We start from the raw sequence: 288,358 nt of genomic DNA on the forward strand, positions 1-288,358 counted from the left end.
TATTATTTTTATTATTATTATTATTTTAATCTTATCTTAACTATTAAATTTACTTCATTTTTCTTTTATTTATATAAGATAAAAAAAGTAAATAATTAAAATAATATGCAATAACAACTTTGTATTATATATCTAAGAATTATTTATTTTATTTTCCATCTTAACCATTCAATTTATTTTATTTTAATTATATAAGACCAAAAAAATTAAATAATTAAAATATATGCAATAACAACTTTGTTTTATAGCTTCTTATTACTAATTTAAAAAGTACATGATTATTACTAATATAAAAATTACATAATTAGAACCTTATGTAAGAATAATTTTTTTGTTTTATTATTTTTTTAGAAGTGTGAATTTATTAATTTGTATGAGATTTAATTTTATGTAAGAATAATTTTTTTGTTTTATTATTTTTTTAGAAGTGTGAATTTATTAATTTGTATGAGATTTAATTTTATCAAATTCGTTAAAGAAGTCGAGTCATTTGCAGCGATATAAAGGGATTAAAGAAGTTATTCGCAAAGATATAATAAAATTAACATAATTAAAACGGTATGTAATAATAAATTTGTTTTATTGGTTTATTTATGAAGTGTGAATTGATTAATTTGTATAAAGTTTCGTTTTTATCAAATAATTATATTATTTTATTTTATTGTTTTATTTATGAAGTTGTATTAATTAATTTATATAAAGTTTAGTTTTTATAAAATTCCTTTTCAAATTTTAGAAGGAAGGATTAAAGAAGTTTTTATAAAATTCTTTTTCAAATTTTATAAAAAGGGATTAAAGAAGTAATTTGCAAAGATATTATTGTATAAGGTATCTGAATTTATTATTTGACGGTTGTCAGTGTAGTTCTGACACGTATTTGTAATATATCTCTAAAAAAGAGGGTGTAGTTCTGACACGTATTTGTAATATATCTATAAAAAAGAGGGTCCATGATGCTTTTGTAGGAAACTAGTCCCGCCCATTTAAAAAAAATATATATATCTGAATTTAGAGCTTTGCACAATGTGCAGAACAACATTCGGTAAGTGGACAAATTAATATAATATCTTGTAAGATGGCAAATTTATTTTCCATTCACATTAAAATTAATCAATTGTGATCTTAATTTAATTTAATTATAATTATAATTATAACTATATAATAAATATAATTGTTTCATATTTTTACTTTATATAATTATTTAAGTTTTAAATATCAATATCCAAAAAAAAGTTAGTGGTAATTTTTTTTACTTTGAAAATTATTGTATCATAACTTATATATTTTATTGTTTCATAATCTTGAATGGTATATAATTACTACTTTGATTGAAAATTTAATTTCAAATATTTGAAAATATAAAAAATTTGAATTTTTTATAATATTTTTTCTCTTCTAAAATCATTCTAACAATATAGTAATTAATATGTAATTTATTGTTCATGGATTTTGGATTGATTAGCAATGAATGGGAAGCAATCATTGCAATAGATCAAGTTATTTTATGGCTCATGGGGTTGCTCATGGGGTTTTGGGTTGACAGTGAATGAGACATTATTAAGGCAATCTTATAATAGATCATATTATTTTATTGCTTATGAGATTTTGGATTGGGGCACTAATAAGACCGTCCTTGCAAGATCGTCCTTGCAAGATTACCAATTCAAATCCCTATAAGTGATCCTACTTGCTTAGTCTAAAAGAAAAAATATACTATTTTATCATTTTAACCCTACATTATGACACTTAGTATGTTATTTATTAGAGAATGTAAACTTGTTTAAAAAAAAGGAGTTCGCATTTGTACTATATAAAAACCAAAACATATATCACAATCCTTGACACGAAGCTAAAATATAAGTATCATTTCTCTCCCTTAACAAAATACAAAATATCTGCATTTGAACCAAAAAGTCAAATACTAGGAAATACAATGTAACCCCAATATACACCAAGATATGTCCAAGGAAATAAAGGCGAAAAAAGCAAACAAAACTAATAGAGCTTGAGAGAGTCTTGATAATAAAACCCAACAGGAATCAAAATATCTAAAAACAGAATAGTACTAGATTAGGGGCAATCTGCCCTCCTCCCACCAGAAAGCCATCAGACACATGTCTGAAATGTATACTCCCCGGGGCAGCCAGGAGACCCCCTTTCAACAAACCATCAACAACATAATTCAAATCTCTTGAAACATGTGAGAATATGATATTCTAAAAAAATTTCTTAAGGAGTGTGATGTAGGCCACCCAATTGTCAAGGCGGGAAGGTGAGGATATGGTCCTTCTGGAGATCCCATCAATAATAGTTTTGGAGTCACCATATATGGAAATGTTGACCACCTAATGTCTTTTAACAAATGACAAGAGTCCCTAGAGAGCCATCAGTCCGGCTCTGGTATTTGTGCTAAGGCCACCACTCTAGAATAGAAGTAGGACCTGGGATTGATTCTCAGTCAGACACCACCATAGCCACAATGTCCAACCTATGCGGTGTTGTTGAAAAACTAGTTGGAAAATAAACTTGCAAAAAAATTGATCTATTTTTGGGCTTGTTATCAACTAATTTGAGCCCCATCCTAGCCTCCAGCCAAATCAGAATGTTGGAGCAAATTCTAGATATATTTACCTATATACCATAAAAAATCAGAGCATTTTGTGCCCTCCAGATTTCCCATAAGATAAAAAGTGGGACGAACCTATGAAAACCAACTTAAGAAGCCCACAATCTGAGGCAAGTTTCCATCGTGAGAAAAATGTGCATAGGAAGGCGCTGTAGAGCATGTAAGGTTCTAAGCCCATACCTGCAAAGATAAAGGACATTGTAAAAAAAGATGAAGAACAAATTCCATCGAAACCCTGCAGAAAGGGCAACAACCAGGACCTTGGAATCCTCTTTTACAAAGATTATCCCAAGTAAGGATTCTATTACGCCACACTAACCAACAAAAGATGGTGATTTTCAACGACACATTCCATTTCCATATATTGCAGAACCAACACGGAGTAGACATAGGATAAATCTTGGAGAGAATGAATTTATATATATATATATATATATATATATATATATATATATATATGATACTATCATTGAACCCTTACGAATGGAGCCAAACCATTGTAATGTATCACCTTGTGCCTTCCGACTCAGACCTGCCAACCCAAGAGCCTGTGAGTACTACTGCCAAAGTAATGCATTCGCACCTATCAAGCCAAGCTCCCGTGCATTCTTCCAAATGGGGTATGTATCACACTAGTGATTGATGGCCTGTACAAGAAAAAATATGTCTTTGGAATGCAGGGCTTCAAGTAAACAAATTGGAAAACCGAGAAGAGCTCTGACCCCTATAATAGAATCACCTCCAATCAATATTTTATCCCCATATCCAAAGGACCATTGTAACATACACAAAAACCAATTTTTAACTTTTTGGAAACTTAACCATATATATGATCCGTCATGTATCCCAATCTATTTGCTTCTATACCAATCCATCATCGACCTATGTTTCATATATTTTTCAAAAATAATGTCCTGCCAAATTCCTTTCCCATAAAGAGCCCGCCACAGTAGAGAACCCAAGAGCCTGCAAGTACTGTTGCAAAAGTAATGCATTCACCCCTGTCAAGCCAAGCTCCCGTGCATTCTTCCAAATGGGGTATGTATTGCACCAGTGATTTATGGCCTGTACAAGAAAAAATATGCCTCTGGAATTCAAAAATTCAATAAGAAAACAAGAAAACCATGAAGAACTGTAACCCCTATAATAAATCACCTCTAATCAATATATTGATTTCTATGTATGTTACAATGTTACAATCATATAAATTAAAATATTTTATAATTTTACATTTAATCTCTCATGATAAGTGGAGTGTCCACCAAAAACTTAGACCAGCCAAAATTTATATACAATTTTCTTCGAAATTTTTTTAACAATATTATTTATCATTTTAATAGCACATTATAACATTAATAGTTACATCATTTTAACTTTAAATTGATATAAATTATTGTTTATTCTTATAAGTTTTGCTTTTTCTTATTGAAAACGATATTTCTCTGGAGCTTTACTCGATTTCATAAAATGAATATTTCCTTGACATTTTTGTTACAACATAAGACATCTATTAAAATGGATATATCTCTTTTATTGCGTTTTTGTCTCAGCGATCGTTAAACGTCTTTGTCGATCTAAATCATAATTAAAAATGTTTTCAAATACTAAATATTTTCAAAATCGTAAGTCTCCATAGTTTTTCATTATTCTTTGCCAATCGCAGTCATGCAATTTAATCACGTGGACGATAATATTAAATGTAATATGTTATTATTTAAAAAAATAAAATATAAATATACTTTTTAAATTTTTAAAAGTTTTAAGATTATACATGAAAAAGAAAATGTGTACAAGGAAGTAGAAATGTGGAGAATGTTTTTTAATTTTAATTAATGAGAAAAGGAGGTGCAAGGAAGTTTAAATAAAGGTTGCAGAAAATAAGTAAAAAAACAAAAAAAAAATGGGGCTGGTTTCATGAAAATCTGTTTGCTTTTTGCTTCGGCTTTTTGGGAAGTCTAGGCCATTCTTATAGGGCAAGTCGTATGTAATATTTGTCATTTTGTTTTGGGTTATGTTTTAGAGTGTGTTTTTTAATAAAATTTAAAAATAATAAATTATTATATAGTTATTTTTTGAAATTGTTTTGGAAAATTTCTATTTGTTTATGAAAATTTAATAATATCAAAGAAATTTGGATATTGAATTAAAATGTATTCTATGTTTTATTTTGATTTAATATTTAATAAATATGTATAGCGAAAGTATAAACTATTTATAATATTTAATAATTTCAAAGAAATTTGGATAGTGAGTTAAAATGTATTTTATGTTTTGTTTTATTTTGATTTAATATTTAATAAATATGTATAACGAAAGTATAAATTATTTATGATTTTTTTAATTTTATAGGTTGGTAATAATTATTGATTTTGTCTAATTTCATTACTCTAAAATAATTTGGTTTTTTTTTTTTTTTTTTTAACAAAATAATTCAAGATGATGTGGTTATCTCACAGGAATGTATACATTCAATTAGATTTTGCAGGCTACAGGCTTGTTTGTTGAAAATTGACCTGATTAAAGTTGATAGGGTTTACTGGGATTTTCTCAGATTGATTTTTCATAAAGTTGGATTTCCCTGTAGACACATCGACTAGATCATGGCATGTGTCACAACGACGAATTTGACCGTGTTGATCAATGGTATGCCAACAAATTTCTTTCGGATCTCTAGAGGTTTGCGTCAAGGATGTGCGTTGTTGCCATTACTATTTATATTGGTCATTAATGGGCTTAGCATAGGGATCACAATGGCTAAGGAGGCAAGTAAGATTATCGATTGCAGACTTACAAGAAATATATTAATCTCACATCTTATGTTTGTTGATGATGTACTCCACTATGGTAAATCCAAGATCTCAAAATGACAAAATTTTCATCAAATAATCACCAAATTTGGGAAAGCCTCTGGGCTCATCATGAATAAGGAGAAATCTGAACTCATCTCCCTTGGGATGGAGGAGGAGGTGACGAAGTAGATTGCAACTCTTTTTGGAGTTAAAGCAAAGCTCATTGTCTTATGTTTTCAAGTATTTGGGTTTTTACTTGAAGCCTAATAATTATGATAAGCGAGACTAGGAGTGGCTTATTGATAAATTTGTGGAGAAACTCTCCTTATGGGAACATAAATGGTTGTCATTGGGTGGTAGGATTATTATGATTAAGGTTGTGCTGTAGGGTATTTTCGTATATTGGATGCACTTATTTCTCTTACCTAAGGTGGTCATCAAAAGACTCGATGCAATCATAGCTAGATTTCTATGGGTTGGTGTTGGGAATAAGAAGTTTCATTTGGTATGTCTTGAATTAATAACCAAGAATGAGGTGGAAGGTGGATGGGGTTACAGGGATACAAAGGTTTTCAATCCCGCATTACTTACTAAGAATTTGTGGAGAGAATTTTTTATTCATGTATATGGCATCAGATCATTAGTGAGAAATATCTCAATTTCTATAATTTGGAAGAATGGGTTCAATTGGGTGCACCTGAGAAGAAGAATGGCTCTTATATTTAGCATAGCTTGATGAAAGCCAAGCCTGGCTATGCTGCAATTTAAAATGGGAGGTTGGCAGAGGTAATAAGATCACCATCACTCTGGATGCTCTAAAAGGTATGGCTGGAAATGATATACTCTTTGTCCCAATTGTCAATTTTCTTAACGACCGTGGTCTTTTTTCTTTAACACACATTGGCAACAATCGAGACTATATTTTATCTCCCACCAAATGGCCATACTCCTGTGATCTGACGCTTTTTATGGAGTAAGCAGAATGGGAACAATATGATTTAAGCTTAGTCAAGCAAGCATAACGTTGACTGAGAAGGCTGATAGACTAGCTTGGGGTGAGCTAGAGTTGGAAGGAAATGTAACAGTCAAAGAAACATATTACTATATTTCTTTGGGGGATAGGTATGGTACCTACATAACTTGGATGACCAAAATGTGGAAATGGGAGGTGCCCCTGAAATTGAAGTGCTTTACATGGCTCATTGTTCATAATCAAATTCTCACTTGGGATAATTTATCCAAGAGAGGATTTCAGGGAATGGGAATTTGTCCTATGTCATGGTGCGAATGAAGAGTTTGTGCATATGTTTCTGAGTTGTCTCTTTGCGCTCATAATATGGGAAGAGTTTACCAGTTTTCTCAAGATTGACCCAGTGGTGGAAAAGTCTTCCACTAATTCATGCCTCGTTAATTGGATGGTACACCAGAAAGAATACAAAACTATCCCTATGTACATCTTTTGGGGCATTTGTATTTGATCACAAGGTCCTCAATGTGAGCATTTATTGCGTGAATATCTTGGCCTTTTTTCAGGAGATAGGCCCATACATGTCCAAGCCACTCAAGATATCTTGTGTCTATAAGGAAATTGGGTTGTCATCTCCAGTTAGGGTTTTTGACAAGGCATCAATGGTTAGGGAACGTGGGTGCAAGGATTATATAGTGATTAGTCCTTCCTAGACCTATCAATTCTTCTGGTATGGGGGTTTCAAAGCCAATAACAACGCTGAGATGGTGGCGCTTTAGGGTGTTTTGAGGTGTGTATCATGTTTGACACTTGAGGAACTTGAGATTGCATGGGATTCCAAAGAGGTAATTGATTAGGCATGTTGTAGCTTTTTCTTGTCAAAGAAAGGCTACACAAATTTTTCGAAATTTGCTAATTAATTTCTTGGTCAGATTCTTGGGCATATGCAAATGTTCGTGTCGAAATGGTTTTTATAAGTTTTTGGGTTATTTTTAAATATAGTTTTAATTTTTAAATAAATTTAATTTTATAAAAATATAATCTTATATTTTTATAAAATCATTTGTTTAAAATATTAATTGTATGTATTAAAAAGTAATGGGCTTGGGACCCAATTTCCAAGATTCAATAAAGGTTGTATGTCCACCAAGCAACTTACACCAAGTCTTAAACCAAGTCAACCCCAATCTCTAAGTACGAGAACCACATTTGTTACCATGTATTACGGGGGGTTGAAAGTTAAATCATTAAATCAAATCAATAAGCAGTGGGCAAGCTATATTATAAAAACCATATTTTAGAATGCCTCGAGATATGTGAAATGAAAATCAATGGTTTGCACCCCCCTGACTTTTAACCTACCCCCCTCCACAAAGTTGTTTTATTTTTACCACTTTTTACACGTGTCTTTACCTCATGTATTGCAGACTATCCCTTCATAAACCATTTATCACCTACTACCCCCTGCAATATCGTTGGCATACCATTTACCATATGGATTTGAATTTATAAATGGCGCGTGGCAAATTTAAAAAAATTATGAAGTTTGCATGAAGGCGATAATGGAGGGAAGAATTTTATAGTCCTATTTTTCTGGAATGAGCTTATGGGTGAAAGCTTGAGGTAAGAGGAGGTTAGGTCAACAATTGAAATATATTTAAAATGAAGATACACGTTCAAAAAGTACATTTCAATACAAATCATGGAGTTTCCAATGTTATAAAGAAATATTTCCTCCTCATGTAATAATTTTACAGAGGTGAAAATGAAATTTTACAGAGCAGACAATAAATGTTTTTCCTTATAGATATAAGGAGGAAAAGAATTATAAAGAGGAAAATGGATGTGAAGGCCAAATTTTATATAATTTCTTATCCAAAGTTTTTATAGAAGTAAAAGGGGGGAGATGAAAACATATTTTCATAGTTTACCAAACATGGTTTTCAAAAGCATGGGAAGCAAACTAGTAAATGGTTTTCATAGGAAAATGAGGATTATTTATGAAGTTTCATTTATTCATAAGTATACCAAAAGTGGGCAAAACTAAATATGAAAATAGTGGATGGTTTGGATAAATTGTTGTAAATTTCATTTATGAAATTCATAAACAAATAAATGCTACAGTGGAGAAGTATTACAAGACATGGTTTTCAAAACCATGGATGGCTTTAGAAACCATGGATGGTTTTACAGAGCAAATATTATTCAAGGAAATATTTTGGGGTTTGATTTATGAATTCATGAAGAAAAGAACAATTTTACACGTCAAAACAATACATGGTTTTCAAAACCATAGGCAAATTACTTTTCTTATGGAAATATGATTTTATATATTTTTGGGAAATGTTTTTATCAAAATATCTTATTCCCAAAATCTTAAAATTAACATTTTTGAAAATTAAAGAGTGAATATTTTTACAAGTATTAGAGAGGTCCATAAAGTACATTGGTTTATTAAACTTAAATATATTTACTGGAAATATGTTGCCTCCTAATCAAGTTGAGTTTATGCTTGGGAACTTTTACATAATTATTACCAGAACATGATAACTTTTCTTTTAATTTTTTTCCCCAAAAATATCAACGTGAAAGGTGAAGGTTTTGAAAATTATATTTCAAACAACTAGAAAAAACAGTTAAAGACAGTTGGAGAACAGATGCAAGAATTGACCAGGATTAAAGGGAAGATAACAGAGTTTTAGGGAGAAACTTCAACAACCTCTAGATTCTAAGTAAAAAGATCAACAGGCATAAGATTAAGGTAGATTTGTGACAACAAATGAGCAATCAGTTTCAAGAATAAAGGAAATTAATCAACAATCAGTGAGCCAATTCCTAGATTTGAAGGCACAAGACTTTTAATCAGCTCTAGATTTCCTGCAATTATTTAGAGATTATTTTATTTTTATTTAATTGTTTAGATTTTTATTCCAGGAAGCTAGACACAGTCAACTAGATGTAATGTTCTATATATTGGATGATTTTGAATGTAAAAGGGTTGGATTTTGATGCCAAAACCCTGCCATTTTTGTAAAGACTTCTATTGTAGAATTTTTAATTGAATTATTATGGCTTTAGTTTCATGATAAAATTTGTTTCTCATGTATATCTTTCCTTGTGATTTCATAATCTATTTCTGCATATATTCAAGGTAACATAGGAGTTAGGGTAACACTAACTTAAGTATTAACTTCCCTAACAGCCCACTTCAAAGTTATCATCATTATGGAGATTAGCTAATTGAAGAATCTATTTAAAACAACTCCTTTGCACCATTTAATTGTTTCCTTATGTCATCTCTTGAATGTATATGTGTTTGGATGTAGAAGTCTTCTATACACATCTACTAAATCTAATTGGTTGAGTATTCAATATGGATACTTAATTATCTAATCTCTCTTTTATTCCTCTACAAACTCTTTAAAGATACATTATTATGTCAGAACCAGACATTGACACTTTGATCAAGTTTCAACAAGAGAGGGATTTATTTTTGAGTAGATATTGGATACTCATAAAAAACCACCTACAACAAATAATAGATTTATCCATTGTGCTTCATAGGCTATTGTCTAGTGACAGTGAACATCGTTAAAAAAAGCCTTGTAACACTTGAGGGAGACCCCCTGGTTCGAGGGCCAACTTGAACCTAAAGTTTGGTCAATTTGGTTTCTCGGTGTAGTTTCACAACTAAGAAATTCCTTGGAGAAACAAATACAACATTTGGAGTCGTTGTCGGGGAGCGAAGTAATGGATAAATTTTTCCTCAGAGAATGATCAAGACTAGATCTATTCCTTGCTAGTGAACATGGAGTAGGCATTTGATATTGGTTGCAATTCCTTCACCTGGAAGATCCACTTTGTTTATATGGTGATTCCACTGGGTTATCAGTTCCACTGGTTCCAGATGTCAGATGTCTTTACTGATGTGCTTGTGCAAGGTTTAGCGATGCTTGCAGTCATCAATACATTTTTCTTCCTCTTGAGGAAAACAACTATGAAGTCTTCAGAGTTCTTCAATATTTTATGTCTCATCAGCTTACTGATCTTCACTGGTAAGTATCAACAACTCATGGAATTTAATGTTTATAGTGTATATTATTGTCATATTTTCAGCTACATGTAAGGTGGTCTTCTAGTTAATCCAATGCTCACATGGTTGCATTGGAAACATGATTACACCTAACAATGTACAATTTCAGCTCAATTAAGTAGTGGTGTGTGAATATATAAATTTGTTTTCAGAGCATTTGATGTCAAACTTTGCTTCAGTAGTTGTTTCAGTTTGGTTTCACTTGCAATTTGCAGTGTCAGTTGTTTCACTTGAGCAGTTTTTAGTTTCAGATTTCATTGTGAGTCAGTCTCCAGATTATTGCAAACAGTATGGTTTCAGTTTGCAAATGCAACTGCAGATTACAGGGTGATGAACTAACTCCATGCCCAACAGATTCAAGGTACAAGTCTACAAGTACTCTGCATCCCACAGGGGGAAGCAGTCCCCAGTTGGAGCTGATTTTGTAGCTTTTTCTTGTTAAAGAAAGACTACTCAATTTTTTCGAAATTTGCTAATTAATTTCCTGGTTAGATTCTCAGGCATATGCAAATCTCCATGTCGAAATGGTTTTTATAAGTTTCCGCGTTATTTTTAAATATAATTTTAATTTTTAAATAAATATAATTTTATAAAAATATAATCTTATATTTTTATAAAATCATTTATTTAAAATATTAATTTTATGCATTAAAAAGTAATGGGCTTGGGACCCAATTTCCAAGTTCAATAAAGGTCAAATGTCCACCAAGAAATTTACACCAAGTCTCAATCCAAGTCAGCCCCAATCTCTAAGTATGACAACCACATTTGTTACCATGTATTACGGGGGGTCAAAAGTCAAATCAATAAGTAGTTGACAAGTTATATTATAAAATCCATATTTGAGAATACCTTGAGATGTGTGAAATGAAAATCAATGGTTTGCGGAGCCCTGACTATCTGACTTTTAACCTACCCCCCACGCAATACCGTTGCCATACCATTTAACATATGGAATTTATAAATGGCGCGTGGGAAATTTTAAAAGATTATAAACTCTGCATCAAAGGTGATAATGGAGGGAAGACTTTTAGAGTCCTATTTTTTTGGAATGAGCTTATGCGTGAAAGCTTGAGGTAAGAGGAGGCTAGGTCAAAAATTGAAATATATTTTCGTGCAGGTAAAATGAGGATACATGTTCCAGAAGTACATTTCAATACAAATCATGGAGTTTCCAATGTTATAAAGAAATATTTCCTCCTTGTGTAATAATTTTATGGAGGTGAAAATTAAATTTTACAAAGCAGACAATAAATGTTTTTTGCTATAGATATAAGGAGGAAAGGAATTATAAAGAGGAAAATGTGCGAAGCGAAAATTTGGATAATTTCTTATCCAAAGTTTTTACAGATGTAAAAGGGGGAGTTGAAAACATATTTTCATAGTTTCCTAAACATGGTTGGAGACATGGTTTTCAAAACCACAAGGAGCAAACCAGTAAATGGTTTTCACAGGAAAATGATGATTATTTATGAAGTTTCATTTATTCATAAGTATATCAAAAGTGAGAAAAACTAAATATGAAAATAATTGATGCTTTTGGTAAATTGTTGTAAATTTCATTTATGAAATTCATAAACAAATAAATGCTACAATGGAGAAGTATTACAAGACATGGTTTTCAAAACCATGGATGGTTTTATAGAGCACAAATTATTTAAGGGAATATTTTGGGGTTTGATTTATGAAATTCATGAAGAAAAGAACAATTTTACAGGTCAAAAAAATACATGGTTTTTCAAAACCACAAACAAGAATTATTTTTCTTATGGAAATATGATTTTATAGATTTTTGGGAAATGCTTTTATCAAAATATCTTATTCCCAAAGATTTAAAATTAATATTTTTGAAAATTAATGAGTGGATATTTTTTCAAGTATTAGAGAGGTCCATAAAGTACATTGGTTTATTAAACTTAAATACATTTACTAGAAATATGTTGCTTCCTAATCAATTTGAGTTTATGCTTGGGAACTTTTACAAAATTATTTCCAGAACACGATAACTTTTCTTTTAATTTTTTTTCTGAAAAAATGTCAACGTGAAAGGTGAAGGTTTTGAAAGTTACATTTCAAACAATTGGAAAACACAATTACAGACAGTTGGAGAACAGGTGGAACAATTGACTGGGATTAAAGGGAAGATAACATAGTTTTAGGGAGCAACTTCAATAACCTCTAGATTCTAAGGCAAAAGATCAACAGGTAGAAGATTAAGGCAAATTTGTGGCAAAAAATGAGTAATCAATTTCAAGAATAAAGGCAATCAATTAACAATCAGTGAGCCAATTCCTAGATTTGGAGGCACAAGACTTTCAATCAACTCTAGGTTTCGTGCAAATTATTTAGAGATTATTTTTATTTTTAGTGATTTTTTTAGATTTTTATTCTAGGAAGCTAGACACACTTAGCTGGATGTAATGTTCTATATACTATCTGATTTTGAATGTAAAAGGGTTGGATTTTGATGCCAAAACCCTGCCATTTTTGTAAAGACTTCTCTTGCAAAATCTTTAATTAAATTATTGTGGCTTTAGTTTCATGACAAAATTTGTTTCTCATGTATGTATTTTCTTATGATTTCATAATGTGTTTCTACATAGATTCAAGGTAACATAGGAGTTAGGGTAAGGCTAAGTTAAGTATTAACTTCCCTGATAACCCACTGCATAGTTATCATCATTATGGAGATTAGATAATTGAACTGTCTGTTTAAAAAACTCCTCTGCACCATTTAATTGTTGCCTTATGTCATCTCTTGAATGTATATGTGTTTGGATGTAGAAGTATTCTATACGCATCTACTAAATATGATTGATTGAGTATTGAGTATGGATACTTAATTATCTAATTTCTCTTTTACTCCTTCGCCAAACTCTTTAAAATTATGTTATTCTGTTGAAATTGGGCGTTGGAACTTTGATAAAGTTTTAGCAAGAGAGGGCTTTATTTTTTAGCAAAGATTGGATGCTCATCAACAACCACCTACAATAAATAATAGATCTGGCCATTGTGCTTCATACGTTGCTACAATAACGTTTTTTCATGTATTTCTCATTTTTAATGTAGCAGGATCCATTTAAAGTATGCAACATGGGTATTCCTTCGATGAAGAATTAAATTTTGCATCCAATGAGTGCTCCTGCTCAAAATTTGATTCAAATCGTAGGGAGATAAGTTAAAAATACGAGTTGAAATAATACTCTTTTTTTTATTGTTTTTTAATATTTTTAACTTTTTAATCCAAAAATGGTGAATCACCCCCCATGGTTGACATCATCATCTTGAATCCTATTGGTTCTTATAAAGTTTATTTTGGTTGTACATTTTTGTTTTGAGGCTCATTTTTTACTTCAAATTTCTCTAACGGTTTATCATGAGCACAATTCTATGGCAAATTTCCTTTCGAAGCAAGGTGTCTCTACTCAACCTAGTCATATTTTCTATAATTTTATGGTTGATGGCTCAATCAGATACTCGGGGGATTTCTATTTCTAGGGGAGGCAACATTTGCATGTTTTTTTTTGGGATTGTTTTGTTTTCTATTTCATTCTTCTATTTTCAGGGCCTTTTGTTTTCGGTTGCATGTCACTTTAGGTGTTTTATAGCCTGTTGAGTCATACTTTTATCTCCTTGCTAACAATGCATTCAGTTGCTTGGGATATATCATATTGTGGGAGGTGTTATCTATTTATCTGTTGGATCTAATTTCCTTTTTCGGATCCTTGTCGTTCCTACTGGGATGTCTTATTTTGTGGCTTATAAGTGGATCATTTCTATATATTTTTCTTAGACATGGCATTTTGTATAACCTTTTCATAAGGACATGGCTTCCCTGACCTTGTGAATCTCGAGCATTTTTCTTTCTCAGATAGTTTTTTGGACACCTTCTGAACATTGGGGTACCCAGAATAATGCATATGTAACTTCATTTCTTAATATGAATGATATTTGTTTTTTCTGGTGAAAGAAAAAAAAAGATTGATTATTTTTCATATTAATCACATTCTTACTATTATTGAAAAGTAATATGTAATATACATACAAAGCGGCAAGAGTTTACCCTGGTTGTCTAAGCTATTCCAATCCCAAAACTTTAGTCATGTATTTAGTTGATGAGATTAACAAGGGATTCATCATAATCTTGGATTTCATTAGTAAGAGGAGAAGTAAATTAGTGACTCTAAATTATCTAGGTTTTTATCCTGTCACATTGAATTAAATTTGTGACTCTATGATATCTTTAACTAAAGGGTCACATGTGATCCTTCTGGTGAGGTCTCATTTGAGGCTAAGGATATATCATGTTTATAATGGTATAGGTTCTTTAGGTCTCTCTTCCATGATTACATTTGAGGTTAGGATCACTATTGAAGACATAGTCACCTTCAAATATTTCATCTTGAAGGCATCACAAAAGATGAAAATAACTTGGGGAGATGGGGAAAGTTTGTGATGAAAATTTACTTCCTAATATTAAATATTTCCTTGCTAACTCAAAAAAGAAAAGCAATTATGATTAACAATAGGGAAAATAAACAATGGGGTGTAGAATAGTTAGTGATAGAGTGCATTGTTAAGGAATTCCTTGTGTGGAGGTAGTCAATTAAAAAAATCCATGGATTTAGCTAAAAAAAACAATAGGAAAAATAAAACACAATCAATGGAAGATGTTACAAGTGATGGTGTGAAATTTGGACCTCTTAATGGATTTTGATAGGACAAGTTAGTAATACTTAAGACTCTTGCGAATTCACATATATTTCAACCTATCAATGATAAAATTGATCATGGGGTGCTTGTCTACTAGTTCCTTTGTACTTATAATTAATGGGTCTCAATCCCCAATTTTCAAGCCTTCTAGAGGGCTTAAACAAGATTTCCCCTTATCTCCTAATTTATTCTTAGTATTGGATGAAGGTCTCAGCGAGGAAATCTAGGAGGCAAAAGAAAATAGACATATTACATGTATCAAAGTGGGAAGGGAGGAATACCTTATTCACCTTTTATCTGTTGATAATGCCTTTTTACTAATGGGACCCTCATTGAAAATCACAGATTATGTAATTGAACTACAAAGAAACTGGCATGGAAATTAACTTTCACGAATTATCTATTAATTTCAATGAAATTAATGTAAAGAGCACTCATGATTCAAACATTTTATTTCCTTTTGTAGGTTTAGACCTAGATACTGAAATAAGGTATTTCCATTTCAATTTTAAACCAAATGGATACACTAAACAAGATTGGTAGTGGTTAATAGCAAGAAGTGTGAGAGATTAATTTTGTATATAATTGGTGGATATCACAAGGAGGTAGATTCACATTAGTAAATTCTATGTCGGAGGCAATACCAACCTATCAACACTCCTTAACCCATATTCCAAAGGGGATTTTGGAGAATATATGTAAACTTTTTACAATTTTATTTGGAAATGAAAAACCAAAGAAGGGAGTTATCATTTGGTAAAATGAAAACACTTGCTCAACCAAACAAAAATTGTGGTTGGGGTTTCATATATATAATTCTTTTCTACGATGTTGTGGTTGGTGAAATTCTTTGGAACCTCATCACTAGAAAAAATAGGAAGAGAATTATTGAAGAAAAGTAACTTTCTCATATACTTATTAAATTGGATAAGAAATAATAGTAGGAACATTAATAATGTGTCTAACCATTTGAAAGATCTAGTCATTGCCTTCCTCATTATTGGAAGGAATTTAATCTAGAGTAATGGTATATTGACTCATGTTGGAGCTAATGTCATTTTAGATAATTGAAATGGCATTTTCCTCTCAAATGATGTTCAAGCTCTTTTACATGAACAAGGGTAATTCACTTTAAACCATATAGAAAATAAAAGTATGGTAGATTTTTGGTCCTAGGAAAGGGCACCTATAGAAGATAGAATTAGAAAGTAATTATATTACTTTGCATACCTTCCTTCTTGATGAGTTAAGAAAGGGTTATATTAGGATAAAGGATGAGGTTGATAGTATAGGATGGTATTCTAAATAAGGTAGGGGTATCTTACTTTAAAAAATAGGGATATATTTCTTGAAGAACATATTAAGGACAAGACATAAAACAATGGTGGTATAAGATTTCGACAGTAAAAGACTAGAACAAATCCATCATCCACATGTGGCTTGGTTTAAATAAAAGGTGTTAAGTTGGACTATTTGTAGAAAACAAAGGTTTAGGATCCGAAGTTTTGTGTCTTGTGTTGGAACAATGAATAAATCATATTACATGTTAATACTTTGTCCTTTCACTCTTTGTGTATAAAGAGATAGTAGGCCATCTCTTAATCTTAGGGATGTTTGATTTGTGAACATCATTTAAGCTTGTTTGCAACACTAGTTTAAGAGGTAAGACCTTAAGGAGAACAAAGCCATTCAAATCTTGCTTCTATGTGGCATATGGATAGCTTCGAATGCTCTCCTATTTGTCAAAAAATACACCCCCCTTTTTAAGTCTTTACTTAGACTTATGATTTATTCCAAACTTTAAAGAAATAGACTACCAATAAGATCCCTAGGCAAATGGGTGTTGTATAATTTATAAGACACTGCTTTGTTTCTTTTTTTCTTATTTTTTTAATAATTTCATTCAAAATTTTATTTTTATTCTTTTACAGATCCTACTAAGGAGAATATCATACATGTGACTTGATAGGGCTACATTTTTTATTTTTTCCTTGGACAAGGTACTAATAATTATGTAGAGCTTACAACCCGTCAAACCTTAATGATGGTTGTTGTCAATAATTGTCTCCTACCTACAAGTTTTTGGAGACTTATTGGTAGTAACAAAATGGATGAAATATGAACAATAAATCCATAACCTCAATTTACAACCATTCACTACCCAAGTTTAGAAAAAATCTAATTAGTTCGAGTTGATCTGTTTCACTCACATTTATAGGGAACTAAATGAGAAAGCTAATTTTGAATAAAAAATTTGGCATTCAACTTAATTGAGGTTACTCGTCAATAGAAGATCAAATTGAAGGGATCATTAATAAGTCTAGCTAATATTTATAGAATTTTTTCCTTGATGCTTACCTTTTGCATGAATTTTGAACATGGCATTGCTCACCTCCAGGTTAATACTAGGAGATTGTAATTTCTAAGGTTAACGCGGGAGTCAATTTTCCTATCCTTGATGTAGCATCCAGTTTCATTTTGAACTATAGTTGGATTGTAAATGGATATGATATTATATATTTTTGTATTATGTTGCTTTGGTAAGAATGCTTTATATTCTTCTTTGAATATAAAATATGATTTTTTAACTTTAAAAAATAATAATATACATATACTTTACACACACATAACATATACTAGACATATATATGTATTTATATAACATATATTACATACATGTTATACATATACTACACATATACATCATATATCTATACACACATACCCCTTCTCATTCTAAGGATGGTACATAGGGTAAACAAGACCTTTTAGGGCTTAATATTAGTACAAAAATACACTCACCAAGAGCACAATGTGTCACTTATAGGAATCAATATTGGCTTGGGAGGATAACATTCCTCTTGTCAAACACCCAAGCTAAACTCAATTGACTAAAATCATACACATACATACATACCTACCTACCTACATACACATATATGAAGAGTTTATTTTTAAATTTAAGGGCTATATTCTGTCTTATATCTATCAAGGTTCTCTATAATTGAAGATTACCATTTGTTTTTCATTGTATGACACAGGGCATAATTTAGTAATATGAAACATTGTTTGTGTACATAACATATCATATTAATAAACAATTTCATATGTCATACAATGACACAAAAATGATATCTATCAATTATAGAGAACTTTGGTAGATATAAGACATAATATAACCCTTAAATTCAAAATAAACCCTTAAACTTCAAAAATATCAAGTGCATTACAAATAATAATAGATATAAGAATGAAGAAATAACTCTTAATGTAGGTTAATATCATTAATGACTCCTACATAAAGAATTACTCATTAATTCATGCTTGTGATAAGAATCAACGTCCAACATATCTTCAATATAATGATACTCATGTGTATCTATACTCTCTCATTTGTATTCATAGTGGTTGTTGTACCCTAGAGACAACATATGGATGCAGGAGGTCAATGCACAAGAGATTCACAAAGTAGTGTTGGTAGGTCGAAATGCTCTATTTTTACCCCCTTCCTATTACAAAACCACAATCATTAACCTTTGTTTATCTCCATAAACCTCCTCATTCCTACACTAGTCCAAGAATATTGCCTATTCATACATAAACTTCATATTTCATGTTTAAGGTTTATTAGGTGCTTAATTAATCATTTTAAATAGATTTATTGCCTTTAATATTTCTTGTAACTTATGTTTACTTTCCTAAAATATTTGATAAGCTAAAGTATTAATCATTATGCTAGCTTGATCTAGTGTAGGTAGATTCTTGCATCACCGACAACTATCCGTTCCATGATCTTTGCAACAGCTCGATCACTTCACGCGAGCATCTTGGTCCACATCGTCCAGTTCGGTTGCGGTCATCCGAAGTTGAACTCAAAGTGGAGGATGGTCAGGGATATGGCCGAGGATCAGGTCTATGACCAACGAATAGTTCACACCTTATTATAACCACTGGCTTAATTTTGTTTGTTATTTCATTTAAGCCGAAAGGCTTGATTTGGAACGACAGTGTAATTTTTGGTGATGGCCACAGGTCGAAGGGTTGTATAAAATATAGCTTTTAGATAGAACTAGGTTAGCAAGTGATAGCGATAGCAATACAGTTGTAATTTTTGGCTAATTTGTAATCTCATTGTCACCCTCGTTTTGGGTTGGACTTGAACTCAAATGTATATTTGTTGATTGGAATTAATACAAGGAGCTGCGCCATGATTTTCTCATTCTGCGTTATAATTCTTCATTGATATGTTATTAACGTGCTGAAGGTTTTCGTTTCCTAAAACAGGAAATGAGCTGGTTGGCTAGGGCCCAATCAATTGAGCTTGTTTACCCTCTTTCTTTCATTATCTTAAATGTGTGTTAACTTTGTTTATTTGCAAAAGCGTGGTTTGAATCTTAATTTCGTTCTCGCTTACGAATTCTGATTTATTTCATTAAAACAATCAAAGTGTGAACAAATCCGTTGTGTGAAAGTTAAGTTGAATTACTTTACTCCTTGTAATTTCCTTTCTGGTTTGCTTTCGCTTGGATCATGCAGTTAAGATTATCCCTGCACCAGTGCATGTAGGATTCTGCACTCTAGTTTGCTAGTTTATTTATAGCAAGTGTTTTATTCTTTTCTCTTTATATGATTTAATCTATTTATGCAAAGTAAGTGTTCATCATCATAAGGAAGCATTTCTAATATTAAAGGTTAAGCTTCTCAAGATTAAAGATGACTTCATGAGATAAGAAAAGAACGTTGTTGTAATATCTTAATTTATGATTGCACCTCACGATTTAAGGAAAATGATTAAAAGTAATATGAAATATTATAGTGAACCATTTTGAGTTAGATTTGATTGCATGCAAAACCATTTGACTGAAGAAAGTCTGCTTTAACTTTTGAAGATTGTTTTCATCTTAAAAGTTTATTTCTATTTGTGAGATTTAGTTGATTAAAACCTTATTTTTTTGTGCAAGTTATTTCAAATTCTGCTCACATTTGCAATTCTTTTTATAGTTAGCATGCTCTTTTATTTTACCCAAAAGTAAATTGGAATACTTGGTGTAGGAAGCTCTGTTCTGGTACAAGGACCAGTGTCTTGTTACAGGAACAGAGTGCTCCAAGCCTTGAGGCTTAGAGCCCCTACATTAAGACATAAGTCTTTAGTATAAGTGTAAAATATACTTCTCACATACGTTTTGTACCTGTACTAGTGCAAGCAGATTGCAAGATTACAACAATGACCGCTTAGTGTGAAGGAAAATCATTTAGAAGGTAGATCTTTTCAAGGGCCCACTTATTAAATTACCATCACCTATACTGAGGATAAACATAGAGTTTTACTTCAGCAGTTAAGATTGTTTACAACAGTGTGAAAGTTCCTTTATTTTATTTCTTCGCAAATTCATTCTTTTACATTCTAGCACTAGAATTACTTTGGTGTTAGTTGCCTTTGAGATTTTTCTGTTTGATTCTACAAGATTTCAATTGAGAAGTAGGAATAAAAATAGGAAAAGTTCATACCACTTCTGGCATTACCTGTGCTTCATCTCTAAGTTTACGAAACCCCCGAGTTGACAATTAAGTGTTGAAGGAGCTTTCTTAAGTGCAATTCCTGCACCCAACATTTTGGCGCCGTTGCCGGGGAGGCGATTTGAATTGGTAAGAATTTTCTATTTTTTGCAATAGGGGTTAAGTCTGCTATTATTTTTTCTGCAGTGTGCTTCTCTTGCCTGAAGGAATTTATAGGTGTTTAGCTATTTTTGAGTTGCAACATTTTATTGGAATTTTGTTTTGTCATTTTTTGAAATGAATGCCTAAAAGAGGTAGGGGTCCGAAACCCACTAGGGGCTGAGGAAATACTGATAAATATGAAATCAAATCTCATATTAGGCCTCCTTTGCAGGTAGAAAGTCCAAACAGACCCAAACTCATCACGCAGGAACAATCTACTTGGGCTCTGGTAGCAACGGTCCATGTGTGACACAACCCACAAAAGGGAAGAATGGGACTATTAGAACCCATATCCAGCCTTCTCAGCCCGTTGAGAGCAATTCGCTTGGAGGAGAAACAATGGCAGATCATGAAGACCATGCAGAAGGAACTGGTGAAAATCAGGTAAATGAGGAACGATCCACTTTTGGATTCCCAATTGTGGATCCTAATACACAAGTACAGATGAAAAATATTCCACCATCAGCTCTTCCTCATTTCTATGGTAAGATACATGAAGACCCAGACTCTTTTTTATTTGAGTTTGATATTTTGTGTAGAAGTTATGATTATTCATCTGATGCTCAAAAGTTAAAGTTCTTTCCTGCAACTCTCAAGGATGTAGCACCCTGCTGGTTCATGGGACTAGGAGGAAACACTATATCTTCTTGGGAACAGATGAAGAGAGTGTTCTTGTCAAAATATCAGGAATATTGTAAAACTAGAGATATTCAAGATGAAATCTTTATTATTGTGCAAAATGATGATGAGACTCTAGAGGACTACTTAGAGAGATTTATGTACATCCTCCAGAGGTCAAAGCACAAATTTGATCTAAGTACCATTAGAACCTTGTTCTTACGTGGGCTTACTGATGATGCTAGGAATAATCTAAATCTGTTAGCACAAGGGGATATTTATTAGAAATCTTTTGATCAAATATGTGACTTGTAAAGGAAATTCTCGAGGAACCAATATCGATCCGGTAAAGGAATTCAGAATAGAAATAAGAAAACCGAATCTACTGATGCTATGATTATTGGATTAGAGAACAAAATGGACAATATGAAAGTTGAAATAATGAATATTGTTAGCAAACAAGTAGACTCTTTGAAATTGAAGCAAAAACTTGTAGAGGAACAAGATTCATTGTCTATTTTTTGTCCAAAATGTAGAAAAAAGCATATTTTAAGAGAATGCCCTCTTGATATTAAAGGAACTAATAAATGTTAAATTTGTACAGAGAACCATGCCACGGAAAAATGTCCCTCCATACCCAGGTTGAAAGCTGTATTTGAAGGAGGGAAACTTGAAGTCGAATCATTGCATGCTATGGGAGAACAAAGAAACTAGCCTTAGGTAAGAGCAGGTATGGTTCTTGAACTTCCACCACATTTTTTTGGTTATAATGCACATTCATATTCCTATCCTAAGACTAGTCACTCTCAACATTGGTAGCATGGGAACCAATATCATTACGGGCAACCCTCCCAATCTTGACAACAAGGATGGAGAGGTCCAAACCATTCACACCATTCCTATCCTGCACCTATGCAGTCATACCCACCTACATATGCACCTTACCCAATGCCACAACCATCATTACCTCAGCTGAGTCATCTAATGCCACGATTGCCTTTACCTTAACCATTTCGACCTCCTCAGCTGCTTGCCAAACCCTTACCCAACCCCAATAACAAATCGATACAAATGATCCATTCTATGAACCTGCTTTCTTCATCTAGATATCAGTCCATGCCAGTTGGAGTCAATGATCTCAAATTGAGATCAGGGAAGATAGTAACCTCATAAAATTAGAAGAAACCTATGGGGATTATCGACGAGAAAGGTGAGGAGGAAAATCCTGACCATTCTGAAAAATATGTCACCATCCAACCCATCCTCGTACCCTCAGAGCCTTTTCCATCTTCTTCCAACTGGCCTCCCTATCTGGAGAGGTTAGTTGTGGAGAAGAATGACCCCATTCCTGAGTCTAGCCTGGCCTCCGAGCTTAGGAACCTTTTCATAAAGGTACCTTTGCTCCAAGATATCAAAGAGATCCCCATTTGCACAAAAATAATTAGGGAACTCTGTCTCAAGAAGCCAAGAAGGAGAAGATTGGAACCTCAAACTATTCAATTTGTTAGTAGAGCAACAGAGTTAATGGCGGGATGTATACACATGGAGAAATATACTAACCCCAGAAACCCTGTTGTCTCTATTTAGATAGGTGATGTCCTTATCTCTAATGTAATTATAGACCTTGGGGTGGCCATTAATGTTATGACCAAGCAAACCATGGATCAAATTGGATTGGTCCATATTCATCCTACTCCCACTGTGTGTGAATTGGCAGATAGCTCTAAAATAAAGCCAGAAGGGGTGTTGGATGATGTGGTAGTTTCATTAGACTCTTAGGAATACCCCACAAGCTTCATTGTGCTTCAGCCAAAGAATCCTATGGGAGGACATCCCTTGATCTTGGGACGACCATGGCTTGCTACGGCTGATGCTTATATTAGATGTTGTTATAGTGACATGTATATTTCCCATGGAGATTCTAGGAAGAAGGTCACCTTATGTCCACCTGCTAGATCCATTCAGGAGCTTCGGGATACTTTGTGGTTAGACTACAATAGTGATGAGGAGACTCAGTCTGTTTCCTTGATACATCAGTATGCTAAGTCCTCACAGGAGGGTGAGATTCAAGACTTCCTGAACAATCTAGACACCATGCCCAATTTTGAGTCATTGAGTCAGATTTTTAGTCTAGATTTTCAGGAAAGTCATGACTATCTACCTCCCTGACCACCATCTATAGCAACACCTCTGTGTACTCTTGAGCCTGATACCACTCTTGTTGAGATTAGTCTAGGAAAATCCTTGCATATCAGTTCAGACTTGGATTCATCCCAGCAAGAGCAGCTTGTGAATTTGTTGTGAAACCATCTTGATGCCTTTGCATGGGGCTATGAAGATATGAAAGGCATCCCTCCTGAAACTTGTACCCACCATATTTATATTCAGGATGGAGCCCGACCTGTCCGACAACCCCAAAGGCGTATGAACCCAGCTCTAAGAGATGTTGTAAAGGAAGAATTGCAAAAACTCTTGGATGTTGATTTTATTTATCCTATTTTTGATAGCCAGTGGGTCTCTCCATTGGTATTAGTCCCAAAAAAATATGGGAGATGGCGCATTTTCATTGACTACAGAGAATTGAACAAAGCCACTCTTAAGGATTACTTCCCCCTTCCTTTCATCGACCAGGTACTCGATACCCTTGCTAGTAAGAAGTACTTTTCTTTTCTAGATGGCTTTAGTGGTTATAACCAGATACAGATTGCACCCGAGGATCAAGAAAAGACCACTTTTACATGTCCATGGGGTACATTTGCCTACCGAGTGCTCTCCTTTGGGATATGTAATGCCCCAGCTACCTTTCAAAGGGTAGTCTTGGCCATTTTTGTTGACCTTGAGTGTGTGGAAATCTATATGGATGGATTTTCTATGTTTGGTGATTCATTCCAGGAAGCCCTAAAAAATAGAGAAATAGTGATTCTTCATTTCCAAGAAGCTCATCTTGCTTTGAGTGACAAAAAATGTAGATTAATGTGCAAGGTGTGAGTGGTTCTTGGCCATCTTATTTCCAACAAAGGTATCCAGGTTGACCCTGCAAAAATAGGAATTATTTTGAGTCTTCCTGTACCCAAATTCAGAGGGAAGTGAGAGGTTTTCTAGGACATGCGAGATACTATAGGAGATTCATTAAGAATTTCTCAAGGATAGCTACCCCCTTTTCCGACTTTTGGCTAAGGATAGTGAGTTTTCTTGGTCCACAGCTTGCCAGCAATCCTTTGAGACATTGAAGGAAAAACTAGTTCAGACACAAGTTTTAAGAGGACCAAACTGGTTCCTACCATTTCATATTTCCTCTGATGCCTCAGATACTGCTATTGGCGCTGCTTTAGGACAAGAAGAAGACAAACAATCCTATGTTATTTACTTCATTAATAAAAACTTGTCACCCATTGAACTAAATTATACGGTTACTGAGAAAGAGTTTTTAGCTGTAATTTTTTCCATTAATAAATTCAGACATTACATTACAGGATATGAAGTCTTTGTGCATACTGACCATTTCATGATAAAATATTTGATGAATAACCATTAACTAGCGGTATAGTGAATAGGTGGTTATTATTGTTTCAGGAATTTAACATTACTATTGTTGATAGACCAGGAAAATCTAATGTAGTAGTAGATTATCTTTCAAGATTAAATAATCATGGTGAAGCAATTCCTGTTAATGATGATTTTCTTGACGAACATCTTTTTTCCGTGCCGACGGAATCCCCGTGGTTCCCTGACATAGCTAACTAATTAGTCACTGGAAAAACACCACCTCACTTATCCGCTCGTGAAAGGTGGAGTATTATACAGAAAAGTGTTGCATATTCTTGGATTCAAGGAGACCTCTTTTACACTGGACCAGATCTTATTATCTGTAGATGTGTAAGAGAGGAAGAAGTGTTTGATATCTTAAAATCTGCCCATGATGAACCTTGCGGAGGTCACTTTGCTGATAAGCGGACTGCATACAAAGTGTTACGAGATGGCTATTTTTGGCCCTCCTTGTTTAAGGATGCCAAACAATATGTCAAGCGATGTGATAGCTGTTACAAATTGGCCAACCTAATAAAACCAATGAAATGACTTTATGTCCTCAGGTTATGATTGAGCCTTTTGAAAAATGGGCCATTGATTTTGTAGGACCAATAAATCCAACATCATTAAATAAAAAGCATATTTTGGTTTGTACAGATTTCGTTACAAAATGGGTAGAAGCTAAAGCTGTTTCTTTTGCTACTGAAAAAGTTGTTGTTGATTTTCTTTTTACTGAAATATTTACTAGATTTGGTGTGCCTAGAGAAATTGTTTCTAACAATGGACCACAGTTTATTTCTAATCTGGTACAGGGTGTGATGGAGCAGTACAAAATCTGGCACAGGAAATCTACACCGTATCACCTGCAAGCAAATGGTCAGGTGGAGTCCACAAACAAGGTGATTGAGTCCATCCTCACAAAGACAGTAAATATCCACAGAAAGGATTGGGCTGACAAATTACCGGAAGCCTTGTGGGCATACCGAACCACTTGGAGGAACAACACGGGACACACACCATATGAGCTGGTGTACAGGAAACAAGTCCTCTTGCCCATAGAATTCCAGATCAAGACTTTTAGGTGTGAAAACCAATTTGGGCTAGATCTCTCTGAAGCACAACATTAGCATCTTCTAGAGTTGAATGAGTTAGATGAATTTCGAAGGGATGCTGTTCAACAAAACATATTGGTTCAACAACAACCCAAGAAGTGGCATGACAAGTCTATTCGGAAGAAGCAGTTCCAACCAGGCGATTGGGTACTCCTTTATAATTATAGATTTAAATATTTTAAAGGGAAATTCCATACACACTAGATGGGACCTTATGAGGTGGTCAAAATTTTTGAGAATGAAGTGGTATAAATTAAAACTATTGATGGAAGAAATTATGTGTTCCTGGTAAACGGGCATAGATTGAAGGTGTATTTTTAGCCCCATACTATAGGAGATTTTATGTAGCAAGTCCAACAACAATTTGAAAAGGGGTTGATAGGTGGCAACACCAACTTGTTGAAGATCTGATTCTTTCTTTTCCTTATATAATAAAAAAAATTTAAAAAAAGGAGAAGAAAATGACCAAAAAAAAAAAAATTCCTGTAATTATGAAAATCAGTTGACTGACGTCCGCATGGGGTAGCTCAAGTGGCAATGGCCATGGAAATGAAGTCTCACCGAACCGGAGATCTTGGGTTCGATTCTTGTGCTACCCTCCCTGGAAATGGGGTGAATAACGGACATGTAAAAACTCGAAAATGAGAAGGTCCCACCTAAGCTTATAAAAAAAAAAGAAAATCAGTTGACTGACATGATTGTAGAAGGATCAACCTGAAAACCAGCATGCTGAAAGGAAGATCGAAATTTAAATAAAAAGGGAATGTTACTTGATTTTTAGATATGTTGGTTGTCACCAAGAAGAAGCAGGTTCAAGGAACCCAGGCCTTACCCAAGTTTGGGGTAACTAGCATGGAAATTTTTATCCAAGTAAACACTTAATTATTGCTGCATTTACTTTTTCCGGCACCAGTGCAGGCAGATCTTGAAGATAAAATTATGCCTTTCTCCTATTTTCTCGTTTCATAATTCCTACTATTTTTATTTTCTTAATCCCATAATGAATCACCCTCCTTTTTCTTCTAAAAGAAATTATCCCTATCCGATTTCGTAAAATCCCTCTTTTCCCCTTTGAATTTTTTCCCACGTCCCATTTTCGTTTATCCCCCTTGGTAGTATTATTCTTGGAATCCCTGTTATGATATTCCTTCCCATTCTAAAAAGTACCCCTTCCCATTCTTTGTTCCCTCATGGATCGATTGCAGGATCTGATGTAGTCATATCAGAAGGCATGCTCATGAAACACCAAAGAATGGAAAATAAAACTTCTCTAGTATATTTAGGCAAATTTTTTAGTCCAGCCAAAGAACTGAGTTCTTTCAAAAAAAAATTATCCCCTCTTTCTTCGATGCTACAAAAATCCCTGGTGCAGGAACGCGCACGATTAGTGCAAGCAAGCGCCCGACTGTGACAACACAATGCAAAAATGGTTAACGCAGTACAAGAGTGCTTGATGCAGAACGCTTGATGAAATTTACTTTTTATTTCTGCAAATGAATGACTACCACAATGATAGGTCATACCATTATATTATTTAAATTTTGATTAAGACTTTGCTTTATCATTTACTAATTTAGGGAGAAATCATTTAAAGTGCAATATATTTTAGGTTCTGAGGTCTAATCTTTTTAATGAGTGCCAAAGTACACCTTATGTGAATTATGAGGGAAACATGGATAGTACAGATCTACTCGAAACCCCACACTTACCTCCATTTGAAAAGATCCTCCATCACTTGTTCATAATAGCCTTACCCCATAATCCGATCACCCATGACCGTTACACCACTGCTGTAAAAATTTCAGTGTCCTTCAATTATCATTATCTACCCGTAGTGGATTGATATGTGTGTGCATCCATCCCGAAGGGTTGATTTTAATGAGTGAATGTGATTGGATGGAAGGGATCAACAAGACGATGGAATGACTGAATCTCCATCATAAAATTATCTGCAGCTCCTTTGCACTCCGCAGTGTGAAACCTTCCTAAGGGTGTGACAGAGAATTGAGGTGGATTCAAACAAAGTTGGCACCCATGAGATATGAACCATCATTTGTGAAGGAGATAGAACGGACGACCGAATATCGAAATAGTCTTGCACTATTACAAGAGTCGAGATTTCTCCCATTTTTGCATAATATCGATGGGTTCGATACAGTCGTGGCTCTGGAATTTGCAAAGACATTCAAGGAAGGCCAAGCTAAGGTAGGCTCACTAGAATTTGAGGTCACAGAAGAATCTATAGCGTGAGATATAGGCTTGTCAACCGCAGGGGAAAAATGGTTCGAAAAGGAGAGGATCGAAAAGAAAAGATGGCACCGATTTGTGGTCGACCAGAAGCTCAAAGTCGACTGGAAGAAAAGGCTTTCGCAGAGCGCCATGCTTGGAAAATGGCGAGACCTCCTGTACATATTACATAATTTTCTAACTTGTGAGGGGCGTTACACATTAACATTCGTGTACCATATCCGGTTCTTGCTGCATTTTGAATCAGGGAAACACATCAATCTCCCTTATTACATGCTCTGAAGTTTAGAGAAAATGGTGAAAGGAGTTCAGAATGGGGGTGCGAGCTAGGTTGTAGATAAATTGTACCATCACGAGATAATTGCAATCCTGGTTAAGAAAGAGCTAGAGGCTAAGGAAATAACCTTGGAGGCGTTCTTGAAAGAATTTTGGTAGAGAAGTGCAGGGGAGTTAGCTGGAAGGACTGCAAGAAAGAAGAGAAAAGCTGAGACTTCGCACCCTACCAAGACAAAAAGAAAGGACAAAGGGGTGAAAGTAGAGGAGAAATATGTTGAAGAAACTCCATCCTCAGCAAAAAAAAGAATGACCAGGACCTCGATGAAGAAAAGGACTGTCTCTTCAGGGACAAGTCGCGCTCAGTCGAGCTCCCTGATTTTGGTTGATGAGACACTCCAAGCTTCAACCTGGAGATCACAACCTCTCAGTTCTTGTAGATGCAGCAACTCATACTGTGGTGAATGAAAAAAATGCAGAGAAGGAGGATGACATACCCTTGTCAGCCTTCCTTCATAAGTTGAAGAAGAAAATAATGATACCGAGTGCAAATAGAGACCCGGGAGAGGTTCAGGTAGATGATGAGGCGCAACACATAGAAACCCTAAAAAAATTTGATGAACAAGGTACTGAAGCCCCTGACGAGGTGAATGAATAGGGTACTGAAACCCTTGACGAGTTAGATGCGCAGGTAATTAAACCTTCGGTGACATGGAAGCTCCTGGCACTGAAACCCTTGGTGATATTATGATGCAGACGTTAGACGACCAAGATAACTTTGATCATGGCAACGACGGTACATGTTTTGAATCGGTTGTAGAAAAAGTGCTTGTAATAGAAGAGCTGGAAACAGAGACCTCTACCCTCTATTTGAATAACCAGATAGTAGAGCTTGAACAACAAGTTCATGATTTGGAGGCATTAAACCAGGTCATGAAGGAGCAGACCTGACATAAGCAAGGAAAGGTAGAGTTGGGAGAAGAGGTCAAAGAACATAAATGTCAAGTGAAGGTATGAAAGTTTCGAGCTTCTAAATGCTACAAGAGCCTCAAGAAGGTGATCAAACAACTTATGAAATCTCGAGGTAAGAAGACGAAGGTAGTGAAAGTAGTGATCAATATCAAAGCGCAGGATTGAAATATGGCTCCCTATGTTGAATATTTTTGCAACAGGTAAAGGTTGTGTGAGGACACACAACAACTTTGGGATGGGAGGATGTTAGTAGGCCGAAATGCTCTATTTTTACCCCCTTCCTATTACAAAACCACAATCATTAACCTCTGTTTATCTCCATAAACCTCCTCATTCCTACATTAGTCCAAGAATACTGTCTATTCATACATAAAATTCATATTTCATGTTTAAGGTTTATTAGGTGCTTAATTAATCATTTTAAATAGATTTTGTGCCTTTAATATTTCTTGTAACTTATGTTTACTTTCATAAAGTATTTGATAAGCTAAAGTATTAATCATTATACTAGCTTGATCTAGTGTAGGTAGATTCCTGCACTGCCGGCAACTATTCGTTCTGTGATCTCCGCAATAGCTCGATCACTTCACGTGGGCATCTTGGTCCATTTCGTCCAGTTCAGTTGCAGTCATCCTAAGTTGAACTCAAAGTGGAGGATAGTCAGGGATATCGCTGAGGATTAGGTCTACGACCAATGAATAGTTCGCACCTCATTATAGCCGCTGACTTAATTTTGTAATTTTGTTTGTTATTTTGTTTCAGCCGAAAGGCTTGATTTGGAATGGCTGTGTAATTTTTGGTTACAGCCACAAGCTGAAGGGTTGTATAAAATATAGCTTTCAGATAGAACTAGGTTAGCAAGTGATAGCGATAGCAGTACAATTGTAATTTTTGGTTAATTTGTAATCTTGTTGTCACCCTCGTTTTGGTTGGACTTGAACTCAAATGTATATTTGCTGATTGGAATTAATACAAGGAGTTGCGCCATGATTTTCTCATTTTGTGTTTTAATTCTTCATTGATATGTTATTAACGTGCTAAAGGTTTTCGTTTCCTAAAACGGGAAACGAGCTAGTTGGCTAGGGCCCAGCCAACCCAGCTCGTTTACCCTCTTTCTTTCATTATCTTAAAGGTGTGTTAACTTTGTTTATTTGAAGAAGCATGGTTTGAATCTTAATTTCATTCTTGCTTACACATTCTTATTTATTTCATTAAAACAATCAAAGTGTGAACAAATCCGTTGTGTGAAAGTTAAGTTGAATTACTTTACTCCCTGTAATTTCCTTTCTGGTTTTCTTTCACTTGGATCGTGCAGTTAAGATTATCCATGCACCAGTGCATGTAGGATTCTGCACTCTAGTTTGCTAGTTTATTTACAACAAGTGTTTTATTCTTTTCCCTTTATATGATTTAATCTATTTTTGCAAAGTAAGCATTCATCATCAGAAGGAAGCATTTCTAATATTAAAGGTTAAACTTCTCAAGATTAAAGATGACTTCATGAGATAAGAAAAGAACGTTGTTGCAATATCTTAATTTATGACTACACCTCAAGATTTAAGGAAAAGGATTAAAAGTAATATGAAATATTATAGTGAACCATTTCGAGTTAGATTTGATTGCATGCAAAACCATTTGACTGAAGAAAGTCTTCTTTAACTTTTGAAGATTGTTTTCATCTTAAAAGTTTATTTCTATTTGCGAGATTCAGTTGGTTAAAGCATTCTTTTACGTGTGCAAGTTATTTCAGATTTTTCTCGCATTTGCAATTATTTTTATAGTTAACATGCTCTTTTATTTTTCCCAAAAGTAAATTGGAATACTTGGTGTAGGAAGCTCTGTTATGGTACAAGGACCAATGTCTTGTTATAGGAATAGAGTGTTCCAAGGCTTGAAGTTTAGAGCCCCTACATGAAGACACAAGTCTTTAGTATAAGTGTAAAATATACTTCTTACATACGTTCTGTACATGTACTAGTGCAAGCGGATTGCAAGAGTACAAGAACGACCGTTTAGTGTGAAGGAAAACCATTTAGAAGGCAGATCTTTTCAAGGGCCCACTTGTTAAACTGCCATCACCTATACTGAGGACAAACATAGAGTTTTACTTCAACAGTTAAGATTGTTTACAATAGTGTGAAAGTTCCTTTATTTTATTTCTTTTCAAATTCATTCTTTTACATTCTAGCACTAAAATTACTTTGGTGTTAGTTTCCTTTGAGATTTTTCTGTTTGATTTTGCAAGATTTCAATTGAGAAGTAGGAATAGAAATAGGAAAAGTTCATACCACTTCTGGAATTACTTGTAATTCGTATCTAAGTTTACGAAACCCTCGGGTTGACAATCAAGTGTTGAAGGAACTTTCTTAAGTGCAATTCCTGCACCCAACAAGCAGTTAAAGATTATATAAAATGTTTTCCAGAAGACAAAACACCTTTGAATTAATGTTAAATTAATCTTGGGAATGAAATCATTCAACCAAATTTTCCTTCACTTGAGTGATTACAGAGTTTGAAATATGTTGGGTGAAAAGAGGAATTGAAAGGAGTTAGGGTTTTATAACTTGGGCTTTCAAGAATCAAAGGTTTAAACCCTAAGACATAAAATCTGAATTATATGAGGAAAGAATGAAGATTTTGAAACAATGGAGATCCCTTTAAGGCTTCTTTGAATAAGATCGCAGGTATTTTCTGTAACTTTTTAAAGAAACATAAATAAATATGCATTTCATTTAAGAAGGCCCGTTACAACCATACACTTTCTTCCTAAGAAGAAAACATAATATTCACATGAGAAGTAAACACACACATGTTATAATTCATCACAAGATCGGGAGTCAATCTGGTTTACTCTATTAATCTCTAAGGAAGCCTCCTCATTACCCAATTAATCAAAATTTAGAGTCTCCGAACCCCTACCAAATGTTCATCTCAAACTTTTATTCCCTCCTAAAGCTAACTACCAAATCAGAATAAGCTATAAAATTGATTTTCCTTCGGTTACATACCTATTTTGTTAAAAAAAGGTTCATAATAAAATTAGAATGTTTAAATGAATTTACTATCACATATATAATAATAATTAGGCCGATAGGCCTTCCTTTGGAACAGACTTTCGTCGTTCCTTTGGCTCTCGTGCTGACACGTGGCATTGGATTCTGAATGGCTCCTTTGTTCCTCATACTGACACGTGGCATCGGATTCTGCGAGGGAGTGGTTCTGCGAGGGAATGGCGGGTCGTGTTAACTTCCTGCAGTTATCTTCCACCTTATGCACGACGTTCAAGACTCGCAGCGCTTCAAGTTGGCCAAGCTCCAGGGGAATTTTTCCAGTCAAACGATTAGAAGAAAGATCCAAGATCTGCAGATTATGCAACATACCCAACTCCTTCGGAATAGAACCGTTGATAAGATTCACCCGCAGTTGAAGTGCTTGTAGCTCTTTAAGCTCACCAAATTCGGGCGGAATTCTTCCAGTCAGACTGTTACCAGAAAGATTGAGAGTGCGTAGTAAAGACAGATTGCCAAGAGACCGAGAAAGGGTACCTTCCAAATTGAAGCAATAGAGGTCTATGGCGACTACCCTTCTGCTGTATTTTCTGCAGCAAATGCCAGACCAGGAGCATATATTCTCAGAATTGTCGGCCGTCCAGTTGGAGAGCTTCTCCAGTGGATCCGACGTGATGACCTTCCGGAACGACAAGAGAGCATGGAGGTCCCTTTTCTCGTGGACGTCTATTGATGATAAATTGAAATCAGGCTCCTCAGCCATGCGTTCAGAATCGGAATGACGTTGAAGTGAAGTTAATCCAGGGGGCATGGTGTCATACACATATTGATGGGCATGGGTATGGGAATTATATGGCTTAGACATCGCCGCAGGCAGAGAGGCAAGCATGCACAGAAGCAATAATATAAGAAGAAAAGGAAAAGCATTGTGATCCATTTTTCCTGATTGGATTTGAGTGTGTTTCACACCCTTGAGCTATATATATATATACACCATGCGCAGGTTTTCATATGAAGTCGACACAGCGAGTTTTCCACGATTGATGGGGAGTATAGATGAAAGAAGAGCGCGCCGAAATTATTTAAGACGACAGCCCTACTATTTTTCTGGGCTTGTATGCCCCAGTCCAGTCAAGTCAGTCAGCCTCTCACCTATATTTTCACCTCTATTTTTCCAGTTCAGTCAAGTTTTTCGGCCGCCCACTTTACGATGTTCACAGGTATTTAATAGAACTGTTCTCTGTTGTATGAACAAAGAGTATTCAAGTACGTGGTCCACTGCTCTTTGTTTTCGGTTTTATGATTCAACCAACAACTTTTTTTATAAAGAAACACGTTTCTCACTTTAGATAGGTCGATGTTTACAACAACCTATTAGGGAAATTTTCATTCAGCTCTTTAATTCTTTCTATTAGTGTTGATAGGGTCAAAATCTGCATATTGTTTTTTATCATTTACCCAGTTGGTGACTAGCTCTGTCTCTCCCAGTATCTGGATTTCAGCAGTACCTTTCTTACTTGTTAAATTTTCCAGTATCGAAAATGCACTTAACTCTGCCCAGTAGTTGGTACCTTCTGCCAATGCAGCTTTGAAACAGAAACTATGGTTTTCCTTCAGAAATAACACACGTCCAGCACCACAAATCCCTGGAATTTATGGGAATTTTATCTCTCATGCATTTCAGATTCATATTTGCAATTAAAATAGTAGATGAGGATAGTTCTTGACAGTAGAGGTGTTTTCTTTATAATGAACTATTTCTTTTATTCTGGGCTCTTTACATGCTTGGTGATGCATGTTAGAGTGCCAAGTATTGTGAGTTCAGTTATTTTAGTTTCATATTGTCTAGATATGGCTCTTGGGCCTTTACTCCTTGGATTTTAGAAGTGCTATCATTTTCATTTTGGAGGACAGGTTTGTTCAGTTGACATTCTTTACTGTAGATTACAGCTGCTGGCTTATAATGTGGATAAGTTTAGGTCCTGTTCATCTTTTTGAAAGGTAAATGAAATGGTGTCATTGGTTGCCATCTGAAAGTTTTTTATCTCAATTGGATATGTTTCTCGAATGAGTTCTAGAGTTTTACTACGCATTGGTGCTAATATGTCCTGACATATGTAATATCATTAGGGTCTAAGATTTGATAAGTCCTACATTGTACAAAAGAGTTCAAGAAGTTGGAAGATATCACAAAACTTTTGTTTCATGAATAGGATAGTAGGAAGTTGCTCATCTAATAATGCACTGCCATAAAATTTAGCAAATACTACTTTGATTAATTCTTCCACTGATTTCTCGGAAGTCATTATTCTGAACTTTTATTTAGATGGATTCTCTCCCACAAAAGTTCAAGATTGTTAGTAAACCCACATGTTAGTATTTGCACCATGTCATACCATGTGATCCTATTTGTGATTGATGTGGGATCTATGTTGTCATGGGAAATACTATTGAAATCTTCTGAGTTACTAGGACCATAAGGATTTTTTATATTAGATCCAAACTTTGTTTGGCACCATTTTTCCATGCATATTAGAAAGGTTTTACTACTACATCATCCTTTATAGATCTAGGAGGATGATTAATAATAGAAGACTCAAGGAAATCAATATTCAATGTTTTAATGAAAAACGTATTCAAATTATCTACATTGTCTTTCAAATTTTCAAATTGAGATTTCACTAAAGAGGCATTTTCTTTTGCTAGATCAGTAGCAACAATTACTTTCTTGCAATTATTTAAGTTGCTTTATAGAGCATTTTGAGCTGCAAATATCTATGTTTTTCTCTTCCATAAGTAGATTTGGTAAATTTAGGAAATTGAGAATCCATTTCCTTTATTGTATGAGGAGACAAGGATAAGGATCTTTCTCCTTTTAAGATTCTTTGTAGTCTGTGTATTTCTTTTAAAATTAGACCAGAGTTTTCATTAAGCTCATGGAATGACCTTTTTAACTCCTGTGTTCTTTCTTCCATCTCAGTGGATTCTACGTGTCTACCAAATATATATTGTTTCATTTCAAGGATATCTTGTGCCATATCATCAAGATTTTGTGTTAAACAAATATCTTGGTCATTTGACTAATTTTGCAGGCACAAAAGATTTTGAAGCTTAACTGTATTATTTTAATAGCTCAATGGAGACCGCATTCGTAAGTGTTAATCTGAAAGCAGTCATAAGAAATAAACTAAACCTTGATGCCCAAAATCACAATCCTAAAATAATCTGATAGCCAGCACAGCCGAACTTCATAAGATAGTATGGCCAAGGTCTACTAAATTTAAGGCATCCACAACACGCTGCATTTTCTGTTCTCTAAAGATGAATTGTTTTTCCATTGAATGCAGTATACCCCAGAACAGAAACTTTGTACACAAACTACATGATTTCTCACAGCTGTCATTTTCTGCAATCCAGTACATGGTCCACTGCTCTGTGCTTTTTGTTGCTTAAATGATCTGTGTTTTGCAATACGAGAGAGCAGGTTGGGCTCTAGAGCCCAAATGGCAAGATTCCTTCTACATTAAACAACAAAAACATGTCAGCATTTTACCCTTCCATCACATTCACAAACTTCAGTTTTATATCATTTGGATGTTCAGCTTTCGAAGATGCTCCAGACACTCACAATGGGTTGCACACTGCTATTACTCTGTTTTCTAAAACTCTCAATTGCTTAGAAATTTGCAGATATGGACATAAATCCAATTCCAATATCAATTTACCATGTCCAATAATCTCAATTCATAACTTTACACAGACTTACAAGCAGAATAGCTCCTGTTCATCACTTTACACAGATTACAACAAGCATTGCTTCAAACGCACCAAATGCCCAATCTCTCAGCTATACAACAGATTATAAATCTATAAAGAATTTAGTTTTACTCCACCCCAATAAGGTGTGGAATGTTATATGCACAAGCCAGTACAACTGTTTATAGTTCATCACTTGAGTTAATTGCTCAATGCCATGATTAGTGTGAAATGGATGTTATTGTTAAGATGCTATGCTGAAAGAGCTCACTTTCTTTGGTGTTGCAACCACAAGTGGAGCTCCTGGAGAATTTGTAATAGCAAATTTGTCATGCATAAATTTGCTATCCACACTGGATTCATCTTTTGGAACAATCTTGTAGCAATAACATCTTTTTAGCCCATTCTGGCCCTTGTAACACACATGTCGCTGTTTTTTACTAGCCGGAAGTTCCAGATGACAGAAAATTTACCAACAGTGGCAACTAGATGCCACTCCTGCCTTCCACTCTCAGTAACCTGCAGTGATGAAGAGAATAGATGTCAGAAATTAGTACACTTGAAGAGCTAATAAAGGTTATATTGCAGGCCAACGGTCCTGTAAGGTTCAATTGCTACATGTTATGAAGTTGAAGTCATTTTTTGTGTACCTTATCCCTTCATAGACAATTGCTAACTTTTAATACATTATTATTTGTTTATAGTGGTGATATTCAAGAAGCATATGGCCAAATTTTTGTGTATCTGTAAGGCCATGTTTGGAATTTGTGTTTGGGAGAATCGAATGTAGTGGAAGTTAGAGATATAGAAACTTTGTACAGAAAATAAATGATTTCTCACAGCTGTCATCTTCTGCATTCTCTGATTATCGCTACTTATACTCAACATTCAATGGTTATGGTCAGCTGTTTGATGTGGAGTAGTCTTTTCATGACGGTACAGCTCCAACACTTCCAGTGTCGAAATTGGTTCGCGCTATTTCTCTTTTGAAAGGATATACGCAGATTACATAATTGATCTTAGTTAATTCGAATCTATATTATCTGGATTCGTAAGCCCAAATACAAGACCTAATTGCTTTTACAGTAATTTGAATCTACAATTCCTGGAGTAGTATTTGGCGATTCTGTGGTTATCTCTGTTCGCAATTTCATGACTAAGCGTTACTGCTATCTACAGATACTTGTATGGTGTGATGTTAATAATTATTGCAGACAAGTTGGTTATACTACCAATTGCATTCCTTATTTCACAAGATTTCCCAAAATACTTTGAAAAATATAATACATGAATTTAAAATCGGTTTCAAAATTTTAATAACGTTAATGTTTTAGTTGTAGTGTCAACGTTGTAATTTACTTTTTACTTAAAAAAAAGTGTGTTGCCAATAATCTTAGTAAGTATGAACGCATTCTACACTTACTATATTGATATGAATGGTTTGGTTTTGGTTTTGTTCTTTTAATATCAAATGTACTGGTACAGGATGGTCAACGTGGTTATTGCCTTCGTCACTACTCAACTTTATATATGCCTGACTATCTATAGAACTCTCTTCCTTTTACTAATCCTATCGGCCTCTCTTTGTACCTTTTGGGACAATTGCTAGTATATACAATATTAACTCATTCCAATAAAATGTCCCACGTCGTAAGACTTTATAATATAAACCTTGACCCCTTTTATAATTTTATAATGCACTTTTCAAATTACAGTTTGGTTTTTGAACCTTAAATGAAAATATATAAGCTATATTAGAAGTGGGGTAGAGGTTGTGTGGGCCCCCAACTGTCATCACAAATACGTTAGAAACGATGAGTGGTTGCATGAAAACTGGAAACCACTTTACGATGGGTGCCTTTGGTGGTTTCTAGAATAATGGGGGTACATGTCGCATTCAACCCTAATCGTAGATTTTCCAATGGACTGTTTGACCAAACCGCTTTTCGTCCAAACTAGATATCGAATAATATGGGTTGTCGATTGCTTCGCTACTTGCAGGAGGATTAATCGACTTGCAAAGCATTATAAAAACCCGTTCTCTCAAATTTCATAATTTCTAACACCCAAGTTTGAAGCAAATTTCTCTATCAACTGTCCAATTCAAATATCTTTCGCCTAATGTTTTTCCAAATCATTAAATTTCCTTCCTCTTTCTTTTTCTATCAATAATTTCTCTGGCCAATTAATGTTAATGCTACTCATTGGACTTTACACAACCCTTCCACTAAATCTCCCTCTTGTACAAACCATTAGATGATGTGAGTTCTCTTATTATGATGCAACATTTAGGGACATCACTTGTTATCATAAATTTGGCCGGATTGTAATGAGTCAAGCCTTCCCTCCTATAAAATTTAACTTAATCATCAATAGATGCATTATCATAATTTCTAGCAATTTTGTTAGCCTCAAATTCTTTAAAAACATCAAAGTATATACAATGTCGAGAAATAAAAAAATATCGCTGCTTCATTATAGAAATCCCTTGAGAATTTGATATGGATCAACTACAAGCTCCAGATTTCCATTGGGTCATAAAGGAAAACAAACATTTGGAAAAACATGTGGGGCAACAAATGGTACTCAATGTCATGGGGGCTCCCCTCAATGAACCTCTAACATATCATGTGTGTTCGTGGCATACTAAACAATAACCTTAGTTTGAATACATATTGGAAAATACCTCTATAAATCACATTATTTAACCCCCTACCAATATGAACCCAATACACCTTCCCAATTTTAAAAACCCCTAGTTTCACTATATATTGTAGGTATCCATTTTTTCATTAACAATTTTATACCCCTTTATAATTTTTCATTAACTTTGAGCTCCATTTTTTATACCTGCCAATATAAAAACCCTTAACCCCCTATATATCCCCCAATATATTATGTCATTTTCCCCTTAAAATATATCCCCAAATATGAGTGCACATGGTATGGTATTGCTCCCCTAGTGAACCCCTGTGTTGAATGTAAAGTCCCTCAAAAAAATTCTTCATTTCTAATACAAGCTCCAACCTTCGATTCAGTTTATCACCTATATTTTGATGGTTTATGGTGTCTTGGGTATATAATTCCATTTCCATTGTCCTCAAATTTTGTGTATCTAGCACAACCACACTATGATTTGGATGCCTTTTGATCATAAATAATATCAAGTGAGGATACCTTTCATATTCACGAGGAGTTTGGACGTTACCCAAAATAATGTCAACTACAATAATTTCTTGTCCATAGTAGATATGCACTAGTGCCACTCTTATATACATGGCCTATTAGATTGGTCATCCTACATAGCTAAGCCATCAATGCTTCTTCACATCAAAATTCTAAAATAAAGGTTCACATAAGGAAAAATATCATCCTAAAAAAGAATGATTTTTTTTAAAAGCTATGTTGTACATTGTACCCTTAAACACAATGTCGATCTCCAAAATATTTTCTTCACTGGAGAAAATTGAGGACATCAAATTATATGATGTGGAACACAATAAAACCTGTTGGATTCTAACTGGATGTAATCATTTTCTCCTTCATGAATAATTGGGCCAAAGTACAACAACATCCCAAAACATCCTTCATTGCTCTAGGAAAAATCAAGTTCATGTATTAGAAAAAGGAACTAGATGTAATGGATTAGATGTTCACTAGAATAATTTTATGACTACTAGAATATAGTTAACACCATTATATATCCTCTGTTCAAAGGCAAATACTCTGTCAGAATTCTGCTTTACAACCATTGCTTCCTATAAGACATGGCTAGCAATGAATTTGCGATAAGATAAGTTTTGAAATGATCACTATAATCACCAGGATGCTTCATTAAGAGAAATCATCCAAACCCCATTATATATGCAAAAACCTTATTTTTAATAATAAAGAGAGGCTTCATAAGCTTTCTAGAGACTGAGAAAACCTAAGCCTTATCTTTTCTTTGAAAAAATGATGGGCAAGCCCAAACTCATCCTGGGTGACAAAAACCTAGTCATAGGATGATTTTTAAGTTGTTGTCAAATACAAACTCCATAATAATGCACAATAAACAATAACAAACTTTATCCTGGGACAAAAAAAATTCGTGCAAATTTTGGTTACAACAAGGGTAATACCAACTACACCCTATTATTATATTATTTTCTCTTAACTACATAGTGGACCTATTTATTACCCATAAACTATCAAGTAAGAATATTCCATGATTATGACCACATTACATTCATTATTCCTTTGGGTACCTCCCTAGGAACCCCATATTATCCTCCCTAGATACATTATAGTCCATTCCCCTTCACATGTTTTATCTCAAAACATGAGAGGAAGCCATACTATGATTTGCTAAGAAATACATTCAACTAGTACCATGCCGAAGCATACATCCATCCTAGTGAAATGTGGACATGGATTATAACTATGGAATTTTTTCCTCTGTATTGATTCCAACTACTCCTTATGTTCCATGTCTTCACAACACTATTCATTCATTTCTTTCAAGACTCCATGCACCTCCATACAAGTTGCATTTCTATTTCTACATTGATCTAAGTTTATTGATGCTCATTCCCTTTCTTTCATGATTGTTATTTCTCCAAGTGGTGTGGGAAACGATATACAAAAACTTTAGACATCATTCCTCTTTCTTTGACTCTTTGACATGTGCATCTTTTGTGTCACTTAGCTTTTTATATTCTTCTTCTATTTTATGCCATTCTTGGGGATTTTATTCATGTACTTCTATAAGATTTTTGTAGTGTTCCTACTAGGAAATATTTAGTTGGGAAATAAAATTTTGAGTCTTAAGGTTTCCTTTAAGTGAAGAGCTCCATCAAACAAGTCATGAGCATATTGTCGTAGGTGTAGTATAATTTTTCCCTAATTATTGTGAACATACAATGATACATATATAGATAAAACCACTTTGGAATAACAACTAATATCCCATGAAAGACTCAGAAAATGACATGATTTACTAATGAGAGTTGTAACATTAACTAACCAGAAGTGGCATGACCACCATGTGAAAACTCAAGAGATATTTTTTTCAATATACATAGAATGTTTTCTTCAAACAATTTGAGAGAAAACTAGAAAGACATCTTTAGGGAAAAATATGATATTTATTAGAGTAAAATTCAGAATTACAATGTCATGGAGGGAAGACACCTGGAATGAAGCTTCAACTGATGAAATAGTTTGATAATTCTTAAATACATAGGATTAATCACCTAGTTTCTACAAAAATATGACAGTGAACAATTCAACCTTCTTGGTGTCATTATGCTACATGATTTCCCTCTTTTATATTTGACCTAGATTATGATGGAAATAAACTTCAGTCTAAGTGATAAATTCTAGATCTGGACTTGAATGTGAATATATATTAGTTTGAGCTCTCTTGGTTCAAAAAAGGGTGTTTAGACTAGCCCTTAAAACCCCTAAAATCAATGCCTTCATGATCTGCTCAACCTCTGGACTTAATGCATATAACACAACCTTCCCTTTTAAGTGATTCAACCCTCTTGAATGGTAGGTTTCAACCCTTGGAAAATTCCGAAATTGATTGTCAAGTGCTTGGAGAATTTGTGAAAGAACTTAGCCACCCTTAATGATAAGCTTAGGCCACCAACAATGGGAATCAATTCCTTTTTTGTAAATTTCCGAAGATGGAAATTTTAGCCCTTAGAGAGAACTAAAAATTGTTTGTCAAGATTAAGTCAATTTGGCCCTCCATATGTACCACAAAATTGACCTTACTTAAGTAAGTATTTTCCTCCAACCTTGGGCATAGATAAATTATTTGACCTCTACAAATATCAGGTTCTTGGCACTATGCTCTTCATAAATGAAATCGAGGATGCAGTTGTGATTTACATGGAAGCTTTGCCTTGTATTCTTGGCAAAACTACTGAGCCCTTGGAGACTATGTAACCTTGCAAACAAATAAAATTATAATGTTAGAGCCTCCTACAATAATTAATTCAAAGAGGAATATTTTTTGCAATAAGCATAGTGGAATGATCTAAAATGATCTTCCCTAGAGCTAGCTAGGGTAGCACTGAAAGTCAACCAAACTCAATTATTGAGTTTCATTCAAAACTCTTGAACTCGCTTGAGCTCCTTTCAATTGTCAATTAGATAGATAGAATAGAATAAAATGATATTGGTCCCCTCTATTTATAAATCTCTATTGAGCCGCCTTCTAGCTTCTATATTCTCCTTTTCCCCCATTATTTTATTGGAGGGGACCATTTCCCACTAGGAGACTTTTGATTCCATTTTAAATAAATTAATCATTTGCCTCCTTTCTCAATAAAATATTGTTTTTTTGCCATTCTCCAATAAAATAATGATTTTCCTCCATCTTGCAATAAAATATTATTTTTCCTTTATTCTCCATCCTCCAATAAAATATTAATTTTCCATCATTCTCCACTAAAATAATACTTTGTCTCCCTTCCCCAATAAAATATTACTTTTCTACCATTCTTCATTAAAATAATAATTTCCACTTTTCTCCTACAAAATAATATTTTCTCCTTTTTATTTGATATCACAAAAAATTGGCAAAACTCCTTAGTGAATTTTTCACTCACGAAATTTGGGAACATTACAGTCTTCTTTGCCAAAAAATTCTTGTCCTCAAACAATATGTTGTTGCTCCAAAAGATGGCCTAGCCAATTCCAGGGTCCAAAATGTGCCACTGAACCACTCCTCACTGTTGAGCATCCTTCCATATTGGTGACACTCCCCATGTCAACAATGAACCACTAAAACCCAATGGAATATTTGAATGATCTCCCCTTGTAGAAACCATCTCACCCCTAGGGGTAGTTGAACTGCCAAATCCTGTTATACCTGAATCCCATGCTAGTCTTAGAAGGGTGCCTCCATGATGACACTACACCACTCTAACTATGATAGACTTCCATTGTGCTTAGACTTCATCCTCCCCTCGTGAAACCTGATGGTGAAATATATTTGAATGCCAAGCTCATCCTACCCAGACATCTCCATGATGTCAATGTCAACCCATCCATTGCCAATCTTGGTACTGAACAACAACGAGATAAATCTACCTTGCGATAAAATGGGGGTCTCAACGATCTCCCTTGCATTAAACCCAAGGTGAAATAGAACACCCTCTCCCATGATATTTCTCATCACAAAATGGAGTGTCCTATCAATCAACTAGATCCCTGGATCCCATAGCCATACTAGAGATCCATAAATCCAAAACGTCCATGCCTATTGTTGTGATCTACTGCTAGTTGTTGGGTTCGTTCAGTGCCTCATCTCCGACCTTTATATGTATCCAATAGATGGGCACAAGCATCGGGAATTTGTCCCACATATGCAAAATTACTCTGCTTCTGCCATACCACACAGTGAAAGTTACTACCCCAACTCCTGATGTTGCACCCAATCACTACTTGGAGACTAGATACCCTCCTAGAGATGAATTATACCATCCCTTGTACCTCAAGCTCACATAACACCTCGAGCTATCTTGCCAAAAGTATACCATGCATCTCCCTTACAATGACCTCCCTAAGTGTGAACTCATGGGTGGAGCATACACTACCTCTACAACAAACTAGACACTCCCCAAGCATGTACTTGTTAGCTCGTGCCATGACTAAATGTCGCCATTGAGAAGTCTCTCCATAGATACTCTAAGTCCTAACTAACTGTCTCGAGTGAACCACCCGTGTTCTGCTGCTTACAATGAAGGCATCAAGGGACACCATCCAACTCCTCTATGCCTCCAAATAATGTGGAAGTGAGACAAGCACGTGAGTCCACATGGATACCAGCAAGTGATGCTCATTCACATCCTCGTAGATTCTAGGTGAATTATACCCAATGGCATGCCTATTTTTATTATGAGGGGGTCTCCTTGGAGGTGATGCTCCAAAATCCCAATGGGTAGCGTTGCACATCACTACATACAACCAAGCATCCCTACACTCCCCTTCATACAAACATGTATTTTTGTGCTCCGTGGAACATGACTGCACCCAATTTCACACCTCTGTCCACTGTTGGATACCACTATTAGCTACCATGTCATCATGAATCAGTTGTAATCCCCCCTGTGTTGAAGCAGCCGTCGAGCCATGCAAAAAATACAGGTGGTGTGAATTGCTCCTCTTACTCCACATGGCAAGCCCACACATCAAGACAAACCACCGTACACCTCTGAGCTCCCACTGGTTGTCACTATCTACTATGCAAGGGAATCCACGATGACGTGTGTCATATATCCTCATCTGTCCTAGTAGACCTAAGTGGACTAACTCCACAAATCCTGGGGATCATCGTTGTTGTGTTGATCCTTGATGGCTCCTGTGCCCAAAAAATCAAATGGAGAGCACCATCTCCTTATAATGCCGTATCCCGTGGACTGCTTATGCCACCTCCTTCGACAAAATCCTGCCAGAGTGTGCTAATCATCTTGTGACTCCATGAACAACCAACATTCTCAAACAAATCATGGAGTCTGTTTACTTCCCTATTAACATAACCCGTCACTAATGCTGATGGAGATTCGAAAGTGTGTGTATGCTTAGTCATTAGATTCGTCAAACTGCCAATACCCTCACTAGCCATATCCATGATGTGGTGGGGAATCCCACCCGAATCCCAAAAACTGTCATCTTATGTGTCAAGTATATGGTAGGAATCCCCACTTAGATCCCAATGCCAACATGGGCCTCCAGTATCCCTAATTTCTAGAATCTCCTCCCGAGCTTCACTCCTGACTACAACCATCTCCATAAATCTAGCCCACAATCAGATAACAACTCATAATATCTCACCATATAACCCCAAGGGTAGGGTCGAATGCATGTGTGCCCACGCCCGTAACAACTCCAACCTGTGAATTCTGCGCTCCATCCAACTTCTCACAATCCTAGTCAACACATAAGATCTGTCTAGGTAACTCTGCCTTCCTCTCTCCAAAGCACAAACATAACCTAGTGCTGTAATCCCCATCGATATATGCTTAAAGAGAACTACTTTCTGAATTTACTACAACTCTTCTAGTTGCATGTGCATCTGTCTGCTCCCTATTGATGGTTGGCCCAAAATATGAGTGCCCATCCTCATCCGCCATGGACTCAACACGAGTCATTAGCTGCCCCACCATAGGTAGCTCATTATGCATAACATCCTCATCAAGCTCATGCCCCTCTATGTGCTCAAATATGCTCTAGTGCCTCTCATCTGGAAGAATTGAGCCCACACTAGATGATTTGGCGCCCGCTTATACCTCATCGATGGCTGGTCCCAAAGAAGAATTCTCACTCATCTTAACTATCTCTATCTCTTTATCCCTCATAGGGCTCTCCAAGGGAGGAAGATTATAGTCCTCATGATGTATATTTGAGCCATGATTCTCCTTGTGATCACGCAATTTAATGGGTGCCTCATGTGTCTCTTTGTCAAGCATGGCCCCTTCAACAAAATTTTCATCTTCTTCCTTGATCCACCTCATCATCCCTGCATAATTTCACTAAATTCCCACTATTTTGTACATGTCTCTTAGTTGACAAAACTCCCAAAATGAGAGAGACACCCAAAATTTCATGAGTTAATGATTGGTATGCCTTCCAATTTGCTGCCAATAACTCCAAATCAATTGTTATCATTTCTTTCCATCTTGATGCATCACCCATAATTTTAGACATAGCGGATTTTTTGTATAATTAAGAATGGTCATGATTCCCAATTGTGGTATGAATCAGTTTCTCCCCCACATCAATCATTGTTTGTTGCATCTTAATCATCTCATTCAAGGTTACTTCCATGTTGTTTTATTTTAGGATTTCTTTGGATCCCATGATTTCTTAGCTTTTTATTTTTGTCCTGGAATTCTTATTCTTGTCATCACTTGCCTTAAGGTCCTCAACTGGCCAAGATCATTCTTTGATACCATTGTAGTGTTCCCACTAGGAAATATTCTAGTTGGGCAATAAATTTTTGATTTTAGTGTTCCCTTAAAGTGAATAATTTCATCAAACAAGTCATGAGCATGCTATTGTAGGTGTAGTTTAATTTTTCCCTAATTAGTGTTAACATACAATGATACATATATAGAGAAAACCACTTTGGACCAACAACTAATATCCCATGCAAGGCTAAAAAAATACATGATTAACTGATGAGAGTTGTAACATTAACCAATCAAAAGTGGCATGACCATCATGTGCAAACTTATGAGTTATTTTTTTCAATAGATACACAATGTTTGATTTAATATCACCAAAAAAGGGCAAAAATCCTTAATGATTTTTGCACTCACAAAATTTGGGAATGTTACAGTCTTCCCCACCAAAAATTGCTTGTCCTCAAGAAATATGTTGTTGGTCCAAAAGCTGGCCTAGCCAATGCAAGGGTCCCAAATGTGCCACTAAACCACTCCTCAATGTTGAACATCCTTCCATACTGGTGACGCTCCCCATGTTAACAATGAATCACTATAATCCAATGTAATATTTGAATGATCTCCCCTTTTAGAAACCATCTCACTCCTAGGGGTAGTTGAACCACAAAATCTTGTCATACCCGAATCCCATGCTAGTCTTAGAAAAGTTCCAGCATGCTGACACTGCACCACTCTAACTATGACAGACCATCATGCTCAGACATCATCCTCCCCTCCTGAAACCTGATGGCAGAATATATGTGAAGTCCAAGCTCATCCTACCCAGGAATCTCCATGATGTCAATGTCTACCCATCCACTCTCAATCTCAGTCCTACACATCAACATGACAAATATACCTTTCCATACAATGGGGGTCTCAATGATCTCCCATGTATCAAACCCAAGGTGAAATAGATCACCCTCTCCCATGATATTGCTCATCACAAAATGGAGTGTCTTGCCAATCAACTGGATCCCTGGATCCCATAGCCATAGTAGAGATCCACAACTCCAAAACCTCCCTACCTACTATTTTGATCTACTTCTGGCTGATGGGGTCCCTCTATGCCTCATCTCTGATCCCTGTATCTATCCAATAGATGGGCACCAAACATCGATAATTTGTACTGCATATGGAAAACTGCTCTGCTCCAACCAGACCACATAGTGAAAGCTGCTACCCTAACTCCTGATGATGCACTGAGTCACTACCTGGAATTTGGATACCCTCATGTAGTTGAAGTCTACCATTCCCTGTACCTCAAGCTCACATAACACCTCGATCTATCCTACGGAAAGTATGCCATTCAACTCCCTTATGGTCACCTCCATAAGTGTGAACTCACGGGTGGATCATATGCCACCTTTGTAACAAACCACACTCTCCCCAAGCCTGTACCTATTATCTCATGCCCTAACGAAATGCCACCACTGAGAAGTATCTCCATAGATATTCTACATCCCAAATAATTATTTCAAGTGAACCACCTGCATCCTGCTGCTCGTGATGAAGGCATCAAGAGACAACATCCAACTCCCCAATGCCAGCAAATAATGTGGAAGTGAGAAAATCTCGTGAGTCCACATGGATATCATCAAGTGATTCTCATTTAAATCCTCGTCGATTCTGGGTGAATTATACCCAATGACATGCTTGCTGTTCCTATTAGGCGGTCTCTCGAGAGGTAATGCTCCAAAATACGAATGGGAAGTGTCGCACATCACTACATACATCCATGAATCCCTGCCCTCCCCTACATACAAACATGTATCTTTATGCTCCATGGCACACAACTGCACCCAATTTCACCCCTTTGTGCACTGTTGGATGCCACTATTAGCTACCATGTCATCTTGAATTAGTTGGCATCCCTCCTGTGTTGAAGCAACTGACAATCCATGCAAAAAATCCAGGTGGTGTGAATTTCTCCTCCTACTCCACATGGCAATACCACACATTAGGACACACCACCATACACCTCTGATCTCCCACTGGTTTCCACTACCTATTGTGCTAGGGAACCCACCGTGACACGTTTCATATCTCCTCATCTTCCCTAGTAGACCTAAGTGGCCTAACTCCACAAATGTTGGGGGAATATCATTGTTGTGTTGATCCTCGGTGGTTCGTGTGCCTAAAACATCAAATGGAGAGCATCATCTCCTTATAATTCCTTGTCCAATGGCATGCCTATGCCACCTCCTTCGACGAAATCCTACCAAAGTGTGCTAATGATATTGCGACTCCATGAACAACCAACATGCTCAAACAACTCATGGAGTCTTCTTGCTTCCCTGTTAACCTAACCCGTCACTAATGTTGATGGAGATCTGAAAGTATGTGTATTCTTAGTCATTGGGTTTGTCACATTGCCAATACCCTCACTAGCCAAATCCAAGATGGGGTGGGGAATCCCACCTGGATCCCAACAATTATCATCTTTTCTCTCAAGTATATGGTAGGAAGCCCCACCTAGATCCCAGTTCCAACCCTGGCCTCTAGTATCCCTAATGTCTATAAGCTCTTTCTGAGCTTCACTCCTAACTACAACCATCTCCATAAATCTAGCCTACTCAATCTAGTACCAATTCAAAATCTCTCACTTGTAGGTTTTAACCCTATACAAAAATTACCTACATACAAATTCTAAAAATAGAAAATAAACAATGGCAAGAACATAAAACATAAAATAGATATACACAAAGGTTTTCCCCTAGATCCCAAAACCGAGACTACCAGATTGATTTTTCATTATATTCCTTTTAATGTTACAATACTATATATACATGTTGAAGCATTCATAAACCCTAATCCATTAACTCTGAATTAGAACATAACCATAGTTCCTTTGACCAGATCTACAAAATACCATGGGAAGAAAACCATCATGCCCAAAACCATATGTAAAACCCATGCACAAAACGATAGGTAGGTTTTCCCACCTAATATAGGGTCCAAACAAATTTTCCCGGGGCACTGCCCCAAACCTCGTGCAAGAGGGCTACCACCCCCCTGAAACCCCTCGACAGGGGGGCCTGCACCCCCCCTGTGACCCCCATGTTATTTCCGATGCAAAAAATAGGGGAGACTATCACCCCCCCGCGTGTGCCACTATTCGTGGAAAGAATATAACACGCACCCAACATCACCATCTAACCCCCATAGGTAGGTTCAAATGCATATGTGCTCACACCCATAACAACTCCAACCTGCGAACGTTGCACTCCATGCAACTTCTCACAATCCTGGTCAACATATGAGATATGTCTAGGTAACTCTGCCTTCCTCTCTCCATCACACAAAGGTAACCTAGTGTTGGAATCCCCATTTATATATGATTAAATAGAGATACTTTCTAAATTTACTACAACTCTGCTAGTTGTCTATGCATCTGTCTGCTCCCTATCGATGGTTGGCCCAAAAGATGACTTCCAATCCTCATCCGCCATGGACTCAACATGAGTCACTAGCTGCCCCTCCATAGGTATCTCATTATGCATAACATCCTCATCAAGCTCATGCCCCTCCATAGGTATCTCATTATGCACAACATCCTCATCAAGCTCATGCCCTTCTATGTGCTCAAATATGCTCTGGTGCCTCTCATCTAGAAGACTTGGTCCCATGCTAGATGATTTGGCACCCATTTTTACCTCATCGAGGGCTAGTCCCTAAGAAGAATGCTCACCCGTCTTAACTATCTCTCATATAGTGAGCCTTCATAGGGTTCTCCAAGGGTGGAAGATTATAGTCCTCATGATGTATATTTGAGCCATGATTCTCCTCGTGATCACACAATTTAATGGGTGCCTCATGTGTCTCCTTTCCAACCATGGCCCCTTCAACTAATTTTTCATCTTCTTCCATGATCCACCTCATCATCCCTGCATAATTTCACTGAATTCCCACTATTTTATACATGTCTCTTAGTTGACAGAGCTCCTAGAAGGAGAGAGACACTTGAATTTCATGATTTAACGATTGGTATGCCTTCCAATTTGCATGCCAATAACTCCAAATCCGTTGTTATCATTTCTTTCCATCTTGATGCACCACCCATAATTTTGGGCATAGTGGATTTTTTGTATAATTGAGAATGGTCCTGATTCCCAATTGTGATATGAATTAGTTTCTCCCCCATATCAATCATCATTTGTTGCATCCTAATCATCTCATTTAAGGTTACTTCCATGTTGTTTGATTTTAACCTTTCTTCGGATCCCATGATTTATTAGCTTTTTATTCTGGTCTTGGAAGTCTCATTCTTGTCATCACTTGTCATAAGGCCCACAACTAGACAAGACCATGCTCTGATACCACCATAGTGTTCCCACTAGGAAATATTCAAGTTGAGCAATAAATTTTTGAATTTTAATGTTCCCTTTAAGTGAAGAGTTCCATCAAACAAGTCATGATCATGTTGTTGTAGGTGTACTTTATCTTTTCCCTAATTAGTGTGAACATACAATGATACATATATAGAGAAAACCACTTTGGACCAACAACTAATATCCCATGCAAGACTCAGAAAAATACATGATTAATTGATGAGAGTTGTAACATTAACCAACCAAAAGTGGCATGACCATCATGTGAAAACTTAGGAGTTATATTTTTCAACAGATACACAATGTCTTCTTCAAACAATTTGAGAGCAAACTAGAAGGACATATTTGAGGCAAAATCTAATATTTATTTTAGAGTAAAATTCAAAATTACATTGTCATGGAGGGAAGACATCTGTAATGCCTGATAAAATAGTTTGATAATTCTTGAATACATTTGATCAATCACCCAACTGCTACCGAAATATGACTGTGAACAATTTAGCGTTCTTGGTGTTAATCGGCTACAAGATTTCCCTCTTTTATACACTACCCAGACTGTGGTGGAAATAAAATTTAGCCTAAGTGTTAAATTATAGATATGAACTTGAATGTGAATATATATTAATTTTGGCTCTCTTGGTTTAGAAAAAGGTGTTTAGACCAACCCTTAAAACCCCTGAAATCAATGCCTTCATGAGCTAATCAACCTCTAGACTTAATGCATATAACACGACCTTCCCTTTTAAGTGATTCAACCCTCTTGAGTGGCAAAAATCGACCCTTGAAATTTTTTGAAATAGATTCTCAAGTGCTTTGATAATTGGTGAAATAACTTGATCTCTCTTAATGATAAGATTAGGCTACCAATAATGGGAATCAATGTCTTTTCTGTAAATTTCCGAAGATGGAAATTTCAGCCCTTGGAGAGAACTACAAATTGTGTTCCAAGCTTAAGTCAATTTGGCCCTCCATATGTACCATAAACTCGACCTTACTTCGTTGAATATTTTCCTCCAACCTTAGGCATAGACAAATTATTCGACCTCTACGAATATCGGTTCTTGGCACTGTGCTCTTCATACATGCAATTAAGGATGCATGTATGATTTCCCTTGAAGCTTGGCCTTGGATTATTGGCAAAATAACTTAGCCCTTGGAGACTATGTAGCTCTGCAAACAAATCAAATTATAATGTTGGAGGCTCCTGCAACAATTAATTTAAAGAGGAATATTTTTTGCAATAAGCATAGTGGAATGATTTGAAATGATCTTCCCCAAAGCTAACTAGGGTGGCACACGAAGTCCACTGAAGTCATCTATTGAGTTTCGCTTGAAACTCTTGAACTTGCTTGAGCTCATTTTAGTTGTTAATGAGATAAATAGAATAGAATAATTTGAAATTGAGTCCCTCCTCTATTTATAATTCTCCATTGAGCCTCCTTTAGCTTCTAGATTCTCCGGTTTCCCCATTATTTTATTGGTGGGGCCCATTTCCCACTAGGAGAGTTTTGTCCCCATTTTAAATAAAATAATCATTTGCGTCCTTTCTCAATAAAATATTGTTTTTCCGCCATTCTCCAATAAAATAATAATTTTCCTCCATCCTCCAATAAAACATTAATTTGTCGTCATTTTCCATTAAAATAATACTTTGTCTCCCTTCCCCAATAAAATATTACTCTGCCGCCATTCTTCATTAAAATAATAATTTCTGCTCTTCTCCCAAAAAATAATATTTTCTCTTTTTTATTTAATATCAGAAAAAATTGGCAAAACTCCTTAGTGAATTCCGCACTCATAAATTTGGGAACATTATACTTTTCTTACAATTCAACCTCAGAATCTTCATTTGATGTGCTAATAGATATTTCGATTAGCTTCTCTTAAGGAAATCCTTTAGGTGTCCCCTTGGTCCCTTGTTCATTAAGAGAAATATCCTAAAATGTAATTTTCTTTTTTTGCACCAAAGCTTCAAAGCCTTCTTTTGCACATTGATATTCACTACACTAGCTTAGTTTATCCAAGGATATCCCAAAAACAATATCCACATCATCTATATATGTAGGATGAAAGTATGAATGTACCATATGTTTCTCCATAATCATTTTAAAATATTTAAAAATTTCAACATTCTCACCCTCAACCTTTGTGATTTGAATATTCTTTGTGGGAATATGCAATCAAGTTAGACAAGTTAGCATTGAGGAAATTATGCTTCCTACTAGAGTTTATAGAAATAATAGAATTTTCCTATTGAATACGTTCATTAGCATATAATAAGAAGTTGTTACATGAAAATAAACCCCAAGTGCTCCTTTTATCCATCCTTACACTACAGGAGCACCTGTCTAAAAATATTTTTATTTTTTCATTCGAGTTTTTGAATATTTTCAATAAGTGAAATTATTAGTAAATCTTGCTAGGTATAATAGGGAATATAGCCATTAAATTTAGAAATAAACCTATAAACTTCAAAATATCAAATTCTTTGCACATAATAATAAACACAATAATATAGAAAGAATATTTAAAGTAGGATAACACCATCAATTGGAAGAAATCATTTCATAAGTCATGCTTTATACAAGAATTCATATCTAACATATACTCTATACAATGATACCCATGTGTACTTATACTTTTTAACAATTATTCCTCAAGGTATATCATTTCATTTTAACTAGATATTGGACCCATTCCATGATTATGACCACATTACAATAACTATCCCTTTGGGTATCGCCATAGATGCCCCATATTATCCTCCTGTTGTGGCAAAACTACAACCCCCTTTTTTAATTTATTATCTTCATAATAACAATGGGGACCCTCTACATAAATTTTGGTCATATCACTCTTTATTATTTTCATTTGGCTAATTGTGTGACATTTTTGCGAGATTTTCGTTTCCTTCAGATTTGCATTATGACTACTTCATTGCATTCGGTTTTTCTCTAACTTTCCATTGGTTCTGGTTTAATTTCATTTGGATTCACGATTTGCAAATGATGCCTATTTGAAAGTTTTAGTGATTTTCACCACCTAGGCTAAACAACATGTAACAAATGTATATTACTTTAATTTTTGTAAATAAATTTAAGTAAATAATTAATTTTTAATTATTTTATTAATTTTTGATTAATTTTTAACTATCTTACAAAACCACCAGATTAAAGAAATTGTATAATTATTAACCAAACTATATAATATAACTGACATAGTCTAACTATAGACGAATAGCCTTTTTCACTAGAATTTACCAAAATCCGGAAATACAATTTCGATATTTTTTGTTATTTAAAATACATTTTTAAATACACAAATAGATTCAACACCTTTGAAAACCCCTCCAACACTCAAATTATTTAGATTAAACAATTTAAACTCAAGTTTTAAAAAATCTCTATCATATTTTAATTAAAACTAATTTCGTTAAAAAATCCATTTCATCTATAAATTAAGCTATGTCTATAATATAACTCATATAACATCAAAATATATCTATATTTTAAAATAATAAATAAAAAACTTTTTCAGGATCCCAAAAGTCCAATTTAATTGGAATTTCAAGAAATATGCAAATCAAAATCCCAAAAACATTAAAATATAAATGGCTGTAATTTTCAGGGTTACAAAAACATTAAAATAAAATAGCTATAATTTTTGGAGAGAAATCCCACTTCCACGTGGAACTCACCTCCCTCCGAACTCCTCCTTCCCACATCCCCAGCTCCTACCTCTTCCCCAGCCTCCTTATTTCTCCACCTCCAAAATCCTCCTTATCACTCCACTCTTCATTAACTCACACAACCCTTATGACTCCCATTCCATTCTCCTTTATATCCCTCCGTATAACTCCCCCTCAAGGGTTCATAAATGAACCCCAAAGCCACTTAAACATTTTTAATAAAATTTTAATAGTTTTCAATAGGTTTTATAAATATTTTATTTTAATTAATTTGTAAGTTTTTTAATTAATGTAATTAATATAATTTGTAAATAATAATAATAATAATTTAATTTATTTTGTTTTTTAAATTTAATTTAAAATTAGGAGTATTATTTAAAATTAAATTTTTAATAAAAAATATTAGATTTTTAGTTTAGGTATGTTTTTTTTGAAGTCTTGTAGTTTTGATATCTCAAATTTGGAGAGTTGTATTTTGAGTTCTATTTGTCCAAATGAGGCCCATGATAACTCCTTGGAAAACTAGAAACATGGAGAACAATATGAGAGCATTAATTTAATCAAATGTGCACATTTAATATGCCAAAAAATTGGTAGAAGTTGAGGCTCCGAATTTGCAACCAAAACTAATTCTTTGGATTTTGTTTTTTTAATTTTCATTGACTAAGAGTTTTTCCATTGCAAATTCATTCGAAGAGAACCTTCACAGGCCAAAGAGAACATCACAGAGATCATTAGGAGGCACACATTTCATTTGTTTAATTAGGATTTAGTTGGAAAGTTTTTTTCCCAATTTTGACATTTTGATTTTTATGTGCAAAATTGATTCATTTTTATTTTAATTTTGATTGGTTTTGCAGGAGATCCGTTGAAGAGGATGAAGCTAAAGGATTTTGAAGCAATTCTATTGCACCAACAAAGAGAACATCACAGAGATCATTAGGAGGCACACATTTCATTTGTTTAATTAGGATTTAGTTGGAAAGTTTTTTTTCCTAATTTTGACATTTTGATTTTTATGTGCAAAATTGATTCATTTTTATTTTAATTTTGATTGGTTTTGCAGGAGATCCGTTGAAGAGGATGAAGCTAAAGGATTTTGAAGCAATTCTATTGCACCAACAAAGAGAAGAAGGGGAATGAAAGCTCCAAAATAGAGGGATCTAAGACCATTTCCAACAACTCTTCATTTTTGAAGAGTTTTTGTAAATTATAAATATGAGTTTTGAGAATCAGGAAAGGGTTCATCTCCTTTGCAACTTAGGAGCTCTTAGCACTTTGTTAATGAGATTTTGAGCTGTAGATAGGGAGGAAAAGATTAAATCTGAGTACTTTGGGGATTTTTCTCCCAAGGTTTAAGTCTTGCTAGTGAGGCAAGGCTAGCACTTTTGTAATTCTTCTTTCTTGTTAGCAGAGCTGATCACTTTGAGAGAATTGTTGGAGATCGAATTGAGAAACAAAGCAAACTAGGTTAAACAATTTGTATTTGAGTACTATTATTTGTAATGCAAATTTCATTAGCAGATCTGTGAAAATTTCTTCATGTTGGGCATTATTGTTAATATGAATGTTTGTCTTTTGGATTAGCTATCTAATTCATTAGTTTCATGGATCTGTTATCGATTTTCTTATTTTCTAGAGTGCTTAAATCAGATTTCTCAGTAACTATTTACTCATAAATCTGTCATCTAAAAATGCTTTAATTGACATTAGAATTAAGTGAATTATTTCTTAGTTTTTGTGGCCAATCATTCGTTGTTTTAATCTCTAAATAGAGAATGCATGGAGCTCATAATATCAGCTATTAGAACTTTTTCAACAATTGGGAATTCATTATTAAAAGCGTGTTAAATCCCCAAATTGTTTAAAGTCTTGCACTCGGTATTTGGGAGCTATCTCCTAGATATCGAGTTAGGTTATTTTGCTTTACTTTTCACATTGCGTTTAGATTAGATTTAGAGTTGGATTAATTAGTTTCATTCGAAAAGTCCTCTTATGCAGAGGCATACTTTAGTGTGGCTTGGCTGAGCCCTCAGGTTATCTTGAGGGTTTACTTTCTTACAACAGGTCTGCAAGAGGGTAATTCTGTTATCTTTCTCCTTTTTTTGCAAGTAATAGAAATACCACAAGTCAAAGAGGAGAGAGAGGGGGTAACTAGACCCAATTGAACCAGTCAAAACCACCAAATCAAACAGATAAGAACTTAGTTGGGACTCTGACCACGTGGTCTCCTTTACATGTTGATGAGGTCATTTTTGACCATCAACACCTCCTTAGGTACATTGCACCAATAAAAATAATAACATAATATTAAGGGGAAAAAGAATAATAGGATGTGAATAATTATACACCATTTCAAAAAAAAAACATATAATAATTATGCATGTAGTTTGATTGCTCCACATATATCTATCATTGTTGGGGTTTGGGGTAAGGAACTCACTACATCCATGTAGAAATTGATAGAGGGAGAGATGGTCATGCAATATTCACTCTATATCATAACCATTTGGAAGGCACAAAGGGTTGAGGTTTGTGATCTTGGTATCCATTTTGACATTGGGGGAATTCAACCTATTAGTTTAGAAATAATTGCATTTCTTCCCCAAAATACAATGTGATTGAGGTAGTTTCCCTTTGGGTTTTGGATTTATGAGATCTCTTACACAGTAGTGGTCCTTTTGGCTAGGCTATACGAAGGGAAGCATGACCTTTGTATGTATTATGTTTCATCCATCAAACATATAACCAAGAGTCACGTGGGTGTGTTGGTTAGCTATAACTGTGGTATGAGGTGATGCTAATGGGTTCAAATGGTTTGATCCCATGATAAATTAGGGTTATCCTATATAGAATATGATCAAGACAATGAAAGCCCTTATGTATTCCTCTATTATTGAATGTAGAGCGAATGTTTATTTTAAATGTGAAGATTACATGTTTATTAATTTTGAATAAAAGATAAAATATTTATTGTGAATAAAACACACACTTGAACTACATGCTTACTGTGAACATAGCGATTTAAAAGAAGACCCACAAAAATGACATGTAATCTATAATATATTTTCTACTTACGTTTAAGTTTCAAGACAAATTTTATCTAGATTCAAAACTTCATTTTGACTTATCTTATCCATACTAAAATTTCCTTTAATATAAGTCATGGTTTATGATCAACTATACCTTCTAATCTAATATCCCAAATATAAACCAAAATCATAGATCACTATGTAAAATATTATAACATTTTAAAAAAATAACAATATTGTAACCTTTTAAAAGAAATATTGAATATATGTTATTTATTTTACCTTTTATTGAATAATTTTTGGATATATTAATGTTGGGAGCTTCATTTTAATGCTACTCATTGAAACTTAATTTAGAGAGGTTGTTTTTTGGTGCTGCACAAAAATGTGTTGAATTAATTGATATCGTGTTTCCTATGTGATATATCGAAGATAATAGGTTGTTTAACCTTTCAAAATTACCATGTAAATTGAGGTCTTAAAAAATCCATGTACATCAAAGGTTAAACATTGAAGTTGTGGTTGGCTTAATTAGATTAAAAATACATTCGTGGGACTTTTAATATACATATATAGATTAAAATCCATTTGCGGGACTTTTATCTATACATATATATATTCTTTATTTCATAATCTACATTTTAAATCATAACTATTCCAAGTTTGTAATATTAAAGTACAATTGGAGAATTAAGTTTTGGAAGTATATTTAGGGATGTGAAAACATAGACTTATGCATAGGCTATGTAAAGCAATTATAATGCAATTTAGAATTGTAAGATTAATAAAATTAATAGTTTTAGATGGATAGATTTAAAAATAGAGTAGTTAGCTATTTTATTTATAATTTATACAAGTAATGAAAATTAGATAAATAGAAAAAGAAAAAGATACAAGAAGAGAAAATAAAACAAATAAAACAAATAAAGGAAAATGAAAATAAAATTAATCATTACGTCACTATAGTTCTTTTATGAGAAACAATCTTGAGTGCATCCCCATTGAGGCTTTCATGGGGTCATTTTTTTAGCTTCACTATACAAGTAAATTTAATCTTCTCCTCCCCCGTGAGGGTGAATACTGAGAGACCAAGGAATTTAGGGGGCCATGCTCACCACCATGGATTGACGAGGCAAATTAATGTTGGGGGTGGCATGACAACCCCCTTGCATGCAGTTGCATGCCAATTTAGTCCCTGTCCTTAACATGAACTACAATGTTGTGGTAAAGCCAAAAAGTGGTGAGGCATAGTCTGGCTATTCAGAGCATCAATAGGGTTGTTTTCTTTCCCCACAAGAGATTCTAGGAAGGAATTTTGTAGAAACGCTAGCAGAAAGGTAGTGGGATCTAGTTCAAACAGAAAATTTGGATGGTTTTTGTGGTAAGGAGTAAGAGAGCCATCGATATGTGGTTGGCATGGTAGACTATTTGAGGGAAGGAGATGTAGTCGTTTGAAGAAGGCAATGGTAGAGGTAGATACAAGGAGCCTCTTAGCCTATTCGGGTTTAAGAATTTAAATGTCGACGCCCCTTCTTGGAGCGGGATGCCTCCCTCGACCTACATTAAAAGGGTTCCTCTCCACCTCTTCTAGGTTTTTTCAAACCTTAAGGATTATTCTTTGCATTTATTCTGGTACAACTTTTTGGAAATTGTTTTACTTTAAAAGACTCAGTGTTATTTTTGCGATGGTTTGAATAGCTTGTGGGTTAAGAACTTCAATGTCATTTATGCATCTATTGTCTCTACTAGTGCACCTGGTGGTGTTGATTCTAGTCGTTCTCTGTTGAGCCATGTTTGGGATTTTCTGGGTGTGCATCTTTTTTCTAATATTTATGGTCAATTGGTTTATGAAGGGAAGAGATTGCGGGCATCACTTTTTACAACCCTTCTGAGAAGTTATTGATAACTAGTCTTGTTTCTGGATTTTCAATTGACAGGCGTCATCTCCTCCTATTGTGGTATTATTCTCTTTGTAGTTCATATTAAAAATTTGAGCGTGGGTTTAGACCTAGCAATTCAAATTATACTAGGTTTGATACTTGCATCTCCCTTGATGTTAAACCCATCAAGTGTCAGCACAAGTGCTCAATGTTGTTTGTGAAAAATGGAGTGCTAAAGAATGCATTGCGGGAGGGGGGGGGGGGGGGGGGGAAGGGGCTCGAACCTCCAAAGCTGCAATAGACCCCAATAATAAGCCCAATAGGTGTTGAGAGCTATCAGGAAATGGTTTCCCCTAGTACCTAGAATGAAATCCATAGTTTATAGGTCTTCTCAAATTCTTAAATCCTAGAAGGCATATCCACATGGGTTCCTTACTTAGGAAACACCTAGGGATGAATGAAGCATTATTTTGGAGCCTTAACCTTATATTAGAATATGAAGACTCTATTGGGTAGAATATTTATGGATCAACAAGATAAGCGATACAACATCTTTGCCAGATTGGAGGACGTGAAAAGATATTAGCATAATAAAAAATATCGCCTAAACAATATTAAAGAGAGGATTTCTCACATTAAGCTTCATTTCCAGTGCAAACCTGAGGCTTATTCCCCTCGAGGATCAAGTTCTAGGGACACAACAATGGGCATTTCTTCAAGTACTTGAGTTTACATGTTTAGTTCCAGTTCTTGTTTTTACAATGCACATATAAATAATTTAGTTATCCTTGTAATGTTGATACTCCTTATATTTTGGACCAATTATTCCATAAGTAGGTTGTCAAATATCTGGTTTCCCTTTGGAACGATTGAGACCAACTACTCAAGGCCATGTTGGGTATGTGTTATATTCTTTGCAAGACTAGCTCTAAGCATGGACCCAAGGATGGTTGGGTGGACCCAAAGATGGGGGATGGACCTAAGGATGGTGGGTGAACCCAGCCATGGTTTTGTGCATGATGGTTTTTCCCATAGTATTTTCTATATCCGGTCAAGGTAGCTACGATTATGTTCTAATCCAAGGTTAATGGATTGGGGGTTTTGAATGCTTCAACATGTATATAATGTACTATAACATTGAAAAGCATATAATGAAACATCAATCTAGTTTTCTTGGTTTTGGGTTCCAGGAGAATAAACTTTGTGTAATTTTTTGTTCTTGCCATTGTATATTTTTTGTTTTTGAAGAATTCATTTGCAAGTAATTTCTATACAGGGTTAAAACCTTCAGTCTAGATATGTTGATGATGCATGAAAAATGTACATGTTTCTCTTTATTTCTATAAGGTAATACAATATAAACTTACAAAAAAATAATAATCTTCCCCATAGTTATTAGTAATGATAAGATAAGGCTTTGATACTAATTTGCAACAACCCTCCAACCTAAGAGAGTGTTACCTATACACGATATATTTTAAATTTTTTCTTCTAAGTATACAAATCACGATTAAGAAAACATATTATAACTTAGGCTCAACATAGGTAGTACATTAATAAGGCTATATAATAACTATAGATATTAATGGGATCATAATCAAGCTAAAATCCATATATCATCAAGCATAACTATGTAGCAGTGAGAAGAAGAAAACATAACTCAAAGTGCATGTAGCTCATTTTTCTTGATGAAGTTTCATAGCTGATCAAAACTACTGATCCTTGAAAATGAAACTATCCAAGTGGAGAAATCATACCGAAGGGTTGATTTTCCACCCAATTAATGCAAATTCCTTGACTAGGCCTTTCCTACTAAGTCGAGGTCAGGCTCAAGGAATGATGGGGACAAAAAACTCAAATATCAACACACACAATTATTATATTAACATCAATATCAAGCATCCAACTAATTAAACAAAGTGTGATGGAGAGATGTCCTTGTCTTATATCAATTCAAAAAACTGCTAAATAATTGGAGTGCAATGATATTACTATCACCCTAGTCCCTAATGAATGCCCTTGGTTATGCCAACACCATACTAATTTTTTTCCCCTCTACAAGTATCTTACTACCACACTTTTCCCTAATGAATACCCTTGATTAGGCCAATATCATACTCAGTAATGGAATCCCAAGGACCCAAAAATAATAATTTTCGAGCACAAATACCCTCATGGATACACTCAAACTAGGTTAGAATAACAATTATCTTGCTCCCCATTATCATTACATGGGTTCTTTCTTCAACATAAATTTTCAACATCTCTTCTTGGCTAGTCCCTCTACACAAATAAATCCTCTATTTTTAACTTTCACTAGTGTAACAACACTTTCCAAGATTGGCTCTTAGCATTCCTCTTTCCATACAAACTCATACAAGGGAAAAATTAGGCTTATGAGTGAGACTACAAGTATTATATGTTAGATAAAACTTGACTCGGTGAAAGGTTCAAAGTTACTTGATCAACAATTGTGCTTTTGGGAACATGGTATTATTTAACCATGGTTTTGTTCTTGTGGATAGTATGTAATGAAGCCTTTAAAATGCTTCCAAAGAATTCATAGTAATGGGCCATGGAGGTGAGCGGTGAAGGCTCACTTGGGCGGCTTGGCTGAGTTTTTGCCAAGGGACTAATGGAATTTCGTTAGCCAATTTTTCCTTGGATTGGGTTTTCCAAGATAAAACATTGTGTTTTTGTTTTATGAAATGTTGCTGGTTTTTTTTGTAATTTCAGTAAATTTATATATTTCCAGTAATTTTAAGATAGTATCAAAGCCAAGTGTTGAATTTAGGGGTATGCCTCTACTATCGATGGTTTATTGGTCTCATGGATGGAGAGATCATAGTAGATTCTATTCAGAGATTTGGGTGCAAGTAGCATGATTTGAGCGAATGGAATCAAGGGGCTGGCCCAAGATGAATAGCTATGTTCATGCTAGTTCGTGGAGTCAATTCATGTAGCATAATAAAGAGGAGCCATAAGCTCTACAAAGTCATTTCTCTTACTATTTCAAATCTATTTCAAACCAACTTACTAGCTCTAAATGTGACTGGAAATTTGAGATCTCGTATTGGTTTTATTTGAATTCGAAGGAAATGAGAGAAGATATCATCATTCACATCGGTCAAGTGGGGATTAAATTCAGGAATTTGTGCTGGGAGATATACTTTCTCAAGCATGTAATCCTTATCGATGGTATAATGCCCAGTGATACATCTATGGTTGATGGAGATGATGCATTAAACACTTTTTTCAGTGAGACGGGAGTTGGGAAACACATATTGAGAGTTGTGTTCATAGATATGGAGCCCATAATCATTGAAGAGGTTTAAAGAAGGGTATACCAATAGTTTTTCCATCATGAACAATTGATATCAAGCAAATAAGATGTTGCAAACAACTTCACTCATAGTCATTAAACTATGGGGAAGAGGATTGTGGATCTCTATCTAGATCATGTGAGGCAATTGGCTGATAAATGCATGGGTTTATATTGTTTTTTGATTTTTAATGCTGTTAGAGGTCGGACAAGATATGGTCTAGGTTTGTTTATTTTGGTGAAACTTTCTATTGAATATGGAAAGAAATCAAAGCTTGGATTCACGATTTACCCTTTGACTCATGTTTTTACTGCAATTGTGGAAACATAGAACAATGTTGCTTGAACACATAGATGTTTTAGCTCTTCTAGACAATAAATTCATGAATGGACAAGGATGAAAAAGTCACTCAAATCACCTCCAAGTCTGTGGCTCTTAATCAGTACAAAATAGGCCATGAGACCCATGTCTATACAACCATAGTAAATGATAATGAGGAAGAGGGTTTGGTCAAAGGTAGGCTACAAGACCACTTCTTACAAAGGGCCAAGTAGAGGATGTAATCATAGGAGCGTGAATTAGAGCATAGTTTGGGGACCAACATTGAGGATTTGGAGAAGACTAACATGCTTTGTGATCAATTGGAATGATATTTCTAAAGGCTAGAAAGATGTGGTGATGCTAAGGGTAGTTTATGTTATGTAGTGAAAATTGGAGTTGTGTAAAACCAAGGGTTTTGATATGCTGAGGAAAGCATGAAGACAAAGGAATAGTGTGTAGGTGAGAGGATGGCCATATAAGGAGAGAAACAATTAAAAAAAAATACAATAATGGAGTTGAAAATTTATTGCATGTAAATGGCCATATGAGTCTAAGACCTGGTAAGGCATGTGTACCCCAAGGAAATTATCATTGAATTACCCCAAGGAAATTACTAGTGAAGTCTAGAGTTAGACCTAGGTGATATGAGGAATGTCAAATTAACTAATACCCTGGATATAAACTTTGAGGAGGGTATGACCGAGAGGTGAATGGTGCCAACTCACTTCATCAGTTTGGCCAAATTTGGTCAAGGGAAACCCCAAGTCAAGTTCTAAGGGGGGATTATTAGGTAAAGCTTCAATTAGTGAAAGAGTCAAAGTCACTTGGTCAAAAAAGATGATTTTTGGCACATGGTATGTTATAATTATGATTATACTCTTGGGGGGGCATGCAATAGTATAATGGTATATTTTATAATTTTAACAATATAAGTCAACTCAAACCATTCAACAATCAATCGCATAAGCAACACATAAGAACACCAAATGTACATGGAAACCCTTAAATAGAGAAAACCACAAAACTTATATGTTTAAATATTATTATAGGCACCAACCTATTGTTACATCAATTTATTGGCACCAACTAGAAGGAGACACCCATTCCTTGATTTAAATTCACCAACTTGAAGGAGGCACCTATCGCATGATTTACAAGCACCGAAATGAAGGATACACCTATCCCCTCTGATTTATAGGCTGCAACATGAAGGAGACACATATCCCCTCTAATTTACATGCTCAAACCTCAAGGAGACACTTATCCCCTAATTTACATACACCAACCTAATTGTCCTATCAGATCCCATTTTCTCAAATTTTCGAACTAGATCCACATGAATAATATTTAATTTATTCAAACTCCTTAATCCTTTCTATTCTCTTTGCTAGCCCAAATCTTGCATTGCTCGTCCTTTGCTCATGCTTTTTTATGCTCTCATCTCAACTTGGTATTCAACTACAACTCAGATATGCATTTTGATATGTTCTAGTCACCTGTTTCTACACACTTAGCATTGTCACCATGCTTCACTTTGCTATTTTATTTTCTTAAGCTTCCTTTTCTTCAGTTGGCTTACTCTTCTTCACTTGGTATGATACTATTCTCTTAATATCATAGGTTTTTTCTATTCCCTGAGTATTAATTACCTTATTTACTTATGCATAGGTTCAACATCTTATATCTCTTTACTTATGCGTAGGTTTGACCTATTATTTCAATTATTTTTCTTTGCTTTTATAGTTTTTGGCCTTTCTTTACCAGGGGTTTCAATCCATCGTATTTATGATCCTTTGACAAATTCAACAGGCCACACTATATTCATACACAATATTCTCTTGTTCTCCAAAAATCTCACACGTAGCTCTCTCTCCCTGCTCACACTCCATTTACATGTATATCACACACATGTGATTTAACAACACATTTTGCATTTTTATGGCCCAATCTTTACTTTTCCTTTCTTAGTGCTTTTCAACTTTGAGAGTTTTATTTCACCTGTAGTGTTTTTTATTTACTCTAGTTCCCTTACATCCAACCAACCAAGAGAAAGGTGCTTTACATGACCAAGTGCTTTGGAGGAACCTTGATGAGCTGGAACTTTGACCTTTACATACTGTCTTAGTAGCAGTGTAATCTTGAGTACCGTAAACAAAAAATTATTTGACAATCCTTTTCACCCTTCACTAAAAAAAACTATTTCCCTATCACACCAAACCATGCCATACCAATACCTCTAACTTGTCACTCTCTAAATTTCCTAGTGTGGTGATGATTAGCCCTCAAAGGATATTCCTTAACCCCTCATGAACATGGTTTGTGACTGTATCCTTACCATATTAGATACTAGAGATCCTTTGAAGACCTCAGCTTCAAGTGCTAGGAAAATGAGTGTTCATGATTATGGGTTGTGACCATGTCCCAATCTCGATACCAAATACCATTCAAAATCCTTAGCTATGAGTACTAGACATTAGACCCTCATGATTGTGCATCGTGACCTTGGTCCAGTCATACCACTCTAGTATACTCTAGTCGATGTTGGGTTGTGTTATATTCTTTCCACGACTAGCCCACATAGTTAATCGGGGGGTTAGAGGGGGGGCAGAGCACCCTGTTCGTTGCAACGATTGTGTAGCGGGGGGGGATCACAGGGGGTTTGAGGTGTACCCGTAACCCCAGTTTATGGGGTCCAGGGCAACGCCCCAGGAAATTTTGGTTTTGGACCCTATGTTAGGTTGGGCAGACCCACCTATGGTTTTGTGCATGATTTTTGCACATGTTTTTTGGATGTGATGGTTTTCGTTCCATGGTATTGGATGCTTCGGCATGTATAAATATGTATTATAACATTGAATGGAACATAATGAAAAATCAAGTTGGTAGTCCCGGTCTTGGGACCTAGGGGAAAATCTCTGTGTATATGTGTTTTATGTGTTATGCTCTCGCAATGTTTATTTTTTGTGTTTTAGAATTCGTATGCAAGTAATTTCTGTACGGGGTTAAAACCTACATTTGGTATCAGAGCTGTTTTGGCTTCAAGGGGACGCCTTTGTTGCTGAGGGGTTTCACTCAGGCCTGTGGTAGACCCTGTTTAGTGGGAGATCTGCGAGATCGATTTTGGTGGTGAAAGAAGATCACGAGTAGTGGAAAGATAGAGGTCAAGAAATTTAATGGTCAGAGTTTTGAGTTGTGGAAACTCAAGATGGAGGATCTGTTGGTGGATAAAGATTAGTGGATCGCGGTAGATCCAAGTATTAAACCAACAGGAGTGTCTGATGAAGAATGGAAGAAGTTGGATTGGAAGGAAAAGAGCACAATATGATTGTGTGTCTCAGATTCAGTATTGCTAAATGTATCAGGGGAAGCTATGGCGAAGGCCTTGTGGGAAAAGTTAGGGACTTTGTACCAATCTAAGTCTCTGGTGAATAAATTTTTCCTGCGAAAAAAGCTGTATAACCTAAGGATGAAAGATGGAGACTCAGTGACAGAGAATTTGAATGCATTTAATACTGTGGTAAGTTAGTTAGCATTTATTGATATTAAAATTTCAGAAGAAGATAAGTGCATTACTTTGTTGTGTTCTCTACCAAATTTGTGGGATAGTCTGGTTATTGCAATAGGTAGCAATGTAACTGCCTTGCAGTTTGATGAAATAGTCTCATCCTTGCTGACGGAGGAGATGAGATGGAAAAATATGGAGAGCTAGAATGGTGATGCCTTGTCTGTACGAGGACAGTCCCATAACAGAAACAAAAATAAGTCATCAAGTGGGAGATCTAAATCTAGAGGGAGATCTAAATCTCCAGGAAAACCTGTAAAGGTGGTGTGGTGGAAATGCGGAAAGAAAGGGCACTACAAAAGGGACTATAAATCTAAAGCTCCTGATAAAGGAAAGGGATCTGATGATGCTCCTTCTATAGAGGCAAAAACACCTTAGATGAAGGTGGGGATGTGTACTTGGCTTCTTCAAGTACACATGTAGATCATGAGGCATGGTTGATTGACTCAGGTGCATCCTTTCACTTCACTCCCCATAAAGAGTGGTTCTATGAGTATGAGAAATACGATGGTGGTGATGTCTTCTTAGGGGATGATAGGAAGGCTAGAATCATTGGTCGCAGAAAAGTAAAGTTGAAGTTGCAAGGTGGAAGGGTTAGAACACTTCCGGGTGTTCTGCATATTCCTACATTAGCCAAAAATTTGATTTCTGTAAGCAAGCTAGATGATGCAGGTGTAAAAACAGTGTTCGAGAAGGATACCTACGAAATGGTTCGGGGAGCACTGGTATTGATGCGGGGAGTTTGAATTGGAACTTTGTACAAGTTGCAAGGTAACACTGTTATTAATGGGTGCAACAGTTCTGTGGTTCATGAAAGTGGAGCAGAAAATATAGTGGTCTCTGGAGAGAAGACCATGTTGTGGCATCAAAGGATTGGACATATTGGAGAGAAGGGCCTTCGAATACTTCATGATAAAGGTATGGTAGAAGGTACGAGTAATAGATCTCTAGATTTTGATTTCTGTGAAAATTGTGTATATGGAAAGCAGAATCGGGTGAGTTTCCCCTCTGGTAGTAAGAAACACATATTTCATTAAAATTGGAAATTTTTTATTCCAAAAAAATCACTAGAATTGACTATTTTGGTTATTTTAAAATTCCATATCCACTGTTTAATTCCAAATTTAATGAAATATGTGTTAAGAGGGCGAAACATATATTAGAACTTGTGAACAGTGATGTGTTTGGACCTGTGAAGGTTCCATCACTGGGTAAGTCTGTGTACTATGTATCATTTATAGATGACTTCTCAAGGAATACATGGATATATTTCCTTAAGAAGAAATCTGAAGCCTTTGACAGGTTTAAAGAATTTAAGGCTCTCATGGAAAATCAGACAGACAAGAAGATAAAGGTGCCGAGGACAGATAACGGTGGAGAGTTTTGCAGTAAGGAATTTGAAGAATTCTGTAAGAAGTGTGGTATAGCACGACAAAATACTACTCCATATACACCTCAACAAAATGGAGTTGCAGAAAGAATGAATAAGACGTTGATGGAAAGGGCAAGAAGCATGCTCAGTGGTGCCGGGTTAGGATAGGAATTCTGGGCAGAGGCGGTGGATACTGCATGTTACCTGGTCAACAGGTTACCTTCATCAGCGTTGGAGGATAAGACTCCACAAGACGTATGGACTAGTAAGAAGCCCTCTCTTTCACATCTAAGGGTATTTGGATGTGATGCATATTTACATGTTCCAAAGCATAAACGAATCAAGTTGGATAGTAAATCTGAAAAGTGCATCTTTATTGGGTATAAGGATGGTTTAAAGGGTTATAAGCTTTGGAACCCAGTCACACGGAAGGTTGTGTACAGCTGAGATGTTTTGTTCAGAGAGGTGAAATATGTTATTAAACATGAAGTCCAATGAAAGGAACCTGAGAAGATAGAGTTTTGAGCTAAAGGAGGAAGAATTAGACTCTACAGTAGAGGAGGAATCAAAAGATGAAGAGCCACAAACTCCGGTTGTGAGAAGATCAGTTCGAGAAAGAAGGCAGCTAGAAAGGTATAGTCCATCTGCTTTCTGTTCAAATTTTTCTTTATCTATTACTATCAATGATCCTAGAACTGTGAAGGAAGCAGTAGATTCAGAGGATGGAAAACTCTGGAAAGAGGCCATGGTTGATGAAATGGCATATTTGCACAAAAATGAGGCTTGGAATCTGGTGGAGTTGCCGGATGGGAAGAAACCCATTGGCAACAAATGGGTGTTCAAAAAGAAGAAAAATGCAGAAGGAAAAGTGGAGAAATACAAAGCTTGGTTGGTAGCAAAAAGTTATTCCCAGGTGCTGGGAATTGATTTTGGTGATATTTTTTCTCATGTTGCCAAGGTAACTTCTATTAGATTGCTTTTATCTGTTGCTACTGCTTTTGATTTTGAGGTAGAATAGATGGATGTGAAGACAACATTTCTTCACGGGGATTTGGAAGAGGAGATCTACATGAAGCAACCTGAAGGCTTTGCGGTGAAGGGTAAGAAAGAACTAGTATGCAAGTTAAAGAAGTCTTTGTATGGGTTAAAACAATCACCAAGAATGTGGTATCAGAAATTTGATACATTTATACGGGGACTTGGCTTCACCAGAAGCAAAGCAGATCACTATGTGTATTTTAAATTAATTGGTGACCATGTTATTTATCTGGTCTTGTATGTGGATGATATGTTGCTGGTTGGAAATGACAAAGAAATTATCCAAGATTTGAAGACCCATTTGTCCTCCAAATTTGACATGAAAGATCTTGGTGCTGCAAACTATATTTTGGGCATGGAAATTAAAAGAGATCAGGAAAAGAGGAAGCTCTAGTTAAACCAGAGGAAGTATGTTGAGACATACTGCAAAGGTTTAATATGCAGGATAATAAACTGGTTAAGGTTCCTATTCCTGCAGGTGTGAGGTTATCTGCTGAGCAGTGTCCCAAGACACAAGAAGAGGAAGAGGACATGTCCCATGTTCCATATGCAAGTGCAGTCGGTAGCCTGATGTATGCAATGGTCTATACTAGACCAGACATTGCACATGCAGTGGGAGTATTGAGCAGGTTTATGTCAAAACCAGGGAAGGAGAATTGGACAACAATGAAGCGGGTTTTTAGGTATTTGTGTGGCACTAGCGATTATGGTTTGTGCTACCAAGGAAGACCAGGATTGGACAGAGTGTTGGATATTCATGGCTTTGTTGATGTAGACTGGGCTGGAGATCTGTATCAGAGAAGATCTACAAGTGGGTATGTGTTTAACATATTTGGAGGTGCAGTGAATTGGATGAGTAAGAAACAATCTGTAGTGGCACTATCAACTACAGAGACAGAATACATGGTAGCCACTCATGTAAGCAAGGAAGCAGTTTGGTTGAAGAGATTGTGTTCAAGTATGGGGTTAGTACGAGAAGCTATAAGGATAGACTGTGACAACCAAAGTGAAATTTTCTTGGCAAAGAACCCTACATATCATTCAAAGACAAAGCACATTGATGTTCAGTATCACTTTGTGAGGGATATGATAGAAGACAAAAAGGTGTTGCTGGTAAAGGTGGACACTTTGAAGAATACTGCAGATGCATTAACAAAATTTGTGAGCTCTGAGAAGTTCTCCTAGTGTAGAGAAACAATGGGTGTTGCAAGGGTGGATAAATGACTAAGCTCTCTTGTGGCCCCCTGTGGAAAGAAAACAACAAGTGGGAGAATGTTGGGTTGTGTTATATTCTTTCCACGACTAGCCCACGTAGTTAACTAGGGGTTAGACGAGGGGAAGTCACAGGGGGTTTGAGGGGCACCCGTAACTGCACTTTATGGGGTCCGGGGCAGCACCCTGGAAAATTTCGCACATGTTTTTTGGACGCGATGGTTTTTTGGTCCATGGTATTGGATGCGATGGTTTTCGGTCCATGGTATTGGATGCTTCGGCATGTATAAATATGTATTGTAACATTGAAAGGAACATAATGAAAAATCAAGCTGGTAGTCTCGGTTTTGTGATCCAGGGGAAAATCTCTGTGTATATGTGTTTTATGTGTTTTGCTCTTCCATTGTTTATTTTCTATGTTTTAGAATTTGTATGCAAGTAATTTCTGTACGGGGTTAAAACCTACGGAGGTATGGACTGGTAAGAAACCCTCTCTTTCACATCTGAGGGTATTTGGATGTGATGCATATGTACATGTTCCAAAGGAGAAACGAACCAAGTTGGATAGTAAATATGAAAAGTGCATCTTTATTGGGTATAAGGATGGTTTAAAGGGTTATTAGCTTTGGAACCCAGTCAAATGAAAGGTTGTGTACAGTCGAGATGTGGTGTTCAGAGAAGTAAAAGATGTTATTAAACATGAAGTCCAACCAAAGGAACTTGAGAAGATAGAGTTTGAGCTTAAGGAGGAAGAATCAGACTCTACAACAGAGGAGGAATCAGAAGATGAGGAGCCACAAACTCTGGGTGTGAGAAGATCAGTTCGAGAAAGAAGGCAGCCAGAAAGGTATAGTCGATCTGCTTTCTGTTCAAATTTTGCTTTATATATTACTGGCAATGATCCCAGAACTGTGAAGGAAGTAGCAGATTCAGAGGATGGAAAACTCTGGAAAGAGGCCATGGTTGATGAAATGGCATCTTTGCACAAAAATGAGGCTTGAGATCTGGTGGAGTTTCCAGCTGGAAGAAAACCCATTGGCAACAAATGGGTGTTCAAGAAGAAGACAAATGCAGAAGGAAAGGTGGAGAAATACAAATCTTGCTTGGTAGCAAAAGGTTATTCCCAGGTGTCAGGAATTGATTTTGGTGATATATTTTCTCCTGTTGCCAAGGTAGCTTCTATTAGATTAATTTTATCTGTTGCTGCTGCTTTTGATTTTGACGTAGAACAGATGGATGTGAAGACAACATTTCTTCGTGGGGATTTGGAAGAGGAGATCTACATGAAGCAACCTGAAGGCTTTGCAGTGAAGGGTAAGAAAGAGCTGGTATGCAAGTTAAAGAAGTCTCTGTATGAGTTAAAACAGTCACCAAGGATGTGATATCAGAAATTTGATATGTTTATACAGGGACTTGGCTTCACTAGAAGCAAAGCAGATCACTGTGTGTATTTCAAATTAATTGGTGACCATGTTATTTATCTGGTCTTCTATGTGGATGATATGTTGCTGGTTGGAAATGACAAAGAAATTATCTAGGATTTGAAGACCCATTTTTCCTCCAAATTCGACATGAAAGATCTTGGTGCTACAAACTATATTTTGGGCATGGAAATTAAAAGAGATCGGGCAAAGAGGAAGCTCTGGTTAAACTAGAGGAAGTATGTCAAGGCAATATTGCAGAGATTTAATATGCAGGATAGTAAACCGGTGAAGGTTCCTATTCCTGTAGATGTGACGTTTTTTGCTAAACAGTGTCCCAAGACACAAGAAGAGGAAGAGGACATGTCCCGTGTTCCATATGCAAGTGCAATCAGTAGCCTGATGTATGCAATGGTCTGTACTAGACCATAAATTGCACATTCAGTGGGAGTATTGAGCAGGTTTATGTCAAAACCAGGGAAGGAGCACTGGACAACAGTGAAGCAGGTTTTCAGGTATTTGTGTGGCACTAGTGATTATGGTTTGTGCTACCAAGGAAGACCAGGATTGGACAGAGTGTTGGATATTCATGGCTTTGTTGATGCAGACTGGGCTGGAGATCTAGATCAGAGAAGATCTACAAGTGGGTATGTGTTTAACCTATTTGGAGGTGCTGTCAGTTGGATGAGTAAGAAACAATCTATAGTGGCACTATCAACTACAGAGGAAAAATACATGGTAGCCACTCATGCAAGCAAGGAAGCAGTTTGGTTGCAGAGATTGTGTTCAAGTATGGGGTTAGTACAGGGAGCTATAAGGACAAACTGTGACAGCCAAAGTGCAATTTTCTGGGCCAAGAACCCTGCATATCATTCAAAGCCAAAGCACATTAATGTTCAGTATCACTTTGTGAGGGATATGATAGAAGACAAAAAGGTGTCACTGGTAAAGGTGGACACTTTGAATAATACTGCAGATACATTGACAAAATCTATGAGCTCTTAGAAGTTCTCTTGGTGTAGAGAAACAATGGGCATTGTAGCGCTGGATAAATGACTAAGCTATCTTGTGGCCCCCTGTGGAAAGAAAACAACAAGTGGGAGAATGTTGGGTTGTGTTATATTCTTTCCATGACTAGCCCACGTAGTTAATTGGGGGGTTAGAGCGGGGGTGGAGCGCCCCCTTCGTTGCACCGATTGTGTAGTGGGGGGGGTCACAGGGGGTTGAGATGTACCTGTAACCCCACTTTATGGGGTCTGGGCCAGCGCCCCAGAAAATTTTGGTTTTGGACCCTATGTTAGGTTGGGCGGACCCACCTATGGTTTTGTGCATGATTTTCGCACATGTTTTTTGGACGCGATGGTTTTTGGTCCATGGTATTGGATGCTTCGATATGTATAAATATGTATTATAACATTGAATGGAACATAATGAAAAATCAAGCTGGTAATCTCGGGCTTGGGATCCAGGGGAAGTCTCTGTGTATATGTGTTCTATGTGTTATGCTCTCACATTGTTTATTTTCTATGTTTTAGAATTTGTATGCAGGTAATTTCTGTACGGGGTTAAAACCTACAGTCGAAACATCCTAGTATCGGTAGATAGAAATTTAATTGACAAACTTGTTCACTGCACCTGACAACAACTTTCCCCTCCATTAGAATATTGCATATTAAAATGCTCCAATCCTTTATTATTTCAACTTATTATTACTTGGTAGCCTGGTATTGGCCCACAAGGGTTTACCCCTTTGTTTTCTACTACAAGGGCTCGAAAATTAGTTTTTTACTTCTTCTTCTTCTTCATTTTTTTTTTCCGAAAACTAAATAGACTAGAAATATTCACCAAAAATGGTCCTGGCACAAGTCCCAATACCTCTACGTCTTCTAGATCAATCCATTATGGAACAATTAGGGTTTGCCACATGGTCCTACTTCCATGTCATTTTTCATATCATAGTAAATATTGGCCTTGGTTTTTATAAATAACACTGAACTACACTGGTTGATTCTTCGGTACAAGACCCACTATGCCAACATCACCTTCCATGTCAATTGTTATGACTAATCAGATTCTGTGTGACACCCCTTTCATTACCAAAAATTTTGTAGTGTAATTAAAAAAGATATAACGTTAGGGTGCCAGAATTGAAGCTATGATGTCAAACTCTATTATATGATGTAATGTTTTTTTATTAATAAAAAATTGTAGAGTTGAAGAAAGGGGACAACCAACAGATTATGATGCCTTGGGGAGGGGGAAACTTGACTTTAGAGGAATAATATACCTTCGGAAAATATTTCCCTTTGATTTGATTGTTATTATTCCCAAGAAGTTGAAAGGTTGAGAAGATGAAGGGTCAAGGTGTCATTATAAAAATAAAGGGGAGGAGAAATTAAGGGGTTCTTCTTAGTTCTTAAGCTTCTAGTTTTTCTCTCCTCTATTACACTCTCATACATCAATCTCTCTCACTTAGAAACTTGAATTGGCACAAGACTTGGTGAAAACTTGTTTGACATGATATGAATGTGTTGCAACACTTTTTCTTTGGACTAGATGGCTCTAAGGACTGAGAATGGTCCTTGTTGTGTGTGGCACATAGAGCATTGAAGAGGGGACGGTCGAGGGACTACAAATAGAAAAGATTGATTCCCTTGTGTTGTGTAGACCTACGTGGTATTTTTTTTAATGAACCTAGTCAAAGATGAAAATGTTGATCACTAAATTTTTCGGTGTGTGTGTGTGTAGGAGAATGGCCTTCACTTGTGTTAAAGTTTGGTCTAAATATGACTGTGTGAAATTTCCCATCTGAACCTTGGGTGAATCTCTATGAATGAACTTAAAGCAAAGAATGGGTCATTGTTGGTGCTTACTACTAGGAACAACGGATAAACCACCCTAGTGTTTACTGTAGGTACAACTGATAAACCACCCTAGTGTTTACTGTAAGTACAACTGATAAACCATATTGAGGCTTGCTATTAGAGGGAAGTTGATAAACCACTTAGATAGCAGGCTCTATACTTTGAGTGTTAAGGCAAGAATTTGGTGTGAATTCCATGAGTTTAATTTTTTTCTCAAGGCATCAAGATCTGGCACAAGGATGACTCAGTGGTTTTGAGAAAAATCATTGCATAATTGAGCCTATGTTGGGGGTGGAACATGGCTCACCTTAATTTAGTTTCTAGTATTTTTCTGGCTGCAATAGATAAATACCTATTTCCGTGTTAATGATATTTTTTGAATAGATGGTTTAGTGACATTCATGATTATTTAATGGCTCTTTCATCAAGTTTATATGTACATTCATTTACCCTTCAACAAATTTATATCTACATGAATTTACCCTTCAATTTTTTTTTATCATGGCTATAGTTGTTACACTATTTTATTGTAGCTTTTTATATGTATTAAATTTTGTAACAAGATTGATTGAGGAAGATAAGATTCCTAAATTGTTCTTTAAACAGATCATGTTGGAATTTATGATATAAAGTTTCTTCTAGGAGGTTCTAGGAGCTATATCTTAGACAATATAAAGGGAAATTCTCACTGATCATCTGGTCCAAATTTCAAATCTTGGGTCATGATATTTTAGGAGATATGATTAGAGGAAGTCGAGCTTCCTTGATTCTCGTAAAATCATGCCCCAAATATGTCATGTTGGAATTTCTGCTATAAATTTTCTTCTGGTAGATCCTAGAAGTTGAAATTTGGACAATAGTGAGAGGAAATACATATGATCATCTGGTCCAACTTTTAGATATTGGGTCACGATATTTTAGGATATATTATCATAGGAATTTGAGCTTCTTGGATTCTCCTAAAATCATGCATCAAATAGGTCATGTTGACATTTATACTATAATGTTTCTTTTGGGAGGTTCCAAGCGTTGAAACTTGGAACATAGTGAGGGGAAATCACACTAATCATTTGGTTCAAGTTTTAGAACTTGGACTGCTATAGTTTAGGAGATATTCCCCGAGGAAGTTGTAATATTAGTTTTCATGCAAAGTGTTTGAAGAAATGCCTAAATGATTTAATGACTCATTGCATACAAATTGTTTAATGAAATGCCCCAATGAAAATCTTGTTTTGTGGATGGGGGTGGTATTTTTGTATGTTATAATTGTTGTATGATAGTACTAAAGTAGTTGATATATGCCTATTTTAATGCAAATTATTTGAATAAATATGTTAAAGGTGTTTTATTACAATGTGCATACAAACTATTTCATAAAATACCTCAAAGAAAAAAACCAGAAGTTGCTTGATTGAGTGGTATATTCTAGTTAGTATGTTACAAGTGGAATCAAAATGTTTCTTATTTGATTTCATACAAAATTTTTGACAAAATTTCTACAAGAAAAAGATTACTTAATTGGTTGTATACACCTAATCTGAAAGGATTGGGATTATCGTAAATATGAATTGGAGAAAACCAAGAGACATTGGAATTGGAATCCCAAGAGTCTCTCCACTCATGTATATATTCATTATTTGGTTAATGCAATAAACAAGTCACATTGTGGAGTTATCAATGCCTGATATAAAATCACAAACCCAAAATTAGTCTCCTTATGCCCTTGTAACTCCTATTTTCTCTGCCATATTCTATCCCTTTGTTCTTTGTCCCTAATTTATGTGTGTTTCGATGGTGCTGATGAGGCTCATCAATGCGTATATTATAAGGGTCACAATGCCATCCTCTATCTTATTAAATTATCTTTTTCTCACATTTATCTACAGATTTTGTTATGTTATGCTTAGTGTGAGGAGTAAAGATGTGTTGCTATATCATGTGGCCTAATATGTGTTAAATGCGGGAATTGGAGCAATTTTGAGTTAATTTGAGTGCATGAACTCAAAGTAGACAAGCAAGAGATATCTTAGGAGGTTATCTACCTCCTTAACTCCTTTAATCAGTCGAAGATCCCCACTCTATCTCTCATCAACTCGGTGTCATTGGCAGCCAAGTAGGCCAAGTTCACTAGTAGCCGAGCTAGTGCAAGTCAAAGAAGAGATAGATTCACATATTCTCGAGTTAAGGAGTCAAATATCCCTATTTTCTAGATATTGGTAACTCCACTTTTGTATAAATAAATAGGCTAAGGAACTCATTAGGATTCAAAGTTTTATTGTAGAGAGGCCATTGGGTTGAAACAATTTTTACTGTTATTTTGATGATGTATTTGACATTTTTGGAATGATAATGAGAAGTTTTGTTTTGATATAGCACTGAGTTAACTCACAGGGCTAAATCTCTTGGGTTAGGGCCCAACCCTAGCAGCAGAGGTCCCTCTCATGTATTTGTATTTCTTTCTAGTCTAGAATGTTGATTGTTTACTGTAGTTCAATAGAAGTTTATTCATATTTATGTTAGCTTAGAAGATTGATTAATTGTTATTTAATAATGTTTCTTTTAGCTCAGAAGGTTAATTAGTTGTTGCAGCTCAGTGGATTAAAATTCATTAAAAATTCTATGACTGTGATCCCTATCTCATCTCCCTTATGGGAGCCTGATTAGAAGACCCCACCATCACAACCCAAAACAGAGTGTGATTTCTTGTTCATTGCATAGATCAAGTTTTAACACTAGTTAGATAGTTGTTGATGATTTCTTGGAAAGATTTACATTTGGTATTTTTCTTCTCATGATTGTTATATCTTAGAAGGTAGATCACTGCATAGATCAAGTGATTAGCATTAGTTTGATAGTTTTTCCAAATTCAATTCATCTTTTCCACATTTACTTGTAATATTTTAGAAATGAAAAGAGGAACAAGTGCATGTGTTGTTATAGGAGTGTTGGATCTTTAGGTAAGGATCCCTTTCACCAACTCATTTAGGTCTTCTCCATCCTCTTTGGATGCATGCCGACCCATTTTCTAGATCTTTATTTTTCGGTCATCGTGAGCATCCATCTTAGCCAAAATCCAGCCTTCTTGAAGTGTTAGGCTTGGATAGGGTTGTTGAGCACCTTCCCTACATTCTCCATAGCCTTCATACAACTTTCCATCACTTCATCTCACCATTCGTATGCTCCAAACCCTCTCAGCCAACTTCCTGTAGCATTTTAGGACATCTTGTAGTAGTACATGAATCCTGTAGCAACATCTTGTAGCACACCTGTAACAGCCTCTTTTGACCCTGTTTTGACCTACAATGATATCCTAGCTTAGTTTAGGAGTACTTTGACCCCTTATCTTGGGCTCCATGACCAAAAGTGCCACCTATACCAGCTCCTTCATTACGTTTCATTTCCTGCAAGATCAGATAGCATTAGTTCTTTCATTCTGAATTTAGAAATAAGGATTTTATTTACTCTGCAAGTGTGAATTAGATAGTCAATGCATGCATTCTTGAATTATGAATTTAGTCTTAACAACTACTTGGAAATAATTAATTAATTAATTTAAATTAATTAGTTGGAGAAATTCAAGTTAGAAGTCTTTCTAGCGTCATGCAAGAGTTATCCCTTAAATTAAGGAGATAAGATTGAGTTATATTTGAGTTGTAAATAGTTAACTCAGTTTACTGAGTTAAGTCCAGTTAAATTAGTTCCAAACTGTTTGAGGAACTAATAGTGAGTTAACAGTAAGTTGATGCATTAATGCACTCAACTAGTGCTAGTTGAGTTAACTGAAGATTCCCTCTTCAGAAACTCATGCATGTCTATTCTGAGAAAGACCTAGTTGAGATTAATGTTCAAGGATAATGTACTATCAATTGCATGTTTTTTCTCATGGAGAAAACTCATGCATGCATTCAAGGATTAATCATTGAGGATTGCGCAGTTTTGAAGGTTAGTTTTTCCACTTGGTAATAGGCTAATCATCCACAAGGAACAACGCAAGGAAATAGGAGCTTGGAGGGTAGAGAGGAAGGTTGGAGAGAAGCCAAGATTGCCTGTGAGCATCTGTGAGGATTGTACTGAGAGCTGGCTAGCTGTGAGAGCTAAGGATTTGTATAATTCCTATGTATTTCCACCATGTATGATAATACAATAGTGTGGGGTTTTTATCTGAGACTTTCCCCAAAGTATTTTCATGTGTATTGTGCCATTGATTCTTCTTCTTCTGGTTATATTGTTCAGCTCAATCTTTAAGCTTCCACAAATTGATAGTAGAAGTAGGTTATAGTATTCTGCTTTATATTGCATTATCGGGTTAACCTATCACATATTTTCTACATCACTCTCCATAATCATGTAATAAACTAATCTCCTTAACCAACCTCCTTCAATAGACAATTGAATGAATTTCATCCACATTATCAAAATACAAATCAAATTCCAACACTAGGGCATTTTTATAAAAATTGGGCCTTGAAAGAAATAAGGAAATCTTTGAAACCACTTCGAATTTTTGGAAAATTCCGCATTGAAATCAAATGGGGGTATTCTGCAAAATACCTAAATTGCGTATTTTCAAAATTCAACATGGTTTGTGAAAAATGTGAGCCCGAAATTCATGTCCTATAGATGTCTACGTTTTAAAATGATTCCCATTCTATAACTGCAATCTGGTTAATTTCATTTTCAAGATCATTTAATTATCCATGGAAATTCAAAAGTAACAATATTTGCCCGCATTTCATTGATTGATACATCTATGGAAATGTAAATTCGCCATTATAGAAGAAATTCAATCTTTAATTCATGGAAAATAAATGAATCAACATCTTGGTTGAAATTCCACACAAACATCAAATGTGGATTTCAAACAATCTCTCTTAGTCGATTTGAATGGAGACTTCACATTCATCTTAATAGGCCGAGGATTCACATTAAATAATTTTCAGCCTCACTAGGACTTAGATTAACCCTGTTGTAGCCACATGCACATTGACTGGCAACTCCCAGAACAACAGATTAGAAGATGTTGTAATCCATATTGCAAAATGTTGAAAGCATTATGCACCTAAAAATATTCTAGATAGCATAGTATCCATTGCAATTGTGTCCAATAACAAGATGTGAAAGATGAGAAACAAACAAAAATGACAATATGTGCATTTTGTTCAACCATCAGTTGGTAAAATGAATTCCTCCATTCATATGCTCCATCTCAAGTCCATCCTCCACCAATTAATACAGAGAATTTAAGGTTTGCATGATCTGACAAAATATAATTCCACCTACCTTTCAATGTAGATTTCTCCAGACCTCCACATGGATAATTGAGGTCAACATTCTCACAACATTTGATTTCTATTATAGCAATGATATTCATCACTTCTATAGTGTTTTGGTTCATTTGCACAGAGATTGTGATTTCTCACCAAGATTTGACCATACCTTGGTCACAATCTATTGCAATGTTTATTTTCCATTGCCTTCTCAAGAGATGACCAGACTATATTGCTCAGAAAAACAACAAAAATGGTCTCCTATGAATAAAGAGATTTGAAGAGACTTGTGAAGGCTAGCATACCCTTGTGGTCTTTACTTTTGAAACACGTGAAAGGGAGCATGTTCACTGATTCCCAGTTTTAATTTTTTAGAATAATTATTAAAATCCATTTCATTTCCTTGGCATTTGTTTCATAAAATAGTAGGAAACCTTGTAAATTAGTTGTGCAAAACTCGGCTACAACATATTAGCTCCCATAAAATATATTTTCCAGGAAACCCAGAAGATGCTTCCCTCTGTGGGGTTGTCAACAAATGTCATTAGGTGTCATCAAATTTTGCAATTTTAATCCTGTGTTGGAATTTTTTTTTTTTAATATTTTAGTTGTGCCAAATTGGGCTACAACACTCAGGTAACAAGTCTATCCATTTACAAGATCATGAAATAGAAATATGGATCTAATTTTTTTTACCTATAGTATTTGATCTCAATCACTACACTAGAATCAATTCACTATATTCAAACATTAAACAAAGCAACTGGGACTAGTCCTGAAAGAAACTCTACATTATAGTACAAGAAATGTATGACAAGATTCTTCACTAACAACACATGTAGGTGAATGGTGAGATATTTGTTCTTAACTCTTCCAGTTCTCTAAAATAGAAATCAACAATTAAATTTGCAACTTAATAAATCAAGTTTGCATTCATAGAACTTAATGAATTGTCACTCAAAAATTACTTAACAGTACATAAACAAAATTATATGCATAATAACTATAATAATAACTCGCCTTGATGGCTTTAGTGGGCCCTTGCCGAGCTACCAAGGAAAGCTTAAATAACTTACAGAACTAAAGAATCCACTAACACATCGAATTCATCAATTGTTTCTCATATTATTGATTTCAAAAGAAATATTACAAAATCAAGTCTCCAACATAACTTCAAAGTTAAAACTTTATCTCCATCTAGCTGCAACTCTCTCTTACTGTCTCACTCTCTAGCTAATTGTCTCTCCGTCTTTATGTCTATCTATCACTATGTTTAACTGACTATCATCTACAAGCCTTCTTTTATAGAGAAGTGGCATTACATCAAGGCTTAATAGAATGGTAACAAATCACTACAAAATGTTACAGTTTAGCTCATTTTACATATTTGGCTTCATCCTCATGACACGTAGTGCATGAGGAGGAAGCATATCTTGATTTGTTGTAACAAGATGATGCCTTTGACCAAAAATTTCCTCGGCCTCATCGAAGACAGTTTGCTCAACCACTGAACCTGGAAAGTAGGATCTGGTACCAGAATAATACAGTCAATGCAGGTGGTACCAGAATAACACAGTCAATACAAGTGGTATTGGATTAACGCAGGTGCTGGATCGCATGTACCGAATGAACATAGGTGTTAGATTGTTGATGTTGGTGTTAGATCACTGTGGTTGGTGCTGGATGAGCACAGATACATAGGTGAACATGGGAGACTATTGTCGGGTAGCTGATAGGAAAACACACGGGTACTAGACAAGAACACCAGTACCGAACGAGAACATGAGTACGAGATTGATAACATTGGTTTTGGATAAGTAGGAGTGCCAATAATGGACTGATAATGTTGGTACCAGATGAGTAGGATCATGAGTACCGAATCAATACACTGGTACCTGATGAGTAGGAAAATGGTATAAACATCTATGTGAGCCAATACAATTAATTAGAGAGTATAAAGAATCAACTATTTCATTCCTACTAACAAGAAAACATAAAAACCATGCTTTAGAATATAAATTACCTCATATATACACAAGGAGGCTAAAAGTCATTTTTTTGAAGAAGGTAGGCAAATCGTGAGTAGATTTTGAGGTAAAGTAGGTCAAAAATAGAGGAAAATATGGGGTATCAAAGACATCAAAAAGGAGACTCAACATCTGTCTCGACGATGTTATGGTATTTTATAAGAAGAGATCTGACCACATACACCACTTGAAGAAAATGTTTGAGCGATGTCGCAAATACGGGATATCTCTTAATCCCAAAAAGATTATTTTCTCAGTGTCTGAGGGGAACCTATTGAGCCATATCATTGCAAAAAGTGGGACTAAAGTAGACCCAGAGAGGGCGAAAGCAATTATGCAAATTCCTTTCCCTGTGAACAAAAAAGCTATGCAGTCCTTCTTGGGGAAAATCAACTTCCTCTGCAAATTCATCTCCGATTATGCTCAATGATGAAGCCTATACAAGAGATGAACAAGAAGGACGCAATATGGAAATGGGATAAAATAGAAAAGGATACGTTCTCCTGTATTAATTAAGGAATTGGAGAAGCACCCGCCTTGTATAACCCAGATTTCAGCAAATATTTTTTGCTCTACACTTTCGCTTCCGACACTTCTCTTGTCGTTGTGTTGATGCAAAAGGATGATCAAAACAATGAGCGAACAATATCTTTCATGAGCGCTAGCCTCCAAGGACCTAAACTTAACTATCCTGCCATTGAAAAACAAGCTTATGCAATATACAAGGCGTTGAATCATTTCCAACCCTATCTCTTGAAAAATCATTGCGTCATTTTTGTTCCGCACTTAGCAGTCAAATCGTTGTTCATTCAACAAGATCTGTGTGAAAGAGGAGCGAACTGGATGACCAATTTATAGGAGTATGACTTGGATTTAAAACCAGTTCACACAATCAAGGGCCATGGTATTTTTCAGTTATAAGTGGAAGTAGTGGATGCAAAAGAAGAAGATCCTTTCGGATGGGAGCATGAGATCGAAATGTACAGTATCGAGCAAGCCTTCTTCACTACCATCACAAACTCTCAGTACGCATATGTGCGTCAATACCTTGAGCATGGAACCATGCCCTCACATTTATCCACATGACAGAAGAGGGAAATTAGGCTTAGATAATTATCTTATTAGTTGGTGCATAGAGTGATTTTTATAAGGCATCATAATAAAGTATTTCTCAAGTGCCTAGAAGTGCACGATTCAGAGAAAATATTGTGTGATCTCCATGACAAACCAACTGGGGGACACTTCTTGGGTAAAACAAAAATGCACAAGGTTATGTAGGCTGATTTCTACTCACCTACATTATTCAAATATGCTCATGCTTATGCTCACAAGTCTCTGATTTGTCAAAGCTGCGGTGACCAAAACAAGAAGTTGGCTGCCCCATTACAACCTATCATAGTGGAAGAACCTTTTCCACAATGGGGCTTGGATGTTATTGGGAAAATATTTCCGCATTCTTCAAGAAGCACCATTATATTCTCACTACTACAAACTACTTCATGTAGTGCACCGAAGTAGTTATGCTCAAACAGGTGAATGATCAGGAAGTCATTAACTTCCTTAGGAAGAATATCATTTCCAGGTTCAAAATTCTGACTTCACTTGTTTTCGATAATGAAATTTATTTATTTATTTATTTTATTTTTTAAATTTAAAAGTATATGATTTTGCATTAGAAAATGGAATCGTATTGTAACATTCAACTAATTACCATATATAGGAGAATGGTCTTGTTGAGTCCACAAATAAGAACCTTATCTGTATCATCAAAAATACCATGTTCTTAAAATAAAGGAACTGGCACTCCGCTTTGGTAAATGCCTTATGGGCCGACTGAGTCACGTCCAAGCGCTCCCTGAACACCTCTCCTTACTTCCCAGTGTATGGAAAAGAAGCCATCCTTCCTCCTAACCTATATTTTCCTTCTCTCCAACTTTCGCAAGAATCTTAGGAAAAGTTATGTCTATTAGTCCAACATAGGATGGATACTCTTCACAAGCTACAAGAAGAAAGGTTGAAAGAAAAAGAAAAATTTTCCCTTCACCAGAGATGTATCAAGAGGTGGTTTGACAAGAAGTCTACATGGAAGAGTAAATTTAGTGTGCGTGACTTAGCCTTGAAGTGGGACAAAGCCCATGAGGACAAAGTTAAACACACCAAGTTTCAATCCCTCTGGATTGTACCGTTCACTATTCACAAAAATATTGGCCAACACACATATCGTCTACAATCACTAGGCAGGAAGATTGACTCTCTCCCCGTCAATGGCCAAGCCTTAAATCACTATTATCAATGATGATCTAGGGTTGTGCCCTACACTATGTACATAGTATTTTGTTGTTTATTTGATTTTGTTTTCTGTTTTTTTCATGTAAATAAATGTTACATGTCAACATGTTTCCCAACTTCTTTGTGTGTGGCTAAGTTAAAAGAGAGTCTTGTGACATTTCAACATTTGGCTAACCTTTGGTCCATCTTCCTTGTGTTGGTTATATATTTTGGTCGATGAAGTTCCAAAGGAAAATATGATACGTCCGTGAGGAGATTTTTGGTTAAACCATGAACCCATATTTATTCAAGAAACCTCATGCCCACAATCAATTTTTATGTTTCAATGTTTTCATGCCTATCCAATTAGTAGAGGAGGAGAAGGGGAAAATATCTAAACAAGCAAACCTAAATCATAGGTCTCTATATGCTTCTTTGAAGGAACAACCTCTTTTGATCTCAATAAGTCGATATCCCTCTTCCGCCCATAAAAATGAATAAGTGTCAATGCACGATCCTGTAAAATAAATAAATAAAGGTGAAAGAAGAGAAATGCTTCTTGTGCAGAGAGGTGAAGTAAGCAACTCTGTCAAGGTACCGTCCAGGCTCATTGGCACCACAACAATGTTTGTGTCCCTATAGTGACTCTGCTGGGGTACTATCTAGGCCTGCTGGTAGTAGAGCAATACCAGAGATGAAAAAACATACTCTTAAAATCTTAAGCTCGTGAAATTCACTACCCTTCCCAACTCGAAAAATTGCGATATCACTGAGCCTTATGTTGTGTTCAACCAAGAAAGGTATAAAGGGGACCACGTTTATTCACAGGGTAAGTGGGGAGACCAAAGTAATCTACATCATGAATCAATACTCCCCAAAGAACCAAGACACTACACAAAAAAGTTAACCAAGGCAGAGAAAATGGAATTCTACTAGTGTGTCCCCAAGTGTTGTTGTTGCTACAACACCCTTTAAAATTTTGGCCTATGCTCAATTTCAGAGCCTTCCTTGGTCTTGTACACTGTCATCGCAAACATTGAAACTAACTCCATGTGTTTTCATGAGGAGTTTTGGTCCCCTTTGCAATAGGCAAAATGTCTTATTTTCACATGTTAGCCATCACACAATTTTGTTAAACCTGTTATGGTGGTTTCAAGAGGTCATGTTTGTGTAAATGAGTTGTTATAATCATGTAAACATTTGTCGCACTCATTTCCAAAGTTTCAAGCACTTTCGCACAAGTGTCATCACAATCGTCGTAAAGTGTATCTTTGGTGTCTCACTTGTTGTAATTTGTCGTAAAGTTGTCACACTAAGGTATATGCATTTTTCGTGTGTCATGGATGATCTATGTTGTCGTGTCGTCAATTATTCTAAGTGTGCAATCATAGTCAACGTCTTATCATTCCTCACATCAATCTCACCGATCTCCCACTTAGTCATTTTCTGAAAAGCTTCTCGACCAATCAACCTATCTTCACTTGACCTCCCTAAAATACGCATTACGTAGTCTCAGTCCTCTAGTTGTGACCTTACATCTTGACACTACACAATGCATAGTTCCTGGTTGTCAGGGCTGCTTTATTATCTAGTTCCAGTGCTCAAAATCCAACCCTCGCTCCCAAAATTTCTCAATCCATCTACCCAGCCTGGCCTCAACTATGCATTATGCAGTCTCTAGCCTCAAGATCATACCTTGGGCCCATGACATGCACAATTTCTCAATGGCCCAACTTCCTTTATCTCTCGGAACTATGCAGTATGCTCATCCCCTCATCCTGTCACCCTGACCCCTAGAATTGCGCAGTTTTATTCCTTAGCCCAACCTGGATTGTGCACTGTGCAGTCTCAGGGCTCAAGATTCACCCATGACTACTTGAACTGCACAATTGCACATTCATTGAGCCCCTCTCATATCTTGTTTTGTGGTTCTAGCTCAGACAATGGATTAATATGTACTATCTTAGACTAGGGGTTTTTCGGGATGATGTCGTCTTGTCATGAGTGAATTGTAGATACAGGTACCTTATCATAACATGGCGATATGATGAAGAAGTAGATGACAGAGAGAAACATGATGAAATATTTTGAAAATGGCAACAAGAAAATCTTGATTTAATTTCACTTGAATTAAATTAGGAGAAAATTGTAATTCCACATCACAAGACAACAAGAATAAGTTAATTAAGTTAAGTTCACTTAGTTGGCTCAGTTAATTTGAGTTGAGGAACTAACTTGAGTCATGTAGAGTGGTTCCTAAATTTTAAGAGCCTAGGTTGAGTTTAATTTGAGTTGTAATAGTTTAATTTAGTTAAACTGAGTTAATGTTAGTTAAACTAATTCCAACTATTGGAGGAACTAGTAGGAGGCCTAGCAGTGGGGTGCATCTTCATGTGTTCAACCAATTAACTGATAAATCAGCCATAATTAACTCATGCATCATGAAATTTGAGTTATCCAATTGAGATTGGAGTTCAAGGACAGTGTACTATATGTTGTATCATTTTCTGAGTTGTACAATTGGTGCATGTAGTTAGAGAAGGGCCTATAGGGATTGCATAATTCAGGATGTGGATTTCCCTAATTAAGATGGGGCTAATTCCTTGAGAAACAATGCAAGGAAATAGGAGCTTGGTAGGCAGCAGAATTAGCTAAGTATTGGCCAGAGTCATCTTGTGAGGCAATGAGATAGATTATACTTGTACAAAGATTGTTCAGGTTGAACAAGCATTGTATTTTTCCTCTATTTTATGATTTATTGTAATATACATATAGGAAGGGGTTTTGAGCAACACCATTCCCCCTTAGATGAATCTTTGAGCATATGTGATTGAATTATTGTCTCATGTTTATGTTGTGATTTATCAATCGATTAATTGTTTCTGCTGATGAGTAGAGTAGATTCAAGTATATTTTTCTTAGAAAATTACATAAGAGTTTGAATCTACAAGGAATTTCTACATGGTATCAGAGCAGGAATCACAATAGAAGAGCAGAATTTGAGTTTGTCTTTGTAGGTGAAATCAAATTTGCAATATCATTCTTCAGATCCAACAAGATGTCATTCTATGGATTGAGACTCGAGTATGCACTTGAAGGTAGCTCAAATTATATTGCTTGGAAGGACATGATGGAGGTAGTTTTGGAATATAACGGGCTGAAGGAATCCATAAACAATGATATTCCTAAACCTCCAACAACTGATGCTCAAGATATGGAAGAGTGGAATAAATGTGTGTCAAACGCAAGGAGGATCATACTAGAAGGAGTTTGAGATCATATTGTCTCGAATCACCACAAGAAGGATACCCCATATGAAATTTTGCAAGTCTTGATAGAATTGTTTTAGAACAAAAATGACCACACGAAGCTAGCACTGAAAGAAAAGCTTCAGAATATTAAGATGGAGAAGGGCCACACAATACCACAATACTTGAGTAGGTTCACCCAATGTCAGGATGAACGTGGGAGTGTTGGTATTATAGTTATTGAAGATGATTTGGTAAGCCTAGAATTTCTAGGATTCCCACGAGCTAACACAACTACCAGGATTTGGTAAATGGGAGGGAGAAGCTACCAAATTGGGAGCGATAGTGGTCCGACTTGGTGCAAGAAGAGATAAGGTGAAACACCAGATATGGAACCTCATCCAAGCATGATGATGAGGATAATTGTGCCTTAGCTGTAAAGGAAAAGAAGTGGAAAGGGAATAAATCCCAATCCAAAGGGGATTCCAGCCAGGGCGGAAAGAAGAAATAATTGTTGAAGATTAAATGTTTTCACTGTCATGAGCTGGGACACTATGCCACGAAGTGTCTCCACAAGAAGGCTGGCAATAATCCCTCAAGAGGAGTGGAAGGTGAAGCTCTAATTTCAAAATTTGAGTTGGATTTCACACTCATTTCATGCATGGTGATATCGATGATGGGTAGTGTGTGGTATCTGGATAATGGAGCCTCATTCCATATGATGGGAAAAAAAAGAATTTTTCAGTGAATTGGAGGAGAAGTACCTCCATATGCACATTGATATGGGAGATGATGGAAGGTATAGCATGATTGGTATCGATACAGTTACTTTTTAGAGGGAGTCTAGTTCTCCTCTCACATTAAAAGATTTCATGTATGTTCTAAGTCTGAAGAAGAACTTAGTTTCAGTTTCTATGTTGAAAGATCGTGGATATGATGGGATATTTAGCAAAGGAAAGGATTTACTTAGACATATTGCCATGTGACGAGTGAAGCGGATCAGGGTTCGGGTGAAGAACCTCTACAAATTGGATGTAGAAGACTGTGTTGTTTTGAGCACGAAAGAATAAAAGGTGTAGAGCCAAGACATCAGTGAATTATGGCATAGGAGACTTAGCCATTTGCACCATGGATCCGTGAAGATCATGCAACATATTTCTACAGGACTTCCCAAGGGTGGACTAGAGTAGCGAGATACATGAAAAGGTTGTACACTAGGGAAGTACACCAAAGACACCTTTCATGGTAAGGATGAAAAAGCACAAGCAATCCTTGAAAGAGTTCACTCAGATCTATGTGGACCTTTTCCAACAACCTCCATATCCAAACACAAGTATTATGTTATATTTGTAGATGATTTCTCACATAAGTGATAGATTTTCTTCATGTAGAAGAAAGACCAGACACTCCAAATTTTGTGAATTTAAAGCACTTGTTGAGAAAGACACTGGCAGAAAAGTGAAGGCTCTCATGAGTGATAACGGTCGTGAATAAGTGTTGAATGAGTTCAATAACTTCTGTGCATTAGAATGCATTCGACAGGAGTTAATAGTGCCCCATAACCCAGAGCAGAATGAGGTGGCTGAGAGGAAGAACATAAGTACTGTGAGAGATGCACGAGCGATGTTGCATGATCAGGGCCTACCATTGCACTTGTGGGCTAAAGCATGCAACATAATTGTACATGTGTAGACTAGGAATCCTCATCAGATTCTCGAGATGAGTACACTAGAAGCATATTTTTTAGGGAAGAAACCAGATGTGTCACACTTCAATGTCTTTGGTTCATCAATCATTGTCATGTTACCAAGGATGCAAGGAAAATGCTAGAGCTGACAACTGAGTTGGACATATTTGTGGGGTACATTGATACACCTCATAACTATCAGGTGTAACTTCCATCTCATAGGATGAAATTTGTTCACAGAGATGTGAAGTTCGATGAAGAGAAGGCCATGAGATGTTCCCTTGAGATGGAGCTTCAGTTGCATGTAGATGAGGAGCTTTTGGCTCCAAAGGAAGAACCTAAGGATGTTGTGGAGCACGTCAGCAGAGAGTGGAAACACCCACTCATGCAGAGACATCCAAATATGGAAGGAAGCACACCAGGGAAGCTGACATATTATTGCATGATGTTAGAAAGAATGTGGGAGCACCCACATCATAACGCAAGAAGCGGAGGTCACCAGATCGGTACACTGGGTACATGGATCTGATGAGAGAGTTAGTTGAGACAGAACCATCCTCATTTGATGGAGCAGTGAAAAATCCAGTATGGGTTTATGCCATGGTAGAGGAATATGATTCCATAGTTAGAAACAATGTTTGGGAAGTTGTGCCAAGACTAGAGAACAAGTCAATGGCAGGTTCCAAGTGGATCTACAAGGTGAAGCAAGAAGCAGATGGAAGCATCGAGAAACACAAGGCTAGATTTGTGGCCAATGGTTTCTCTCAAGTGGAGTGAATTGATTATGAGAATACCTTTGCTCCAGTAGCAAGGTACTCTTATATCATATCAATTCTAGCACTTGCAGTGTAGATGGGATGGACTATACATTAAATGGATGTGAAGACAACATCCCTCAATGGAGTGATTGAGGAGGAGGTGTACATTGAGTAGTCAGAAGGTTTTGAGACCTTAAAAAAAGAGTCGCATGTGTGTAGACTTAAGCAAGCATTGTATGGATTGAAATAAGCACCCCGTGCTTGGTACACAAAGATCGATAGTTATTTCACTAGGTTGGGCTTCATCAAAAGTGAAGCAAATGAAAACCTTTACCATTTTGTGGTTGAAGGAAAATGATTGATTATAGTATTATATGTTGATAATTTAATTTGAACCAATGATGAGAAGCTGATAAAGTCTTGCAAAGAGGATCTTGTAAGAGAATTCAAGATGAAGGACATGGGACTCATGCATTATTTCCTCGGCTTGGAAGTATGGCAAGGAGATGGGGAAGTGTTTGTCTCTCAGGGAAAGTAAGCCAATGAGATGCTGAAGAAGTTTTGCATGGAGAGTAGCACACCCACGGACACTCCTCTAGTAGGCAGTTGGAGGAAAGAGGATGATAACTCAGGTGAGGAGGTGGAGGCCATTATTTAAAGTAAGATTGTGGGTTCACTTATGTATTTGGTGAACACATGATCAGACATGTGTTATGCAGTTGAACAACTTAGTCAAGCAATGGTTAAGCCAACCAAATAGCACTGGAAGGAAGCCAAACATGTATTGAGATAGCTCAAAGGCACAACTCAGTTTGGTCTTTGGTATAGGCAGACAAAGGGAGTGAAGCTACAAGGCTTCACATATGCATATTGGGCGAGTAGCCCATTAGACAAGAAGAGCACATCAGGAGGCATTTTCAGTATTGGGTCAGCAACAATTTATTTAATCTGAACTTAAGCAGGAACACAAAAAATTATAAATATAACCATAAATATAGAAATGTAGCAGAAATAACACTTCATTTCATTAATATTAGAATACTGAAATATGCTTACAAACATAATGGAAATAAACTAGCTCGAGCGATGGTAGCTTATCTCTGAGAAGATATGTGGCGGCTACATGCCTCTAAACTATGTTACAATGAGGCTCAAAGGCTTATTTATTATTAAGAAACAATGGAAAACCCTAAACATCCAAAAACTTGACCCTAGGAGACGAAGCGCCAAAACTATGGGTCCCGTTTGGGTAAATTGGTACATCAACTACCTGGGGTCGTAACTTTGGCATACGATCTCCGTTCGGCTATCATAATACTTCATTTCGAAGATGTCAAGGAGGAGGCCGAAAATGAATTATTACTTAATTTTAGGACTTTTTCAGTCTCTCCGTTTTCCCTAAAAATGTTCTTTAGGGCCTAAAAACGACACTCGAAGTTCAGGACCTAAAAAACTGCCAAAAATAGTAGTACTACAATTAAGGAAACTAAAAACCTGAAAGAGACAATGTTGGGGGTCCAAGTGGAATAGGCAGGTCAAGATGCAAGTTTGAGTCCCATTAAGGCAAGATCGTGGTATTAGATAATCCCTTTCTTTTATAGAGGGAGTGTTGAAAATGACAAGAAGAAAATCGTGATTTAATTTTCCCTTGTATTAAATTAGGAGAAAATTATAATTCCACATCACAAGACAACAAGAATGAGTTAACTAAGTTAATTTCACCTAGTTGGCTCAGTTAATTTGTGTTGAGGGCCTAACTTGAGTCATGTAGAGTGGTTCCTCAATTTTAGGAGCCTAGGTTGAGTTTAATTTGAGTTGTAATAGTTTAATTTAGTTAAACTAAGTAATATCAGTTAAAATAGTTCCAACTGTTGGAGGAACTAGTACGAGGTCTAGCAGTGGGGTGAAACTTCATGTGCTCAACCACTTGACTAATAAATTATATATAATTAACTCATGCATGCATGGAATTGGATTTACCCAGTTGATATTAGATTTCAAGGGCAGTGTACTATCAGTTGTATAATTTTCCGAGTTGTACAAGTGGTGCATGCAGTCAGAGAAGGGCCTATAGGGATTGCACAATTCATGATGGGGATTTCCCTAATTAATAGGGGTCTAATTCCTTGAGAAGCAACGCAAGGAAATAAGATCTTGGCAGACAACAAAATTGGCTAAGTATTGGCCAGAGTTAGTTTATGAGGCAGTGAGATAGATTATACTTGTGCAGAGATTATTCAGGTTGAACAAACATTGTATTTCTTCTCTATTTTTCTTATCTAATGCAATATACAGATAAGAATTGGTTTTGAGTAGCAATCTTTCCCCTTAGATAAATCTCTGAGCATATGTGATTGAATCTTGTCTCATGTTTATGTTGTGATTTCTCAATTGATTAATTGTTTCCACTGAAGAGCATAGTATATTTGAGTTTTTTGTTTTAGAAAATTACATAAGCAGTTTGAATATACAAGGAATTTCTACAAAAGACATTTTTGTAGCTAAACATGCAAGTTGATCAACCAACAGACAGAAAAATGGACACTAGTTTGTGATCACAACTCAAGACTTGAGATCATTACCACCAAGACATGCCAAGGTGGAAACAAAATCATTCTCAAGAAAACACTCAACACACAATAGAAACAGTGGCTTGAAATTACCACATCATCAAGCAGTCCATGTCAGCAGTGTCATGTCATGTCATGTCATGAGTTGTCACATGCCACACCATTATGGTGGTTTATGTAATTCATGTTTCAAAAATGTATTGTAAAATGAAAGTCCAAAGGACATGTATGGAATATGAAGAGTCGTGTAAAGTTGAAAAGTCATAGAAGTCATACAGTCATGAAGGTAGATGAAGAGTCACAAGGAAGGTGAAGCATCACCTCCTCATTGTTATATATACACCCTCATTGTAAGAGAAAAGGACTTTTTCACCTTGGCTCCTCCTATTAGGCAATAGAGAGATACGATAGTTCTTTTGAGGAGCAAGGAGTGACTCCAACACTCCACTATTGGAGCTAGTGGTGTTCATTGTATATATGTGTCTTGGAGCTTTTACTTAATATAAGAAGCTTAATGGGCCAACACGTTCTTCATTCATGGATTATGGATATTTGTAAGACTATTTTGTGAATTCTTGTAATTCATGTTTGCTTTCATCTATGCTAAAGTAGTTGAACTATTTCGATTATTTTGGTAGTTATCATATTGAGAATATTTTGTAATTTCTATCATCGTTGTTGCATCCTCATGGACTATTTTGCTAGATATTAGACAAATCTTCCTTGTTACATTGGTTGCAATGACCTTTGCATCTCTGTGGACTATTCTGCTTGATGTTGTATAGATCCTTTGTGTTCATGTGTGTCTCTACTAGGTTGTTACTACTACCTCTCTCTTAGAGGCTCACTTCTCCTCCCCTTTGCAGTGAAATAAATTTGACACACATAAGATCGAACACTCACTAGGTACACCCCCTTGCTTTTTGAAGGCACATTTGCACTCCTCTCTCTTGCTGGCAGTTAGAGCCAAGGAAAATATTTGATATAACCAAGAACCAGGCCATATTATGAATGGGGATCCTATCCCAAGAAGTATGAGGTCTAACTGGGACCACATATCGGGGAGACCCCATGTTGGCGGGTCATGAAGAGTTGCTCTCTTGTTGAGAATACTCCTTTAGGATGAACAACTATGCCATCCTTAGAACATACTCATTCATGCTCAGTCAGTTCATCCTCACTTGAGCACACTCCTTCGACAAGAAGATTTGTGCCCTTTCAAAACTCATGCATGCACTTTTCTGTTGCATGTGGGAACACTCCTAGAAAATAGGAGACCACTTCACTTCACTTAACTAACTCATTGGCCCATTGACAAGTGGTGAGCATGCATCGATTATATTTTCATGTAATCTCTTTTTAATCAACCCAGCTAATCATTCTTTTCTCATAATCATTCTCATCTAGGATGGGCACACATATTTGGATAAAGAATCTCTTTGTCCTAAGTAAGTTTTGCATGTCAATTCTATTGGTTTCCTTTGATGTTTTTACTGTCAATATTGCTTTCCTTACTGGCATTTCACTTTCTTTCAGTTAACTTACTGGCATTTCAATTTGTTCTTGCTTCTACAAGTGTCAAACTATTTTCGCAGGTAGTGAATTTTCATATTTTGTAACTCTTCATATTGTAGTCATGATTGTGACAAAACCTATAAAAACTTGTAGATATTTCCTCTCAACATTTATATCATTCTATAATTCTACTAAACTTTTCCTTGATCCATTCCAAGACAAAGTGCACTTCTGGAAGCCAAAACTTGACTATCTTAGAAAATGGCACCTAGAAAGACAAATTTTCCTCAAGAGCGCACTTCTTTGTCATGAAGAACTACACCCTCCAGAAGCACATGAGCACACCTTGAAGGCTTGATTGTTTTTCCCTTCATCTCTTTAGCATGCATCCTTTCACCCTCTTTTTCCTCTTGAGTGCATGAGAGCACCTTGAAAGCCTGAGGGTTGACCCCTTTGTCTATTCTAAGTGCGCCCTTGCACCTTCTTAGCCTCTTTGAGCACATGAGTGCACCTTCAAGGCCCAAATGATCTTCCTTCATGCTTCATTAGTTCACCCTGCACCCTTAGTGATATTTCTCTCTTGCTTGAGCGCATGAGCACACCTCAAAACCTTGAATGACCCTTGAACTTACCTTCATGCTTTGATAGTGCACCCTCCTTGTTTTTATGCATATTTGTTGCCTGAACAAGTAGCCATGTCCACTCGTTGATAGACTTATAATCTCAACTACATTTGATTCCTCTTTGAGTAGGATTTGTTAAGTTACTGTTTGTAATGGATAGAATATTTCATAAAGATAATCCTTTTCATTATAAGTGTGCTTCCACATACATGTGTTCAAGCCACTAATATCATTAATATTTCATCATATGTTGGAGAAATTTCTCCTGCGACATGTCGAGTGGCCTCCAAAGAAGCCTCAGAAGCAAGTACTGAAGAAACAGTAGAAGTCACAAAGCCTACCCTTCCTATATTTGCATATACATAGTGCTTCATAGGCAATTCCACTTATGTCATGTGGAAAGACATCAAAGACACATTCATGTGGAAAAAATTCTCTGAAAATATGGAAGACTTGGAAGTATACATTAATATCAAGCAGTCCAGAATACATAGGATTGCATGTAGATTCCCAGTCATTCCTTGTGCAGAAGTGATTGAATGGATTCTTACACACATGGATGATTCAGATCTGGTGCTTTGTAGCGAAAGCAGTGGTCAGCTTTCCACCTATTATGGAGAAGACATGCAGACCTATTATAAGATGCAAAAGCCCACAAAGTATGCCAATAATAGCTTTTACACTAGATGGGTTGATCTCAACACAAGTGACATCATTAAATCTTGGTGTCAAGAGCCTGCTAAGTTCTGACACTACCCATCTGTAGTTTACACGACCAGGATTCTCAGGGATGTGTATCAATATATCATTGCTATGTGTTATAGTCTGCATGTGTTGTTGGGAAAACTATCTATTCAGAACGCCCCTATCCCACTCTAAGGTGTGACAGTGCCTTAGCAACAAACAAGGAAAACTACTTGTGTATTCTTCTTTATGAAATGTAAACGAAGAGGAAGGATAAACTAACCTGTGTCTTGCGCTAGTTTGTTGATTCAATCGCTCCTCTCTTCAATGGCTTCCAGCTCCCTGCTCCCTTACTGGCCCAGCTTCACCAAATTCCTACAAGATCACAGAAGAGAGAAACTACATGAAGATATAGATTTACATTCATAAAAAGCTTAGGATCAGATTAAGCTAAACATGCAAATATAACAAAACATCACTGATACACAAGCATCTAGGAGAAACTCAAATAGTTTCATTGATGCAATAAGAAGATCCAGGAGGAGATACAACCAAGTGAGTCCCGATCCAGCATCTACCTCCCAGCAAAGGAATCCCTTCCTCACCTCCAACAAAGCATAAATCACCCAATGCACTAATCTCAATCTCAAACCAACAACAATTCTCTACAAAGTACAAAATTCCAGCCTCCGGATCTCTGGGATGAGGGATCCATATATAGATGTAAGCAGAGAGGATGAGTCAGCTTATGTTTTGACTTGTGGCTTCTCTCTGTCATTTCTTGCTTCCACTTGGAGGCTGAGAGCCTCTTACTCATCACTGGTCGAATTCAGTGAGGCAAGTGTCATTGGAGAAGATTCTGGAAGCTTCCATTGTCTCTCCACCTCGTTGAATGACTCTGCCACTTGTCATTTCCCGCTCAACGCACCTGGGTAGTGCATTCAAGTGCGTTGCAACGCACCTAGCCAATGTATTTGGGTGCTTTGCAACGCAGGCAGCTAGTGGAGCTTCTGAATTGATCCTGATTTGACTAGTTTTGAGCAGTTTCTGGTGGAGAACTTCTGGGAGAAGCTGTCATTGGTTGACCTTGTTCCTTTAGGGGCAGGAACAACACTTTTAGGGACTTTGGATCCCTTGGATTATGGACATTTCATGCTTAGAGCTGTAAGGCACAAAAATGTCTATAACAGTTGCCCCCTAAAGTATGAGGCCGTTTATCGGGTGAAATGCTTTATTAGGAGGATCCGAAGTTCTTTCAATGCTGGGAGGAGACCTGTAATAAGATACAATACAATACATTATTTTCATACTTTTTTCATGATCTAGCTGAGGCGGGCATTCCCATGCTCAGCTTTATAAATTCATTTTTATGTACATAGGACAGACAATCGTCTGATGGTAGACTGATGATTCTGATGAAGTCATCATCCTTTTGGTAGGATGATCATCTGTGCTGTAATGCTGTACATGTCAATGTCTTTATTTTTCCTGAATATATATCACAGCCCGGATGGATGAAACTAGATCCGGGGTCTTCAATCTCGTCCGATCTTCACTCGAAGTACAAGTCGATCCATGTGAAAAATGTTTTGAAGTCGAACATGGAAAGACATCGCTTGATTACCAGTCAATAATGTAAACTGTTAACAAGCGCGAGAGGAATCACCGATAAGGATGATGACCCTCAAGGTACTGCAGTACAATTCACGTGGTGTGAATAAAGGACTTGGCGTCGAACACCACGCAAAATCTTTCGATCGAAGGTCATTGATGTATACCTGTCGCCGGAAGTGAGAAACTTGCCATTGAGGCATGCAAGCTTCAAAGTACTGAATGGGGTGTTCCTATATCAACTTCTTGGATAATGAGCTGATGTCGACAAGAAGCGATCCGTCAAAGGAGGGCCTTGATGAATCCCACATCAGTGACACGGAACGGAGCAAATGATTTTGATGGAGGTGAAAACGATCTGATGATGTATGGTCCAGGGTAGCGGTCATGAAGGAATGAAATATAATGTATGGTAGTGGATGGGACACGGGTGACTTCTTTGGATGACTTCTCTTGAACATGTCGGCGACACTTATGTGATGGATCGGTAACATTTACCCCAAATGTGGATGGTATGGCGAGACCATGGTGATGTGACCGGTGAATGAAACAACCCAACCCGACTCAGGCACGGAGTGGAAGTGTCATGTTCAAGAGCGACTTGCTACCAATAAATATTCTTTGAGTTTCTTCACAATTTTTCCCCAGTCATTGCTGACCAGTACCTCTTTATTTTTGTCAAGCTTGAGGAGGATAACATATGCTTGTTCTATAATTTTCCCTTCGGGCAAACCCATCGCTATGTTTTAACGAGCCTAGCGATAGTGAAACTCGTTCTCGTCTAAAGACAAGTTTGTCGCTATTAATATTTTTAACGAGTCTAACGACAAAGATAACTCAGTCCTTTTCATTTTTAGAGAGTCTGAAAAGCATGGAAAATTTTAGGGGCTAATGTTCGCCCAGTGGGCTAATTTTCCATGATTTTTCCACAAAAAAGATTCGCCAATTTCCAATTTTATAAAAGACGATTCGCCCAAATTTTAGAATATAAAATTATTTTACCTTAAAAATCGCCAACATTATGTAGAGACTATATATAAAATAATTATAAATTTGATTAATTTTACAAATATATCAATAAACAATTATAATTTGCATATTAGGGATTAGTGAGATTCGCCAATGTTTTAAACTTCAAGAAAATTTTCCATCCTTAAAATTTTCCTTGCTGAAAAGGTACGTAAAGGTAACTCCAAAATTCCTTTTTCGTCATCTAATCCCTTAAGTCCGAAAAAGTATAAAACAATACAAAAGGGATGAATTTTCGATAGTTTTAACGAGCCGAACTAAACAAGCGCTCGCTCTTTTTGTGCAATAATCCCTCAGGTCCAAAAAGATTAAAATCTAGAGGAGGGATAGCACTTCCGGTCGCTTTAACAAGCTGGAAGGCCAAAACTCGGCAATCTTTTCATATTTTACGAGTCAGATGAAAAGAGCTTAAAGAAGACTCGTCTTTTGAGGAACGAGTGATAAAATGGGTAGTAGCTGATTCCAGGTAAGGGTTGTAATTTTCCAAGCACGACAGTGTCACAAGGATGGCTAGTGAAATCACTCTTCACAGCTGTTCCTCAAAATGGGTAAACAATCAAATGGAGGTGAATGATCGGCCAATGGAAAAGTGGAGGTGACGGTGCAAACATGACCAAGGCTTTAATGGCTGAAATCTTCATTCACGGTGGTTATTTACCGGGGAATAGTTCATTTTTTAATGAGCTTAAACGCGGGTGGAAACACTTGCTCAGTCTTATGTTTATTTTTTAACGAGCATGAACTATGTGCTAAAACTGCTCGATAATCCAGTCATATGATAAGAATGTCTCATATAAAACGGCAACATTTAGATTTTGCCCCACATCCTTTCTTTATGCAAGTTAGGAAACGGCTAATCCTACGAGTTTAAAGGGTTAGCCTACAGGTTTAAAGGGAGGACCTAAAAATTTAAAAAAATAAATAGCCGCCCCTTGCTTACACTCCAAAAGGTTTGCATGCCCCCAGGTATAAAACAGAGTTTCAAGTTTACCTCTACTTCACTTCCGCCAAAACAATTGTTTTACCGAGAGAGGCCTACCTCTTACAGGTCACCCAAAGATTGTTCTATTAATCTTTCAAACAAAACACTTCTTCGGCGATGTCTACCGAGATAAACAAAGGTGAGCGACGATGCCCGTCAACTCACATAACTTTGACAAAATAATCTTATTCCAGAATAACCCCTATCTCAATCACGGACGAGGTACAGACTAGTCATATTCTCCCGCGGAAACCTACCCTATACCCGAAGTTTTCTTGCCGAAGCAGACCAGGACGCATGCCCCCTGGGTTCCAGTCATATCCCTCCGAATTACTCGCGCTCATCAGGAGGACGGACCATATGTTGAGACATTTCTTGCGTGAAGAGACCATTTAGGGATGGTATATGACTATTTGCGATGCGTGATCCGGGAAATGAAAGCTGGTCCACGAGCTTGACCTCTCTTCCTTCGTGCGGAAAACACATTACTCTAAAGAGTGAGGAGACGATGGCTCCCATGCAATAAATATAGTCTCGTGCAAGGAGTAGGTTATAATCCAAGGTTCCTTGAACGACCATTACGTTCATTTGAACAATCTTCCCTTTCAATGTTATGGGCACATTGGGGAGGATCCCTAAAGGTCGACTGGTTCCTTTATCAAAGCCTGTCAGATTTCTCATCTCAGGCGAAAGCGGTGGCGAACCAAGCGCTTTCCAAGCAATAGAGGAAAGGACACTCATAGAAGCCCCCTCATCTATAATGGTACCAGCCATGACCATTCTATATATTTGGACGATAATCCTGAATGGTATGCTTGCTGGTAAACGGGGTCTGCCTAGTTGATTCCAGTCGAAGGAGACAACTAGGTTGCTTGGAGGTGGGACCGAGTAGACGGCCGGGTACGGCTCTGACGAACTTCCTTCCTGCGATAAAGGAATGGGTAGGTTACCCTCGTGTTTGTCGGAGTCTATGTTGATGAAGAGAATTTGGACGGTGTCATCCTTGTTCTCTCCAGTGACTATGTCATTCGAAGATAAAACCTCTGAAGGCAAGACCGGGTCAACTGCCGCCTCGACCTTTTGACTTTCGTCGGGTATGGATTTAGCTGGTTCATCTTCAATGACCGGTGCTTCAGCTGACCACTTGAGCGGGCCAGCTGGATTCTCAACTAACGAAGGACTCGGCAAGAGTTTTTTATATCCAGGAGGAAGTCGTAACGGTGAAACCGGACGATCATCCAAAACTCTTTTAGCTTCGTCTAAGAAGGGACAACGGTGGATGGCGTGATCGCCTTCGCACAGTTTACAAGGAGATCTAGCTCTCCCTTTTTGTCCTGGGACTTCACTTTCGCTAGTTGACGGTGTGCTTTCAACATGGCTATCAGAGGTTGACGCCACCGGATTGTGCAAACGGGGAGACCAGTCCCTTAGTATCCGAGGGATGCAGGGACAATTTCTGTGAAAGTGGTCTCCCTTGCAAATGACACATGGCAATTTAGGCCTGGTCAGTGCAGTGTGTGGATTTTCGTTAGACGACACTCGTTTTCCCCCATTCGCTTTTGGCTCCTTCTTCTTTTTCTCTTTCTTCTTCTTTTCCTTCTTCTCCTTAGGAACTTGAATTTTGGCTTTGCCAGCCCCATCAAGCGAAGAGGAAGGAGGAGAGGAAGAATTAGAGGAAGTAGAAGGTTGGTGGGTAACTCTGGACCGGTCTAACTTCTGATTCGATTGTTCAGGAATAGTGGTGTTCTGAATGACATTGGTTGAGAAGAGCCAGACTGGCAAGCCAATTGTCAGTCCTGGAAGCGATAATGTGGCCATATGGGGTGCACCAACATCTCCCCAAGAGGAGAAGGGACTAGGATTTCCACCAAGGGGAATTCCTTGGTTGGTAGACTCCATTTTCTCAACCTAAGATCAACGTAGGAAAAGGGGATGAATATTCCGTTTAAAATAAATTTTACGACGCTTGGACACAACTTGTTTTTTCAATTTTAAAGAGTCGAGAAAAAACAAAAGATGGCTCTAGTCTCCTTCGATTTTTAATGAGCCTGAAGTGACAAGTGCTCAGATGGACCTTTTCCGTTAAGGAGTCTGAAAAGGAAGGAAAGGGACTGCTCTGGAGATCTAGGTAGAGGGTGTGCCAAACCAATCACAAAACTACAGAATACGTTTTACGGTACGACAGTCAATCTTCCCGAATGCTGTGTTCGGTGCATTGCGATCAGTAGGGCAGCCGACACGGCTTCCTATGGATAAAAGGTTTTAAGCCTATAGGGGTCTCCCAATATATACTCGACGGTACGTGGGAGCATAATCCGTACTGGCACTTATCGTCTCACAGTGGAGGAATCACCCAACCATCAGTGAGGACAACAGTTACCAGGCTTTACGACGCCGGAACACGTCTCTAGCCTAGACCTCTATGTTGTGCGTTAAGTTCCAATGCGTTGTTAGATTCATTCAATTTATTTTAAGTTGATCTTTCTTAGAAGTTTACCTTTTTAGATCACCACGAGATGTAGATGTAATTCCTAAATGCAATCTAAAGATGATAAGCAAGCTTTTATCTCTTTTCAACAATGAAAATCCTGGCTACAAGGGGAAAAGAAAGACACAATTATTTCTCAAAGAGCAAAGAGCACACTGTAAATGCACTTTTCCTAAATCAAACCATACAAACTATCAATATGAAAATGCACAAATGCATGTATTTGTTTTCGCTTTCTTAATATTGATGCCTAAAAAGAAAGTTGATGTACAAATCTGAATTTGCTTTCAAGTGAAAAACACAAACAAGCTTCTTTTTTCGAAATCAAAAGGGTAGAGAAGATTACGACACTTTATGATTCTGAAATAAACACTCGTTTTGACACTAGAAAGAGACAAATTCAAACCAAAGCAAAAGTAAAAAGTATAATCAACTGTCAACAGCAAAGAGACTTTCTCCTAAGATCAAAATCGACACTTACGACAGATCTAAATCTAAGGACGACAGTATGACTATTTTACTTTTCAATTGAAAACTGTAAATGATGTAACAAATACACAAAAAACACCTACAGTTTTTTTGTACAAAGGAGGCAGAATTAAGGCAGAGAAAAGGGGTTTTCAGATAGGTACACACACTGATAACATGCTGAAAAAATCAGAGATAAAACTGAACAAAATGAAGCAAAGAACCTCAGCTGCACAGGGCAAGGGCTGATCAGCGCACCTGTTGCACAGAGAAACTGAATTGCAGTGCAGGTAGCTCTCTTGGGACCTGCGTTGAAATGCAGAACCTCTTCACAGAGCCTGCGCTGGGGCAGAAACGAGACTTCTATCCGGGTTCTGGGTCACGGTTTGTAGTTTAATCTATGAATTTCGGCCGAGTAAAAGCTATCAGTAAGGTACAATTAGAGGGATGATTTAAAGGAGGACTAAGAGCTATCACAAAGGGCAATTAGAGCATTTATGGATCAGTTGTTCAAATCATAAACAAATCCAATGGGTGGATTGAAGTAGCAGCTACTTTGCATTTGATAATGGAAAATGCAGTTCGATTGCTACTTCTGTGTTTATGAAGCAAACAACAAAAGAAACACAAACAAACTAACTAGACACGATCCCCAGCGGAGTCGCCATTTTGTTGTTGGGAAAAGTATCTATTCAGAACGCCCCTATCCCACTCTAAGGTGTGACAGTGCCTTAGCAACAAACAAGGAAAACTACTTGTGTATTCTTCTTTATGAAATGTAAACGAAGAGGAAGGATAAACTAACCTGTGTCTTGCGCTAGTTTGTTGATTCAATCGCTCCTCTCTTCAATGGCTTCCAGCTCCCTGCTCCATTACCGACCCAGCTTCACCAAATTCCCGCAAGATCACAGAAGAGAGAAACTACACGAAGATATAGATTTACATTCATAAAAAGCTTAGGATCAGATTAAGCTAAACATGAAAATATAACAAAACATCACTGATACACAAGCATGTAGGAGAAACTCAAATAGTTTTATTGATGCAATAAGAAGATCCAGGAGGAGATACAACCAAGTGAGTCCCGATCCAACATCTACCTCCCAGCAAAGGAATCCCTTCCTCACCTCCAACAAAGCATAAATCACCCAATGCACTAATCTCAATCTCAAACCAACAACAATTCTCTGCAAAGTACAAAATTCCAGCCTTCGGATCTCTGGGATGAGGGATCCATATATAGATGTAAGAAGAGAAGATGAGTCAGCTTATGTTTTGACTTGTGGCTTCTCTCTGTTATTTCTTGCTTCCACTTGGAGGCTGAGAGCCTCTTACTCATCACTGGTCGAATTCAGTGAGGCAAGTGTCATTGGAGAAGATTCAAGCTTCCATTGTCTCTCCACCTCGTTGAATGACTCTGCCACTTGTCATTTCCCGCTCAACGCACCTGGGTAGTGCATTCAAGTGCGTTGCAACGCACCTAGCCAGTGTATTTGGGTGCTTTGCAACGCAGGCAGCTAGTGGAGCTTCTGAATTGATCCTGATTTGACTAGTTTTGAGCAGTTTCTGGTGGAGAACTTCTGGGAGAAGCTGTCATTGGTTGACCTTGTTCCTTTAGGGGCAGGAACAACACTTTTAGGGACTTTGGATCCCTTGGATTATGGAAATTTCATGCTTAGAGCTGTAAGGCACAAAAATGTCTATAACACCATGGTTGAAATAACATTGAATTATTGGAAGAGAACTAGATATATATGTTCAACATGGAGGTCATCCATGCCAAAGTCTTCAATTGGGAAAATATACTAACTTTTGAGTTGCAAATTCATGTTGGGAAGGCTAAAGCATCTCTAAGGTCAAACCAGGCACCAAAATTATGCATGTTTTCATTTCTATTGGATAAGATCTGTGCACGATATTCATTCCCAAGAATGTATTGGAGCTAGACCCCACAATATAAGTTTCCAGTTTGCTTCCACTACAACGTGTTGTATGATTTGAGTTTTAGAGCGGCATATGACAGGTTGGCAGAACATTTCTTTGCAGTCATATTCCATATGATATATAAGATAAATCCTCCTTGAATTAGTGACCAAGTGAAGGAGTCATTACATGATATCACGAATTAGTTTTCTACACCTGAAGGTACATGCTTTTGATGCTTTAGATGTCATATTTCTCCTCATCTCATGTCACGATATGTAACTAATAAGGTGGTCCTACAAGAAGTGGCTTATCAATTGAATAAAGGGTTATTAGAAGTCCTGCATAGAAGGAAGAAATCCCCATGGATCACTTTCCCTTTGAGGATCAAATTGTATGAACTAAAGAGCCATAAGGCGACAAAAGCAAAAATACAGGAATTGGACTGCTTACACTTTGTAGTTAAGGACTTTCATGGATATGAACCCAAGAGAGTGTGCAAGAAACGTTGTGAAATGATTGGTTTCACTTGGGGATATTCATCAAGTCTACTGTAGAAGATGAGAAGGTGAAAAAATTATACAATGCACTAAGAAAGACACATCTAGGAATTGAAGCAAGTTCACCTCAAGCTTCACCAACTCAAAATTTGTAGGTATAAGAGGCACCACAAAAAACTCCTCAAGCAAACAATGCAACTCCCAAAAAAGGATCAAGCATGATTTGACAAGAGAAATTAGTAGGAAATCAAAAGTTGATCCTTTGAATAAGGGAGATATTCAAGCTAAACATGAAAGGAGAGAGTTAGAGACAAAGATGCAACAAGAAGAAGAGGAGAAGAGGAAGCAAGGAGAGTTTCTTAGAAAGCAGTAGGAAGAAGAAGAGGAAAAAAAGGAGAGTAGAAGAAGAACAACACAGGCAGTCACAAGAGGACGAAGTAGCACAGAGGCTGAAGGAAGAACAATTGAATCAGGAGACAAAGGAAGAGTTAGAGGAAGATGATACTATCCATCCCATAGATGATGAACTAGGTTCTCCGGCAAAACATCCTCTTACAGGTGGTCATCTCCCATTCGAAGAAATGGGAATCACACCTCCAATTGAAGACAAAGTCATGAATGTGTGTAATGTAACATTTGATCAACTCAAGAAAAGGATCATGCAACATAGGTGAAGATACTTCCCAAATTATCCTCAAAATCCAATCTCAACATACACAGAAAAGGTGATAGTTGCTAATACTAGGAGGAATCCTCCGGAAGTCATGGTGGTTAATGTTTCTTTGGATACAAAAAACACAAGACAACTTAGAATATCTGTTGAATGAGAATTCGCGACCGAGGAAAGAGTTTATTGCAGTAAAGAAACAAGTAGAACATCTTTGTTGCAGAAAATCAATGACTATCTTCCCACAAATTCAACATAGTAGAATGTCATTTAGTATACACGAGGAATTGGTGCCAATGGAGGATATCATGGCACCATTGTATGATGAAATGATACTTCTACAACAAGTGGTGGTGCCTTTGTTGGCATTCATAAGAAAGCACAAGAAGCCTTAAATATATTGAAAGTGGCAAACAGAGTTGTTGATCAACTCCAGGAATGAGCTTCCAAATATCTAAATGTTCCACAACATTTGGTTAGAAAGGATAGGATTTACACTAGATAGGCAGAGTACAACTGAGACTCCATCATCAAAACTACATCTGTCTTAGAGAATAGCCAGCTAGCACTATTGTCGTTTATTATCGAATGAACAAAATCTTCGAGTCTATAACATAGAAACAGGGGATGCCTTCAGTAGTTTATTATGAAAATCATCATTAAGGAAATAAGGCAATACATAGAAACAAGTCAAGCAAGCATTAGAACAAGAAGGCTTGGAGATCACTAAAGACATTATTCTACAATATGCCATCGCACCAGCTAAGGCCCACATGAAATTGTCATGGCTATGGAATAGTGTACAATCAAGCTCCAAGACCATATTTACAAAAGCACTTGATGTGAATATGTGGTATGAAATGGAATTTTCAATTCGGATCAAAGTCATCTCTATGAATTTTAGAGCATGGCACACATACATTACCAATGAGCTCCATGAGGAAGCAAATGACTTGTCAATTTGATAAAAAAAATTCCTATTAGTAGTTTTGTGTAATATAGCCTCTATCTTATATGTAATTTATCATTGGTAATAATTTGTATGTAATAGAGTCCAAGAGACACATGTGGGATGTGAAGAGACACATATGGAATGTAAAAGGTCATTTATAGAATATGAAAGGTTGTATGGAAGCCCATAAGTCATAGAAGTTGAAGAGTCATGAGGAAACTCAAAATTCATTGTCATTTGTTATAAATAGCTCCTCATAACTCAAGTAAGGCTTGGATTCTTGGAGTCGTTCCTTGGCTTCTCTTGTAGTGCATAGGATATAGACCATTCTTTGGAGAAGCAAGTTGTGGCTTCATGTTCCACTACTAGATCTAGTGTTTCACCTATGTAACAATGTACTTGGAATATTTCATTTATAATCAGAATCTCTATGAGCCAACACTTCTTCATGCATGTATCATGGATGTATTAAGACTATTATTGTTATGTTTGTGTTATATGTTGGCTTAGTTACATACTATGACTAATGAATTATTTCGTTGCTTAGATATGGATATTGTTGAATGAGCATTGTTATGATTTCATGACTATTTTTTAACTTGAGAACTAATTTGCAGGTACTCAACAAGTATTTATCTCCACTCTTAGGTCTCCCTTAGGATAGTACTATTACTTTTCTAACTAGAGGCTTGTTTTCCTTTACCAGTCATGGAATTTCTATGTGCATCTTACATTTGGTGCCACACAAAGCTTACATGCTTGCTGCCCCAAAGAGGTGTTTGTGATATCTTGTGTATGTATTGTAACCAATACATATTTCTATAACATTTTCAATGGTGGCTAAACCATATATCTAGATGGGACTTCTATACCAAATAGTGTGAGGTCTAATTGGGATCTCATATCGAGGATATCCCCTTGCATGTTGGCGGTACCCAGCACCATCAACAATAATGTATTGATTTATGTTTATAAAGCTACATAACCACTATATTTTTCATGTTTTCAACAATTTCATCTTGTGATAAGAGTCATAGAACATTGAGGATGGTGTTTCCCCAAGGGGAAGGGGTTTGTAACAACCCCAGGTTAAATTTCCATGTAAATAAATAATGTATGGACATTATAAAGGAAACAAATCAAACCAAAGTCATGGGACATGCATTCCAAGCTGAATGAGGGGAAAAAAATTACATTAGGATCCATTGTTGGTTAGTTATTTATTGGCTATGGAAATTGGCATTAGTGAGAGGAAAAACGAAATAAATGGAAAATTAATTGTTATAGGCTAACAAGGACATCAGGCAAAAATGCAAAATAAATAAAGGAAAATGAAATAAAATCCACTTATGTAGGTGGGGTAAAGGAAGAAACAATAAAATGATAAAAATAGTAAATGAATATGCATGCAAGGAAAAATGAAGGAAAAGGAAAAGAAAAGAAAAGAAAATTGGAAAGAGAAAATTCTAGCATTCTCTTTGGGAAAAAGGGAGGAAAGGAGAGAGAACAAGCTACAACAATTGGGCACAAGGAAGAAAAGTAGGACAAAAGAAAGAGACAAGAAAGGAAAAGAAAAGAGCGCAAGAGGAATTTGTGTGGTATCCAACAAGAAGGTGTGAATAATAGTTAACAAGGGCATAAAAGAATAGAGAAAAGAGCAGCCAACAAGAGAATTTTGCAAGTAACAATGTGCATGTGTGATTATCTTGTTGGGATTTGAATGCATGGTTCACGCATTGGTTTTTTGGCTATTTTGTTGTATTGGCATGGAGATTTGCCTGGATTGAAAATAATGTACAACCTTTCCTTATGCCATTTCCTGAATAGCCATGATGTAGTGGGTTCCCTATTTGGTTGAGCTTTGTATGCTAGAATATTTTGGATCCTAGTTGAGGTGGTCTCTGGAAAATACCAAGGGTTGAGGGCGGAGATATTTTTCTCTGGGAACCACTTCATAGGTGGGTGGAGACAGGAAAATTCCTTTGGGTATGGTGAAGAAATTCTGAGGCATCCAAACTTGTATTGATTTTCGTGATTTTTGGACCTAGTATTAGGTGAAATCATTGTGGCTTGAGGGTGGAGGTTGTTTTCCTATGGATTCCCTATTTGGTTATGTTTTGGTTTATCCCATGTGTTCTCAAACTCAGGCTTGGAATATGAAACATGGGTGATTGGGATGGAATAAAGAATTGGTTCAACCCAATTTATGGTCGATTAGAACATGGAAGTCCTTGACTTGGTTGGTACTATGCATATCTTAATATGTTATATTCTTTAACGAAGATCAATGAGAACACGTTTTGATTTAATGTGGTAATTATGTGACTAATTTTTCATGGCTCCATTTCTGGTTAAGTGTATGTTACATGCATGGTGTATTTCTTGCTATATGATGTACTCTTGTTATTTATCTATTTGATGGTTTGATATGCTCTTGGATAATTATACATGAGCTAATATGTGTTTATTGTAGCTAGTATGAGAGGGAAACAGTCCTTCTTGATGAACATCTAATGAACTTAATGAAAACAATGAACAAACTTTGCATTCATGACCAACATGTACCATAGTCACAAAGTGCTTGTACAAATCACTGACACATGTTGGGAAAGCATGAGAAATAATAGAGCATGAAGACTAACATATTGTTGAAATGTTTTTGGAAATGTCTGGGCAGTTGGATTGAATTCCAACCTTTAAAATTTTGGAACAAGTCCGTGGCCGCACATTCTGAACAAGGAAATCTCAGCCACAACCACATTGAGGATGGATTATATGTGCGGCTAGAGACCTGTGGCCACACATACAGGTCTGTATATGTGTGACTGAGTAGTAAGTTAGGCCAAGGATTAGTTCAGGCTCAGAGAAGGTGATCACTAGGAAAATTTAGGCTCCTAGCAGCGTTATCATGTGATTCTGAGTGTTTGGAGTTGATTTCGGACAAGTGGAACCCATTTTCGTAAATGCACCTTGGAACTTGGGTCATGCATAGTAACTCCCAACTCTTGTTTACCCTAATAATTTTGTAAAAGTGTGTAAATGTGGGTTGGGGTGTTACAATTTGAATGTGTAAATTGGATACATAGTGCAAATGCCCTTTATGGATATTCATTGAAAATTGTGCATAAGTAGATGAAATGAAGGAGTTGTGACTAACATGTGAGGTTAGTGGGAGGATCATTGGATAGCTGAATCACTACGATGCTTGATGTATAGCTAATAAACCACCCGGACAAGGAATTATAAGTCAATTTGGTGCTTTCTGAGTAGCTGATAAACCACATGGATAGTGGACTACAGACCCCTACGGTGCTTTCTATGAAAATACAACTGATAAACCACATGGGTAGTGGATTCCAACTCATAATATTGAGCAATACCCCATATGAACCTTGGGTGTATCACTTTGAATGAACTTAGAAGAGATAAGTAAGTCATTGTGGTGCTTATAGCTAGGAGGAAGATGATAAACTACCCTGGTGCTTGTTGTAGGTAGAACTGATAAAACACCTTGGTGCTTTCTATTAGAGAACAATTGATAAACCACCTGGACAGTGGGCTCCATCATCTAAGTGTTTATCCAAGCCTTCAATGTGTAGATATCACTAGACTATTTGTGATGCATCGATGAGTTACTATCGCATGATTTGGTCGTGATACTCAAATTATGAATCATGATGGTATATATGCTTGATACATTAATTGCATGCATGCTTGTATGAGACAAGTAATTGCATGATTGGATGTCATGAAAAGAAATATCTTCTAGTAATTTTGAGGAATTGTTGAGTAGTGAAATGAGTGGCATGAATCCCTAATCTTGCAAAGCAAAGTGGAAGCTAATTACTCATGAATTTAGATATATTTTAGTTTTGACCCTTTGGTTGTCTGAATAAATGTTTGAATGCATCATGGAACATTTGGAATGATTGTGATGCAAATAAATAATGTAATTCTGGCTTCATTTCAAATTATTTTAAAATCAATTGAAAGTAATTGAAATATTATGTCTATAATAATTCTTAGATCACTTCAAGGGATGTTATAAATCTTCTAATGAAAATATTTTATGTATGAACACATACCATTGTTTGACTAATTGAAAGTACAAATTGCAATTGAAATAGCCTTGGTTATGATAATGAAGGTTGAGTACTACCATATGAAAGAGTTAAACATCATGAGAAGAATATAATTTTTATGAAATTTGATTCCTATATGAAGAAATTTTGGAAAATAAAACAAAAAGGAAGAATATTTTATTTAAATTATTATGATTAATCTCATATAAATTGTATGCCTATGATACAGGTGAGATGATGATTTATCCAAGAAGGATAGATGATGCTCATTAAGATGAAAATTCTAGGGACAAGGCCTTTGTGGTGACATTGAAACCCTATGATGTACATTGATCACCATGAATTATGTTATGACAATTTTGTTGCGCTATTTAGAATAAGCCAGAGGGATGCCTTGGTTGTGAGAATCCATATTAGTCTTGATACTCTTTATGTGTGAGGAATCCTTACCAGGGAATGGATTGACCAAGTGACTAGAGAGGTAGATAAAGGGATTATTGAACTTGGAAGGTGTGTGATTGAAAGGAAGGGGAAATTTGAAAGAATTGGTTTTCAAATATTCATTTACATACTCATTGGGATCATGAATGCATTGGGTGAGTCCAAGAAAACAATGAGATGAACTTATTCCTTCCGAAAGCCTAGTGAAGCAACAAATAACCATGTAGGAATTTGTTGGAATACCAAGAGGTCTAGACGTAAGTAGATCATGAAAAATGAATGAAATTGCTTGAAGTAGCAATTGAGGACATGGAAAATGTTTTTGATATGAAAGTGGCATATCCCTTCTTCTGCATAGAATGGTTCTACCAATAGTAGAACACCAAGGAAAATGTTATTTTAAGTGGGAGGGGATTGTGACAACCCTTACATTACCCCAAATAATTAAGAACATATAATGTTGGGGTGCCAAAATTGATGTTATGATGTCAAACTCTATTATATGATGTAATTTTTATTTTTATTGATAAAAATGCTAGTATTGAAGAAAGGGGACAACCAACAAATTATGATGCCTTGGGGAAGGGGAAAACTTGACTTAGGAGAAAAAAATATATCTTGGCTGAAAATTTCCCTTTGATGAGATGGTTAGTCTTCCCAAGAAGCTGAAAGGTTGGGATGGTGAAGGGTCAAGGTATGATTATAAAAATAAAGTGGAAGAGCAAACAACGGGTGCTTCTTCTTGGTTCTTAAGCTTCTAGTTTTTCTCTCTTCTATTAATCTCTCTCTCTCTCATAAATTCAAATTGGCATGAGAATTGGTGATAGCTTGTGTGATAGGAAATTAATGTTTTGCAATGATTTGTCATTAGAATAGATGGCTCCGAGTACTGGGAATGGTCCTGGTTTTGTGTGGGACAAATATCGCTAGAGAGGGGAGGGGTAAAGGATTGTAGATATCAGAGAAGGACTCCCACATACATGCATGGTATTTTTTTGAATGTGACCCTAGTCAAAGATGAAAAGTTTGATCACTGAGTTTTCTTGTGTGTGTGAAGGAGAATGGCCTTCACTTCTAGTGTTAAAATATGGTATGAATCTAAGTGTGTGAAACACCCCATTTGAACCTTGGGAAAATCCTTGTGGATGAAATCATAGGAAAGAGTTGGTCATTGTGGTGCTTACTACTAGGATCAACTGATAAACCAACCTAATTCTTGCTAAAGGTATAACTAATAAACCACCTTAGTTCTTATCGTTAGAGGGTAGATGATAAACGAATTGGATAGTGGGATCCATATTTTGAGTGTTAAACCAAACATTTGGTGTGAATTCCTTGAGTTTAGTTTTTCCCTCAAGGCATCAAGACCTGACACGAGGGTGACAAGTTGTGAGAAAAAATTCAACATAATTGAGCCTATGGTGGATGGGAACATGGTTCACCCTCCTTTAGTTTCCAATATTTTTCTAGTTGCAACATATAAATATTTATTTCTAGTTGCAATAGATATTTATTCCTAAATTCTTCTTTAAACATGTCATGTTGTCATTTTTGCTATAAATTTTATGTTGGGAGGTTCTAGAAGTTGAAACTTGGACCATAGGGAGGGGATATCTCATTGACCTTCTAGTCCAACTTTTAAATATTGGGTCACAATATTTTAGGAGATATGATCTAAGGAAGTCGAACTTCTTGGATGCTCCTAAAATAATGCATCAAACATACCATGTTGGTTTTTTTGATATAAATTTTCTTCTGGGAGGTTAAAAAAGCGAAAAATTTGATCATCTTAATGGGAAATGCCACCAATCATATATTCCAACTTTTAGATCTTGGGTCACAATAATTTAGGGTACATGAGTAGAGGAAGTAGAGCTTCCTAGATTCTCCTAAAAGCATGCATCAAATATATCATGCTGGAATTTGTACTATAATTATTCTTCTGTGAGGTTCCAAAAGCTAAAACTTGGACCATAGCAAGGGGAATTCCTACTGATAATCTAGTTCATTTTTTAGAACTTGGATTTCTATAATTTAGGAGATATTCCCTAAGGAATTTTCCATGTTAGTTTGCATGCAAATTGTTTGAAGAAATGCCTAAATGGTTTAATGATTCATTGCATCCAAATTGTTTGATGAAATGCCCCAATGAAAATGTCATTTCATGGATGGGGATAGTATTTATGTATGTTAGCATTGTTATATTATCATATTTTTGTAGTTGATCTATGCATATTTGCGTGCAAAACATTTGAAGCAATAGGTTAAAGGTGTTTTATTACAATTTGTATACAAACTATTTGATAAAATACCTCAAAGGCAAAAATGAAAAGTTGCATGATTGAGTGGTATATTTGAGTTAGTATGTTACAAGTGGAATTAGAGCAATGTTTCTTATTTAATTTCAAATAAAATATTTGATATAATTTCTACAAGAAAAATACTACTTAATTGGTTGTATATAGAGTATTTGATGAAAGGTTTACATATAAAGTGATTGAGAAAATGTATGAGAGATGGAAATCGAATTTCTACAAGTGTGGTTGGGATAAATTTAGTAGGGTTATGTGACAAAGTGGTATTAGAGATTATTTTCAAGAAAGTAAAAAGAAAAAGAAAATTTTGGTTACCTCGTGATCTATGTAAGTCATTGATAGAACTAAGTATGTGACAACATCCGACATGTTTGAATGCTAACATATACCTGTATGTGTCACTTGCCATTCATCCAGTCAGCCATCCAAATTGACAAAACATTATTTCCACGTGTCACCTTCCACTGCTGCCATGTAGTAATATCTTCCACCTATTCTCTGTATGGAGCCACGTTATAATGCTTCCATGTCATTCCAGATACCAGATCAAGTGCTCTTCTTGCTTTAACCTCCATGCTTGTGTGAGCTCGATATGGATTTGGGTTGTTGGATAGAGGCATTCTTAGTCATTGGATCCACCACACGTATAACTGTATTGTAACCCCTTTGCATGTTGCAAGCCCAATATTTATTTTGGTTATTTATCTTGTGCCCAATATAGATCTAGACTATTGAACTTGTGCCCATTATTCCTAGTCACATTTAATTGTTGTTAATTATAGATTAGTGGCCTAGATTAGGGAGGGACAAATTTGTGGCAAAACACCATTTTCAGTTATAAAAGTTTTTTGCCTTTTGTTTGATTTTCACATTTTGCCTTGACTTATAAAGCAATACCTTTCCCCACATGGGCTATATGTAGAATGAACCAGATTTTGTTTGTGCAGGTGCATCATGGAAATGCCAATTTTGGTGCATGCACCAAATTTTATTCCATATGCCTACTATACCCTTTGTTGCTTGTTCTCAGTTTGGCTCCACCTAAGCTTACTTGTTCACTTCCTTTAACATTAATGGAAATTCAGACTTGTTCAAGACTTCCTTTGACATCATTGACACGACAATTAACATCAATGACAACATAAGTGCAACATGGTTTTGGCTTCCCATGGTTTTGTGTTGGACATAATGTTGTCATTGATGTCAAAGGCAACATCTAGGAAAGTAGCAGTATCATTCATGAATTAAAGTGGTAGTTCAATCTCTTGCATGACATTATCAAATTAGGTCAAAGTTGTTTGAATTTTACTAATTTTTTTTTGAACTTGTGATTTCATAATGAGTATATGGATGGTCTAATTGGATAGTCCTCTCTGAGACCTTTCCAAAGGTATATCATTCTTGGAAAAACTCCTCAAGGATGAGAAGTTATTACTAATTGAATTTTGTAGTTGTAATCATGACCAAAACACCTTTTTTTTTAAATGACCAAATTCATTAAAGATCGCACATGTTCAGGCCAGATCCAAACTTTGGAAATTAATCAACACCTTCATGTGCATGAACATGCACACTATATAGTTATGTTAAACATAATGCACCTTTCGTTTGATCTGCAGTGGTCAAAAGTATGTATGGTGGATTATATGTGGATATTCAAGACCTTTAACCCCCTTCATTGAACTGAAAAAACATTGACACGTGGAAAATCCAGGCGGTAGTACAGTGACACGTGGTGGCTTGTGACTAGCTCAAGAAGATGATGTAGGAGTGAAGGATGATGTGGCAATGATTTGGCATGACATGCCAATATGATGATGTTAGTGGGGTGATTTGGTAGTACAAACGAATTGACATGTGGCAAGGATAATTGGAATTTTTTAGTGACCAATGGGATCAAATTCAAGTGACATGTGGCACCTCTCACAGGCTGCCATATGGCATGATGATGTCATGCTAGCATTAGCACGCAGGTGACTATGTCCCCTAAGGATCAGATCACATGGATTAACGAGTTAGGCCCAAAGGACCATGGTAAATAAAATAGAGGAAGGTCATATTATTGAGGTTATATGGTCGACCAATTTTCAAAATCCTTGGCTCAAAACGTTAGCCCCAAGGTTAGCTGATATGCCACAGGTCACACAAATGAACACACACACACACATACACACTTATTTATATATGTGTGTATGTGATTGTAACCCATTCAAACGCATCTTGGCAACTACAAGTTTGATGGGTTTGTGGATAAGCAGAGGAGTATTACTGTGGCTCAGTGGCATGTGACTATGTGTGGGTTGTTTAATTATAGAGGTTGTTGGTTCAAATTTGTAGGAGGGTAAGAGGGAACTCATCAAAATGTTATATTTTTAATTATTTTATTTTTTGCATAGGTCATAGTGTTATAGCTCGAGGCTTGATGTAGTGTCATGTTGTATAGACTGGAGGGGGCGTGTCATAACATTATATTATAATCCCTTAGTCGAAGCACTATATCATATAGCCCATGGTATGGTGGAGCTAGTCTTAGTGTTATAGCCCAAGGCTTGGTGTAGTGTCATATTGCATAGCACGAAGGGGGCTCACCATGACGTTATATTGTAAGTATGTAGTCATAGTATTATATCATATATCATGTGGCCTAGTGGGGCTAGTTGTGGTATTATAATTGGAGGATTGACGCACTGCCATATTGTATATCCCAAATAGGGCTTGCCACAACATTATATTGTAAGCTCATAGTCACATTATTATATCATATATCCCATGGCCTTGTGAGGGTAGTTGTAGTGTTGTTTTGTATAGTCTAGAGCGGGATTGTTGTAGCATTATATTGCAAAGCTTGTTGTAGCATCATATAGCCTGTGGCCTATTAGCACTAGTTGCAATGTTACACTATACTATCGTTGGGGTATATGGTTGATCAGAAGGTATGTTATGATTTCAACAAAGGGTCAAGTCCCACGACTATTGTTATATTAGTTATGTGATTGTACAAGTTGGTTTTTGGTTTTCCTATGGTTCAAGCATGCGAGGATTTTTTTATTATATGAGTGAGACACCACTATAAAATTGTGCCACAACCTATTATGACTTAATGCTTCGGTTAGTTGGTTATGCGACTTGATTTGTACATTGAAGTTCATGAGTTTGAGTCCCTCCAGACTCAATTTAATTTTTTGGTGAGGGGTAATTGTATGCTGGCTTGGTTCAATTTTTGTGATCTAGGAGGATCTCCACACATGCATAATTTTACTTTGTGCACCATGAAGAAATTTTATGATAGGTGACAAAGCTTGGAATAAGAGAATACATGGGATTAATAATTTTATGCCTTATTTCATTTAAAATTGTAAAATGGATAATGTTGTAAGTGGGTGGAAAATGACTCACAAAATATTCACTTATTTTCCATTTGAGAAATCAGTTGTGTGAGAATTCACCTCACAACTAATTTTCTATTTCTAAATGAGAGCTTGAGGTCTCTTGGCATCGTTGAGATCCTTGAAGTTTGGATTTTACCTTTTTTTCTTTCAGTAAGTTTTAGATCCTAGAATTATGGATCTTGTTTTTCTTGAAAATGTCTTAAGATCCAATTATTGTGGATATGGGGAGTTATGTATTTTTGTTGGGGAAAAACTATATAAATTCCCTATGTGAGATTTTTTGGGGGGGAGAACCTTATGTATTTTTGTTGGGGAAAAACTATATAAATTCCCTATGTGAGATTTTTTGGGGGGGAGAACCTTTTGGAGAACTTTTGTGGGAGATTTTTGAAGAGCTTTGTAACAGCTTGAAGCCTTGTACTAAGGGAAAATGTAGCCCTTTTGGTGGTGAGGAAATGCCTTTTATGTGATATTCTTTGGCCCTTTTGTGAGAAGGAAACTCTTTAAGGAGCATGATCCACATATGGTGTGAGATGTTTCAGACCATTGTAAGAAGGAGAATACCTCATAATTAATAAAGTGATTCGTAGTTCCAAACGAATTTGGAGATGTAGCCCCTTCCCACAGGGTGAAATTCGTTATCGTATCGGTGTTATGATTATTCATGGTTGTTTGTGTTGCTTGTTTCTTCGATGTTTGGCTTCTTTGAATAATGTTGATGTGATGGTAGATCATTATTTAATGAATGTGTTGCTAATGTCTTCATGTAAAATCATGTCAGTGAAAGGTCCCGCAATGAGTATTTTTATTTAATTAAGTGTTAGCAAAAATTACTCGGATCAAGTGGTATAAGAGTGGTCTGACTATTTTTCTAGGATTGTGAATATCATCATGGGAAGAGACTTGAAGCGAGCAAGAATTGAAGAGTTGGAGGAGATCAACCATTGCATTCAATCCAAGAATGCAGAGCTTTGAAGACTTATCCAAGATGTAGAAGAAGAAAAGCGAAAGTTGAGGCTTATGTTGGAGCAGGCTGTGGAGGAACAAATGGGAGAGTGTTCCACCAACAAACGAGAGATGGCCAAAGTCGATGATCATCAAGCATCACCAATGGGATCGAAGGAAGCAAAAGCTCAAAGCCATTGAGAAAACCATATAAGAAGGAGGATGACACGTAGTTTTTTGAAAACGATGCCGCCAACAAGAAATCTAAGAAAGGAGCAAAGTCCAAATCTTCTTCTTGGAATTACAACAAGGAAAGGCCTACGAGGTATGATCCACATATGTATGCTAGGGTTCCTTTCAATTACAAAAAAACTAAAAATTCGAGGAATAATTTATGGTATAATAAACCTTGTACATTTTGTGGGTTAAACAATCATTGTGCTGCAAGATGTTGGAAAAGATTGTCTTTGGATAGACAAATCCGATCAAAAAAGCAAAGGGGCAATTCTCCTTGTCATAAGAAAGAGAGTAACAGAAATAGTTTATGCACTCATTTCCAAATGAGTGGTTTGATAAGAAATGGATGGGATATCTTCAAAGTTGAGTTTGCCTTTCATGACTTCAAAAATAATTTTTTTTTTTTTTTTTTTTTTTTTTTATTTATATATAGAATTAACCAAAAAAAAAACTATGACCAATCGTTGGTTTATGTTTCACTTTGTTTGGTAAAGTCTCTTGAAGGAGGTTGTTTGGTTGAAGAAAAAAGTTTGAAGTTGAACTTATGGTTGGATTACATAGTTACAGACTTATTCGATTATTCGATTCTTTCAGTAGTGACGAGATAACTTCAATTCACAATTCTCAAAAGGAGACACAAGTCCAGTGCTAGAGAAAATTAAATAGGCACCGCCCTTAAATAGTTCCAAAATGGAAGTTGTTGGTCCTGATTCTGAAATAGACATTAAAGACATAACTATCATTGTGGGAGGATCGAAGGTGTCATCCAAAATTGGAGTTATTGAGTCTTTACTGGAGAAGGTGGATATTCTTCTCCTGAGGGAGGGATGATTTTCACTTTCTACAAATCCCAAGGGCTTAAAGTTGGATCCTCCCTTGTTGAAGATGACAAGATTGATCTGTAAAATATAGCTACTAACAGCCCAAAGATCATCAATACCAAATATTTCACATTCAGAACTTAATATGTTGTTTAAGATGACATACCTTGACTAACAGCGGAAGATGTAATGGCTGCCATCTTCTGTCTTCTGTCTTCTGTCTTCTTCTCAGAACTGTCTTCTGTCTTCTGTCTTCTTCTCAGAATTCGGTTTCTCTCCTCTTGCCCTCACTTCCTTTATGTGTTTCTTGATGGAGAAGAATACAACTCTTGTGTGGGAGAGAGAGGACCCAATCCTTTATATATTATTTAACTCTAATCTGGTACGTCCATCATATACCAATTCAACGCTTAAGATCTAATGCTTTAGATTAGAAACTGCTTTAAGATAAGATCTAAATGCTTTAAGATTAGATCGGGTCACATTAAGATTAGAAACTGCTTTAACGTTAAAAGCATTTGCTGTTTCCAATAGCAGATTTCTAACATTCTCCCACTTGACCCGACTATTCATAATATTAAGTGTTGAACATCATACTATGATAAATTGCTGAGAGTTATGGCGGTTGTGCACTATTAATTCAATGCATTCGCTTCCATATACTACAATACCAGCAATCCATCAATTCATACTCATAATTTATATAAAACAGCATAATGGTCCACATAATGTCTTATATCATAATGATTAAACATAATATCTTTATAAGACTCTTTCTTGTTTAAAATTACATAAAATACGTACTACTACATTAAAACAAGAGACACATAATTGTATATCAGAAACACATAAAAGAGCTCAGAATGTCACACATCAATTATTATTAATACAACCAAGACCCATTCTTTGAACATGTTCCTTAAATTGTTTTGGTTGTAACCCTTTCGTCAAAGGGTCTGCAATCATAAGTTCTGTCCTGATGTGCATGATTGACACTCTTTGTTTCTGAACCTCATCTTTCACAACAAGATACTTCAGTTCTATATGTTTGGCACCTTTAGAGTACTTGTCGTTCTTTGAGAAAAATACTGCTGCAGAGTTATCACAATAAATTTTCAGCGGCTTGCTAATGGTGTCGACAACCGCAAGTCCTGAAATAAAGTTCCGCAACCATAATGCATGAATTGTGGCTTCAAAACATGCCACAAATTCTGCCTCCATAGTGGATGAAGCAACGATAGTCTGTTTCGCACTTTTCCATGATATGGCGCCTTGAGCAAACATAAACAGGTAACCAAAAGTCGATTTTCTAGTATCGATGCATCCAGCAAAATCTGAATCGCTATATCCAATCACCTCTGATTCATTGGATCTTCTATACATGAGCATGTAATCTTTCGTGCCTTGTAAGTACCTCAAAACTTTCTTTGCAGCTTGCCAATGTTCCCTTCCTGGATTACTTTGATACCTCCCTAACATACCGACCGCAAAGCTGATATCCGGTCTAGTACAGGTTTGAGCATACATTAGGCTACCAACAACAGATGCATATGGAATTGATTCCATTTCCTTTCGTTCAACATCATTCTTAGGACATTGCATGAGATTGAATTTATCACCTTTCTGTACAGGAACTGTTCCAGGTGAACACTTACTCATTCCAAATCTCTCTAGAATCCTTTCGACATATCCTTTCTTAGACAATCCCAATATTCCTTGTGATCGATCACGGAATATTTCTATTCCAATCACATAGGATGCCTCTCCCATATCTTTCATTTCAAAGTTCGTTGAGAGAAATTCCTTAGTCTCATGCAATATACTTAAATTATTTGCAGCAAGCAAGATGTCATCAACATAAAGGACCAGAAAAATAAACTTGCTCCCACTGATCTTTTGGTATATACAGTGATCAACCATATTTTCCTTAAAACCAAAAGATGTAATAATGGTATTGAACTTAATATACCACTGCCGGGATGCTTGTTTAAGCCCATATATTGACTTCTTAAGTTTACACACCAATTGTTCCTTACCTTCTACAGAAAAACCCTCAGGTTGATCCATATAAACATCCTCATCAAGATCTCCATTCAGAAAGGCTGTTTTCACATCCATTTGATAATCTAAGTATAATCTAACAAGTGTGAATAAATTTGTTGAATTCGAACACTTGAAAGAATCTACCAATCAAGAGACATTGATTATTCTCACTGTCGATAGCGCAGGAGTCTGCCACTAATGAATACAAACCCTAAGATACTGAAAAATGACTCTAGATCTTATTCTGAGAGAAATGAGTCGGAGTCAATGGGAAAATATCTGCTAGAAGGAAGGCATTAAGGCATCCCACATCAACCAACACAAGTGTAACCTGCAGGCCAATAATTTGGAAGAACTCAGATGAAGAGAGATGAAGTAACCATTGTGAAGTACATTTCTGGTGTACACAAGATGTGGCTAGCGCACGACATAAATCCTCTGAACTAACCAATAATGAAATTTGACACAGAGGCGAGGAATCCACCAATAGGGTCAAATGGAAACCAAGGTACTACATGAATCCCAATGTGTGATAATGTAAGATGACATTGAACACAAGGGAAACCACTCAGTCAAATACCCATGACACTGATCGATGTTGAGCACAAGGTCACCTATAAATGATGTAAATAGGACTAGAGTGTGACTCTAGGTCTACTGTCAGAGAAATTTGTTAGAGTCGATAAGAGCATACCAGCCAGTAAAAAGTCAAAAGGGATCTCCTTAACTAGCGCGAGTGAAGGACTAAATAGTTGATGCAATACTAGAGATAACTTGACAAACCGGGTATGGATGACAATATATTTACTTCTATTGAACAAAAGCATGACTCGATGTGACTTTATGGCAGCATAAGATAACTTTGTATAAGTTTTCAATACAGGAGGCATTAACAAACTCTCCATATGATTGGAAGAGATAACCAACCGGAGGAAGACTCACTTATGAATAAAGGTTATGGCCTCCCTAAAGCTAGACGAAGTCCCATACAGATGGAGGAAAGACTCATTTTAAGTGCTTTGTTCAAGGGTGACTAACTTTTGTTGCCATCAAATGATGAAGAAACTATCAAGTTCCTTCTCTTTTTTTAGAATATTTGATTTTTTTGTCTTTTTAATATTTAAACCCTGGAAAGGAATTAAAGAATGCCTATAGTACAATGGAGAGAAAGAGAATCAAGGGAAAGTGCACTAGTTCCTAGGATTGGAACAATCCTATTCTCAATCCAAGGTGGCGGATGTTGGTCATCGACACTCGGGGGATGTTCTCTCCATGGAAAAATAGGTGTGAAGTCGCAAAGGCTAATGAATGCATGGTTTGAACTTGCAAAAGGTCATGCTCAAAAGTGGCTTATACACGCGTCCAAATGAAGTCAAGTTAAGGCCAAAAGAGGTACAAGTAGTCAAAATGCAATGCGGTAGTACGACTTAACACACGAGAGCCTCTAGGGTATAAGGACAGAAAATAGCGAAGAAGAAGGAGAATGAGGCTTCAACGCAAAGTCATGGCGTGACTAAAGAGGGCTTCCAAGCCTACACAATACTTGCAGCATGGACGACATATGTTAGTGAGAATCTAACTAGGAAGCCCATGGAAGGAAAGACTCTACCACTGTGCTATGATTTTACAAGATGGTGAGTGAAAGTATTTAAAAATAGTAACATAATGATGTCGACCCTATGGAAAAATACCGCGGTATGAGGTCAAGATGCATAATGCAATGGAAAATTGATATGTCTTAACCTATATTCCAGTTAGAAAATCATACCTGCCACGATAGGTCAACGATTTTGGAGTCGAAGCAGCAAAAAAACATCACTAAGTCTTCGTTACCCTGAAAAATAACCTCTCCCAACACTTCAAGAAAAAAGTCAAAAGTTCATAAAATTAAAAAAATTAAAAATATTGAACTTTAGAAAAGTGGGTTTTTTTCAATTTGGCTATAAAAGAGTTTTTGGACTCACCCCAATTCATTTTCACCATCCAAGTGTTGAGAAGAGGGCTCTTGGAGAAAATTTGGGGAAACCGATTCGATCAAATCCACTGACGAATTCATCACACATGGTCTCCAGGTAATTCTTATCCTTAAACTCATCCATTTGATCCAAAATTTCATGATTTTAAATCGATTTAGAGAGGGATTCTTTATTTTCAAATGATGCTCGGCATGTACATGGATCGACAACTTGAAAACAATGTATATAAGCCCTATATGTGAATTTTCAAAGGAAAAGTTGTGTTTGTATGCTATTGTTATTTACAAAAGTCGCGTACACGCAGAGTAAAATGAAAAACTTAATTTCTAATGGATGAAATCCATCAATTTTGCAGGATGTCGATCATTTGGAGAGAGAGAGAGAGAGAGAGAGAGAGAGAGAGAGAGAGTATACTAATGTTGATAATGAAGTCTCAGAGTATCAAGAATCGTTGGATGGATTAAAAAATTGTGGATTTCTCGAATTCTTCATGATGCCCAACATTAGAAAACAAACTCGATTGTTGGAGATGTTAGTTCAATATTGGGACCTAGAGCAAGAGCTAGTTATTATAAAACATATGCCTTTATAGATCGAAGTAGAAGATATCTACTTCATAACAAGGCTTTCCCAAAGGGGAGAAGCGGTTGCCCTGAAAAGGAAGGCCCATGGATGCCTTAACATTGTTGATTATATTATCGTATATTGTGCACTAGATACTAACAAGGTTAGATCACATGTTCTGCTCAAAGAAATCATGAACTTTCCAATTAGAATAATCATATTTACCATTGTTGGGATAGCAAGTTCAACCTCACTACATTAGGCTTCACGACCTGCTATGTTCTTGGCAGTAGAATGCCTAAGACCAGTAGTCTATGATTGGTGTACAACTCTCTTAATCAACATGAAGAAACAATTGACATTAGTCAGACAGGGTAAAACAAAGAAAATTGGCTATGGTAGCATCCTTCACTCATTTTTGTTTGAGTGGATTATGGTACAACGACCCAGGGTAGCTACTGCCATAAAAAATCCTAGAGATCATAGGATGGCTAGATGGGCATATCTAACGAAGCGACTTGGCGAAGGCGAAGTCAATAAAGTGACCTTCGATGACGATTTCTTCCACTGGTGGGAGAAACAAGTCATGGCCATAGATGATTACCCCTATGTAGGTGTAGACTTCCAAGAGGACTCGGAGCTAGCACTTCCAGCAAGAGATGCATGGGGCAACATTGGTAAAATTTTTATTTTTAACTTATTTGATTTTTTTTTATGGATTTTTAAATATAATCTCAAGAAATTCAAAATCTTTTTTCGTGAAACAAGAATTGTACAAGATTAAATAATCATGACACAAATATTGGACTAGTGAGACATGAGGGTCTACCAAGGCGCAGGATTTGCGGGAGACACACAAAGAGAGAAACAACTGAGTTTAAGAGAGTTCTTCATGTTGTTCAAAGGACTTGTATAGTTTGACTCGCCAGGATCCCATGACAGTAGTAGAGGATCTCCCTGAAGTTATATAGAGACGAGTGGTTGAAGTACCACGAGAATGGGTGTGACTCTTTCGACGAGTGGCAAATGCCATCGTCTTCTTTCAAGATGCTCATCTAGGACAAGGCCTGCAGCCTTATATTTTTAGATGACTGATTTTTTTTTATACATGGACATGATCGAGCTTAAGCCCTAATTTTTTGGGACATCTGTCCACATTTTGTAATATTTTGACATACTCTATCTATCTATATATAAATATTTCATGATGATTCGATCATATCAATGTGCCAATCCAATTCTTGGTTAGCTATAAAATAAACAAATTCATTATCTGATCATGGAATATGAATGAAAGTAATAAAAGTAAATGATTTTTGCAATAATCTCACTCTCAGAAATTGGTGATGTAATAAAGGATCCCTCACACGATAAATGTTATTTATTTGAGACACAACCAGTTGTGAATCCAAATAAACCACTAATGATTCAATACCATAAGATATTGCTTCAGATAGTAAATTGATAATGAAACTGTATATAGCCATATTATTAGAAGCAAGACCAATACATATGCTTCTTGAGAGTAACAACTGACCATATGGATAATATATTACCCAAGCAATAGAAGCTAAGTTCTGAGTATGTCTACTAACACCATCTGTGAATCCTACATACACCATATCACCCATCGAAACCAGGCTAAGGCAGATCAAAAATATCATCATCACCACAAGACCCATAGATAGAAATAAAAGACTATGTACAGTATTTACAAAACAATTGCTAAGCAAGAGCTTATGCATAATAATTCTTGAGATAGAGCCCATTTCTAGGCTCCAACAACACATTTCCCTCAAAGTCAAGCAATTCATACGCACCCTTATTTAAGACCTTTTTAATGATATAAGGATACCACATAGGTTTGAATTTTCTTGCCCCCAAGGTGTCTTTGTCTTGGTCATAGACCAAAACAAGGTCACCTTAAGAGAAAACCCTAGGTCGTACAGTCTTGTCATATTGGGATTTTACTCTTTTCTTATGAGCTTCATTCATTGTGGTTGCATCCCTGTGCTTCTCATCGATATGTTACAAATGAATGAGGCATGCTTCAAGACTTCAGGTGTCTAGAAGAAGCTGGAAACTAATTTGAGAGATGGAATTTCACATTCTACAAGAAATATTGATTCCAACCCATAAACCAACTGAAAAGGAGTAAAACCTGTAGCGGTCTTAATAGACATTCGGTATGCCCAAAGTGCATGATATAGCATGATGTTCCAGTTGGACTTAGCCTAATTGATCATCCTTTGCAGGATGGTCTTAAGGGATTTATTGATGGCTTCTACTTGTCCATTTTCTTGAGGATAATAAGGAGACGAATGCTCCTATAAAAATCCCAACTTCAAAGCCAACTCAGACATCATCTTATTCTGGAAGTGACTGCCATGATCAATGAAAATCTCTTTAGGAATACCGAAGCATGAAATAATTTGATTGAATAGGAAAAGAGTTGTTGTCTCACTATTGTTATTAAAAGTAGGCATAACTTTGACCCACTTGGTGAAATAGTCTACTGCTACGATAATATAATTGTTGCCCTTAGCCGAAGCTGAGTTACAAGTAGTAAAATCAATACCCCACTTGGTAAATGTACTGACAGTGATAACAGGAAAAAGAGGAGTTGGATGCGCGCACATTTTTTGATTAGAAACTTGACAAGGATGACATTTCTTGACTGCTTTAATACAATCTTTGAAAATTGAGGGCTAGAAATAACCTGCACGCAATATTTTTTGGGCTGTAGCAAGCCCAAATAGATGACCTCCACAAGCTCCACTATGGCAGTCATTCAAAACTGACTCAACTTCTTCTAAGGTTAAACAACATCTAAGGATTGAGTCAATCCCTCGATGATATAGAGTATCACCAATGATAAGATAATTTTTAGCCAGGTGACACAATTTCCAGCGTTCATCCTTAGAAAAAGACTAATGAAACTTCAAATTCTGGAGATATATAATGATATCTCCATACCAAGAACCTTGTGAAGATATGAGAAAAATATGCTCATCTGGAAATGATTCTTCATAAACAACATCTCCTTCACAAGGAAATTCTGAAATCAATTCTACAAAAACCAAATATTTCTTCGACTTAGCTGACATAAAATCGAGATAAAACTCTTGCAAAATGACAATCCATTTATTGTATTTGCCCCCAATCACTCGCCTACTAAGAAAAAATTGAAATGGGTTGATGTCAACCAATACAAAGGTTTTTCTAAGTAGAATGTAATGACGAAGTCGTTGGACAGCATGAACAGTTGCCAAAGCCAATTTCTCAACATGAGAATACCTAAGTTCAGGACCAACTAAGCCACAACTTAGATAATAAATCACATTCTCCCTAAGGGCATTGTCTTCCTGAACCAAAACCATACCAATGGTTGATTCTGCTACTGCAAGATACAAGAGGAAATCTTTGCTATAATCAAGTGGACTCAAAAGAGGAGCAGAGGTCAATGCCTTTTTCAAAGCATCGAACGAGCGTTGAGTGAATTCATCCCAAATAAATGGAAGTCCTTTCTTGAGTAAACACATAAATCCTTTTGTGATCTCAACATAATTTACGATACGTCTCCTTAAAAAATTGGCTTTTCCTTGGAGATAACAAAGTATTGGGCTCAATTAGGAATTGAAAAATAATAAATATTATTGATCAAATTAAAATCTAACCATTAGGAATACTTTATTATATTTTTTAGAGAGGGAAAAAGATATTCAAAGTGATCAAATATCTTTATTTAGAAAATAGTTGAAGTAATTATTAAATAAAATGATTTATTAATCACTTTGTGAGGATTAAGAAAAGTGTGAATTCGAAATAATTATTAAATAGTGATTTAACAATTATTCCAAAAATAAAATTAAGGAATAATAAATAAACGGTGATTTTTTTAATTATTCCTAGGTGATTTAGTCAAATCAAATTATTTCTAAAGAAAATTAAATAAATGATTATTTATTCAATTATTCTCATGGGGTTTTTAAATTTTAATTAGAAATAATTTAATAAAAATGGTTTACTAAATTATTTCTTATGGTAAAAGTGATTTTACTATGGTACAATTTATCCTACATGGTGTATTTCGATCCACCTGGTTAGAAATGGCTAGGTGATCATTTTTAGGTGATAACACCATACTTAAATTTGTCATATAACCATGCCTATAACCAACATATAACTAGATAGATAACAATGATGGAACAACAATTAAAGCCACATAATAACAAATGCATTTACTTATCAAAGACAAGAGAAACTTAGCACTTATTAACCATATGAAAAATCAACCAAGTGAGGGACTTCCACGTTCCACTTGATCATAGATTGGGTTGAATGAAATATTTCTTTTAGTCAATCACCCAAGTGTCGTATTCCAAGCATGAATGTGGGATCTCATGGGATAAACCAATCCATAAACAACCAAGGGAATCTAGAGGTTAAACCACCCCCACCCTCATCATATCGTGATCTCACCTAAACTGGCTTCGAGATCACAAAACCAAACCGAGCTTGGATGCCTCAAAATTCCTTCACCATCCCTTGAGTATTTTTCATGTCTCCACCCACCTATTGAGGGCTTCCTAGGGAAAACTATATCCATCCCCAAACCTTTGAATTTTACCGATACCACCTCACCCGGATCCAAAACCTTCCGGCAATCCAAATCTGAACTGAGAAAGAATCCAATCACACCATGGCTATCCGAAAATGGAAAGGCAAGGCTAGAAACCACTGTCAAAACCCGACAAAATCCATGCCACCGACAATAATGAAACCCAATACACACATGCACATACCATACATGCCAAAACCAACTAGGAAATCATACTGCAACTTGTTACCTGCAAGTATTCCTACTAAAGTTGCTTGATCCAACCTTTTCCTTGCTTAATCATTACTTTCCTTTGCTTTCCTTGTCCTTCCTTTGCTTTCTTTCTTTCCTTCTCCTCTTGGTGCTCTTCTCCTCTCTAGAACCAATTCTGAGAATGAACTGACAAAAAGCTACAAACTGATGCTTTGATGTCTTTTTATTATTGATGCTTCTAATTTTTTCATTTTTCCTTAATTTCCCTTCAATTTCATGCTCACATGCAACCTGTGACCTTTCACCTTCCTTTTCTCCTATTTTCGTTTATTTTCATAAATAAAATGTTAATAATACCATTTTTCCTTTTCAAAGATTTTGTCGTTTCCTTTTCCAATTTCCCCTTAGCCATAATACACAACAAATGATGTCCACTGGGATATTTTTCCCAACATTCAGCTTGGAATCAGTGTCCCTTCACCTTGGTCTTATTTTTCCTTTATTAACTTTTATTTCATGAACTTTTAACCTGGGGGGGTTGTTACATAGACAAAAATGAATAGAAAACATGATCAAACCATACCTTAATGAAGTTCAAGGGAGGTTATCTCATCTACACAATTAAGTCCAGATTAGCAATATATATATATATGTATATGTATATGTATATGTATATGTATATGTATATGTATATGTATATGTATATGTATATGTATATGTATATATAGCAACATCGTACATGATGACACAAAACTACATGAATAGCCACACGCATGATAACTATAACCTTCCAAATGCATGCATATTAGGCACATATAAAATCGACATGCATGCATAACTATATACATTTACCCTGAGGTCCAGTGTTGCAACCTTGCTCTGATACCACCCTGTAACGCCCCCTCACAAATTTACTTGCTTTTACAAGCCTGGCAGGTAAACATGAGACAAGTGTCACTATTATATGACCCAACCTCCAAGTTACAGTTATGGAAGGGGGGCCCACCAATGGAAACCTTACTAACGTCCCTCAGGGACTACAGACTACTCAAGAGCCTGACAACCACCCCATGTGATCAATCCCTGAGCTGGAACTGTTTTCACAGGGTAAACTCCCCAACCGCACACACAACACAACAATAGTGTGGTTATGAGGTCCCAATAACATGCATAGACATGCCTCCATGTGATTATGATTGAAATTCCTAAGGTCAGTGCCAACGGTCCTAAGATCTAAGCCACCTTTCCAATCTAGCCTCCAGACCACTACCCAAAACTACTTGCAAATTTCTAGAATCATAAATAAGATGCCAACGATTCCAACAATTCAAAACTTGAACAATATCTTAACCAAAACCTATCTAGTACATGATAGACATTTCGTCAAACATGTGGTAAACATGGAAATTACAGGTCATGAATGCATATATGATCATACGGGTCTGAACTTCATCTAAGAATCACCAAGAAGGATCAATGTCCTCACAAGCTAGTTGTAACGACACTTCTTAGCTAATGCATTCATCAACCATTCATTAACTTATAGAATCATGAACAAGAGCTATATCTAGAGTACATCATAGAACCATGCAAATAACCAACACATAACCAGAATAGGAACCATGACAAATTTGACATATAATCAACATAGTATCAGGTACAAATTCTCATTAATCACATAGACAAAATAATTATTATTAACATATACAAAATCAAACCAAGTCAGGGACTTCCGCGTACCACCCGACCACAGATTGAGTTGAACCAAATATTTCTTTCAGCCAATCACCCCCATGCCATATTCTAAGCATGAATGTGGGATCTCATGGTATAAACCAAAACATATTCAAATAGGGAATCTAGAGGTTAAACCACCTCCACCCTTAAGCTACCATGATCTCACCTAAATCAATCCCAAGATCACAAAACCAAACCAAGCTTGGATGCCTCAAAATTCCTTCACCCTACCTTGAGGAATTTTTCTGTCTCCACCCACCTTTCGTGGGCTTACCAGAGAAAATCATCTCCACCCCCAACCCTTGGGATTTTCCTAAGACCACCTCACTCTGTTCCAAAACCTTCCAACAATCCAGAGCTCAACCAAAATGAATCCCATCACACCTTGGTTGTCCAGGAAATGGCAAGGCAAGGATGAAACCACTATCAAACCAGGAAAAACCCATGCCAATGACAAAATGAACCAAATAAACAAATGCATGTACCATGCATTCAAATCCAGGAATGCTTAATCACACATTGTTACTTGGATTTGTCCAAACTTCCTTGTGCACTTCCTTGCTTGTTCCTTGCTGACTTGCTTGCTTGCTCTCTCTCCTTTGCTACACCTACTAAAAAATTGGGCAAAAAGATGTGAATTGTTTCTTTGATGCATTTTCATCATAAATGTCTCCTTTTATTCTTCATTTTCCTTCATTTTCCTCTAAGTTCCCTTTCATGCAAATTTGTGTCTCTTCACCTTCCTTTTCTCCCATTTTCCTTTATTTTCATAATTAAATTTCAAGTATTGCATTTTTTCCTTTTCCAATGCCTTTTCCAATTTCCATAGTCATTAATATACCAAAAGTGGCCCGCAATGTGATGTTTTTCCCACCATTTAGCTTGGCATATGTATCCCATGACCTTGGTCTTATTTTTATTTACATGGAAAATCAACCTAGGGTTGTTACAAACTCCCCCAACATTATGACCACTTTTGAGGGCTTACTGCCCTCTCCTCCATAAGAGAAAGAACTACATTCTATCCCCATCACCTAGTTGGTATGTTGTCGATAGGAGATCCCACCTTTTGCCCCACCTAACTCTCTAGGGATTCCCCGGAAAAATATTCCCCTCCTGCTAGGGAACATGACATACACAATTGTGTGCACATTTGCTACATTTCTTCAACCATAAGTGTGATATCCTTACTCACTCACTTTTTTCCTATTAGTATCAACACCTCGAAACCTAATCTTTTCATACTCATGTGATGCGTTTATCACCAAGATACTTACCAACCAATTCATGTCTCCCATAAGTCCCTCACTTTCACTTGATCCCATGTCTTCCATTCATATGAGGACATTTTGGAGGTGATAATAGTGCTTGACTACTCTTGAGATGTAATGCCACATTGTTTCATTTTTCCTCCCTTGGAAGGAATTTCACCCAACTATGTCATTAGATCTTTGTAGTCATAAATACTTCATCTTTCTTGGCCACATTGATTGATTTAAAAACCAATATCACCCCTAACATATTTGAAAAATGAAATATGGGCAATATCTCCTTAACCCTCATAGTGGACATTCAAGTCAAACCCAATGTCACTAAATACATTCTTGTTGGAGCAGCATGATCCTAAGAGGTTGTCCTTGCATATAAGACTTTCTTTCAAGAATTTGAGGACATATTTTATGATTCATATGTCAAAATTTCTAGGTTCATTCCTATCATCATCAAACATTGTATCATGACATGGTTCAATGTTGCACTTGTTTGATAAAAGAAACAACTTCTTCACCCTTCCAAGGTGATGGCCACCAAAGATGAAATTGGCAAACTCCATGAAGCCAATTTCATCTATCCCATCACATATACCTCCTAGGTATCCAATCATATCCCTGTGAACAATAGTAATTCATGTTTGCACTGGATTCTAGGATTTAAAGGAAACATGTCCCAATAACAACTTTTGGATGCCATTTATTGACCAAGTCATCATGCATGTGAAAAACATGAGATTATATAAAATGGGTTATCATCAATAAAATGGGTTATCATCCTTGTTTGTATAAAGCAATAAAATGGGTTATCATCAATCCTTCAAGGGAAGTACTTTTCTCCAAGTGCTCTCTCTCTCTTTCTTGCTATTGTGTCAATTTACAAGCATCCAATACAAAAAAAATGACGCATTTAAATCATATGATTGCTTCTAACCTCATATATTAGGGGGGAATTGTTATCACCTAAAAATTGTTTATAGAGCTATAAAGGTGACCATTGAGAGTGTTATCAACATAAATAACAAAGTACCATTACATGGCAATTATACAAAACCATTGCAAAGTGAACAACTATGGAGAGTGGGTATTTATTCAATTGCATGATTTTCCTATTAGGATTTTGTGCAGATATTCTTTCAATAGATGTGCAACTTTATAAACATGGCAAACTCAAATTACCTTTGGTGCAATGAATGCATGAAATCTGATCAAATGTACTCCATAGTTGGTGTACCAAGTGCCTCAAACTCCATCACTTGAAGTTTAGTCCTTTGGTTCTATGTGTTGAATAATGTAACTAGTGTCGGTCTTCATAATTGTACTTGAGTCATAATGTAATATATTTGTCAAAATAAATTGACTTATTAAAGCATGGTTTTCATGCTTGGGTCAATGTTCAATAGGTCAAAGCACCCATTGAGTGCTCTAGGATTTTTTTAGTCAAATTTATTATGTAAACCCTTCTTGGGATCATTTATCTTAGTCATGTTGAACCCTCCATCCATCAACAGCTCAAGTCGGCCTCAAAATTGGCTCTATTTTTGTCCTCTACAAGTCGGCCTATCAACCATTCATGTCGGCTCAATTTATATGCATAAACAACTATTTATACCCTAGTAAACTAAGCTCATTTAGTGGAGAACAAGCTCTGCAATATGAAACAGAAGAAGTGCGAAGTGAAGAGTTTACTACTACAGGTCGAAGATCATCATTGCAGGGTCAAAGCTATAGTTTAAGGGTTGAAGGTCTATTACAGGTCAAAGTTATTGCATGACTATGACTCTATTGCAGAAATGAAATTATTGTAGAACAAAGATTGCATTGCAGGAGGAATTTGTGTTTGGTTAGCTTGATGGATGGAGGGGTAAAAGTATGTGTCAAAGGTCTTGGTTGTCTCACTTTGATTTGAATCTACTGAAGGAAGAGTTCTTGACTGGGTTTTCCCCTACCTAAGGGTTTTTCCCTGGCTGTGTGCCTACATCTTATGTCTTCCTTTGTTTATTGATTGGTATTAGTCTTAATAATAAGAACAAGATAAATTGGAAGAAGAACTAATAATGAAATATCACAAAGAGTTCTTGTTTCAGAGCAAGAGCCAAAGACACTTCTTCACTTTGCTTGAGAGCGAGAGTTTGGAGACACAAAGAACCTCTAAGGATAGTGGGATAGCCCATGAGCTCAGATCATTATCCAAGGTGCAAATTACGTGCAAATTACAAGTTGTGTTCATTGGTATATCAATGCTATTGCTTCCCTTTTATCTCTTTGTGTAACTTCCATGATTTCTGTTTACTTTCTTCTCTTTTGTTTATGTTTTGCAATAGTTCTCATTTAAGTGAAATAAAACACTAACACTTGACACTTGATTTTTCTATAATTTGAAACCTTACTATAAAGAGGGATTTTGGCTCACCCTTGTGATGAAAAGCTCCCCACAGAAGACATACGAGAAATGTAGGGAGAGTGTTCGCAGAAGAAAAATGGTCAAGGTCCATTTAAGTAAAGACATGTTTCACGAAGAAACTTATAATAAATTGAAGTATAAGATGACAAGACCTTGCAGAACTTTGAAGAAGGTTACAAATACTTCTTATAAGCTAGAACTCCCTGAAAGTTTAAATATTTCATTTACATTAAAATTTGCAAATTTGTATGAGTACCATACAGGGACAAGCAGTGAAGATGGAGGAGAAATACTGTAAGTGATGAGAAATGATGTAGGTGATTGTTCTTAAATTCATATTAAATGAGACCTTGCATTACCATGAACAATATTGCATTTCTGCAGGTGATCACATGATTCTTTATTGTTTCATAATCGAATGGTGCATGAGATATACAGTGCAAACATCGATTTTCCACTGATTGTTCCTCACTAGTACTTCTAAATCATGAAATCTTAATTTTTCAAGGTCATAATTCCTCTTTCAAAAACTCATGCACAGTTTTTGCAGAGAGCGTTTCGTTCTCATTTTAAGTAACCAGGATACACAGAGTACGTACACACCATAAAGCAGCAAGGCTAATAAATCAAATATATGTTCTCTACTCTTACAATCATTAATATCCATAGAAACAATGTCACTGCTTTTGCCATGGAAGCCATTTCAACGTTACTGTGAGTGGTCATAGCATCGCTGAAAATCTGGTTGGATTGAGTAGTCTGGGCTTCATTATCCCACATTGTGAGTAAATGATGATCAGAATTTGGGAAAAATAAAATATACACCGACCAGCAAAAACATAGTACAAGCGAAGCAATACAGTAGGCAATATAATACATATTAGAAACCATAACTTGGCCACAGGGCAGTTTAAAATATTACAACATCCATCAATAAAATTCATTTTTCATAAAACAACACCCATCAAGGAACAAATTATCAACTCAAACACTCCCATTTCCATATTCAACATTCAAAATAAAATATCATTTTGATCCCATTTCCATCTAAACACATTCAAAATAAAATTCGTTTATCAACTCAAACACTTCCATTTTCATACTCAATATTCAAAATAAAAATTCATTTTGATTCCATTTCTATCTAAACACATTCAAAATACAATTCGTTTGTATAAAACAACACCCATCAAGGAACAAATTTTCAATTCAAATACTCCCATTTTCATCTAAACACATTCATATTTTTGTGCAGGGGATATTATTAACTCAAACACTCCCATTTTCACCTGAACACATTCAAAATTCTGTGCATGGGCTCTCCCTTCAAGTCATTAGGGCAGGCCTTACAAGGTGGTGAATCAAATACACATGGGGCTATATCAGTTTGCTTATTCAGAGGGCATGTTCTGATCCGTATTATCTAGCACCCAGTGAACACAGTGTGTTTATCAAGTGCCCATGTTCTCACTTGTAAGGTTAGTTCGGCTAATACCTCATATAAATAGCTGCCACAGTATACCTAGTACATAACACCCACAAGAAAAACAATACAAATTTGACTATTGTTCTCAATCCTTGATAGATTTCCTGTGCCATGTTGGCCTTTCATGTACATGGACCTGCCTCCTCTTATCATACTCCTACACCCTTGTAAACATATGTGTAAGCTCAGCCATGTGTAAGCTCAGACAATTTATAAGACTGAGCAGAAATTACAGCTGCTGTGGATGGATTCTGAGATAAGACAATCTCATATCCATCTCCATATGAGTTCAGTCCTTCTACCATCAGTTGCCAAAACATGGCTCCTCCACCTGCTCCTCCCCTGATAGCAGAGTCATATATGTGTTTATAAACCACATCAAGTAAATTGTCTCTTTGGCTGATCACGAATCCTGGGTCTTTTGATGATTTCCCAAACTCTGAAAACAAAACTGGTTTCTTCAATAATCTGCTTGCATCTTCCAGATGGGTCTCTATCCAATTCTGCAGAAATGAAAGCTGGGCCTCTTCATCTGATCCAGCAAGCCTTTATAAAGTAGAAATCACAGTTCCATATATTAGTGCAAGCTATACATCATCATGAACTACTAGACACCTTACTACTAAACTGCACTGCCAGCCTCTTAGATTACATCAGTGGTTGAACCAGAGGTGACTCAACAGACAACTCCTGTTGGACCTAAAATTTCATATATACATAATGATAGTAATCCTAGAACACGAATCCGAGTTGGTATACATAGTAATCCTAGAACACGAATCCAAGTTCGTAAACAAAGATTAATCTCAAACTTATATATTTAAAGGGAGTTAGAGACTAACCAGATATCAGGATAAGAATGAACAGTTGCAAAATCAAGTGCTATGATTTGGTTATTGGTGACGAAATCTGTCCCCACCAAAAAGCCTGGATTACCTTCTCTTTTGGACTCTCCATAAAATCCTTCCAAACCAGCCTCTAGAAGATGGTTTCCATCAATGGATTTGACATAACTAGCCATCTCCTCTATCCAACCCTGTTTGCTCATCACAGCCAAAGAATTACCATGTTAATCATTAAGAAAATGATAAATTATCAGAAAAAGAAACTATTAACAGAACCCTAACAAACTAGTAACCTGTAACATATCTTCAAAGATCTAAAAATTCTGTTCCACCATAATAATGGGATCTTAAAGCCCAACATCCTTGAATGGATCCCTAATTATCTCCAAATCTCATATATATAAGATTTTGTTATCTGACCTGGATAGTCCTTCCTGAAGGGTCACTTTCACAGCGGGGCTCGTTCATGAGTTCCCATGCAAAGATTGTAGGGTCATCCTTATATGTCACTCCAGTTATGCCATTCACTCTTGTTAATACAGTCTGCACAAAAATTCATTATTGGATGTAGTGTTGATTAGTTTCTTGTGTGTATATCTCTTTGCAAACAGGTATATATGTGTCTATACATAATGAAATAAATGTGTGCATGATTGGACAGAGAAAGACATCTGTTACCTTAACATTGCCTTTATAGTAGCTTTTAACAGTAGGGCTGGTGAAGAAATCATCCTCAGAGTTGAGATTCTGTCCAGCATTTCGAGCCCATTGCACATACTGGGCCTTTCCTCCAAAATCCACATAGTTGTTCACCAGGCTAAGTATAAGTTTGATGCCATACTTGTTGGCTTCAGAGATCACAAAGTCCAGGGCCTTCATTCCATTACAATACAGAGAAACCAAAACAACACCAAAAATAAGAAAATCAAGCAATGCCAACAGATCGATACAATCAAAAACATAAATGGGTGAAGGGCTTGAAGGCTTGATGTATTCAATGACCCATGTACAGACCTGAAAGACTTGTTCATCATATACACCAGGAGAGGTCTGCAATGCCTTGTACTGGCCATCATTGAAGGCCCATGTCCTGGCAACATTGAGCCCATGAGCTGTAGCTTGTTCAAAAACAGAAGTAACCTTATTTCTCTGTGTTGGATCTGTTGCTAAAGTCATTAACCAGTAAGAGTTGAATCCATTGACAAACAGAGGGTTCCCATTAACAGAAAATTGGGTGCCTTCTGTCCTCACAAACCCACTTCCTCCTGCTGCTGCTTGCTGAAGAAAACTATGAAAGAACAGACAGGCAAGGACCAAAAAACCAATCTGCATACCACCACCCATTTGATAAAAATCCCAACAGACCTTAGAAAACACTACGGATTCCAAGGTTTACAAGTGAAAACTATTCAGAGCGTTCTCTGCATTTGTGTCATAGATGATTGGAATACTGTATGAAACCAATAGGGAGGAATATATATATATATAGAGGTGAGGTTACGAGAAGTTAGTCGCTTGTGAAGTTGGCACTGATAAAGCTGAAGGCATAACCTATTTTATTGAAAAAGGTGGTGGAGAACAGACTTTTGTCTGGGAATAGCAGAACAAATGCACTAATCTCACAGAACGGAACACAACCCAAAGGCTGCATCACACAATTGACACGTACAAAGTTCAATGCATGTTACATTTGATAACAGGCCACAAAAACATATGAGAAGCACTATAAATCATATGCAAACTATGAATAATACTTCATGTTTACTCTGTTCATTCTCCTTCAAACGTAAACATCACAAACATTTAACACAGAAAGTGCTTTGCCCAGGCACCTCATATAAAAATAGCTATGGTGTGGAGTGCAATTAAGGTTAAGATTAATTAAAATTAATTATGTCGCTGGAGTGAGTCTAGTAGATTTAGAGTTAAGATAAATATATGTAAATTTTAATTAGTAGTGAAGTAGATCTAGAATTAAAATAAATATATGAAAATTTATGAAAATTTTAATTTAAAATAGATATAAGATAGTTTATTATAAAAAAATTAATAAAAAATAAAATAAAAAGTTTTAAATTCATTAAAAAAATTATTTTATTATAAAATAAAATGTGGACAATTTAGTTCTAAATTTAAAAAAAAATTGTATGGGGTTATAAAGTAAGAAAGAATGTTCTAAATTCGTTAAAAAAATTATTTTATTTTAAGTCAGGGATATATTTTATTATTTATAATTTTATATTCAAGAATTTTTTATTAAAATAATTAAATTATCGAAATTAAAAAAAATATTTGATTATAAATAATTAATTATTTTATATTTTAATAAATAATAGTTAATGGTTATTTTCTTTTTTTTCTCGTTAAAGCTATACTATTCTATTATATTATGTACAGGAAAACATTACAATCAGAAAGACAGGTTGCCCAAGGCCGACTGTGGCTCTTTGGGTAGCAGTTCACAACTCAATATTAGCCCTCGCAGGGGCAGCGTTACCAAACATAACCTCTTCCAACCCATGACAAAACACAAAATTATAATCAGACCCTGCAAAAGCATCCCACGCAGGGGCTTCGGAACAAAAACATAGATTTTCCCTCGCAGGGGCGACAGAGGACCTGTAACAGCATGATTACGCGTCCTGCTAGCAGGACTATGGCATACATAAACATATATAAGAACTAGAGAGACCCAGACAGAGACACTTGGCCTATACCCGACGCAAATGGAGACTGAAGACTTATACCGAACCTGAGAAAAAGAGGGGGATGACGAAGCTTGCGGCTGGATGCTATTCCTCTGGCTCCTCCTCGGGAATGTTATACCACCCGTATCCTTCAGGGCGGCCTTCCCACTCTTCCACTTCGGCCTTTTTGGAGGTCGACGCCTCCTTCTCCTGAGGTTGGATGGGAATCTGCTCAGGTACTCCCTCAGGCTCTGCCTCAACAGTTTCCGGTTGTTCATCTGAGAGCGCCTCCTTGCTGCCCGAACCACCTTCATCTTCCGGAGGGTCCTCAATGAAGAGGACTGAGATGTGTGCATTGATGCGTGCATTGTTCCTCGAGCTGCCGAGGGTGAAAATGGCAGTTCCAAACGCTGGCAGCGGGGGCGGTCCAGCACTGGGACTGCCCGAATCCATAAATTGACTAACCTGTATGGGAGTGGCCCCTGCCCTTCTGTGGCAATAACAACAGCAGCAGTGGTGATGGGATTCCGCAGCAGGGTGGCGCGAAGAGCCTCCACGAGCGGAGCCTCGTCGACTGAGCAACCTTTGCCTTGGTTTGACCATATTTGCTGTGAAGCTGGTGGCGTGGAGCAGAGCGTCCGATGAAGATTTACCCTGCTTGAGTCGCCCCCCCACGTAATTGAGACCCCTCCCAACTGATCTGGGACGCAGCTTAATAACACATAGACAACCACCAATAGGGAATTCGAACTCGAGATGTTCCTAGGCTTCTTGATGGCTGTCTGTGACAGCGGGCGCTGAAGCCTGAAGAACAAGATTGCCCACTAGAAGATTGCCCTCAAGAGCCTGCACTGCGTGAACCTTACATTGCGAATGGGCCTGCAATAGTCCTTCGCCCATCTTAATCCTTTCAAAATTCTCTCGATAACTGCCCTCCATAACTGCTCTTTGCGACCACCGCACTTCACCTGATGATGCATTGAATGCACAGAACTCGCGTATCTGTTCTTCATTCCTCGGCGGCAGGAGGTGATGAATGCCTTAATTGAACACGAGGCGGCACATGCTTGGCATGTGGCCTTTCCCTGCCAAACGTGCTAACACCCGCATCCAGGGAATAGTTAATGGTTATTTTCATCATTACTTTTTATTTTAATAAGTCATTAATTAGATTTATTTGGGTTATATTTTTATAATCATCATTTTTCAAATTAAAATTAAAAATGACACCATATAAATGTAAAAGTGACTTTTGAAAATATTTAATTTATCAAGTAACAAACAAAAAAGGCAAATATAACGTTATAAAGCATTGTAATTCTATCCATTTTTTACAAACTAATTTTACTAATGATCATAAGAAAAAGTCCAATATTTTTATAGAAAACACCAAAAACCACCTTAAATTAATAGATTTGGGGCTATTACCACCGATTTCCGTATGACAATTATAAATATTAATGTCTTAATTATATTTCAGTTACCTAATTAACACTGGATTTATGTTGGTTAGTTATGATAGTTAATTTTGGAGTTGTCTAATGAGGCAGAGGATTTGCCGGGAAGGCTAAAAGTAGCTGGAATTTCGGTAAAAAAATTCAAAAATTTTTGTAGAGGTAGTGTTTGAATCTTGTTTTTGATGGTGGAAATTTGACAACTATAACTTGGATTTACAAAAATCCTTACTAGATTTTTTCTGAATATGACCAAAATTTTCGTAACTCTCTGGACAACTCCTCCGCCTGATTAAACTACAATGTTAAGGACTTATTAGTGTTCTGTCAAAGTACTCTTTGTGGGAAGGTAGCCGTTCAAACTTCAAGTGAACCTATTAGGAGTAATTGTGGCTTATCTTGTTCGGTATGGTTGGCCAACTATTATAACGAACCAAGAGGGGAGGGTTTTTCTTACATGTGATCGTGGGTGATAGCTGTAATTGTATGGTGCTAGTTACCTCATTTCCTTCCCGATATAAAAAAGAAAAGAAAAGAGAAAGATGATTAATTTTTAATCAACTATTTCAAAGTTGTTGTTTCATAAATTTAAGAAGTTTAAATTTATAAGAGTGGAAACTATTTTAAATTGTTATGTTTTTCGTTAAATTTAAAACGTCTAAATTATTTGGATTTTTTCCTAGGATTATTGTTGGAATTTGGTTATATAATTTTGTTGTAGTCTAACTAGATTGCTTTTTTGCCCTGAAAATTATGGAAATTCCAGTAATATTTTAATAAAATCTTGTAGGGACTTTTATTAATCCAGGTTACTGTCAAACTTCAAGATTTTGGGTGCCCGAGAGAGTTTTGATGATGCTGAATCCATTTCCAATTTTAATTTTGGCTATATAATTTTTGGTCAAATTATATTTTTTATTCTTGAAATTACATTTTTGAATATATATAAATAGATTTAACACCCTCAAGAAACCCAAGAAACTAAAAATCCTATACCATTTAAATTTGCAATCTATACGATTTATATATGTGAATCTAACAATTCTTCTAGATTTTTAGTCAAATTTTAGGTAAAACTTATGAAACTAAAGGAAAATTTCCAAATCTTTAAATATTCAGAATAACTTTAAATCTATATTTTATATCAATATATTTTGAAAAAATAATTACCTATATATAGCATAATTTAATATCTAAATTAAATAGTCTTTGGGGTAGCTCACTTAGCAAGCCCATGTTATGTAAGGTTATGTGAGTGATGAGGTTCTTTGTTCAAATCCCTTGTGTGCATATCCCTATGCATCCTTCGGGTAAGGTGATCGCATTTACTAGTGTGTCGTCCTTGGGAGTAGGTAGTAATGAGGTTATAGTGGTAGTAATTGGTTACACTTAGGGGCTAAGGTGGTAGTAATGTCAAAGGTTGTTCCACTTAGGGGTTATAATGGTAATAATTGGTTACACTTAGGGATTATAGTGGTAGAAATTTGAAACAACCCATTTACTAATGTGTCGTCCTTGGGGGCAGGTAGTAATGAGGTTAAAATGGTAATAATTGGTTACACTTAGGGGCTATATCGGTAGTAATGTGAAAGGTTGTTCCACTTAGGGGTTATAATGGTAGTAATTGATTACACTTAGGGATTATAGTGGTAGAAATTGAAATCAACCCGAGTTAAAATAGTAATAATTGGTTACACTTAGGGGCTATAATGGTAGTAATGTGAAAGGTTGTTCTACTTAGGGGTTATAATGGTAGTAATTGGTTACACTTAGGGATTATAGTTAGAAATTGAAATCAACCCCGCCCAACTCAATTGTCGATTCCCCTAATAAATAAAAATATATAATTTAATTTAATTTAAACATTTTTTAATATTCTTTTAAAGGAAAAAACTACCAACATAACATATTGCACAAAATTCTATAAGTATTGAGCCTTTAACTTATAAGTGTTCTTTTATAGTGATAATAATTAAAATCAATCCCTCAGTTAATTCCTCTAATAAATATGGTTAGAGGAATGGGTATCACATCTCCTTCATAGTAGGTTGTTATATCAATATCATTTTAGAAGTTACACGAAAAAATCCATACTAAATAGCAAAGGAATTACACTTCTCCCTTGTATGAAATAGTAAAAATAAAATTAGAAATTTTACAAAGGATATACCACTTGTCCTAATGATGAACCACACTGACAAAGATTTTCTAATGTGATTTTTCGGAAAATATTTCTAAAAACTCTGATTATGGATCATAGGCTTGCATTTGGAAAGCTTTGATTCCTTTGGTCGCTTGATAGTTCTAGGCTTAGGATGAATCTATGAGTAACACATTTTATTCACCAAAAAAATGTTTACTCATAAGATTCTTTTTATCTTTAATTACTTTATATAATATATATTTAATTATTTTATATAATATATACTTAATTGATGTTGAAATATTTTACTCAAATGACCCACATCGTCCATAGTAATTTTTTTGTTGTTGATATTATTATATTTTTAAATAAACATCTCCTCTATTGGGAACAATGGAATGGGATCTCTATCTATATAGAATTTTCTTTGTTATTCATATATTTTTTAAATGCTATATGGCAACTCTATATTAAGAGTTAAAAGGGTTACACACCTATCTCTCTCTTTTACTTAATGTGCTTATTGAAATACACATCCCAAAAGTAAGAAGTAATTATGTTTTTTTTACTATCAATTTATGCTCAACATTAAAATATACTTGCTTTTTTCTTTCTCTATATATGTGTAAAGTTAGAAATTGAAATGTTATTTAACATGGATATTCAAATATTTTATTCAATATGGGTATGGAAATATGAAGGAATTACGCATCTAAATCAAGTAAAAATATAAAAAAGAAAAATCGCTTTCAATTTCTTTACCTCTCTATACAAAGTGGATATAAAATTATGTTACTTAATATGGAAAAGGAAATATTTTATTTATGATCAACATTAAAATATGTTGACCATAATCGTGAATCTATCAAGCACCAAAAGGGATCAAATTTCTTGAGGTGCAAACTTCTTTTATAGTGCAGAACTCGAAAAAAAAGGCTTGCATTTAGAGAGGAACTTCTTTTATAGTGTAAAACTTAAAAAAAGACTTGCATCCAGAAAGGTTTGATCCCTTGTCCCTTAATAGATCTATACTTAAGATGGATCTATGAGTAACACTTTTTATTTACCAATAAAATGATTTAATTATAAGAATTTTTTTTTATTTTGAATTACTTCATATAATATATACATAATTAATGTTGAAATATTTTACTCAAATGGTCCACATTGTCCATATTAATATGATATTTTGATATTATTATATTTTTAAATAGGCATCTCCTCTATTGGGAAGTATAAAGCATATCACCATGGAATGTGATCTCTCTTTATATGTATTGAATTTCTTTTGTTATTAATTTTTTTTTTTTAAATACTACATGTCAATTTTGTATTGAACATTGAAGGGATTACACATCTCTCATACTCTAAATTAGAAATCTCTCTTTATATATATTATTGATATATTTCTATATTAAACATTAAAGAGATTACACCTCTCTCATATGCCAAATTAGAAAAAATCTCTCTCTCTCTCTCTCTATATATATATGGTAGTTGAAATATTTTATTTATGACTAACATTGAAATACCTTTTTTGTTATATATTTTATTTATGGCATATTGATTTTTTTTTATTAATATTTATATTCGATAACTTTTTTGTTATTAACATTTTTAATTTTTTTTTTTAACATGGTTATTATTTTATTTCTTTTAATGTAACTTGACTTGACAACATCATGTCAACTTTGTGCTTCCCAGACAACACATGCATTGTAGGAGGGGGTGGAGGGGTAGGGGAAATATCCTGCAAGACCAATGGAGAGGGAGGCTCTTGGTTGAGGATTATGTGACTATGTATTTTAATGTTGTACCACCATAGACAAGAAGAGAAATTCACAAGTTGGAAACTCAAGTTGGCATGTAGAGGCAATTCCACTTGGATTCTAAAATCATGTATGAGGTATTTACTTGGGTTCTAGATCCTGGTCACACTAGGGGACAAACGAAGCATTACTTGAACTTAATGGCATTTCCCTGGCATATGAAAACTTTGTTGGGGTTGGTCTGAAGGATAAACAAATTGAGAGGTATAATGTGTTTTCCCCCTAGGATGTCAGGCCCCCGAGTCACTGTTGCACTTGGGCGAGTCAAGTGCGTTTAACCGACAAGTTAGTGGACAAGACGACAGGCGCGTTTAACCAATGGTCTAAGAGAACGTGTTTAACCAACGGGCTAGGTGGACACGCACATAACCATGAGTGGATGGGCACACTTGATCGACAAGTCGTGGTGGAAGTGTTTAACCAACAAGTTGGGGCGAGTGCACTTAACTGATGAGATGGGGAGTGCTAACACCGAAAATCGACTAATTGTTGGGTGCATGCAATGAGTTGGTTTATAGGTGGATGAGTGGGGGCGACGAGTTGACATGGGCTAACATGTAAGAATGGCGAAATGGTGTGAGGATGGATCGGTTGGACTAAATCGAGCCCCCTCCCCACAGCCAACATGAATATAAATACAAGGGCGACATCAAACCAAAATATATCAATCGAACTCCAAAAGTAATAGCACATAAGTGTTTAAGCGAATGGAGGGGAAGAGCCAAACTGGACAGGGAAGCATGAGCCCACAAGTCAGGAAGTGAAAACATAAATGACGAGCTCGAGTGGGGCGAGGGCGATCACAGCATGGGTGGGTTGACCCGTCGCCGATTTGGGCAGACAGTCGTGCAGTGCAGTCGCGGCTGGGCGGGTCTGCACGACAAAACAGAAACTTGGGTCGCGACAAGGGCGAGTCTGTGACAAGTCTGAACGAGAGTGCACAACGGGTAGGCCGGGGCATGTTGGTGCAATTCGGTAGTGCGGCAAGAGTGTCAGAAAGGCATCGATTGTGGATAGTTGTGCATGGGGAGCTGCAGTCAAGTTGTACAGCAGGCCGACCGACCGTGCAGCTCACCCAACATTTTTGTAAGATTATAAATCGGTTGAGCTTGTCTCTCGGGAAGTTGTATAATTTACATAAATTATATTTATCTGATATCTATATGGAAATGTATCTCTTGCATTTGTGAAGATGTTGTGAATGTTTGTTTAAGTATTTCTGCACTTAAATTATTATAAAATGATGAAAGATGAATTAAGTAGGCATATTCCGGGAAATGTGAAAGAAACTAATGTGTTAAAGCATTTAGTCGGTGCTGCACATAGCTCAATTCGGGAAAAAAGAATTAGGGTTGTGACAGATGGTATCAGAGGTAGTACAACAACAAGATGTAGAGACCATGTATGTATGTAGTCTGGAATTTTGGAAAAGAAATCTTGGATACATAGTTTGGGGTTTCTTGACTTGGAAGTTCATGGAAAAACTATCCAAGCGTTGGTGGACACGGGTGCCACACACAACTTTATGACGACAAGATTGGCAAAAGAAGTTGGGCTGCAGGTTGTTCCATCTAATGTGGAAGTCAAGGCAGTGAACTCGAAGGTTAAAGTGTCAGGATTGGCAAATGAAGTGCCAATTCGAATTAGATACTGGCAGGGTCGATTGGACTTCACGATGATGGAGATGAACGACTTTGACATGATATTGATGCAGGATTTTCTAAAGGGAAATAAGGTGATTATTGTCCTATTTTGCGATGAGGTTATGTTGATTGGAAGCTCACGAACTTGGACTTTGCCGACTCTGTTAGGTCTGTATAATACTAGTGATTTCCCCATTACTATTGTCATTGTAGCCCTTGTTTTTATTTTTGTACCCCTATTGTCCCCATATTGTTATTATTGTGCCCCATAAAAGCCCACTATTGTTATTGTTGTGCCCTTATATTATTATCGGCTTTGATTATATTGTGACACCTTAGACTCCTATATATAGAAAGGAGTTTTTTTCATTTGTATCATCCAAGAATTGTTCATTTGTGTAATGTAAAGGAGGTTGCCCCCTTGAAGGGGCTGATTTTGAAGTCGTTGATCTATCTTTTCTATATTTTTGTGAGTTGGTTTCTTAACATTTGGTATCAGAGCTTTGGATTCTAGGGTTTTGCTGCTCCAAAAAGGGCATCGTGACATTTTTGCTATAAAACAATTTTTACAATGTTTCAGAAGCTGAAAGTACAACCCATTTGAGCCAAAATCTTGATGAACCTTGGGTCCAAATTTCAGATCTTTTCTCACTATATTTTCAGATATATGATCCAAGGAAGTTAGGGTTTTTTGTAGGCTCCTGAATAACATCTCAAATAGGTCACCTTGGGAAAATCGTCATAATTTTCTCTTTGAGAATCAGATTGAAATTTCGTAAGAAGTTCCAGAAATAGGATGGACTATAGTTTTATGTGTATCGTTTTCATATCTGAAGGTCGAAACAGTGACATGTGGAACTTCATACAAGTTCACTCTACTGAAAAAGTATATAATCATGTCATCTTAGGAGATTGGGCATATCTATTTCTTGTAGAATCCAATTTCGATCAGACTGGTGGAATTGGAAAGAGGACTCAAAGGGCTACCACAGTAGGAAATGTCAGACACTGGAGATCTATAATTATAGAGATACAACATATTCAATATAGAGCTCCTACAAAGCGAAAAAAGGTGTGTAGTATTTTTAAAATTTTGCATAAGTTTGGGTTGAGAAATTAGTTTGAAGTGATTCAAAGGGCATAATGAAGCCTAATTATCATTAATTGATGCCCCAAAGTAATATAGATGGTTTAAAGAAAGGTGTGGAAGCTAAGATGAATAGCGTGGACGTTGAGATGGATGGCGTTGAAGCTGAGATGGATGGCATGGAAGCTAAGATGAATGGCGTGGATGCTAAGATGGACGGTATAGAAGAAAAACTGAAAGGAAACATGGAAGATTTGAAGATAGATTTGACAAAGTTGCTACAAGAAATGCTTACTAATGGTGAAAGGGTAGTAAAGGAAAGTCATGATGAGAACAAAAAAAATGTTAATCGGGATTTCATAGACTCTAATGTTGGATTGAAGACCCACGATGTTCCAAAGATCGATACGAGTAATTTTGATGGCAAGGATCCCGTAACATGGATACTACAGATGGAGCAATATTTCAATCTCCATAATGTGCAAAACACACAAAAGATATGCATTGAAACTTTATATTTGGAACCAAATCAGTTTGTATGGTATCGATGGCTTTGCTCTCATAAACAAATTTACACTTGGGAAATTTTTACGGAAGAAATGATAGCACATTATGAGGATGCAAAAAGAAACACCTTTTTTAGCCAATTGATAAATCTCAAACAAAATGGTTCAATGATGGAGCACACTGAGGACTTCCAAAAATTGAACATAAGGGTAAAAGATATTCTAGAGGAGCATAGGATTGATGTGTTCATAGGGACTTTAAAGCATAACATCCAACATGAGGTTCGCCCTTGGGAACCTGATTCATTGGAGAAGGCATTCAGGTTGGCAAGAAAAATGGAAAGAAAAATTATGGTAACAAGGAAGACTACCACTCACAACTATAAAGATGGAAGTTTTGTTGCCCCTAGCCTTCCATAATCTACAAGGCTGACACCACAACAATTGGAAGAAAAAAGAGAAAAATGGATTTGTTATAGTTGTGATATAAAATACACTAAAGGTCATAAGTGTGCTGAGAAGAAATTATTTTACATATATTTTGAAGAGGAGGAAGAAAAGGAACCAGAAACGTCAAAAGAAGAGGATATACACTAGGAACAAACCCTAGAGAAAGAAGAAATGAATTTGACCATATCTTGTAATGCATTGGATGGAATTACCACTCCTCAAAATATCAATATAAGACATATCAAGAAGAAAAAGGTAATAGTGTTGGTTGATTCAGGTATTACCCATAATTCTATTCATTGTAAGATAGCCAAGTAATTGAATTTCTTCATATATCCAACACCAAAGTGTCAAGTGATGGTTGCAAGTGGAGGAACCATAAATTTCTCTCAAAAGTGCCATAATATCAAGCTATCCATGGGAGAATATGTATTGAATAACCCAATGGTTTCCATTCCAATGGGTGGTGTTGATGTACTAGGAGTCCAATGGCTACAATCTTTGGGTACGATAACTTTTAATTTTCAAGAACTTTTGTAGAATTTTTTCAGAAAGAAAGGAAGTTGAATTAAGGGGTATCATAGGGAAACCAGGAAAGATAATCAGCTCTAATGGAATGACAAAGCTTCTAAAGAAAGAACAATGAGGAGTTTTTGTGAAATTATGTTCGCTAGAGGTTCCCACATCGAAATCATCTATTTCTCCATATCTCCAAAAAGTCTTGGACAATCATTCCAAGGTATTTTAGACTCCCAAATTCCTCCCACCTATTCATGATCATGATCATGTTATTAATTTGATTCCAGGAAGTGTTCCTCCAAACATCAGGCCTTATAGATATCCCTATGCCCAAAAGAGTGAAATTGAACGTATGGTTGCAGAAATGCTAGAGGTTGGTGTAATTCAACCTAGGCAAAGTTCTTTCTCTGATCCAGTAGTATTGGTGCACAAGAAGGATGGATGATTGTGCATGTGTCTAGATTATAGGAAGCTCAACAAACTGACTATTAAAGATAAATTTCCCATTCCTGTCATTGATGAATTATTGGATGAATTGCATGGATCAATTTACTTCACCAAGTTGGATCTTCATTCATGATATCATCAAATCAGAATGAAGACAAAAGACGTTCTGAAAACAACATTTAGAACTCATGAGAGTCATTATGAATTTTTGGTCCTGCCTTTTGGCCTTACCAATGCACCCTCTACATTTCAAGGTTTCATGAATTCCATTTTCAAACCCTTCCTTAGAAAATTTGTGTTAGTATTTTTTGATGATATACTAATCTACAACAAGGATTGGAGAGATCATGTTCAACATGTTGACACGGTGCTCAAACTATTGGAGGAGAAACAATTATATGAAAAAAGCTCCAAATGATTCTTTGGAGTACAAGAGGTGGAATATCTGGGTCATATTGTATCTCATGAAGGTGTTAAGGTAGACCCTAGCAAAATTAAAGCCATTAAGGAATGGAAAATCCCCACATCCATAAAGAATCTGCGAGGATTTCTTGGGTTGACATGGTATTATCGAAAGTTTGTTAAGAATTATGGGAGAATAGCAACACCTCTAACAATATTATTGAAGAAAGATGTATTTTCATGGACTCCAGAAGCAACAAAGGTCTTTGAACATCTTAAAGAGGCAATGTGCCAAGAACTCGTCTTAGCTACGCTGGACTTCAAAAAAACATTTATTGTGGAATGATGCCTCAGGAAATGGAATTGGTGCTATTTTAATGCAAGAAGAAAGACCCATTTCTTTCGAAAGTCATCCAATCAAAGGAAAGTATTTACACAAAGCTATTTATGAGAAGGAAATATTGGCAATACTACATGCACTTAAGGAATGGCGACCCTACCTAATGGGAAGATACTTCCAGGTAAAAACGGATCATGATAGTCTTAAATATTTTTTAGAACAAAGATTATCCTCAGAAGAGCAGCAAAAATGGGTCACAAATATGTTGGGTTATGACTTTGAAATAATATACAAGAAATGAAAGCAAAATGTTGTGGCAAATGCACTCTCAAGAAAGGATGAGGATGTGGAAGCATTGCTTTGCGCCATTTCTATTATCCAACCATATTGGATAAACGAAGCAAGGGATGAATGGAAGAATGATGAAGTGTGGGCACTCATTCAAAAGATACAACAAGATCCCAGTACATTTGATACATTTAACTGGAAAAATGATTCGTTATGGTACGAAGATTGCTTATACCTATGTAAGGATTCCCAACTCAAACAACAAATTCTTATGGAATTGCACACCTCTCCCTTATGAGGGCACTCAGGATTTTTAAAAACTTACCACAAGGTTAAGAAGGAATTTTTTTGGGATGGCCTTAAATCTGATATTCGAAAGTTTGTGGCGAAATGCTTGATTTTCCAACAAAATAAAGTTGAAACAATTAAGATCCCAGGTCTATTACAACCTTTATCCATTACAAGTCAACGTTGGGAGGAGGTTTCAATGGATTTTATCACAGGTTTACCCAAGTCCGAAGGAAAGAGTGTCATCATGGTGGTAGTTGAGAGACTTACCAAGTATGCACACTTTTGTGCATTATCATCCATTTAAAACTAGTACAGTTTCTACGACATCTATGGAAATAATTCAAAAGCTACATGGAAACCCAAAGATTATTTTAAGTGACGGAGATCCTATTTTCACTGAAAATTTTTGGACATAATTATTTTCTTGTCTTGGTACTCAGTTAGCTCATAGATCATCTTATCATCTTCAATTTGATGGGCAAACGAAGATAGTAAACAAATGTTTGGAAGAATATCTTCGTTGCTTTGTATATGATAAATAGACACAATGGGTCAAATGGTGGTATAACACTTCCCTCCATACTGCAGCAAAAATTACCCCATTTATGACACTTTATGGATATCATCCACTATCCACCACATCATATTTAAGAGAAAATTCTAAGGTTCAAGCAATGGAAGACCACATTGAGCATCAACAAGAAGTTCTCCAACTCTTAAAGGATAACCTCACTTTGGAATAGAATAGAATGAAACATCAAGAAGATCAACATCACATCGAAAGAAGTTTTGATATAGGTGACTTGGTGTTTCTATGGCTACAACCATATAAATAAATGTCCCTCAAGCAAGCTAAGAAGGATAATAAATTATCACCAAAGTATTATGGTCCATACAAGGTGTTGCAAAAGATTGGTGCTATGGCATACAAGTTGGAGCTTCCTACAGCTTCCCGAGTGCACCTAGTTTTCCATATTTCATGCTTAAATAAGGTTATAGGTGACAAGCTCCTATTTCAAACAATATTGCTAGAACTTGACGAGGAAGGAAAAATCATATTGGAACCTAAAGCAATCACAAAAACAATAACTCGACAACTACAGAATCGATCAATTTTTGAGTATCTCATCATGTGGAAGAACTTACCTGCTGAAGATTCCACATGATAGGATGAGAATTTTATACAAAAGCATCCAAAACTACTCAAGTGTTTAGGACAACACTTTTTTGAAGGAGAGGGGCATGTTACATCCCTATAATACTAGTGATTCCCCCATTACTATTTTCATTGTAGCCCTTATTGTTATTGTTGTGCCCCTATTGTCCCCATATTGTTATTATTGTGCCCCATATAAGCCCACTATTGTTATTGTCGTGCCCTTATATTATTATTGTTATGTTAGCTTTGATTATATTGTGACACCTTAGACTCTTATATATAAAAATGAGGTTTTGTCATTTGTATCATCCAAGAATTGTTCATTTGTGTAATGTAAAGGAGGTTTCCCCCTCAAAGAGGCTGATTTTGAAGTCGTTGATCTATCTTTTCTATCTTCTTGTGAGCTAGTTTCTTCACAGACTCGTAAGCAAAGGAAAGAAGTTAAGGTGTAACATGTTTCCGCACTAAGCTTGAGGAAAGCAATGTGGGATTCAGATGTAGAGACATATGCGACATTCATCAGGGAAGTTGACAGCGATGATGGAGTGGGGACGCATGTTCCAGCTGAGATTTCTGATGTATTGGAAAAATATGTAGATTTGATACCTAATGAGTTACTGAAAGCACTTCCACCTAGGCCTACAGTGGACCATAGCATTGAGCTAGAGTCAGGGAAGCAACCTCCAATGAAAGCTCCTTTTCGGTTATTAGGGCCAGAATTGGAGGATTTGAAACGACAGTTGAAGGATTTGGCTGACGCAAGTTCCATACGACCTTCAAGGTCCCCATATGGAGCTCCAGTATTGTTCTAGCAGAAGAAAGATACGAATGAGCTACACATGTGTGGTGATTATTGTGATCTTAACAAGAAAACGATAAAGAACAGGTATCACTTGCCACTTGGTGCATATTTCTTTGATAAGCTTGCGAAGGCCCAAGTTTTTTCCAAGCTAGACTTGAGGCATGGATATTATGAGGTGCAGATAGCAAAAGGGGACAAGAAGAAAACTGCGCTTGTCAGAACGTATGGAAGTTTTGAGTTCCTTGTTATGCCTTTCGGGTTGTGTAGCACTCCTGATACGTTTTGCACTTTGATGAACAATGTACTACGCCCATATTTGGATTCGTTCGTAGTAGTATACTTGGATGATATCGTGATATATAATGATAACATGGAGGATCATAAGAAACACTTGGATTTGGTGTTTGAGGTGCTAAAGAAGAGTTAGTTGTACTTGAATAAGTCGAAGTGTATGTTTGCCTAGATCGTGATTCTGTTCCTTGGACACATTATGGGTCAAGGACACATACTGATGGAGCCGATCAAAGTGAAGGCGATAGAGGATTGGGACGAAATGAAGAATGTCCATGATATGAGGGTGTTTTATTGGATGACCAACTACCAGCGGAAGTTTGTAGAGGGGTACTCCAAAGTGACATCACCACTGACAGACCTTTTGAAGAAGCAAAAATGATGGAATTGGACAGAGAAGTGTCGTACAACATTTTAAGACTTGAAGAAGAAGATGGTTACAACACTGATACTGAAGTTACCTGACTTCGAGTGACCGTCTGAGGTACACACTGATGCTTCAAATTTTGTGATAGGAGGAGTTCTTATGCATGATTGGCATCCAGTGGTGTATGAGAGTTGGAAGTTGTAGGATAGGGAATGATAGTATCCGGTTCATGAGAAGGAGATGACTGCGATCATCCACTATTTATAAGTATGAAGGCATTACTTGATTGGGAAGCCTTTTGTTGTCAAGACTGACAACATTGCAGTGAGTTATTTTTCATCACAACCGAAGCTGTTAGCGAAGCAAACTTGTTGGCAAGACTTCTTGGCAGAGTTTGACATGACTATTGAGTATAGACCAGGCAGACTCAATGCAATTATAGATGCCCTCAATAGGAAGGAAAATTTAGCCACACTTGAGGAGGAAGAAGATCGAGCATAACGAAGTAGGAGTCAAGTACAAATGACTGATGAGATGCAGAATAGACTTCAAGTGAGCATTGAGACAGATACTCAAGCATAGAGCATCTTGAAGCAGGTGAAGGAAGGAAAGACACAAAGGTTTTTTCTACGAGATGGACTCTTGTTCTTTGGGAACTGAATTTACATGCCAAAGTCATCGAGACTTAGGAGGCACCTCTTGAAGGAGTGTAGCGATTCTCCATGGGTTTTCCACCCATGGCAGCATCATTCTTTGGAATTGTTGGAGAGATGATTCTTTTGGGAGAAGATGCAGGAGGGTGTGGAGGAGTATGTGGATATTTGCATCATTTATCAGTAGGACAAATTGGATACCCGAGGCAGGGAGGATTGTTAGAACCTTTACCAATTCCAAAGAGACCATGGATGAGTGCTTCGATGGACTTCATCACTCAGTTACCACAGGTACATGGGTATAACAGAATTATGGTCATGGTCGATCGTTTTTCCAAGTATGTCGTCTTCATTCCGACGAAGATACCATGTGGAGCCGAGAAGACTGCTGAGCTATTCTTCAAACATGTTGTGAAGTATTGGGGAATTCCATTGAGTATTGTATCAGACCGAGATCCACGTTTTACAAGCAGAGTTTGGACCACTTTGTTCAAGTTGGTCGGAACAGAGCTGTTGTAGAGTTCAAGTTACCATCCGCAGACAGATGGGCAGACTGAATAGATTAACGCACTACTAGAGGACTACTTGAGACATTATGTGATGGCTGATAAGAAGAATTGGCCTGAACTCTTGGGTGTGGCTCAGTTTAGATACAATATGCAGAAGAGTTCCACAACCAGGTATAGTCCATTTGAGTTCGTGAATTGATAGGTGCCAATTGCCCCACACATAGTGTTATTAAGAGGTTTTATGAGGAGTCCACACGTGAATAGATTCTTGACAGCATGGGAGGAGACATTGGAGTTGGAATGGGTGCATTTGCACAAAGTTGCAAGGAGGATGAAAAAATGGGCAGATAAGGATAAACGAGATGCACACTTCAGTGTTGGGGATATGGTTTTTCTGAGGATCACCGGAGATTAGTTTCAGCCACTGAAAGGGACTGTGAGATCTTTGAAAATGAAGTATGAAGGGCCATCCCGAGTAAAGAATTGGGTCGGAGAAGTTGGCTATGAGTTTGAGATTTCGAACCACATGCATTCGAAACATCTTGTGTTCCATGTGAGTCAACTCAAGAGATGTCGACTTGATGCACATCAGCCAAAGAGGATAGAACCACTGAGGGGACCATCCATGATTGTGGATAGGCCACACCTTGTTCTAGAGAAGATTCTGGATCTTCGGACTATGGGTGTTGGGAGCACAACACGATGGGAGTTCTTTGTTAAATGGAAGAACGCACCAGAGGAGAGTAGCTAGGAAACAAAGTATTCACTGTGGAGATGGAAGAAAGAGATTGCTGAGTATGATGTTGAGTTGATGAGAGTAGCTGGATTGCTGATGAAGAAAATGACTTCTGGTGGGGCAGGATGGCAGGCCCTCGAGTCACCGTCGCACTTGGGCGAGTCGGGCACCCATACCAGGTGCATTTAACCAACGAGCTAGCGAATGAGATGACGAGCGTATTTAACCGATGGGCTAGGAAGGCATGCACATAATCGATAAGCGAATGAGCGCACTTGACTGACGAGACATGGTGGACGCATTTAACCGATGATCCGGGGTGAGCACACTTAATCGACGAGACGGGGAACCCTAACACTGAAAATCGGCTAAGTGTTGGGCACGTGCGACGAGTTGCTTTATAGGGGGATGAGTGGGGGTGACAAGTTGGTTTATAGATGGATGAGTGGGGGTGACGAGTTTGGCAATGTTAGGTCCCTATACTACTTGGAGAATCCAATCTTGATCAGACTTGTGGGGTTAGAAAGAGAACTCAGAGAACTACCACAGGAAGAGATTTCAGAACTTGGAGATCTGAAATTACAGAGTTACAGTCGTTTCAAGATTGAGCTCCTAAAATCAAGAAAAAGCGAGATGAGGAAGTTTGATGGCAAGGATCCGGTAAATTGGATACTTCTAAATAATGAATCCATACAGGTGAGGATCGTTTTATAGATGAGGAATGAGGAATGACATGTTATAGAGTTAGTGAATATCTATTGACGCATCCCCTGATGATGGACTCACTTGGTAGTCCGAAACGTTAGGTTCAAAAAACTCTATAACAGGTCATTCCTCATTCCTCATCTATAAAATTGGATACTACAGATGGAGAAATATTTTGATCTACATGGTGTACCACTGTTACAAAAGGTGTGTATTGCATCTTCATATATAGAAAAAGATCAATTTTTATGGTATAAAGGGATTTGTTCTCGTAAACCACTTTTTACGTGGTCAATTTTCACAGAGGAAATTATAGCACATTATGAGGATACAAAGAGCAACACCTTCTTTATAGAAACACCATAAAAATTGGAAGAAAAAAGAGAAAAAAGGGCTTTGTTACAAAGTGGCAAGAAAAATTATGGCAACAAGGAAGTCTACCCCTCACAACTATAAAGATGGAAGTGTGGTTTCTCCTAGCCTTCCACAACCTGCAAGGGTTACACCACAACAATTGGAAGAAAAAAGAGAAAAAGGGCTTTGTTACAATTGTGATAAAAAATACATTAAAGGTCATAAGTGTGCTGAGAAGAAATTATTTTACATTGATTGTGGAGAGGAGGAAGAAAAGGATCAAGAAACATCAAAAGAAGAGTATATACACTAGGAACTAACCCCGGAGAAAGAAGAAATGAATCCAACCACATCTTGTAAAGAATTGGAAATAATTACTACTCCTCAAACTCTTAAGATAGAAGGACATATCAAGAAGAAAAAGGTTCAAGAAGTGAAAGACCACATCAAGAAAGAAGAAATGAATCTGACCATATCTTGTAATGCAATGGCTAGAATTACCACTCCTCAAACTATCAAGATAGAAGGACATATCAAGAAGAAAAATGTTCAAGAAGTGAAATATCACATAGAGCACCAAGAAATGAATCCGACCATATCTTGTAATGCACTGGAAGAAATTACCACTCCTCAAACTCTAAATATACAAGGACATATCAAGAAGAAAAAGATTCAAGCAGTGAAAGATCACATTGAGCATCAACAACAAGTTCTCCAACTTTTAAAGGATAACACCACTTTGGTGCAGAATCGAATGAAACAACAGGCAGATGAACATCCCAATGAAAAAAGTTTTGATGTAGGTGATTGGGTATTTTTATGGTTACATACATACAAACAAATGTCCCTCAAGAAAGCTATTTATGAGAAGGAAATGTTGGCAACACTACACACACTTAAGAAATGGCGACCTTACCTAATGGGAAGACACTTCAAGGTAAAAAGGGATCATGATAGTATTAAATACCTTTTAGAACAAAAATTATCCTCTAAAGAGCAACAAAAATGGGTCACAAAGATGTTGGGTTATGAATTTGAAATCATGTACAAAAAATGGAAGCAAAATGTTGTGGCAGATGCACTCTCATGAAAGGATGAGGATGTGGAAGCATTTTTGTGCGCCATTTCTATTATCCAGCTAGATTGGATAAACGAAACAAGGTATGAATGGAAGAAGGACGAAGAAGTGTGGCAACTCATTCAAAAGTTGCAGAAGGTCCCAGTTCAAACAATATTACCAGAACTTAACGAGGAAGGAAAAATCATATTGGAGCCTGGAGCAGTCACAGAAACAAGAACCCAAAAGCTACGAAATCGATCAATTTCAGAGTATCTCATCAAGTGGAAGAACTTACCAACTCAATATTACACATGGGAGGACAAGAATTTTATACAAGAGCATCAAGAACTACTCAAGTGTTGAGGACAACACCTTTTGAAGGAGAGGGGAATGTTAGGTCCCTATACTACTAGTGTAACCCCTTATTGTTATTAGTACAACCCCCTTATTATATTGTTGTGCCCATGTAGACCCCATATTGTTATTATTGTGCCCTTACATTATTATTGTTATGTCAGCTCTAATTATATTATGACCCCTTAGACTCCTATATATATAAAGGAGGTCTTGTCATTTGTATCATCCAAGAATTGTTCATTTGTGTAATGCAAAGGAGGTTGCCTCCTCGAAGAGGCTGAATTCTAAGGCGTTGATCTATCTTTTCTATCTTTTTGTGAGCTGGTTTCATAACAGACACACACTAGGATAACGAGTTGACATGGGTCGACGTGTAAGAATTGAGAAACGGTCTGAGGATGGGTCGGCTGGACTAACCGAGCCCCCTCCCCACAATCAACACGCATATAAATACAAGGGAGGCATCAAACCAAAATACATCAACCAAACTCCAAAATTAATAGCGCATAAGTGTTTGAGCGAACGGAGGGGAAGAGACGAACCGAACAGGCGGCATGAGCCCATAGGTCGAGTGGTGAAAATAGAAACGACGAGTGCGAGTTAGGCGAGGGCAACCACAGCATGGGCGGGTTGACCCGTCACCGATTTGGGTGGACAATCGTTCATTGTGGTTGTGGCTGGGAAGGCTTGCATGACGGAATAGAACTCGGGTCGTGGTAGGGGCGAGTGTGCGACAAGTCTGAACGGGAGTGCATGACGGGTAGGCCGAGGCATGTCATAGTTTGGTAGTATGGAAGGCATGTCGGAAAGGTGCTAGGTGTGGAAAATTTTGCAGGGGGAGCTGCGGTCAGGTCGTACAACAGGCTGACCGACTGGGCAACTTGCCCAACATTTTGTAAGCTTATAAACCAGTTGAGCTTGTCTCCCGGGAAGTTGTATAATTTAAAAAAATTATGTTTATCTGATATTTATATGGAAATGTGTCTCTTGCATTTGTGAAGATGTTGTGAATGTTTGTTTAAGTATTTTCGCACTAAAACTCTTATAAAATGATGAAATATGAATTAAGTAGGTGTATTCCAGGAAATGTGAAAGAAACTAATGTGTTAAAGCATTTAGCTGGTGCAACATGTAGCTCAATTCGGGAAAAAAGATCTGGGGCCGTGACATTGGAGGACATCAAAAGAATGTTGAGGAACCAACGCTTCACCCTAGATAGGATGGACGCAAGGTTGGCCCATGTGGAGGGACACATACAATGCGACTTTGATACTGTTGCACCTCCTGAATCGAGTGCCAGAGGCCCAACTCTCATTTCATCTTCTAAGTCTGAATGATACACTTGCTTGTTAGTTTTTTAGTTTTTTGTTATGTCTGGTGAAGAGAACCTAGTAATAAGTGTTTTTGTAATCTTTTTTGTAATTTGGATAGTATGGCCTATTTTTGGACCAAATTTTATTTATGAAAATTTTGGTCTATGAAACCTTGGTATCCCAAGAAAATCACATAGAAATCTTCTACTGGATAGATGTAACAACCATGTATATCTGAGTATATTTTGGTAATATAAAGCATTAATTCACGAAAAAATCATTGACAACATCTCTCCCGGGTTGTAAATCTCTTTACAAAACCAATGTTCTAAATGGGAGGATCAAAGTTTTATTTAATCATCAGAACTAAAAAAACATCTTTGTATATATGAATTTTCTTAATATTAATCATGTAAAAGAGTGGCAAGTGGTGGGGTGTTAAGCAAAAATATCTTATACATAGTGCCTTGGAAATTGCTCAAATAATCAAGCAAAGCCATTTGCACTTCTCCCAGGCTTAGATTTAGCCAATGCACATAATCTAAATACTCTAGTTATTATTGGAGATTTTGGAAATTTAATCTAACGTCTTATTGTAGGCACTTTACCTAGGGAACTCAAACAAAAGAACATAATTGAGTGAATAAAAAACCTCCTATCTATATTCCAATCCCTTATATTTTATCATGTACTTCATTAGAATAATGAAGAAGTAGACAAAATGGCTAACATGGGCACAAACTTAGCTTGCAGAACCTTGTGAATCAATGATCACGAGGAACATTGCTCTATCCCTTAATCCAATGGGTTTTTATTTAAATATTAAAAGTCCCTGTGAGAGTAAGCTTTAGGTGACACCATCAAATGTCTTGAAGCAGGTAATCGTTAAGGATAAAACCCAAAGGTCTAAAAATTAGAGTTGTCAATCCCCCAATGTCTCTATTGCAATGATAAATAGGGGAGTGTGGTACAGGAATATCATGTCTGCAATCTGTGTTTAATGGAAAGAAGATGGATTTATGATTTGGATGCATTCCAACTCAATTCGTGAAGGGGCAGTCTTGTGTTATGAAAGCTGAAAACACAACCTAGGCAAGATTTATGACCCTTTTGCTATCCCTTTCTGCTATGAGCCTAAAATTTGGTCTGAATAGGGTGGAAATTTTCGATTTCACAGCTCCCCCTTATATCATCACCATTATTCTGAAAGGATGGCAGAGCCCTAGTGGATATTTTGGTATCATCAACAATAGGGGTAAATTCACTTCTCCATGTCTTTGATGAAGCTTGTCAGAGATGGAGCAAGGGACTTTGGCATGGGAATATCATCCCTGTGTCGCTCTCTTCTGCATCAAGAAACTCATACCATTATAAAAAGGAAAACTTTCTCAAATTGGGATGGCATGTCATGATTGGTGGCTCTCTTTTGCATCAAGAAACTCAATTGGGAAGGTAGGCAGAGATTCAAAGCAATATTTAGAAGAATTCATTTTCACTGTGTTTATAAACAGTGTGAGGGTACCAGAGGTTCCATGGGTTCTGTAGCACAGGAAGTTATGTTTTAGCAGTACATGTCTCTTGCCTAAGCTATTGGTTTTTTTTCAAATTGGGAAATTGTTGAGCCTAGAGGCTCATTCTACAGCCCAGTATGATGTGTAAGTGTGTCCCTTCGTCATCAAAGTTGAAATTTTGCTCATGTCAAAAAAAAAAAATATTTAAAAATCTGGGAAAAAAAATCTACTCATAAAAAAAATCATTTAAATAATGTCAGCTCATAAAAAAAATTGCACATGAAGAAATTGGATCCCTCTCATGTTAGATATGTATTTACGATAGATCTATATTGGTTTTATGAAGAATTGATTGGTCTAGACTTATGATTCTTTCCATATTCTCTACTCCTATTAGATTGAATTGAGCTTATTTGGTAAAATTTGTGGCTTGGGTTTGGAAATACCATATTTGGTATCATATTTAGAGTTTGAGGAAGATAGTTCATATCTGAAATGTGTGTGCTGCAAATTAGGTTCCAAATGTCTAGTCAAGTGAGGGAAATTTAGAGGCAAATAATGGAGCAGCTACATCAGTTATAGACTGAGAATTTTGAGCTCCAATTAATATAAAATAAGTTGGTTTCTAATGTTAGAATAACTATGGAAATTCTCATTGACCATAGGCCCCTCATTTAGAGGACTAAAGATGAATTACCAAGGTTGTGCTATCAGTTGGAGGAGATACAAATAACACTTGGTCAGACGCAATTAGATCCTACCTCCTCTAGTAATTTTATTAATCTTTCATTTATAGAAATTCTTGATCTCAATGTAATAGTTCATGTTCTCGATAAGGACAGAGTTCATGATGGTTTTGATGCTCATGTTCTTATGAATTAACGTGTACTTAAAATCTTGTATAATTTTGGGTGTTTTTTTGGCCAGTCTTTACTTTTAGATATTATAGGATAGTTGTCACTTTTTGAACATATTGTATCTATATGTTTATATTTTTTTTTCAAAAGTGTGTATAATTTTAATTTTAATTTTTTTTATGGAAAGAAATGAGAAGTAATATTATTTAAATGTTCGGGTTGTTTTTTTAGCCACTCAAAATAAGTGAAGGAAAATCAATATTTTTAGTCTAAAATCTAGTAAGAATCATTTTGAATATGATGGAATCATTAACATTGCACAATTGAGTTGGGTGCTGAATCATTTATACATTAAAAATAAAAATGTTATTCATCTAAAATTGCAATTTTAGTGAAGATTTCCTTGCCAAATTCTAAAGATAACAAATGAAAAAAGCTGAAAATATAAAATATTTAAACATTTTCATTAAAAACTAGTTATATATATAGTCCCCTTGTTTATGAAACAAAAAATTCTTTTTACATAATGAAAAAATCTATCATAACTTGGTTGTCAAAACTAGCAAGGGACAACCATTACAGGTTGTTATTGGAGAATGCAAACTACTCATCGTCATTATTCAAGGAAAACCATGACACCTGGAATTATCCACTGGTGGCCCGTAAAGGCACAAGCTTTCACTTTTGTCAAATACCTTTAAATATTACGCCATTAACTTATTTCCTTATATCTAAAAAGTAATCTTTTAATAATTAAAAAAAAAAATTAAAATATATACCAATTTTGAAAAAGAAACCTATAAAGACATTCATATTCTTTATTATTAATTAAAATTAATATTTAAAAAAATAAATAATGGAATAGGGTGTTAAAAACTTGTTAATGATGGTTAAATAAAAATAAAAGATAAAAATAGTCAAATGTGGGTTGAAAAGTTGGTAGTAACGGCTTCAACTTCTATATTAAAGTATGTAAAGTATGTTACTTAATGTTTTAGATTAAGATTACAAAAAAAATATGAGCCACGGTCTTTGTTTAAAGCTTGGGTGAAGATACAATAATGTTGCAACGTTCATAAGATTTCAAACTTCATTAGTGACTTCGTAAGATTTCAATCGCTTAAAATCATATAAAAATACATAGTGTATTTTACTATTTAGTGTGGGAGAGATGTTATTACTTAATTTTACATTTAAAAAATAATAATCATGTTAAAAAATGGTTAATAATAAAAAAGTTTTCGAATATAAATATTAATAATTTTTTTTTAATGTGTGAGACATAGTATACAAGGCATAGAGAAGACATTGATAGGGTGTTTTGTTAACATACTCAGTGGTGTGAAGGTTGGCAATTAGAAATTTTGTGGGAAAAAATTCAGCCATGTTAAGGGTTAGTGTAGCCAAGGCCCAGTGAAATCCTCGAGTGATTTTGACGGCTTAGATGCCCTTAGGTCACAACTAATCAAGCCACAAGTTAGTCGTGCCAGCCATCTAAGGACTCACATAAAATAGCAAAAAAAAACTTTCAATGTGCCATAAATAAAATACTTCAATGTCCAGGAGTGACAGGAGTGGGAGGGGTTAGCCTTTGCTCCAATGAACAAATAGAGACTCAATATGCATAAGGATTGGGTATGACAACCAATAACCAAGATGAATATCTCACACTTTGGTAAGGCTGGGAAATGACAATGGCAAAGAAAATCGCCAAATTAACAATGTTCGCGGACTCAATGATTGTGGTACGAAAGTTATGGAAAGTAAAAGGATCGCAAAGGTCAGTTATTCCTCCTATCCTGCAAAGGATCATTTTACATACAACACAATTTGAGCAAATTCAATTTTTCCATGTGTTAAGGTAATTGAATACAATGGCAGATTCATTGGTCAATAAAGGAGCCACACTAGAGCATGGGAAATTAGAATTAGATCATGGGTCAATCCACAACTCACCCATTCCATGAATATTGAATTAAATCATCAAGGCTTTAATATTCAATTTAATGGCCTATACAACCGGATATTTGATCAAATCCCCTTGGTGGAGACCATCTGCAAACCCCTTGCGCATGTATTTAAGGATCAATGAATACATTAAGACAACACATGTATGTAAGGATCAGTGGAATACATTAACTCCCTAACCACGTAGATCCAAGGAATGAAACCCCTATCTGAATCATATTAGCATCTGGCAAAGTATGGTTGTGAATCACAAGAACAAGTGGCATGAGGTGCTAATGCTTTGACGTGGTAAATCGTTTACTCAAGTGAGGGGAACCTTGGCCCTGATAGAGAATTCAATCCTTTACAGATTGGCGTTAATGCTCCTATCCCTCCGTATCATGTGATTGTCATTCCAAGGATCTTGGTGTGATTCAAGTATGGATTTGGCATCCCTACATTCGATGTTTAAGGGAGGTAGTCTATAGGTTCTTTAGTCCTGCACCGCGCTGCTGTTGCACATTCACTGTCAATAGAGGTGGCCATTATCCTTTGAGGCCTAAAGCATGGAGCACCATACTTATGTAATGGAGAACTTGGGCAACCAGATTTAGGAGAATGAACAAGCCAAGACCAATAGGTTGTTGAAAAAGTTATTAGAATCCATCAAAGGGTTTTTAAACACCCTTAATTATAAGAAATCATTGGAGGAGTATGAGAGGAGGACAGACCAACTACTCATTAATACTAAGAATGAATTGTTACATGGTAAAACAAAGTAGTTTCAAGCTAAAATTAGGAAGGAGCTAACTGTTGAATTTTGTAACTATAGTCAGTCTTCATAATGTATATTTTTATCATTGATATATTTATATGTAAAGCATGTTCTTCATGCTCAAAATAAAATTTTATAATTTATGTATTTGTCAAAAAGAAAATTAGAAAAAGGCATGTTCTTCATGACCTTTGAAAAAGAAGAAAAATTGAACTTTTAGAATTGAATTTATTAAAATCGGTCCACCTCCTAGTTCAATTCGACTCCATGAGATCAAGTCGGCCAAGACATGATCGATACCTAATCATCAAGGCATAAGGCTATATATAGAGAGCTTGTCCCCCTCACATTTGATGCACAATTCAGATCATTTCTTCAAAATCTTTGGAGGTAGAAAAAGGGTTGAGTCTGAGGCAAGAAGATAAGGTAGAATCTAAGGGAAAAGAAGGAAGAATTTGATCTCTATGGGAGTTGTTTGTTGAAGGATGAATTTTTGTGTTGGTGAATGACATTTCTGGAGCAGTATTTTGTGGAAGGAAGAAATGTCCAAGGAAGAAACTTCTGTGAAAGAGAGCATGGCCAAACTTTTCTAGAGGCCAAACTTATGTTCTTGCTAAAGAAAATAAAATCAAAATTATTAATAATCCAGCTGACTTGACTAGGAGAGATGATGGACCATGTTTGACCTACTTATTGACTTTGATGTCTCTCTTGTTGAATTGATTCTATAAGGAAATGATTGTTGGGATTTTCGCCCATGTGGGTTTTCCTAGGGTAAAATGTTGTGTTCTTGTGTGTATGTATCTCTATGATCCTTATGGCATTTTTGTTTTTCCGTTGAGCTCCTGTGTAATTACTTTATGATTGAAAAGATCACATGAAATGGATTAACTTAACTAAATCCAGAAGAAGTAATTCTCAATCTAGAGGATGCTTTAGTTTTTCAACATGGTATCAAAACTATGGTGAAAGAGCAGCCCTTGAAGTAAAAGTCTTCTATGTTTCAAGTCATCTAAGGCTTAATTTGTCATCAAGCCCTGAATCTTTGAGCTCAATATTTAAAGGTCAAGAATTTATCTCCTATTTGAAGAAATCCTCATTCCATTCTTCCAAGTCAATGGTAAAATTAGCAACCTCTTCCTAGGATGAAGTTTAGAAAGATTTGTCATGTAATTTGTGCCCCTTTCAAAGGTCTATCCTCGACATGAACTTGGAATAGAAGTATGACCCTATGCTAAAGGACCAAAACTCTATGAAAAATAAGGAAGATTGATCCTAGACTAAATCCACAGAATGAATCCTATTCAGAAGTACCTCAAAAGGCCGAAAACTCAGAGGTAAAATATGACTGTTGAAGGCCAAAGATCCATAGAGACTGAATGAGATTGCATAAGACCGAAGTCCAAAAACCTGAGACCGAAGTGATTTCAGAAAGTTACAAAGTTCTAAAGACCTCAATAAGTTGTCAATAAGTCTCAAATGATTTTTTCAGATGGTCGAGATGAAGAAATCAATATAATCGTGGAATAATTCTAAGTCTCAGGCAGGAAGGTTGAAATATTCTCAATATCACATGCAACGTCAAAGTATGAAATATTGTTTTCATAGTTCTAATGAAGCCGAAATTATTAGATTAACTAAATTCATAATTTAAGTCTACTTTGTCCCTTAAAAATATTTGAGCCTGTTTTGTAGAATGAACCTCTATTGTCTTGATATCATGTTAGTACATTAGAGAAGTGTTCAAAGCTCAACAAGAACAAAAAGAAGGTTGCTACAACCAAGGTTTGATGCCTACTTCATACAAGGTTGGCTAAAAGATATTATCATTTAAGTGTTTGATTGCAAAGTCTTATATTTGAGTTGTGATCATAAGGAATGTATCAATTGTTTGAATCGTAACCCTTGAAAAATCCATTAAGGAAAATCATGAATTCATGAGAAAATGTTAATATGAATTTAATTCAGTAAAGCACTGAAGACACATGTATATGATACTATATGTTAAGTTATATGTTTCATAGTGCAATGTCAATGTGACATGGTTTGAAGAAAGTCTTTTCTCTATTTTGGGTAATCACATAAACATAAGAAATGCGCCATATGATTGAAAATATCACGTGAAATGGATTAACTTAACTAAATCTAGAAGAATTAATTCTCAATCTAGAGGATGCTTTAGTTTTTCAACATGGTATCAAAGCTATGGTGAAAGAGCAGCCCTTGAAGTAAAAGTCTTCTATGTTTCAAGTCATCTAGGGCTTAATTTGTCATCTAGCCCTTAATCTTTGAGCTCAATATTTAAAGGTCAAGAATTCATCTCCTATTTGAAGAAATCCTCACTCCATTCTTCCAAGTCAATGGTAAAATTAGCAACCTCTTCTTAGGACAACGTTTAGAAAGATTTGTCATGTAATTTGTTCCCCTTTCAAAGGTCTATCCTAGACATGAACTTGGAATAGAAGTATGATCCTATGATAAAGGACAGAAACTCTATGCAAAATAAGGAAGATTGATCCTAGAATAATTCCACGGTTTGAATCCTATTCAAAAGTACCTCAAAAGGCCGAAAACTCAGAGGTAAAATATGACTGTTGAAGGCCAAAGATCCATAGAGATTGAATGAGATTGCATAAGATCGAAGTCCAAAAACCTCAGACCGAAGTGATTTCAGAAAGCTATAGAGTTCCAAATACCTCAGTAAGTTGTCAATAAATCTCAAATGATTTTTTCAAATGGTCGAGCTGATGAAATCAATATAATGGTGGAAGAATTCTAAGTCTCAGGCAGGAAGGTCGAAATATCCTTAGTATCACATGCAAGGTCAAAGTATGAAAGATTGTTGTCATAGTTCTAATGAAGCTGAAATATTAGATTAAGTAAATTCATAATTTAAGTCTACTTTGTCCCTTAAAAATATTTTAGTTTTTTTTGGTAGAATGAACCTCTATTGTCTTGATATCATGTTAGTACATTAGAGAAGTGTTCGAAGCTCAACAAGAACAAAAAGAAGGTTGCTACTGTTGGAAATAATACTGAGAGGGGGGGGTGAATCAGTATTATCAGATTAATAAAACCTTTTCAATTTCCTACTCAGAAACATATACGCGACTTCTGTTAAGTGAACCAGCGTGTACACGCGACTGTGTCTAAAGCAACTAGCGTATATGCAGATATCTTATGATTCAGTTAATCTTATCTTCAGTAAATGCATCAGAACATTATTAAGCAATTTAGGAGTAAACAGGTGCAGTATAACAGAACAGAATCATCACACAAGAGCCACACACATGAACACCATGATATAAGGTGGAAACCCAATGTGGGTGAAAACCACCTGCTGCAATTCGTCTCTTTCTTTCTTTAATGAGAAACTTCTTTTACAATATACTGGTGCAGTCCTTTACCAGTATGCAGGCTACAACCTGCAGAGGGCTACAACCCTCTCTTTCGTTTTCCAACTACTTTTGGAAGGGAGCTACAACCCCCTCAGCTCTTGTACTAGCTGATCCATTTACTAGTACGTAGGTGCTGACCCTACAACCTTCAGGGACCACGTTTCATCAATTTTCAGACTGGATCCAAGAGTACAAAGCAAACATTACCGCAATACAATCATCAACTTATACTTGCATCATAATTCATTAAACAATCCAATACCGAATCACTGAAACCCTGTCATCAAGAACACAGAACCCAAACCAGAATCTAGAACTCTGCAACAACCACCAGAATCAGCAACAACCTGAAATATCAACCCTTATCATGCATACGCTACTTCACTGTACCAAAACCGCGTGTATACGCGCTTTCTCCAAAGGCAACCCGCGTGCAGATCTAGAAATGATTACTTCTGCCTTTGCTGTCAGATCCGACCCTTACCAAGCGTCCCGAACAGATAACCAACAATACCAGATCCTCTCACTGCGTCAGCCACACACAATCCATGCTCCTTTGCCTAGTGATCTTCTCCTTATATAGCTTTAGGCCTTGTTCAATACCAAGAGCCAAAACCATAGAAACATAATACCATCAACTTCAATACTAGGGATCGACACGCCCGTCGAGACACAATGGTCTGAAACCATAGGCACAACTTCCAAGGACTAACCGCCATGGACCAAAGGTACGTTTCCACATACACGCGCTTTTGCTGAAGCCAACCTGCGTGTACACGCTGATTCTCCTTGCTGAACCTGCGTATATCTCTTTCTTGTCCTGCTGTACTGAGATCTGTCTTCTAGTTAAGTTGTCATCACCTGTACCAGTCTCTGAGCACCTGTACCAACCTTCTGAGTGAGTTGCCATCAAGGACAACACTTGAATCATAATGCCAACAATCTCCCCCTTTGGACTTGATGGCAACCACCACACCAAGTCACTCTCCCCCTTTGACATCAAGGGCAAAGGGTGGACCAAGATATTCTCTTCCTTGGTATACCTTCTGCTGACCATACTGCTGTCCATACTCCCCCTGAGTATATGCTGAAATCTCCAAATGTGCTCCCCCTTTGTGTATGCCAAAGTGTACCAATCTATCCATCCTGCTCTTGCTGAATTGTGCTGTTCATGCTCCCCTTGACTGTAGGCAAGATCTGTAAAAGATGTTCTACAAGAAGAACAAAGACTTATACATCATAGAAGACCTTCCTATCATCAAAAAACTCAACATACATTCATCACCCAACCTAGTGGGGATATCCCAATATTGACTCATTCACCTAACCATGTGAAGATACATGATAATACATGAACATTTCATCATTCATCCCAGGCATAGTGGGGAAACCAACATAGGCCGTTACATGACCTTGACATCATAAAAGAGATACATGACATAGTGATGAAATATCTAGACCAAGACTTATGAAAGCCACCAACAGCATTATGATCTGTACCATCAGCCTGCAATACCATTCCTAAACAGTAAGATGTATCATTTAGCTTCATAGACTTTATCAACACCTTCTAACCATAATGCCAACAATGCATTATTCGAAGAATATTCTCCCCCTGAGTGTAAGCCAACCATGTCTGAACCATTTCCTGAGTCTGTTCTGCTCCCCCTGAGCCTGAGCCAACCATGACTGAACCTGGGTCTGTTCTGCTGCCCTTTCTCCATATAACCATCTGTTCTGCTGCCCTTTCTCCATATACGCGACTTTGCAGCATGTAACTCGCGTATATACGCGACTTGTCTTCATTATCTCAGCGTATGCAGGATGGAATACTGAATCTCATCACTTTCAGATTCCCCTGTGTCTGTTATGTCAGCTGACTGAGTTGTCCCACACCTTTCTGTCTCTGTCTTCTTCAATTCCTGCAACTGTGATGATGTATGGTCCCCTTGTCTTGAATTTTGAAATCTGCTTCTCCATTCCCTTGCTTTATGCCCATAGTTGTTGCATGTATAACACCTTATATTTTTCATGTTCCTTCTATCACAATCAATTGCTTTGTGTCCATATGCATTACAGGCAAAGCAATACCCTCTGAAATACCTGGGATGAGATGATCTTTCTTGAACCATTCTACTTCTGCATCTGGCTGCAACATGTCCAAGATTATGACATACATAACATTCAACTTTATTCAGCGGAGGAAATAATCGTCTATCACGTCCATAGTTAGGAGTAAAGGATCTTCCTTGAGGAATTTCTTTTCTTGGTTGTTCCTTGAGCATTTCAGATTTCTCATTAGAGTTTCTTGTCTCACCTTGTGAACTAGATTCACCTTCAACATATTCATGAAAACCAAGACCAGTCTTGATAGCAGGAGATCTTTGACTATTAAGAATATCATCCAAGACTTTAGAACTATCTTGAAATCGTAAAAGCTTATCCTTTTCTTCTAGTTTACCTTTCAAGATATTTACCTCAACTTGATGTTGTTCTTCCTTTTTCAGATACTGCTTCCTTAGGTCTTCTTCAACTTTTCTCCCTTCTTCTACTTGTCGCTTTAGTTTGATCACTTCATGTTCTTGATCTTCAAGATCTTCTTTTAGAGAGAGGATCTTTGATTCAAGTCTCTGAATAGTTGTGCTCTGATCTTTTGCTATATCCTGCAATTTCTCCCTTACCCTGGTTTCTGTTTCCAATAGTTCTTTTAATTTGGCAGCTTCTTCAGTTTCTGCATTCTTCTCTTCATGTGCCATGAGACTTTTAATATCCTCGCTATCATTGGATGAAGCATTCTTCTTCTTGTGCGCCATGAGACTTCTAATATCTTCACTATCTTTAAATGAACTTTTAATATGGGAATAATAGCTTCTACCATCTTCTTCATATATCCTTTCTTTGTTATGAGGACATCTAGCAGCATAGTGACCAACTCTACCACATAGAAAACATTTGAAAGGCAGCTTATCTTTGAACCGTCCAGTTCCACGTTCAAGATTCTTGACAAAATTTACCTCATCTTCTTCCTCTGACACTTCGAATGCGGCCTCTGGTGGTACCTCTAGTCGCATTTCAAAAGCAGTTAGGATCCCGTGAAGCTGTGACATGGTAAGTTTTCGCACATTCTCCTTTTCTTCTACGGCAGATACTTTAGAATCAAATTTAGTAGACAGAGATCTCAAAACCTTTTGAACTAAGACAACTTCCTCAAATTCTTCACCCAGATCCCTCATACAATTCACAATCTCATCCATACGCAGGAAATAATTAGCTACGCTTTCATTACTTCGCATCTTAAGAGTTTCATACCGGATTCTGAGAGTTTGAAGCTTCGCTATTTTTACCAGATCATCTCCTTCGTAGCTTGTAACGATTTTGTCCCATATTTCCTTAGCTGATTTGAGATGCATGATCTTCATAAATTCTGATTGAGTCAAAGTACCCAATAGGACATTAACTACTTTGGCATTGAGCTCATATTGCTTTTTCTCTGCTGGATCTGTAGGAGTTGCTGATGGGAATTTGTATCCTCCTTCTATGAGTCCCCAAACTTCTGCTCCAAGAGACTGTAAATATGCAGTGGTTCTTATCTTCCAGTGAGTAAAATTGTTCCCGTCAAAGACTGGTGGCCTGATGTGTGCCTCTCTTTCTGGATTAGCCATTTTGATGGATCTTTTCCTTCAAGCGATCAAGCTTCCTCTGAAGGACCTGCTCCGATACCAATTGTTGGAAATAATACTGAGAGGGGGGGGTGAATCAGTATTATTAGATTAATAAAACCTTTTCAATTTCCTACTCAGAAACATATACGCGACTTCTGTTAAGTGAACCAGCGTGTACACGCGACTGTGTCTAAAGCAACTAGCGTATATGCAGATATCTTATGATTCAGTTAATCTTATCTTCAGTAAATGCATCAGAACATTATTAAGCAATTTAGGAGTAAACAAGTGCAGTATAACAGAACAGAATCATCACACAAGAGCCACACACATGAACACCATGATATAAGGTGGAAACCCAATGTGGGTGAAAACCACCTGCTGCAATTCGTCTCTTTCTTTCTTTAATGAGAAACTTCTTTTACAATATACTGGTGCAGTCCTTTACCAGTATGCAGGCTACAACCTGCAGAGGGCTACAACCCTCTCTTTCGTTTTCCAACTACTTTTGGAAGGGAGCTACAACCCCCTCAGCTCTTGTACTAGCTGATCCATTTACTAGTACGTAGGTGCTGACCCTACAACCTTCAGGGACCACGTTTCATCAATTTTCAGACTGGATCCAAGAGTACAAAGCAAACATTACCGCAATACAATCATCAACTTATACTTGCATCATAATTCATTAAACAATCCAATACCGAATCACTGAAACCCTGTCATCAAGAACACAGAACCCAAACCAGAATCTAGAACTCTGCAACAACCACCAGAATCAGCAACAACCTGAAATATCAACCCTTATCATGCATACGCTACTTCACTGTACCAAAACCGCGTGTATACGCGCTTTCTCCAAAGGCAACCCGCGTGCAGATCTAGAAATGATTACTTCTGCCTTTGCTGTCAGATCCGACCCTTACCAAGCGTCCCGAACAGATAACCAACAATACCAGATCCTCTCACTGCGTCAGCCACACACAATCCATGCTCCTTTGCCTAGTGATCTTCTCCTTATATAGCTTTAGGCCTTGTTCAATACCAAGAGCCAAAACCATAGAAACATAATACCATCAACTTCAATACTAGGGATCGACACGCCCGTCGAGACACAATGGTCCGAAACCATAGGCACAACTTCCAAGGACTAACCGCCATGGACCAAAGGTACGTTTCCACATACACGCGCTTTTGCTGAAGCCAACCTGCGTGTACACGCTGATTCTCCTTGCTGAACCTGCGTATATCTCTTTCTTGTCCTGCTGTACTGAGATCTGTCTTCTAGTTAAGTTGTCATCACCTGTACCAGTCTCTGAGCACCTGTACCAACCTTCTGAGTGAGTTGCCATCAAGGACAACACTTGAATCATAATGCCAACAGCTACAGTCCAAGGTTTGATGCCTACTTCATACAAGGTTGGATAAAAGATATTATCATTTAAGTGTTTGATCAAAAAGTCTTATATTTGAGTTGTGATCATAAGGAATGTATCAATTGTTTGACTTGTAACCCTTGAAAAATCCATTAAGGGAAATTCATGAGAAAATGTTAATATGAACTTAATTCAGTAAAGCACTAAAGACACATGTATATGATACTATATGATAAGTTATATGTTTCATAGTGCAATGTCAATGTGACATGGGTTGAAGAAAGTCTTTCTCTATTTTGGGTAATTACATAAGCATAAGAAATGCGCCATATTTGTGTGGAATTCTAAATATGAGAGTAAATTAAAGTCTTGCATGGACCTGTGAACATGTCACCATATCATATCATGGATGCAGAAAATGTCTTGTTACCTATAACAGAGTCCTTAAATTAGTCCTCTGAAGTTTCTATATGAACCAAAGGAAGCAAAGGAAATTGTTTGAAGTCATTGAATCTAAAGAAATTCCTTGAGTTTTCTTTATTTAAGGAAAAATTAATCCTGGATACATTTTCAGAGATACTTTTTTTAATCAAGTAAGCATTATAAAAGGGTGCACTTGCTGCAACTATCTAACAGAAAAGAATAAGTTGAGCTCCACTTTAAGTTTAAGGACTGAAGTCATTTAAAATCATTCACATAATCTCCTATTATTATCATCATCAGGTTACTTGGGTTAAAAGGACAAGAATCATGTTTAGAAAAAGTAACCAAAGTTTAGAAGATTGAAGGTTCGTAAACCCTAGTCTAGAAATAAGGCTTGAATAAGAAAAAATCTAGGGTTTATGGAAAAAACCATAGGATTGAACTTAGATCAACGCTTTCACTTAAATAAGAAACCCTAACCCTAGAAAGGAAGGAATTCCATCACGTTAACGATGTGAATGAAGCTGACAAAGTTGTAGATGGATGATAGAAAACTAAAGATCAAGAGGGAGATGAATTTCTTCTCAAAAGATAAGTATCTCATATCTCTCTTCTTGGATTATTACTACTTTTTTTTACTAGTAGTTAGTTTCTTGTCTCTATACCATGTACATGGTTGTAAATGTTCTTCCATGGCCTCCTAATGAGGATTGCAGGTACATAGTGAAGGTTTCCAAGTCTTTTGGAAGAATTGGAATAACGAAGAAAATCATATGACAAAAAAACTTTTTCTAAATCATGAGCTGAATTGACAAATATTATACTAGATGAAATATGAGCTTAGAGGGAGCTAGTAGTTTAGCAAGTTTGAAGTATGCTTGCAGCAGATGACAATGTAAACAAATATAAAGCAAGAAATGAATACAAGGTTCCCCAAGAAAGAGGGGGAGGGTCATGACAATATGTTATGAGGGCTTTGAGAAGAAGCAATTATGGAAAAAAGAATTGCCTTTGTAACAAAGGGAGTAGTCAGCGACCCTGCTTTAGCTTCGAAGGGAGTTGACCTCTATGTCTAAGGTGATGGAATATCTTTGACATTGTTACACTAGATAGTTGATATGCTGGAAGACAACAATGGAAAAAGGAGTAACCTAAGTTACCACAATAGTACATGTCTCAATATGAGAGAAAGCATACACTTTGGGTGATCGAAAATCATATTTGATCCAGTGAAGGGAGTCTAATAGTTTATGGTTGAGCCAAGATATGTTTCTCCACACGTGTTAGAGTACCATCTTGGTACAATTAGTCATGGATTATTTTATAAGTATAGGTGTATATTTAGTTTGAGAAAAGAGTGCTAAAGACAAACATAATTCATCAACATGTTGCTTCAGTTTGGGTTCCAATGTAATTTCTTGGATGAGCATGAAGTAGGCATCTGTCACACTTAGTATAGAATATGTCAAGTATATTGCTGCTATATTGGAAAGTTGAGAAGAAATATGTCTTCAAAAGTTACTAGCAAGACTATCTTGATCAAGTGTTGGTGATGACCATGATGACAGGTCGAAGCACATTAGGATCAAATACCACTTCATGCAAGACATGGTGCTAAAGGGAGTTGTGAATCTCTAGTACATCTCCATTGATGAGTAGATTCTTGATATTCTTACAAAGCCTCTTTGTAGATGGAAGTTTTTGTACTTCTGGGACAAGCTTGGACTCGTGGAGAATACATATCTCATTGAGAGGGAGAGTTGATGAGACCCCATTATGAATGGGCATTCTCCCTATGTCTTCATTACCTTGGTTAGGGAATGGTCTAATATTCTCCCTATGTCTTCACAACCTTGGTTGGAGAATGGTCTAATATTATCCCTATGTCATTATGACCTTGGTTAGAGAAGTTCTTCCTGTGTCATTATGACCTTGGTTGGAGAATGGTTTGACATATTAGACAACATCATGGACCAAAATTATTCCTATGTATTTATGACCTTGGATGAAGAATGATCCAATAAGCTAACATTCTTCTTGTGTCACTTTGAACTTGGTTGGAGAATGGTCTGATAGAAGACATTCTCCCTATGTTAAGTATGGTAGAGGATATTCACCTTCTGTGAATTTGACCTTGGTTGGAGAATAGTCCTAGAGGTTGCTCAGTTGAGCACGATCCTCCCAGCATCATGCTGAGATCTCTTTCTAGAGTGAGCTTGTTTATCATTGATGAGGTCTCTAGTGTTTCTCCTATACTATGTATATAGTTGTTTGATGGTGGACCGTGATTATGTTGATGCTAGTGATTCTGCTATTGATGATCAAGATTGTCTTAATCTTAATCCTTCCTTATAGAATCTATCAACTTGATAACATCTTGACAGTCATTATGGATACTTCCCTAGTTAAGAGGGAGTGTTGAATTTAGTAACTATGGTCAGTCTTCATAATGTATATTTTTATGATTGATATATTTAATTGTAAACCATGTTCTTCATGCTCAAAAGAAAATTGCATTATTTATATATTTTTCAAAAATAAAATTAGAAAAGGGAATGTTCTTTATGACCTTTGAAAAAGAAGAAAATTTTAACTTTTAGAATTGAATTTAGTAAAATTGGCCCACCTCCTAGTTCAATTCGACTCCTTGAGATCAAGTTTTCCCAGACATGATTGATACCCAATCATTCAAGGCATAATGATATATATATATAGATCTTGTCCCCCTCACATTTGACACACAATTCATAACATTTGTTCAAGAGCCCCAGAGGTAGAAAAATGGTCGAGTCTAAGGTAAGAAGATAAGGTAGAATCTAAGGGAAAAGAAGGAAGAATTTGATCTTTATGGGAGTTGTTTGTTGAAGGACAATTTTTTGTGTTGGTGAACCGCATTTCTAGAGTAGTATTCTATGGAAGGACCGAAATGTCCGAGGAAGAAACTTTTGTGAAAGAGCAGGACCAAAATTTTCTAGAGGCCAAATTTATGTTATTTCTGAAGAAATCAAATTGAAATTATTAAGAATCCAGTTGAATTGACTAGGAGGGATGATGGACCGGGTTTGACCTAGTTATTGACTTTGATGTCTCTCTTGTTGAATTAATTCTATAAGGAAAGGACTCTTGGGATTTTTCACCTTGTGGGTTTTCCTAGAGTAAAAAATTGTGTTCTTGTGTGGCTTTCTCTTTATGATCCTTATGGCATTTTTGCTTTTCGATTGAGCTCCTCTATGTAATTAATTTATGATGGAAAACATCACATGAAGTGGATTAACTTAACTAAATTAATAAGAATTAATTATCATGAGTGATTGGAGATTTCCATAATTTGTCATATCGCTAGATATTTCCGGAATAAATGGATAACCTTTTTATAGGAAACAATAGTTGAATGTTGGATTAACGGTCAAAAAATAAATAAATAATATTTGACTGAATTTTGAGACCAAAAATTATTTGAATTAAATAAATAACCATATTTGGTCAAATATGGTTATTTATTTAATTCAAATAATTTTTGGTCTCAAATTCGGTCAAATATTATTTATTTATTTTTTTTACTATTAATCCAACATTCAACTATTGTTTCCTATAAAAATTCTATCTAGCACTCGTTTACCCATAAGGCTTTCTGTTGTCTTGATGATGGATGGAGCCACCATCCTAAACGTTGGACAGATCACACATGTTATACAATATTATTCCAGAAATCTCTAACAAAGTAATTATTAGTCTAGAAGATGCCCTAATTTTTTCACACTAACTACCTTGGACATCAGGTGGCTGAGTTAGAGGAAAGATCGCAAGGCTGATTTAGAAGAAAGATCCAGTTGCGGCACTCTATTCAATGCAGGAAATGGTGACAGTAAACTAGAGAAGAAAAAGGCCAGTTGTGGTTGGGAGGAAGAAACAATAGGAACAATGGGATAGGTATGGGGAATCAGCATGGCGAGATGGACAAATATGGACTCTCCTTTGACATATAATTTTGCAAATTTTGAAATTTTTGGACGTTATGCAAGTTTATATTGATATTAGTATTTTATTGTTGAGACTATAGCCGACATATATTTAAAATAGTAGGTAAATGTTGTCATAAAAATAGATTTTCAAGTTTATGGACCTCTGAAAAAGTTTCTTATTTGAACATGAAGAAATTTGTAATGGTCCTGACTGAGAATCTAATTTTTCTTTCTAATATAAATGCTACCTATTTCTTTGGGAGAAAAAAACTTCAATGTTCACTTTAAATAACACAATTTTACATCAATTTTATATATCTAAGAAGATAAAATAATTGATAATAATAAAATGTTAGTAATAAATAAATTATATCAATTTACATATATATATATAGAGAGAGATATTTCTAATTTAGGCTATAAGAGAGGTGTAATCTCTTCCATGCTTAATATAGAGTTGACATGTATCATTTAAAAAGAAATATTGATAGCAAGGAAGATTCTATATATAGAGAGAGAGATTACATTCCATGGTTTAGATGTCTATTTAAAACATTTAATGTGTACAATGTTTGTCATTTGAGTAAAATATTTCAATATCAATTACGTATATATTATATGAAGTAATTAAAAATAAAAATAAAAATAAAAATCTTATGATTAAAACATTTTATTGGTTAATAAAATGTGTTACTCTTAGTTCCATCATAACCCTAGATATATCAAGGATCAAAGCTCTCCAAATGCATTTTTTTCTTTTCAAGTTTTGCGCTATAAAATAAGTTTCAACCTTAGGAAATTTGATCCCTCTAGGCTTATGGTCAACATATTTTAATGTTGATCAAAAATAAAATATTTCATTTTCCATATTAAGTAATATAATTTTATATTAACTTTATATAGAGAGATAAAGAAATTTAAAGTGACTATTTTTTATATATTATTAATTTTTAGTATGAGCGATATGTGTAATTCCTTAATATTTCCATATTCACCTTTGAATAAAATATTTGAATATCCATGTTAACTAACATTTCAATATCTAACTTTATGCATACATAGAGAGAGAAAGAAGAAACCATATTTTAATGTTGAGCATAAGTTGAAAGTAAAAAAAATCAATTACTTCTTACTTCTTAGTATGTTGGAGATGTGTATTTCAATTTGTACATTGAGTTATATATATATATATATATATATATATATATATATATATATATATATATAGATATATATATATATATATATATATATATATATATATATAGATATATATATATATATATATATATATATATATATCTCTCTATATATATATATAGAGAGAGAGAGAGAGAGAGATTTCTAATTTAGGGTATGAGAGAGATGTGTCATCCCTTCTGGAGGGTCCTTCGTTTTGGGGGGTCGAATTTTGACACCTTTTGACCAAGTCTGATCAAAAGGCAGTTGTACAGGAAACCACTAAGGAAAAGAGAAAAAATATGCCAAGATTTTTCAAATATTGAAGTTGAAAAGTGGAAAGTATGGGAAAATGCAAGTGCAACGGTGTGCTTAGAGGCCACCGAGGAGATATGGAGCAGCTGCAGTCCAGTCACAAAAGCTGCCAAAGTGGAAAGTGCGTAGTATCCAAGGAGAACATGAGCAGGTTAAGCAAGAGAAGTTTATAAGAACCAAAGGAGAAGACAATGGAGGGGGGTGAAGATCATATGTCAAGATGTTGTCACAGGGTCTGTTGAAATTGGTTATGTTCTTAGTTGTTCTCTTTCTGAGCCAAAGTGTATGATGATTCTACCGAATCTATCTGAAGGGTCGTAGTGTCAAGATGTAATGATACTTCATGCTTAATGGAAATAAATTGTGGGATTGTTCTATGCTTCTAAATGTGTTTATTTATAAGGCCCTTTTAAAAATTTCTTATGCATGAATGAGAGCTTTACTTGTCTCTTTGGATGTGTCGCAAATCATATGTTGTGCTTATTGCATGCGTGATAATGTGATTCCCTAAAATAGATGTTGATGATAATCGTTGTGTAACCCTCCTTGAGAGCCTGGTTCTATTCCTTATCCTAATCAAGTCTTGGCATGCCTCGGGTGAGACGCCTTACTCCTTCTGAGTAAGGTGAAAATGTCAGTGTTGTGCTAGACTACAACGAACCCTTTGTTGGCCCTTGTTGTTGAACCCAAGATCTCCATCTGTTATAATTTTCACCAACAAATGGTTTCGTTGTCGGGACATGAAATTTCTTAAAGTAACTTGGAACATCATGTTAATTATTTTTAAGAAGGATCTTTAGGATTGGTGACATGAGTAGGTAGAGTGGTTTATTTCTTAGCAAGCGCGACTCTGTCAAAAGAGTGTGAAGTAAGTGAAGGAAGAATTTTTGTATGCAGAGCTTGCGAGTGGTCACGACGAGATATTCCAGTGTAAGTTCCCATAAGATCTTTACAATTAGTTGCAAAGGTTGCAGAAAAAGGAATGGACTAATAGTCGATGTAGATCTCCCATACCTCAACTCGTGCTAATCTATTCGAGTTACACTGGCTTGATACAGAACTAATTCAGTGCATCAATTTTTGTGTACAAGCTACTTTAGAAGGCTACATCATCGAGTTTGCTACAGAAGACCATCTGTCCTTTTCTAAGGATGAGGTCGTGTTTAGGTCAAGGTTGTGGGGAAGGCTACTGAAGGAGATTCCAATGTGTGTTAAAGTATTAATAGTGGAAGAAATCTTATTCCCAGTTTAGGGAAAAGTCATGGTTGCTTAAAGCCCAATACTGGGGGAGGGGTATAGGGGGAGAAATGTTACCTAGTTGTGAGTGATGAATATGTTAGAGAGATGGATGCAGATGAATCTCGAAAGGCTAGAGACCTGAGGTTACAAACAAGATGTGGATTTTTTAGGAATGGTGAGAGAAGGTCTTGTAGGATATCCATAGACGACAAAGAGAGTTGCACCAAGTAGGAGCGGTGTTGAGTATCCTGGAAGCATGAGAAGGTATACTAAGCTGGTTGGAGTTGTAGAATGAAGGGGATAGGGATAAGGTGAGTCGTGGCCCAGTAGGAGAGGCTAGGACTACTACATTGACACAGATCGAGAGATGTAGTAGAGATTTCCCCCTGCCTTGAGAGATGGAGATGTCGGACGGATCGGGCCTTGTGGACCAAGGGGTGAGCTCGAATGAGGACATGTACTTTGTGATGAAGGGGTTGTTTTCTGAAGATGACGTGTCTCCTAAGAGTTGTAACTCATTTCTCAACATCTCAGGTAGAACTTCCCCTGAACTCCCCCTAGTACTTTATCAAAACCTTGTTCAATTTATCTCTAAGCTAGTTAAAACCATAAAGGTTCACAAAGTATGCACTACCTACAAGGCTGGTATCTCTGGTGGTATAAATAGTAGTTATCATTTAGGTATCCAAGGGTCTTTGCAACCCAATTCGTAGGGGTTCATATTTGTCTCACCAATTCAACCATGTATGGTTGGCAACATGGCGGGATATTTCACTCAGTATCTCGAGTTCTCTGGGAGGGGGAATGAGGATGTCGAGCAATATTGGTACTTTTGTGAGGCTATCTAGAAATCTCATCAAACTCAAGATGCCACCAAACTCATTGAGTTTCAGACCACTCTCTGAGAAAGAGCACTTAGGTGGTTCATCAAGTGGTCCACTTTGCAGCAGAATCCTACAATAGATGAAGTTCAACAGGAATTGGTTCTGTTAACACCCAGGTTGTTCCCTATGACTCCCAAGGGAATACGGCCGGGGTAACCACTAACCAATCTTTGGATTACAGTGCCTAGCCACATTGTAATCAGAGAGGGCTCTCTCTTTATAATTTGTCTCTGTTCTGTGGAGATTTTAGGCTAGATATGAAATGAGGGTGCTTAGTTTTATGCTTTGGTTGAGGGATATCTTTCTGTACTTGAAGTGTGCAATCTGCAGATGAGTTTATTTCATTGGGCAATGGAGTCTGTGGCTACAAATGTTTAGAAACCTTGAGATGATTTACTGAAATTACAGGGCCATTTAAATACTTCATATAACAAAGTTAGATTATGATGGTGACATGTGAACAACCAGTGAAAAGCATTCAAGAATTTTCCACTGAGCTGGGGTGTGGGAAAGAGATAGATGCCTCAGGAGCAAACTTGAATTCCTAAAAATATTTATCACAATGAAAGATATAGCTTGAAAGTGTAGCAATTAAGAATTACACCTTATTTACTCTATCTGAAGAAAACATTTATAACAGCTTAGATTGAGTTCAGGGTAATCTATGATCAAATCCTGGAACTATTCTTTTACTTTGCCATTAAGTGTAAAACTCATAAACATGAAAGAAGATGAAAGACTAGAAAACATATAACACAGAGTTTTAAAGAAGACTTATTGTGCTATGAAACATGCAGGAATCCTGTAACATTCAGCCAGCCACCACAGTGCATCAAGGAACACAGAGCTTTGGAAATTCCATCCACCTTTTGTATTATTTCTCTGAGAGTTGTACAACAACGGAAATATAGAAATGAAATCAACAACAACCCTTGCAAACTCATGCAAAGGGGACTTTATAGAAATGTTTATACAAAAATATCTTAGGCATTGAGTCATCTGAGAGAGAAATATCTTCATTACTTCGTACAGAAAAGTAGAAAAGAAGTTATTACAGCTTTGAATGCAACATAACTGCTCTTTAAGTCTGTCAGAGGATATTTTGACCTTTGGAGGTCACTGAGTCGGTTGGAACGCTTTGCTTTAATGCTGGAAAATGTGCCTTTACGTTTGCTGCGCTGTATCTTCTCGGCCTTGCCACTTGTGACTGTGCTTGCTGCTGTGGTGACCGCATAGCCCTGCTGAGTTGGCTCAGCCTTTCATCTTTCCTTTGTATGCTGATCTACCAAAATTTTCTCTGTGTATGATCACTTATAAATTTGCAAAACTTGACATTACAGGTTCTGGCTTGATAATATTAGCTGTGTCAATCTGTTCCAGACTTCCTGTGTGGGCAATTGGTGCTTCACAATTGCCTCTATGGTTTCATCTGCTTCTGTATATTTATAGAAATTTGGAGGCACATCGAACAGATGATTGATCTCGTTCATGATGAAAAACAGGTTTTCCACCCTATTGTAGAGAGTTTTCCCTGATGCTGGCCCTGATTTTGCTGAAGTGCTGGAATGTCCTGCAATTTGACTTGCAACAAAGGCATTGACCCTTTTAGCATAATTTTCATGGGTAAGCAGTCTTCCCACACTGCTTAGTATGCTGGGGAGGCCTCTGTTTTGTAACACCTGAAACCTGTCCATGAACCTGTTGATTTCGGTCTGCATATCTTGGGTTCTCCTTTCTAATGTTCCAACCAGGTTTCTTAATGTCAGGACCCTTTTAACCATTGAGATTGTCTCAGTCCTGTGAGCAATACCCATGGTGGTCAGTTGAGAGCTTGTCCTGTTATTCAATATGTTGATCATCCTATTGGCAGCATTAGGCATGTTGCCAAGGCTTGCTCTTGCTCTGTGTATCTCCCTATTTGCCTTTGTAATGAGTGCTGACTGTTCATCTATGGTCTCAATGAACTGCCACTGATCAGTAATGGACTGGCCAATATTGGACCATAGGACTGTTTTGAGCTCTGCTGTCACCTTATCTAGTGTGAGCTCTTTCTCAAGCTCAGTTATTCTCTTTTTGAGAGCTTTTATATCTCTTTCCTTCTCAGCCACATTCTGTTTGCTTTTATCATACCTTTCATTTACTTTAGCCAAAGATTCCTTGGCTTGATTAAGCTCTAACATTTGAGCTTCCAGGACTTGAATCTCATTCTGAAGCTTCTGCATATCCAGACTATGAGTCTGCTCTGTTGTTGGTGCAGCTGTCGATGTAGTTGGTGCTGTAGGTTCTGTTTGCTGAGGAGGAGGAGCAGTAGTTGGAGCAGCTTCCTCAAGGTTGATTACCTCAGGAGGAGGCTGGGAGGTTTGACCTTCTTCTCTTTGTTTCAAGGCTGCCTGTAGTGCTGCTTTTGCAGCCTCCGATTCTACAGTTTTTCTTGGGTTTGGATTAGCTGCTTGTACAGAGATACCAACAAGGTTGTGGCCTCTTGATCATGTCTTTGCTGGGCAACATCATCTGTTTGAGGGTGAATTGTGGCTGGGAGTTTGATCTTTCTCCTCAAGGCTGCCATGTCTGCATCCCTCAACTTTAATATCTCTTGTATGCCCTTGATATCTTTGGGATCATGCCCAATCTCTATGATGATGTCTTCTAAGGACCTAATTCTGTTGTCCTTTGCTTGAGAGGATGCTTTCTCCAACTCAAGCTGAGCAGCTGTGTTGTTAAGGCTATTTTGTAGCCTGTAGTTATCCAATGTTTGGTTTGCCAGGGAAGCATAGACCATCTCACCCGTTTGCTTATGCAGTTCTATTTTGTCCATTGGGTGGATATCCTTGGCAAGGACCTCCAGGTTAGTCCTCAAGTAGTCAGAGGCAGATTGGGGCTGCACTGCTGTTGGCATAAAATGACTCATGATCATTTTGCCTTCCTGCACATCATATGCAGACATGAGTCTTTGTTGATTGGTGGGAGCCATGTTTAACAGATGGTTATACAACTGTATCTTGATGGGATCATTTCTCCTCTTAATGTCGATGAACTACTGTTTAATGCTGAGTCCACCTTCCCTTTGCTGATTTGAGGAACTCACTTCTCCTCCCATTGCTCTATCCTGTTCCTGTTGAAAGGAACTTGCTGATGCTTCCCTGCTGGGTGGGACCATACCAAAAGACTGTCCCATTGGCATTTCTTCCTCTGAGAAGGGATTGATTCTCTGTCTTTTCTCCCCATGAGTTGCTGATGTTGTAAGGGGAGTCTCTCTGTCCCTTTTCCTGCTTGTATCCTCCTTTTGTGGAGTTTGGAGGAATGATGCCTCAGCTGAAGTTTCTTGCCTTGGAGGCACAGTTTGTTCAGTGGATTTAGGGGCTTCTACTGTTTGCTCTTGCTGGACAGGCTGCTCCTGTCTTTGTTCTTCCTGCTGTTGGTGTTGTGTTTGTTGCTGCACTTCCTGCTGCATCATTTCTTCTTGTTGTTGCACTAGTGTTTCCATTTGCTCTTCAGTCATAGGAGGTGGTTGTTCCATCTGCTTTTCTTTACCTTTGCTGGATGTTTGTGGAGTATTCATGGCAGCTTGCTGATGTGTTGTTGAGGATGAGGCAGCTGCTCCAAGTTGTCTTTGATATGAGAGGGGGACCTGTCCACAAGTTTCCAAGTCAGCTTCTTTTTGAATATTTCTAGCCTCTCTTTCTAGCAGCTCTTCACTAGTAATTTCCTCTTCTAGGGTGCCCTTTTTCCAGCTCAATGCATTGGCATACTGCTCAATCTCAGGCAACCTCATATGTGAATAGGTACCCAATTTGTATTTTATCCTCCTGAGGGAAACAAAATGATTGGGGTCATAGGGTATCCACTCAAAACTAGTTTGCAGTTTGAGGGCCTCTAGGATACTATTTGCCTCTTTCCATCCCTCCTCTCTTTTGTTATATAGGAAAGGGCCCAGCTGGCTCCTTACCTTCAACTGTGCCTTCTTGTTCTTGCTTTGGAAGTGGAGGTAGTCGGCATTCCCAAATTGCCTGAAGTATTCTAGGGCAAAAAGTCTCATAGGGACATACCTTGGCAGCCTATAAGGCTTCAACTCACAGCCATATATTCTGATCACTGTGTGGTGTTGGTAAAAGTACCAATTACCAATGCTGTAGGTTTTGGAGAGATGGAGAACTCTCCTCATGTCATCAGTTAACCTTGGAGGAGAAACACCATACAATAATGTCATAGCTGGATGAATGAACAAGTCTATGAACTCACAATATGTGTATGGTGATACAGAGGTGCAATGAAAAACTGAGGTCCAAAACACAACTGATCTTGGATTCCCCTGGGCATTAACTCGCTTCAGGGGAATGAGGAAGCTGTCTGGTTGATAAAACAAGAATAGATGGTAAATGTATGAAGCGTATCTGAACAGTCTCTCCCTTTGCAGATTCATCAGCTGGTCATGGATCCTATCTGCAATATATGTGGCATAATCATAATGTACAGCTGGAGGCTTTCCAGGAGAGAATATAGACAACATTGCCATTATACTATCATCCACATCCTCCACTCCCCTGAACCCTAGGACATAGCTGATCAAATCCACTAGCATTCTGCCCAATTCATTTAAGTATGCATATCCAATAGGAGGAGTTCTGATGGCTTCAGAGCTTGTTTGTATGAACAGCTGATTGATTTTGATGATCTGGTCATTTGACAACTTAGTTCCCTTCTTTATCAAGTTCTGCATGTAGAGGGGGGTCAATGGTTTTGCAGTGTGGAAATGCAACATCTCATTTAGGCTCTCTGGGGTGATATGGAACAGAATTGAGCCTGTGGGGCTGAGAACAGCTCTTTGGCATGGATCATAGCACTCCTGGCATCTGTGGATCAATTCTGGCATATGATTTACCTGGGGGAGGTTGTAGATGGGCAAGTTTGAGTCCCAAATGCCTAGGATATCAGCTCCACTAAGGTGCTGGGCTTTCAACTCATTTAGCATCTGAATATTATATTTAGAGCCTAATGGAAAATAGTCTAACATCTGATAATCCACATCTCCCAGAGCTTTCCATTCTACCTCCCTGTGAGGGGTATTGAGAGGCTTGATGTTCAGTGCAATTGGAGTTTCCATGGTCTATTAAGCTCTGACTTGCAGGTGAACTTGTTGAAATAAGCAGAACAACACAGAGGTGATTCCTTACGATGAAAGTGTGAATTTTAAGGACCAGAGGGTGAATTGAGCACACAGCAATTGAAATACTGTTTAACGGATTGATAAAAATAAATAGCAGGGCTGACCAGAACTTTTCTAAGGTGAATTTAGCCAGCAGAGGTTTCTAGCTCACGATTGCGCGAGCTACCTGTGAATTCAGGTTGTTTCAGTCAAATGCAGGTTTCGTAAACTGTTTGTTGCCTTGGAGAGGGAAATAGGTACAGGTTACTGGATATTAGACGGTGAATTCAGTGTTTTAACACTCCCTTAACAGTTTGTTTGTAGAAAATTGGATAAAAACCAGGTGCAGAGAATAATTTCGAGAAATACCTTGCGGATTTCCACTGACAGTTGCAAATGCAGGTACGACGGAGGCGCCCGCGGTTTGGAGTCGAACAGTGCAGGTTGGCGTTGGTCTGGTCGTTAAATACATGCAGGAACAACAACAGTCTCTTTTGGCAAAAATTAGAAAAAACACGAAATTTTGGCCTAAAAATAGATTTTTGTCATATTGGCGCCTTTTTGGGATGACGTCAGCATGATGTCATCGGGTGGGGTCGGAGTCGGATGACGTCAGCATGACGTCACCGGTGATGTGGCAGGTCCTGGTTGGTCCATGGATATGCTGAAGTGGCGGACATGTCAGCGAAGGGATGGACGAATGAGGTGATGCGACGGCGGGGTGGCAGCGACGTGGCTCTGACGTGGGCATGACATGGGACCAACAAAACCGGGCGGTAAGTGAAACAGTGGTAACGGTTTTCTCGGACCGCTTACCATACGGCCCCGGTTTTGTCAGAGGCCGCTCCGAGAGACTGAGAAGGTGACGCGTGGCCGAGGACTGACGTAACCCTTCGTCAGTTTCTCGGGCGCTAACTGTCGGGCGTGTGGACCAACCCGATATGCATAAGGGCCGTCCGATCAGAGGCGCTCGATCGGACGGTTGACGGGTTGATGAAGTGATCAAGCGATACGGAAGGGGGCGGGATTTAAAAAATGTATTTTTTGGGATGCGCGCTTAGCGGAAGATCATTGGGGTATGAAGAATTTCGATGGTTTTTTAATATATTTTCAATAAAACCAATATAGCGCCCGAACCATTGGAATCATAAAAATGGGTTTTTTATGAATAGTTTTGTCAAAATGCGCCCGGTGCTTAGACTTTGGATAAAGGAGAAAAGTGGGTTTTTAGAGTATTTTTGCCAATGAAGCGAGTTAAAGGGACAAAAGGGGTTTTTTAGCAAGGTTTTTTGGGGATTTTTTGGGTTTTTCTGAGCAGAGGGAAGGTGAGGGCTTAGGGGAAAGGTTGTTGCTCATAACCAGAGGTTAGAGCAGCCCCAGGACAGGGTTGACCATAGTCCCAGGTGGACTAAAGTCTCCCTTTAGACAGACATATTTAGCTATAATGCTAAAAGGAGGATATTTATAGAATGTTTGGGGATTTATACACCATGGTGTTAATAATACTAGGGAAAGGGTAACATAGGGGAATTACATACTAGAGTTAGAGTTAATATGGGGGAATATGTGAATGAGGGGGAAAATCACTAAGTTTACTTGAAACTTACTTAGTTTAGGGAGTAGATCAAAATGAAAAGAATTTTTAGACAAGAAATGTGGCTTTTCAATGAATAAAACCACCATCAAACCTCAAGTCTTCTAAGCAATTCAGTTGATGAGGGGATGTTAGTAATGAGTGGGAAAAGGGATAATTGGGAAGTTAGACATGCTTCTTTGTTTTTCTTTTCTCATCTTGACCATCAAGGTTAAATCTGAAATGAATACCACTTCTGCAACCCCATCTACTTACCCAGCTATTTTGCCTAGCATTTTTTGTTTCTTCTTGAAGGGTGCATTTAGGCTTGCAGACCCTTACTTGCCTTTTCTTTTCTTTGGCTTTTTCTTTTGTTTTTCTATCTACTTCTACCCTTATTTCTTCCAAGGTCCCAGATTAAGCTGTTGGGAGCCTTTTCTTCTCTACCTGAACTACTTGTCTGCCAAGATTAAACAGTTTGGACAGACTCCTTTCTCTATTCTACAACTGAAAATTTAAAACATGACATGATCCAGTTTAGACTGTTGGATCATCCATCAAAATTTGAGTCCCCATCAAGCTATAAGCACAGATTGTATTCTTATGGAAATATGTGATCTTTGCATCATCAAAGCAGAGCATATTTGGACCTTTTCATTGCCAATCATGAAATATGAAACCTATTGGTATAGGTAGCTAACAGTGGCTCCACATGGGGGTGGTGTTTCATTTGAAAGACCAAGAACAGCAGGTCAGATTGCCTTGCTCCTTGACTGCTCTTGCCAATCCTGAAGTTTGCTGCTTTGAAATGCCAAAATTGTGTGCTTCTCTTCTTGGTAGACCTCTGATTCTATTCACCTTTTGCTGGCAGTTTTAATAAAACTTTGAGAAATTGCATTTTTACATGTTGACAGAAAATAATATATACATCTGGATATGTACAAGGGAAGACTCAGGCTGCACTTATGGGTGATATTCAAAATAGTGCTTCAGCATCCTGCCATTCACAGGACCTTCATCCAAATCAGTTTTATTGAGACTCTTAAGGAAATAAGTGTTGTTTCCTTGTACTGCTTGGACAGCAAATGGTCCTCTCCAAAGGGAATCAAATTTTCCATGTTTTCCCTTATCCTCTCTTCTTGAATCCCACTTGAGGACTTTGTCACCAATGTTGAAATCTTCTGCCTTAGTTCTTCTATCAAAGGCCTTCTTTAATTTTTCTTGTAGAACTTGAACTCTGCTGAAAACTTGGTCTCTAGTTTGCTGTAAACATATGATCTGATTGATTCTTCTTTGCATATCATTTGGTTCAGCTTGGCTTTCTTGAAGAAGTTTCATAACAGGCACTCCTAGTGATGAAGGAAATTTGGCCTCTAATCCATAAACCAACTCATATGGGCTGGTCCCAATTGATCTTTTGGTTGTTAGTCTATCTGCCCATAGGGCATTCACAAGCTTCTTATGCCAATTCTTTTTGTTCTCTTCTAGTACTTTCTTTATGATGTTTACCAGACTTTTATTTGATGACTCAACAAGGTCATTTCCTTGGGGATAGTATGCAGTAGAATGGCCCAAGGTGATGTGAAATTTATGGCAGAAGTTCACCATTTTCTTGGATTTGAAAGCAGCAGCATTGTCTGTTATTATTTTGTCAGGACAGCCAAATCTAGCCAATATGTTGTTCTCCAAGAACTGAATGATAGTGGAATCATTTGCTTGTCTGCATGGGACAGCTTCAACCCACTTGGTGAAGTAGTCTGTGGCTGTTAAGATCCATCTATGTTGCCCTGAGGATGAGGGATGAATTTCCCCAATGAAATCCAAGCCCCATTGTTGAAAAGGTCTCTCCGTTGCAATAGGCCTTAAGGGAAGTGGCAGCAACTGTCTCTTTCCCTCAAACACTTGACATTTATGACATGAGGTGGTGAATTTCTTGACATCAGAGAACATGGTGGGCCAGTAGTACCCAGCCCTTAGTATTTTATCCACAGTGGACTTCCAGTACAAGTGTCCACCACAGTCTCCTGCATGAAATTCCTTTATGATATTGTCAGTTTCATTCTCAATTAGGCAGTTTAGCAATATTCCTTCATGGTTTTTCCACAATAAATTTCCATCCATAACACAAAATTTAGAAGCTTTCATCTTTAAAAACCTACATTTAGTTCTGGACAATCCTGGGGGAGCACATAGGTTTTGCAATACATAACATATATCAGAGTACCAAGGGGATTGTTCAAAGGCTACATTGATCTTTGGAGTCGCCAGCTCCGGTTCACTGTCCAGCTGGTTAATGTCTAAGGCTTGGAAATTTGCTTCTGTCATTAATTTAGCCAAGCCTTGCCCTTTTATTAGTTTTGTAGGTTTTATCTCAATGTCAAATTCCAATATGTTGGCAATCCACTTTCCTCTTCTGCCCTCTAAATTTTCTTGGGTGAGAATGTCTTTGACAATAGGACTTGGCACGTATGCTATAACATGGGAATAAAGGATGTAAATCCTAAAGTCTTTAATGGCTTTGACTAAAGCATAAGCTTGCTTTTCCATGATTTGATACTTTAAAGGTGCATCTCTAAGAGCTTTGCTAAAGAACGCAATTGGCTTCTCATTTCCTTGGTCATCTTTTTGCAATAAAACAACAGTAATAGTATGCTGGGAGGCAAAAGAGAAAATGATAAATTCTCTGTCAAACTGAGGATTGGTCAACACTGGGGTTTGGGTAAGGGTCAGTTTTATACCTTCAAAGGCTTGATTGGCTTCAACAGTCCATTTGACTTTTGAATCTTTCTTTAGCATGTTATTTAATAATCTGATTAGTTCTGCTAAGTTCGGGATAAACCTTCTCAAGAAATTGATTTTTCCCAAGAATCCTTGCAACTCTTTGACATTTCTTGGGTGGGGCATTTGTAGGATAGCCTGTATCCTATCTGGGTCAATTATAATGCCATCTTTAGAAATGATGTGGCCCAATAACTTACCTTCCTCTAAACCAAACAGGGATTTCTTGGGATTCAAGGAAATCCCATATTTTCTGCATTTTAGGAAGATCTGTCTCAAATGTTTTATATGTTCTTGGTCTGATTTTGAGAAAGGTGTAAGATCATCTAGGTAAATGACTAAAAAGTCATGAATCTCCTTGGCAAAAGCAATATCCATTGCTCTTTGAAAAGTTGCCCTTGCATTTTTCAGTCCAAAAGGCATCTTTACATATTTGAAAGTTCCCCATGGGGTAGTGAATGCTGTTTTGTCTTGATCATCAGGGTGCACCAGGATTTGATTGAAGCCTGAAAATCCATCCAGTAATGAGATCCTTGAGGCCCCTACCACTCTTTGGAGAATGTGATCCATCTTGGGTAAGGGATAGTTGTCTTTGAGGGATACTTGGTTCAGATTCCTTAAGTCCACACACAGCCTTATTTCACCAGTCTTCTTTCTTGTAGGGACTAAGTTGGAGATCCATTCAGAGAATCTGATTGGTGCTATGATGCCTGCATTGAACATTTTCTGTACTTCTTGTTCCATTGCTGGGAGAAGCATAGGATTGATTCTCCTCAATTTTTGTTTAAAGGGCTTTTGATCAGGTTTGAGAGGGATTGTATGCTAGATAACAAAGGTGTCATAGGACTTTAGGTCCTCATAACTCCATGCAAAGACATCCTGGAACTCTTTAAAGAGGTCAATGTATTTAGGCTTTTGATCAGGAGGTAAAGATGCAGACAATTTAATTATTTTGGGTTTGTCAATTGTACCTATGTTGCATTCTTCAATGACTGCATTTAAGGGCTGCATTTTTGGTTTTCTGGGAATATCATTTGAATCAAAGATGTCCTCTAGTGGAGTTAGGCCTGTTGGTAGAAAATTGTCTTTCAGCTCTATGATGTCAGTTTCGGCATTGGCCACTTCCTCACAATTGATTGATTGAATTTGCTGAATGTTGTCCTTATTGAAAATAGTTGGATTTAGCATTTGTTTTGCTGTTCTAGGTGATATTGGGTGAGTAGTTTTCTGAAACTGTATTTGTGATGGACTTGCTCTTTCAAGTATTTGTGATTGACTTGCTGTATCAAGTATTTGTGATTGACTTGCTGTATCAGTGTTAATATTTAATCCTGCAAATTCTTGTTGCAGAGTTAAAAAATGGTTTATTTGCTTGTCATCCTCAAATACTTGCCAATCATTAACATTGTTTGGAATGGAGGGTCTGTGTTTTACCTCAGCTGTAAAACAATGATGGGGCTCAAAAGGCAGCTTGCAGGTACTTGCAAAGGTGGCTAAACTATGAGCATGCAGATTGTGGGTTCTAGGAATTTTAGTGATTTGGAATTCAGAGAAAAAGTTTAGTACCTCAGCAACAACAGACCTATAAGTCCTTAGTCTTTTGTCATTGGTGACAAAGTTTCCCTTCACTTGTTGAATAACTAAATCTGAATCACCCATGATTGAAACCCTGGCAGCTTGTAAGAACTTTACTAACTTGAGGCCTAGTAAAAGAGCTTCATATTCTGCCATGTTATTAGTACATCTGAAGTTCAATCTATAGGCTCTGCCTTCTGCATGACTATTTTCTTTATTGTGTACCCAAACTCCAACTCCTGCCCCTAACTTGTTGACTGAGCCATCAAATTCAAGGAACCATAGAATATCCTGTTGGGAAGGAGATTTAATGATCTGTTCATGGGCTGGCATTGTGAGCAGAAGTTGTGGTTTTTCCTTTAGCTTGTCTTCTAGGACAGTTTCATCATTTGATTGGGTATGCTTGGTATTTAGAACAACAGCAATATCTAGTGTTTGATTGACTGTTGTTTCATTGGAGTCTTCCTCTTGTATGAGTACCTTGGTTTCAACCTCACCTTTTGAGGGAGTTGTGCTGTTATTGAAGAGAATATATGAGTCTATGTCTGAATGGACAACATATATGGGAAAGTTTTGAGGCTTTTCTTCACTGCTGACCATGTATTTCATGAGTGTTTCTCTGTACAGTCTTTTTGGTTGCCCAAAAACAGAGATGGTGGCATATGACATGTCTAATTGTAGGGAACCTTGGAGTTTAGCTCCCCAAGATCTTGATAACAGCATCCCATACTTAGGTGGAATATCAGCAACTACCACATCCATTAGGATTGTCTTGTTTGGGTATTGAACCAGAGACACACATAAATATTTTATGAGACCCAGACACTTGACTTGGCTGGAGTCAAAGGAAAATAGGTCCTTGTATGGTCTTGTTATGTCTAGATTCAATCTCTCCATGACTGCTTTTGGCATAAGATTGTGAGAGGCACCCAAGTCAAACATTGCATTATGTAGTATTTTATCATGAATGTGTAAGCTGACATAAAAAGGTAATACCCCTGTGGCTACCGTTTTTCCATCCACTTCCGGGCCAAACAATAATTCTGGGGTGTCATCCAGCACATTGACATCATCTTTGTTGCCAGTGAGTTGAAGGGACTTTTTGATCTGTAGTTTATAGATGTCATGCTTGGCTAGTTCTGAGAGAGGAATTGCTATCTTTAGTTTGCCAATTTCAGTTTCTAAGTCAAAGGGTTTTTCAGATTGGGTCTTGGGGTTATGGATAACAGTCCTTTCCTTGTTTATTAAATCTTCTTCTTGATTTTTATCTTGACTTTGGGACTTGCCTCTTTTACTCATCTCTTGGGGAGAATCATTTAAATTAGGTTGAGAAGGTGAAGTGGCCACAGGCTGCTGTTTTAAGGACAGTGGTTCAGTGATCTCTTCAATAATCACTTCTTCTGCAGGTGAATTTGTTTTGTCACTAGGTTCTGTGACTATGACTCTTTCAGGCTGCTGATTATCCTTTATCTTTTCAGGTTGGTTTACATTCACAGTTCTGCTCCTCAGCTTGTATTGTTTATGGACTTCATAAACAGCAGTGTCATAGCCTTGTTTAAAGTCAAAGGATTCACCTGATTTAGTTTGGAACAGTTTGATTTCATCATCCTCATGATCTTCTTGTGTTAAGAAAACTTGACTTTCACCATCTAGACCCATTAAATTAATCTCAGGATCTTCATTGGGTTCTGTTGATGTGGAAGTTTCTACATAATTTTCTTGGAAAGGGGGTCTTATGTCTTGGTCAGCACTGGCCTTGCCAACATTTGGGTTTTGAGTTCTCCTGAAATTTGGATTCCTAGGAGGGTTGTTTTGTGGTGCTTCCCATGATGATTTTCTTTCAACCGATTCCACTCTGTCACCTAATCTTTTCATTCCATTAAGTATTGCATCCAGCTTCTGATCAAAGGCAGAGGGTTCCTCTTTGAAAACAGTCCTCTTTTCCAACCTTGCCCTGTTTCTTTTGGCAATTAGGTTGGCTTCCACTGTAACAGCAACCCTTTGGGCCTCTGCAAGGGATTGAGGATCTCTTTCCTTCAACTGATAGGCCATGTCAGGGTCAAAACCATCAGGGAATTTGTACAAAGCTAAATCAGGAGGAGGTCTTAAATTTTGTGGGATTGCGTTATATACATTGTTAAATCTTGCACAATACTCCAAAACAGTCTCTTGGGGACCTCTTTTGATAGTGCCATATTCCCCAAGTATGTGCAGAGGATCTTTCTTCTTCTCCCATCTACTAGTAAAGGCTTGATACAGTTCATCAGGAGTTGTGATGGAGTTTGCATTCAGGGATCTAAACCAAGTTCTTACATCCCCAGTTAGGCTTTGAACAAACATCCTCATTCTGACACTGTCATCATCTATTTCATAGGTCTCAAAATGGTCTTGCATCCTTTTGGCATGCTGGACAGCTGTCAGAGGGCCATTGGAGTCAAAATATGAGATTTTGGTTTGGTAATCTTGGGGTAGAGCTGCAGCATTAGCTGGTATCTGCAAAGGTGCATATCTGTTAGCCATATTCACAGGGTTTAGAGGATTAACAGGGGCAGCTGGGAAAATAGGAACAATGGGTATCACTGGGGTGATAAGTAGGGGTGAACCTAGAGTGTTGGTCAAGGGGATATGTGCAGTGGATGAAGATGTGAGAGGAGGACTTTGAGATGTGGATGGTGAACTAGGGGAACTAGGGGTAGACCGAAAAAGGACCTTGCACGGGGTAGAGATAAGGCTGGGATGATCTGAATCTGAGGTTAGATCAGCAGGCTGCTCCTGCCTTTGCTGCCTCCTGATGTTTCTAGGGATGGTATTTGGGTTATCAACAATGATGGGTGGATTAGGGTCAGGATTTGCCCTAGTATGGCGTCGATTTTTCTTGGGAGCCAGCTTCTAACTGTTTTTTAGGATTTTATAGGAAGTTTTTATATCTGCAAGGACTGGATAAAGATTTTGAAATGGCTGTATATATTTCAAAGCTGAGATGAAGACTCACTGAAAAGCTCTTCCCTAAAACTGTCAATGAGACACAGAAACAATTTTGAAGGCCTCCTGACTGATTTCAGGCTTGATTTCCAGCTTTGAGAGATGTATAGAAATTGAAAATCCTAAGAAGTCCCTAGCGGAGTCGCCAATTATGTTAACACCCAGGTTGTTCCCTATGACTCCCAAGGGAATACGGCCGGGGTAACCACTAACCAATCTTTGGATTACAGTGCCTAGCCACACTGTAATCAGAGAGGGCTCTCTCTTTATAATTTGTCTCTGTTCTGTGGAGATTTTAGGCTAGATATGAAATGAGGGTGCTTAGTTTTATGCTTTGGTTGAGGGATATCTTTCTGTACTTGAAGTGTGCAATCTGCAGATGAGTTTATTTCATTGGGCAATGGAGTCTGTGGCTACAAATGTTTAGAAACCTTGAGATGATTTACTGAAATTACAGGGCCATTTAAATACTTCATATAACAAAGTTAGATTATGATGGTGACATGTGAACAACCAGTGAAAAGCATTCAAGAATTTTCCACTGAGCTGGGGTGTGGGAAAGAGATAGATGCCTCAGGAGCAAACTTGAATTCCTGAAAATATTTATCACAGTGAAAGATATAGCTTGAAAGTGTAGCAATTAAGAATTACACCTCATTTACTCTATCTGAAGAAAACATTTATAACAGCTTAGATTGAGTTCAGGGTAATCTATGATCAAATCCTGGAACTATTCTTTTACTTTGCCATTAAGTGTAAAACTCATAAACATGAAAGAAGATGAAAGACTAGAAAACATATAACACAGAGTTTTAAAGAAGACTTATTGTGCTATGAAACATGCAGGAATCCTGTAACATTCAGCCAGCCACCACAGTGCATCAAGGAACACAGAGCTTTGGAAATTCCATCCACCTTTTGTATTATTTCTCTGAGAGTTGTACAGCAACGGAAATATAGAAATGAAATCAACAACAACCCTTGCAAACTCATGCAAAGGGGACTTTATAGAAATGTTTATACAAAAATATCTCAGGCATTGAGTCATCTGAGAGAGAAATATCTTCATTACTTCGTACAGAAAAGTAGAAAAGAAGTTATTACAGCTTTGAATGCAACATAACTGCTCTTTAAGTCTGTCAGAGGATATTTTGACCTTCGGAGGTCATTGAGTCGGTTGGAACGATTTGCTTTAATGCTGGAAAATGTGCCTTTACGTTTGCTGCGCTGTATCTTCTCGGCCTTGCCACTTGTGACTGTGCTTGCTGCTGTGGTGACCGCATAGCCCTGCTGAGTTGGCTCAGCCTTTCATCTTTCCTTTGTATGCTGATCTACCAAAATTTTCTCTGTGTATGATCACTTATAAATTTGCAAAACTTGACATTACAGGTTCTGGCTTGATAATATTAGCTGTGTCAATCTGTTCCAGACTTCCTGTGTGGGCAATTGGTGCTTCACAATTGCCTCTATGGTTTCATCTGCTTCTGTATATTTATAGAAATTTGGAGGCACATCGAACAGATGATTGATCTCGTTCATGATGAAAAACAGGTTTTCCACCCTATTGTAGAGAGTTTGCCCTGATGCTGGCCCTGATTCTGCTGAAGTGCTGGGCTGTCCTGCAATTTGACTTGCAGCAAAGGCATTGACCCTTTTAGCATAATTTTCATGGGTAAGCAGTCTTCCCACACTGCTTAGTATGCTGGGGAGGCCTCTGTTTTGTAACACCTGAAACCTGTCCATGAACCTGTTGATTTCGGTCTGCATATCTTGGGTTCTCCTTTCTAATGTTCCAACCAGGTTTCTTAATGTCATGACCCTTTTAACCATTGAGATTGTCTCAGTCCTGTGAGCAATACCCATGGTGGTCAGTTGAGAGCTTGTCCTGTTATTCAATATGTTGATCATCCTATTGGCAGCATCAGGCATGTTGCCAAGGCTTGCTCTTGCTCTGTGTATCTCCCTATTTGCCTTTGTAATGAGTGTTGACTGTTCATCTATGGTCTCAATGAACTGCCACTGATCAGTAATGGACTGGCCAATATTGGCCCATAGGACTGTTTTGAGCTCTGATGTCACCTTATCTAGTGTGAGCTCTTTCTCAAGCTCAGTTATTCTCTTTTTGAGAGCTTTTATATCTCTTTCCTTCTCAGCCACATTCTGTTTGCTTTTATCATACCTTTCATTTACTTTAGCCAAAGATTCCTTGGCTTGATTAAGCTCTAACATTTGAGCTTCCAGGACTTGAATCTCATTCTGAAGCTTCTGCATATCCAGACTATGAGTCTGCTCTGTTGTTGGTGCAGCTGTCGATGTAGTTGGTGCTGTAGGTTCTGTTTGCTGAGGAGGAGGAGCAGTAGTTGGAGCAGCTTCCTCAAGGTTGATTACCTCAGGAGGAGGCTGGGAGGTTTGACCTTCTTCTCTTTGTTTCAAGGCTGCCTGTAGTGCTGCTTTTGCAGCCTTCGATTCTCCCAGTTTTTCTTGGGTTTGGATTAGCTGCTTGTACAGAGATACCAACAAGGTTGTGGCCTCTTGATCATGTCTTTACTGGGCAACATCATCTGTTTGAGGGTGAATTGTGGCTGGGAGTTTGATCTTTCTCCTCAAGGCTGCCATGTCTGCATCCCTCAACTTTAATATCTCTTGTATGCCCTTGATATCTTTGGGATCATGCCCAATCTCTATGATGATGTCTTCTAAGGACCTAATTCTGTTGTCCTTTGCTTGAGAGGATGCTTTCTCCAACTCAAGCTGAGCAGCTGTGTTGTTAAGGCTATTTTGTAGCCTGTAGTTATCCAATGTTTGGTCTGCCAGGGAAGCATAGACCATCTCACCCGTTTGCTTATGCAGTTCTATTTTGTCCATTGGGTGGATATCCTTGGCAAGGACCTCCAGGTTAGTCCTCAAGTAGTCAGAGGCAGATTGGGGCTGCACTGCTGTTGGCATAAAATGACTCATGATCATTTTGCCTTCCTGCACATCATATGCAGACATGAGTCTTTGTTGATTGGTGGGAGCCATGTTTAACAGATGGTTATACAGCTGTATCTTGATGGGCTCATTTCTCCTCTTAATGTCGATGAACTGCTGTTTAATGCTGAGTCCACCTTCCCTTTGCTGATTTGAGGAACTCACTTCTCCTCCCATTGCTCTATCCTGTTCCTGTTGAAAGGAACTTGCTGATGCTTCCCTGCTGGGTGGGACCATACCAAAAGACTGTCCCATTGGCATTTCTTCCTCTGAGAAGGGATTGATTCTCTGTCTTTTCTCCCCATGAGTTGCTGATGTTGTAAGGGGAGTCTCTCTGTCCCTTTTCCTGCTTGTATCCTCCTTTTGTGGAGTTTGGAGGATTGATGCCTCAGCTGAAGTTTCTTGCCTTGGAGGCACAGTTTGTTCAGTGGATTTAGGGGCTTCCACTGTTTTCTCTTGCTGGACAGGCTGCTCCTGTCTTTGTTCTTCCTGCTGTTGGTGTTGTGTTTGTTGCTGCACTTCCTGCTGCATCATTTCTTCTTGTTGTTGCACTAGTGTTTCCATTTGCTCTTCAGTCATAGGAGGTGGCTGTTCCATCTGCTTTTCTTTGCCTTTGCTGGATGTCTGTGGAGTATTCATGGCAGCTTGCTGATGTGTTGTTGAGGATGAGGCAGCTGCTCCAAGTTGTCTTTGATATGAGAGGGGGACCTATCCACAAGTTTCCAAGTCAGCTTCTTTTTGAATATTTCTAGCCTCTCTTTCTAGCAGCTCTTCACTAGTAATTTCCTCTTCTAGGGTGCCCTTTTTCTAGCTCAATGCATTGGCATATTGCTCAATCTCAGGTAGCCTCATATGTGAATAGGTACCCAATTTGTATTTTATCCTCATGAGGGAAACAAAATGATTGGGGTCATAGGGTATCCACTCAAAACTAGTTTGCAGTTTGAGGGCCTCTAGGATACTATTTGCCTCTTTCCATCCCTCCTCTCTTTTGTTATATAGGAAAGGGCCCAACTGGCTCCTTACCTTCAACTGTGCCTTCTTGTTCTTGCTTTGGAAGTGGAGGTAGTCGGCATTCCCAAATTGCCTGAAGTATTCTAGGGCAAAAAGTCTCATAGGGACATACCTTGGCAGCCTATAAGGCTTCAACTCACAGCCATATATTCTGATCACTGTGTGGTGTTGGTAAAAGTACCAATTACCAATGCTGTAGGTTTTGGAGAGATGGAGAACTCTCCTCATGTCATCAGTTAACCTTGGAGGAGAAACACCATACAATAATGTCATAGCTGGATGAATGAACAAGTCTATGAACTCACAGTATGTGTATGGTGATACAGAGGTGCAATGAAAAACTGAGGTCCAAAACACAACTGATCTTGGATTCCCCTGGGCATTAACTCGCTTCAGGGGAATGAGGAAGTTGTCTGGTTGATAAAACAAGAATAGATGGTAAATGTATGAAGCGTATCTGAACAGTTTCTCCCTTTGCAGATTCATCAGCTGGTCATGGATCCTATCTGCAATATATGTGGCATAATCATAATGTACAGCTGGAGGTTTTCCAGGAGAGAATATAGACAACATTGCCATTATACTATCATCCACATCCTCCACTCCCCTGAACCCTAGGACATAGCTGATCAAATCCACTAGCATTCTGCCCAATTCATTTAAGTATGCATATCCAATAGGAGGAGTTCTGATGGCTTCAGAGCTTGTTTGTATGAACAGCTGATTGATTTTGATGATCTGGTCATTTGACAACTTAGTTCCCTTCTTTATCAAGTTCTGCATGTAGAGGGGGGTCAATGGTTTTGCAGTGTGGAAATGCAGCATCTCATTTAGGCTCTCTGGGGTGATATGGAACAGAATTGAGCCTGTGGGGCTGAGAACAGCTCTTTGGCATGGATCATAGCACTCCTGGCATCTGTGGATCAATTATGGCATAGGATTTACCTGGGGGAGGTTGTAGATGGGCAAGTTTGAGTCCCAAATGCCTAGGATATCAGCTCCACTAAGGTGCTGGGCTTTCAACTCATTTAGCATCTGAATATTATATTTAGAGCCTAATGGAAAATAGTCTAACATCTGATAATCCACATCTCCCAGAGCTTTCCATTCTACCTCCCTGTGAGGGGTATTGAGAGGCTTGATGTTCAGTGCAATTGGAGTTTCCATGGTCTATTAAGCTCTGACTTGCAGGTGAACTTGTTGAAATAAGCAGAACAACACAGAGGTGATTCCTTACGATGAAAGTGTGAATTTTAAGGACCAGAGGGTGAATTGAGCACACAGCAATTGAAATACTGTTTAACGGATTGATAAAAATAAATAGCAGGGCTGACCAGAACTTTTCTAAGGTGAATTTAGCCAGCAGAGGTTTCTAGCTCACGATTGCGCGAGCTACCTGTGAATTCAGGTTGTTTCAGTCAAATGCAGGTTTCGTAAACTGTTTGTTGCCTTGGAGAGGGAAATAGGTACAGGTTACTGGATATTAGACGGTGAATTCAGTGTTTTAACACTCCCTTAACAGTTTGTTTGTAGAAAATTGGATAAAAACCAGGTGCAGAGAATAATTTCGAGAAATACCTTGCGGATTTCCACTGACAGTTGCAAATGCAGGTACGACGGAGGCGCCCGCGGTTTGGAGTCGAACAGTGCAGGTTGGCGTTGGTCTGGTCGTTAAATACATGCAGGAACAACAACAGTCTCTTTCGGCAAAAAGTAGAAAAAACACGAAATTTTGGCCTAAAAATAGATTTTTGTCATATTGGCGCCTTTTTGGGATGACGTCAGCATGACGTCATCGGGTGGGGTCGGAGTCGGATGACGTCAGCATGACATCACCAGTGATGTGGCAGGTCCTGGTTGGTCCATGGATATGCTGAAGTGGCGGACATGTCAGCGAAGGGACGGACGAATGAGGTGATGCGACGGTGGGGTGGCGGCGACGTGGCTCTGACGTGGGCATGACATGGGACCAGTAAAACCGGGCGGTAAGTGAAACAGTGGTAACGGTTTTCTCGGACCGCTTACCATACGGCCCCGGTTTTGTCAGAGGCCGCTCCGAGAGACTGAGAAGGTGACGCATGGCCGAGGACTGACGTAACCCTTCGTCAGTTTCTCGGGCGCTAACTGTCGGGCGTGGGGACCAACCCGATATGCATAAGGGCCATCCGATCAGAGGCGCTCGATCAGACGGCTGACGGGTTGATGAAGTGATCGAGTGATACGGAAGGGGGCGGGATTTAAAAAATGTATTTTTTGGGATGCGCGCTTAGTGGAAGATCATTGGGGTATGAAGAATTTCGATGGTTTTTTAATATATTTTCAATAAAACCAATATAGCGCCCGAACCATTGGAATCATAAAAATGGGTTTTTTATGAATAGTTTTGTCAAAATGCGCCCGGTGCTTAGACTTTGGATAAAGGAGAAAAGTGGGTTTTTAGAGTATTTTTTCCAATGAAGCGAGTTAAAGGGACAAAAGGGGTTTTTTAGCAAGGTTTTTTGGGGATTTTTTGGGTTTTTCTGAGCAGAGGGATGGTGAGGGCTTAGGGGAAAGGTTGTTGCTCATAACCAGAGGTTAGAGCAGCCCCAGGACAGGGTTGACCATAGTCCCAGGTGGACTAAAGTCTCCCTTTAGACAGACATATTTAGCTATAATGCTAAAAGGAGGATATTTATAGAATGTTTGGGGATTTATACACCATGGTGTTAATAATACTAGGGAAAGGGTAACATAGGGGAATTACATACTAGAGTTAGAGTTAATATGGGGGAATATGTGAATGAGGGGGAAAATCACTAAGTTTACTTGAAACTTACTTAGTTTAGGGAGTAGATCAAAATGAAAAGAATTTTTAGACAAGAAATGTGGCTTTTCAATGAATAAAACAACCATCAAACCTCAAGTCTTCTAAGCAATTCAATTGATGAGGGGATGTTAGTAATGAGTGGGAAAAGGGATAATTGGGAAGTTAGACATGCTTCTTTGTTTTTCTTTTCTCATCTTGACCATCAAGGTTAAATCTGAAATGAATACCACTTCTGCAACCCCATCTACTTACCCAGCTATTTTGCCTAGCATTTTTTGTTTCTTCTTGAAGGGTGCATTTAGGCTTGCAGACCCTTACTTGCCTTTTCTTTTCTTTGGCTTTTTCTTTTGTTTTTCTATCTACTTCTACCCTTATTTCTTCCAAGGTCCCAGATTAAGCTGTTGGGAGCCTTTTCTTCTCTACCTGAACTACTTGTCTGCCAAGATTAAACAGTTTGGACAGACTCCTTTCTCTATTCTACAACTGAAAATTTAAAACATGACATGATCCAGTTTAGACTGTTGGATCATCCATCAAAATTTGAGTCCCCATCAAGCTATAAGCACAGATTGTATTCTTATGGAAATATGTGATCTTTGCATCATCAAAGCAGAGCATATTTGGACCTTTTCATTGCCAATCATGAAATATGAAACCTATTGGTATAGGTAGCTAACAGGTTCAAGAAATCAAACTTTCATAGACTAACCAACAGGGGTTATCTAAACTATGGGACATCAAGCATCGAGAGGGAGAAACAGCGTGGAAGATGATGCAAAGGTTTAAGGATGTCATTGGAAAGCTAATTTACCCCATTGATCCCAATCACTAGTAGGATTGGTTCATCAAAGCATTGTTGTGACTCACCTGAACTCCATTGACTCGGAAAAAGATTGACACACTACAATATTCACTTGAATAAGCAACCAAGATCGAGGCTATGGAAGGATATCTACATGAACATCAAGGGGGATTAATTTCCAATGATCTTACTCTCATAAGGTCGTAGCACCAAATCTTTGATATGACTGAGACGCTAAGAAACATGCACCCAACGCGACTTGTAGAACCTTAAATGTGGTGTACCATTTTCCACATCAAAGGGAATCATTCTACAAAGTGCCCAAGATTGAGGGGGCCAAGCACTCCCTTCATTCCAACGGGTCCCTCTACATCCTTACCCGTCGCTGGAGTTAGACAAATTGGTACATAGGGCTTATATCCAGGCCGCACACAGTTTCACACTTTTCCCAACTGGTAGGGTGCATCTCCAAACGAATACTGTGAAATCTATTGAATATATGGGCATTTTCCACACCTTTGTTCGATCTTACAAAAATATTTGAATGTCCCCAACACCATTTTCTATGAATTCTACAGCTTGTCAACTGACCACATTGATTAGTGTAGGGCCTTTGAAGCTCTAGCTGACTGGTTGGATCATTCTATGTCATGTCCCCATTTTTATTTTCCTTTATAGTGCAACAAGGGTGAATTTCTAGGGCATGGGATGGCCAAGTAATGGGAGAAAGTCTATGTCATCAGGGGTTCCAGGGAGTTTTGAGGAGTTTTTATGGGTTCCGATGGAATTCACTTGACATATTATATCATTCGCACAACTTTTCTTTTGTTTTGTTGCATTACTACAACTTTCAAAAAACTGGGTTATCATTGAGCCTGACTTAATTAATTTTGCTTGAGGTGGCATTCCAGGAGAAATATTTGATGGAATAACTTAGTGTAATAGCTCGTTGGAACCAGAATGAGAATATTTACAGGATGGGATGCTGAGAAGTGATTTCCAGTGAAATAAGAAAGTGTGGTGGGCGATTTACCATTTCCTTGATTAAAAATGGCTTTCATTAGTCATTTAATTAAGGAAAAATAATTAATTAGAGGAAAAAGACCAAATTTGATTTAATTTAAATAAAATAAAATTAAAAGGTCACTTAATATAAAGTCAATAGAGGAGCTGCTAGAATAATAATAAAATAATAAAATGAGATGCTTCTAGAGGCTTGGGGGTCTATCTATGGAGATTTATAAAAGAGGAGGAAACCATTTGGAGACATCTTGGAGTTGAGTTTTCTTTCTTGTGGAGAGGTCTGGAAAACCAAGAGTTCCCAGCTTTAGCAGTAGCCCCAGGACGGAAACCATCGGGTGATTTCAGTGAGAGTGGGAGAGAACCCATTTCTCCCCTTGGTGGATTGATCCAAGATTCACATAAGAGCTTAGCAATTGTAATTCAGTTTAGTTTTGGAGGGCCAATATGGCAGTGGTACAGATTCTTAAGGCCATCTTATCTATCTAAGCTAACTTAGTTGTATTAGCATGTAAACCCCAATTTATTTACATAATGCTAAGATTATTTTCTACTTGTCATATTGTTGAGTTTCCTAACTCTATTTGTTATATTTTGCATGGCAATATTTTGTTAAGTGAATGGAAAATTTATCTACAGTATTTTATTGATTTAGATTTCAAGAAATTGCCAAAAGAAGTTCTTGGTCATTATAGTGGTATCAGAGCATGATTTTGGCCAGCTGTGGGTTAAAATCAAAGTGGTTGCATTGTTCCTAAGAATAAAGGATCCAAGTTTGGGGTTAAATTTCTTTATCTATTTGTCGAAGAATCATTATTGCAGGTGATTTCACAAGGTGCCAAAGAGAACATATTGGATGGCGTAATATTGGTTTGTAGGGTTGAAATTAATGATTTTGTTGGGAAAAGTTTATTCTACTACGCTAATTTTGGTGGGCCAAATTTATTTTGTTGAATTGAGGCTTTTGTGATCCATATCAAGTTATGAGAATATTTTTTGGCTTAAATCACATTATGATACATTTGTCGACGTGTTTCAAACCAACGGGTGTGGTTCATCATCAGGACAAGTTGAAGAATCATATCATAGATGCATGTTAAACAGGGAGAGTAGATCTTCCAATAGCTAAGTTTGACTAGGGAAGGACTATATGGGATAGGATAATTAGATCGGACTAACGACTATATTTGACCATGTAACGGCTAACTTTGACTAGTCAATCAGACTGGACTGGATCAAGGGATAAGGACATGGACCAAAATACCATTTAATTTTATTATTTAATTATAATAATTTTATTTATTCAATGAATTAATACATATTATTATAATATATTCTAGGTTCTGAATGTTAAAATAACCACTTTATGAATATTTCTTTTTAATATTATAATGCTAACTAAACTTATAGTAAGAATAGTTATAAGTAATATTAATATTAATAATTAAGTAAAATGTTACTATATTTATGTAAAAATGTTTAATAGTGATTAATATTAATAGTAGTATGTATTTATTACTCTTAATATCCCTATAACTATAATACTAATATTATAAACTTAATTATTATTATATCATTATTCTTATTTAATAATTAATAATAGTATTATCTTAATGTTATCAAAGGTTTGTATAATCTATTAAAGATTAAATATGTATATTTAATCTTTCTAATAAATTTTAGATTAATGATCATCTATAATAGAAAAAACCCATTATGATAGTTATATAACGGACCATCTAATAAATTTAAGGGAAAGAACATGATGGAAAATTCCTAAAAAGACTAAAAAGATTAAAACCAAAAAGTATGAATTTATTACTCTTAATATTCCTGTAACTATAATTCTAATATTATAAATTTAATTATTACTATAAAATTATATTATTATTATTATTATAATACTTACTTAATCATTAATAATAGTATTATTCTTATTGTTACTAATATTAATGGTTCGTATAACCTATTAATAGAGCTTATTAATTAAATATAAACTTAAAGCTATCTAATGCATACATAATCTTTCTAATAAATTTTAGAATACGGGTCAGAAGACAATGGGGAAAAAACCGACTAGGAAGAGAGGGCAGGGATCTAGCAACTGTTGATCTTCCAGTTGTCATCTCTATTGAGATTTCTCGGCCTTTTTTAATCTCAATTGCTTCTCTAAATTTCCGGTGGTGAAACTGCGGAACCTTAGCAATAACCCGAGCCTCCTCAATACAAACATGATGCTTGGTTTTCTCGGCATGCTCTGCAAGAGTGGAAGACCGGGTCCTCCCATGTTTTAGATCTTGTGAGTGCTCATTAATCCTTTGATTAATAGAGCGACCAATTTCTCCAACGTAGGGGGTCCCACAAGAATAGGGAATAATATAGACACCTTTCATGTCCTTGGGGTCGATCGGATCCTTCACCGATCAGAGGGAATTACAAAGGGTGTTAAGAGCTCTAAAGGTCGAGGGAACATTATGCTTCTTAAGAATCTTTGCAATCTTATTAGTTGTCCCTTGGATAAAAGAAAGATGGACCCCTGAGGCTCGATCTTTAGGGTCCTTCTTGACCAATGAATTCTTGTTGGCTTTAAGGAAAGCCCTCTGACCAAGGTTCCTACTATAACTATTATTAACAAAGAAATTAAGGAGATGGGCTTTCTCTTTATTGAGGGCGAGTTCTTTGAACAAACCTGTGGTGTTGCCATGGGCTCGCCCCTACCCCCTGTTGTTGCTAATATTTTTATGAAAGATTTTGAATCCAAGACTTTAGCCTCAGCCCGACTCTTGCATAAGTTGTGGAAGAGATTTGTAGATGACACGAATGTCATTTGGTCTCATGGACAAGATGAGTTGGATCTTTTCTTCAAGCATCTTAACAGTGAATCCTTCACCATTAATTTCACTATGGAATAAGAAGTCGATGGATGAATTCCTTTCCTCGATGTTCTTATTTTAAAGAATAATGACGATTTCCTCTCCCACCAAGTGTTTCAGAAGAAAACTCATACTGAGTAATATCTTCATGCCAGCTCCCATCATTTCCCTGCTCAAAAGTTGGGCGTTCTCAACACACTTGCAACTCGTGTGCTGAGAATCTCCGATGAAAAGAGCCTCGATAAAGAGAAAGCCCATCTCCTTAATGTCTTTGTTAATAACAGTTATAGTAAGCATCTTGGTTAGAGGTCTTTCCTTAAAGCCAACAAGAATTCATTGGTCAAGAAAGACCCTAAAGATCGAGCCTCGGGGGTCCATCTTCCTTTTATCCAAGGGACCACTGATAAGATTGAAAAGATTCTTAAGAAGCATAATGTTCCCTCGACCTTTAGACCTCTTAACACCATTCGTAATTCCCTTCGATGGGTGAAGGATCTGATCGACCCCAAGGACATGAAAGGTGTCTATATTATTCCCTGTTCTTGTGGGACCCCCTACGTTGGAGAAACTTGTCGCTCTATTAATCAGAGGATTAATGAACACTCACTAGACATAAAACACGGGAGGACTCGATCTTCTGCTCTTGCAGAGCATGCTGAGAAGACCAATCATCATGTTTGTATTGAGGAGGCCCGGGTTATTGCTAAGGTTCCACAGTTTCACCACCAGAAATTTAGAGAAGCAATTGAGATTGAAAAAAGGCCAAGAAATCTCAATAGAGATGATGGTTGGAAGATCAACAGTTGTTGGATCCTTGCCCTTTCTTCCTAGTCGGTTTTTTCCCCATTGTCTTCTAACCCGTATTCTAAAATTTATTTGAAAGATTATGTATGCATTAGATAGCTTTAAGTTTATATTTAATTAATAGGCTCTATTAATAGGTTATACTAACCATTAATATTAATAACAATAAGAATAATACTATTACTAAAGATTAAGTAAGTATTATAATAATAATAATAATAATAATTTTATAGTAATAATTAAATTTATAATATTAGTACTATAGTTATAGGGATATTAAGAGTAACAAACACATATTATTATTAATATTAATCATTATTAAACATTTTTACATAAATATAGTAACATTTTACTTAATTATTAATATTAATATTACCTATAAGTATTCTTACTATAAGTTTAGTTAGCATTATAATATTAAAAAGAAATATTCATAAAGTGGTTATTTTAACATTCAGAACCTAGAATATATTATAATAATATGTATTAATTCATTGAATAAATAAAATTCGAAAGCAATTTAATAAATTATTAAAACAATTAAATATTAGAAGTAAATGTATTAACAATAAAAATAATAATAATAAATTAAAATTAAAATTATTTAGATTTTCGGCTTCCTAACTTGAAAACTCACCTAACCATATTTATGGCTCCCACTCCTCTTCTTTGTAAATTAGTCATGATGATGAGTCTTGGTCTAGACTCGAAATGTCGACAAATTAAAGATGAAGACTATGGAATATCCAAATTCAGTTTCTCAAAAACCACACCACAGAAATCTGCAAACCATTAAAATTATTATAATTAAATAATAACATTAAATAGGATTTTGGTCCATGTCCTTATCCCTTGATCCAGTCCAGTCCGATTGACTAGTCAAAGTTAGCCATTACATGGTCAAATATAGTCATTAGTCCGATCTAATTACCCTGTCCCATATAGCTGTTTCCTAGTCAAACTTAGCTGTTGGAAGATCTGTTCTCCCTATTTAACATGCAACCATGATCCGATTCTTCAACTTGTCTTGACGATGAACCACACTCGTTGGTTTGAAATGCACCAATAAATGTATCATAATGTGATTTACACTGAAAAATATTCTCATAACAAATTTATCTTGTCGTGCCAAATTTCTCTTCCTGGGATGGATTTCTCTTATTGGGTTGAATTATTTTGCAGCAGTTGAATTTATTGGTGAAGAGATTCTTCCTCAATATTATTAATAAATTTTGTTGGGTTTCCTATTGCAACATTTTTTTAACAAAAAACTGTGACTCATCGACTGTCCATTTTTTGCTGGAATTTATTAAAATTTCGGCAAAATTACTTTTGGATATTTTTATGAAGAAATTTTATTTTCTAAGGCCATATTATTGTTCCATTTATCCTAATTATTTTCCAGAGCCATATTTATCTATTGGGGCCAAGTTTATTTGTTGTGCTGATTTTTTTCTGAGCGTACTTTATTTACCGAAGATCTTGCAGGAGATTTCTCTCATTTGAGTCGGTAATTTTGTAGTGAAATTGCAGGACTAAAGAGTTGGAGCATTGTGGTACCAGTTTGTCCTAATGGAGCAATGTACATATTTGGGCAAACTACGAAACTCACACTAAATTTGGGCTTTCTAGATCAACAAGAATTTGCCCAAGATTTTATGAGTTTTGTGAGAGGTGTCTATGGTTTAAATTTCAAAGTTTTCCGGGCAATATTCAAGTTGGAAATAAACGTTCCTTCAGCAGTGAATTTTATTAGTAAACTGAGTAATTCACGCCTCTTGGTGAGCTTGATCTTGGATTGGAGTTAAGCCAAACCATTTCTGAGTTTTTATGGGTTTGGTATGAGGAGATCCAAGTTAAATTTCCAATATTTTCTAAGTGGTTTCTCTCAGTGTTATTGGGAAAACTAGTGTCCATTCAGAGCTGCTAGTCCCACTAAGACGAGTAGCTATCTTAGAAACAAACAAACTAAAATCACTTGTGTTTTCCTTTATTAGAGATAGATGAGAGAGAAGCAGAGAGTACCAACCTCAGTCTTTCGCTAGTCTCCTTGCTCGTTTCCTCTCTCCCTTGATAGAGCTTTCGCCACTCCTTTCTCACTTGTCCCACTTCAAAGAACACCTGTAGAGTTAAGGCAGCAAAATACCATCAAATCATAGATATCTATAACCATGAATAATGTAGGATCATATATACATTAACCATATAAATGCATGTACAAATACAAGATTCAGAGATATACAAGCATATGGAGGAACCGGTTCTGAGTAGTTTTTCAGGGAGATGATGTAATCAGCTGACCTTGTTCCTTTAGGGTATGAACCAACACTTTTAGGGGTTTAGAAGCCCTTGGTTTATGGACATATGTGATTGGGGTTGCAGTGCCCAAATATGTCTATAACAGTTGCCCCCTAAAGCATGAGGTTGTAAATCTTTTGATGTCAGGTGAAATGATTTATAATGAGGATCTAAGGATTTTCGAATTGGAAGGTGACCTGTAATAAGATACAATACAATACATTATCTGCACAATATTTTCATGATCTAGCTGAGGTAGGCATTCCCATGCTCAACTTTATAAATTCATATTCATGTACATAAGACAGACGATCGTCTGTGTGGCATACTGATGATTCTTGTAGAGCCATCATCCTTTAGTTTGGATGATTATCTGTGCAGATGTGATGTACATTTGATGTCCTTATTTTCCTGAATATATTGCAGCCCGGATGGATGAAACTAGATCCGGGGTATTCAAACTCGTCCAATCTTCGCCCGAAGTACAAGAAGATGTTCTGATGTCGAACATGAAAAGGCATCACCTGATTACCAGCCAATGATGTAAGCTATTAACAAGCATGAGAGGAATCACCGATAATGATGATGACCCTCAAGGTACTGCAGTACAATTCACGTGGTGCGAATACATGAGTTGATGTCGAACACCACGTAAAATCTTTCGGTCGAAGGCCATTGATGTAAACCTGTCACCACAAGTGAGAAACTTGCCATTGAGGCATGCAAGCTTCAAAGTACTGAAAGGGTTGTTCCTAAGTCAACTTCTTGGATAATGTGCTGATGTCGACAAGAAGTCACCCGTCGTAGGAGGGCCTTAATGAATCCCACATATACGACATGGAATGGAGCAAATGATTTTGTGGAGGTGAAAATGATCTGATGATATAAGGTTCAGGGTGGCAGTCATGAAAAATGGAGAATGAAGGTATTGCAGCAGATGAGGCGTTAGCTAGGTTGGTGAATTCTCTAAGCGACTTCTCTTGAACATACCGACGACACTGAAATGGATTGGTAGCGTAAACCCCAAAAATGGATGGTACGGAGGACCAATGGTGATATTACCGGTGAACAGAATAACCCAACCCGACTCAATCATGGTGATGGAGTGAAAGTGTCATGTTCAAGAGCGACCTGCTACCAATAAAGTTTCTTCAAGTTTTCTTCCCAATTTTTCCCCAGTCATTTCTGACCAGTACCTCTTTATTTTTGTCAAGCTTGAGGAGGATAACATATGCTTGTTCTATAATTTTCCCTTCAGGAAAACCTGTCGCTATGTTTTAGCGAGCCTAGTGACAGTGAAACTCGCTCTTGTATGTAATGGACAAGTTTGCCGCTATTGTTTTAACGAGTTTAACGACAAAGATAACTCGGTCCTTTTCAATTTTAGAGAGTATAAAAAGAGACATAAAGGCAGCTCCAGTAGTCCTTTTTCATAATATAATCCCTTAAGTCCGAAAAAAGTATAAAATAATACGAAAGGGATGACTTTTCGATCGCTTTAACGAGCCGAACAAGACAAGCGCTCGATCTTTTTGTGTAATGATCCCTCAGGTCCAAAAAGATTAAAATATAGAGGAGGGATGACACTTCCAATCGCTTTAACGAGCTAGAGAGGCCAATTGCTTGGCAATCTTTTCATATTTTATGAGTCAAATGAAAAGAGCTTAAAGGAGACTCGTTTTTTGAGGAACGAGCGATGTTTTTGGATAGCAACTGGTTCCAGGTAAGGTTTGGAACTTTTCAATCACGACAATGTAAAGAAGGTTGCTAATAGAATCACTCATTGCAGTTGTTCCTCAAAAGATTAAACAATCAAATGGAGGCGTATGATCGGCTAAAAAAGAGTGGAGGTGATGGTAAGAACACGACCAAGGTTCAAAAGCTGATAATTATGCGATCGCAAAGATTATTTACTGAAGGTGGGGTTCATTTTTTAACGAGCTTGAACTTCGCATAAAACTGCTCATGGCTAGGTTTATTTTTTAACGAGCTTGAACTTCACGTAAAACTGCTCGTGGCTAGGTTTATTTTTTAACGAGCTTGAACTTCGCGTAAAAATTCTCATGGCTAGGTTTATTTTTTAACGAGCTTGAACTTCGCATAAAACTGCTCGTGCCAGTCGTATAATAAGGATGTCTCATTAGTAGGTTCATTTTTTAGGAAGCTTGCCCCATGCGCAACTTTGCTCCTGAGCCTTTTGTTATGCAAGCCAGGAATGACCAACCTACGAGTTTAAAGGGTTAAGAGCCTACAAACTAAGAAAATAAATGGTCGCTTTTCACTTGCATGCAAAAAGGTTTGCATGCCCCCAGGTATAAAGTATAGTTTCCAGGTCACCATATGGAAGTTCTTGCATTAGAAAAATTGTTCTATCTGCGTCACAGACAAAACACTTCCTTGGAAATGTCCATTGAAATGGACAAAGGTGACTGTTGTCAGTCCCAATCAGATAAACTTTGACGGGGGAATCCTTTTCCAGTCCAAATCCATTTTCCTAAATGGACAGGGGTATCAGACTAGTCATATTCCTACGCGGAAACCTACCTTATATCTGGGGTTTTCTTATCGAAGCAGACCAGGGCACATGCCTCCTGGGTTTAGTCACATTCATTGAATCACTCGCGCTCATTAGGTGGATTGACTGGAGATTGATGAGACATTCCTTGTGCAAAAAGACTAGTTAGGGATGGCACTTGACTAGTAGCTGTGTTTGAACTGGGGAATGAAATCTAGTCTATGAGCTGGACCACTCTACCTTCATGCGGGAAACACATCACTCAAGAGAGTGAGGAAATAATAGCTCCCATGCTATAAATGTAGTCACTTCCAAGGAGTAGATTGTAATCTAATGGCCGTTGGACTACCATCACGTTCAAATAAACAGTTTTCCTTCTTAAAGTTATAAGCAAATTTGGAAGGATCCCTAACGGTCGACTGGTTCCTTTGTTGAAGCCTGACAGATTTCGAATCTCAGGCAGAAGAGATGGTGAACCAAGTGCTTTCCAAGTAGTGGAGGAAAGGATACTCACAGAAGCCCCTTCATCTATGATAGTACCAACCATGATTATTCTGTAAGCTTGTACTATGATTCAGAATGGTACATTACATGGTAGGTGGGGTCTCCCTAGTAGATACCAATCAAAGGAAACGACTAGATTTCTTGGAGGAGAGACTGAATAGACGGTCGGATGAATCTCTGATGAATTTCCTTCCTGCAGTAAAGGAACAGGTACATTGCCCCCAGGTTCATCAGATTTTGTGTTAACAAAAAGAATTTGAACAGTGTCGTTCTCATTCTCTTTGGTGACTGTATCAAATAAAGGTAGACCTTCTGAAGACAAGACTGGGCCAACTGCTGTCTCAACCTATTGACTTTGGTCCTGTGTGGACTCAGAGGGTTTATCTTCAATGATAGATGCTTCGACCAATAACAAAGGTGTGTCAGTCGGATTTTCAACTAGTGATGGACTCGGCAATAATTTCTTGTATCCAGGAGGAAGCCGTAGCGGTGAAGCAGGACAGTTATCCAAGACTGTTTTAGCATCATCCAGGAAGGGACAATGGTGGAGGGCATGATCGCCTTCACACAGTCTACAAGGAAATTTAGATCTTCCTTTTTTTCCATTGACTTCATTTTCACTAGTTTATGGTGTACTTTCAACATGATCGTCAGAGGTTGAGGACACCGGATTGTGCAAGCGAGGAGACTAGTCTCTTAAGATCTGTGGGATGCATGGATAACCTCGATGATAGTGGTCTCCTTTGCAAATGACACATGGAGATTTAGGTTTGGAAGGTGCAGTGTGTGGATTTTCACCAGACAATGCACGGTTGCCTCCTTTTGTCGTTGTATTCTTCGTCTTCTTCTCCTTCCCTTTCTTCTTCTTCTTAGTTACTTGTTTTTTAGTTTTACTAGCTTCACCAAGTGAAGAGGAAGAAGGAGAGGGAGAAACAAACAAAGTAGAAGGTTGGGGGGTAACTCTAGTATCATCTAGTTGCTGATTTGATTGCTCAGGAATCACGGTGTTTTGAACGACAGCGGTCGAGAAAAGCCATACTGGCAGGCCAATTGTAAGTCCTGGAAGGGACAATGTAGCCATATGAGGTGCACCAAAATCTCCCCAAGAGGAGAAGGGACTAGGATTCCCCCAAGGGGAAATCCTTGATTGGTGGACTCCATTTTCTCAACCTAAGACCAACGAGGGAATAGTGATGTTATTCCGATTAAAATAAATTTTATGACGCTTTGACACAACTTGATTTTTCAATTTTTAAAAGTCGAGAGAAAGCTAAAGATGACTCTAGTGCATTGCGATCGATAGGGTGGCAGACACGATAACTAAGGATAATGGATGTATCCTATTGTGGTCTCCCAATATATACTCGACGGTACGTGGGAGCACAAGTCCGTACTGGCACTTGTCATCTCAAAGAGGAGGAATCACCCAACCTATGATGAAAGCGATAGTTACTAGGCTTTACGACGCCGGAATACGTCTCTAGCCTAGACTTCTAAATGTTGTGCATTAGGTTCCAAAGCATTTTTATGTTCATTGAAGTTTATTTTATAGTTGATCTTTCTTAAGAAGTTTGCCTTTAAGGTTCACCGTGTGATGTAGATATACAATTCCTAAATATGCAATCTAAGATGATAAACAGTCATTTACTTTCTTTTTGCAATGAAAATCCTAGCGACTAAGGAAAGAGAAATGAAATTCTTTCAACATAGAGCAGAGAGCACACACTAGATGCACTTTTCCTAAATCAATTCCAGCATGCAGTCTAAATCCAAATGCACATGCATGTATTTGTTTTTCAGTTTCCTTAATGTGAGAATGACAAAAAATAAAATTAAGTATAGATCTGAACTATCTTCTTTCAAAGTGACAGTACTAACAATTTTCTCTTCAAAAAACGAAAGGAACATCAAGACGACACTTTCCGATTTTGAATTTAAAATTGCTTTCGACACTTGAAATACTATTAATTCAAATCATATACAATGGCAAAAGTGTAATCAACTATCTAAAGAGGAATGCTTTGTGACACTCTTTTTCTTGACTGAAAGCGACACTTGCAACACTTTCAAATCAAAAGATGACAGTTCAATTAAGCTACTATTTGCAAAGGAGAACTGTAAATGATGAAAAATACATTAAAAACATTCACAATTACTTCTAATGGAGGCTGAAGAATGCAAAGGAAGATGGTTTCAATAGAGATATATTGATCATAGACAACAAAACTACTGAATAAAGCTGAAGACAATGAAGAAAAAACCAAAATCTAGAGGCAGAAACTGTCTTAGTCAATCATCGCACCTGTAACACAGGGAAACAGGGATGCATCTCACCTGCAACACACGAGAGGTGTGATGCATCCAGGTTGCCAAGAAGAGATAGCGCGATGGTCCGGGGATGAGATTGAGCTTGGTTTTCACTCACAGTTTGCAGCTAAGTTCAGGGATTTAGGCTGAGCTAATGATTGTCAATAAACACAAAGTATAGGGGCTGATCTAATGAGGTTATTTGAGCTACCACCAGGGCACTTAGGATGTTTGCAAGCTAGATGTTTAGTTCATAAACCAACCCGGAGATTGACTGAAGCAACGTTGATCTACTTTGCAGTTGCATAGCAAAAGTAGTTCGAAGGCTAGCTGGCTTAACTTCAGCCTCCGTCTGTGGTTTATAAAGAAAACAACACTAACAAAACAAACAAACTATTCGATCCCCAGTGGATTTGTCATTTTGTTATCGAGAAAACTAGTGTCCATTCAGAGCTGCTAGTCCCACTAAGATGGGTAGCTATCTTAGAAACAAACAAGCTAAAGTCACTTGTGTTTTCCTTTATGAGAGATAGATGAGAGAGAAGCAGAGAGTACCAACCTCAGTCTTTCTCTAGTCTCCTTTCTCGTTTCCTCTCTCCCTTGATAGAGCTTTCGCCACTCCTTTCTCACTTGTCCCACTTCAAAGAATACCTTTAGAGTCAAGGCAACAAAATACCATCAAAGCATAGATATCTATAACCATGAATAATGTAGGATCAGATATACATTAACCATATAAATGCATGTACAAATACAAGATTCAGAGATATACAAGCATATGGAGGAAACTCAAATAGCTTTATTGATAGAAGTAGTAGAAGAGAGGATTACAACCAAGCTGTCTGATCCAACATCATCCTCCCAGCATGAAAGCCCTCTTCACCTCATACAAAGCAACATCACCCAACAATGTCTTCAAAGAGAAACCAACAACACTTCCTTGCAAATTCCAAAATTCTAGCCTTTGGATCTCTAGGATGAGGGATCCATATATAGATGTTTACAGGAGAGTGAGTCAGCTTCTGGGATTTTGATTAGTGTCATTTCACTAATAGTTCTTGGTTCCACTTGGAGATTTCAGATCTCTTACTCATCCCTGGACAAATTCAGAGAGGCAAGGTTCATATGAGCAGTTTCTAGAAGATTCTGTGGGTTTCCACCTAGCAAACTACTTCTTCCATTTGTATACTCTCGCTCATTGCACCCTATAGAAGGGTTTTCCAGTATTCATCGCACCCCCCATGTGTAATAGGTGAGATGCATTGCACCCTATGCATGGCGCAGTGTGTATGGTCCAGTTTTGACCAGTTCTGAGTAGTTTTTCAGGGAGAACTTCTGGGAAATGATGCAATCAGCTGACCTTGTTCCTTTAGGGTATGAACAAACACTTTTAGGGGTTTAGAAGCCCTTGGTTTATGGACATATGTGATTGGGGTTGCAACGCCCAAATATGTCTATAACAGTCAAACCAGGAGGTAACTCCTCAAAAGAATTCATGATATTCATTCAAGTTGGCCTTTATTATATACATCAGGGAGAGACTGTTCATTTCATCTGTAATATCCCTTCCCTTAATAATACATAATAAATAATAAAAATAATAATATAATAATATAATAATAATTAATAAATAATAAAAACAATACATAATACATAATTCAACATAACTTCGGGACGAAGTTCCTTAAAGGGGGAGAGTATGTAATATCCCTTCCCTTAATAATACATAATAAATAATAAAAATAATAATATAATAATATAATAATAAATAATAAATAATATAAATAAATAATAATAATAATAAATAATAAATCACTTAATAATAAATAATAAAAATAATAAATCATAAATAATAAATGATATTTAAAAATATACAAGAAAATAAATAAAAATAATAAAAATAAAAGTAGTAATAACTATACTAAAACTCTAAATCAGAATAAATAGAAATAAAACAAGAAAACTATCAAAAAGAAGGAAATAAAACAAGAAAGATAAAAATCAAAAGAAAAGTAAAGAAATAAAACAAGAAAGCTAAAAATCAAAAGAAAGTTGCATGTAGACACATGGAGTGTGTGCATGTGGTTCCCCTTCCAATGTTGTTCTATTTAATAGATGGTGAGGAAGATGATAGGCATTCTGACATTCTATCATTCCGAGATTCTATCTTTCATTCTCTTGGGAGAATGGTATACTAAGACTTAGGAACACTGGCAGTAGTACGTTGATTGAGGCTCGGGGGTGGCCAGTTGTAGCATACTTCTTGCACAATTGAGCCTACGGTTATTGGTCATTTCTCCAAGGGAATGTAATATAGCTTGCTCAGCCGGGGTTCCTATCGCTGAAGTGGCGGGAGGTGGTGTTTCTACTCCGAGGTTGTTTCGGGTTCGTCTTCGACGTTTAGGAGCCATGATCTACCCTGTAATATTCAGTGGATTTACACATTACCCTTATGCCAAAAGTTACAATAAATTTAGAACATGTTAACTTTAAAATATCCATTTAGTACTCAATTGAAGTATAATACTTAAACCATAATTGATCACACATTCCGAAGTATATAAAAAACATGGAGTTTATGAGTTCATCAATAATCACAATGTTGTAGTATAGGCCTTAAAACTTTAGAGGATTGGATCCATGTAAAATAAAACAAAATTCGAATGAGTAAAGCATTATATGTCATGATAATACTAATTCTGCAGATTCATGACTTTAAGTATCGGTTTATGTAATCATTACTTAAAAATACACGTAAGAAAATTTATGAATCAAGCATAAAAATTATTCCACACCATAAAGAAAGACACTGCCACTCGACCCAGAACTGTATCGGATGACTGGGAAGGTTATTCCTTCCCAAAACAAAAATAATCATTTTACTAATTATATGGTCTGCCTGCAAGCGCACCTGCAAAGGCAACACCATTTTGAATCCCTTAATTACAATACATTTAGCCATAGAATTATTAGTGATGCATTATCAAATGGTCTAGCTCATGAATTCTCGTTGTAGATCTTTCAAGTCTTTACCCGAGCATGTAGCATATTCAACATTATGGAAATCTGGTATGCTAGAGGAAGCCATTGATATTTTTTTATAGAATTCCAAAATTCAATTTACCAGAGTTTACGGGTCTAGAAGGGGGTTCAAAAGCAGAAGCATGGGTAATGGCTGTCAAAAGAGCACTTAGTTTTAAGGCATACACTTCTACGGAAAAAGCCCAGATATCAATGAGTCTACTAAAAGGAGATGCCTTATTATGGTGGGTAAATGAAGAAACAAAGATGCAAGTCACCCCAGTACAAGTTACATGGGAAATGTTTGAGGAAGCCTTCCGAACTAGGTACCTATCAGAGGAGTACAAACACCAACAAGTAGGAACTTTCCATCAAGTACGACAGAATGGTAGATCTATCGAGGACTATGAAGCTGAATTTTATTCGTTGGTCCATCACGTGGACTATATGGCTGATGATAGACGTCAAGCTTAAAGATTCTTACATGGACTCGACCCCATAGTCCGAGCAGAAGTCGCCATGTGAAACCCACCACTATGGCAACAACCACTAGTTTAGCCAAACAAGTCTTGAGGAAAATCAATATGAAGAAACAACTGGTAGTTGATGAAAGTTTAGGGAAGGAGCATTTCGCAATGAGGCTGAATAAACTAGGGGGGCAGCCATATAGATTCCAAGGAAGACAAAACACTATTTCTCGAATCGCTAGCACAACTTCTCGACCGCCTCCAAGGGGACATAAGGGTCAACCCTACTTGATTAAGGGGAGGAGTAGAAGATTTGGTGACCAAGGACAAGTACAACGTGGGAAGCAAGCACAAGTAGAATGTTGGCATTGTAAAGGTCCACATTATAGAAAAGATTGTCCAAGCTATCAAACAGGGATTAAACAACAGGAATTCAAGGCAAAAGGAGGAAGACCACAAAACCCACATCGAATTCATGCAGCTACAAACCATCGCCAGGCTGAGCACCAAGCTACTGTAGTAGAATCTGCAGGTATGATCAATAACATTCCTCTATCTGTGTTGATTGATCCAGGTGCTACTGATAGTTTTATTTCACCTTCAACAATACTTAGTTGTGGATTGACAGCTCATGAGCAAAGTAACTTTAAAATGGTTGAAATGGCGTCAGGCTCTCAGCAATCAGTAGGGTCAATGGTAACAGATTGTAGTGTTAACATTGGGGGGTGTGATACCAAGATGAATCTATATAGTACAACTCTTGGAACATATGACTTAATCGTGGGAATGGATTGGCTTGAACCCCATAAAGCTATACTGGATTGTTATAATAAGACAGTCCTCATAAAAAATGACCAAGGAGAAACTAAGGTAATAAAAGGGATTAGACGTGGTGTTACATTACGCCTCATATCAGCCAAGAAAGTTAATAAGTGTATGAGGAAAGGGTGCAAGATTTATGCGGTAGAAATGGTTCCTACCAATGAGAAGTCCTCAGATAAATTGCACCCACTACTTTCTGAATTTGTAGATGTATTTCCTCCAGAGTTACCAGGTTTGCCTCCAGTTCGAGAAATTGATTTCTCCATAACCTTGAAACCAGAAGTGGAACCCATATCCAAAGCACCTTATCGAATGACTGTTCCAGAGCTTAATGAATTGAGTATACAGCTCAAAGAACTTCTTGAACAAGGTTTTATAAGACCCAGTGTGTCACCTTGGGGTGCACCAGTAATTTTTGTAAAGAAGAAGGATGGAACTCTTAGGTTATGTATTGATTACCGAGATCTAAACAAGGCCACCATTCGAAATAGGTATCCCATGCCTCGGATCGATGACCTCTTTGACCAACTAAAAGGAGCTTCAATATTCTCCAAGATAGACTTATGGTCAGGTTATCATCAGCTAAGAATCAAGGAGGAGGACATACCTAAAATGACATTCATAACGCGCTATGGACACTATGAGTTCATTGTTATGCCATTTGGTTTGACTAATGCCCCAACAGCCTTCATGAACTTGATGAATAGTGTCTTTCGAAAATATCTGGACCGCTTTGTCCAAGTTTTCTTGGATGACATCCTCATTTAATCTCGTAATGAGAAAGAGCATCTCGAACACTTGAGGTTGGTACTACAATGCCTTAGGGAACATAAGCTATATGGAAAAATTTCTAAATGTTCTTTGAAAAGGAAATTCAATATCTAGGCCTTACCATTAGTGGCAAAGGCATTGCAGTTGATTACAGTAAGGTAGAAAATATAATGACTTGGCCCTCTCCCCAGAATGTCAAGGAAGTACGTAGCTTTATGGGATTGGCCGGCTACTATAGAAGGTTTGTAGAAAGGTTCTCGCAGATATCTAATCCCATCACCCGCCTCCAAAGGAAAGGGGTTAAGTTTGAATGAAAAGTGAGTGTGAGAAAGCATTTAATGAGCTAAAGCATCGACTAACAATAGCCCCAATATTAAAAGTACCTGACATGGAAAAGGACTTTCTGGTATGCACGGATGCATCAGAAGAAAGATTAGGTGCAGTCTTGATGCAAGATGAAGGGGTTATCGCTTATGCTTCTCGAAAACTTAAGAACCATGAAATCAATTATGCAACTCATGATCTGGAATTAGCAGCGGTTGTAATGGCCTTGAAATTGTGGAGACATTATCTAATGGGGCGTCAATTTGAGTTAAGAACAGATCATAAAAGTCTTGAGTATATCTTCACACAAAAGGATCTTAATGCTCGACAACAACGCTGGAGTGAGCTATTTAGTGATTATGATTTCAAGATATCCTATATTAAGGGAAAAGAAAAAAAAGTGGCAGATGCTTTAAGCAGGAGACCTAGACTTCATTCAATGTCAGCATTAAAGATAGACTTGAGGAGCCGGATTCTAAATCAGCTAGTAGGAGACCCACATTACCAACAAATAAAATTTGCCTTACAGGAAGAGGTACCTGTGGCAACCAAGTGGGAGGAGTACACCTTAGACAATGATGGACTGCTACGATATAAGGGTAGGATTTATGTCCCAGAAGATGATGATCTTCGGAATCTAATAATCAAGGAAGCCCATCAAGCTCCATACGCTGCACATCCAGGAGTCCAGAAAATGTATGCAGACTTAAAACAACTATTTTTCTGGACAAGAATGAAAAAGGATATAACAATGTTTGTGGCTCGATGTTTAGAATTTCAACAGGTTAAAGCTGAACATCGTCATCCGACAGGACTTTTACAACCCCATGATATACCAGAAACTAAGTGGGAAGTTGTTTCAATGGATTTTGTTGGAGGCTTACCTATGACGTCCCAGAGACATGACTGTATTATGGTTGTGGTTGATAAATTAACTAAGAGTGCTCACTTCATTCCAGTCAAGACCACCTTTGAAGCATCAGCTATCGCTCAAATTTTCCTGAAAGAAATAATTCGCCTTCATGGGGTACCACGAAAGATAATATCTGATAGAGACACACGTTTTACTTCCAGATTTTGGAAAAGTCTATTACAATCTATGGGAACACAACTGAATTTTAGTACAGCGTATCACCCAGAGAAAGATGGTCAAACAGAAAGAGTAAACCAAGTGTTGGAGGACATGCTAAGAATGTATGTCATGGATCAACAAAACCAATGGGAGAAACACCTTCCCTTAGTAGAGTTTGCCTACAACAATAGTTACCACAGTTCAATACAGGCAGCTCCCTTCGAAATCTTTTATGGAAGACCATGTCGTACTCCATTAAGTTGGGATCGATTAGAGGACCGAGTCATGTTGGGACCTAAAATGCTCCAAGAAATGGAAGAACAAATGGCCACAATCAAGCAGAGACTAAAAGAAGCCAGGGATCGCCAAAAAAGTTATGCTGATGCAAAGAGAATTGATAGAAACTTTGAGGAAGGAAGCCAAGTTTTCATTAGAATCAAACCTTTTAAAAGTCACTTTAGGATGGGTAAAGGAACAAAGCTATCGCCTAGATTTGTTGGGCCATTCAAGATCCTAGAGAGGATTGGACCAGTTGCTTACAAGCTCGAGCTGCCTTTCCATCTAAGAAGGATGCATAATGTGTTTCATGTTTCTATGCTTAGAAAATATGTACCCGACCCATCCCATGTTTTGAAATTTGAAAAATTGTAGGTTTCCGAGGAAGGAGTCCTTCAAGTCGAACCATTCTGTATACTGGACTGCCGGGTTCGTCGACTCAGGAACCGTGAGTTCGAGAAAGTCAAGGTCCAATGGGACCAATATAGCCCAGGGTCAGCTACCTGGGAGGATGCAGCTGTTATTTTTCAAGACTTTCCTTATTTACTTGATTAAAATTTGTGGTGAATTGTGCTCCTTAGCTTAAACATATACTTTTATGGGGAATCTAAATCATGTTTTATTTTTTAACTTTATGATACATACACTATGATTTCCGTTTAGTTTAATTAACTGTTAAGATGTGAGTATAATGGTAAAGGAATAATGATGCACATGTGGTTCTTATAGCGATGATGTATCCTTATGATTATGATGTTATGACAAGGTATATTAACATATTCATTTACTACATGATGAATAGGTACGTGATGTTGATGTTATAACTTATGATAGTATTTCATGAGATGAAGCATGTATTTGCGATTAACTATGATGAATGCAATTTCTATGATACTATGATGGTATATCTAATGCATTGGTTGCATGTTAAAGTATGATGATGGGCCGGTTTATTTGATAATCTCTTGTGAGCCCATACGCACGAGGGAGAATAAGTAACATCATATGGGCTGGGGACAAACTCAATCAACACTACATATGCCAGTGGGTCCTTTGTCTTGTGTATAGCTCTTGATGGATAGCTCTTGAAGAGCTATGAGACCATCTTGAGGAGGCCAAGTGCCTGATGTTCTAGGCTTGGTGCCTGTTATTGGATTGGGATGCCGAAGTCTGGAAGGGTTGTATAAGACTTCGATGCCTGGGGCTGTGCGCCTTAGTAGTTGTGGAGGGAGTGGGCCAGCCTTGCCAGATGCCCGGGGTCATTGAGTACCGGACCAGATGCCTGCCTTGGGACAGATGAGGTCTGAGTCAGGCGCGAGCCTTGGGAACAGCCTTGGACTAGGATACAGACCGGGTCAGGCTTAGCCTGGTGCCGAAAGTGGGAAAAAGGACAGACATTCCTTGAGATTTCCCGGGGTGTTGGGGTGTTCAGCAGAGGGTGTTGGAAACAGGAAGTAAATAAAATAATAAATAATAAATAATAAAAACAATACATAATACATAATTCAACATAACTTCGGGACGAAGTTCCTTAAAGGGGGAGAGTATGTAATATCCCTTCCCTTAATAATACATAATAAATAATAAAAATAATAATATAATAATAAATAATAAATAATAAAAATAATAAATAATACAAATAAATAATAATAATAATAAATAATAAATCACTTAATAATAAATAATAAAAATAATAAATCATAAATCATAAATAATAAATGATATTTAAAAATATACAAGAAAATAAATAAAAATAATAAAAATAAAAATAGTAATAACTATACTAAAACTCTAAATCAGAATAAATAGAAATAAAACAAGAAAACTATCAAAAAGAAGGAAATAAAACAAGAAAGCTAAAAATCAAAAGAAAAGTAAAGAAATAAAACAAGAAAGCTAAAAATCAAAAGAAAGTTGCATGTAGACACATGGAGTGTGTGCATGTGGTTCCCCTTCCAATGTTGTTCTATTTAATAGATGGTGAGGAAGATGAGAGGCATTCCGACATTCTATCATTCCGAGATTCTATCTTTCATTCTCTTGGGAGAATGGTATACTAAGACTTAGGAACACTGGCAGTAGTACGTTGATTGAGGCTCGGGGGTGGCCAGTTGTAGCATACTTCTTGCACAATTGAGCCTACGGTTGGGTGGAGAGTCGTCCCCAAAACCTTGTTGTCATCTCGCAAATCGTGATCACAGGTAACATAGAGATAAGATTATTTGTCAGCATCTTTTTTTCTATTAAGCAATTTCATTTATTTTTCTGTTACATCATCTCCCAGTGACTCTTCATATTTTCTATTATTTATTTACATCAATTATAGTTATTCACCCAATCCTGATAATTAGGTGTCAACATTCCCCCCCTTAATATGAAGGGATGTTGGTGAGTTCAAGCATCGTTCTGAATCTTTCAAGCTTTTCTCTTCCAAGCACTTTGGTGAAGATGTCTGCAATTTGCTCATTAGTGGAACAATGGCGGAGATGGATTGTTTTGGCCTCAACATGATGTTGAATAAGATGATATTTAGTATTGATGTGCTTCATTCGATAATGGAACTTTGGGTTCTTGGCCAACTTTATTGCTGAGGTATTGTCAATCATGAGTGGAGTAGATTGTACTTGTTTTACCTGGAAATCTTCAAGAATTTTCCTGAGCCACATGATTTCTTTTCTTGCCTCAGCTGCTACCACATATTCTGCCTCTGTTGTGGAATCTGCTGGAACTGATTGTTTGTGTGATCTCCAGGAGACAACTCCTGATCCAAGACTCATAGCATAACCTGAAGTAGATACCCCAGTTTCTTTGTCTCCATCGAAGTCTGAATCAAAGTATCCAATCAAGCTGAAGTCGTCCACTTGTGTATACTTGATTCCAAAGTCTTGAGTTCCCTTCAAGTATCTTAGAACTCTTTGTGCAGTAGACCAATGTCCCTCACAAGGCTTTTGCATAAACCTGGAGAGGATTCCAACAACAAACGAAATATCTGGTCTCGTAGTAGTTAGGTAGTTGAGACTTTCTACAAGCTGTCTATACTTTGTTGCATACTCAAATTGTTTTCCTTCAATGGATGTGAGCTTTAAGTTTTGTTCCATTGGAGTAGTAAGAGGATTGCATTTTGTCATGCCAAACCTATTCCACAGATCTCCAATGTACTTCTTTTGAGAAAGGAATATGGACTTCGGATGTTGAGTTACTTCAATACTAAGATAGTAATGAACATAGCCCAAATCAGTCATTTCAAAACCTTTCCTCAATTCCTTCTTTATGGAGGCAATGTAGCTTTTGTTGTTCCCTGTCATCAAAAGATCATCTACATATACCACAAGATATACAACTGTTTTGCCAACTTTCTTGACAAATAAAGTTGCATCATTAAGGTCATAATGTTTGAAATTGAGTTTCAGAAGATTCTCAGTTAGTTTTTCATACCAGGCTCGCGGAGCTTGTTTGAGGCCATACAAGGATTTCACAAGTTTGCATACTTTACGTTCATTTCCTTTCATAGCAAATCCTTTAGGCTAGGACATAAAAACATTCTCTTTTAGGTCTCCATTCAAGAAAGCAGTTTTTACATCCATTTGATGGACTTTCCAACTTTTCTGAGCTGCTAGGGAAAAGAGTGTCCGGATGGTAGCCCATTTTGCTGTGGGGGAAAAGTCTCCTCATAATAGACCCCTTCCTTCTGTGTAAAACCTTTTGCCACAAGCCTAGCTTTGTGCTTATCAAGTGAGTCATCAGCTTTATACTTGTTATTGTAGACCCACTTGCAGCCAATTGGTTTGGTTCCTAATGGACGATCAACCAACTTCCAAGTTCCATTCTTTATCAGGGCATCATACTCCTTTTGCATCACTTCTTTCCATTCATCATGAGAAGAAGCTTCTTTGAAGGAAGTTGGTTCGAAATCTGTAGACAAATTCAATTCACAATCATAAGAAACATCCATATCAACAGGTGAATCAGAGTCATCTACATCACCTCCATTTTGTCGGTTTGAATTTCTAGTTCTTGTCTTTCCAACCTCATCAGGATGAACACTTTCAAGTGTCTTTGTCAGCCACTTTGGGGGACCTTTCTCAGATGGTCCAGGCTGTTCTGTTGATTGAGTTGGGACTGAATCAAGATTGAGTCTCCCAATTCTATCAATCACATCACTTAAAGTATCATTTGTTGTTAGAGTTTCATGCAGGGGAGAGAGTGTACGAATCCCCCCTTCAAGATGTGGAATCTGATTATCAAATTCTTGAAATGATTTTTCATTTGCGAATCTATCCAAGCGATCAAATTGTCGCTGAACAACATTGTCAGTTTTGGATGTTTCAGGAAAGATTACATCTCTAGATACAACAAAATTTTTATTGACTTCGTCATAGATATGGTATGCTTTGGAGGTGTTTGAATACCATAGGAAGATACACGTACGACTTCTTGCACCAAGTTTGTTTCTATGTACCTTTGGTATCAAGGCATAACAAGTGGAACCAAAGACCTTGAGATGCTTTACCGAAGGAATGTGCCCATACCACATTTCATAAGGAGTCTTATTTCTAATAGCATTAGATGGACATCTATTCTTTATATATATAGCACATAGAACTGCATCAGCCGAAAACATCAATTTTACATTTTAGAAAAACATCATGGAGTGCACCGTATTTAAGATTTTCCTATTCATTCTTTCAACTACACCGTTCTGTTGGGGATTATAAAGCACAGTTGTTTGATGTTTGATCCCATGTTGGCGAAGATAGTTTTCAAATTCATTTGAAGTATATTCCTTTCCATTATCAGTGTGAATAGAGCCAATATGAGATTGTGCATCATTTTCAATCCATGTGTGAAAGTTCTTGAATGTTTGAAAAGCATCAGATTTGTTCTTCAATAAATAAACCCAACACATTCTGGTGTAGTCATCAATAAATGTCATCATATATTTATTTCCATTTGCAGAAGGAACATGCATTGGACCACATAAATATGAATGAATGAGTTCAAGTTTTCTATGTGCTCTTGAATGTGAATCATGAAAATAATATTTGCTATGCTTTCCTACAATACAAGCATCACATTGCTTAAGTTTCCTAGGAATTGTAGGCAAACCAGTAACACCATTTTTTTTTCAACAAGCGGAGGCTATCATAGTTCAAATGTCCAAATCTAGCATGCCATAATAAACTTGATGGAAGTGTACCTTCTTCATAATGAGAATTGTATGAGAAATGTTGTGCATGAGCAGAGGTACCCTACAGTTTAAGAAGCCTTTATTCTTCTATGCCCCTCATGACAAGTGAGTGGTCAGATGCTTTTCTCACCTCAAGCTTGCCATCAAACATATTAATGGAGTGACCTTGCTGGTGGATGTGGACCAAGGACAACAAGTTTCTCTTCAGCTATGGGAGATATAGAACATGATGCAGAAGGAAGTCTAGAAAACCAGGCAATTTAAGCCTGATTGTGCCAAGCCCTGATGGCTTGAGTTTTGATTGGTCTGCAAAGTATACTACTCCATCAACATTGTCAGTAAATTCTTCAAAAAAATCTTTTCTATGATTCATGTAGCAATTTGCTCCTGAATCAAGCAACCAATCATTTTTCCAAGAAGCAAGTGAAGCATGAAATAAGTCTTCATTTACTCCAATATTACATTGTGCCACAACATAATGAGCGGATTCAGGTGCTTTACCTTTGTCTGTGTCATTAGTTTTACCTTTGGGTTGGTTTCTTTGCTGCTTAATTTTGTCCCAAGTTAACTTGCATGTGGAGGCATCATGTGATCCATTTCTTTTGTAGCATATGCAGTGCAAATTTGACTTTTCTCCTTGAGAGTGTCTTCCCCTTGCCTCTGAAATATCTTCCTCTTCCACTTCGACCACCTCTTCCTCTAGGAGAATCTTGGGCAAGATTATTTTCTTTATGAGCAAGACACACAAATTTTTCAGAAGATTCAGGGGTTGTCTTCTTTCCAAATGTTTTCTCTCTTTCAACAAATTTTTTCACAAGTGATTCAAAGGTAATTTCTTTGAGATTTCCATTTTCTTGCAATGACTCAAGATAATTGGAGTAAGTGGGATAAAGTTCCTTGAGAAAAGCGATAAGAGGAATATCCAATTCAACGTTAGTGGCTTTGATATCATGCATTATAGATTTTACTTTGGATGCAAGAGCAAGAGGATCATTATTTTGTAATTCAAGAGTGAAGAGTTTAATCATGAGTTGAACAACTTCAAGTGCAAAGTGTGAGTCATAGAGTTATTTTAGCTTTTGTAAGGCTTCAAAAGCATTTGAAAATGGCAAAATATGGCGACTCACCTCTTCACTTACAGATGCTGCAATTAATGCATAGGCTTTGCTATTCTTATTTTCCCAAATGGTGAACTCCTTGTCTGAGGTAGGCTGTTATGGCTCTTTGTCTCTGTCTCCAACACACTCCTTTCCACAAATCATTGAAAATGAGGGTGTGTTTTATCTTTCGGGACCACTTGGGATAGTTCTCCTTGCCAGTGAGAACTACTCCCACAATAGATATGATTGAATGCATTGTCAAATCTGAGTGCTGTAAAAATACTTTTGTTGGCAAGAAATGCACTTCTGGTGGTAATTTTGTTAAAAAATTACAATTCTAATATATAGAGAGCAGAGGTATTATATGAAGGAGGGAGTATATGATGGAGGTTTATATGGGGGAGGGCTTATATGAGGGAGGTAGGTTCATGCTCCATGGTTATGACTGACGAGACACGTTATATATTAAAAATAGTAATATATGGTATGCAGAGGGTGGAATGTTGAAATAAAATAGTATTAAAACACATATGACAATGTAATACCAATGTAATACATTCAATGAGCCTGCAAAGGGTGGTTTAAAAGGGGAATCAGTATGACAGTACTATATTGAAACATAGTATTATAATGAAACCCGGTGGGTATTCAAATGCATGGTAGAGAAACGTTCATATGGATTTAACCATAATGTTCATATGACTGTCGAGCGGTAATAAGGGGTATTAAATAGCCAATGTTATATGTAATACCACAACGTTTAATGCAATCAGTTACCATTCCTCCGCCTGTGGGAAGAGCCACACCAAGGTCACCCGAGTCTCGACCTTCCTTCCTCCTACGCACTGTGGCAGCGATCGGACACAGTCCTCAACATTTCTTTGACTGCATGGTTCAACCTCGGTAGCACAATGAGTAAGGAAAACCAGCGTATGCCTGTGGGAGCATTACACAACGTTTGGACAGAGGCCAGCATTTGGAGTCTATGAATGTACACCAAATTATCACGCAGAGGACAGAAATCAGACAATGATAACAGGCAGAGAAATGACAGAGTCTGGAGCTGCTAGAAAAATGGTGTAAAGGAGTTACAGGAGCAGAAAACTAAAAATAGAGGCTAGCTTTGATACCATGTTAGACCAGGAGGTAACTCCTCAAAACAATTCATGATATTCACTCAAGTTGGTCTTTATTACATACATCAAGGAGAGACTATTCATTTCATCTCTCGGTGACTCTTCATATTTTATATTATTTATTTACATCAATTACAATTATTCACCCAATCCTGATGATTAGGTGTCAATAGTTTTGAGGGTATAAACTTCAGTTCTTCTTAAGCAATAGTTGTAGTATTTGTTAGAAAATTATATATTACAGAGCAATGGAACACATAAAAATATTGCAGAAATATAAACACAAAAAACACATAAAACAAGAGAGATACAGATATATGTGGTTCACCCAATTTGGGCTACGTCCACAAAGAAACATCCAGTCCTTCCTTTTATATTATCTAGCAAAAATGAAGATATACAACCTACAACAGATCCACTGTAACTCCCTCTTTGCTCTCACACAATCTCCTCTCTCTTTCTTGATCGGAATACACATCTACATCACCTTAATGCAATTCCCTCGTATATAGCGAGGGGTTGCCTTCTAGGGAAAAAAACACCCTAAATTAAACATAACTTCTACCGTTAGATTTTCGCCTAATGAACAACCCAGATTGACTATGAAATTACAACATTTTACAAGGCAATTTTACATCTTCTTTTACAAAATTAAGCTTCCAACTGCTGATGCATATGGAACTTTTGACATAAAAGCCATTTATTCCTGAGCCTTGGGACACACCTATTACTTAGTTTGAAATGGCTAGCCAAAGGTATACTAACTAGTTTTGCATTCTGCATATTAAATCTTTCAACACCTTTTCTATGTACTCACTCTAAGACAATGTTAATTTCCTATTCTTCCTGTCTCTAGTTATTCTCACACCAACACATTTATTTCCTGCATGTTAGAACCTGCAACAAGCATGTCATCTACATACAATAACAATATAATATAGCTCCCATCATTTTTCCTTTTGAGATAAACGCAATGATCAGAGTGACATCTAGTATAACCTTGTTCAGACATAAACCTGTCAAATTTTAGATACCATTGTCTTGGAGCCTGTTTTAAGCCATACAAGCTCTTCTTCAACCTGCACACTATTTTCTCCTTCCCTTTTACCTCATATCCTTGTCGCTGCTGCATATACATCTCTTCCTCCAAATCCCTATGGAGAAAGGTTGTCTTTACATCTAACTGCTCGAGATGAAAATCTTCAGCTGCTACTAGATTTAAAATAGTTCTGATTGAAGTCATTTTAAAAACAAGAGAAAATATCTTATCAAAGTCTATACCCTTTTTTTGTGCAAACCCCTTCACCACAAGTCTAGCTTTATACCTTTTCTACCTCCATCTTCTTCCTTCAACCTATAAACCCATTTATTCTACAATGTTGTTTTACCTGCAGACAACCTAACTAAGTCCCAAGTCTGGTTATGTACTGAGGAGTCCATCTCTTCTTTCATGGCTTGCTCCCACTTCTTTTGGTTTCTACCTGCACTGCTTCTTCATAACATTATGGTTCACTGGAATCAGTCAACAATACATCATATAATGAAGGCGAGTATCGTACAAGGGGTCTACTTATCCTAGTAGATCTTCTAACACCACTTTCAGGTGTTTGAGGTGCTTGTTGTTGTTGTGGTTTTTGTTTTTGTTCTGGCTATTGATCATTATGATTTTCAGGCACCTTCACTTTTTCTTTGATCTCATCAAGCATTGTATAATCTATGTATTCTTTTTCTCATTTATTTTCCTGAATCTAATCGTTATACAAAACCTTTTCATTGAATATGACATCTCTGCTCCTAATGATTTTTTGTTTTTCATAATCATAAAAGCGATAACCAAAATCATTAACACCATATCCAATAAACGTACATTTCTTCGATTTTGCCTCAAGCTTTGTTCTATTTTCTTTACTAATGTGGACAAGGGCTTCACCAACCAAAAGTCTTTAAAAATGAGTGGTTTACCTTTTTACCTATCCATGCCTCCTCTGGAATACTAGCAACCAAGGAACTTGAAGGCCCTCCGTTTATTAGATAAACAAAAGTATCTACAACATCTGCCCAAAATTTTAAAGGCAATCCTGCATGCAATCTCTTGCACCTTGCGCATTCCATGATTGTCCTGTTCATCCTTTCTGACACACCATTTTCTTGTGATGTTCCTGGAACTGTCTTCTCTCTGTGAATTCCATTCTCTGAACAATACCTATCAAACTATTTGCTGCAATATTCACCTTCATTGTTTGATCTGAAACACTTCAACCTTTTTCCTGTCTCATTTTCAACCAAATCTTCCCATTTCTTGAAAGTATCAAATACATCATATTTATTTTGAATACAATAAATCCAGGTTTTTCTGGTTGCATCATCAATAAAAGTAACATAATAACGAGAGCCACCGAGAGATGATACCTGAGCAGGTCCCCATACATTTGTATGCACAAGATCTAATTTTTCACTCTTCTTTTCGTTCCCAACTCTGAGGAATCTGACTCTCTTATGTTTTCCATAAACACAATTCTCATAGAATTTTAAATCAACATGCTTCAAACCTAGAAACAAATTTCTTGAGTGAAGAATTTGCATCCCCTTCACACTCATGTGTCCGAGCCTATGATGCCACAATGACGTATCTTCTCCTATAGAGGTTAAAACATTAACATAATTAGAAATACCATTTCATAAATATAATGTACCAATCTTTTCTCCTTTTTCTATTACCAGGGCTCCTTTAGTGACCTTCCAGGTTTTATCTGTAAAAGTAGTCACACATCCTTCATCTCCCAACTACCCTGTTGAAATTAGATTTTTCTTCATATCTGGAACATGCCTTACCTCCTTCAATATCCATTGGTTTCCATTCTGATGTTTTATGAAAACTGTACCCATTCCAATGATTTTACAAGGTTTATCATCACCTAATCGAACCTGTCCAAAATATCCTTGAACATAATCATGAAAATGTTTCCTATTAGGTGTGGCATGGAATGAGGCACTTGAATCTACCACCCAGGTGTCAATAATATTTTCTAATGAAAGACTCAAAGCATCTTGCAACACATCACCTGTCACATTCGCTTCATGATTGTTTTCTTGTTGCACGTCTCCTTCTTTTCCCTTCCGAGACTTGTAAGCTTTCTTCAGGTGTCCTTTCTTCTTGCATTTCTAGCACACTCTCCCTAATCTGGAATTGGATCTACCTTTCCTTGACTTACTAGGATATCTCGGGCTCCTTCTTCTTTCCATTTTTCTTCCATAGTCTCTGCAGTCAAAGCATTACTTGATGTGTCACCAGAGCTTTTCCGTCGCATTTCCTCGCTAAGGATTGCACTGAGAACATCATCAAACTTTAAAGTACTAGATCTAGAGACAGAGTTACTAATGGCCATAACTAAACCATTCCAACTTTATAGAAATGAGCATAGAAATAACAAGGCCCTAACTTCATCATCAAAATTTACCCCTACAAAACTTAACTAACTGGTAACTGTATTAAATTCATTTAAATGATCAATAACATATCCACCTTCTGACATCTTCATATTAAATAAACGCTTCATAAGAAATACCTTATTTGAGGCCGAGAGTTTTTCATATGATTTAGCCATTACCGACATTAAACCCTTTGTTGTCGTTTCCTTTGAAATATTAAAAGCTACTGACACCGCTAGGCACATCTGTGTTGTTCCAACTACCTTTCTGTCAAGAATATCCCATTCCATGTCTGTCATACTCGTCAGCTTCTTTGTCCTTCCACTCAATGGTAGGTACATATCTTTCTGATACAAGTAATCTTCCATCTTCATTTTCCACAGTTGGTAGTTTTGGTTGTTAATTTTTTTGACCCTAAACCTACCATCTTCCACCATTTCTCCCACTCGAACTAGGAAACCTTCTCTCCTGTGCATTTATCAGCCAAATACACCTTCAGGTCTGATACCAGTTAGAAAATTATTTATTACAGAGCAATGGAACACATAAAAATATTGCAGAAATATAAACATAGAAAACACATAAAACAAGAGACACACAGATATATGTGGTTCACCCAATTTGGGCTACATCCATGGAGAAACAACTAGTCCTTCCTTTTATATTATCCAGAAAAAATGAAGAGATACAACCTACAACAAATCCGTTGTAATTCCATCTTCTCTCTCACACAATTTCCTCTCTCTTTCTCGCTCAGAATACACATCTACATCGACTCAATACAATTCCCTCATATATAGCGAGGGGTTGCCTTCTAGGGAAAAAAACCTTAAATTAAACGTAACTTCTACTGTGAGATTTTCACATAATGAACGGCCCAGAATCACTACAAAATTATAACATTTTATAAGGCAATTTTACATCTATTTTTAGCTTCAGGGATTGTCGCCCCCCCCCCCTCGGACCCCCTCGGTGGCACAAATTTACGGGCGGCATTGCTGCCACATTACAAACTGGGATCCAATGTGGCGATACCTCTGAATAAAGAATATAATCAGGCTCCACATCCAACAGTATTTTCTAGTGAGTGCATGCCACCTGTTTCGATCATTTTCAACACTTGGGTCTACTTCATTTCACCTCGGTTTTGCATGCATGCAGTGTGTTATTGAATTCATTTGAGCTTTATACTTCCCTCAAGTATTTGTCTCTCATGCTTATTTATGTTGCAAGTGTTTCCACTTTATCTGCAAAGTGTTTGACAAACATATTGCTTGTTAATTGTTTGTTAAAATTTCTCAATTTTTTTCATTATTTGTTCAATTAATGAGAGAGTATAGTGAGCCTACAAGAGGTGCCCATATTATATTTATACCTCTATGTAATTGTTGAATGTGACTTGTGAGGGATGAGTATGTCTTGATGTGAGAGTTCTATGTATTGAGTCAATTGGCCATGTAATCAAAGGTTTGTTGTTGTTCTGATGAGTAGATAAGGTATTCCAACTTGATTGAATTGAAAGAAAAAAACATGGATAAGACCCTCATCAATTCCTTAATAAACTAGAAAAAGAAATCAACAGATCCCTTTCTAAGGGGATACTTACTTTGCTATAGCAAGAGAAGACATAGGAAGAGCATGAATTGGGATATAAAATCTATTCACTTGGGACAAATTTGAGATTTATGGGGTTTTTAGTAAAAGCCCTTCTCAAATTGGAAGAACTAGCTTCACTCCTTTCTAAGGTGGATTAGTCATATGGGAAGATCTTGATTGGGGCTCTAAAACCAACCATGCTTTCCCTAGTACAATACAAGTATTTGGAGAACCCTTATGTAGGGGTCAAACTTCTAGTTGCTTCTTGTCTCAATGGCATCATGATATTGATCACACCTATACCTCCTTACAATGATGATAATGAGGAGAGTTTTTAGATTGATACTGGAGACCTTCCAGGATTTTAATAACAATGAGGGCCCTACCTTTGGAAAGAGGCTAGAGATTCTAGAAGTCTTGTCCTTGGTTAGATCACATGACCTCATGTTTGAGTTGGAGTGTGATGACTTGATCCTGCAGATGTTCCAATACTTCTTTAGCCTTAGGAAACATCATCCTAGCACAGTCATAACAAACATGCAGTCCATTTTTTCCTCATGTATGGGAGGCTATTTGTAGGAGGTTTCAGTCTAGATTATTATCTATTTGGAGGAGAGAACAATTGGTCCCACCTGCTCATTTTGAACTATCTAAAAGGTTGGTTAAGTAGAACATTGGTCTATTTAGGAGATGATTAAATGAAGGGGAGTTGCAGACGATTGGTGGTGACCAACCATGCACCAAGAATGAGATGAGGAGGAAGTGTCTTTGCTTCATCTACAAGGAAACATGGGGACCTAACCACTCATGCTTGAGTGATGCGGAGGAGACAACAGAGGTAGAGCAAGAGGAGATTCCGTCTAACTTTTAGGATGAGGATTCTTCTTTGGATGAGTCCATGGGTTCATGTAAGGTTTTCTCTGAGGAGCATGAACAATCATATGGAGTTGTTGATAGCAAGCCATATTTTTATTCTTGTGTGTATAGTGAGCAATCAGTGGACCCTATGGGATACATTCAAGGTGATGAGCCATCAGTGATGATTTAGCATGAGCAACATATGGTGGGGCATGAATCAGTTGAGGAGGATGATATGCAGAGTATGAATGATGAGCCTTTTATGGAGAGCCAGTTGGAGGTTCAAGTTAAGCCCATGATAGAGGAGGATTAGAAACCATATTTTAGACTATCCATTGATGAGGAGCATGTAGATACACACTGTGTGATGCAAGAGTCACTCTTGTTGGATTTTCCTTTGATAGTCCCAGTTGACACATTGGTAGAGATAGTTGAGCATACACCCATAGAGCCATCCATTGATGAGGTTCCAAGAGACACAAAGGTACCCAGAGTTGTTCCCAAGTTTACTGATGTTATCCACCAACAACGGTTCCATCAATTCTAGGTTGGCCTTCTAGCATTGAGGAAGAAGGTCATTACACTCTGAGAGACCATTCTACAATAGAACAAGGAGTTAGTTGGCATGAGAGAAGTTTGTGCGGAGTTAGCAGCTAAATTGACTCACGTTGAGGAATGGCTAGATTCCCTCATGGTACAACTAGAGGAGTACACATTGGAGCATTGGAGCAACCCTATTCAAGCATACATAGGTGGTGCTGATATCAATGTTAGGTTCCCTTTGCACATTGGAGAGAGAGAGGTAAAGTTAGCTAGTCATATCTCATGTGTTGACCACAACAATGAGATGAGGCGACAAGAGTTATGTAGGGAAAAAAATTCGTTTATTTTGCTTGTTGCATGTACTATGGGTATACGTGCATTTGATCCTTCCCTTGGGATAGGATGGAGAGAGATATTGAGTTGGTATTACACAAACAACCAACATGGTGGTAGACTAGAGGAGCATGGAGTTCCCCATCAAACGAGGGAGATGGTGGCGCATCCATCTTTGGGTCTACACATTGATGAGGGACAAATAGATGCAGTGGAAGCCAACAAAGATGCAACATTTTTAGGCAACAACCCTCTCGAGGAGTAGATAGATAGGGTTTGCAACACAACTTGCCCACTTTTTCTCACTATAGGAAGAAGGGCAAGATTTCTTGGACAAATATTGTCGGTGGATCAAATAGAGCAGCATGAGTTGAGCATGGACCAGTGACAACATAGTAGACTTGTTCCATACATAGGTGTCCATGCATTCGATTATTTCCTCGAGATAGATTGGTGGGAGATCATGAGTTTGTATCCTATTGATGGAGCGGTATTTTTATTCAGGGACATATTACAACGAGAGTCCTTAGATGTGAGGGATACTGCATGTTTCAAGTGGCAGTGGGATGTAGGTTGTTAGCTCATTAGCATTCCAGCACAACATCAACATAGTGGGATTGAACTTGGTTTATGCCAGGGGTTGAACTGGAGAGAGGTGATGAGTTGGTATTCTAATGGTGGAGTAACATCTATGATTAGAGACAGACCACAACTCAGGCCATGGGGGATGGAAGAGGATGATTGGTTATCATGGTTTTGGGATCCATGTGGTGGATTGAGTCAACGGTTTTGTTGGGATCCAAGTATTGAGGGATCTTTTCATGTTCAGTTAGCTTGGAGGCATGGCATGGTACAATGGTTCATTTAGGATCCTGGTATCAGTTTATAGATGCCTCAAAAGTGGACAAATACAGATTACTTAAGGGAAAGGAATCTTGGGGTGGGAGGATTTGTCATGTCCCCATTTTTATTTTCCTCTATAGTACAACCAGGGTGGATATCCAGGGCATGGGATGGCTAGGTCATGGGAGTAGGTGTATGTTATTGGGGGTTCCAGGGAGTTTTGAGGAGTTTTCACGGGGTTCTATGGCATTCGATTGGCATAATATATTATCCAAACAACTTGCCTTTTGTTTTGTTGTGTTTCGACAACTTTCAGAAAAATGGGTTATTATTGAGCCTAACTTAATTAATTTCGCTTGAGGTGCTACTCCGGGAGAAATATTTGATGGTATACCTCAGTGTGATAGCTTGTTGGAACTAGAATGAGAATATTTATAGGATGGGATGTTGAGAAGTGACTTCCAGTGGCTGTAGAAAGTATGGTGTGAGATTTGCCATTTTCCTTGATTAAAAATGGCTTTAACTGGTCAATTAGTTAAGGAAAAATAATTAATTGGAGGAAAAAGGCCAAAAGTGATTTAAGTGAAATAAAATTAAATTAAAAATTCACTTAAGATAAATTCAATGAAGGAGTTTCTAGAATAATAATAAAATAATAAAATGAGATGCTTCTAGAGGCTTGGGGATCTATCTATGGAGATCTATAAAGAGGAGGAAACCATTTGGAGACATCTTGGATTTGAGTTTTATTCTTGTGGAGAGGTTTGGAGAACCAGGATTTCCCAGCTTTAGTAGTAGCCCGAGGACAAAAACCCTCGGGTGATTTTAGTGAGAGTGGGAAAATACCCATTTCTCCCCTGAGTGGATTCATCCAAGATTCATAGGAGAGCTTAACAGTTGTAGTTCAGTTCAGTTTTGGAGGGCCAGTGTGGTAGTGGAGCATATTCTTGAGGCCATCTTATCCATCTCAGCTACTTTAGTTGTATTAGCATGTAAACCCCAGCTTATTTATATAATAAATTTGAGCTTATTTTCTACTTGTCATATTGTTGAGTTGCCGAAATATATTTGTTATATTTGACATGGTAACCTTCTATTAAGTGAATGGAAATTTTATCTACAGTATTTTGTGTATTTAAATTTCAAGAAATTACCAAATTTTTCTATTTGGGTCATTACAGTGGTATCAGAGCATGATTTTGGCTAGTTGTGGGTTAAAACCAAAGTTGTTGTATTGTTCCTCAAGAATAAAGGATCCAAGTTTGGGGTTAAATTTCTTAATCTATTTGTCGGAGAATCATTATTGTAGATAATTTCACAAGGTGCCAAAGAGAACATATTAGATGGAGTAATATTGGTTTGTAGAGCTGAAATTAATGATTTTGCTGGAATAAAAATATTCTACTGTGTTGAAATTATTTTGCTGGGCCAAATTTATCTCGCTGGACCAAAATTATATTGTCGTGCCAAATTTCTCTTACTGGGATGAATTTTCTCTTTTAGGGTTGAATTATTTTGTAGTAGTTGAATTTATTGGTGAAGAGATTCTTCCCCAATATTATTAATAAATTTGGTTGGGTTTCCTATTGCGACATTTTTCTTAATAAAAAATTGTGATTCACTGAATGTCCAATTTTTGCTGGAATTTATTAAAATTTTAGCAAAATTAATTCTGGATATTTTTGTGAAGATTTTTTATTTTCTAAGGCTGCATTATTGTTCCATTTATCCTAATTATTTTCCAGATCCAGATTTATCTATTGGGTCGAGTTTATTTGTTGGACCCCAATTTATTTGTCAAAGCCTAGTTTATTTATTGGAGGTCTTGCAGGAGATTTCTCTCATTTGAGCCGATGATTTTGTAGTGAAATTACATGACTAAACAGTTGGAGAATTGTGGTACAAATTTATCTTATTTGGAGCAGTGTACAAATTTGGGCAAACTAGGAAACTCACACTAAATTGGGGCTTCCTAGATCAACTAGAATTTGCCAAAGATTTTTATGGGTTATTATGGGTTTTGTGAGAGGAGTCCATGGTTAAAATTTCATAATTTTTTGAGCAATATTCGAGTTGGAAATAAACATTCCTTCAGCAGTGCATTTTATTAGTACTCTGAGTAATTCACACCACTTTGAGAGCTTGATCTTGGCTTGGATTTAAGCGAAACCATTTTTGGGTTTTTATGGGTTTGGTGTGAGGAGATCAGGGTTAAATGTTTAGAAATTTCTGAGCAATTTTAAGGGTAGAAACTTCAGTTCTTCATCAACAAACGCTGTAGTATTTTTTGGGCAATGCATGCTACCTATTACGGTCATTTTCAACACTTGGGTCTAATTCATTTCACCTGGGTTTTTGATGCATGTAGTGTGGTATCAGATTAATTTAAGCATGATAATTCCCTTTATTATTTGTCTCTCATGTTTATTTATGTTGCAAGTGTTTCCACTTTACTACAAAGTGTTTGACAAAAGTATTACTTACTACTTGTTTGTTAAAATTTCTCAAAGAATGTTTTCATTATTTTTTGAATTAATGAGAGGGCATGGTGAGTCTACATGAGGTGTTTATATTATATTTAGACCTCTATGTAATTGTTGAATGTGAGTTGTGAGGGATGCATATGTCTTGATGTGAGAGGTCTATGTATTAAGTTAGTTGGCCATGTAATCAAAATATTGTTGTTGTTCCAATGAGTAGATAAGGTATGCCAGCTTGATTGAACTAAAACAAATATGGATAAGACCTTCATCATTTACCTTAATAAACTAGCAGTAGAAATCAACAAATCCTTTTCCAAGGGGATACTTACTTTGGTACAGCAAGAGAAACCACAAGAAGAGCCGAAGTTGGGATACAAAATCTACTCACTTGGGATAAATTTGAGATTTATGGGGTTTTCAGTAAAAGTGATTCTCAAATTGGAAGAGCTAGTTTCACTCCTTTCTAAGGTGGAATAGTCAAATGGGAAGAGCTTGATTTGGGCTCTAAAACCAGGCATGCTTGCCTTAGTACAACACAAGTATTTGGAGAACCCTTGTGTATGGGTCAAACTTCTAGTTTCTTCTTGTTTGAGTAGTATCATTGCATTGACCACACCTATACCTCCTTACAATGATGACATAATGAGGAGAGTCTTCAGATTAATATTGGAGACCTTTCAGGATTTGTATAATAGTGAGGGCCCTACCTTTGGGAAGAGGCTAGAGATTATAGAAGTCATGGCCTTGGTTAGATCTTATGAACTGATGTTTGAGTTGGAGTGTGATGATTTGATCCTACAAATGTTCCAATACTTCTTTAGCATTAGGAAACATCATCCCGACATGGTCATAACACATATGTAGTCCATTTTGTCATCATGTATGGGAGGCTATGATTCCATTTGTAGGAGATTGCAGTCTAGATTATTGGCCATTTGGAGGAGATAACAATTGGTCCCACCTGATCCTTATGAGCTAGCCGAAAGGTTGGTTAAGTAGAACATTGGTCTATTTAGGAGATGATTAACCCAAGAGGATTTGTGAAATTGTTGGTGACCAAGCATGCAGCAAGAATGAGCTGAGGAGGAAGGGTGTTTTATTCATATGAAAGGAACCATGGGGACCTGACCACTCATGCTTGAGTGATGCAGAGGAGAAAACATAGGTAGAGTAGGAGGATAATCCTTCTTACTTTCAGGATGAGGATTCTTCTTTAAATGAGTCCATGGGTTCATGTAAGGATGCCTCTGAGGAGCATGAGAGATCATGTGGAGTTGTTGATAGCAAGCCAGATTTATATTTTGGTGTGTATAGTGAGAAATTAGTGGACCCTATGGGAGACATTCATGGTAATGAGTCACCAATGACGATTCAACATGAGCATCATATGGTGGAGCATGAGTCAGTTGAGGAGAATGATATGCACAATATGCATGATGAGCCTTTTATGGAGAGTCAGTTAGAGGTTCATGTTAAGTCCATAATAGAGGAGGATGAGCAATCATCTTTTGGACAAGAGTTACCCTTCTTGGAGATTCCTTTGATAGTCCAAGTTGACACATTGGTGGAGATAGTTGAGCATACACCCGTAGAGTCATCCATTGATGAGGTACGAGGAGACACAAAGGTACCCAAAGTTTTTCTTGGGTTTATTGATGTTAGATGCCCACAGTAGTTCAATCAATTATAGGTCGCCCTTCTAGCATTGAGAAAGAAGGTCATTACACTTCGTGAGACGATTATGCAACAGAACAAGGAGTTAGATGGCATGAGAGCAGTTCGTACTGAGTTAGAAACCAAATTGAATCATGTTGGGGAATGGTTGGATTCCCTAATGGTACATCTAGAGGAGTACATACTGGAGCGTTAGAGAAGCCCCTATTCAAGCATACATATGTGGGGCAGATAACAAGGTTAGGTTACCTTTGCACATTGGAGATTATCTCATGTATTGACCAAGACAATGAGATGAGGTGACATGAGTTATGCATGGCACAACATTCACATGTTGTGGTTGTTGCATGTATGGGTATACGTGGATTTGATCCTTCCCTTGGGGTTGGATGGTGAGATACATTGAGTTGGTATTGCACAGACAACCAGCAAGGTGGTAGACTAGAGGAGCATGGAGTTCCCCATCATATGAGAGAGATGGTGGTGCATCCATCTTTGGGTCTACCCATTGATGAGGTGAAAATACATGCAATAGAAGCCAACAAAGCTGCAACATTTTTAAACAGCGACCCTCTCCAGGAGTAGATAGACATGGCTTACAGTATATATTGCCCACTTTTTCCCACTATAGGGAGAAGGACAAGATTTCTTGGATAGATATTGTCAGTGGACCGAACAAAGAAACATGAGTTGAGCATGCAACTACAACAACATAGTAGACTTGTTCCATACATAGGTGTTCATGCATTCGATTCTTTCCATTAGATAGATTGGTGGGATATCATGAGTTGGTACCCTATTGATGGAGAGATATTTTTATTCAGGGACATATTGCAGTGAGGTTCCTTATGTGTGATGGATACTGCATGTTTCAATTGGTAGTGTGATGTAGGTCGTTACCTCATTAGCATTCCAGCACAACATCAACATTGTGGGATTGACCTTGGTTTATGCCAGGGGTTGGACCAGAGAGAGGTGATGAGTTGGTATTCTACAAGTGGAGTAGCATCTACGTTCAGAGACAGAACACAACTCAAGCCATGGGGGATGGATGAGGATGATTGGTTATGGTGGTTTTTGGATACAGGTGGCAGATTCAGTCAACGACTTGTTTGGGATCTAGGTTTTGAGGGACCCATTCATGTTTGGTTAGCTTGGAGGCATGGCATGGTACAATGGTTCATTTGGGATCTTGGTATTAGTTTATAGATGCCTCTGCAATAGACATATATATATTATTGAGGGAAAGAAATATTGGGGCAGGAGGATTTGTCATGTGCCCATTTTTATTTTCCTCTATAGTATAGCCAGGGTAGATTTCCAAGGCACAGGATGGCTAGGTCATGGGAGTAGGTTTATGTCATAAGGGGTTCCGGGGAGTTTTGAGGAGTTTTTATGGGGTCTGATGGCATTCACTTAGCATATTATATTATATGCACAACTTTAGTTTCGTTTCGTTGCATTCTAGCAAATTTCAGAAAAGTGGGTTATTATTGAGCCCGACTTAATTAATTTCACTTGAGGTGACATTTTAGGAGAAATATTTGATGGAATACCTCAGTGTAATAGCTCATTGGAACCAGAATGAAAATATTTATAGGATGAGATGCTGAGAAGTGACTTCTAGCAGTCAGAGAAAGTATGGTGGGAGATTTACCATTTTCCATTATTAAAAATGACTTTAATTAGTCATTTAATTAAGGAAAAATAATTAATTGGATGAAAAAGGCCAAAAGTGATTTAAGTGAAATAAAATAAAATTGAAAGGTCACTTCTGATAAAGTCAATGGAAGAGCTTCTAGAATAATAATAAAATAATAGAATGAGATGCTTCTAGAGGCTTGGGGATCTATCTATGGAGATCTATAAAAGAAGAGGAGGAAACCATTTGGATACATATTGGAGTTGAGTTTTCTTTCTTGTGGATAGGTTTGGAGAACCAGGAGATCCCAGCTTTAGTAGTAGCCTGAGGACGGAAACTCTCAGGTGATTTCAATGAGAGTGGGCGAGAACCCATTTCTACCCTTGGTGGATTCATCCAGGATGCACAGGAGAGCTTAGCAGTTGTAGTTTAGTTCAGTTTTGGAGGGCAAGTGTGGAAGTGGAGCATATTGTTGAGGCCATCATATCCATCTCAGCTACTTTAGTGGTATTAATTTAAACCTTAGATTATTTATATAATAAAGTTGAGTTATGTTCTACTTGTCATATTGTTGAGCTATCAAACTCTATTTGTTATATTTTACATAGAAATATTATGTTAAGTGAATGAAAATTTTATCTAGATTATTTTGTTGATTTAAATTTCAAGAAATTGCAAGTTTTTTATGTTTGGGTCATTATAGTGGTATCAGAGCATGATTTTGGCCATCTGTGGGTTAAAATCAAACTTGTCGTATTGTTCCTAAAGAATAAAGGATCCAAGTTTGGGGTTGAATTTCTTAATCTATTTGTTGGGAATCATTATTACCATTGATTTCACAAGGTGCCAAAGAGAACATATTAGATGGAGTAATATTGGTTTGTAGGGTTTAAATTAATGATTTTTATGGGAAAAAATTATTCTATTGCGATGAAATTCTTTTGCGGGGCCAAAATTTTATTGTCTTACTAAATTTCTCTTACTAGGATGAATTTCTCTTGTTGGGTTGAATTATTTTGAAGCAGTTGAATTTATTGGTGAAAAGATTCTTAATATTTTTAATAAATTTGGTTGTGTGATTCACCAACTATCCAAATTTTGCTGGAATTTATTAAAATTTTGGCAAAATTACTTCTCGATATTTTTCTGAAGAAATTTTATTTGATGAGGCCATATTATTGTTCCATTTAACCTAATTAATTTTCAAAGCCAGATTTATCTATTGGGGCCAAGTTTATTTGTTGGGTTGATTTTATTTACTAGAGCTCGATTTATTTGACAAATTCTAGTTTATTTACCATAGGTCTTTAAGGAGATTTCTCTCATTTGAGCGATGATTTTGTAGTGAAATTGCGGGACTAAAGAGTTGGAGAATTGTGGTACGAATTTATCTTATTTGGAGCATTGTATAGATTTGGGCAAACTAGGAAACTCACTCTAAATTTGGGCTTTCTAGATCAGTGAGAATTTGCCCAAGATTTTTCTAGGTTTTTCCAGGTTTTGAGAGAGGAGTCCATGTTTAAAATTTTAAAATTTCCAGGGAAATATTCGAGCTAGAAATAAATATTCCTTCAGCAATGCATTTTATTAGTAAACTGATTAATTCACACCACTTGGTGACTTTGATCTTGGCTTAGAGTTAATCCAAACCATTTCTGGGTTTTTATGGATTTGGTGTGAGGAGCTCTGAGTTAAATTTTGTGAGTTTTCTGAGTAGTTTTGAGGGTAGAAACTCCATTTCTTATTCAACAGCCATTGTAGTATTTTCTTGGCAGTGCATGCTACGTGTTTCAGTCATTTTCAAAACTTGGGTCTACTTCATTTCATCTGGCTTTTACATGCATGTAGTGTGGTATCGAATTCATTTGAGCATTATAATTCCCTCAAGTATTTGTCTGTCATGATTATTTATATTGCAAGTGTTTCCACTTTATCTACGAAGTGTTTGACACAAATATTGCTTGCTAATTGTTTTTTAAAACTTCTCAAAGAAATTTTTCATTATTTGTTCAATTAATGAGAAAGTATGTTGAATCTACATGAGGTGTTCATATTATATTTAGACCTCTATGTAATTGTTGAATGTGACTTATGAGGGATGAGTACATCTTGATGTGATAGGTCTATGTATTGAGTTAGTTGGCCATGTAATCAAAAGTTTGTTATTGTTCTGATGAGTAGATAAGGTATGCCAACTTGATTGAACCAAAAAAAAAAGAATACATAAGACCTTCATCAATTCCCTTAATAAACTAGCATAAGAAATCAATAGATCCTTTTCGAAGGGGATACTTACTTTTCTAAAGCAAGAGAAGCCACAAGAAGAGCATGAGTTGGGATATAAAATCAATTCACTTGGGACAAATTTGAGACTTATGGGATTTTCAGTAAAATCCCTTCTCAAATTGGAAGAACTAGATTCACTCCTTTCCAAGGTGGATTAGTCAAATGGGAAGAGCTTGATTTGGGCTCTAAAACCATCCATGCTTGCCTTAGTACAATACAAGTATTTCAAGAACCCTTGTGTAGGGGTCAAACTTCTAGTTGTTTCTTGTCTCATTATTATCATGATGTTGACCACACATATACCTCCTTACAGTGATGATATAATGAGGAGAGTCTTCATATTGATACTACAGACCTTTTAGGATTTGAATAAAAGTGAGGGCTCTACCTTTGGGAAGAGGCTACAGATTCTAGAAGTCACGACCTTGGTTAGATCCTATGACCTCATGTTTGAGTTGGAGTGTGACTACTTGATCTTGCATATGTTCCAATACTTCTTTCGCATTAGGAAACATCATCTTGACATGGTCATAACACATATGCAGTCCATTTTGTCCCCATGTATGGGAGGCTATGATGCCATTTGCAAGAAGTTTTGGTCGAGATTATTGACCATTTGGAGGAGAGAATAATTGGTCCCCCCTGATTCTTATGAACTAGCCGAAAGGTTGGTTAAGCAGAACATTGGTCTATTCAAGAGACGATTAACCCAAGAGGATTTGCAGACGATTGGTGGTGACTAACCATGCAAAAAGAATGAGATGAGGAGGAAGGGTCTTTGCTTCATTTTCAAGGAACTATGGGGACCTAGCCACTCATGCTTAAGTGATGTGGAGGAGACAATCGAGGTAGAGTAGGAGGATATTCCTTTAGATTTTCAGGATGGGGATTCTTCTTTGGATGAGTCCATGGGTTCATGCAAGGATGCCTTAGAGGATCATGAGTAGTCATGTGAAGTTTTTGACAACAAGCCAACTTTTTATTCCAGTGTGTATAGTGAGCAGTCATTGGACCCTATGGGAGACATTCAGGGTGATGGGCCACTAGTGACGATTCAACATGAGAATCATATGTTGGAGCATGATTTAGTTGAGGAGGATGATACACACTGTTATCACAAAATCGTGTACTAAGGGCTGCTGCTTAGCAAGATCTCATGTAACTATTTCAAACCAGGCTTTAGACTAAGGCTTAGCCTCCTTAGTCAGAGAGGGCTCTCTCACAGATTTTTGATATGAATCAATAACAAGAAAAGATGGCTAACTCTTCAAACAGTTCATGAAAATAAGCTGGTTGGAACAACAAAATAACATCTCTTCCATTGGGCTCATGGAGTCAAACACTTCTGCAGTAAACTATTAACTACTTAATCATGGAAGCCAAGGCATATAATGTTTAACACTCAGAACATTTCTCAAAAGGAACCTCAACTCATAAATATACACAGGAAGTCTGAGCACTAGGTGAATTCAGAGTGATTGCATATTTAGTGAGCTGTAAAACATAAAAGGATAAAGACAAAGTCACACATATCCTGAGCACTTGAACACATGATGAATCTTGGGAAGAAAAAGTAATCTTTATATTACTGTCAAAAGTCTTTTACATAAGCTGATAAAAACTCTGTTTTTTCATAAATCTCCAACCCCTTTTTTACATCAGAGTTTTTCCTATATATAGGAAAACAAAACTACTACTACTTGAGACTCCTCCTCCAGCATGAGGGGAGCTCGAAATCCTATCATTAATTGCCTTATCTATATCTAAACAAACTTATTAAATACAAAGGTATTGCGCTGTGAATACATAGAGTCCCATTCCTATTGAAACTCTAATTCTATCTCCTCGTGTGCATTGATGCTTTCTTGAACTTTGACACATGTACCATTTCTGTAGTGGCCAAGACATGCTGGAGAAACATTCACTGAACGAGCAGCTTCGGATACTTGCTGTGTGGATGACTCATTAGTTGATGAGGATATGTGCCTTGTTTTCACGGTTCCTGCCTTCCATTAGTCTTCATGTACTAAAAGACTATGCTCCAAGCCATTTAATACCTTTAATAACCACGCATAATCCAATATGCCTCATGATCTGGACGCTTTGTGAACTGAACAGGTGTACCACCCAAAATTTCGGTAACCCTACCAGAACCCTAACAATTCAGTCATAAAGTAACTTTAGGAAGACTTTTAGCAAAAAACAAAAAGTTTCACCTTTTTCTTCAACACTCACACCTGTCACCCTTTGAATACCTGGATAGCTTTATATAGTCTCCTTACTGGCCTCGAGTCATCCTTTTCAAGATTTGCTGACCTCAGCATCAATTTCATTTTTTCTCATAAAACAATCATCTACAGCAGTTTCGTAGCGCGCTACGAAACTGCTGTAGATAATCAAAACAGAACATATGAATCTTAAAGCACTGTTGACTTAACTTCATGATTTCTTCAGCTACTTTGTACAGGTGTTAGGGATCCAAAAAGGTTACAAAATGATGGAAATCAAAATTTACCAAAACTTGAAAAGCAACTTTCTCCTTGGATCAATGAGCTAGTTTACCTAGCTTCTTCTTCAAACTGCTAACCTCTTTCTTCAAAGCCTTGTTTTCTGCTCTTAGGCTTGTGTTCAGCTTTCTCATGATCTTTGCTTGCTTAAGGGCTGGTACTGTCCACAAATATGCATCAGGCACTGAATCTTTTGTTTTCAATTCTAGTTTGAGATTGAATTATTTAGCTCCAGTTGCTACGAAACTGTTGTTCTGCCTGAAAAATGGGTCTCGGGACAAAGCTCATATCTTCTCACAGAAAACGTATTTGGAAAAAATAAAGGAGGTTTCTGTAAACCAATCCGTGTTTAACAAAAACCTCTTTTTTTTTTTTAAAACACTTCTCCAGCTGCCCAGAATCTGTGTTTGAAAAAGAGGTGTAACACAGGAAATTAAAAAACTGCACCTACAGCAGTTTCGTAGCGCAACTTTAGTCACTCGATTCTCCCAGCTCATAATCAATCTGAAGAAAATGAAAGAGGTTTTTCTAGTTCAGTATGTTAGGAATAAAAACCTCTTTCCGTTTTCGAAAATATTCTTTCAGCCGCGCTAAATACCTCCTGGAAGCTAACTGCTTAAAACAGAGAAGTATGCCTGTAACAAACATCACCTACAGCAGTTGTAGCCAGTGTACCAGTATGGAGATCTCTCATTTTGAACCACACCACCTGAAGGTGGTCCTGTAATCAATGGATTACCATCCCCATCACCATTGCTCCTTCTATGCCCGGTTCATGCAATTCAACACAATTCCACAAGCCTGGGCTTTACTCTGGGCTAAATCATCAAGGCTTCCCGTCTCTAGAAATAAACCCAAGTGTGTTGCCCGCAAAAACCATTTTCTTTGACTGGAATCAATAGGCTGGCCCTTCCATAAAGAAAAGAAAGCTGGATCGTTTTCAAGATTGAGAAGTTCAAATGACAAATATGATGACTGTATAAAAATCAATCTTTCAACATGAAGTCTTGCTCTTGTGAAGCAGTTATCAACAATTTTGCAAATGTCTTGATCTAGCTTTGCTACATCTACCGGAATTGCATCAGAAGCAACTAGAACTTCAACATCTCCTGCTCTAAATGCATCCAACGCTTTACTTCGTGAATATTGATGTTGTAGATTTGAATACTCAATCATACTTAAGACCAGCCCTTCGAAACAGTTCAATAAAGTACATAACCTCTAGGTAGAAACAACAGAAGATGTGAAAACAATGGTCTGTTCCCCTTGCACTTGCAACAGTGCCAAAATAAATGATGTGATATCCACAGTCTGATCCCTTGTTTATCCACTGATTACCACAGAAGGCTTCTTCCAAGGAAAGAGTGCTCCAGATAAACCCAATGAAACACCATCTACTGGGGTACTAAAAAACCTTACAAACTGACAACTGTTGATGCAAACCCAATGGATTTTGATAAACATGACAGCTGGGAAAGAATAACTATAGATCCGAACAAATCCCCAATTTCGTAGCGCAGCCAGTGCAAAATATGAATTATGCGCTACGAAATCACCTAAAACATGCTGCGCTGCGAAACTGCCAAAAGGATTTATGTGCTACAAAACACTTTGTCCTCAAGCTAGTGTGAGCTATTTTGGCAATCAAATTTTCAGTGATAACAGTGGCTCCACTTGGGATAGTGTGCCCTTGTGGTACACTAAGAACATGCAGCTCCAGTGCCTTATCCATTTGTGACAAACAGAAATTTGCTTGACAAGCATAACTGTAGGAGAAAGAAAGCTACATCTACTGAAAAAAGAAATGCTCAGTTAACCTTGAGCTTATTTGCATTTACCTCTACCTACCTACCCTATCAGCTGCAAGCTCCACTTGTAGCTCAAGCAACATGATATTTCCAATGTAGCCAATCATTTATCTTATCTGACATTTGATTTCTTTGGCTGTGCTTGAAACAAAAATAAATCAGATACTGAAGTAACCGAGGCAGCATGAGGTGTAACTGTTCTTCAACATGAAAATATAACTGGAAGTCGCCTGAACAGTTAATCTTTTCCATGTATTCAGCTATAGGGTCAAAAAACACATGGTTAGTTTGCTGATTCTCAAAACTTTCTGTATCTTTAGACAACTTATCTTCAGCCACACCAAATTTATTTGATTTGCTATCCAACTGCCTATCCAAATGATGCTCACAAACAATGTAATTTTCCTCACTACTATGATCATTATTTGAAGTAAGCTGCTGCAAGGAATTACAAAATTGAGCAAGCTTTTCCTCTGCCTGTGGGTCATAGAAAATTTCCTCCAATATTTCTTCTTGCTGTGTGCAATCGATTTCATAATCATGATGATCTGAAGCCGGACCAATCTGCTGCATCTTTACATCAATATCGAAGGATGAAACATGATTTTCACAAGTAAACTCCTGCTGCTCTTCATGCTGCGTTTCCTGAGATGATATACTTTCTCCTTGGTGCTGAAATGCATTGTTATGGAGAGCCTCTAAAATTTCTTCATCCATAAATTCATCATCACCATAACAATCCTCCAAGTACTGAATAAGATTTAAAGAATGCCTACAACAATCTTTGAGCAGCAACAAAGAAGGATAACATTCTTTATACATTTCACAGAACACATCATGAAAATCAGCAAGAGAAGATAATGAACCATTTTCCAAACTTTTATACCAAGACCATGCTTTTCCTTCTAAAGTGGCCATAAACATCCTCATGAGACAATCCTCAGGAAAGTGAACCTTAAGACTGCGTACATGCATATGGAATTTAACCAAATGGAGAGCAGCATTATCCTTCTTTTCATCTTTGAATATTGGAAGATCATCTAACCAATCAACCTCTGGCATAGGATTTGGAAAACCAGGGATATGAGACCGATCCATAGGAGCATACCTGGCATTCTTTCTTGCAGTAGAATCCATCTTGAAACTTCATCAAGCTACTGATCTTCTAGCAGTGGAGTCACCTTCTAATTTGTTATTTGATGTGTGGAGTCGCCAAGGTAGTTTTGCAGCCTCAAAAACCACTTTGAACTCCTGCTACCTTCAGAAATTCAATCTTAAAACTTCGGGAATGAGTAATCATCAGGCTCCCGGCAGACGCACCAAAATGTTATCACAAAATCATGTACTAAGGGCTGCTGCTTAGCAAGATCTCATGTAACTATTTCAAACCAGGCTTTAGACTAAGGCTTAGCCTCCTTAGTCAGAGAGGGCTCTCTCACAGATTTTTGATATGAATCAATAACAAGAAAAGATGGCTAACTCTTCAAACAGTTCATGAAAATAAGCTGGTTGGAACAACAAAATAACATCTCTTCCATTGGGCTCATGGAGTCAAACACTTCTGCAGTAAACTATTAACTACTTAATCATGGAAGCCAAGGCATATAATGTTTAACACTCAGAACATTTCTCAAAAGGAACCTCAACTCATAAATATACACAGGAAGTCTGAGCACTAGGTGAATTCAGAGTGATTGCATATTTAGTGAGCTGTAAAACATAAAAGGATAAAGACAAAGTCACACATATCCTGAGCACTTGAACACATGATGAATCTTGGGAAGAAAAAGTAATCTTTATATTACTGTCAAAAGTCTTTTACATAAGCTGATAAAAACTCTGTTTTTTCATAAATCTCCAACCCCTTTTTTACATCAGAGTTTTTCCTATATATAGGAAAACAAAACTACTACTACTTGAGACTCCTCCTCCAGCATGAGGGGAGCTCGAAATCCTATCATTAATTGCCTTATCTATATCTAAACAAACTTATTAAATACAAAGGTATTGCGCTGTGAATACATAGAGTCCCATTCCTATTGAAACTCTAATTCTATCTCCTCGTGTGCATTGATGCTTTCTTGAACTTTGACACCTGTACCATTTCTGTAGTGGCCAAGACATGCTGGAGAAACATTCACTGAACGAGCAGCTTCGGATACTTGCTGTGTGGATGACTCATTAGTTGATGAGGATATGTGCCCTGTTTTCACGGTTCCTGCCTTCCATTAGTCTTCATGTACTAAAAGACTATGCTCCAAGCCATTTAATACCTTTAATAACCACGCATAATCCAATATGCCTCATGATTTGGACGCTTTGTGAACTGAACAGGTGTACCACCCAAAATTTCGGTAACCCTACCAGAACCTTAACAATTCGGTCATAAAGTAACTTTAGGAAGACTTTTAGCAAAAAACAAAAAGTTTCACCTTTTTCTTCAACACTCACACCTGTCACCCTTTGAATACCTGGATAGCTTTATATAGTCTCCTTACTGGCCTCGAGTCATCCTTTTCAAGATTTGCTGACCTTAGCATCAATTTCATTTTTTCTCATAAAACAGTCATCTACAGCAGTTTCGTAGCGCGCTACGAAACTGCTGTAGATAATCAAAACAGAACATATGAATCTTAAAGCACTGTTGACTTAACTTCATGATTTCTTCAGCTACTTTGTACAGGTGTTAGGGATCCAAAAAGGTTACAAAATGATGGAAATCAAAATTTACCAAAACTTGAAAAGCAACTTTCTCCTTGGATCAATGAGCTAGTTTACCTAGCTTCTTCTTCAAACTGCTAACCTCTTTCTTCAAAGCCTTGTTTTCTGCTCTTAGGCTTGTGTTCAGCTTTCTCATGATCTTTGCTTGCTTAAGGGCTGGTACTGTCCACAAATATGCATCAGGCACTGAATCTTTTGTTTTCAATTCTAGTTTGAGATTGAATTATTTAGCTCCAGTTGCTACGAAACTGTTGTTCTGCCTGAAAAATGGGTCTCGGGACAGAGCTCATATCTTCTCACTGAAAATGTATTTGGCAAAACTAAAGGCGGTTTCTGTAAACCAATCCGTGTTTAACAAAAACCTCTTTTGGTTTTTTAAAACACTTCTCCAGCTGCCCAGAATCTGTCTTTGAAAAAGAGGTGTAACACAGGAAATTAAAAAACTGCACCTACAGCAGTTTCGTAGCGCAACTTTAGTCACTCGATTCTCCCAGCTCATAATCAATCTGAAGAAAATGAAAGAGGTTTTTCTAGTTCAGTATGTTAGGAATAAAAACCTCTTTCCGTTTTCGAAAATATTCTTTCAGCCGCGCTAAATACCTCCTGGAAGCTAACTGCTTAAAACAGAGAAGTATGCCTGTAACAAACATCACCTACAGCAGTTGTAGCCAGTGTACCAGTATGGAGATATCTCATTTTGAACCACACCACCTGAAGGTGGTCCTGTAATCAATGGATTACCATCCCCATCACCATTGCTCCTTCTATGCCCGGTTCATGCAATTCAACACAATTCCACAAGCCTGGGCTTTACTCTGGGCTAAATCATCAAGGCTTCCCGTCTCTAGAAATAAACCCAAGTGTGTTGCCCGCAAAAACCATTTTCTTTGACTGGAATCAATAGGCTGGCCCTTCCATAAAGAAAAGCAAGCTGGATCGTTTTCAAGATTGAGAAGTTCAAATGACAAATATGATGACTGTATAAAAATCAATCTTTCAACATGAAGTCTTGCTCTTGTGAAGCAGTTATCAACAATTTTGCAAATGTCTTGATCTAGCTTTGCTACATCTACCGGAATTGCATCAGAAGCAACTAGCACTTCAACATCTCCTGCTCTAAATGCATCCAACGCTTTACTTCGTGAATATTGATGTTGTAGGCTTGAATACTCAATCATCCTTAAGACCAGCCCTTCGAAACAGTTCAATAAAGTACATAACCTCTGGGTAGAAACAACAGAAGATGTGAAAACAATGGTCTGTTCCCCTTGCACTTGCAACAGTGCCAAAATAAATGATGTGATATCCACAGTCTGATCCCTTGTTTATCCATTGATTACCACAGAAGGCTTCTTCCAAGGAAAGAGTGCTCCAGATAAACCCAATGAAACACCATCTGCTGGGGTACTAAAAAACCTTACAAACTGACAACTGTTGATGCAAACCCAATGGATTTTGATAAACATGACAGCTGGGAAAGAATAACTATAGATCCGAACAAATCCCCAATTTCGTAGCGCAGCCAGTCCAAAATATGAATTATGCGCTACGAAATCACCTAAAACATGCTGCGTTGCGAAACTGCCAAAAGGATTTATGTGCTACAAAACACTTTGTCCTGAAGCTAGTGTGAGCTATTTTGGCAATCAAATTTTCAGTGATAACACACACAATAGATTTCATGGTGAGCCTTTTATGGAGAGTCAGTTAGAGGTTCATGTCAAGCCCATGATATAGAAGAATGAGAAACCATATTTTGGACCAACCATTTATGAGGAGCATGTATATACACCCATTGTGATGCAGGAGTCACCGTTGTTGGAGATTCCTTTGATAGTTGCATTTGGCACATTGGTGGAGATAGTTGAGCATACACCCATAGAGCAATCCGTTGATGAGGTGCCGAGAGACACAAAGGTACGTAGAGTTGTTCCCACGTTTGTTGATGTTAGCCGCCCACAATAGTTCCATCAATTCTAGGGTGACCTTCTAGCATTGAGAAAGAAGGCCATTACACTCTAGGAGACCATTCTGTAGTCGAATGAGGAGTTAGATGGAAGGAGAGCAGTTTGTGCCGAGTTAGTGACCAAATTGACTCACGTTGGGGAACGGTTGGATTCCCTAATGGTACAACTAGAGAAGTACACATTACAGGGTCGAAGCAGCCTTATTCAAGCATACATAGGTGGGGATGATAATAATGTTAGGTTACCTCTGCACATTGAAGAGAGAGAGGCAAAGTTACATAGTCAGATCTCATGTGTTGACCAAGATAGTGAGATGAGGTAACATGAGTTATGCAGGGAACAACATTCGCATGTTGTGGTTATTGTGTGTATGGGTATATGTGCATTCAATCATTCCCTTGTGGTTGGATGGCAAGAGATATTGAGTTTGTATTGTAAAAACAACCAGCAGGGTGGTAGACTAGAGGAGCATGGAATTCTCCATCAGAGGAGGGAGATGGTAGTGCATTCATATTTGGGTCTACCCATTGATGAGGTGCAAAAAATGCAACGGAAGCCAGAAGAGTTGCAACATTTTTAGGCAGTGACCCTCTCTAGGAGTACATAGACAAGGCTTTCAACACATCTTGCCTACTTTTTCCCACGATAGGGAGTAGGGCAGTATTTCTTCTACAGATCTTGATGGTGAACCGAGAAAAGCAGCATGAGTAGAGCTTTGACCAACGACAACATAGTAGACTTGTTCCATACATAGGTGTCCATGCATTCAATTCTTTCCACGATATAGATTGGTGGGAGATCATGAGTTTGTATCCTATTGATGGAGTGATATTTTTATTCAGGGACATATTGCAGTGAGAGTACTTAGGTGTGAAGGATACTGCATGTTTCAATTGGCAGTGAGATGTAGTTCGTTATCTCATTATCATTCCAACACAACATCATCATAGTGGGATTGACCTTGGTTTATGCCAGGGGTTGGACTTGAGAGAGGTGACGAGTTGGTATTCTACTAGCGGAGTAGCATCTACGGTCAGAGACAGAGCACATCTCAATCCGTGGGGGATGGACGAGGATGATTGGTTATGGTGGTTTTGGGATCTAGGTGGCGGATTGAGTCAACGACTTGTTTGGGATCAGTTATTAAGGGACCCATTCATGTTTAGTTTGCTTAGAGGTATGGTGTGGTATAATGGTTCATTTTTTATCCTTGTATCAGTTTACATATGCCTCTCGAGTGGATAGATACAAATTGCTTGAGGTAAATAAATCTTAGGGAGGGAGGGTTTGTCATGTCCCCATTTTTATTTTCCTCTATAGTACAACCAGGGTGGATTTCCAGGGCACATGATGGCTAGGTCATGGGACTAGGTTTATGTCATGAGGGGTTCTGGGAGATTTGAGGAGTTTTATGGGGTGTGATGGCATTCGCTTGGCATATTATATTATCCGTAGAAGTTGCATTTTGTTCCATTACATTCCGACAATTTCATAAAATTGGTTTATTATTGAGTTTGAATTAATTAATTTCACTTGAGGTGGCATTCCAGGAGAAATATTTGATGGAATACCTAGGCGTAATAGCTCGTTGGAACTAGAATGAGAAGATTTACAAGTTGGGATGATGGGAAGTGACTTCCAGTTGTCGAAGAAAGTATGGTGGGAGATTTACCATTTTCCTTGATTAAAAATCTCTTTATTTAGTCATTTTATTAAGGAAAAGTAATCAATTGGAGGAAAAATGCCAAAGTGATTTAAGTGAAATAAAATAAAATTAAAGGGTCACTTAAGAAAAATTCAATGGAGTAGCTTCTAGAATAATAATAAAATAATAAAATGAGATTCTTTTATAGGCTTGGGGATATATCTATGGAGATCTATAAAAGAGGAGGAGGAAACCATTTGGAGACATCTTGGAGTTGAGTTTTCTTTCTTGTGGAGAGGTTTGGAGAACAAGGAGTTCCCAACTTCAACATTAGCCCCAGGATGGAAAACCTCAAGTGATTTCACTGAAAGTGGGCAAGAATCCATTTCTCCCCTTGGTGGATTCATCTAGGATTCACATGAGAGCTTAGCAGTTGCAATTCAGTTCAACTTTGGAGGGACAATGTGGGAGTGGAGTAGATTCTTGAGGCCATCTTATCCATCTCAGCTACTTTAGTTGTATTAGCATGTAAACCCTAGTTTATTTATATAATAAAGCTGAGATTATTTTCTACTTGTCATATTGTTGAGTTGTCAAACTCTATCTGCTATATTTTACATGGAAATATTTTGGTAAGTGAATGGAAATATTATCTACTGTATTTTGTTGATTTAAATTTCAAGAAATTTCCAATTTTTTCTGTTTGGGTCATTACATTCTACCTTTAGAATTAATGAGTCTCCTCGAGGGCGAGGAGGTCAAGGAATGAGGGGGGCAAAACGGGAAGCAGAGGTATCATCCATTTCCATAACTGTGATCTAGAGAGGCATGTTGCTAGAGACTACCTGTTATGCAGAAGACCTTGGTGCTCCCAGTGCAGAGTCAACATGTGCACAATAGAGGATTTCCCAGAATTAATCACTAGGTGGAAGGAGTGCAACCGGTAGAGGGAAGAAATTTTGATTAATGAAAAACTGCAAGAACCTGAACCAAATCTGATGTCAAACTTTAACATAGTCACCTGGGGGGCTGGAAGAATACTAGAGCTAAATCTAGGGCCACTGAGCAACCAAGGGTCATAAAGCAAGCCTTGCCAAAGCGCTCTTATGATCCCAACTAGTAGAAGAAGTACTACAAAGATGCCACAATATCTTCAAATAAGTGATTCTGACCAATGGAAAACAAGGTTAGCGACTAGAACTATCGAAGCCCAAAATCCCAAGACTGCCTCAGAACACTTCCCAGCCTATAGTAGAATGGTCCAAGTTGTTCTTACAAATCATGAACAATGAGTAGATGTCGGGGAAGTTGTGGAAGAGGCTTAAGGTTGCTATCAAAGATGGGGAGCTCTTGGAAGGGCTCATCTCTGTAAATTTTCCTAAAAGGAACTCTAGACTAGTGATGAGGAACAAGAAGAGAACAAGGAAGGAATTTCATGTCGATGCCCAGATCACGGGATTTCAGATCAAAGTTACTATGTTATATTTGGGTTCAAACGTAAACATCCTACCAAGGAAGACCTGGGAAGCCTTGGGAAGACCTAAGATAGAATTCTCCTTGATTCAATTGCGCATGGCTAATTAGTACTTCATACTCCCAGTTGGATGCCTGGAATATGTGGAAGTAAACATAGCAGGAGTGAAGACATATGCATGCTTTGAAGTAATAAACATCATGGGAGACAAGGACCCCTATATTGCATTGTTGGGGATAGATTAGGCCTTCAATAATTATGCAATGTTTGACCTAAAAATGGAGAAAATGACTTTCGAGGTGGATGAAGTCAAGGTGATTTAGCCCTTGAATCCTTGTCAAGGCCCTAGGTTCACTGAGCCAGTGGACGATAGAGAAGAACTTGAATTATTAGATCAATTATGTCGGCTCACAAAAGGAAATAGAGAAGACTACATCAATCCTATAGTAGATGGGTCGATTGGTTGGAGGAGTGTTCAAAGCTTCAAAGTTGGATCAAAAGCTACGTGGGATGTTTGGAAACAAAGATTCCATGAGATCCACTCGAGGCGATGTGCAACTATCCATTGTATCCATTAAGTTGGTATAGAGGTACGAGACTTCCCCATTTTTAACGGTATGACTTCGTTATTGATTTTATCGATGAATTTGGTTTGAACATTTTGGAGGCACACAAGATACCCTTACTGGACTTCACCCTTCAAGCGACATCGAAAAGGTGGTCATGTTCCTATCACAACCACTTCCAAGGGTGGGAGGCGGTCAAGTGTGCGTTGATATGCAGATTCTAGTATTCATAATGCTGCTAGGAAAATCTCCTTATGTACGAAGGGTAGACTAACCCTCACAAACGTATCCAGAATTGTAAATTTAGGCATACCAAGGAGGGAATTTCTAAGAATATTTGGGTGCATAGGTTCGTCCACACTCTAGGAACATTCCCCCATGATTGGTATTTTAAAGAAGAGATAAAGAGGCTGACTAGTGAGTGGGACCACATGACAACCCAATCCGTTCGTGATTTCTCCTTTTTCGATGAAGAGGAGAGGACAACGGTTGTCTTGAAAGTAGTCAAGATGGTCCTATTCCTAATTGGAAAGTGTATTGAGGACTATTTCAACCAGGATGTCTTCAAACATACCTATGACTCAGGATTTCATGAGGTTGTGGCTCGTGGGAAGTTAAATCTTGAACCTAACGAAGACGATTAGGAAGGATTAAGGAATTTTACCTTTAAAGAGTCTTAGGGGGAATGAGACATAGAAGATGGTCCTGTAACAACTATCCCATAGCTGCAACCTCTGAAATTGTGGAAGCACAACATTGGGATCAAAGAGAAAACAAAAATGACTTCCATCGGGGACTATTGGGATGAACATGCCACCAAGGAGATCTTTGATCTTCTAAAGGAGTACGATGATCTTTTCCCTTTGTCCTTTGCAGAACTCAAAGGAGTTAAAGGGGATTTGGGAGAAATGAAGATCATGTTGAAGCTAGACACAAGGTTAGTAAAACATAGACTGTATAAATTAGAAAGATTGAAAAGATGTTGGAAGCTAGCCTAATATTTCCAGTCGATGAAGCTAAGTGGATTATTCTGATCATCATTCAGAATAAGAAAGATTCCGAAGAGATTTAGGTATGTGTATATTATAGGATCTTGAACAATTCCTATGTCCATGATCCCTTCCCTACTGCATTCAACAATGAAGTCCTTAATAATGTTGCACGTAACGAGGCTTATTCCTTCACGGATGGGTTTGCTAGATATCGCCAAGTTGGAATTGCAGAAGAATATAAGACAAAAACCACCTTCACAAGTGAATGGGGTTGCTGCGCATACCATGTCATGCCATTTGGGTTGAATAATACACTTGCATTGTTTTCAATGATCATGATTGCTACCTTTGGTTACTATATTCATAAGTTCCTGGAGTTGTATATGGATGATTTGACAATATACAACCTATTGAAGCGACACTCCAACTTGCTCAGGGTAATGTTTGATCACTACAGACAACTACATATTTCTTTGAACTTAGAGAAATTCATTTTCATTGTCCCCTTTAGAACCTTGTTGGAGCATATAGTTTGCAAAAAATGAGGGTGCATTGACCCTACCAACGTTGCAGTAATTCTAAATATGCATCCACCAACCAGTGTCAAGCAGTTAAGATCAACTCTTGGCCACACAGGATACTATCGCAGGTTCATATATAATTATGCCCTGGTTACTGCACCACTGGAAAAGTTGCTGAAAAAATATAAGCAGTTCGCTTGGACCGATGAATGTGATGCCACCTTTAATACGTTAAAGAATTTGGCAAGCATAACAATCCTAGTTTACCTGGATTGGAATAAATAATTTCATGTCCATATTGATGTATCAGGGGTCTCTTTGGGAGATAATTTGACTCAGCCTGGAAATGGTAATCTAGATCACCTGATTTATTTCGCTAGCAAAAGACTTCCCACTACAGAAAGGAACTACACCACTACTAAATGAAGCTCTTGCGATGGTGTATTTACGACAAAAATTCAGGCACGATATTTTAGGTGGTCCCTTTAAGTTCTTCGTTGACCACTCTGCACTGAAGTATCTGGTAAATAATGCCATGCTATAAGGGATAATTTTCAAATGGATCTTATTGTTCAAGGATTTTACATTCGAATTCATCGTGAAGCAAGGAAGGATGAATGCAGGAACCGACCATCTCTCTCGGCTAGAGTCGGGCGAAGCAGGAGGGTCAATAGATGACTAACTATCAAACATTGATCTATTTTGGATTGAAACCATCCCCAACTATTTGGAAGACATCACACTATTCTTGGCCAATGGAAAATGTCTGGAAGAGTACAAAGTAAACCAGAGGAGGCATATGGTGGTTTGAGCTCAGGATTACTAGCTGATCGCAAGCCAATTGTACAATATGGGTCTCAACCAAATACTACAAGAATGTGTCCGCAACCATGAAAAGGAAGATTTTCTATGGGAATGTCACTCTGAAGTTGTGGGAGGACATGTAGGGGGAAAGATACCACAAGAAAATTATTGCAAGTAGGAATCTGGTTCCCCATGCTCTTCGGGGATGCGAAAGAGTACGTTAAGAAATGTGATGTTTTTCAATGGGTGGGGAAGCCATTGCATAGGGATGAGCTTCCTCTGCATCTAGTACGCACAATCCAGGATTTCAAAAAGTGTATTGTGCACTTCTTGGGGCCTATTAATCCTCTGGAACATCACTCCCAAGCTCGGTACATTATTAGTGCCATAAACCATCTCACACGTTGAGCCAAAGTCGTACTAGTTAAAGATTGCACTGCTGACACTGCTGCTCAGTTCGTTTTTGAAAATATCATCACTCGATTTGGGTGCCCCCGAAACCTCACTAATGACAAGGGGACCCACTTAATTAATGAAACATTCATTGTATTACTGCAAAAATTCATGATCTGACATCATAGAAGAAGCCCCTACCTTCTGTAGGTGAATGGAACCATTGAAGCTTTCAACAAGATCATGGAGAAGGGCCTTACCAAGATTTGCTCTGCCAACTGAGATGAATACGATGAAAGGGTACCAGTGACCTTATGGTAATACCGTACCACTATCAAAAAATTGAATAAACATACACCATTCCAACTTATTTATGGATGAGAATTTATAATACCTGTTGAATTTATCATTCCCAACCTCTTTATTATGTAGGTCACTCAGATCACAGAGGATGAGTCAATTGGTGAATGGTTGAACGAACTATTGGAGTTAGATGAATCCAAGTTTCTAGATGATTTTCACCAAGATTTCGATAAGGAAAGAGAGAAATCATGGCATGACTAGCAAAGCAAGAGGAAGTCTTTTGCAGTTGAGGACAATGTTCTATTATATGACAGTAAATTTTTCAGGCATCATGGGAAGCTCCAAATGCATTGGCTCAGGTCGTTCATTATTATAGAAGTAAGAGACTCTAAAGTTGTTAAACTTTCACAACTAAACAAGATTTTGTTGCCAGGTTGGGTGAACGACGCACACCTGGAGCGCTTCCATGGCCCACAAAATTTTTAATCACTTGGTTGATCTCCGATAAGGGATCATAGTTAGGTTTAGGATCGAATCAATTAAGTAAATTCAAATTTGATTCAATTATGTCAGTTGCAAATAAAGATACTTACATTAGGTCCGATAGTTTAGTTGTGTCCCTATGCAATTGATTATGGTCAGGGGAACGCACGTGGCAGTCGGCTTGTCCATCATAATAAGTAATAATTTCTATTGTCTTTTCAAAATTGGTTTAAATCTCTCTCGTAATATCCCTGACACATCTTAGTTATCAAATTTTTAGTTTTTTCATCATTTCGTAATGATTGGCCATCATGATCATCCGCCTTTTGAATTTTTTGCATCATCCACCTCAAGTCTAGGTCACAGTCACCGTTAATGCCACAAATTGAATCAAGTATAGCAAGTTGTCATATTTATTAATTAAATGGTTTAATCAAAAGTGTTGTGTCAGTTCTTTCTATATAGTTTGCATGACAATATTGAAATCTCTATTGTAAAATTTTAGGTTGTTGAGCTACTCACTTTAGCTTTGGTGTCAAATTCCCCTGGTTCTAAGTCCAAATTCCGACCTCATGTGTCTATTGTCTACAAACAAAGAGTTTCATTCATGACTCAAGTAAATAAATTTGTTGTCCCTACTAGCCCATCTGACCCCAAGAATTACAAAACATGAAAAAATTCTTGGAAAGTACGAGAAGGCTTTGATTGTCAATAATGATTTATTAGACTCCTTTCATTTCCCCGCACTCAAGCGTGAAATCTTCACAGAGGCTACAACCAATCAAGGTGGCAACTAATATTCTAGGCTAAAAGAGGACTTTCGAGGATTACAATGGTCCATGTTGATGAATTTAAGACTTTTTCCAGCCTTCGACACTTCAAGTGCAGCTATGCAATGCACGAAGTTCCTTATCAGTCGATTGCATGGGAGCTCCCTATTGCAGTATACCTAGGGGCGATAGTAGGGGGTACAGAGAGAGGTACCCAAGGGAATAATGTAATAATGGGATGGGCCATAGTTATAAGGTAAACCTGTGGTATTAGATATCTGGTATTGAGAGAACCATGGTATTGTATGTACGAATCATATATAGAGGCTAGAGAATCCCCATTGGGAGATGTGAAGGAATATTGTATGGACAAGCATATGGCTTATGGAGTGTTCTCCTTCCTTAAGGAGTGATTGTATGGTGTTACCCTACCTCAAGGGTTTGATTAATAAAGAGAATAATTTCTATATTTTGTGTTTGTAATTCTCATGAGATTATTTATAGTTATTGGGTATATTGGTATTCCCTTATATTTCGGGGTCATATATATTACAAGTGGTATCAGAGCACTTTCTTGGGCAAGCGGAGAGATATATATATATATATATATATATTTTGCAGGAAACTTTTGGGCCGGAGAATTTACAGATCATATATGTAACTTCTAGTGCAAAATTTGAAGAAACAAATTTTATATCTGAATTCTTTGCAAAAAAATACCCAATTTTAGAAAACAAATCAGCTGAATCGGAGTTCGGATGAGGGAGATATCACTGATTTGAAAATCAGATGTGTTGCAGAAATTATTTGAAGAAAATTCATGGACGGCGGATCTCTAGTTAATTTTTGTCATTTTTGTGGGGGAACTGTTAGAAATTAATTGCATGTCTCAGAGTCCAGATGAGGGAGATATCGCTAATTTAAAATCAGCTCTTTTTTCAAAAGAAATTGTGACAACAGGACAGTCGCAACGCAAATCTGAAATTCTAGACTGCCTAGATCAGGATTTCTATCACATGGGAAGATGCAGAATGGTCATTCCATTTCCGAAAATGGGTTATAATAAGTATTTTGAGCAATATTGACCGAACTGTGGCCATTTTAAATTTTCTCCAAGTGATTTTTCTCAAAACCCTCTTCATGGCTTCTAGCAAGAATTTTTTTACAAGAAAAGATGATGGCCCTACTATTGAAGAATTACTATAAAGACAAAAGTCATTATGGCCGATAGGTTGGAATTTTTTCATAGTGGCTAATTTTAAAGAGGAGGCAGCCACATGGTGGGAATCACTTAACAAAAAGAAGTGGTTAAACCTGCTCGATGAAGAATTTGAAAAGTTATTGTTAGACAAATGATCTCATGCTAGAAAACAAGATAACGAGAAACATGTGGGGTTATTTTCTACTGGTATCTCCTTATTATAAGTTCATGGATGTATTCAGAAGGAGAAGATCATTGTGTCTATAAATCCTAGTTGCAAGAAAAATCTTATAAACGTTAATTTAGCAAAAATTATTGCAAGTCCCAGTCAAACAAATGGAGCACACATAGATTAATAATGAGCAGGTGCACGTTTATAAAGATTTGAAGATTCTATGGATAAGTATGTATTGTATTCTGATTTTTATGCTTCAGATATGGATAATGTGGATGTTGTTTTGGATACCCTTGGCTGGAATCTGTTGGTACTATTAATATTAATGTGTAGAAGAAATTCTTGAAGCTTTGGTATAAAAAGAAGAAAATTACATTACAGGATATTTCCATCAATAAACAGGTAGAGTCCAAGGAGGCTGAAGCAGAAAATATTACAAGTATTGATTCATCAGATGAGGGATCCATGGTTAAAGTAATATTGGAAGATAAGAAACAAAAGAAGGCACCACAACATGTACCAGATATCAATCAGGCTCCATTAGGTGGTAAATTAAAGAAAGATACACCATTGGTTAAAACTTCACCCTGCAAGAAAATAACCAACACTATGGCAAAAAATTAGCCACAAGGACAACAGCCCCCGCATGAGAGATAGAGAGGGGCGAAGATCCACCCACAACACATCAATAGAGAAGTGTCACCAAGGTCAACTTCCATCTCAAGCGAGTGAGGCACCACCTAGATCAAGGGTTCACGTTTCTCTTGGATGGCTAGATGCACATGCATGGTACCAGTGGACTACTCTTTTGAGTAGATTTTATTATTTGTGTTCTTCTTATGTTTCAGGGATGAAACATGTTTAAGGGGGATGGAATGTAGTATACCTAGGGGGGATAGTAGGGCATACATAGGGTGGTACCCAAGGGAATAATGTGATAATGGGATGGGCCATAGCTATAAGGTAAGCACGTGGTATTACATATATGGTATTGAGAGAACCATGGTAATGACCAATGGTATTGTATGTATGAATCATATATAGAGGCTAGAGACTCCCCATTGAGAGATGTGAAGGAATATTGTATGGACAAACATATGGCTTATGGAGTGTTCTCCTTCCTTAAGGAGTGACTGTATGGTGTTACCCTACCTCAAGGGTTTGATTAATAAAGAGAAGCATTTCTATATTTTGTGTTTGTAATTCTCTTGAGATTATTTATAGTTATTGGGTATATTGGTATTCTCTTATATTTTGGGGTCAGGTCTATTACATTGCTCGACCGAGAGTACCCAATACACGCCAGTGGAATCCAAAAGTTGACATGGTTTTCTGCTATGGGAGCCATTGTGTCATCTACATTCCAAACCACCTCCAAGCATGGGAAGAAAAAAAGCGACAATAATTTTTATACCAAGTATACCACTCAACATGATAGGAAAGGAGCCACCATTTATCTCATCAACGTGCCTTCAATTAATTTCGCCTATCACATAATCACCAGGAAGATCATGTGCCATTAAAACAAGGGTGAATGCACTATGGATACCATCTTGGTGGCTAAAGTATAAGAAAATTGAGAATGGTTGAACTAGTGCAACTATTTACTAACAAGCTATTTTAAGCTTGTGAGGATGTATACGAGTAGGCAACTTACTTCACCTATAGGTATCTAGTCATCTCTCTTGCAATGATGAAGTGGTTCCATCTTGAAGGAAGAGAATTAGTCACACTTTCCTAAGATCGGACATTTTACTGCTAAAACTAGCAGGGGGCCAAAGGGAATCCCTAAAGGGTCAAATGATAGACCAAGGGAAACTAATGGAGACTTAGCCCATTGTCACCTCAGCTAAGGCTCCCTACTATTTATGAACTTTCACCAAGTTGGAATTGCAGAAGAATATAAGACAAAAACCACCTTCACAAGTGAATGGGGTTGCTGCGCATACCATGTCATGCCATTTGGGTTGAATAATACACTTGCATTGTTTTCAATGATCATGATTGCTACCTTTGGTTACTATATTCATAAGTTCCTGGAGTTGTATATGGATGATTTGACAATATACAACCTATTGAAGCGACACTCCAACTTGCTCAGGGTAATGTTTGATCACTACAGACAACTACATATTTCTTTGAACTTAGAGAAATTCATTTTCATTGTCCCCTTTAGAACCTTTTTGGAGCATATAGTTTGCAAAAAATGAGGGTGCATTGACCCTACCAACGTTGCAGTAATTCTAAATATGCATCCACCAGCCAGTGTCAAGCAGTTAAGATCAACTCTTGGCCACACAGGATACTATCGCAGGTTCATATATAATTATGCCCTGGTTACTGCACCACTGGAAAAGTTGCTGAAAAAATATAAGCAGTTCGCTTGGACCGATGAATGTGATGCCACCTTTAATACGTTAAAGAATTTGGCAAGCATAACAATCCTAGTTTACCTGGATTGGAATAAATAATTTCATGTCCATATTGATGTATCAGGGGTCTCTTTGGGAGATAATTTGACTCAGCCTGGAAATGGTAATCTAGATCACCTGATTTATTTCGCTAGCAAAAGACTTCCCACTACAGAAAGGAACTACACCACTACTAAATGAAGCTCTTGCGATGGTGTATTTACGACAAAAATTCAGGCACGATATTTTAGGTGGTCCCTTTAAGTTCTTCGTTGACCACTCTGCACTGAAGTATCTGGTAAATAATGCCATGCTATAAGGGAGAATTTTCAAATGGATCTTATTGTTCAAGGATTTTACATTCGAATTCATCGTGAAGCAAGGAAGGATGAATGCAGGAACCGACCATCTCTCTCGGCTAGAGTCGGGCGAAGCAGGAGGGTCAATAGATGACTAACTATCAAACATTGATCTATTTTGGATTGAAACCATCCCCAACTATTTGGAAGACATCACACTATTCTTGGCCAATGGAAAATGTCTGGAAGAGTACAAAGTAAACCAGAGGAGGCATATGGTGGTTTGAGCTCAGGATTACTAGCTGATCGCAAGCCAATTGTACAATATGGGTCTCAACCAAATACTACAAGAATGTGTCCGCAACCATGAAAAGGAAGATTTTCTATGGGAATGTCACTCTGAAGTTGTGGGAGGACATGTAGGGGGAAAGATACCACAAGAAAATTATTGCAAGTAGGAATCTGGTTCCCCATGCTCTTCGGGGATGCGAAAGAGTACGTTAAGAAATGTGATGTTTTTCAATGGGTGGGGAAGCCATTGCATAGGGATGAGCTTCCTCTGCATCTAGTACGCACAATCCAGGATTTCAAAAAGTGTATTGTGCACTTCTTGGGGCCTATTAATCCTCTGGAACATCACTCCCCAGCTCGGTACATTATTAGTGCCATAAACCATCTCACACGTTGAGCCAAAGTCGTACTAGTTAAAGATTGCACTGCTGACACTGCTGCTCAGTTCGTTTTTGAAAATATCATCACTCGATTTGGGTGCCCCCGAAACCTCACTAATGACAAGGGGACCCACTTAATTAATGAAACATTCATTGTATTACTGCAAAAATTCATGATCTGACATCATAGAAGAAGCCCCTACCTTCTGTAGGTGAATGGAACCATTGAAGCTTTCAACAAGATCATGGAGAAGGGCCTTACCAAGATTTGCTCTGCCAACTGAGATGAATACGATGAAAGGGTACCAGTGACCTTATGGTAATACCGTACCACTATCAAAAAATTGAATAAACATACACCATTCCAACTTATTTATGGATGAGAATTTATAATACCTGTTGAATTTATCATTCCCAACCTCTTTATTATGTAGGTCACTCAGATCACAGAGGATGAGTCAATTGGTGAATGGTTGAACGAACTATTGGAGTTAGATGAATCCAAGTTTCTAGATGATTTTCACCAAGATTTCGATAAGGAAAGAGAGAAATCATGGCATGACTAGCAAAGCAAGAGGAAGTCTTTTGCAGTTGAGGACAATGTTCTATTATATGACAGTAAATTTTTCAGGCATCATGGGAAGCTCCAAATGCATTGGCTCAGGTCGTTCATTATTATAGAAGTAAGAGACTCTAAAGTTGTTAAACTTTCACAACTAAACAAGATTTTGTTGCCAGGTTGGGTGAATGACGCACACCTGGAGCGCTTCCATGGCCCACAAAATTTTTAATCACTTGGTTGATCTCCGATAAGGGATCATAGTTAGGTTTAGGATCGAATCAATTAAGTAAATTCAAATTTGATTCAATTATGTCAGTTGCAAATAAAGATACTTACATTAGGTCCGATAGTTTAGTTGTGTCCCTATGCAATTGATTATGGTCAGGGGAACGCACGTGGCAGTCGGCTTGTCCATCATAATAAGTAATAATTTCTATTGTCTTTTCAAAATTGGTTTAAATCTCTCTCGTAATATCCCTGACACATCTTAGTTATCAAATTTTTAGTTTTTTCATCATTTCGTAATGATTGGCCATCATGATCATCCGCCTTTTGAATTTTTTGCATCATCCACCTCAAGTCTAGGTCACAGTCACCGTTAATGCCACAAATTGAATCAAGTATAGCAAGTTGTCATATTTATTAATTAAATGGTTTAATCAAAAGTGTTGTGTCAGTTCTTTCTATATAGTTTGCATGACAATATTGAAATCTCTATTGTAAAATTTTAGGTTGTTGAGCTACTCACTTTAGCTTTGGTGTCAAATTCCCCTGGTTCTAAGTCCAAATTCCGACCTCATGTGTCTATTGTCTACAAACAAAGAGTTTCATTCATGACTCAAGTAAATAAATTTGTTGTCCCTACTAGCCCATCTGACCCCAAGAATTACAAAACATGAAAAAATTCTTGGAAAGTACGAGAAGGCTTTGATTGTCAATAATGATTTATTAGACTCCTTTCATTTCCCCGCACTCAAGCGTGAAATCTTCACAGAGGCTACAACCAATCAAGGTGGCAACTAATATTCTAGGCTAAAAGAGGACTTTCGAGGATTACAAGGGTCCATGTTGATGAATTTAAGACTTTTTCCAGCATTCGACACTTCAAGTGCAGCTATGCAATGCACGAAGTTCCTTATCAGTCGATTGCATGGGAGCTCCCTATTGCAGTATACCTAGGGGCGATAGTAGGGGGTACAGAGAGAGGTACCCAAGGGAATAATGTAATAATGGGATGGGCCATAGTTATAAGGTAAACCTGTGGTATTAGATATCTGGTATTGAGAGAACCATGGTATTGTATGTACGAATCATATATAGAGGCTAGAGAATCCCCATTGGGAGATGTGAAGGAATATTGTATGGACAAGCATATGGCTTATGGAGTGTTCTCCTTCCTTAAGGAGTGATTGTATGGTGTTACCCTACCTCAAGGGTTTGATTAATAAAGAGAATAATTTCTATATTTTGTGTTTGTAATTCTCATGAGATTATTTATAGTTATTGGGTATATTGGTATTCCCTTATATTTCGGGGTCATATATATTACAAGTGGTATCAGAGCACTTTCTTGGGCAAGCGGAGAGATATATATATATATATATATATATTTTGCAGGAAACTTTTGGGCCGGAGAATTTACAGATCATATATGTAACTTCTAGTGCAAAATTTGAAGAAACAAATTTTATATCTGAATTCTTTGCAAAAAAATACCCAATTTTAGAAAACAAATCAGTTGAATCGGAGTTCGGATGAGGGAGATATCACTGATTTGAAAATCAGATGTGTTGCAGAAATTATTTGAAGAAAATTCATGGACGGCGGATCTCTAGTTAATTTTTGTCATTTTTGTGGGGGAACTGTTAGAAATTAATTGCATGTCTCAGAGTCCAGATGAGGGAGATATCGCTAATTTAAAATCAGCTCTTTTTTCAAAAGAAATTGTGACAACAGGACAGTCGCAACGCAAATCTGAAATTCTAGACTGCCTAGATCAGGATTTCTATCACATGGGAAGATGCAGAATGGTCATTCCATTTCCGAAAATGGGTTATAATAAGTATTTTGAGCAATATTGACCGAACTGTGGCCATTTTAAATTTTCTCCAAGTGATTTTTTTCAAAACCCTCTTCATGGCTTCTAGCAAGAATTTTTTTACAAGAAAAGATGATGGCCCTACTATTGAAGAATTACTATAAAGACAAAAGTCATTATGGCCGATAGGTTGGAATTTTTTCATAGTGGCTAATTTTAAAGAGGAGGCAGCCACATGGTGGGAATCACTTAACAAAAAGAAGTGGTTAAACCTGCTCGATGAAGAATTTGAAAAGTTATTGTTAGACAAATGATCTCATGCTGGAAAACAAGATAACGAGAAACATGTGGGGTTATTTTCTACTGGTATCTCCTTATTATAAGTTCATGGATGTATTCAGAAGGAGAAGATCATTGTGTCTATAAATCCTAGTTGCAAGAAAAATCTTATAAACGTTAATTTAGCAAAAATTATTGCAAGTCCCAGTCAAACAAATGGAGCACACATAGATTAATAATGAGCAGGTGCACGTTTATAAAGATTTGAAGATTCTATGGATAAGTATGTATTGTATTCTGATTTTTATGCTTTAGATATGGATAATGTGGATGTTGTTTTGGATACCCTTGGCTGGAATCTGTTGGTACTATCAATATTAATGTGTAGAAGAAATTCTTGAAGCTTTGGTATAAAAAGAAGAAAATTACATTACAGGATATTTCCATCAATAAACAGGTAGAGTCCAAGGAGGCTGAAGCAGAAAATGTTACAAGTATTGATTCATCAGATGAGGAATCCATGGTTGAAGTAATATTGGAAGATAAGAAACAAAAGCAGGCACCACAACATGTACCAGATATCAATCAGGCTCCATTAGGTGGTGAATTAAAGAAAGATACACCATTGGTTAAAACTTCACCCTGCAAGAAAATAACCAACACTATGGCAAAAAATTAGCCACAAGGACAACAGCCCCCGCATGAGAGATAGAGAGGGGCGAAGATCCACCCACAACACATCAATAGAGAAGTGTCACCAAGGTCAACTTCCATCTCAAGCGAGTGAGGCACCACCTAGATCAAGGGTTCACGTTTCTCTTGGATGGCTAGATGCACATGCATGGTACCAGTGGACTACTCTTTTGAGTAGATTTTATTATTTGTGTTCTTCTTATGTTTCAGGGATGAAACATGTTTAAGGGGGATGGAATGTAGTATACCTAGGGGGGATAGTAGGGCATACATAGGGTGGTACCCAAGGGAATAATGTGATAATGGGATGGGCCATAGCTATAAGGTAAGCACGTGGTATTACATATATGGTATTGAGAGAACCATGGTAATGACCAATGGTATTGTATGTATGAATCATATATAGAGGCTAGAGACTCCCCATTGAGAGATGTGAAGGAATATTGTATGGACAAACATATGGCTTATGGAGTGTTCTCCTTCCTTAAGGAGTGACTGTATGGTGTTACCCTACCTCAAGGGTTTGATTAATAAAGAGAAGCATTTCTATATTTTGTGTTTGTAATTCTCTTGAGATTATTTATAGTTATTGGGTATATTGGTATTCTCTTATATTTTGGGGTCAGGTCTATTACATTGCTCGACCGAGAGTACCCAATACACGCCAGTGGAATCCAAAAGTTGACATGGTTTTCTGCTATGGGAGCCATTGTGTCATCTACATTCCAAACCACCTCCAAGCATGGGAAGAAAAAAAGCGACAATAATTTTTATACCAAGTATACCACTCAACATGATAGGAAAGGAGCCACCATTTATCTCATCAACGTGCCTTCAATTAATTTCGCCTATCACATAATCACCAGGAAGATCATGTGCCATTAAAACAAGGGTGAATGCACTATGGATACCATCTTGGTGGCTAAAGTATAAGAAAATTGAGAATGGTTGAACTAGTGCAACTATTTACTAACAAGCTATTTTAAGCTTGTGAGGATGTATACGAGTAGGCAACTTACTTCACCTATATGTATCTAGTCATCTCTCTTGCAATGATGAAGTGGTTCCATCTTGAAGGAAGAGAATTAGTCACACTTTCCTAAGATCGGACATTTTACTGCTAAAACTAGCAGGGGGCCAAAGGGAATCCCTAAAGGGTCAAATGATAGACCAAGGGAAACTAATGGAGACTTAGCCCATTGTCACCTCAGCTAAGGCTCCCTACTATTTATGAACTTTCACCGATGGGAGGAGACCTAGTATATATGGATTCACAAATGAAGGATAAATCAACAAATGGATATAAAGTGACCCAAACAATCCCTTTCCAGAAGAGGGTTAAGAATGGAGCTTGCTTTCTTTGTAAACAAGGTATAATGTCTTCTAGGATAAGGATGTGGGGATTTAAGGTTTAGGTTTAGGGAATATAATTTGTGAAAGCATTTCCCAATCCCTAAAATCCTTATTAAAATTGGTATCATGGATGGTTCTTGAAGAAATGTCTTCTCAAAGGAGTGGGACCACACGGTAAGAGGCAAAAATTTAGCAACCAATGATGTTCTTAACCCAGACAAGGAGGGGGAAAGGATCAAAGCAAGAATTTTCACTTAAAGGTGTCAAATTAATCCTATGAGGCACTAGCCTTGGGGATACTAGGGAAAATTTTGATCTCGGAGCTAGGGCTTGGGTTATATCACAACTAAACTGTTGTAATGGCTTCAAAATTGGAGGAGGCCTTGAGGACACACCAACACAAGAGAGGTAAATATAGAACTATTTGGAGGGCTACTTTGTTGGAAAAATGTTGCCCTAGGTGACCTAAACTGGCTATACCTAGAAGAAGGTGAAAAAGAGTTGATTTTTTTCTAGTGACCACATCTTGGTAGATTAGTGCCTTAGTCTTGGTAGAATGGAGTCTAGGATAAATTTGAATGTGGACCTTGTTTCTTAGTCAAGGAGGCCTTAAGACTACCTCACTTTCCTTATAGGGCAAAGGAAGGAAACATTACAACTTTATACTTCAAATTGTAAAAGGTGATGGCTTATCAAGATGAATTTGTTGATATAATTATCCGTAGAAAATTTCATTCAAAATTACAAGGCCCATAAATTGAGAGATGCTATATAAAGACAAAATTCCACAATTTAAGTAGTAAATGCATGCAACAATTAGCACTAAAAATAGTTAAATACCAAATCCAATGTATATGACAAAGTAAAAAAAGAATAACATTGAAATCATGTACTTACATGTAATAGAACATATCCAACCATCCACAATTTTACAATAGATAAGGTCGAAGATAAGATAAAACAAATCCAAACATCAAAATTCATCCATAAATCTCCAATTCATCCTCCAAGAAAAAGTGTGAAATTCTCAAGAGAGAGAAGAGATCCAATCCAAAGTGATGATGAGAAAATGAACTCATCTCACTTGTATTTATACACTAATGAGGAGTTTGAATTAGTGTCCTAGGCCTACATAAGCACCAAAAATAAAATAATGTGCTAATAACCTAACTTTTGGTGACAAGCCCACCAAACTAGCTCACAAATGAAATAATAATCCTCTTAAGAGTTCATATGATAAATAATACATGTCGCAGGGCCCTCCCAGAGGCTTGATGAGGTCCATAGGTTCCATAATGAAGAATATGACCTTCAAAAGTGATGGACAAGGGGTTGGCCCCTTGTTCTCCAAACAATAAACCTGTGGTGCTTCCAGTGGGTGTGGGGGCACAAGAATAACCTCATGGGTCTCCAAATGAGTCAATATGCATGTAGATCATTTGTAAGTGCTTTTATGATGGTTTAGGTGATGCCACATCATCCTACAAGTCATGGGTAAGCTTCCAAGTGCATGGTACATATGTGGGGCCAACTGGGCAAAGGCGAGCCAGGTGCATCTTCTTCATCTAATAGGTGAATCTCGAGCAATCTTTGAACATCCTCGGGGATTGATGGAGTGATGTATACTAATATGGAAGACCATGGCTCTCAACACACATCCTACATGTGCCAATATGGCCCTTCGAAGGGTTAGGACCTCATATAGGGAGGCCAAACCCAAGATGGAGATCATATGCAATCCTGCATAAGATCCAATGTTTCCCGTAGCCTTCCAATACAAAAATTCATTATAGCAATCGAGTAAATGAGCTTACAAACCATGGTCCACAAATGGGGACTTCATAATGGTCTGCCCTTTCATAATGGGCTTCGAGATGTGCTAATGTCTCCTAAACTCCAAATGGGGTTAACCAAGTATCCTATTAGGTGGTTTCTATTTCTAAAGGGGATAATATGTTCAAGGTACATCCTTTAAAAGGGGATGGTATGTGATAGAGAGGTGAATGAAGTAGGGGATGAGAAGGGGCAACCTTGGGCCACATGTTGGGGTGGAAGGGTAGCTAATAAAAGGGAAGCCAACACTTGGGCTTATAATGTATAGGAGGGAGAAATCGTGGTACATGAGGTACCAAAAACTTGATCTTTCCACCCTTCTTTATATGCCTTTTTCGTTTTTATGATTTTTCTTTGATTAATTGCTCGGGGCTTAAGGGGTAAGAGCATGATGTATGAGATGTAGTAGTGGATACCCCGCTTTTAAGGAAGGGTGGTTCATTTCCCACTAGGGGTTGAGACAATCATGGGTTCCTATTTGATGAAGGAGGCTCATATAACCTAAGGAACCAGGATGATGGCCATGATGACAGGGTAGATCTCATGTGTTGGATTTTTCCCACGTGCTAAATGTGTTTGTACCAACCAACTTTTGCATTTTTTGGTACATTTTCTTGTTAAATGTGGCCAAATATGCTTTTAATTTTATTTTTAGCTACATCAACCTTCAGGGCATCATTCCAGCCCTGACCGAAGGTACGGGCAAGGGTAAAGGGAGATCTAGCCCTATGTGGGCACAGCGGAGGAATGTGGATCCAGGTGGGAGAAATTATGAATGGGGAAGTAATTAGTGGAAAGAGGGTAATATACGCAGATAAGGAAGCGGGACAATGCAACCAAAATCAGGGTTTCCCGTGAAATACCATTCCTAAATCCAAATAGTCAGTAGAAAAGATCTCGCGATACTAGAATCCAAGGTTAATATCCCAAAGGGGTCTATGGGACAAAAGCACAAACCTAGCCCATTATTTTTGCTGAATCCCCCCATTAATCCATGCCCATAAGTGTGTGTGACAAGAAAACTACAATACTCAATTACCAAATGGCAAGGCGTACCTTTAGGTTCGAGAGGCCCACCTTCAAACATACGATCATGGTATATGGGTGAAGGACCACATGGCTGGCTCAGGTGGTGGAGAAGTGGCACAATGAGCTAGTTGGTGGCTATAAGGGGCTATTGCCTACCAGCTGACGACCACCTTGGAGAAATTTTTTCTCCTAGGGATATCACCCACAAAATGGTGGGTAACATCTGGCTCCAACTGAGATGTGATCTCTCGAAGAAGTGGACGAAGCTACTCAAACGAGATGTCATGAGAACTACAACAATCTCTTGGTTACCATAGACTTGTTACCTTCACATATAATAGATAAAGAACACAGGGAGACATGCTTTCATGGTGTCTCCTGATTTCACATGCTTAATGTTAGGCCATAAAATCAACAGATAAAATAAAATATGTAAATTTTAATTTAGATGCATCTAATCTACCATGAGAAATATCATATGATGTTAGTTCTAATGAGAAAATGAGCATGCAATGCATCCTATCCTAACATGCATATAGTAAGGCTAATATTAAGTGTAATCAAAAGCTAGTGCAACCAACAAATCATCACATAAATATACTTATGCCTGCCATTATGATTACTCATGTAAAAAACCCCAAATCGAATGTGGATGTAGTCACATGGTGGATGAAGTGGGTGAGAGGTGGGAAAACATGATCTCCATCCAAGGTGAAGGGAATTCCTAGGATAAAGAAAATAGGTCTACCTAGAGGTCTCAGGCTTTCCTTCTAAGTACACAATGGTGGAATGAAATATCACTCTCAAGAACTCCTCATCACAATCAGTGCTTGTAATATCATGTCTTGAGGATGTCACACAGTTTTGATGAGAGGGGAACAAAGGGTGAGAGAAAGAAGGAGTGCAAAAAATGGGTTGCTCAATATGATAGTCACATTGGAGAGGGGAGGTCATGGAGTGATTAGAACCTTGTGGGTTAGTCAAAGGGGGTAAGGTATATTCAATGAAGGGTTCTTCCTTGACACCATATTCGGAAAGGGGGAAGGGGCATGGTCACTTGAGGTCATAGAAAAAGGGATGAGGGACTTACTTGAGGAAGACTCAGATGACGAACAAGAGGGAAAGGAAAAGGGGAGGGTGAAGTGTCATATTCGACAGTTTTTCCTTCCCCATAATTTAAAGGCTCAAGTGATTTCAATATAAAATAATCATGAGGTGGTTAGGTAGGAGCCTCATTGTTTTCCTCATTATAAGAATCAAATATTTGGTTTTCATAAAAAGGAGAATCAATCATTTCTAAATGTCCTTATTCATGCAAGGGAAAATAATAATTCTCCTTTCCAAGGGTACATATGGGTATGTAATCGCAAGTAATGCCTGGGATAAAGGGAAAACCAATCTCAACCTCATATTCTTTGTCAGTATCATAAATGGGAGGATAATGAAATTGAGGCCCAACAATCTCTCGTTTCTCCTTTTCAATGTGGAAATAATCTCCAATGTCATCCTCCAAGGAGCTCATGGGATCACCTTCCTCAAGGTTTTCAAAAGGAGAGTCATCATGAGTGATACCCTTGAGATAGGTAAGTAAGTCTTGGCCTTACTTTCCATAGCCTCATTCTCCTCTACACACGTACTCTCAAAATAATCCTGGCCATCTTGGGGTCCCAACAAGGACTCATATTCCTACTCATCGTTGAGATTCTCAAGGCCATATTCATCTTGGTTGGTTGACCAATGGGACCTCTCTTCTTCTCTCTTCTCTTAAAGAATAATGTCCAAGTTATTTGTTATATGATTTTGGTAATATGATTCTAAGAGGAGAGCATTAGTAGGGTTCTCTTTACATTCACATTTCATCTTATGAAGCTTAACCTCTTCATCATATAAACGGGAGAATACTTCATTAGAATTACATTCCCTTACTAACCCCCTGCATGACCTACTATATTCATCCATTATTTCTTGTGTGATTTGGAGGCTTTCATGATCCAACTCTTCGTCATCCTCAAAGGAGATGTCTTTCACTTCACTTTTATTAGCCCTCAATTCCATAAATGATATTTTGTCATCATCCTTATTCTCTTGGTCATCCTGGTCATCCAAATCCTCATCTGGTAATGAGCCATATTTTTCTTTGATCTTGTGAGACAAGGAATTAAATGCACCAGTATAATAGGCAAGCTCCAAGAAGAGATAATCTGTGGGTCCTTCTTCATACTCCTACCTTATGTTGTCGAGCTTTGGCCTACTCCTGTTATAAAAAGTGAGTATGAAGTCCTCATTATTGTGGTATACTAGATGATCACAAAGCTCAAACCACGAATCTAATATTTCCCATAGGTATTGTTCTTCTTCGGGGCTAATATTGTGGATACTTTCTTTAACCATTTTTCATGATCTTGCATATAATGAAAAAATGGAGTCACTAGGGTGAATTAAAATGCCATCACAAATTCCTGCTTCACCCTATAAGCATTGACTTTGAAGTTCAATGAGGAACTAGGACTTTGTTCCTCCAATGGAGTCGCCAAATGATATATCAAGAATTTTGTATGGGGAACAAAGCACACGTTTCATGCCCCTGACAATAGTGCCAAGATGTTACCACTCAAACTAACAGGGGACCAAAGGGGATCCCTAAAGAGTCAAATGATATACCAAGGGAAACTAATGAAGGCTTAGCCCACTATCACCTCAACTAAGGCTCCCTACTATTTATGGACTTTCACCAAGGGGAGCAGACCCAATATATATGGAGTCACAAACGAAAGATAAATCAACAAATGGATATAAAGTGACCCAAACAATCCCTTTCCAGAAGAGGGTCAAGAATGGAGCTTGCTTACTTTCTAAGCAATGTATAATGTCTTCTAGGAGAAGGATGTGGGGATTTGAGGGTTAGGTTTAGATAATATAACTTGTGAAAGAGTTTCCCAATACCTAAAATCCTTATTAAAATTGGTATCCTAGATGGTTCTTAAAGAATTTTCTTTTTAAAGGAGTGGGACCACACGGGACCAAGTGGACCCGACCTAGGTTAAGAGGAAATAATTTAGCAACCAATGATGTTCTTAACCCAGAAAAGGAGGGGGAGAGGATCAAAGCAATAATTTACACTTAAAGGTGTCAAATTGATCCTATGAGGCAATAGCCTTGGGGATACCAGGGAAAAGTTTGATCTCGGAGCCAGGACTTGGGTTATCTCACAACTCCAATGTCATAATGGATTCAAACTTGGAGGAGGCCTTGAGGACACACCAACACAAGAGAGGCTAGGAGAACTTTTTGGAAGGCTACTTTGTCAGGAAAATGATGCCCTAGGTGACCCAACCTGGCTAGATCTATAAGAAGGTGAAAAGAGTTGTTTTTTTTAGTGACCACCTCTTGGTAGACCAGTGCCTTAGTATTGGTAGAATGGAGTCTAGGATAAATATGAATGAGGAACTTGTTTCTTAGTCAAGGAGACCTAAGACTACCTCACTTGCCTTCTAGGGCAAAGGGAGGCAACCTTATAGCTTTATAATTTACTTGAAAAAGATGTTGGCTTATCAAGATGAATTTGTTGATAGAATTATCCCTGATAAATTTCATTCAAAATTACATGGACCATACATTAAGATATGCTATATAGAGACAAAATTCCACAATTTAAGCAATAAATGCATGCAACAATTAGCTCTAAAAATAATGAAATTCCCAAACTAATATATATGACAAAGTAAATCAAGAATAACATTAAAATAATGTACGTACATGTAATAGAACGCATCGAACCATCCACAATTTGACAATAGAGAAGCTCCAAGATAAGATAAACCAAAAGCAAAACATCAAAATTAATCCATAAAGCTCCAATTCATCGTCCAAGAAAAAGTGTGAATTTCTCAAGTGGTAGAAGAGATCCAATCCAAAGTGATGATGAGAAAATGAAATCATATCACTTGTATTTATACACTAATTATGAGTTTGAATTAGTCTCCTAGGCCTAAATAAGCCCCAAAAATAAAATAATGGGTTAATAACCTAACTTTTTGTCACAAACCCACCAAACTAGCTCACAAATGAAATAATAAACCTCTTAACAGGTCAGATGATAAATAATACATGTCTTAGGGCCTTCCAAGAGGCCTAATGAGGTCCATAGGTGCCATAATGAAGAATAGGACCTTCCAAAGTGATGGACAAGGGGTTGGCCCCTTGTTCTCCAAATAATAAACCTGTGGTGCTCTGAGTGGGTGTGGGAGCACAATAAGAACATCATGGGTCTCCAAATGATTCGAAGATTCTTGTAGATCATATGTAAGGGCTATGATGATGGTGTAGGTGATACCACGTCATCCTACAAGTCATGGGTCAGCTGCTAAGTGCATGGTACATATGTGGGGCTGACTGGGAAAAGGTGAACCAAGTGCATCTTCCTTGTCCAATAGGTGAATCTAGAGCAATCTCTGAACATCCTCGGGGATCCATGGAGTGTTGTCTACTACTATGGAGGCCCATGGCTCTCAACACACACCCTACATGTGCTAATCTATCCCTCTGGAGGGTTAGGACCCCGTATAGGGAGACCAAACACAAGATGGAGACCATCCACAATCCTGCATACAATACAATTCGTCCCCCAACCTTCAAGTACAACAAGTCTCTCAAACTTCAAATGGGGTTAACCAAGTATCCTATTAGGTGGTTTCTACTTCTAAAGGGGATAATATGTTCAAGGTAAATCCTTTAAAAGGGGGCAGTATGTGATAGAGAGGTGAATGAAGTAGGGGATGAGAAGGGGCAACCCGGGGCCACATGCTAGAGTGCAAAGGTAGCTAATAAAAGGGAAGCCCACACTTGGGCTTATAATGTATAGGAGGGAGAAATCATGGTACATGAGGTGCCCTAACATTTATTTTTCCACCTTTATTTATATGTCTTTTTCCTTTTTATGGTTTTTCTTTGATTAACTACTCATGGCTCAAGGGGAAAGAGCATGATGTATGAGATGTAGCAGTGGATATCCCCCTTTTAAGGTAGGGTGGTTCATTTCCCACCAGGGTTTGGGACAATCATGGGTTCCTATTTGATGAAGGAGGCTTATAGAACCTATAGGAACCAAGGTGATGCCCATGATGATGGGGTAGAGCTCGTGTATTGGATTTTTCCCACGTGCTGAATGTGTTTGTCCCAATCAGCTTCTGAATTTTTTGATAGATTTTCCTATTAAATATGGCCAAATATGATTTTAATTTTCTTTTTAGCTGCAACAACCTTTGGGGCATCATTCCAAGCTTGAAACAAGGCATGGGAAAGGGGAAGGGGAGAGCTATCCCTATGTGGACCCAGTGGAGGAATGTGGAACCAGTTGGGAGAAATAATGAATGGGGAAGTAATGAGTGGAAAGGGGATAATATATGTGGATAAGGAAGCAGGACCACACAACCAAAATTAGGGTTTCCCATGAAATACCATCCCTAAAGCCAAATGGTCAGTAAAAGAGATCCCATGGGGCTAGAATCTAAGGTTAATATCCCAAAGGGGTCTATGGGTCAAGAACATAGGACTGGCCTATTCTTTCCGCCGAATCCCCCCATTAATCCATTCCCAGAAGTGTCTGTGATAAGAAAACTACATAATTAATTACCAAATGACAAGGCACACCTTTAGGTTCAGAAGGCCCAACTTCAAACATACGATCATGATAGATGGGTGAGGGACTACATGGATGGATTAGGTGGTAGAGAAGTGGTACACCGAGCTAGTTGGTGACTGCAAGGGGCTGCTAGTTGCCGACTGAGAACCATCTTGCAGATTTTTTTTCTCCTAGAGATATCACCCACAAAATTGTGGGTAACAAGCCCCTAGCACTCTCGTACTCCCCATGGTGGACATCAGGGGAACCAAACAACAAATAATCAACGAGGCATCCTTCGTTTGCCGGTGTGCCAAAATGATCACTATCACAATAGTCATCCCCATAATCCCAAAGTCACTCATTGATAAATATTCACATGTAATATGGTTTAGTGTTTTCCATGGCACTACCTGGATTTGACCCAAGGTTTTAAACCTAGAGACATTCCAAATGCAGGCTATACCTTTCAATCTATCATAACAGGTGTTCCACAACAATTTTTTTTCCTGGCTGGGTATTATTAGCGAGATCTAGGACAATAAATGAATATAATCTTTTGAAGGAAGTTTGCCACAACCACTACCTGGCGAGAGCCCCTCTGCCTCTTGAAAGTGATAAATAGAAGGAACACTCTCCCCCGTATTGAAGAGATTCGAAACATCCTTTCTTCCAGTCTAGAACACTCTAGAAGCCTTTGGGTCATCAATAAGTTCTCTACACCTATTTTCTGAAATTCTTAGTGCTAGTTCAATCGGTACTTCATCACTTAGATCGAGGCTCATATCCCTTCCCTTGGTGGGCCCTACTTCTGTTACTGAGCCCACAGTGTAGGACATCTGTCTATTTCCTACCTTAATTCCTTCAGTTTCCCAGCACCCCATTCCTATTACTTTACCCCAAGTCGTCAACCTCTCTAATTAAGGGCCTCACTCTATCACCAACATCCATATCATTGAAGAAATCTTTCATTCCACCTCAACTAGTTCCCCAATATCTCACAACCCATCACCTCGCATGGCCTCCCCCTCCATGACCATTTCAAACATTCCTCAGACTAACAACGTCCTCAATGCCGAGACTAAAATGGAGTTTGATTACGTCATTCAAGCAATCACTGACACTACCCATGATGCCCTCATTGTAAACACTACACCCACGGATACAATTACTATGCCTCTTCTATACTTGCTACTACCATCAAGCTTTAAACCAACAAATCCACCCTAGTCCCCACGCCCAAGAAGTTATAAACATCCTAACTCATACCTCCACCCCTATTCCTAATTCGAGATGATCCAGGTGGATATTGGTGGCCACTCACCTATTCCACTTGGACCCCCACCACTGTTTCTACCAGTATTTCAGTTTACTTAATTGTAGCGTAATTTACTATTTTTGGCATCTTTTTGGGTCTTGAACTTCCGAAGCCATTTGAGGCCATAAACGACGTTTTTTTGGAAAATAGGGAAACATGAAATTTTTTCCAATCTTTGCTTTTCAAAGTTGTAGTCCTCGGATAGATATTTCTAACGAGGTATTGTGCGCATCGAACAAATATCATATGCCAACTTTACAACCTCGGGAAGTTGATGTACCAGTTTACCCAAACGGGGCCCATAGTTTTGGCGCTTCATCTCCTAGGGTTAGGTTTTTGGATGTTTAGGGTTTTCCATTATGTCTAAATAATAAATAGGCATTCAAGCCTCATTGTAACACAATTTAGAGGCATGTATCTGCCACATCTCTTCTCAAAGATAAGCTACCATCGCCCAAGACAATTTATTTCTATTATGCATGTAAGCATATTTCAGTTCTGTGATATTAATGAAATGAAGTTTTATTTTTGTTGCATCTTTGTGTTTATGTTTATATCTATTTTTTCCCTCATTATTTCATAAGTCCAGATCAGTGGTATCAGAGAGGGTATGCTATTTCTTTGTTTTTCTTTGCATGTCCCTAGCGAGGTCAGGGTATAAGGAATTAGGGCTCGAACTAGTTGAACCTTTGCAGGAACAACCTCACAAAACATGACGACCTCCCATGGAAAAAGAAAAGAAAGATGAGGGAGGATGAGATCCCTTCAAAATATTACTCGAATAAGCCCTCGAGCAACAAAGGAATGCAAAGATGGAAAACGTTTCCCATATCCTTTAGTGGATGCCCACATGGGATGCATCTTCATCCGGAAGCCACTATGGAGGAACCACTCCCTTCAAGGTACAAGTCAACTTTGATGTTCCCATATTTGAAGGCCAGATAGATGTAGACACCATAGATAGATGGTTTAATCTGTTGGAAGGGTATTTTTCAATTCATGATTTTTCCAGTAGGGAAAAGATTATTTTTTCACTCCTCAAAGTCACCCCCCACGTCAAGGACTGGTGGGAAACCTACTGTGAGTAGATGGACGAGAGGGAACCCTCACTGTTTTCAGCTGCACCCACTTGGAACTCTTTCTGAGACGTCATCAAAAAGCAATGTTACCCTATCAAGAGCTATGAAGATAAGTACATAAAGTAGACCACACTACGACAGGTAAGGGACCAAGACGTGCTGAAGTTCATAAATATTTTTCATACCCTGTGCACAAAGTTGGGTATCAAGGATTCTGAGTGGCATCTGGTACTCAAGTACCACGGTTTCTGCACAAATACATCTAATACGAGATGGAGTTCCTAGACATCTCCTCACTTGGCACCACCTACAGATACATTGTCAAGATTGAGCAAAAGTTTAAACAGAAGAAAAGAGACTTTGGATCTGCGAATATGAAGCAAGGGAAAGGAGCCCCCAAACCGCATAAAAAAGGGAAAAGCCAAGGTGGGGGACCCAAGACAACCCGTCAAAGACACAAGCAAAAAAAAAAAACCACAAAGGCAAAGAAGGACACAGGAAAGTGGTGTGAATTAGATAAGAGCCCCACTCAAAACACAAGTGAGTGTCAACCTGTTGTGCTGTACAACAACCCCCAATTTCATAAAATTTTTCTTTGAAATCATAATATGAAATGGGTCCCTTTTTAAACATAGATATGTGAATAAATTGGTATTTACTTATTATTAGAAAAACCCTCATCAAAAGGCCCAATTGAAATATGATTTCCCTTTTTAAAACAATGATAAAGAGGCCTCTTTTACCAAATCATAAAGCTTTTATTATTACGATAAAGCGATCGCAAGATCGCATATCGCAATAATAAAAGGAACATAAACAAAGGCCCATTGAATAACTCTAATCCGAAAAGGGAAATCGCTATTGGATATCAGGGAAAGACAAAGCGCATCATTTATAAAGCATCCCCCATTCCTCCGATGCGATAAAGGCATCGTTATCGGAAATCGGCTGTGGTAATCAATGCATTAATTGTAACACCTTCAAATCTCCCGATGTGATAAGGTGTATCGCCATCGGCGATCGGCGATTTCACAATGGAATAAATAAAGTGACCCGAGCCCTGACCCGATTGCGACACATTAAATTAGGGCACGTGTTTCTAAACATATTAAATATTGGCATGCATTGTATCACCTTTGGTGATTGAACGATATTTTGGATTATTATGTAAACCCTCCCTTTCACGACGCCAATCATCAAATGCGATTAACTGCCAAAAATATAAGCCACGCTTGAATCAATATACGTTATGATGGATTATTTAAAATCCTCCTTATCATGACTGACAAATGAAGCGACCAATTAATGAAGGAGTTATGCCGAGATTTTCCACTTAGATTCTATCTGCGACAAATTTTATCACGATCTTTTATTATTCATACCTCTTTCATATTAGATCTTACCATCTGTTTCTCTGTATCACGCTGGTTTCCTTCCTTGTGCAGAATTCCGTTGAAGTTCCAAGTTTTAAGCAAATGGGAAAGAAATCTAAGAGGTCTGCTACGGCAGCAGCCCCTGTAGTTACTATCCAGCCCACCAGTGACCCAGGAGCAAGCAAGAAGGGATTAATTTCAGACACTACATGTCTCAGCCTGGGAAATACCAGCTGGAAAAGAATTTATAATCTGATTGAGGCGGAAGAACCAGAGAAAACAGAAGAAGAAGCTACTGTAGACTCAACCAGCAAATCAGAAGCCTCGCTGAAGGATTTGGCCGACTCGTTTTTTCACAGGATAGCAGCTCGGGAGAAAATTCTCCCTTACATTGATGTGGTCAGATGGGTGGTCGAACAAATTCCTGTTTCTAATAGGACCTTTTGCACAGTTGATGGAAGAGTTTTCGGTTCATTTCAACCTAATGACTTGAGAAAAATGTACCATTTTCCCGAGCCGGAGAAGAAATACAACAAAGCTTTTCTAAAGAAATTCACAGATGAGAATGAGACTAAATCAGCCCTGATTAGACAGTGGAGACAGAATCCAGCAAAGCATAAACATGAGTCATCGGGTAAGTACTCCGTGGATTCCTTAGCATCTCCTTACTGTTACGTTGGGGCAATGATGTGTAGAATATGGGGAATGCATGATTCTGCAAAATTTGATATCGAAATGGTTCCTTTAATGGAAGTGGCAACTAGTAGTTATATCATGGATTGGGCCAATATATTGTCTGATAAATTAGCCTCTGCAATTCTTGATTTTAGATTCAATTCACGCAAAACTACCCGGACTATTCCTCCCTTCTATTACAGTGCTTATGTTATGGATATGCTTTGTTTTAATTCCGAATACCCGATACTCGGGTGGAGGTGGACGCCACAGGACCCCAAACCAATTCACATCTACCATCAGATGTTATGGAAGGCACATTATAAAGACCACTTGTATCAAATCTGTAATGGTTTCATGTTGCCTATCTATTATGCTATCTTTGATAAGCCTACCCCAAGGATTTCCGAGGAGGCCGAAATTGACTTGACTGCTGTGGGGAATTGGTTCGGGGAAGATAAATTCACGTATATACGGGTGTTTGGTAGTGCCACAAAACCCCATGTCCTCCCATTATATGTGCCCGATAAACTGTTGGCACGTGAATTAGCTTACCAAATCACAACCGCTGGAACGTCCAAAACTCTTAGGACTTCCAAAAAGTAGCTATGGCCCGTATTCCCTTTAAGATGTGGTGTTTACACCATACTTGATTGGAAACATGCTGAGAAGGAGGCAGGAAAAATTAATATGCTCAACCTTGCGACCATCCCTAGTAGGCAATTCGGTCCCTGGAAGGTTGCCTACAATGTGCTCGAACAGGCCAAACTCACCAAGTTTGACCATGAAAAAGATCAATTTGATGATTTATTTTCTTCAGCGGAATCTTTGTCTCAGGTTAAAACATGGGCCAGAATGAAATATAATGATGAAGGACTGGTAGAATTCAATAGGCTCAGAGAACAAAGATTGCAAACTCTGCCTCTGGACTTGTTGGCCACTACACCATCACCTAAGTCAAGCAAGCCTGGGCAGAAGAGTATTGATGAGTCTCCCGCTACAGAGGAAATCCCCAAAAAAGAAACAGAGCAGGAGAAAGGAAAGGAGCAGGAAACAGAGTAGGAAAAAGGAAAGAAGCATGACAGTGAAGTTATTGATTTAGAGACTCAAATTGATCCCAAACTCCTCCAAGAGTGGCAGCAATTTGACTCTATTATTAATAATCCCGAGACTCCACCAGGATTTGGCATGCCCCAAGTGACAGTCAGTCAAGAAACAACCACAACTACGGTTCCGATGGAAGGAACCAGCGGCCTACCCAGTAGTAAAGATGCAGAAATAATCCCCAGAGATCCATCCGATCAAATTGTTTTACAGGTAGAAGACATACCACCACTAGACGTCTTTTACAGTCCTAAACACAGGGCTATGGTGAAAAGACAGAGGAAAAGGAAAAGACTTGATCAATCTTCCCTTTTTCCATATCAAATAGAGATGGCTAATGTGATGTGGAAGGAGGAACTGAACCCTTTCGACGACCTTACGAAACTCTCCCAGTATGCCGAAGCATATTCGGCAGCCACCATGGATAAAGCGTTGGAGGTGAGCAGTCTCCTTAACGAAAAAGATCAAATGATTGATTCATTGCAGTCGCAGGTGTCCGAAGCACAGTGGAAAATAGAACAATTGGAACAACAACTATCAACACAGCGGCAGACAAATAGCCAATTAAATGAGCAGTTACACAAAGAGAAACAGAGAATAGATTCAAGTGCAGTGCAGAAACAGAAGGAACTGTCTGAAGAAGTAGCCAAATTAAAGGCGATGAATGAAAAAATGAGCAAGACTAAGGATGAGCAAATCGCTCAACTGTCACAAGAAGTGGAAAAGTTCAGGAGCCTTCCTCAAGTAGTAGAATTCAGAACAAAAGCTCTACAAATCAATAAGGCATTGATTACACAACTGAAACTTCTATGTCATAAAATTTCTTTGGCTGAACCTCTTTGTGAAATTACTACATCTATAGTTGATAAATCAGTTGAAGCTAGACAGGAATTAGAATAGGCCGATGAGACCTTAACCAATTTTCTTGCTTGGAAAGACTCTCTTGAAGGACAGGCTTTAGATCTGCCTAAAATTCTTGAGTCACACAAAGATATCATGTTCCTAGAATGGAAGACCCAATTAATGAAGGCAGAAAGAGAAACCTCAAGATGTCGGTTATCTACTAGCAATTTAATTGAATTTGTCAACGACACTCTTTATTTGTCTAATATGATTTCACAGTGTAATCCAGGAAAATTAACATCAGCCAAAGCCTTGCAACAAACATGCAATCAGGAGTTGGAAAATAAAGGAAGATTAATCGCTGGCATCCAAAGTTTAACTTGGGATACCTTTTGGTTTTTCTTAATCAAGCCATATAGTCAGAGGGCCGCACTCAAATGTTTAACTGATGCTATCAGTTGCATGATACCCGAGATCCAAGATGCCACATATTCAGCTCAACTGAATTCTCGCCTAATCCGCCCCCCAGAGTTGCAACCGATGTTAGATATCTGCTAGCTCAAGCCGAAGGGAGATCATTCAAAGCAATGAATCATGCTGCTGACTGAAGACAAGCCAATTTTGAGGAGATATTCATAGCATAGTTGTACCAATTTATTAGCACTTTTATTTTTTAATTAGTTAGCTTAATTAGTATTTATAGGTCCTTTCATGCATTTGGAAAGGGTCCTCAGTTTTTGTATAAACTCAAATCAGGAAGTCACATTGTTGTGCTTCTGATCTATTTTTTATAAATACTAGGCCAGTATTCTGATTTTTGACAAGGAAAGCTTTGATGATCTGTGCACTATTGCCTTTCGTGGAAGTGTTTCTAAGTTGGAAAAAGGAATGTGAATGCGATTAATATTGGGAGTGACTCGAATAAACATATGGTACTATTACCTATGCTCTTCTGTCATTTTTATGTGAATCTGCATTCGTTTAAATTTTGCTATCATTGAATATATATATGTGCTTTAACAACAAGCCTTGTACTTTTCAATATTGAATGTCCGAGGACTGTTATTCTTTCACTCATATCTATGTCTATCATATAAATGAGAAATAGTATAATAATGTTTGCTTGATTGCTTTGTTCAACTATTTGGGCTTAGTAATTATCATATGAATAGACATCTTTGCTTACCAACAAGAGTCATCTATATGCCTGTTTGTAAATGAAGACCATCTAAAGTTACACTAAAAGCAGCAATTTTCCTGGGATAGAATAGTTGTTTATATTTTACTTTTAGATTAGATCACTCATCCATTATCATTAGATATTTGAAAATCAATTATTTATCCATCCCATTTACCAATCATTGGGAAACTGGTCCCATTATATCCAGTCGGAGCCACCATACCAAACGGAAAAGGAGTTGCCTTTAAGATCCGAACCAGGTGGTTATCCCCGACGTTGATGCAGCGATTTTCGAGGCATCAACATTTTTGGCACTAGAAGGAGGGCCTGAACTCTGAATGGCGAGCAAACCCAAACCTACAACCCATTCTGAGAGTAAATCTCCCTCCACATCACCTCGTACTTCCCAATTGCATGCTGGATCTCCAGTATCCAAGCGAGAAGAAGAGGAATCAACTACCACTGCTCAAACCCACCATACTTCAGAACGATTAAGTCCTGAGTCCCCTGAAGTTCAGTTACTCATCCATAAACTTCAAGGCTTTTCGATATCACCACAGAAATCTGAGGTATCTCAAGGTAGTGAGACTTCGCAATTCAATCTACCTCACCCTCTCACCAGACTTCAGAGCGGAAAGCTCGGTATCGAACCTACTGAGTTGCCTTTACCTAAAAGGAAAAGGGAAAAAAAGAATACTGAAGGATCTGATAGTGAAAAATTCTCATCGAAATCTTCCATCTCATCTTCCCCAGCACGAAGTCAGCCATCCACTCCTTCATTGCATATTGTTGTTCATCAGGGATCAGGAACTTCAACATCCCAACCTACTCAATCCTCAATATCAACTCCTTCCCAAACATTTGGAATTTCATCAGCAATATCATCCACTACTGGTGTTTCAATGGCAGATCCATGGAATAGTCCCGGTGCGGTCAATATGCCTGCACCATTACATGCATTGCCTGATTCTCCTGAAAAATGGTTACCCAAGTTTAATCCAGATGTTGGAACACAAGCCGAAGAACATATTAATAACTTCATGTTATCAGTTAATTTGAAAGGAGTGACAGAGGAAGATGTTGTCGTGAGGCTTTTCCCTTATACTTTGCAAGGATCAGCGAGATCTTGGTATTTTTCCCTGCCCTCTGGATCCATTACCAGTTGGAACATTTGCCAAGAAAAATTTCTTACTAAGTATGTCGATGATAGATCTTTAGCCACATTAATAAATGATCTCTCCAATCTTAGGATAGAGCATAAAGAACCGATTAAAGAATTCAACTCACGATTCAATAAACTCTTGAATAAGATTCCAACTGCCTCCAAACCAAGTGAGCAAATCAGAAGCGAATGGTATATAACTGCCCTACCCTCAAATATAGCTATTTTCGTAGACAGGGCTGCAAAACCAACTTTAGCTGAAAACATGAAAGAAGCACTTGCTGTGGAGAAACGTATTAATGCTTTAGAAAAGAAAGCTGCTCTTGAAGATAGAAAATCCAAAAAAGTTTCTTTCAAAGATGATTCAAAGAAGAAAACCCCTAAAGATCCATATGATATGGAAGGTTTACAAAAAGTCCTCAAGACTATGTCAAATGAAATGGTCGAAATCAAAAAGCAAGTAGCAGAAACCTCAACAAAAAGGCCATTTAGGAATTTCAAGAAACTTGAATCAAAACCACCAAATGTTATATCCAACGCCGATTCAGATCCTGAAGAAGAAGAAGAAGATGAAACAGTCTTGACATCCGAGGAACCCGAAGAAGAAGAGACTGTCGAATGCCATGGGATGTGGGATTTTATTTTACCCACTTCCGATACGAAAAACGAACTAGAATCTTTCCCCGTGACTACCAAGAGTAAAGGTACTCCTGAACTTGTCCAGACAACTTCAAGGAAAAGGAATGCAGGTTCCACTACTACCAAAGAAAAGATTCCTACAAAGAAAGCTTCAGCGACACCATCCCAAAGTCAACCATCATCTTCAAATCTACCTTCAACATTTAAGACATTGGTAGTATCAGATTCTATGGACTACAATATTATCGAAGATATGAAGAAGACTAAGGCGAATATTACTATGTTTGAACTTAGCAAACTCAAACATCAATAGAAGTTACTTCTTAAAGAATTAAATTTCGTTCCTTCTTCACCTCTTCCCAATGCTGTATTGTCCGAAGCTGCTAATGATTCAGGCCAACCACCTTCTGGTAGAGTGGAAGCTACTGACGCAATCTTAATTGGGGATAGATCAAATTCTCATACTCCTCCCTTCCTCTTAACCTATGAGATCTATAATAGAAACCTACACAACTGTTTGATTGACTCAGGGGCTTCCTCTAATATAATGCCAGCTTCAGTTTGTTCCAAACTGAACATTGAACCCCAAAAGTCTGCAATTCGTATTGTACAGTTGGATAGAACTAAGGTCAAGGTTTTAGGAGAAATCAACTCAGTAACCATCACGTTATCAGCTGATCCTAGAGTAGTTCAAAGAATTGATATTTTGATCACTGATATACCTGAATTATATGGGTTGATTTTAAGTAGAGATTGGTCCGAAAAACTCCGTGGTTATATTTCCATCGATTGGTCTCATATGTGGTTACCTTATAAAGGAAAACCAAATCAGATCAAGATTGATCAGGAGAAACACATGACCCATACTGTTACCAAGTTTGAACAAGAAAACCAACCAATAGCATTCAATAACAATATTTTGGGGAATTATTCATCCGAATCATTCTTTGGCAACTTCACTGCCCAACCATCTCCTTTCCCAGCTAATAATTTCATATCTCAGATCGAAAACTTTTCACAAACAGATAGGTCAAGATGTTTTAATGTTACTGAGGAAACTGTAAATAAAATTGTTGATAATTCTTTA

At 37.3% G+C, this 288,358-nt stretch overlaps 1 protein-coding gene and 1 long non-coding RNA gene across 2 annotated transcripts; one reads left to right on the forward strand and one right to left on the reverse strand.

Annotated features, from left to right (window-relative positions):
• The first annotated feature begins 32,937 nt into the window (after positions 1–32,937).
• LOC149248324 (uncharacterized) lies at positions 32,938–34,833 on the forward strand. The gene is made up of 3 exons (XR_016265717.1): positions 32,938–33,799; positions 34,579–34,665; positions 34,795–34,833. It is a non-coding gene; the product is annotated as an uncharacterized LOC149248324 (long non-coding RNA).
• Positions 34,834–133,893: 99,060 nt separating this feature from the next.
• Positions 133,894–136,709, reverse strand: LOC149248325 (mannan endo-1,4-beta-mannosidase 1-like). The gene is made up of 5 exons (XM_089456026.1): positions 136,050–136,709; positions 135,714–135,908; positions 135,456–135,578; positions 135,033–135,226; positions 133,894–134,736 (listed from the first exon to the last, which is right to left on the reverse strand). Exons 1-5 carry the CDS (start codon positions 136,377–136,379, stop codon positions 134,376–134,378), a joined length of 1,203 nt encoding a protein of 400 aa, XP_089312152.1. The 5' UTR covers positions 136,380–136,709; the 3' UTR covers positions 133,894–134,375.
• Between the last annotated feature and the right edge of the window lie 151,649 nt (positions 136,710–288,358).

The sequence above is a fragment of the Pinus tabuliformis genome, chromosome 7 (genome assembly GCF_031772625.1).
Source record: "Pinus tabuliformis cultivar Carrire ecotype Pingquan chromosome 7, CPIR1, whole genome shotgun sequence".
Taxonomy (NCBI): Eukaryota; Viridiplantae; Streptophyta; class Pinopsida; order Pinales; family Pinaceae; genus Pinus; species Pinus tabuliformis.

Excerpts from the sequence above, each read along its gene's own strand:
- LOC149248325 (XM_089456026.1), bottom strand. The coding sequence starts at position 136,379 with ATGGGTGGTGGTATGCAGATTGGTTTTTTGGTCCTTGCCTGTCTGTTC. Across the intron at positions 135,227-135,455 it reads CTTCAGGAAGGACTATCCAG|GGTTGGATAGAGGAGATGGC; the intron begins GTCAGATAACAA and ends ATGAGCAAACAG. Across the intron at positions 134,737-135,032 it reads CATTCTTATCCTGATATCTG|GCTTGCTGGATCAGATGAAG; the intron begins GTTAGTCTCTAA and ends TACTTTATAAAG.